Source organism: Leptopilina heterotoma, unplaced genomic scaffold (assembly GCF_015476425.1).
Source record: "Leptopilina heterotoma isolate Lh14 unplaced genomic scaffold, ASM1547642v1 Lhet_58, whole genome shotgun sequence".
NCBI classification, from domain to species: Eukaryota; Metazoa; Arthropoda; class Insecta; order Hymenoptera; family Figitidae; genus Leptopilina; species Leptopilina heterotoma.
In genome coordinates this window covers 3,408,082-3,636,841 of record NW_025111131.1, presented here as the reverse complement: position 1 = coordinate 3,636,841, position 228,760 = coordinate 3,408,082, and the positions used below count along the sequence as shown (strand labels likewise).

The window sequence follows — 228,760 nt, the reverse complement described above, 5'->3', positions numbered from 1 at the left end:
CAACTTTTAGAAAAGTTTCGATGCTGTGTGGGTATATGAATTTTAAAACAATACCTTGATTTTTTCTTATTTTTGTAAATAATTAAGGTGGTTCAATTCATCCAACACAATGCAGACCTCTAGAAAAATAATGAATCATCATTTAAATAATAAAAATATTTTTGAAAGTATTTTTTACAAAAAACAATAATCTCAATTTTTAAGAAAAAAAATTTATCTATACAACTTACACACAGTCTCAATTTTATTCATACCGCTTCTGTAGGATTTTTTAAAACTGATTTAATTTTAATATAATACGACTTATTGTTTAAAAAAAGGCAAAATTTTCTTTTAAACAAATAAGCATAGTTTCTAAATGACGTTCTTGTTTAATTAAAAATCTGAACGGTGACGTTGTAGTGAATCATTATTTTTAACAAAATAAAACAAATTTATAGGATGACGAAAAATTTTAATCGTGTGCAAATTGTATAAACAAATAACTTTTGTAGGTTTTAATTTTTTTTCTTGAAAAATAATATTTGTTCTTTCAGAATATTATCTATTATAATAATAAATTTTTAATTTTTTTTAAAGCCTACATTTCTTCAGATATAAAAGTCCTTAAATTTTAGAATTTAAGAAACTTTCTTCAAATTATTAAAATTATTATTAATTAACAAAAATTAATTATTTAAGTTTTAAATAACGTTATTTAAAATTCTGAACAAATTATGTTTCTGAAAATTTTTATTCAATTAATTAACTATAATTACATATTATTAAATATTATGTTTTGTCAAATTGAAATTATGCAGACTTTTGTTCTTTCCTTCTAAACAAAATTAGAAAATTGTTAAATAAATGTGATTAAGAAATAGAAAATTTATTTTATAATTCAAAATTGTAATGACAAATAGAAATCATCAGAATTTTGTTCACTTCTTTTCATTAAAAGACTAAAATTTTATTAAATATTATGTTTTGTCAAATTGAAATTATGCAGATTTTTGTTCTTTCCTTCCAAACAAAATTAGAAAATTGTTAAACAAATGTGATTAAGAAATAGAAAATTTATTTACTTTGCATTATTTTTGTTTATGAATCACAATTTTTTTAACAAAATTATTATTTTGTTGCAGAAGAAAAAGAAAAATATTTGCACAATTCCTATTTTTAATCTTATTTTTGGAACAGGATTTTCTACAGGAATTAAGACATTCAAAAATTTTAAATTCAAACTTTTTTTAAATTAAACAACTTATCAAAGTATTGTTATAAAACAAGAAGATATCGATTGCTCCGTGTCGAAGACTCGGAGTGATCGAATTTTCCATGTTTTCTAATAATTAAAGATGACCGAGAGATAAAATCAGTATTTTATATTATAAGAATATTGTTACTGTAACTTCATCAAAATTATTTACATCATTTTAATTCAATTATTATTTTCTAGAATTTTAAATTATTTTTTATGAAAATAATAATTGAATTCCTTAGAAAAATTCTATTATTCATGAAAATAATAGAATTTCTGTGAAATTTTTATTATTCATTTATTTATTTATTTATTTAAAGAAAATAATTAAATGTTTGCATATTTTTATTAAAAATTTTTTTAAATAGGGGAGGGTAGGCTACATTGAACCGGGTATTTTATAAAGTCCAAGAACTAATTAAATTTTACAAATGTCGATCAGGTTTTTGTATCAAAATTAAGCTGCAGTACTCCTTTAGTTAATACACACGTTACAAACACAAATTATTATGATTAAATAATTAAATTAAATTTTTTTCTAACAAGTTACACTTTTCTTATTTTGAAGGATCTGTGTCTACATTGAACCACCTCTAATAAAACACTACAATTTACTTTAAAAATAATATTTCCACTTACACATTGTAAAAAATCTTATTTTTCACTCAAAAAAATAGAAAATTGTTGTTAAAGAGTTATTATTTGTTAAGATAGGAGATTAATATATTTCGATGTCAGGTTAGGTAGCAAAAGTGACAGTTTAAGTTTATCACGTTGACAATTGTGATGAAAGCATGTCTTCCAGTATTTTTCTTACTAATTAGTAGAGCAGACAACTTTACAACTCTTAAAATTGAAAATTCTTTGCTTTTTCGGGTAGTTCAATGATGCCGCACTCACTGTATACACATGACAATCACAACAAAAATTGTTTATTATAAATTTATGTAAGATTTAAAATTCTTTATCACATCAGAATATTGAAGTTGACACTCTAAGCGAAATAAATCACAAGCTTATTAATTTTTAAAACTTCCTATTTCAATAAAAAAATGTCATTATATTCCCACAACATTTTTTGTTTTGTACGTGAAAAACCGTTTTTTTTAGTTTTTCTTCATAAATAATAAACCTACGTGCCCGAAATTTTTGGACATAGTTTGTTTCAGTAAAACTAACTTATATATTAAATAAGAAAAAATTTCACTCATTCATTTCTCAGAAAATTGAAGTGGTTCACTGTTGACGCTGGTTCAATGTAGCCTACTCTCCCCTAATTGAATTCTTTTTGGGAAATTTTATTAAAATAGTAGAAATTGAAAATCATTGAAATTAGAAAAATTTTTGAAAATAATTGAAATTAGGACAAGAATTTTTTTGATATTTATGAAAATAATTGAACTTTGGAGAAGAAATTTGTTATTTATTGGGGGATTTTTACGAGAATTTTTTTCAAATTTTGAACATAGTTGAATTTTTATTATTTGTAATTTCTCAAAAATTTTATTTTTTAGTGTTTTCAACAAAAATTTAAATTAGAAAAATTTTTAAATTCTATTATTTTATTTAAAAAAGGTATAGTAAGAATAAGTTAGCCGCGCTCTTTAGCGCGCGAATTGTTGCTAGTGCTTTTTTAAAGTTACTTGAATTTTTAAAAAATGTATTAAAGAATAATCAAATTAATGTAAATTTTGTAATTTTAAATTGAAAATAATTAAATTTGTTAATGAATTTTATTAAACATTTAAAAAAAATCGAATTTGAAAGAATTTTAATTTAATAATAATTGGGTAACTAATTTCATATTTACAGAGAGTCACAATCGAATATATTGTATGTTTGTTAGTATAAAAACATAATTTAAATCGTCAAAGTTGAATCTAATATAATATTTAATTTTGAAAGAGTTAAAATTACAATTTTTATTTATATTAGTTATTATTACTCATAATATTACTTTTTAATTGAGAAAATGTTTTTTATAAAGTAAGCAAGGAAAAATTCTAATGAAAAAGCCAGCCAAAAATTTTTTGATTTGAACATTTTTAACATTTTTAATATTTCTTACCATGAAATAAATATATTTCATAGTTATTTTTGATTTTGAACTGAATGTAGACAGTGGCCCACAATTCCCCAAAATTTTTAAAAATCATAAAATTGCACTCTTTGGTAAAAATGAAATTTCTTTAAGGTACGTGATAATTTTGTGAAACTGACTATGATATATGTTAGTTTATACCTCCTACTGACACGAAAAATTTTTAAATTTGAAAAAAAAATTTTGTGTGTAAGATATTGAGCTAAAAAAAGTGTGGCCCACAATTCCCCAATCTCCCCTACCTATCTCAGTTTTCAACATTAGCATGTAATATTACTTCAATATCAACGTGTAATATTACCATGCAGCGGACATTTTGATATTAGATCACTGTAATATTACAGCTAATATTATGAATATTCAGTGTAATATTACAGTGATATAAAGATAATTATTCTACGTGCTTCTGGGAAAAGAATTTAACTTAATTTTTCTTAAACTGAATAATTTAATTTTTATAAATATAAGTGACGGGATTACCTCTCTTAAAATGAAGGAAAAAACTGAAAAATTTTTGGAAAAATAATTTTTTCTTGCAAATTGTTATATATAATTATTTCCGAAATTTTGTAAATAATTTTTTAAAAACAATGGATTTTTAAAATAAATAATCCCAAATGCCCACATAGCACTGAAACGTTCATAAAAGTTTATTAAAGGTTTATTTGCAAACTTCGGAGTATTTACTTGCAAAGTTTAGTGACATTTGTGTAAAAATTTAAATGTCCCACTTCAATAAATAAATAAGTGTTTAGCGTGAAACTTCCCTGAACATTTAAATTACATTTTCACCAAAATTCATTATAGGCGAGAATATATCGTGAAACTTTCCTAAAAATTTATTTATTTATTGAAGTTGGACATTTAAATCCTTATGCAATTTTCACTAAACTTTGCAAGTAAATACTTCGAAGTTTGCAAATAAATATTCAATAAATTTTTAGGAAAGTTTCGGTGCTGTGTGGGTGTAGGTGTAAATATTTCCATATTTTTTTAAAAAACCATTATTTCCAAACGAAATTTGAATTTTTTCCACAGAATGCAAAGTTTTATTATATTTTTGTAGAAGTTCTCTGTTTGAAAACTATGAACAGTTAGAGAATTTTACAAAGAAAACTTGTAGAAACTTTAAAATTATAAAAATCAACTATTAATTTTATTACATATATAGATTCCCTTTTTAATAAATTAAAAAATTATGTAAGTATAAACTTTTCTTATTACAAATTTATTGGCTGCATTTTGTTGACAAAATTGAATTTCTTCAAAAAATTTTAAGTATTTTATAATAAATATTAGGTATTAGAATAATATAACAGTTTCGAGAAAATTTAAAAAGGAATTTATTTCCTTTGAAAGTAAAAGTTTCTTTTCAATTCTTTTATATACTCTCATATTAGTTTAAAATTACATTTTAAATATATTTTAATGACCTATACGACAATATTAACTACTGGGTATTCACCAGTTTTCTTCCATAGGGTGAATTAGTGCGTTGTCTGGATTCTTTACTCCTTTGTGCGCCCTAAAGTCATTAACACTAATTGCTTCATCGTCAAAAAAAAGATATTTTTTATAGAAGTTCCAATATTCAGGCTTCGCACTCCATAATTCATTTTTAAAAAGTGTCAAAAATCAGCTTTAAGACTCAGGGTGTCTACTAACCGGGAAAAACCGGGAATAAGCCAGGAATTGTATGCCAAACCGGAAATTTTTTCACCAAATTAAAAAAAGTTTTATTAATTAAATTTGTTTTTAAAAAATCGCTTTTTATTTCAATTTTTTAGATATTTATACTGTTCTCTAAATTTGAATTAATTAAAAATAATTAATTTGGAAGTAAAAAATCAGTCACTGATTCAAATATAGTATGTAAATATATTTTTAAAAAATTATCGAATTAATAGAAATTTTGTGAAATGCAACTGAAAATAATAAAATTTATTAAAGAATTTTATTAAAAACTTTTTAACAAATTGAATTTTATAAAGATTCACATTCTAATGTATTCATGTTTCTTAGGGATCATTCACATATTACGTCACATGCTTAGGGGGGAGAGAGGCTCTACAATTTTGTGACGGCCTGTGTAAAAATTATCAATTTCTATGCAAGAAAATGTGACGTAAGGGGGGAAGGGTTAAAAATTTTCCAAATTTGCGTGACGTAATATGTGAATGATCCCTTAGTTCGAAGACAAATAATCAAAATTTGTATTACTTAATTAAAAAAAAGATACATAGGGTCAATTGGGGTAAATGTAAACGGAATATCTATGTTTCACCAAAAACATTAGTTTTTTTTTGTTAAAAGGTAAAACGGACGGATTTCTTTTGCATGAACTTGTTGCTAGTGTTCCCTAGAAAAATTTTATGAGGTGCAGAAAAATATTGATGCACCTGAATCGCCTAAAATTGACTGTTTATATTTACCCCGAGATTTTGAAATTTTCCTAAAATTCGGGGTAAATGTAAACACCACTGTAGTTAAGCGAGGTTTAAGAAACAAGTTATTTCAAGTATACTACTGTTTTAAGGGATGGAAAAACTGATAAAAAATTCTTCGTAGATGTATAGTAAATCAACCAGTTTACATCATATAAAATAAACAACCCAATGGGAAATGCTAACGTAGTGCCGATGTTCACCACTGGCTTAGTACTTATTTTTCTTAAGATTAAATTATTTCTCTAATAATAAACACCATATCTTAATTTTTTCGACTTACTTTTAAATTCAATCATTGACAACTTTTATGAATTTATTAGGTACCTATTAACTAATTATTAATTATTGCATTAACTTAATCAAATATTAAAAAAGACATTTACATTATACTTTATAAATTTAAATTAACGAAATTTTACTGATTATCCCCAACGACAAGTATGTAACTGATTTAAAATGCGTATTTGTCTAATTAATTAGTGAAATTTCATTAATTCAGTATAAACACTGCAAAAAAAGGTGTCTTATTTTGAGACGTTTTTAGTGTCTTAGATACCAAAAACGTCTCAAAATAAGACACCTCTTTTTGCAATGAAATCACTATTTCAGATAATTTAACATATTAAATTTGAATCAATGAAAAATTACTGATAAAATCACTGACAATCATTTAATTTTCACTGATTGTCAAAAGGTATTCACTGAGAATTATAGTGATTTACTATTGGTGATTGACTTTCTGCTTTTAAATTAGTAAATTTTACTAATAATTAGTAATTTTTACCAACTTATTAGTAAACCTTACTAATTCAAAATTAGTCACTATAATTGAAATTAGTAACAATTTTTACTAATTCAATTTTAGAGAGTTGATAAAACAGATTAACTGGTTCATTTAGTAAAAAAATTACTGGCAATCAGTGAAATTCTATACTGAAGAAGCAATGAATTTTTAATGACAATTAGTCATAAAATTAACAGATTGAAATAAAGAAAAATCGTCCACCATAATGACAGCGAGTCAATTATATTTGACTAACTGTCAGGGGTATTTTATTGATTCAAATTTAAAGTATAATTCAACTTTTTTTGCTTATGTTTTAATACAATTTTATTTTAATTGAAATTTATTATTAAATTTTATTATTATAATTTATTTATATATTATAATATTATAACTAATTGTATATTTATCTTACTATCTATTACAGCAATATTTATAAACATATATTATTAAATTTTATTATTGAATAAATTATTTATTTTGTATATACGGTATAACTCGGTTGTACGTCAGATGGAAAAAAATTGTCCACCTAAATCAACCCTGTTGATTTAGGCCACACCTAGTGCCCAAAAGGCCCGCCTGGACCATCCCAGCACAAGGGGTGGGTCCTTCATCTTCTACAAGGGAAGGGGTAGCGTGCTAATGACACTCAAGGCTACGTTCTGAATTTCAAGTAAAGAATTGCTCAGTTGATCCTCTCGACCTAGAGCTTACAGGTTACTCTTAGAGTTCAACCAGAAAACCCTGTTGTGTCAAAGTGTCAGAAGTGTAAAAGCAAAATCATATTGCTTTCAAAAGTTTTTGATGTTACTTTGAAATCAGTGAAAAAATATTGTAATTTATTATCTCATCTTTGTGGTGCTAAGTTTTGAAGAAGTGTTTTATTTGCGTTCATCTGCTTCAAAGAATTCAGAATTCCTGCTCCTGCCTTTAGCATCTGCTTCAAAGAGTTGAAGATTTCAAAAGCTCACACACAAAAATTAATTGTAAGTAATTTTATAAATATATGTTTTATTTTTATTAAGGTAGTTCTCTCATTTTTGTAAGAAATCAATTTTGATAAAATATTTTTCAAATTTTTAGTAAATTTTGCTTTATGCAAACGATGCAAACCTTTTGTCTTGTAAAAGTTTTAGAACCCTTTTTATCGTACCGAAATTGAGATATTTGGATTCAAATCTCAATTTCGGTACGGTAAAGGATTCTAACATTTTTATCAGGCAGATAAGGCTTGCATAAAAGAACATTTACTCAAACTTTGTAGAATATTTTATTTGAATATAATATATAATAATAAGCATTTCTCAAAAACTCTCGAAGTTATATGTATATACATTTGAAGATTTAAAATTGTCACATGTATATTGTATAAGTTTTATTTACTTCACATTGTTTTTAATATAAATTTTGAATTATTTTATTTTAAATTTATTTACAACGCAATATTTAAAAATTCTGGTTTTTATATGTATTTGTTTATAATAATCTTTTAATCTGAATAATGAACTTTTATATACTTAATAAATACGGAGTGTCTATTTGGCCCGTCAGCGGGCCAAATAAGTTACTTTTATTATTTGGCCCGTCACCCCACTCCCATGCATTTCAAGACGGGCCAAATAAAAAAAGCAGTTTATTTGGCCCGTCAGATAACAAATTAGCTGTAATTAATAACAATAGATTATTATTATTACTATTTCTACAAATAGATTAATTTAATCACCATAATTTTTTTTACATCAATTTAAAAGGTAATGTATATTTTAACCTCAAAGTAAAGATGCAAATTATAAACATAATTATTTATAGTACATAATATTATAAATTATATTTAAAAATAATTTTTAAAAGTAAACAATAACATTTTTTCGAATATAAATCAAAATTCAATGAAATTTGACAAAATTTCCAATTAATTGGAAAGTTAATTTCATTTTTTAAAATTATTTATGGGAATTTAACTAAAAAACATTTCAATTACTTTTCTTAAAAAGGCTAATTTTTATTCATAGTTAAATAAATATTTAAGTACTTATTTACTTTTTCAATAATTTCACTTTTTTCACTTTAACTGTAATTATTCTAAAATTTAACTTTTTAAAAATATAAAAATAAAAATATTTTTACAAAAATAAAAATTTCCGAAGAATACAATTTTTACATTCTCATAAAAAATGAGAATGTCTTGAATTTGTGCGATTTTTTCAAATTTAATTATTTCTTAAAATTTTGTTTATGAAATTTTCCAAAGGACTTTATAACTTTTTTTTAAAGTTATAATTGCTGTAAAAATTTTAATATTTATAAAAATAATTAAATGTTTGAGAAGAATTTTATTTAAATTTTTTAAAATAACTGAATTTCTGAAAATAATTTTTTTATTTATAAAAATAATTGAACTCTTGCGAAAAATTTATTTATTTATGAAAATAATTAAATTCTCACGTAGAATTTTATCAAATTTTTGTTTATTAATAATATTAAATTCTTTCGTGAAGTTGTTTTGAAATACTAGATATTTCAACTAATTAAGTTTTAGAGAATTTGATTATTTACCAAAGTATTAATTTTTTTGTGAAAAATTCGTTTATGTTTTTTAAAAATAATTCAATCGTTTTTATTAAAATTTTTAAGAAGAATTTTCTTATTACATTACCTGTCAAATTCATGTAAAAAATAGTACCTGGTGATTAAATTAATCTATTTGTAAAAATAGAAATAATAATAATCGAATGTTATTAATTACAGCTAATTTGTTATCTGACGGGCCAAATAAACTACTTTTTTTATTTGGCCCATCTTGAAATGCATGGAAGTGGGGTGACGGGCCAAATAATAAAAGTAACTTATTTGGCCCGCTGACGGGCCAAATAAGAAATATAGGAGTGATGAATTATTTCGCCGCCGTCACTAAAAATACGAGACGCATGCTTATTCCCGAAATCTTTTTTGACCAAATAGTTATTTGATATAAAACTACTTAACATAAAATTCACATAATATGCACATTATTTGACATAAATTTCATTGGACACAAAAACCATTTAACATAAATATCATTTGTCATATAGAATTCATTAAACAGAAATATTATGTTACATAAATAAACTCAGATAACTTAATTCCCATTTAACATAAAAATTATGCAACATAAATTTCTATTGACATAAAAATCATTTAACATAAATTTCTTTTAACATAAAACTCATTTAACGTAAATTTTATTTGTTATAAAATTCATTTGACGTCAATTTTATTTGGCATAAATGTCATTTAACATAATTCTCAATTGACATAAATATCATTAGACATAAAATTAGCTTGACATAAATTTCATTTGACGTGAATATCATTTAACATAATTATTATTTAACGTAAAATTAAATTTATATATATTTCATTTAGCATAAATTCCATTTAACATAAATTTCATTTGATATAAATCCCATTTAACATAATTTTCATTTGATATAAATCCCATTTAACATAATTTTCATTTGACATAAAGTTCACTTGATATCAATTTCATTTGACGGATAACTCATTACACATAATTCTTATTTGACATAGAATTCAGTTGTCATAGATTTTATTTTACATATAAGATCATTTGACATGGAAATATGTGAATTTCAAAATTGGCGAATTACAATGTTGTTGATAATATCTAATTGGTTACTTTAAAAATTCGCGCCGATATTGTTATGTAAAATGTAATTTGTGTAAAATGATTTTTACAGTACCGTCCGAAATTGTCAGTCCACCCATTTTCAAAGGAATGACAAAAATTTTTTAACATAAAATTCATGAAAAGTAAAATTTTTTTTGGTTTATATTTTGAAAGACGATAAAATTTTGAAAAGAATAAGACCTTACAGAACTCATTTGGCCAAAATTTGTAGAAGATATTATTAAAAATCGTCATTTTCAATGTTTTACAAAAATTTGAATAACTTCTTAAATAATGAACGCTTTTTAATAATCTTAGGCTTATTTTAAAGACCATTGTCTACAGAATAAGAATTACTTATAGGCATTAACCTGTAATTTTTAACTTGGAATAAGCATGACGTCAAAGTTGGACAAAAAAATTCAAAAAATTTGAAATAATATTATTAAAAGAAAAATAATTTTTGAAACTCAAACATATATTTTTATTAAATTTTCTTGAAAAATCTACACCATATCATGTTTTATCATTCTTTTAAAAATAGTATCATAAAACTTATTTTCCAAATCTGAATTAATATACTTTTGAACTGATTTGAACAAAATTCATAAGAATTTTCTAAAAATTAATATTTTTAGTCTATATAGATAGGTAGAAAAAATATTAAAATACATAATCTAGTTTCTTTTATAAAATATTATATAGAAAATTACTAATGAGCACCAAAAATATTGATAAATAAAAAAACTTTGTGAATTATTATAAAAATTCACAACTTTTTAAGTTTTTAATTCAATCTTCACAAAAATATACAAGTGACAATAACCCAGTAAAAAAAGAAGTATTGAGTGAAGCGTTTAGGAATTGAGTGAAGCTCTGAGCCAATACGGATTCGAGTAAAAACCGTATTGGGACGTTTGACTCAATCTTTTTTTCATCCGCCGAATACGGTCTTATTTTTGCATTAAAATTAAAATCACATGAGCAGAGTACACATTATAAATTGAAAGCACAATTGTCCTGGAATGTAAAAATGCCGATTTAGATAAGAAACTGTAAATATTTTTTATTTTTTGTTAAAAATTGGTAAAAGCAAAGTTTGACAAGCGCAACTGAATTTACCATGTGAATAAATTAAGTGGTAAGTTTAAATGAACGAAATGGACTAAAAGAAATCTACTTTTACCAACAGAAAGTTCCTAGAGAATTGTGGTAAATTCAACAAAACAATGAAATTTCATTGTTTTCTAGGAACTTTCTGTCGGTAACAGAAGATTTCTTTTAGTCCATTTAAACTTGCCACTTCATTTATTCACATGGTAAAATCAGTCGCGCTTGTCAAACTTTGCTTTTACCAATTTTTAACAAAAAATAAAAAATATTCACAGTTTCTTATCTAAATCGGCATTTTTACATTCCAGGACAATTGTGCTTTCAATTTATAATGTGTACTCTGCTCATGTGATTTTAATTTTAATGCAAAAATAAGACCGTATTCGGCGGATGAAAAAAAGATTGAGTCAAACGTCCCAATTCGGTTTTTACTCGAATCCGTATTGGCTCAGAGCTTCACTCAATTCCTAAACGCTCCACTCAATACTTCTTTTTTTACTGGGAAGCTAACCTTTTTCCCATTAAAATTAATTAAAAGACCAAAAAACGGGCGAAGCAATGTGTCATTGCTACTTCGCCCGTTTTACATATTTTTACTTATTTTTCATGATAGGCGAAATAATTTTTACTCTTTTTATTTCGCCCTTTTGCCCCTTCTTACTAATTTTTCATGACGGGCGAAATAATTCATCTCTCTTATTTCGCCCAGACGGGCGAAATAGACACAGCGTAAAAATATTGACTTTTTTAAACAAATAAACATATTTTTAACACTATTTTTTAAAGAAAATAAAGAAAGTAGAATTGATCAGGGAAAAATTAGGGATTTTTACTGGAAAAAATTAAATATTTACAATTTATAAGAAAATTCTAAATTTTTGAGTCTTCCCAATGGGAAATTAACAATTGGCGCAATAATGGTCCTATATTGGGAGCCAGCAGTACCAATGATGGTGCAATAATAGCAACCAATATTGGACCACTATTGCCAGAGTCTTGGGATGATCACGACTTTGCCAAGCATTGGCAGCCAATATTGGATCACTATTGGCTGCCAAGACAAATGCCGGACTTTCCAAGCCTTGGATATTCATTGGCAACAAAGATTGGACCAATATTAATGACCAATTAATTACCAATGCTTTAAAATTAAATTAATTCTTGGTTATTTATTGGTTACCAATATTGATCCAACGTTTGAAATCAAAATTTTACAAATACCAACATGTAGCAAAAATTGAAAAAAAATTTAATTATTAATCTAAAGAAAAAAATAATTAATTTAATTAGAACACTCTGTTGAAAACAGAATGTGATAAAAATCAAACAAAGATAATATTTGTCTAAGTTTGACAATGCAAGCGTCTCTTCTTATATAGAACTGGTGAAACAACTTGCTAACGAGAGGAAGAAACTTTGGCGCACCCTGGTGGCACTTATCCAAAGTAATTTCGAGCATATACTTTGAAGCAGCGCGGGACATTTCAAAATCGAACACCAGGGTGCGCCAGAGCTTCTTTCACTCACCAGCAAGTTGTGTTACCAGTTCTATATATAAGAAGAGATGCTTGTATTCTTAAATTTAGACAAATTTTGTCTTTGTCTGATTTTTATCACATTCTGTTTTTAACAGAGTGTTCTAATTAAATTAATTATTTTTCCTTCTCTAGATTAGTAATTTATTTTTAATTTTTTTTTTTGAAAAATTTGTGCTATGTGTTGGTATGTGTAAAATATTGATTTCTAACGTTGGTTCAATATTGGTAACCAAAGAATAACCAAGCATTAATTTAATTTTAAAGCATTGGTAAATAATTGGTCATTAATATTGGTCCAATCTTTGTTGCCAATGAATAACCAAGGCTTGGAAAGTCCGGCATTTGCCTTGGCAGCCAATAGTGATCCAATATTGGCTGCCATTGCTTGGCAAAGTCGTGATCATCCCAAGACCCTGGTAATAGTGGTCCAATATTGGTTGCCAATGTTTGACCAAAAGAAACTGTTGGCAGCCAATATTGGTCCATTATTTAGCCAATGGTGAGCATTGGCAATTTCCCATTGGGTTTTTTGTTTGCTCCGTAAACTATGAAATTCGAAAATTACCACGAATTCTAATACAAAACCTTCAATTTTTTCTATTCCTGGCAATAATTTCATTTTAAATAACTTAATTCTTGAAGAACTATCATAAAATTACTTTTAAATTATTTAATGAATAATTTTACTTAAATATTTCAAAGTTAATTGAATTTTAAAAGAGTTGCGTTTACACATGAATAAATAAACTTTAAAATGTTTCAATTTGAAATTTTATAAAGTTTCAATTTTGAATTATTAATTTAATTGAGCGCACAGTGGCGAAAAATATATACTTTTTCGTTTCAAATCACTACAGTAGGTCACAATTTTTTACCAATATGATTTTTCTTTTTTTCAAAATCTTCGTAATAAAATTCTCTATCGATCTCTAGAGCCCGATTTTTTTATTTTTGTTTTTAAACATTTTTTTTAATAACAATAGGTAAGTATTAATGAAATAATAAAGTCGTAAAAAATATATTATTTTAGCTTCATTAATTAAAAAGATTAATCAAAAAACCTATTAAAATAATGGTTGATTGTTTCTGATTTATAAAAAAGTATAAAAATTGAATAAATTGTTTAAACAATTAACAAAATTGAGAAAAACTTGAAATCTCTAGCCCTAACTACAGTTTATAAAAAAATGCCAAATTGTTATACTTTTTTTCATAAATCAGAAACACTCAAACATTATTGTAATAGGTTTTTTGATTAATCTTCTCAATTAATGAAGCTAAAATAATATATTTCTTATGATTTTTTTAATACTTATTGTTAGTAAAAAAATGTTTAAAAACAAAAATTTAAAAATCGGGCTCTAGAGATCGATAGAGAATTTTATTACGAAGATTTTGAAAAAAAGAAAAATAATTTTAACTTGTAGAGTGATGAATTGAAACGAAAAAGTACATTTTTTGCCACTGTGAGGAGCTCACCGGATACTGAGTCACTGCTCGAACGATTATTTAAAAAACTTAGATTTTTGAAATATTTTAATAATTCAAATTCTTCTGAAATTAATTAAATTTTAGTTAAATTTTAGTTAAAGTCACTAAAACAAATTGAATTTGTAGAGATGTTACAAATCATTTCAGAAATTCAATTATGTTCAAAAATTGAAAAAAATTCTAACCTAAATTTCAATTATCTTTATAAATAATAAAATTCTTCTCCAAAATTCAATTATTTAAAAAAATTTAAATAAAATTATTATTATTATTATTATTTAATTATTATTTCAATTATCTTTATAAATAATAAAATTCTTCTCCAAAATTCAATTATTTAAAAAAATTTAAATAAAATTATTATTATTATTATTATTTAATTATTATTTCAATTATCTTTATAAATAATAAAATTCTTCTCCAAAATTCAATTATTTAAAAAAATTTAAATAAAATTATTATTATTATTATTATTTAATTATTATTTCAATTATCTTTATAAATAATAAAATTCTTCTCCAAAATTCAATTATTTAAAAAAATTTAAATAAAATTATTATTATTATTATTATTTAATTATTATTTCAAGAAATCTTTGCCTCAAAAAGGATACATATAGGAATTGGACAGAAACGGAATTCAAAAAAATTGATAATTTAACATTTTCTGTAAAAATTTAAAAATGTTCAATTCTTCTCAATTCCTTACTTCTTACTGGGCACTATTTGCACACATTTGTTTAGGGGCCGTCCATAAACCACGTGGACAATTTTTCACCAATTTGTGACCCCCCCCCGCCCCCCCGTTGTGGACAGTCGTGGACATTTGTCAAACCCCCTCCCCCCTATACAATTGTCCACGTGGATATTGCAAATTAAAAAAATAAGTTTTTTTTGTACTCCTGTATGTTAAAAAATATAAAAGATTAAGACTTTTTTCGACTCATTTAACCCTTTCGCTGTTTGGAAAAATATTCATTTTAGTGCCCCAAAATGTCCATCAAAATCTTTTAAATTGTTATATTACTTAAAAATAATAAACAATTATTTATTTATTACTTTTTCTAGTATCATTGATACCTATAGTATGTCAATAATGATATAAAAGAATTTATTTTATAATTTAAATAACAAATTTATATTTTTTGCTAAAACTTTCACGACCCAACGTTGGGTCGGAAACAGTCTGGGCCAACTTTTTTCACGACCCAACGTTGGGTCGCAAACAGGCAACGGGTTAAAAAAATTGCGACAAAATACCACAATTTTCAGTAAACAAAAGTACAAGTTATTTTGATTTTTATAATGTAATAAATAACTATAAACAAATCTTTTTGAATAGTAATTGAAATTTTGTAAAATTTAATTGAAAATAATTAATTTATTTCAAGTCTTTTGTGTTTTGTTCCAATTTTTGAAGAATAAAAAATCTTTAAAGGTAAATTTAAAAATGAAAATTAGCTTCTAATTTTTTAAAATTCAATATTTTCAATTACATATTTTCAAAAATTCAAATATATACAAAAAAAATAACATTCAAAAATTATTTTTAACATTTTAGAGGAAACAATGAAGTTCAAAATTTTTAATTAAAATTTATCAATCAAATTCAAAAACAATTTTAAAATATAACAGAATTTTAGAAGATCTTTCGGAAAATTATTTAAATTAATTGATTCAGAGATGAAGGTTTAGTTGTAAATTGTAGAAAATAATTGAATTCAGGAAGGGTTATAATTGTCATTTTAAAAAATAATTAAAATCATAAATTTTACACATTTTCCGTAAAGAAAAGAATTTTATTATCGCGTTATTTAAAAAAAAGTAAAAAAAAATTTGTAAAATATAACAATTAAGGATTTTGTACATTTGTTTTATTTTTAATAAATGTTATATTTTACAAACTTATTTTTTTCTTTTGTATTAAAAAGAAATTTTTATTTTTGTTTCAAGAAAATAAAAATTTATTAATTTTCATTTCTGTTATATTTTCAAAATTTGAAAATCATACCGTAATGTCACTGACTCGTAAACATTCATATTTTCCTATAAAAGGAATTTTGTCAGGGAAATTAATTTTAATGTCAGTAAATTGTCAGGGAAATTGATTAACTGAAACTTATGTTCATCCTGATTAAGCTTAAGATATCTTTTTGGAAATATCTTTGATTATATGTCCACGTTGACATTTGCTTGAACACCCCCCTCCCCTTTCTTGGACAAACTTGGACTTTTTATTCACCCCCCCCCCAAATGTGACCACGTGGTTTATGAACGGTCCCTTATAACCTTTGAAATTCTTGTAGAATTTATTCAATTTCTCAAAAAAAGACATTTTTTTATCTCTCCAGTTAAAAGAAAGAAGTAAAATTGGTGAAATTTTCATATCTAAAAACTCAATAAACACTACAATAAGGTTTCTACAAATTTCTCCTTATAAAATTCGAAGATTTTTCCATGATTTCTAGGCGATAAATGATAAAATTCCCATGACACATTAAAACAAAATTTTTGTCAGTTAAGTCAGGTAAATGTCATGAAAAAAATTTTTTGTTAGGGAAATTAAGAAATTTGAGACATTGTCGACTTATTTTCAAAAATTGTGACTTTTCTTCCAAACATTGCAACAAAATACCACAATTTTTAGTAAAAAAAGTGGAACTTATTTTGATTTTTATAATGCAAAAAATAATTATAAACAAATCTTTCAAAAATTGTTTTTAATAGTTAAAATTTTGTAAAATTTAATTAAAAATAATTAATTTATTTTAAGTATTTTGTTACAATTTTTGAAAATCATCTTTTGAAGAATTTTAATTGCAAATTTTGAAAATAATTGAATTACCAAAAATTTTAATGAAAAATCTTTAAAAATAAATTTAAAAATGAAGATAAGCTTCTAATTTTCGGGGTGTCTAGCGTCCGGGAAAACCAGGAATTGAAAAAATATCCGCGAATTCTTGGAAAGTTACGCTAATTCATAAAAAACTATAAAAAAAATTTCAATTTAAGGTAGTTCTCCGGCTGCTACTCTTGTAAAAATTAATTTTTGATAGATTTTCTTCAAATTTTGAGGAAATGTTACTTCGGAGCCCTTTAAATAAGGTAAAAATTTCAAAACCCTTTACCATGTCAAAAAACGAGATAATGCGGTTGACATTTTTTATTTTTAACATAATCGCATGCAAAAGAAAAAGTTTGAACTTGAATAATTTGAACAAAATCAATTTTAACAAGCGTAGAAGTTTGAACTGGAATAATTTGAACAAAATCAATTTTAACAAGCGTAGAAGCCGGAGAACTATCTTCAGTCTTATATTTTTCAAAAATATTAAAAGGATACATTATAGGTATATATTAGGGTGGCTCCTATTTACCAAGTTGATTTGGGCCCCCCTCTACATCAAATCTTTGGCCCAAATTATGAAAAAATTCGATAAGAAAATTAATTTTGAGATTGATTTACCCTCTCCCGTAAGCGCCTACTTTTCCCATTTAAAATACATGGGATTTTACAAACTTTTGGTTTTTTAAAAATAATTTTTCTACTTGACAAAATTTTTTAAATCGGTTTTTAGATTCTTAAAGTGCACACTTTTATCTTTAAAATGACCTAAAATACAAGATTTTCTATTCATAATTGAATAAGTTATAAAGCTTTTAGTATAGAGATTAATAGATTTAGCCAAATTTTACTAGTTAAAGTGCAAAAATCGGACACACTCGTTGTTTATTCACCTTTCGTAGGACATAAAATCGAGAAAAATTCTAATTTAATAGTCGAATGTTTGGGTTTAATCCGGTGTTTTTATTTGGGAGTTCTTCAAAATATTTTTAATAGGTTTTTAAAGACATTTTTTAAAAAATTTATTTACATACTATATTTAAGTCCGTGACTGATATTTTACTATCAAATTAATTATTTTTAACTGAAATTTATAGAACAGTATAAATGTCTATAAAAATTTAATTAAAAGCGATTTTTTAAAAACAAATTAAAATAATAAAACTTTTTTTAATTTGGTGAAAAAATTCCCGGTTTGGCATGAAATTCCTGGCTTATTCCCGGTCGATTAAAATTCCCGTCTATTTCCCGTTTAGTAGGCACCCTGTGAAACATCCAAATTGGAAATTTTGAGATAAATTTTTTTAATCCCTTTTTAATTTTTAAAAAAAATTTTACAAAGAATATTATACCATTAAAATAACTTATTACAATAATTTTTGAAAATAGTTATCCGCCATTTTAAATTTTCAAAAACTAACTGCAGATTCGTAAATCAGCGACTCGAATAACCCCTTAGGTTTCAAGTTTTATGAGAATCCAACAATTTTTTGAAAATTCGTCCGCCATATTGAATCCGCCATTTTGAATTTTCAAAACTTGACTTCAGATTCGTAATCAGCGACCCCAAAAACTCTTAGATAACAAGTTTTATAAAAATCCAACAATTTTTGAAAAAAATCATCCACCATATTGGTTCCGCCATTTTGAATTTTCAAAAACTGACTTCGGATTCGTAATCAGCATTTCTAAGCACCCGTAGATACAAAGTTTCAAACAAATTCAACTTTAAGAAAAATGTATGCATTTGGAAACCACTTTTCCGGTGGAAAGTCATGCGCCAGAGGGTTGAATATGACGCATGTGTGTAAATCGCTTCTCTCTCAATAGAGCCAGCACTACAAAAGCGGTAAAATTTAAATTATCAATTAAATGAATAAAATAGTTAATATTGGGTTAGGCTGGTTTTGTCGTGGTAGAGGATTACAAGAACAGATTTTCACTAACTCTTGATTGGAAAAGAGCTTTAGAGAACGAAATTGTATTTCTACGTTTATAGAAATAAAAAATTAACTAAGTTTTAACGCCAATAATATTATTTTTTTATAAATACACTCCTAAAATTTGCATTCTAATAATAATTAATAAAAATTTCACTATGAAATTTTAGCCATGTGGTAATTTACCGTCAATCTGAAACGATTTTAAAATAAATACTTTACGTTTAAAACAATTATAATTAAATGAAGACAAATAAATTAAAAACTTTATAATTCCCAGTAAAAAAAAGAAGTATTGAGTGGAGCGTTTAGGAATTGAGTGAAGCTCTGAGTCAATACGGATTCGAGTAAAAACCGTATTGGGAAATACGGTATATCAATCTTTTTTTCAACCGCCGAATACGGTCTTATTTTAGCATTAAAATTAAGATCACATGACCAGAGTACACATTATAAATTGAAAGCACAATTGTCCTGGAGGGTAAAAATGCCGATTTCGATAAGAAACAGTGAATATTTGTTAAAAATTGATAAAAGCAAAGTTTGATAAGCGCGACTGAATTTACCATGTGAATAAATGAAGTGGTAAGTTTAAATGGACGAAATGGACTGAAAGAAATCTACTTTTATCGACAGAAAGTTCCTAGAGAGTTATGGTAAATTCAACAAAACAATGAAATTTCATTGTTTTAAATTCTCTAGGAACTTTCTGTCGGTAACAGTAGATTTCTTTTAGTCCATTTAAACTTACCACTTCATTTATTCACATGGTAAATTCAGTCGCGCTTATCAAACTTTGCTTTTACCAATTTTTAACAAATATTCACTGTTTCTTATCGAAATCGGCATTTTTACACTCCAGGACAATTGTGCTTTCAATTTATAATGTGTACTTTGGTTATGTGATTTTAATTTTAATGCTAAAATAAGACCGTATTCGGCGGATGAAAAAAAGATTGAGTCAAACGTCCCAATACGGATTTTACTCGAATCCGTATTAGCTCAGAGCTTCACTCAATTCCTAAACGCTCCACTCAATACTTTTTTTTTTACTGGGTTCTATCTTACACCTATTTTTAATCAATATTTTTGTCTTTCAGTGTATTTAAAAACATGTTAGAATATGTTGAAGATCTTCCAAACCAAAACTTTCTAACCGAACGTTGACTTTTAAATTGAATTTTCTTATCGAATTTTTTCATAATTTAGGCCAAAGATTTAATGTAGAGGGGGCCCAAATGTTATCTTCAACTTGGTAAATAAAAGCCACCCTAATATGTAGGCAATTCCAGGTTAAATTACAGTCCACATTTTCAATTAAGATGAAAATATATCTCGAAATATATTGTTAATCTATTTTTTTCATTTTTTATAGGTAACTAAATTTTTGTATTTTTTTTGGATTTTTAAAAGTAGACTTATTATAAACTATCTATCTATAACTCTAAAACTATTGAATTTAGAAAACTGAGCCAAGAACATGTTTAGTTTTTTACTTATCTACACTGCAAAAAGAAGCATCTTAATTTAAGATGTTTTGGTAGTCATTTCTAAGATGTTTTGGTAGACACTTTTTAGTGATTTGAAATGTCTTAATTTAAGATGTTAAAAGCATCATCTTACACATTTTCAGCATATTTTTTAGGAAAAAAAATTTGAGGTTAACCATAGGCTCCTATGGATAACACTTTATCCATCTTATTTTTTAGTAACTAACATTTTTGTTGCATCTTACGATACATAAGTAACTTTATCGCCAAACATCTTATTGCACCAAAAACATCTTAATTTAAGATACTTTAAAAAACTTACCAAAGTAACTTACTTTTCTAAGATGGGAAAAATTTTTTAATCACTCCTAAAACGTATAAAGCATCTTAGATATTAGTAAGATACTTTAGAAAACATCTTATTTTAAGATGTAAGATACCATTTTTCAATCTTAAGTCTTATTTTAAGATACCGAAAAAGATACCTATTTTTGCAGTGTAATACACACTTACAAATAATAAGAATAGTTTGCAAAAATATTATTTTGGTCCCCTAATAGAATAGAAAAATAAAGGATACGTATACCTTTTTTCTAAACGGAATAAATAAAAAATACTTGTGACGTAGAATTGACCGTATATTATTATTATTTATATAATTGTTGCTTAAGTTTTTAACATTTTAAAGTTTTAAATTGAAAGTTTAAATATAAATCCTAATGTTTTTAACTTATTGCAGTTGAACTTCAGTGATTTTTAATGTAGGTAAATATCTAAAAGAAGACATAAATGACATTGAATAGTGCAAAATAATTTCAAAACAATCATTTATTCACAAATATAAAGAAAATAATTGCAATTTTTATTATCCGAACTTTTGATTATCTGAACCAGATCCTGCCTGGTCCGGGAAATCTGGGATTTTGCCGGGAATTTGAAAATCATAATTCGCTAGACATCCTGAATAATTTTTTAAAATTCAATATTTTTAATATTTTCAATTAGGGTCATTTGGGGTAAATGTAAACGGAATATCTATTTTTCACGAAAAACATTAGTTTTTTTTTGTTTAAAGGGTAAAACGGCCGGATTTCTTTTGCATGAACTTGTTACGTTACTTCCCTAGAAAAATTTTATGAGGTACAAAAAAATATTGATGCACCTGAATCGCCTAAAACTGAGTGTTTACATTTACCCCGAGATTTTGAAATTTTCCTAAAATTCGGGGTAAATGTAAACACCACTGTAGTTAAGCGAGGTTTAAGAAACAAGTTATTTCAAGTATACTACTGTATTAATGGATGAAAAAACTGAAAAGAAATTCTTCGTAGATGTATAGTAAATCAACCAGTTGACTAATAACGTATCATATAAAATAAACAATCAACCATTACAAAATTAGTCATGTAAAAACTTGAATAATTTGAACAAATTTTAATAGATTTTCATTCAACTTGGTAAAAAGAAGTTTTTTTTTCTTTTGCTGAATAAGAATCTGAAATCGAATTTTTAAATTTCAAAATGGTGGATCCAATATGGCGGATGAACCTAAAAATAATATTTTTAAAAATTGATCAAATTTGCTTGAATCTGGCTACTAGGGGGTTTTTGAGGTCGCTGAATACGAATTTGACGTCAAATTTTTAATTTTCAAAATGGCGGATCCAATATGGGGGATAAACCTAAAAATATTTTTAAAAGTTTATCAAATTTAAAAATTTTTTTTGATCAAATTTTTTTTTTAAAGATGACCTAATTTTTTTTTATATGTAATTTTACATTGCCAAAGTAATGAAATTGTTAAATAAAAGAAAATTTATTCAATTATTTTCTTTTAAAATGTAGTTTAAGTTCTGTTTTCGAATTCTCGGGGTAAATGTAAACACTTAATTATTTATTAAGTAAATTGACGAAAATAGGGGCATTAATAAGGAAGAATTACATATTTTTGTTTGATTTTTAAATTTATTTTTATGCAAATGCGAGACAAAATACTGAAACAGTAAAATTTTGATTTTCAATCTTTTTTGCATTAAAAAATAACTTACACTATGGCATTGCCAATGGTCAAAATAAAATATTGGCAATACTCAGAACATCTTGTAGGTGAGCTGAGGTAAAAATATTGACCTCATACTTATTTTTAAATTTGTAAATTTAGCTGAAACATCTACTGTTTACATTTACCCCAAATGACCCTACATATTTCCAAAAATAATAGCATTTTAGAATTATTATCCTTAACATTTTGGAGAAAACAATAATGTTTCAAATTTTTAATTAAAATTTATTAGTGGTCCCTTCACGAAAAGGAAGGAATAGTTGACACAGCCAAATAACCATAGTTAAGGTTGCTGCATCCATATTCTATGGCTGGCTGTATATTGTTGGAGCAGCATAAAGATTAAAAAGCGGTCATTCATAAACTCGGTAGTCCCTTTTTTTAAATTTTGACCCCCCTCTTCACATGAAGAACATTGTATCGTGGTCAATACTTATCCCCTTGCCCCCTCAAAATAGGCTACGTGGTTTATGAACTACCCAAAACTACTTTATTGGTAAAAAGGATTTTAATTCCATTAAAAATGTTTGTATTTTTAAGGTTCCAACTTTGCGATTTGCTGACATACACATCCAGAGGAGAAATTATAATTTGTCGAAGAAAACGTTGGCAATTAAATCTACACAAGGTAAGAAAACAATTAATTAATCATTTCTTAAATTACTGCGTTTATAAATTTTTATTTAACATGATATTATGTTAAAAAGAAAAAACAAGCAAAGTTGTCAGCCAAGTTTTATCATTAATTGTTTTATTTTTTTTGGCATTTCATTAACAGTTTCTTTAACTTCATATAAGAAATAAAGTTTATTTGAGTGTTTTAATTTATATTCAAATTATATATAAATGCTTATGAGACTTTCCACACCAACAAACATATCGTCAAAATTCACAATTTTTTATTTGGATCAAACATTTTTTATCTTTTAGTACTAGTTGAAAAAGAGCTTCATGATTTTTTCAAATTTTTTTACCCCCACTGAAAGAAACTTTGTTACAATATATGATAAAGCCGAAAGGAAATTTTAGTATTTATCTATGAAAAAACAAACAATTTTCATTTAAAAAAGTTTAAAATTCATCCACATTTGTAGAAATTATGAGCATTCAAAACATTTTTTTCAAAACGTAAAATTTTGAAAAATTCGTATCTTGTAAACGGCTGGGTAAAAAAATTTGAAAAAAAATCATGAAGCTCTTTTTCAACTAGTACTAAAAGATAAAAAATGTTTGATCTAAATAAAAAATGTGAATTTTGACGATATGTTGGTTTGGCGTGGAATGTCTCTTATTGTATACACAGTAAAAATAAAGAATTAGCCGTAAGCGAACATAATTTGTGTCCGGTAAAAAGGCTTGCATTAGAAAGTATTGAAAAAATTGAATTCTTTTTAATTCCTTTTTTGTCCTGAGTTTTGAATTCCCAATAAGAGTATATGTGACGCGCTCCCAAGAAAGCTACCTAAGAAGCAACCCAGTAAACAAAAACTAATTGAAATAAATTGAAAAGAATTCACAGAGTTTCAGTGAATTCCGCTTTGTGACAAATACGAATTGGAGCTATGTTGCAATTTTCCTGAATTCGTCAAACTGTATTGAACTTCCACACCTTCTATTCTTACTAATTCAATGGACAAGTTTTGGGGCCTTTAATTTTTTTAATTCGTCAGCACGAATTCAATGCATGCCTTGGTCATTTCTTACGAATGCGAATTCGTTCGCACAACTTCAGGCAAATTAAATCGAATTCAATCGAATATACAAAGAGCTTGAATGAATCCCGCTTTCTACAAAAAATCTTAATGCATTTCAATCCGTTTGAATCAGTTTTTTTTACTAAGAATTGAATTATAAGTTGGGTTCGTGTTAGATTTATCTTCATTAACAATTTATTTTTATTTATTTAAATTTGAAACCAATATTCATTGAATATTTTGAATATAATGAAAACTTGAAGACCAACCATTTTTAATTAATAATTGATTCTCTTTCTGCATTTTTACTAAAAAAATTTAAATCATAACCTTAAATTTTTTACTTCTGAGATACCTTTTGTTCGGTGCGTGACATATATGGATGATTCTTCTGAAAGTGCCGCTTTTGAAATTCGATTTTTCAAATTATTTTTTTCTTAAATTAAATGGTTTTTTCTATTGAACTTACTTTATTTCATACTCAAGAGTAAGAGTTCAAGTTGCGAAAAATTAATTGTTGAAAATATTAAAGTATTTCTTCTTTAAAGAAGATTGACTTTGTTGCTCCAATTGATTAGTTTTTCTTTCTTGAGTTTTTTTAATAAATATACACACTAATATAATTCACATAATTCATAATAAAATTACACTGCTTTAAAATTTTCGTCTTCCTATTGATGATCAAATAATTTTTAATACCTCCTGCTTTCTATTCAAGCCTTTTTACCGGGTGGTGACTTAAGCCTTATATGGTATCGCGTGAAAACCGTATTGGTGGGTTAGGCCAATTTTATTTTCTCATCGTGAATCTTGCGCCCTCCTAGATCTTTGGAACTAACTTTTATTGATCTGATTTGGCATTCTAATTGAAATGAAATCGATATCGTTCTAAAGTTTGAAAATGCCGATTACGAACAGGAAATATGAATTTTGTTAAAATGTGAGTAAAATAAAATTTGACAGGCAGACTGCATACTATTGATGTATGGGTTATTTTCAAATACCTGTCATTTTTGCATGTCTCCAAATTTAAATAACTACTAAAATTATTTTTTTGCCAGTTACTTCATGAACCACTTAATGTAAATCTGTTCTTGAAGATACTTTAAATTTCGTTCATTAACTAATAATTATTATAGTTAAAATTGAGAAGATAGGGTAAAATTGTCATGTCCGTGGCATACTTTTTTGAAATTTTGTTCCGAAATTGTTACTTGATCAAATATTGAGACTATCTTTCGAGAACTTTGTAGGCCAAATCTAACTAGATGTTTTGCATATAAAAGTATTTTTATTATAATGATATTCTGCGTATATGAACACGTTTTTCATGTCCCCAACTGTTAACTACTTTGTACCTACACATGTTAACGAAAGCGTGATTTTATTACTCAATTTTATTTTTAATTTACTTCTATTGGCATTATTTTGAAGCGCGGATATTGAAAAGAAAATATCTATTTGATTATTTATTTATGTGTCCTAACTGTGGTGTACTTGTCAGGTTCGTGGTATGTCACTTTTACGATTTTCATCGTAACTTTAAAAATATTCATAATCTTGTAGTTTCCTTTTGAACATATACTTCAATAACAAAAATATACTGAAATATGTAATGAAAGTGAGTATAAGTATACAATTTTCTAACTTTTCTAAAAAGATACACAAATCAAATGGTAAGTTATCAATATTACACAGTTTGCCTATTAATTTTTATTTTTTCACATTTTGACAAAATCCATATTTCTGTTTGTAATCGACATTTTTATACTTTACAACTCAGTCTTTCCCCGCGATATTGAAAGTTACCTCTACTAAGACATCCTTAAAATATCGATGGTGGATATTTGTTTTTTATATTACTATTTTCTTCTAATACCTATAAAGGAAGAAAATAAAACAATAAGGAGAATCTAAAGAAATAAAATTAAAATAATTCATAAATAATTTATTCTCTTGACAAAAATTTCCACATCCCACATATATCAGTAAAGCATTCTAAAAATATCCATAGAATATCTCGTGAATTTTTGGAAACTTTTGGTGCTTTATAAATTATATAGATATAACATTTAAAATGCAGTTAGAAAAATTATTTAATGTTTTTTACAGAAATCATTAAAGGTACAACATTCAAACGACGAGAGACAAAAAAACAATAATGGAAAATACGTCAGTTCCTCTTAACATCCTTTCCGAAATTGTCATGGAGAATTTCAAGGAAGCAATGAGGCAGAATAATCAGTGTCTCGTTAATGAGTTGCTGTTACAAGGAAGCGTTTACCAAAGCGATAAATTCGGCAACACATTTTTACACGCTGCGGTAACAGAAGGCTCATTAGACACCGTAGCAGTTTTGTGTAACTTAGGGGCGGATATTTATGCTTTCAACAAAGAGAAGAAAACTCCATTGTTTTATGCCATTAAGAGTTCGGTAGATATAGTTAAAATACTATTAAATAATAGGGTAATTAATGATTGGAGTTTACTGCGTCAGGCTATCATTTTTGGATCTGAAGAAGTAGTTAGATTTTTTGTAAATAATTTGCCATTATATATTAATAACAATTTTCAAACAGAGTTAATTTTTAATAGAAACTTAAGACTTTTTAAAAATGATAAATATGATAAAATTGACGATATCTTCAAAGTACTTCTTCAGATCCAAAAATACGTATGTCGAGAATACTTAGATTATCCTTTATTAATTTTTTTAGCCGCAAAATTAAACAACAAACATATTTTACAATTAGTTTTAGAAGACTGTGAGAAATATGTAGAAGAATGTACAGGCTACACTAAACCGTTAATTGAGAGTAATGTGGAAAGAGATGAAACACAGTATCGATTTCTTCCCTTTGAATTAAATTTTCAAGGTACATTTTGCGAAACAGCACTTCATTACGCAGTGAGTCTTCAACTGCCTGAAGTTGTGCTGTTTCTCTTACAAGAAGGAGCGGATCCCAATTGCAAAACTCGTAGCGATTTAACACCTCTTCATTACGCATCATATCTTGGAAACGAGAACATTTGCAGTATTCTGCTAAACTTTGGAGCGCATGTCAATCCGAATTCATGTCAGACCAATTTTGGACTGATTTCACATTCGGATTGTACAAGCAATCCATTGCATTTAGTTTGCGGTGAGTGGACCACGCGAGAAGTTTTAAATTCGTCTTGGAATTCTTTCTGTAAAGAATTGCATGATCTAAATTTCGTTCCGGGACCTGTTTTTGATAGAAAGATATTAAAGCTATTACTGAGTTATGGAGCAAATCCTAAAATTTCAGGACATAATGGTTTTAATCCTTTCTTTGAAGTGTGCAGAACAGGTCGTTGGAAAGAAATGAAGATTTTTTTGGAATTCCTTACAGATTTTTGTGCTTATGATACAGAAGAGAATACAGCTCTTCATCTCGCAGCGATTGATGGTGCCTTTAAAACAGTAGATCTTCTACTGGCAAAAGGCATTGACGTCAATGTAAGGAATTATTTGGGTTATACTCCTCTTATGTATTACATAACAAATGTGAAAAATCCATGTTCCAAAATGATAGAACTTTTCGCATACCATGGTGCAAATTTAAATGACAGAAGTAATGAAGGGTGGACGGTTTTGCAAATGGCTGCTTCCTTTAACAATCCTAAAGCTGTGCTAACCTTATTGGAATTAGGAGACAATGAATTATGGAATTTGTCTCCTGATTCCCATACACAAGGTTTAGTTTCAAGCTCGTGGTCAACTGGTGGAAAGGGATTAGAAGTTCTTCTGTCTTTCATCTCTTTAAGAGAGGATAAAATCGGAAATTATGTTAAATGTTTTATAAAACCGGGTCATTTCAACAAAGCTTCTACATATTTTGAAAAGTCAAAACTAGAACAGGAAGAATTAAAGAAAGCGATAGTAGTGCACAGAAGAAAATTTTCATATTACAATATTTTAACGTGGAATTTTTCAACATTAGTGCGTGTTATTAAAATTGCAAAATTAAGAAATGAATTGACTTATAATACAGATATAAGTTCTAATTTCCCATGTTATGCACTTTTAATAAATCGTAGATTGTCAAGAATTAAATTATTAGAAGCTTCTGTTGATAAAACTATCGATTTTTTTATGAATTTCGGCGAGAAAAAGCTACCGTGTCTAGTTGTTGAGAAGATTCTTAGTTATCTTTCTTGTAGAGATTTTCAGGTGTTTGGAAATATTCTATCTGAAATTTAATTATTATGAACTTAAAAAATAGAAACATTAGATTTTCGTTTTAATTTCTAGTTACCATTCACAGTACTCAAATTCGCATCAATAGTAACATTTTCTCAACAGTTACTTTAATAAGAAAATGTCAATACTGCTGCAACTTTTAGTACTGTGTGGGCTTTATATTTTATTGTAATTTATACAATTTATGTTTTATTATCAAATTATTTATTGTAAAATATGTTTGTTGTTATTTTAATGTAAATAATGTATATAGTGTATATATTTAAATAGTATAAATATAATTAATGTGTACATGTGAATGTTGTGTGTATGTATGTATATTTATGTCATGACTTGTTTATTTACAAAAATATCTTAATTTAAAAAATTAAAGATGTGATTCTAAATTCTTATATTTGTTAAACTTTACCTCAAAATATAAAACTTTTTATTTACACAACATAATGGTATCTTACATTAAAAGTTTAATAAAGGGTATTAAAAACGGATTTTGTTTTTTTAATATTTTTACAAATTTATCCCAAACTTACAATAATGTTATAATATATTTTGTTTTCATAGCATTACATTTTTTTGTATATTCAATTAAATCATATTTTATTTTCTAAAATAAAATCTTCAAAAATACAGATACTTAAAATTGAGAAAGTAAAATATTCTTAAAATGCTGCGAAACAACTATTTTCTTAAAATACATAACTTAACATTTTTTTAACGAAATATAATCTTAGAAAATTGATAAATTAAGGAAACAGGAAAATCTACATGGATTTAAAAATGTAAGTATATAATTTAATATTACATTCTTTTATATTTATATTTACTTGTTTCAATTAGAAGTTTATTACGAATCTTTCTTTGTAACAATTTTACTATTTTTTCTTGCTTATTATACTAAGACTAACTTATTCATGAAATATAATATTCAAGAATTCATTTATTGACAACTTTGAAAATAGTAATTGTTTAAAATTTTTCATTGTAAGAAAAAAATTATTTTCAAGTTTTACTATATTTATGAATGTCAAAATTGTTTGTTCGAAGTCATAAAATATAATTATTTTAATTAATTAAATTATAGTTATACATTATAGTTTACTATATAGGGGAGACTAGGTGCGGTTGTTACGCTGCGCAGTTGTTACAAATGGAACATTTCAGAAACAGTTACAGTTGTAGAGGTGGGGTTTCAAAGAGAAAAATGTTTAGTTTTTATGTACGAACTCACTGCAATATGTTTAAAAATTATATAAATAAAGCTTTACAAATAAAAAAATAGGCACATTGGTTTTTAGAGGCCAAAAGTAAATATTTCTCTGTCTGATATTTTTTAAATAATTAATAGGGGAGGATGGGGCAAGGATAGTTAAGGGCCAAGGATAGTTAGTTGCTGTTATGCTTATACGGCTTGCTTAATAATCGCGTAATTCATAGTATATTTGCGTTTTAACACCAAAAGATGATTGTAAAAATTGCAAGTCAATCTGTCACCATTTGCGAAGTTGGGAGATTATTTTTGAAAAAAGTCTGTTTTGCTAAAATGTCAACGTAATGTTTATCATATTGTTTTCTACATTAGAATTTCAGAATATTTTTTACGCAAAATGTTTTCCGGGGTGGAATTTCCTGCTGAACACGAATATCGTATTTATTTTCAAATTAATTTACGTCGTTCCTTAAAATTTGGAAAAAACTGAAATATGGGCTCATGGGGCAAGGATAGTTAGAGACAATACGGCACGGTAAAAGCGTGGTAATACCATTGAAAATTTTAAAAAAGTGTTTAATTGTTCTCTTTAGGTTGATATACATAATGGTGCATAATTATATACGGAAAACGAAGCTTATGACCAAGAAATTGGTGGTCGTCTGAAAAAAATTGGTTAAACCTCTAATTCTAGTTCAGATGAATTTTAATATAATAATTGCAATTCAGAAAATGTTCCATACATATTTTTAATACTTGGGATATCAATATTGAATAGTCTAAATCCAGTAAAATAAAAAAACAAAAATTTACTGATTTTCTATAACATTTTTGGCATTCGAATTCTTTTAACTATCCTTGCCCCGGTACTGGGGCAAGGATAGTTAAAAATTTTTGTTTACTTTTTCATTCGTATCTCGTAGGGATTTGAGTCTACAGTAAAATAATGTACAGCAAAATTATAGCCAAATAACCAGGCTTTCCAAAAATACTTTTTATTTGCAGATACATATTCAAGTTTAGCCGCTAGGTCCGAAAAGGTCTTACCTAACTATCTTTGCCCCATCCTCCCCTAAACCTTTATACTTAACAAAATAAATTTTTTTAAATATCAATTCTATGAGGATTAAGCTTTAAAAAACTGCCTTGGTTGTCCACATTTAGTATATACTTTTTTAATAAAGTGTTTTATTGTAGAAAATGTACCTGTTATGCAGTTGTTACAAGTGATAATGAGAACGGATATTTTTTGCAAAATTCAGAAGATTCGTTTAAAATGTAAAATATTTTTTTTAAAAGTGTAATCAGACTCATTTTTTATTAAAAATCTCATGGTTTTTCTAAATTCGTCTTCAAAATTAATGAAAAAAAAACTTTTTTAAGTTTCTTTCATTTCGAAATAATATTAATGCTGCCATCTCTATGGAACTGTCACGTACTATTACGTTGAGCCAAAAATTATAAATAATTAATAAAAATGGTTATAAAAAATTATTTGTCTTCAATTTAGAAATGTTATAGATGATTCTTGGTACTGTAACAACCGACATTTACTTTGCGCAGTTGTTACAATTTACACGCTGTCACTCAAATGAAAGAGAAATTTTAATAGTTGTTATTTAGTATATTATAATTATAAATACATTATTTAATGAAATTTAAAAACAATGCAAAAAATGCCTTTGCCCCACACGCTGGGGCAGCGACGTTTTCGCTTATATTTCTAAAATAAAGCATTTATAAGCCTTAAAAAAATTAACAAGTGATATTTATTAGTATAATATTTACGAAACATAAGGTTAACAACATATTAAAAGGATTAAACTATTTAAATAAAAAATATAAACTTGTAGTGATTTTAACCTTATATTGTGAATTAATACATAGAAAATTCGAATATTCAATTGTTTTTAACCAAATTATGTTCAATATTGCCTTTGCCCCACATAACAAACTTTTTTTTAATTTAAATTAAAAATATTTAGATACAAAATTAAGCTGAAACACCACGCCAGTTGTGTAGAGAAATATTTAATTTATTTACATGTTACGTTTTTAAAAATTAAATACTTAAACTTATGTTTAAAAAAATAAAAGTTTGTTCAGTAAAATTATCATTTTATTTTTGCAAAACAATTTTTTGTTATATTTCTTAAAATATTTGATATCTTTAGGTTTTTCTTTTTTTAATTAATTGGTCTGATTGCATTGCAACTTAATTTTTAATACCAATTGGAATAGACAGAAAATAAAGGAGATATTTTAAGAAACGTCTTTGCCCCGCATAGCGCCTTTGCCCCACTCTCCCCTATAGAGCTAAATCAATTATGGTCTTTTAAAACTAGATAATATACCTTTGATTTAATCGTTTGACCAAACAAATTTGAGTTAAACTCTAATCACAGTAACTGTTTTTATCAAAATTGTAACAACTGCACCTAGTCTGCCCTACTATTTTTTATTGCTTATGAAAAAAATCAATTTTATTATTTTTGGAGCCCCTAGTTCGCCGCGCCGGGGCCCCGAACAGTCTAACCCCCCAAACCGTCTATTGCTACGCCACTGATAATGTATCTGCAAACGAGTAGTATTTTTGGAAAGCCTGATTATTTAGCTATAATTTTGCTATATATTATTTTGCTGTAGACTGCAAATGTCATTAAAAATCAGTAAATTTTCGTTTTTTTATTCTATTGGATTTAGCCGTATAATATAAGCTTTAACTATTATCCTTGACCCGTGTGCCCATATTTCAGTTTTTTCTAAATTTTAAGGAACGACGTGAATTAATTAGAAAATAAATACGATATTCGTGTTCAGCAGGAAATTCCACTTCGGAAAACAGTTACGTTAATAAATACACTGTAAAAACAAAGTCTTTCTTTAAGCCAGAAATTTGTCTTTTTTCAAGGTGTAAACGGAAGTAGACCATATTGGCTGAATGTCAGTAATGATTAGAAGTTTAAAAAGAATACTCCCCAATTGATACAAGTGAGGTGTTAAATGAACTGAAATTCAACTGTAAGCTAGTAAGAAGGCTAAAATTCAGCCAAACCATCTAGCCAAATTTCAGCCTTCTTACAAGCTTACAGTTGAATTTCAGTTTATTTAACACCTTACTTGTATCAATTGGGGAGTCTTCCGTTTACACCTTGAAAAAAGACAAATTTCGAGCTTAAAGGCGGTGTCAAAGTCGATGCGATTTTTCCATTGAAGCTCAATGCAAAAATCCAATCGACTTTGACACCGCCTTAAAGAAAGACTTTGTTTTTACAGTGTATGTTCATATTCTTGAATTTTATTAAAATAAACATATGTCACATTTAATTTCTTATAACAAACAACAATTATTAAAACTATCAGTGGAAATTTCTCTCTTTAAGATAAAGAATTAAATGCTAATGCACATATATATTAGGTGAAATTAAGATTATAAACTGTTTATAAACTTGTTTATAATCGAATTAAAATATTAACATACTAATAAAACTAAACTTTCTGTCTAAGATTCACCAATTATAAATATAATTTATGGACTTATATATTATTAATAAAACACGAGTCAAAAGTAAACCGGCGACGCGACGCGCTATTTAGACTTTTCACGTTTGCAAATTGCGTCCCTTGTGACGTCACAATCAACTTTTTCAGCCTCGCCAGACTTACAGTCAGCTGTTAGCGTACCTTATTAGAAGTTAATTTCATCCAACTTTTTATTAATACCATTGGATCTGAAATTAAGTCCGGTGTATTACAAATAAATTACAAACTGAGTTTTATTTAAGTAAGAGTACAACTAACTTTAATTTTCAGTTAGTTTTTATGATTAAATAAAGTTGATAGCTTAAGGGGATTTGAACCTTGATGACGTCACAGTTTGTGCAAAGCATTAGTTTTAAATCTGTGACGTCATCATGGTTCAAATGCCCTTAAGATAAGTCAAAAATTAAAACTAGCCACCATTAAATTTAAGACTTTGTTTTTACTGTGTATATTCGGAAGCACTAATATAGAAAACTATGATAAACACTTACTACAATGACATTTTATCAAAACAGACTTTTTACAAAAATAAACTCCTGACTTCGCAAATGGTGACAGATTGATTTCCAATTTGTACTATCATCTGTTGGTCTGACGCGAAGATATCATGAATGACGCGCTTTTTGAACAAGACGTTTAAGCATTACAGCAACTAACTATCCTTGCCCCATCCTCCCCTATAAATATTAGAAATTTAGTTAAACATACAATTTATACATATAGTAAATTTTTTTTAATTATACGTTTTCCTTACAAACAATTAATTTAATTATTTGTATGGGGTAAATGTGCCAATTATGGCCCCACATAGCACAATATCTTGCTGTAAGTTTGTGGTGTGGATTACACGTATAGTTTGTAAGGATAGGGTTGTATACTTGTGGTAAACTTAAGGTAAACTTTAAATTTCCGCCATTACGGTAAGCTTACAAGTAAAAGTTACTGTAAGCTTACAGGTAAAGGTCATTGTAAGCTTACAAGCAAAGTTTACTGTAAGCTTACAAGTAAAGGTTATTGTAAGATTAAATGGTAAGGTTGTGGTAAGGTTACTATAGAGTTGTAAGGTTGAGGTAAGGTTGTGGTAAGTTTACTAAATAAGGTAAATCTTTACAAAATAATTTATAATATAATTAAAAAATAAATAAAAATTTTTTTAAAAAAATTTTTGATCTTGCTCCATTTTGGAAATCTAACAAGCCGTTGAAAATCTTGAAAACAAATTTGGGGAGACTGGGATTCGAACCCGGGATCGACGCGCATAAACCTAACATCCTAACTATCTGAGCTAAGTAGGGAACTGACAAAGAAAAAATACATTTTGCTTTTAAAGAGTTAGTCATCTTCTTACTTCACCTTAAAAGCAATATTGATTTTTTCTTTGTCACTTCCTCACTTAGCTCAGTTAGTTAGGATGTTAGGTTTATGCGCGTCGATCCCGGGTTCGAATCCCAGTCCTCCCAAATTTGTTTTCAAGATTTTCAATGGCTTGTTAGATTTCCAAAATGGAACAACACCAAAAATTTTTTAAAAAAATTTTTTATTTATTTTTTAATTATATTATAAATTATTTTGTAAAGACTTACCTTATTAAGTAAACTTACCACAACCTTACCATTTAAGCTTACAATAACCTTTACTTGTAAGCTTACCGTAATGGCGGAAATTTAAAGTTTACCTTAAGTTTACCACAAGTATACAACCCTATCCTTACAAACTATATACGTGTAATCCACACCACAAACTTACAGTAAGATATTGTGCTATGTGGTCTGTAATTAAAAATATTATTACATTAGAAACATAATGAACATATTCATTATATGTGGACGTCCACATGAGAAGGACCCATTTTGGCACTATTGGAGTTATCTATATAGGCGTATTCCTGGCAAAATTTGGAAAATTTTGAGTGATCTTAGAACTTTTTTGGTAAAAAATTCGCTGAGTTACTGAATTTCAAAGTTTAGAACGCTAAAAACCTCATTTCCAGAAAAACAGAATTAAAGATTGCAACATCAACTAATTGTTGTATCTCTGGTTCTTCTTGGAAGTTATTCAGATAAGAATTGTTTCCGGTTCAGGGCACCTTGAAGATAAAAAACCAACAGGTTTTAAATTTTTAAAACCATTCCCCCCCTCTTAATTTTGAAAATACGAAAAGTCGACATTATGGGCCCTTTTCTAAAAAGGACAGTTTTTCTATTAAAAAACCATTTTTTTACAAGATTAATGATTAGGTACAATTTTATTGTGTCATTTGAAGAAAAAGAATAGATATTAAACTTATTTAAAATTTTTTGACAGTCTTTATTAAGAAAAAATTGACGCAATATCCAAATCTTCATTTTGACAATTACGAAAAAAAAGACTCCAACATCAATATCTCTGGTTGTTCTGGGAAGTTATTCAGATAAGAATTGTTTACAGTCCAGGACACCTTGAAGATGACAAATCAAGAGCAGGCCCGTCTGTCTCTTCTGTTTTTGTACGCATTCTCGTGGAACTTTAATTATTATTCCACGCCAGTAGAGGCGCCACTTTCGTAGGAGGCCTAATTTTGCCTGTTATTATCGTTATTATGTATATAAATACATGCTGCAATGGATATTCTGTTGCTTATTTACAAATATTGATAAACATAATAAAATTAAAGAATCATTCCTAACAAAATAAGTGTTTTTTTTAAATGGTCAGAAATGTTAGAAAGATCTGATGGACGTCTGTACAACTCCGTAATTTAAAAATTCTAATCTAATTTTATCCAATTTAAAAGTTTTAAATGTTAAATGTCCAAGAAAATAAAGTTTTTATTTAAGATAAATATTTTATTAACTTATATTTTGAAGAATTCAGCATTTGAATAAATAGAAACTAGAAAATAATACCCTAAAATATAGAATAAATAAAAATTTTACCAGCTTAATTTTCATCTATTCTAATTATTCAACATTACAATTATGATTGAATATTTATTTTAAAGTGTTTTAAAATTATTGTTAGTGTATACCCTGTATACTTTTAAAAAATTTCAGTTTATTAACTGAATTAAGTATTGCTGCTTGAATAAAATTTGTTTTTATTACTTGTAAATTATTTATTTCATTATACATAATTCTGTGCAAATATTTTTTATTTAATAATATAAATAAAGATATTTATTATTAAAAATTAGTTATTTGAATGCAATATTATTTTTTAATTATTTAATTATTTTCTTTTGTGTAAACTGTTATATTTCAATGCATTTTTGGGCCCCCTAAAACGGTGGCGGCTCTACCATTGTGGAATATTTATAGGTCCACGAGTTTCATAGAAGACAGACGGGTCTGATCAAGATGTTTTAAATTTTTTCACACCTCCATTTTTAAAATACGGATTACTTTTGCAAATAACCGACAAAATGGGCCCTTTTCATTTTACTAAAGAACCAATTAAATCAAACAGTTAAATTATCGATATCTTAATGAAAACTGCATGATTAGACTTGTCAAAACATGTAGATTGATAATAAAAAATAAAAAAATTAAGATTTTGCTCAAAAATTATTAAATTGCGATTATCTCGAAAACTAGAACCGACAATATGGACCCTTTTCATTTTGACGTCCACATATATACAACATATATTTATACATAACATAATGAGGTATTATATAGTCATTTTGACTAATTTAAAAGTTTAAATGATAAAAATAATATAATTTCAAGAATAGAAAAACTTAAAAATTTTTGAAAAATATAATTTTTGGTTTTATGATAAATTCATTTTTCTTTTGGAGGTTGTCGCTCCTTTCTGCCTCCTTAATTTTATAATATTAATAAAGGTTATAATTTTTGTTTTCAAATGTATAAGTAATTTAATTTCGAAGCAACAAACATCATTTGTAACGAACGTAATTACAGACGAAGAAAATTTAGAGAGATGTTTCACATTCTCAAATCCGAAAACTCTGTTAATAAACAAACTGATTTAAATAATTTAAATCAATTTTATCATTCGTTAATTCTCAGCACTAATTAACCGATGTATTGTTTTATTTTAAAAATTCTCTTAAATTGCTGCTGTTGTGAAATTTGAATTTACCTACTGCATAGGTTTCTTCCTCACCATGTATAGAGGTTGTTTTCATCTTCACATACTGTCATTTTCTCCCACTATTACATTTAAACAAGTGGAATCAAACATGCAAGCACATGTTTTTTCTTTCCTTTCTTTTTTTCCGTTTGTATTTTTTATTATAAAGAAAACGTTCTTGAATAAATATGTCCTCCCGGTAAGAAGGTGTGTATTAAAATGAATTAAAATGATATCACAAAAAGGACGAAAACGACATTGGTTCGGATTAAAATGATTGAGAATTCATGGCATATTTGTAATCAGTTTAATCCATTTCAATCCAAAAAAATTAAAATGTTAACAATGTTTATGTTCAAGAAAGGATTCAAATGATTTCACTTTTTAAAATTTCCAGAAAGCATTCAACTGGATTAAATTGATATTATTTTTCGTCATTTTAACAGATTTGAAATGTTAACAGGAATTCAACTGAATTTAAGTGTGTTCAAATAGATTACTGTGATTGGAATAAATTTATTGATGGACAAAAATGTCATTCGTTTGGATTAAAATGATTTCAAGAATTCAGCTATACTTGTAATAACTTCAATCGATTTAAATACACTCGTTTTTACCGGGATAGGGTGATGTTGTTGAAAGAAAAGTATATAAAATTATTGTTACTTTTTAAAGATCAATATACCTATTATTTAATTTTATTTCCTTTAAAGTTTGTATTTGCACATTTAAGGGTGGTTTTTTCCATTTAAAAAACAAGGAGTGATGGAGCAATTCTAACCTTGTTTCTGAGTTGTTATAAGAGAAGTACATAAATTTATTGTTCAATTTTGAAAAACAATCGGTTATTTCATTATTTTCTTTTACTTTAAACTTTGAATTTGTACATTGAGGTCCGCTCTTTCAGAATCCGGGTCAAAAAAGCATTGCGATCATCAGGGAATCCAATATGGCGCCCAAAATGGAGAAAATACTGAAAAAATCGTATGTTTTTTTGAAACACGCTTTTCACATCAATAAGATTTTTTTGGGCGGGTCTCATGTATGCTATAGGTGGATAAAATAGTTGTACTTTCGAACTGTGTACTTGACAACTTGAAAACACAGGCCGACAAAATTTTACTGAATCTCAGAACCAAGAACCGGACAATACTTTTCCGAAGGTTTTTGACGTGCTGAATCCGAATCTGGCCTCAGAATTGCCCCATCACGTCAGGTTTTTGAGATATTCTAATCTAAAAGTGCCAAAAATACGTTTTTGGGCTTTTTTGAAGTCCTGTACAATCAAGAGAAATTTTTTTTCTAAAATTTATTTGCGGCATCTGAAAGTACTATTCTTCCCCTTTAAAAGGCCTTTTGAAACTTAAAAAAATCTTTATTTCTCACTGAGATATCGTCATTTCAAGTTTTTGAATGTGGTCAGTATACGAATATTGACCAATTTACCACATTCAAAAACTTCAAATGACGATATCTCAGTGAAAAATAAAGATTTTTTCAAGTTTCAAAAGGTCTTTTAAAGAGGAAGAATAGTACTTTTAGATGCCGCAAATAACTTTTAGAAAGTTTGTTTGTTTACAAAGTATTTCTGTTTCAAAGATTTTATGAGCTACTTTTTATTTGATTTACAGAATTTTTTTCGTTTTCTTTATAGAATAAGTAATAATTTAATTTAAAAAAAAAATTGTTTTTAGATTTCCTTAAAATAGAAAACAGAAAATTTTTCTAAAATTTTTAAGTCTTATTTAATTATCAACGTAGCAATAATTAAAATTGGGTGAATATATAAGACCAGAAAAAATATATTTTATCGATTTTTTGTTTTTTTTCAGACAAACAGCGATTTTGAAAAATTGCCTTTTTTGTGTGAAATTCGAAGAGAATTTGTGTTGAGTGTGGTGTTTTTCCAATCAATTTTCGACTACAATTCCATTGACCCAGGGTAAAAAAAGGTTAAAAAAGGTTTCCTGTTAAAAATGTTTTTAAATTATTTATTTGTGATATAAATAAAAGAAAAATATAATCGCGAGCAAGCAAGAAAGCAACAGTTGTTTCGATGCATTAGCTGTTTTACTATCGCGCATGCGTTATTAGAGAAAGAAAGAAAAGAGGTCTACTTTTCGTATGGCTGTCTCCGTCTATGCTCCTAAGAAACATTTTGGTCGCTTGTGCACTCTATTCTAATAACTCTATCGTATAAAGAGTAAAAAAGAAAATATTTATTAAAATGTTTTTATTAAAATAGAGTATTAATGCACAATGTTTTCACTCTTCCTCTGGACGGTCAGGTAAAATTTGTTTCCCTAAAAACAAAAAAAGACATTTCTGAATTTTAATTTTTTTTATAATTAGGGGAAAAGGTCTTTGAGCTGGATATCTGTGTCATTTAATATTTTTAAATTTAAACTCAATAATAAGATATTAAAATATAAGGCACTCTAAATCTGAATTAATTAAAATTTCACTGATTTTAATTCAGTGGACCAGTTTTCTTTAATTCATGAGTAGAATTTCACTAAGAATCAGTAAAAACCGGGGCGCATGATTATTCCTCAAATTTCAATTTCCTAATGTTCAAAACATCGAAATTTTTATCATCGAAACATCATTTCGCATAATTTTCAGTTTTCGAAATTTCATTCAACATAATTTTTAATTTATCGATTCATTCTTTATCCTATTATTTAAATAGTCGAATTGTTTTTTAATATAATTTTTAATATGTCGAAAATTTTTTTGACATACATTTTGTTTTTCCGAATGACTATTTGTCATAATTATTAATCCTCCGAATTGCCATTTGACATAATTTTCAAACCTTCGAAATATTATATTACATAACTTTCATTTATCGAAATTTTATTTGTCATAATGTTCATTTACTCGAATTATCAAGTGACATAAAGCGCATTTACTCGAATTCTCATGTGACATAACCTTCAAATCTTCGAAATGTCATATTTAAGAAATTTTATTTATCGAAATTTTATTTGTCATAATGTTCATTAATCGAATTATCAAGTGACATAAAACGCCTTTACTCGAATTCTCAAGAGACATAACCTTTAAATCTACGAAATGTCATATTTCAGAAATTTTAATTTATAGAAATTTTATTTGTCATAAATTTTCATTTATTCGAATAACCATTTAGCATAAAATTTATTTGTCCGAACTCCGAAATTCCATTTGACATAATTTTCAAACATCCGAATTACTTTTTAACCTATAATGCAAGTCACAGAAAGTTCATTTGCCCTAAAAATAACAATAGAAATGAGAAACAAATTTGAAAATTTCATTGTTATTTATTTGTTATTAAAATTTTTGTAAAACATTGAAAATTATCATTTTTTAAAAATGTCTAAATAAAATATTAATCAAATGACTTCTAAAAGATCTTGATCTATTCAAAATTTAAACATCTTTTAAAACTTAAAAAATACAAAAATTTTAGTTTGCGTACATGATACATTTTAAAATGTTTTTCATTCTCCTGAAAATGGGTATGGTCTCTAAATTTTAACTGGTAGTGTACACGGAAAAAAATTAATCTCTAAACTTGAAATAATATTAATTTGAAGTCCAATGAAATATAAGTGTATCTAAATTAAACATTATAGTCACAATTACTGTGATAAGTTGTGTTTGATTCTGTCAAACTTTATACCAGAAAACGCCATAAATTCACATCTCTGATTTAGAGATTTGTTAATTTCACAACTTTTTTTATATGAATTAGGTACATTGTGTTTTAAGTTAATCAGTGACAAAAAAGATTTAAACCATTTTAATTAATTAAGTATTAATTTTATTTACAAATATCAAAATAAAAGCGAAGGTCTGTGAAGGAAGGTCTGTGAAATTTTAAGGTTACAATTGTCGCCCGACAAAATACGGCACTGACTGATTTAAATGACGTGAAATAGGTAAATAAACATTTTTCAACCACTTTTTCTCTAAACACAGACACTTTTTACAAAATAGGCCAACATACAATGGGTAAGAATCTTCTTAATAACCTAAATTCAAAAGATTGTTTAAATTCATGCAGAAACGCGGTTGTCAAGCGGTTGTAAAATGTAAAATTGGAAATGATTGGAAAGTAATGTAATGACAGACAACAAGAAGCGGATTACTGCCAGTCGCCAAAAGAGGGCAGAAGCATGCAGAGAGCACAATGGTCCAGCTGTTATATTCTTAGCATTACATCACTTTCCAATTTTACATTTTACAACCGCGTTTCTGCATGAATTTAAACCATCTTTTGAATTTAGGTAATTAAGAAGATTCTTACTCGTTGTATGTTGGCCTATTTTGTAAAAAGTGTCTGTGTTTAGAGAAAAAGTGGTTGAAAAATGTTTATTTACCTATTTCACGTCATTTAAATCAGTCAGTGTCGTATTTTGTTGGGCGATAATTGTAACCTACAAATTTTACAGACCTTCCAACGCCGTTAAAACAAAAAAATGAAATAAAAATATAAAATTCGTATTGTGTTTTAAAAATATCCAACTACTTTCTTATACTTGTCAATGTATAGTTCATACAGGGAAAACAATATAAATATTTTGTGAATAATTCTCACTCTAAATTGTGATAAATTATAAATTCTTATTACATCGAGTTATTACAAAAATAAGAATTATATAAATATACGACTAAAATTTTTAATATTGTTTATTCAAATAATATATTAGATTTGAATTTATTCAAGTAAGTTGATAGTTTAGAACATATGTTCCATATGTCATAAAATTTGAGATTCCTAATATCATTTTTAGGCATAAGAAATACGTGTTCTTCACAATACTAATATTCGGATTAGATATAATACCAAATTTCAGTTTTAGTGATCTGCTTACATCTTACGTCCGATTCCAGTGATAGTTTATGCCTAAATCTCAGATTTAATCTCTAATTTAGAGATTAATTTTTTCCGTGTATATTATATTTTTATTAGAGTTTCTCTTATATTTAATATTGAAATAATATTTATATATATATATATATATATATATATATATATTACAAAACTAATTGTGTTCATAATATGGAAATTACAAAGTAAAAACGCTACAGATATTTTCCATCAGTTTATTATATTTTTACTTATATTAGGGCCAAAATAAATGAATCCGGCCACTTGATAAATTATGGCAAAACTCCAAGGATTCATTTAAAGAAAGAAAAATCAGTAACCTTCTATATTATAGAAATTGTGTAGATTTTTCTGCCAAAATACAGGCGAAAATTTTTTTAAATTAATACTTGGAGTTTTGCACATCAATACATGGTAATTTAATTTTCCCAAAATATTAAAAACATTCTTGAATTTGCAATTGTTTATAAGAATTGTTAATAACAATTTTAAATTTTAATTTTTTAACAATCTTTTTATTTTATCATTAAAGTATAGACATTAAGCTTTATTTAAAAGAAATTACTTTATTATCATTATTTGTTTCAAAGTAATAAAAACATGAAAATAAAATGATCCAGAACTTCAACACCAAATTACTTTAATAATAAATTTTTTTTTGAAATTGTTTCACTTATTTTGATCTCTGATAAATGATTTATTACCATTTATTAAATCAATTTTAATTAATTGTACACTATCTTCGAAAATTGTGTAAATACTACATGTTAGTGCTATAAATAATTTTTTCATTTTGCAAAATGTAGGGGAGACTGGGGCGAAAAGTTAAATTTTGCATAAAAGATTTTTTTAGACAATATAATCCGCTTAGATGCAAATATTTATATATCAATATTGTAGGGCAACTTGTCCCCTACAACTTTTAATAAAAAAGTTTCTGATATTTTCGCATACAATACATGTTTTGTCCTTTCTTGAAAATTTTGTTTTTTTAACTTTTCGCCCCATGCTGGGGCGAAATGTTGAATTCTATTTCTAGCCTACTAAAACTATTTTCTGATAGGTGTTAAGTATAGTAGACAAGTTAAAGTATTCATAAACAAGTAATTTAGTTAATAAAAGATCTGTGTTTATTGAACAAAAGCTTTAGAACAGTTATAAAGTTAAAAAAAAATTTTTGGTTTATTTTACGTGAACGGTCTTGTTTTTTGACAGAGTACTTCCCTAATGTCAAATAAATCATTTTTAAACAAATAACCCAAAAAAACGAAAAATAAAAAAAAATTTTAACAACATGTAAAAATACATTTACCTTTTTGCCCCAGGATGCGTTTTTGGCTTTAACAACAAATATAAAGAATCTGACTAAAGGTATTTAGCAAATATCTTTAGGTATCTCTTCAGGGGACCCAAGTAATGAAGTAAAAAAAATCGAGGTGAGAATAAATGCAAAAAATATACTTAAAAGTTGATATTTTCTTTTACGAAAAAATTTTCAAAAGTAGGGTGAAAAAAAAATTTAAATATGGACACCACAAAAATTAGCAGAATGTCACATAACTCTGGACATTTATTTAGGGTGATAACACCCTTCTATAATTAAAATTGCAATGCTCTAACTATTTCCGTTCGAAAGATAATGAATTTTAACTGTTTTCACAATTTAACTTTTCGCCCCAGTCTCCCCTATTAATTAACATTTTTCCCGTCTAAGGCAATAAAACTCAATATAATTATTTAAAAATTATACTTAAAGGTAAAATTTAAATAACTTTCTAAAATCATTAAAAAGATACTTTAGTTTGTCTTGTTTTAATAAAATTAATATAATTTTAGAAATACTTTACACGTGTTTATGTTCTTTGGATAAAGCTGAAATATGCATTCAGTTTATTTTAATACAGTTAATGTTTTTTAAAGATAGTATTTAACATTAAAATTTACAAGTAAATATGTAAATAAAAAAGCCGAACAAGATAGAACTTTATGTAGAAACCTAACTTCTATGCTTGGCCATTTCTGGTTAAAAAAGTATCAAGCTAAAACAAAAATTGTGACTTTTTTAAAACATTTACAATATAAAATTTTTTTAATTTCTCATTTTAACTCATAGTAATCATAGTAATACAACACTATCCTACCTAATTTTTTTACACAAAAAACATTTTTATAATAAAGTTCAAAAATTTAGAAATTAAAAAATTATATTATTTTATTATTATATTATGTATATTAATTGTCGAAAAAGTAGATAATGTTAGCGAATTAGACGGGAAAGATGTTAATTTATTAATTGCAATTGTTAATTACAAAAAAGAAAAATTAGTTTATATAATTAAAAAGTAGTATTTAACACAATTTTTTAAAACTGACCTCCTTATCCTTATTTTTAATCACAAAATTTTTTTTGTCTTATTTTTTTAATTTTGAAGAGAGACAAAAACGTGTTCTTAACTTTGCACTTTTATTTTTCTGTATTATATACTGTAAAAATCTGTTAATAAACTGTAACTACTGTTGAAGCTCTTGTAAACAAAGAAAATACACCAATAGCAAGCGTCTCCGCTAGGATTTCTGACCAATAGCGACCGTCATCATCGGTTTTCAGCTAATAGCGACCGTCATCATCGTTTTTCAACCAATCGCGACCGTCGCCATGATATTTTCAACCAACAGCGACCGACATCATGAAATTTTAGCCAATAGGGACCGTCATCATCGGATTATAACCAATCACGACCGTCATCATCGTATTTCAATCACTCGCGACCGTCATCATGTCATTTTCACAGCCAATCACGACCGTCACTCTCAAACTCCAGCCAAAAAAAATAGCTGTTTTTCTATTAAGGATAATCTAACAAGAAGTTCTAGCTATTACCAAGCTAGGGCCAGGTTAAGGTACATTCCAAGCTAGGACGATTATAGACAAAATAATCAATATTGGCAAACCTTGGCACTATTTTTCTAATTATTCATTTCATATTTATAATTTTTAAATTATTTTTGAAACATTTTTTTTAAACATAAATTAATTTTGTTATTTAAAGAAAAGTAATATTTATAATAAATTTATCATATAATTAATATGTTAATTTTTTGTTATATATAATATATACAATAGATAATAATAATAATAATAATAATAATAATAATAATAATAATAATAATAATAATAATAAATTCATAAAATTCATAAAATTTTTTAAAATTCATAAAATTTTAAAAATAAAACCTTATTATTCATTTATATTACTCACAAATTTTACTTCACTGTCCGTTAAAATTGAAATATGAAGCCGAACGATATATATACAAAAACCAATTCTTTAAGGTCGCTTTTAGAAATTATCAAATACATATATATATTTCTCCATTTTCCATTTAGCATGGAGTGGTCTATAGCTTTAGCGGATGGGCACTTCCTTACGGCGAAAGAACGAATTTGTACGATTGCAGCAAGAGCTCGCCCTATTTTAGTAAGGAGCCTTGCTGCAATCGTACGAGTTCGTTCTTTTGCCGTAAGGAAGCGCCCATGCGCTAAAGCTATAGACCATTCCATGCTACAAAGCCCTGATTTTCTCTCCGTGTAGAAAGGCTTACTCTGTTCAGTTAAAGTATATTTTCAGATGGAGCTGTTTTTTAGTAATTGTTATAAATTTTAGAAATTTTTTTTACAATTATGCAACACGCTAAAAAAAGTTCTACTAAAGTAGAGATAACAATCACTATAATAGCTATAAGTTTCACTGATTTGGCTCCATCGATAATCCATTGTCGCTTATCCAGCAAAAATGATATTTCTTGCTTTACCTTTTGAAAACAACATAACTTCAAAATAACACTTGAATGAAAACATTTTTAAATTAATGTCCAAAGCGTATATTCAAATTCTATTAATTATATTTTTTATATTATAACTAATAAAATGTAGAATTAGTAAATTAATACGTATTTAGAGGTAAGAAATGTAAATTTGACATTTGTGATTTCAGAGAAATTTCTATGAGAATGGTAAAAACTGTCAAATATTTCCAATATGGCTGACTAGTGAAATTCATTTTCTCTATATCAGAGAAACAGTTTTACTACTGCATTGGAAATCATTTATTGAATTAGTTGAATAGATTCTTTATGTTACTTATTTTCGAAATTAGTTGTTCCCCACAGTAAAAATTTTTACCGTGAATATATTTTTCTCTTTTATTCCCTAAAACAAAATGTACTTACTTTTGTAAAGAAAATTTAATTCTCTATTTTTACTTTTAAAAATTAAATTGACATATATTTATTTATTTTTTTAGTTTGTCTGAATATTGACTGAACATCGTAGGTCAAAACTTGCAGTAAAATTTTCGCTGAAGGTAATGTGAGGTAATGTAAAGTTTCAGGCAGAGATGTTAAAAATGGGTCTTAAAACCTATTTGAAATACTAAATGGTTTTTGAAATACGATTGAATTTTATTCAAAATACTATCCTATATACATAACTCGAAACCTAAAAATATATGTTCTATGATTATCTTAACGCCTTAACTCCTAAGGATATATATATATATATATATATTATACGACGGTCGGCAGAAAAATGTATGTTTGAGACGCATACATTTCCCCTAAACGGCAAGTCGTCGAATGTTCAAATAGTCGAATGGACAAAACGTCGAATGCTCAAAACATAGAATTGACAATTCGTAAAATGTTCAATTACTCAAAGCGACATCTGTCCGAATTGTCAAGTAGTAGAATTGTCAATTCGTCGAATGCTTAAAACATCGAATTGTTAATTCGTTGAATGCTCAATTAGTTGAATACTAAAAACATCGATCGTCAAGTCGTCGAATGCTAAGAATTTCGAATTGTCAATTCGTCGAATGCTCAAAACGTCGAATTGGCAATTCATTGAATGCTAAAAACATATAACAATACTCCTCATGTGGTAATATATTGTAGATTTCGGTTTCTCATTTTAAAAAAGAGATAATTCATCAAAATAAAATATTGTTAATACACTATTATTGAAAATCTACAAATATACATATTACTACATGAGGAGTATTGAGTGTGGATAATGAAGTGTTTCTCTTTATCAGAATCCTCACTTCTTTGACAACTAAATTCCAAGTAGAGCATTGCACTGTCAGTTAAAAAGTGATATTTTAGAAATCTTGTTCTTTTTCCTCACTCAAGGTATTTTTATGCCTAATTTTTCTGTATTTGTCTGGAATTAAGAATTCTCTAAAGTTTCTGTAACATTTCAGTACTTTTTTTCTTAATTCAGCAGTTTTTTAGCCACGAAAAACATTTGGGATGATTGGACATAATGCATCGGATAATTGATCAACCAGTCCAATTGTCCAAATGCCGTTTGGACAATTGAGCAGACGGCTTGCTCAATCGTCCAAAATGCTATATTAAAAAATCCTTTTTTACTGGGCTGCTGACCATCGTATAAATGTACCCTAATTTTAATACACCAATCCGTGATTTTGATAATTATGGGTATAGTAAAACAATAAACAATAAATAGTAACAATAAACCAATAAATTGTATAACTTTACGATTACTTTAAATTACGAGTGGACAAAGCCATTAGCCCACTCGTAATTTAAAGTAATCGTAAAGTTATGGGCTTCAAGTTATACAATTTATTGGTTTATTGTTTTATTATAATTTTTTATTATATTTGAATGTCAGAATTTGATATACGTTACAAGTGTGCTTTGACCGAAATATCAATCGAAATGTCCCACCGATGGTTGTCCACTGCCAAACATCATAGTTGTCATCGATATGTTAGGCAGTGCTTGTCCATTGCCAAACGTGACTGATATCATGGACATGTTCGGTAGACCTGTCGTGGTAGCGGGATTTTACACAAAAGGACAACCAAACATAAAACAATTTTTTTATCATATTTAAAATACAGAATTTAGAAGTGTTCTTTAACTGAAATTTCTTTCTTTGAATTTTTGTTTACTATAATTGTCTTTTAACGAATTTCTATAAAACATAGTATATTAAGCAACAAGATTCCAAGTGAGAATTTAGTTTTTTTGGAGCAAGTAAACCAATTGCAATGAAACTCAGGAATTTTAATCTGCACATAAGAATAAATATTCCCACTAAATATTACGTCAACATATTCAGTAGTTTTTGAGATGTCAAAATTTTGGAAAAATTTTGAAATCGTTATATCTTTCTTCCATCTTAACCAAATCACTTTAATTACACAGGCACACAAAGAAATAAAAAAGTCAAAACCCAGAGGTTACACCCCCCTATCCCCATGTTTTTGGGGTCGCTGAAACCGAATATGTCCATGGAAATTTTTTTTCATCGGCCATTCTCCCGCTACCACCCCCTTAAATCTGCTCCCGGGGGTTGAAATTTCAGTTTAAAGAAAAGTGGAGTAGAGTGTCTATTCCTATGTTTTTTGGGTCGCTAAAACCAAAAAAGACTACCAAAAACAAATTCTTCCCTCCCTTAACCTCCTACAACCCCCTTAACAACCCCGGGGTGAGGGGTCGAAATTCGAATTTTCACGAAAAGTCGATTACGGTGTCTAAACTAACGTTTTTTGGGTCGCTGAAATCAAAAAAGACTACCAAAATCAAATCCTTTCCACCCCCGACTCCCTACAACCCCCTGCAATAATTTTTTTTAAATAAAACGAATTGATTTTTGTGAAATTGAAAATTAGATATTAATTGTCAAAAATTATTGCAGGGGGTTGTAGGGGGTCGAGGGTGGAAAGGATTTGATTTTGGTAGTCTTTTTTGGTTTCAGCGACCCAAAAAACGTAGGTTTAGACACCGTAATCGACTTTTCGTGAAAATTCGAATGTCGACTCCCCACCTTTCGGGTGGGTGGTTCTATACTGAAAACTATTTTAGAAAATATATAAAACATCATATGGTGTAGATTTTTCAAGAAAATTTAATAAAAAAGTACGTTTGAATTTTAAAAATTATTTTTCTATCAATAAGATTGTTTCAAATTTTTTGAATTTGTTTGGTCCAAGTTTGACGGCCTGCATTTTCTAAGAAAAAAACTACACGTTAATGACTATATAAGTATTTCTTATAGTGTAGCAAATGACCTTTAAAATAAGCCTATGATCTTTAAAAACCGTTTATTATTTTAGAAGTTATTCAAATTTTTGTAAAACATAAAAAATGACGATTTTTTAAAATTAGCTAAGTAAATTATTGGCCAAGCGACTTCTAAAGTATCTTCTTCTTTTCAAAATTTTATCATCTTTCAAAAAATGAACAGAAAAAAATTTTAGTTTCAATAAATTTTAAGTTTTAAAACGTTTTTCATTCATCTGAAAATGGGTGGTCTTTCAATTTTGACCGGTAGTGTATTTGAGAATATACTTAGAAATTTAGTTTGTGTGCCCAAGCTCCATTAGTAAATAAAAGGACAACATGTTTCAATAACGTGGCTTGGACGCACAAACTAAATTTACCCATATCAAAATTTGGTCAAATTATAATTATATTAAATACCAGTACATTAACATTTTGACAAATAAAAATTGCATTAAACGGAATCTATGTTGAAATAAATTTTAGTAAGTGAAATTTATGTAATTTAGAAACTTGTTCAAATTGAGTTTCTGTTAAATAATATTTCGGAAAAATCAAAAGTCGGCTAAAAAAGAATTCTTTCAAATATTTTTTATATATATTAAAAATTCGTTTAAATGACATTTTGTTCAATAAAAATTCTAGCAAATTAAAATATTGATAAATTAAAATTCGACCTACACTGAGAGATATGGACTCAGGTTAATACAACCAAAATAACCAAATAACCTAAATTTGCAAATTTCATTCACTAAATGTGAGAAAGAGAAATCATTAAATTGAATAAAACCTTATGTAATATAAAGTACCTGTGATTAACTTTTAGTTTTTCTTATCACTTTCTTCCTTTCTTCTTCACAAATGTGAAAAAATAAGCAATTAAAATTGGCACTTTGCTTATTTTCACGATTTTCAAATGTAAATAACTTCTGCCTAGAAAAATGAAAATTACGAAAATTGGGCAATAATTAATTGATCACTAGATACACTCACTGGAAAAATATTTTCTTTGGTCCCGAAGCTATTTCTCGAATTAATTAACTTTAAACTTTTTACTATTTTTATCAGGTTAATACATGTGATTTTTTTAAAACTGAAGTTGGTTCAAAACAATTAAACAAAAAGAGCTAACTTCGTCCTTTAAAAACACATGTATTAACCTGATAAAAATAGTAAAAAGTTTAAAGTTAATTAATTCGAGAAATAGCTTCGGGACCAAAGAAAATATTTTTCCAGTGAGTGTATCTAGTGATCAATTAATTATTGCCCAATTTTCGTAATTTTTCATTTTTCTAGGCAGAAGTTATTTACATTTGAAAATCGTGAAAATAAGCAAAGTGCCAATTTTAATTGCTTATTTTTTCACATTTGTGAAGAAGAAAGGAAGAAAGTGATAAGAAAAACTAAAAGTTAATCACAGGTACTTTATATTACATAAGGTTTTATTCAATTTAATGATTTCTCTTTCTCACATTTAGTGAATGAAATTTGCAAATTTAGGTTATTTGGCAGGTGAACTTTAAAATCATTTTTTATTTAATATTTCTTATTATTAATTGTTTTTATCAATTTATAATAATAAAACAATTCATTCTTAATAAATTATTATAATTTTTTTAAGTTTTTATAGTAAAATGTGTTTTCTTTAATATTTTCTAATAGATGAAAAAGTGACAGTTTTTACGACTTCATATACTTTAGATGCTTATTTTACAATAAATATAAAAAATATTTAAAAAATTCTTTTTGTTCGGTGATCCTAATATCTTTAACATCATTCCTGCCAAATATTACAATTTTTTAAAATTAGTCAGCAACGACTTTAGTCGAAATATAATGGAATGACTCTTCATATAACCTTATTTTTTTTACTATTTTTTAAAAATTATTTTTATGAAAACAAAGGATAGACTACATTATTTATACACTACCGGTCAAAATTGAGAGACCACCTATTTTCAGGCGAATGAAAAACGTTTTAAAACATAAAATTTGTTGAATCTAAAATTCTTTTCTGTTAATTTTTTGAAAGATGGTAAAATTGTGAAAAGAACAAGATATTTCAGAAGTCGTTTGGACAATGATTTATTTAGATATTTTTAAAAAATCGTCATTTTTAATTTTTTTTACAAAAATTTGAATAACTTCTAAAATAATAAACGCTTTTTAATAATCTTCGGCTTATTTTAAAGGGCATTTGCTTTTTATTAACTTTTCTTCAAAAATCTACACCATATCATGTTTTATATATTTTCTAGAATAGCTTTAGTACAGAAAAATTTTTCAAATTTTTTTGGTCCAAGTTTGACGGCCTGCATTTTCTAAGAAAAAAATTATACGTTAATGCCTATAAGTAATTATTATAGTGTAGCAAATGACCTTTCAAATAAGTCCAGGATCATTAGAAAGTGCTCATTATTTCAGAAGTTATTCAAATTATTGTAAAACATTGAAAATGACCATTTTTTAAAAATATCTTCAAAATTCTATCATTTTTCAAAAAATGAACAGAAAAAATTTTAGTTTCAATAAATTTTATGTTTCAAAACGTTTTTCATTCGTCTGAAAATGGTTGGTCTCTCATGGTGTGCCTGGAGCAACTTTAATTGACAGTGTTTTGTATATCAGATTTTTTTGTGATATATTGTTCCCTCATCTTTTACAAACAATTTAAGACCAAAAACGTAATTATCCGCCGAGCGCTTTTTGAGAAAAGTGAATTTTATTATTTAATATTCGACAATTGTCAATTTCTTTGATCAAATATGTTTAAATTTTTTCTGAAAATTATAAAAGAGAATTTTAGATGTTAGTTTATGTTAGACATACATATTTAGTAAAGAAAACATTAATATAATCAAAATTAGTTAATTTGTAAACACATCTTTTTACAGTTTTTAATAAAATTATAAATTTAAATCAAGTGGGGTACATACCCAGTAAAAAAGGATTTTTTAATATAGCATTTGGGACGATTGAGCAAGCCGTCTGCTCAATTGTCCAAACGGCATTTGGACAATTGGACTGGTTGATCAATTATCCGATGCATTAGGTCCATAATCATCCCAAATGTTTTTCGTGGCTAAAAAACTGCTGAATTAAGAAAAAAAGTACTGAAATGTTACAGAAACTTTAGAGAATTCTTAATTCCAGACAAATACAGAAAAATTAGGCATAAAAATACCTTGAGTGAGGAAAAAGAACAAGATTTCTAAAATATCACTTTTTAACTGACAGTGCAATGCTCTACTTGGAATTTAGTTGTCAAAGAAGTGAGGATTCTGATAAAGAGAAACACTTCATTATCCACACTCAATACTCCTCATGTGGTAATATGTATATTTGTAGATTTTCAATAATAGTGTATTAACAATATTTTATTTTGATGAATTATCTCTTTTTTAAAATGAGAAACCGAAATCTGCAATATATTACCACATGAGGAGTATTGAGAGTGAATAATGAAGTATTTCTCTTTATCAGAATCCTCACTTCTTTTCCAACTAAATTCCAAGTACAGCATTACACTGTCAGTTAAAAAGTGATATTTTAGAAATCTTGTTCTTTTTCCTCACTCGAGGTATTTTTATACCAAATTTTTCTGTATTTGTGTGGAATTATAAATTCTCTAAAGTTTCTGTAACATTTCAGTACTTTTTTTTCTTAATTTAGCATTTTTTTATCCACGAGAAAAATTTGGGATGATTGGACCTAATGCATCGGATAATTGAGCAACCAGTCCAATTGTCCAAATGCCGTTTGGACAATTGAGCAGACGGCTTGCTCAATTGTCCAAAATGCTATATTAAAAAATCCCTTTTTACTGGGTACACTATCGTCCACGAGTATCAGGACGATTACACACGGCTCTATGAGAAAACATACCATCACTTTTTCAATCATATCTCGGAAATAAAAGGAGATACAAAAACAACTGAAAAAGGGTTAGAAAGTGAGAAAGAAGTAATAAAAATTTTCTCATTTTTGTCTCTTGACTTCAACTTTTTCGAAAATCTAGAAAAATTTGGATAAAATTTTTTTAAGAACACAGAAATATTTGTTGGAATTTCATCTTTAAAATAAGCCTTCAAAAATTAAAAAAGGTTAATCAGTCTTCGATTTATCATTAAAAGTGTGAAGTCGTGTTGCGACCGATCGGTGCATTGAAATTCTACTGTGACGATTCGATTTTAGCTTCGCGCGGCTGCGAATGGGAGAGAAAGCAGGGATAAATTCATGCGGGGGAACGATGAACTTTCGAGTTTCTTTATATTACTCGTAAAACATCATTATTTATTATAAGATGGTAATTGGGTGTCATCTAGCGGATATATATTTTATTTCACTTATCATATTGATAAGACAGAAATCAATATTTCAAAATTAATATTTCATTAATATTTCAAAATATACCCAAAAAGCACAGTATTTTTCTGCAAGTTTTCCATGCAAAGTTCGCAAGTTTGCATCCAAGTTTGCAGCAAACTTGCATACAAATAAAAATGTCACCCTCTTGGCAAGTTTGCAATGAAAACTTGAGGAAAATTTGCAGCAAACTTTCTAAAATACCTAAAAAATTTTTAAAAAATTTTGTTTTCAAATTGCATATATTTTGATGAACGATGCCTTCCCTGCAGGGAAGGTGACTAAAATATAGTGCGCAGCTCTAGATGTCATAGTAAACTACTGCGCATACATTTAAGTTTTTGCTATTTGGCGCAAGTTTGCTGCAAACGTGCAGTGCAAACTTGCCAAGTGGGTGACATTTTTATATTTATGCAAGTTTGCTGCAAACTTGCAATGCAAACTTGCGAAATTTGCATGGAAAACTTGCAGCAAACTTGCAGAAAATATCTGTGCTTTGTGGGTATTATATTTTGTGCATGGTTTGAAGGCTTAGTTTAAAGATGAAATTCTAACGACGATTTCTGTGTTTTTAAAAAAATTGTATGTAAATTTTTCTAGGTATTTGAAAAAGATGAAGTCAAGAGACAAAAATGAGATAAATTGATAATTTTTTTATTTCTTTCTCACTCTACAGCTCAAAAAATAGTTAACGAAATGACTTCAAAGACGCCTTATTTTACGCAAAAGTTAATCAGCTTTTTAACCATATTTAAGTTTATTTACTATCTCCTTTTATTTACAAGGTATGATTGAAAAAACAGAGGACAGATTCACTTTGACTTGCATACGTGCAGCACGGTTTTCTCCGCTCCGTAAAAACAAGTGCATTTTTAAACTCGCTGTCAAATAAATAAAAATATCGTTTTTATAATTATTTATTTAATTATTAATTTTTCCGTCACAAAATTGGCGATTCAAGCAAATTTTCTGGAAATCTAATTATTCTCCATTTCACGCCTCTTACCGAGCTGACTATCTTCCCAGTGGGCACATTTGTTCAAAAGACGTCCTAAGGATGTCTTTTTGCGGACGTCTTTTGGACGTCTTAAAGACGTCCTATTCATGTTCTATGTCTTGGCCATTAGATGTCTTTAAGGTGTCTAAAAGACGTCTTTTTCATTCAACATTTGAAAATAGAAAAATTTCCATAAATAGAAAATATTATTTTCTAAGTTCAACTTGGACTTAGAAATTTATGAATGTGAAATTCCTTGAAATTTTTCTAAGTTAAATTCATTTCACTGACAAGTGAGATAGTTAACTTTGTAGAGGTTCATACCCTACTGAAAAAGAACGACTGTAAATACGAGCGTAAATATGACTGTGAATACGACCCTATATTCGGGCCTTAGAAGGGTAGTGTAATTGAAACAGCAAATACAGCCGTATTTATGCCCGTATTTAGGGTCGTATTTACGGTCATATATGAATACCATTTTTTTTAAATTATATATATACCCCCACAGCACCGAAACTTTCCTAAAAATTTATTGAATATTTACTTGTAATATTCGGCATATTTAACTGAAATGTTTAGTGAAAATTGTTTTTTACACAACTTTCAATAAACATTGCAATTACATATTCCGAACATTGCAAGTAAATATTTAATAAATTTTTAGGAAAGTTTCGGTGCTGTGGGGGTATATATATAATGAAATATAATTAATTATTATAATTTAATATATTAAATATAATATTGCAACTAAAATAAATATTATTTAAGGTAAGTATTGAAATACGATTTATTCTTATAATAAATGCATAACAAGCAAATATATATAAATGTAACTTTAATTTAATCACAAACACACATATACACATGGTACAATTATTTATTAAAAATTGTAATTTTTATTATTTTTATTATAAGAGAAAAAATACTTGTACGCACAATAAAAACACTTGTACATTTTTCAACAGCTAAATAAAAACCACAAATGACGCGAATCACATGTAAGCACTGTTGTAAAAGAGGTTGGGTCTATAGGGATGGGTTGTTGCACGTAACTTGAAATATTAATAATAAATGTAGTAATAATAATAAGACTAACAGAAATAATAATAGTATATTTATGAATTAGATGTAATTGAAAAGTTTAATCACTATTTTAAAAACAAACAAATTTACTATTAATATTTCAAGTTACGTGCAACTACCCATCCCTATAGACCCAACCTTTTTTACAACAGTGCTTACATGTGATTCGCGTCATTTGTGGTTTTTATTTAGCTGTTTAAAAATGTACAAGTGTTTTTATTGTGCATAGAAGTATTTTTTCTCTTATAATGAAAATAATAAAAATTACAATTTTTTAATAAATAATTGTATCATGTGTATATGTGTGTTTGTGATTAAAATAAAGTGACATTTATATATTTGCTTGTTATGCATTTATTATAAGAATAAATCGTATTTCAATACTTACCTTAAATAATGTTTATTTTAGTTGCAATATTATATTTAATATATTAAATTAATAATAATTAATTATGTTTCATTATATATATACCCCCACAGCACCGAAACTTTCCTAAAAATTTATTAAATATTTACTTGCAATGTTCGGAATATGTAATTGCAATGTTTATTGAAAGTTGTGTAAAAAACAATTTTCACTAAACATTTCAGTTAAATATGCCGAATATTACAAGTAAATATTCAATAAATTTTTAGGAAAGTTTCGGTGCTGTGGGGGTATATATATAATTTAAAAAAAAATGGTATTCATATATGACCGTAAATACGACCCTAAATACGGGCATAAATACGGCTGTATTTGCTGTTTCAATTACACTACCCTTCTAAGGCCCGAATATAGGGTCGTATTCACAGTCATATTTACGCTCGTATTTACAGTCGTTCTTTTTCAGTAGGGTATCTGTCTTGAACGTCTGAGGTGCTTAAGGCACAGTTTTTCAACCCCAAGGTATCCGAGTTCGATCCCACATAAAAATAGACATAAATTACATATATAATACTAAATTTAAACTTGTCTGCAAAAAAACAATTTAATTTATGAAAATGGTCCAAACTTTTCCAAATTTTCTTGATCGATCCTATTCATTGTGGTAATAGAGACATATAATCCGCCTTCCTCAAAGCGCCTTTAATTTGACAATAATTTTCCCCTCCTTTAATTGTAATTTCAGAATTTCCCACAGTTGGCATTTTTTCATACCCGTTATTTTTTCAGTTTTCTCTGTATTTTCTTGATCGATCCTATTGATTGTAGTAATAGAGACATATAATCCGTACGGATTAAACATGTTGAAAAAAAAGTTTGTCGAATAAGTATCAGAAACAGTTAAATTTAACAGTTTAATTTTTTTTTTAAATTGTAACCATTTTTCATCTAAATAATTTTTTAGAGTTAATAATTTTTTTTGCTCTAAGTAGATCAGTATGATACTGACCACTGGCTGAGGAGATAGTTTCGTCGAGATCCCGGCGTTCGAAAAGCTGAATCTTATTCAGCCAGGTTCTCGACTTCATGTCCTCGCCAATGAATTTTATATCATAAATTTTCTTCTTTACATTTTTCAGAATTATGTCAGGATAGTACTTATTACTTTCATGTTGACATTTTTTCGTTTTCCTTTATTATATCTTGATAAATTTTCTCATTTGGTTCATTACAAACACTGTCATCGAATAGGAATCAAGAATTACTGCAGAATCCTCCATATTTTCATCCAAGGATTCTGTACGCTTTTACACGGTGGCTCTTTTCTTAGTTGAGTATCAATATCATTGTCAGCATTGGAAACTTATAAGGAGGATTTCAGAAATTCTTCACTGTAAGCTTTATCTATGCTTAAAGTAAATAAATCTTTCTCGTTGATTGACAATGCTTTTGAAGCAAATATATCTTCAGGAATTTTTGTGTTATTCAAAGCAAACAATCCGGTGAAATTAAAGCCACTGATGTTCTTGCGACTGAAATTTTTCTACAGTTTAGATTATTACTTTTGAAGGGTTGCTCTACTGTAGACATTTCAAAAAAAATTTTTTTCTTATTTGCTTAAAAAATTCTTTGAACCTTCTAAAATAAGGGACAAAAGGTTTTATACATGTCCGAAATCGATTTAATTGAAATTTCAAGCCTTTAACCGTAGAAAAATAAACAGTAAAAATTTTGCATAAAACATGCATTACAAAAAAAGATTTTTTTATGTACTTTTAAAATATTTTATTGATTTAAAAAATATTTTATGCGAAAATTCTTAAAGATAAATAGTTTTTTGCAAGTTGGACAGTTTTTTTCAAATCTCAAATGAAAGCTTGAGTCTTCCCCTAAAAAAGATATAAGTATGAAAATGGGCCGAAACAATTTGCCAAAGATATACTGTGAGGAGTAAAATTTGTCCGCCAGGTCGCGCACTCCACAGTGGAATTTTTTTACAAAATTCAATATTGAAAATTGTCTAAAACCTACAAATTTTATCGGATTTTGATGTTTTTGGTCATAAATTGCTAAGAGATCCCTCAAAATCGATTTATGAATTTTTAATTGTTTATATTTTTTTCTGTTAGTCAAATTACGATACTTTTTGAAAAAATCATGTTTATTTTTTATTTTTCCGTTGGACATGATCGAAATCAATTTAAATTAGTCTAGTATGGCCACCAGACTATTAACAATGTATAATGTATTTTATTCAAATTGTTGTAAACAATGTTAATTAACAAATAGATTACTTTGGACCATTTTCATAAATTAAATTGTTTTTTTGCAGACAAGTTTAAATTTAGTATGATATATGTAATTTATGTCTATTTTATAAAAAAATTATTTTAAAGTTAATAATTATAATTGTTATCAACAATTATATAAACAATACATATATAATCCTAAATTTAAATTTGTCTGAAAAAACAATTTTCTTATGAAGAAGGTCCAAAGTAATATATTTGTTAATTAACATTGTTTGCAACAATTTAAATAAATAGCATTATGCATTATTAATAGTCCGGTGATCATACTAGACTAATTTAAATTGATTTCGATCATGTCCAATGGAAAAATAAAAAATAAACATGATTTTTTCTAAAAATATTGTAATTTTTGTTACCTTTTTGAGTAACATGAAAAATATAAACAATTAAAAATTCAAAAATCGACTTTGAGGGAACTCTTTGTAATTTAAGACCAAGAACATCAAAATCCGATAAAATTTGTAGGTTCTAGACAATTTTGAATAGTAAATTAAAGAAAAATCCCACTGTGGAGTGTTCCCTATTGAAAATCCCCATATGGGAAACCACATGGGAAACCACATGGGATCCTATGTCAAAAACCATGTAAAACCCTACTTCCATGAAGGAAACCACGTGGTTTACCATGTGGTTTCCAATGTCAAACTATATGGGAAATTGAGACAGGATTTTAGTTAGGAATAGACATGTGGAATTTGAACAGTTCATCTATGCATAAAACCATATCAAATCCCACATGTTTTTCCCAGTCAAATCCTAAACCGAATCCCATGTGAAAAACAGTATCATTTATTTATAATTATTTTCCCAAGTCAATCCCTAAGTGAAAAACAGTATCATTTATTTATAATGATTTTCCCATGTCAAATCCTAAACCAAATCCCATGTGAAAAACATTATCCGCCTTATTGAATATCCCTACATGGGAATCCACTTGGAATTTTACAAGGGATTTCACATAGGATTTTATATGGGAATTGACATAGGATTTCATGCAAGATTTCACCTAAGATTTAATATGAGATATCACATAGTATTTTATTAAAGATCCAATGAAGAAATTTTCAAAAGATTAAAAATTATTTAATAAAAAATTAAATAATAAATAGTTTTAATGTTACAAGTCATCAAAAAAGTAAAAAAACGATCATTTGAAACACGTCCTCTCTGCTACAGGTTCTCAGCTTTTATATACTTCCAGAATCTTCTCAACAGCGAGAGAAGTCACTTTCGCCACTTAGCAGTGAAAGTATAGGAGCGACAGTAATCTTTATCATTACTAAGGAAACCATGTGGAATACCACGTAGGATTCCATGTGGTTTCCTACGTGGGGATTTACATGGGATTTTACTTAGGAATTTAAGTAGAAATAAATTCCCAAATGAATTCCTAAGTAAAATCCCATGTAAATCCCCACGTAGGAAACCACATGGAATCCTACAGTACCGTCCGAAATTGTCAGTCCACCCATTTTCAAAGGAATGACAAAATTTTTTTAACATAAAATTCATGAAAAGTAAAATTTTTTTTGGTATATATTTTGAAAGACGATAAAATTTTGAAAAGAATAAGACGTTACAGAAGTCATTTGGCCAAAATTTGTAGAAGATATTCTTAAAAATCGTCATTTTCAATGTTTTACAAAAATTTGAATAACTTCTAAAATAATGAACGCTTTTTAATAATCTTAGGCTTATTTTAAAGACCATTTTCTACAGAATAAGAATTACTTATAGGCATTAACCTGTCATTTTTAACTTGGAATAAGCATGACGTCAAAGTTGGACAAAAAAATTCAAAAAATTTGAAATAATATTATTAAAAGAAAAATAATTTTGGAAATTCAAACATATATTTTTATTAAATTTTCTTGAAAAATCTACACCATATCATGTTTTATATATGTTCTAGAATAGTTTTTAGTACAAAAAATTGATTTCAAATTTTTCCAATTTTTTTGTCCAATTTTGACGTCATGCTTATTCCAAGTTAAAAATGACAGGTTAATGCCTATAAGTAATTCTTTTTCCGTAGAAAAAGACCTTTAAAATAAGCCTAAGATTATTAAAAAGCGTTCATTATTTTAGAAGTTATTTAAATTTTTGTAAAACATTGAAAATGACGATTTTTAGGAATATCTTCTACAAATTTTGGCCAAATGACTTCTGTAAGGTCTTATTCTTTTTAAAATTTTATCGTCTTTCAAAATATAAACCAAAAAAAATTTTAGTTTTCATGAATTTTATGTTAAAAAATTTTTGTCATTCCTTTAAAAATGGGTGGACTGACAATTGCGGACGGTACTGTACGTGGTATTCCACATGGTTTCCTTAGTAATGATAAAGATTACTGTCGCTCCTATACTTTCACCGCTAGGTGGCGAAAGTGACTTCTCTTGCTGTTGAGACGACTCTGGAAGTATATAAAAGCTGAGAACCTGTAGCAGAGAGGACGTGTTTCAAATGATCGTTTTTTTTACTTTTTTGATGACTTGTAACATTAAAACTATTTATTATTTAATTTTTTATTAAATAATTTTTAATCCTTTGAAAATTTCTTCATTGCATCTTTAATAAAATACTATGTGATATCTTATTAAATCCTAGGTGAAATCTTGCATGAAATCCTATGTCAATTCCCATATAAAATCCTATGTGAAATCCCTTGTAAAATTCCAAGTGGATTCCCATGTAGGGATATTCAATAAGGCGGATAATGTTTTTCACATGGGATTTGGTTTAGGATTTGACATGGGAAAATCATTATAAATAAATGATACTGTTTTTCACTTAGGGATTGACTTGGGAAAATAATTATAAATAAATGATACTGTTTTTCACATGGGATTCGGTTTAGGATTTGACTGGGAAAAACATGTGGGATTTGATATGGTTTTATGCATAGATGAACTGTTCAAATTCCCCATGTCTATTCCTAACTAAAATCCTGTCTCAATTTCCCATATGGTTTGACATGGGAAACCACATGGTAAACTACGTGGTTTTCTTCATGGAAGTAGGGTTTTACATGGTTTTTGACATAGGATCCCATGTGGTTTCCCATATGGGAATTTTCAATAGGGTTGGACCTATAAATTTGTGAATTAACTAGTACCTACTGGGGTAACATATTTCCAAAGTATAAAGGAAATCCAAGAACTTTTTTTATTTTTGAGTCAGTTCAGGAATAATGCCCCATATTATAAGAGGAAAATATGCTTTTAGTTTGGACATTTGGTAAATACAATCTGTTCTTTTGTTAACCACTTCACTGTCAGGGCGTTCCAAATGGCGCGGCGTTCCACGCGCCGAGGCCCAGACTGGCAAAAACACCGAAATGGCGTTCCTAATAAAACTTTATTTTTAAAGAGTGTACACTACTTTTAACTTCTACAAAGCAATATTTCTATAGTTTAGACATCAGGGAACAATATTATCACAATAAAAATTTCAGTTTTTGAGATTTTCAATGTTTCTTCAAACGTTGAAATACTCAATTTTACCACTTTTCAACAAAAATGGAGTTCCACTTTCTTTCAGTTTTTACACAGTAAAACTCATATTTTTTATTTAAAAAAATGTATTTATATACAAGAATATAATAATATAATGCAATAATTATAATAATAATTATAACAATAACAGTAATTGTTATTATTAATAATTATTATATTTTATTTCTCAATTATTTATATTTATTTTTTATTTATTACATTATTATTATTACAATATAATATTGTATATAAATACATTCTTTTTAAATAAAAAATATGAGTTTTACTGCGTAAAAATTGAAAAAAAGTGGAACGCCATTTGTTGAAAAGTGGTAAAAATTGAGTATTTCAACGTTCGAAGAAACATTGAAAATCTCAAAAACTGAAACTTTTATTGTGATAATATTGTTCCCTGATGTCTAAACTATAGAAATATTGCTTTGTAGAAATTAAAAGTAGTGTACCCTCTTAAAAAATAAAGTTTTATTAGGAACGCCATTTCGGTGTTTTTGCCAGTCTGGGCCTCGGCGCGTGGAACGCCATTTGGAACGCCCTGCCAGTGAAGTGGTTAATAATGCCCTGTAAAAAAATGTCCAACCCAGAATCGAGTATTTTCCGTATTAGGCGATGCATGACGAAGACGGAAAATGACAGTCGCAATACGGACAAATTTTATAATGCTAAAGGTGCTTCTATACCTCCGGTGGATTGGCCAAGCAATCGTCTTAGATGAATTTTCACGGTCGGGTCACTCAATTTGATTGGTTGAAGAGTAAATTCTATTTTTACTGTTTCTGAAAATTAGAAACAGTGAAAATGGAATCTTTAGTACAACCAATCAAATTACGTTATCCGACCTTGAAAATTCATCAAGCCGATTGCTTGACCAATCCACCGGAGGTATAGAAGCACCTTAAGGGTACAGAAGTTTTGAATTATGCCTTCCAAGATTGAACGTGTCGCACTGATATGTTTCCATGGGAACATATGAGTGCAACACGTTCAAACTATGAAGGCATAATTGAAAAGTACTGTACATTTATACGACGGTCGGCAGAAAAAAATTTACCAAAAAATGTCAAAAGAGCCTTCACACGAAACTATAAAGGTGTATCTACAATAGTTTAAAAATACATTTATTTTGTCTGATTCAAAGTACACCCTGATGCTTTAATGACTTCCTTCCGGTTTTGACGGTGTCTTAAAAAGTCGTAAGTTCGTTTATACGTCACGAACTAACAATATTTTTATAGATGTGTCACGGCTTTTTAAAACGCGGTCAAATCCAGAAAGAAGGCATTAAAGCATTAGGGTGTATAAATGTACCCTAAAAAGAAAAGAAATTTAGCTCCAACGGCAAGGTAAAGTAAAGAAATGTATGTTCTCATTCAAATAATACAAATATGACTTAATTGAAATGCAAAGACATGAAGAGGGAATAACTGATGTTTATTAGTCGAGGTGATCGCTGTACCTGTTTTCGGAAACCATCTTGGTTTTTTATCTCTTTCTAATATATGCACTAGAAAGAGATAAAAATTCAAGAAATCTTCGAAAGCAGGTAAACACCAGATGGCGTATCGTAGTATTTCAGATCCCAATGACTAAGTGTTTTTAATTCTAAAACGACCCCGACTGGTTTAAATGACGTGAAATAAGTAAACAAACATTTTTCAACAAATTTTTCTCTGTACACAAACACTTTTCATGAAAAATTTTAACGTAGAATGAATAAAGCATATACTAAATTACAATAAAATAAAATATTGTTTAAATCTATGCAGCAGTGTAGTTGTGAAATTAAAAATTGAAAAGCAATGTAAAGCAAACCACTTATTTCACGTCATTTAAACCAGTCAGTGAAGTTTCTGAATTTCGTATTGCAACCACATCACTTAGTCGCATACAGTTCATACTGTGATCACCTCGACTTTTAAACATTAGTTATTCCCTCTTCAAGTCAAATTTTCATTTCAATTAAGTCATATTTGTAATATATAAAGGGCGAAACAAAGCGGATAGTTTTATATTTTGTCAGGGAATAAAATAAAACACTAAAAACCAGCAGTTTAAAACGAACGAACAATATATTTAATTAATTTAGGTTTTAATTAGAAGAAATACAAAAAGGTGGTTGACGATTATACGACCGGCAGCGCACTGTCGGTTTTCTCTCATTTCTTATCACTTGTCATATTTTCGGGGAATCTCGGTTCCCCATCGTTTACAAGTTACACTACATATAAATCGACATCACACATACTATACTATTCCATATTTGTATTATTTGGAAGTGAGAACATACTTTTCTTCACTTTACCTTGCTGCTGGAGCTAAATTTCTTTTTTTAGCATTATAAAATCCTTTTAGAGATTTTTATGATGTTGCGATTTTATTTTACGGTAGTTTAAAAATTGATACAAATGTGATTTTTTGATACTTTAATATTTTTTTGTCATATTCTTATTTAGTAACATCTGAAGTTTTAATAAACACAAGAATTTTTAAGTAAACACTGCATGAACTAAATAAATTCTCGTTATCATTTAGAAAATTGAAATTTTTTTAAAGAAACCTTATTAGAAAACGGATTACCTTCTTTACCTTTGGGTGAAAATATTAATTGCAGATATTATACAATATTAAATCTACTAAATAAATTCTCGTTATCGTTTAGAAAATTTAAATTTTGTTAAGTATACGTTATTAGAAAACGAATTTCTTTCTTAGCTATTGGATAAAAAAATTAGTTACAGATATTATAAAATTTTAAACCCACTGAATAATTTGAAGTTCTTTTCCAGAAATATTTTCGAAATTAATCTTTTGATTATTTAGACACTTTACCCATCCCAAATTACCTTGTTTTATAAGAAACGATTTACTACATTGTTAAGAAAGAAAACCGCTTCTCCAATATGTACCTGTACACATTAAACAGTGACAAGTTCAAAATGATCACTCACAGAGGCGACTATACACTCTATAAGCCTCACCTGACGACCATAAGGAACATGAAGATATCCACGTTCATACCTGACTCCAACGCAATGTATCGCACATTAGTTAAATTAGATCAGGCCGCCATGAATGATGATATATTTAGAGAACGTCAGCCCTATTGGCAGCCACTCTTATCCAGACTCTTCTATGGCTGTTTATTTATCATCCAAGCACTGAAGTCCTCCATGCTTCTAGACCTCCGTCCTTCATGCGTTATAGACTTACTGAATAAGTTTAATACCCTGTGCCCATCAAACGACATTCTCATACCCGGACCCCTTGTGTCTACATTTGAACACCTTAAGGAGATACAAATGGTCTATCCATTTATCCCGTCAATTTTAGGACCACCGACCGCTTCTCAATTGATATCGAATGATCCGCAGTATGCCTATGAGCATATAATTCCAAACATCCCAATGATACTCGGAACACTTGCTCTACCACTTCCGTCTCGAATCCGCCCGCCTAACTCATGGCACTTAACATGGACCGAGCCATCCCGCGATGACTTTATCATTAATGGAGCCTTGTTTAAAGCATTTGAATGGACCGAAACTCAGCATCTCGCAGCGTTCAATCCCGCTATGCTTTACGACCCCCAATTCTGCTTTCACTCATCAGAACAACGGGACGCACACTGCACGCTTAATCTGCCTACTTTCACGGGTAACGAACCGATTGATACTGTCGATAAATTCCTCAGCATGGATAAATCCATGGACTGGTTTTTAGAACTACGTGATGTCATGAATGATTATGCAATTTTGTTCCCTTCCTCTAGATTACTTAGTCAGTGCGAGGACAAGACCATTTTTGAACCACCGCCGATAGTAACGTACTACCACGACGATATGCACCTATACTATGCCATAGATCCACATGACCCTCTCGAGGAAATTGCTTTCCATCTCCATCCAGCCCGTCATCCAGTGATTGACTACCAGTATACTGTCTCGACATCCTTTCTAGCGCGGACCAACGCATTTAATATTGCAAACCACCCGAAACTTTGTACTGAATACATGAATACAACTGTTGCACCCTGGAGCTTGATGAAAAACAATCCAATATTTAAGAGAGGACCTTACTGGATCGAAGAAAAAATTGTCTCCGAACCCATACTAGACTTCTAAATCGCAATCACTGTCACTATTTAAACACCCAAGATCTCAGATCTTAAAATTTATGATCTAACTAGAATAGATATTCTTTTAAAAAAATTACTAACGAACCAAAAAATATTTCTGTTTTTCTATACATATAAAATTATGATTATGTTTTAAATAAAAATTTTAAACAAACTAATACATACCACTTTAAATTTTTAAATAGATAAATCTTTACAAAAATCCATTTTCCACATAATTTTAAAGATAATACTCTAATATTACAAAGTAGGGGAGACCGGGGTAAATCCGGTCACTTTTGGTCAGATAGGTAAACATGTAAAAAATTATTCTCTAAATCCAAGTTAATTTATTCAATTCCAAAGCTTTTTATTTCTATTACCAAAATAAAAACGAGGTTTTGATTCACCTATTTTAGTTTTACTTATAGATACCCGGTAAGAAGGCTTGAATAAAAAGGTATTAAAAATTATTTCATCATCAATAAAAAGACGAAAATTTTAAATACTTCTGAATTCCTTTTTTGGCCGCTAAATTTAATACTTCTATTAAGTCAAATTCTACTATAAAATGAATCCTTTTCAATGCCCAAAGTTTACAATATTAGAATGAATACTTTTTAATCACTTAAAGTGGAATAAATTTGTGATCTATCTAATGCCTTTTAATTCCTTGTAAATCAAATGCTTGCTGGTGACAAAACAAAAATTGACCAATCAAAATCCAAGTTACTTGAGAAAAGAATGAAAAAAGAAAAGAAAATGGCTCTGTTCATTGACAGTTGTAATGTGCTTGACTTTGTAACTGGTGATAAATGGCGTCAACTGCGACTGTCCACGTGCATATAATCGGGTGCAAATTACCAAAGTGCAAATAAAATCCCACATAGCACCGAGAATTTCTCTAAACTAGACAGGATCTCGCCCAGTGAGGTTATAAATATTGCGTGGTAAAAGTCATGGAGAATGTGAGGTTATTTAAATGTCCGCGTATAATAAGGAAATATTGAATATCAAACTTGAGCAAAAATTTTACTGTGAATAATAACTTGACATGTTCAGGCAATATTGTATCAATGTTGCATGCAATATTCGCCCAATTATTAAATTTTCGTCTGCTAATATAAACTACTGAGCGATTTCCTGTCAAGTTTCAAGAAATTTTTGGTGCTGTGTGATTTTTATGCAAATCACCCCAGATAACAAAATGCGCGTTGTGTGCTACTAATATCATCTGCACGCGTGCCGATTTATCCGCACTATGCGCGTTCACTGGACCACTCAGATGCGTCATCATATGCGATCCATAACTGTCGCATATTGTGATGGGCACATGCGTGACGGTATAATGCGAATAAATTATATTTATACTTCAGCCTTATTTGAATTAAATAAAAAGAAAAGATTATTGACATTAGTAATTTTTTTTAAATTAAAATGTTATTTATAAAAACGATTTTAATTTAATATTTCAGTACAATTTTGGAATTGAAATTGTTAAAAACTTCCAAATTCTTTTTTTGAGGTTATATCTAATACAACAAAAATATATATGTACTTTAAACAAATTAAATTTAACTTTCTTATTTTGCTGCAGTACTAAAAATTAAATCCACAATAATTCCTCACAATAATATCGCAATAAAAAACAATAAAAAATGAAATCACAATAAAAACTTATTTTGATAACACACCACAAACAATGCTGTCGCCATTATAAAATGTGTGATTGCCGATACGGGTGGTTGCGCATCATTAATTGCGTGCGTATTAAGTGCAGTTCACTGCACACGCATTCACAGCATTCGCACTGTGGATGGTAAAATGCGTATGGATTGACTCTTCTAGCGAGTCGCACTTGTGAACGGAACATGCTTATCATTTTGTATCACAGGCGCTTACGAAATGCAGTTCACAACACTCGCATTATTACCAGCGTCGCAGACGATAGTAAGATGCGTATATGAACCGACTCATCTGGTAAGTCGCAGTTAGTGCAAGAAACATGCGTTTAAATGCGACGCACGATTGTTATCTGGGACGTATAATGTAAAACTTTTATTAAAACTTTATTTAATTTTAATTATTACTTTCCTTTATTTCACTTACTCATAAAAAATTGACTTCCTGATCATCACATTTTACATAAATACCTATATTTAAAATTGAATACCTTTCTACACCTAACCTAAAATTATGTGCTTTTTAATTCCTTTCTTATACCTTGGTCCCCTTGGTCAACGTTTATGTGACGATATTAAAGGGAATTAAAAATCTTTTATTTGTATACTTTTATTGGGAATTCGAAACTCAGGACAAAAAAGGAATTAAAAGGAATTCAATTTTTTCAATACTTTTTAATGCAAGCCTTTTTACCGGGTAACTTTTCATTCACATATACCAAATTTCAAAATCAAAATGTGACTTTTTCATTAGCACAAGATGGAATGGTTGGTCTAACAACGAAGTTACATGTTATTATTAAAATAAAATCAGAATTAAAATACGGAGATAGACTGGAAAGTAAGTCACGAGATATTGATGATATTGTACAATATTGGATTGATCAACATAAATTAGAAAATCCATCGGTTAGATTATTTCAATTACCTTTACAAATTTTATTTTAGGTAAAAAACAATTGCATGGTTTATTGATTGTAAATAAAAATAGTTCATTTTGATTCAACGAAAGCAATGTGTAGAAAAGTCGTACAAGTAGATACTAAAATGATTAGGTATTATGTTTTAGCGTGCTGAGGACGCGAATCAACAATTCCTGTAATGGAATCATTTTCAGATAGTAATGATATTCCATCTGTGAAATAACTTTAAAACTATACAAAAACTTTGGACATAAAACAGTTAATTATTGTCCACTATTAAAAGAAGAAGTTATAGATTGGAGTTGGGTATTTATGATAAGTTTTTTATTTGAATGAAACGAAGGAATGACTATGACAGAATATTTAGAGCAGGCTTATGCTATATTGACAGGGAAAAAATTGAAACACTTATGTCTTATAGTCATACTATTTTGCAAAGCCCATAATATAAGAAGATTTCTAAAAGTAGTAAAGGAAGTATACCTAAGCGAATCGCAAATATAGTTGATATTAGATTTTTTTGCACAATTAATCTTATGTAGAACATTACACGAACTACGTTTAACTTTTGAAGAAATATTGAATGTAACGCTTGAAAGAGACGTTGAAACGCTGATGATAGTATAATTTATCTATGTGGATTGAAAAAAAAACAAAAAAGATATTGACGAAATGATGAAAAATTTACTAGATGAAGAAGATTTGGAAGAAATAAATGAAAACTTTTTTGACATACATAAAAATTCAACAACTATTTATGAAAGAAGCCCTTCTACAAATATCACTTAATAGAATTTGCTCGTTTTTTTGTTAAAATATTGTTATCGTTTGCACCATTAATTAGAGCTTTAAGGATACTGTATGTGGACGATAGTGCTTCACGTGTGATTAACGCATATGCAGAATCGTATATAAATACGTAAAAGCATACTATCCCAGTAAGAAGTAAGGAATTGAGAAAAATTGAACATTTTTAACTTTTTAAAGAAAATGTTAAATTATCAATTTTTTTGAATTCCGTTTCTGTCCAATTTCTATGTATTCCTTTTTAAGGCAAAGATTTCTTGAAAGTGAATTCCAATTAATTCCGTTTTAATATTTCTTAAAATTTTGAATTTTTGTGGATTCCGAAATACTGTGTGATACTTGGTAAGTTCAATTCCTGGCTATTCCGTTAAAATATTTTGTAATTTTTTAATTCCTCTGAAGTTTGCAACACTTTAAGATAAGTGCTTCTAAAATTCGGTAGTCATAGTACAGTTTAAATAGCTGAACGGACAAGCTGTTTGTCTCCGACAATGAAACTTGAGGGTTCAAATCTTCGAACCGACAAATTTTTTTTCCGCTTAAAATATTAAAACGGTATTCAAAAGAATAAACTTAGTTTCTTTTCGGCTTCTCAAAATGAAAATGAAAAGAATTGGTGAGAAACGAAATTCAAAAGAATTAAAAATTTCGAATTCTTATTAATTCCTTACTTCTTACTGGGATGCTTCCAATTCCAGAAATCAATTCTATTGGAGGAGCAGTAAGAGCAGTAGTAAAAACTAAAAAAGGATTGATTGTAGAACAAAGATTAAATATACATTAAAACCACATTAGCACTTCAGAAAATACCACTTTACTTCAAAAGCTGCCAAAATGAAATTAAAAGGGTTTAATGTTTTAAACCTTAAAAATATAGTACTAATGGAAATAGTAAAAAAGATACTAAAAATATAAAAGAAAAGATTACAATTCTGCAAAAAAAGCTAGTGTTAGAAAACGTAGAAAATTCTATAATTGAATATGAAAATGAAGAACAATTGATTATCAGTGATGTTATTTTACCAAACGGTCTTATTAATATTGCAAGGCATTATATAACGATGTTCTCTGAAAGTATGAAAATTGGTATATACTAACGAAATACAATTATAGCACTTATTTTAGAGAAATTTAAAAGGCCAGCAAAACAATTTTCACCAATTGTCTATAAGATACAATGGATAGTTCAACAATTGTAGACTGTTTTACAACAACACACATGAACTCATGGCCAAACAAGGAAGTAACATATATGCTAACAGATATTGCAAATAAAGCAATCGACAGTTATTTTAAAATAAGAAAACGTACATTATCTGAATTGTGTACAATAAAGAATCCAATTAACAAGATTTTACTTATGCCTTACATGTTTGAATGACACCGTAGTATATGATGTGTAGACAAAACAAGTTATACGCATACATTATTAGATCCGTACAAAAATTCAATTAATAAAAGAAGAGCCATAAGCGAGTTGGCAAATTATATAAAATCATGTAAAAATGAAAGTACTTAAACCCACGTGAAACGATTCTGCGGAAATTCCGTAAGAAATTTCTGCAAATATTCTACATTGTATATTTTTGTAGAGTTTTCGATAACTTTTAAAAAATTAACTTCAATTGGAGATGGTAACAGATTTTCATACTTTTCAATATTATATCCTTATTATTGTAACGTTCCTGTAGATTTAATTTTTACATATATCTTAAATTCATTTTAAATATTTTTATATTTCCTTCTAAATTCATATTCTTTAAGTACCACGGAATGTTGAACTTTCACTTTTGTTATGACAACTTTACTTCCCATTATGTTAAATATTTTTAGTTTATAATATGCCTTTTTTTGAGCTTAGGACCTCGGGTTTGTAGATCCTTTACACATTTTTCTAACCTAAAAACAATTTACCTTTCAGTAATCCGTTTCCTTACATTTCTCTCACGAAAATATAATAAATTTTTATTACTTAATCTGGAAAAGTTGGGCTCGACATAAGGGAATCATCTGGGAAGGTACATACTAATTGTAGCTACAATAATATATATTTGTTGTAAAGCAAAAAATTGCTTTATATCTAAATAAACAGAGGGTTTACAACCGAACCTCTATTACAGCAACCTGAAAAACCCAAAGAAACAAGGTTGCCTGAGTACCCTACTCCAGCCCCTATTCGTACCACCCACTCTCAAGGGGCCGTCCATAAACTACGTCACACTATTTTGCATAATTTTTCCACCCCCCCCCCTACCCACGTCACAAATTTTACATGCTTTAGCGCCATTTTTCTACAGAACGTCACAAAAAGTGAATTCCACCCCCCCCTCTAAGGCGTGACGTAGTTTATGAACGGCCTCCAAGTCTAAGACCCAAAATTACCTTTTATGAAATTATCATTTTTCCCTCCTCGTTAAACGCCCTAAAAATTCAATTGGTTAATGGAAAATGGTAAGGGAAAATTTTGGGAACATCCTGGTCCTCAGAGACTTAATGATCTCAATCCTTGCAAACTATTCTTCAGTCTTTTCTCCGATCTCGATCCGCAAAAACCGAAGTTCAACCCCTTGGTTATGTGCATATAAGTTCTCCTCTGTACGTTATTAAATTGTGTAACACGTAAAACTAAGTGCTAGCCGGCTAAAGTGCCATAAGACTTTAAAGTTCTGTGAAGTTATACATTTTAATTTGGATTAATAACAGAGATTCAACATTCAGTGAGTGAAGTGCATAATTTGAGATTTCGATTTGTCCTTTTAATCCGTTCATAACTGTATTCATCGAGGAATAAACAAATAAATAAGTAAAGTGTTAAAAGTACATTTGGTTGGAACCTTCCTTAATACCCGAGCTATCGCACCTCCTACTGTTCTTTTCAGCCGCTCGAAAAGGATAGATCTAATAAGGTTTTAATTGAACTAAATAATAATATTTTTCTCTGCATTAGTTGCCCGTGATACGTAACATTATTATATTTTTTAATTTTTTCTAATTAGTATTTATTTTAAATTTATTTAAATTTAAAAATTTTAAATTACCAACTCCAACCAACTCCAATTGGAGTTGGTAACAGTCTTTTAAAAGTTATCGGAAACTCTACAAAAATATACAATGTGGAATATTTACGAAAATTCTTTACGGAATTTCCGTAGAATCGTTTCACGTTGGAAGCTTCTTAAAGAAAATTAAGTTTGGTCAAACAATTAAAATGAATAGACAGTCTTAAGCTGAAATAGATACAAGTATTTGTGCTATATGCGTAATGTATTATATACTGCATCGCCAATAATAAACAGTTAAATAAAGGATTTAATCCAGAAAAATATTGAAAACACGTTGCTGAAACCCTACTATTACAATTAAATGATATAAAAGATATGTATGTACTGTTTGCATAACAGATAGATACATGATAAATAATATGCAAAAGGAACTATAAATACAGCAGATGAAGAAGATCCCTGTTTTTGAGAATATTCAGTAGAAAAAGGAAAAATATAGGGTCAATTAATTATAAAACAATAAATAGAAATTTTGCAAAAAGTAAAGAGCCACTCAATGGCAAACTTTGTTCTAGAATTATATTGACGTTAAAAGCATAAGATAATGTAATTAAAATTTCTTAACCCCTTAACTGCCGGCTGAAAAACACTAAATGTGCCCAGAATGCCAAAAATAAAAAATCGTCCAATTTGTCTGAAACTTGTTACTCAGGGGTTTTCGGGGTCGCTGATTACGAATCTGATGTCAGTTTTTCAAAATTCAAAATGGCGGATCCAATATGGCGGACGACTTTTTTAAAAAATTAATCCAAATTACCTGAAATTTGTTACTCGGGGGTTTTCGGGGTCGCTGATTACGAATCTGATGTCGGTATTTTAAAATTCAAAATGGTGGACGGATTTTTAAAAATAGATCAAAATTACCTGATATTTGTTACTCGGGGAGTTTTGGGGTCCCTGACTACGAATATCATGATGATTTTTCAAAATTCAAAATGACGGATCCAATATGGCGGACATTTTTTTTAAATTTTTGATTCGCTTGAAAATTATCATTAGGGGGTTTTCGGGGTCGCTGATGATGAATCCGATGTCAGTTTTTAAAAATTAAAAATTGCGGATCGAATATGGTGGATATTTCTATGTCAGTCTTTCAAAATTGAAAATGGAGAATCCATTATATCGGATATTTCTTTTTAATTTTGGATTTTCTTGAAAATTATCACTCGGGGGTTTTCGGGGTCGCTGATGACAAATCGGATGTCTGTTTTTAAAAATTCAAAATGTCAGATCCAATATTGCGAACATTTTTTTAAAAAAATTTTGTTTTTATCATAAAAGCAGAACAAATTTTACAAATGCCGGTTTCATAGAACAGCTATAAAGAGCGTGCAAAAATTGAAATTCCATTGAAATGTCCTAACGCATTTCACCTTTCCAATAAGTTCATGGGTGAAGGGGATCTCCATGGTATGCCATATTGGATCCGCAATTTTTAATTTTGAAAAACTGACATCGGATTCGTCATCAGCGACCCCGAAAACCCCCGAATGATAATATTCAAGCGAATCCAAAATTCTTTTAAAAAATGTCCGCCATATTGGATCCGCCATTTTGAATTTTGAAAAACTGACATCATATTCGTAATCAGCGACCCCAAAAACCTCCGAGTAATAGATTTCAGGCGATTTTAGACATTTTTAAAATAAAAATGCATTGTATTGTCCATGGCAAAGATTTTAAAAAATTTGCTAAAAGTGTTGTTTTTAAAAATTTATAACATTTTTATAATTCATTGAATTTAAAAACATAAACGTGTGTCGCATTCTGCATAGCGTTGACTTTGAAGAAATCATTTTATTTTTAATTTTCAGCTAGTTTTGACTTTTTTACATCAATTTTTTCATGGCAAAGATTGTCAGTTTTCCGGCAGTCAGAGCAAAGTCCGAAATGGCAAAGATCTTTGCCATCGACAGTCAAGGGGTTAATCAAAAGAATGCATTAAACAAATAGTAGAACGTATCATTTATAAAAAACGTGATATACATAATTATTAACCAAAAACTGAATAGAAAAATTAATTTTCCAATTGCTGGGAACATATTTCCTGTACATTGTTTTAAAATAAAATATGAACTTTTCCTACTTTTTTTAAGTTGAACTTTGACTGATCAGGGCACAATGCTATTGTGAAATTAAAAACGCGGACAAAACACTTACACCTAGGAAAAAACAAATAATCACAAACATTGAAACACTAAAAACAAAAGTCATGATTACAAAAGAAATTAAAAACAATATAATGATACAAATAGTACGGGAGAGTGGGGCAAAAACGTTTTTTAACCACTTGAGCGGCAGTGCGTCAGAATTGGCGTCAGCGTGCAAGTGACAGAAGCGGCAAAAATGCGTAAAAGGCGTCAAAATTTGACTACTATTTTCTCATTCTGTAAGGAGATTTATAATATCACAACAAAGTATTTTTCTTTTTTAAAGTAAATGAGCAGATCTTTAAACAAAAAAATGCTTTTTTAAATATTTCGATTTCGTGAAGAAAAATTGGACTTTTTGTGGTAGAAATTGAAACGCCACTAATATCAAACTATTAAATATTGTTAGCTTTGATCCTTGAAAACTTATTTAAATATTTTAAAAAACATTTTTTTTGCTTACAGGTCTGTTCTTTCACTTTAAGAAAGAAAAATACTTTGTTGTGATATTATAAATCTCCTTACAGAATGAGAAAATAGTAGTCAAATTTTGACGCCTTTTTCGCATTTTTGCCGCTTCTGTCACTTGCACGCTGACGCCAATTCTGACGCCCTGCCGCTCAAGTGGTTAAAATATCTCCTTTATTTTCTGTCTATTCCAATTGGTATTAAAAATTAAGTTGCAATGCAATCAGACCAATTGATTAAAAAAAGAAAAACCTAAAAATATCAAATATTTTAAGAAATATAACAAAAAAATTGTTTTGCAAAAATAAAATGATAATTTTACTGAACAAACTTTTATTTTTTAAAACATAAGGTTAAGTATTTAATTTTTTAAAACGTAACATGCAAATAAATTAAATATTTCTCTACATAACTGGCGTGGTGTTTTAGTTTAATTTTGTATCTATACATTTTAAATTTAAAGTAAAAAAAAGTTTGTTATGTGGGGCAAAGGCAATATTGAACATAATTTGGTTAAAAATAATTGAATATTCGAATTTTCTATGTATTAATTCACAATATAAGGTTAAAATCACTAAAAGTTTTTATTTTTTATTTTAATAATTTAATTCTTTTAATAATATGTTGTTAACCTTATGTTTCGTAAATATTATACTAATAAATATCACTTGCTAATTTTTTTAAGGCTTATAAATGCTGTCTTTTAGAAATATAAGCGAAAACGTCGCTGCTCCAGCGTGTGGGGCAAAGGCATTTTTTGCATTGTTTTTAAATTTCATTTAATAATGTATTTATAATTATAATATACTAAATAACAACTATTAAAATTTCTTATTGATTACACTGGGTTACAAAAAAATGGTCATATCGTGTTTATTCAAAGTTTCCTGTGATTATTGAAAGTTTAGGTGTCACTGAATAAGAATATACCAGTAAAACATTTTTTCATTCGGTCATTCCCTTAAAAAAACGAGTTTAAAGTGTCAAAAACCGTATTTTTAGCACTTTTTGAGGCAGCGTAACAAGAAAACGCAACATGATAAAAATCTCTACAAGAGCTTAAATAAAAGCTTAAACCTTCAACTTTGAGGCTCAGAACTGAAAAGTACTTAAATAATCAATAAAAACCTCCTTAATCAAGCAGTCGCTACCTGAAATTGTCAAAAAAGCTAGAACAGGAAGCAATTGGTAAAAATCGATTTCCTTAAGCGGATTCGGTTGCAACTTGTTACTTGAAGTTTTTTGAGGTTTCTAATGACGAATTGGAACTTAGATTTAAAAAATTTCAAAATGGCGGACTGAAAATAATGAATTCACTCAATTTTTCAAAATTTGCGTTGATAATTTTAAAAAATTGAGTCCGCCACTTTGAAATTTTTTAAATCTAAGTTCCAATTCGTCATTAGAAACCTCAAAAAACCTAAAATAACAATTTGCAACCGAATCCGGTTAGGGAAATCGATTTTTACCAAGTGCTACCTAACCCAGCTTTTTTGATAATTTCAGATAGTGACTGCAGGTTTTCAGTGCTTATTTAAGTACTTTTCAGTTCTGAGCCTTAAAGTTGAAGGTTTAAGCTTTTATTTAAGCTTTTGTAGAGATTTTTATCATGTTGCATTTTCTTGTTACGCTGCCTCAAAAAGTGCTAAAAATACGGTTTTTTGAGACTTTAAACTCGTTTTTTAAGGGAATGACCGAATGAAAAAAAGTTTTTCTGGTATATTCTTATTCTGTGACACCTAAACTTTCAATAAACACAGTAAATTTTAAATAAACACGACATGACCATTTTTTTGTAACTAGTTTTAGAATAATGAAAAACAAATACAGCAAAAATTAATTGCTTAATTTAAAAAATATACATCGATAAATGCAAACCTAGCGGCTTTGCCCCACTCTCCCCTATATTGTGCGCCAAGGGACAGAAAGTATGAAAAAGGCATCTGTACCGTGATGCACACACTACTTTTTACTACAAAGGTAAGAATTTTTAGTTGAAAGGAAAATCCTCATAGATATTTCTTCACATAGTAGTGTATTGATGTACATTCAAATGTACGCCCCTGTTTTGTCGCGAGGTGGGTTCGGGGAGTCCCGCTACTATCGACCAATCAGAAAACAGCGATTTTTACTATTTTATTATTTTTAAGATGCCGTTACAACCTATTATAATAAGAGCTGATGACGTGGTTAAAAGAAATGAACAATATCACTCTGCTGTCATGAAAACAGGAAAATATAAAGTAAAGACAATAAATGAATTTAGTCCTTCATTCATTCTTGTTGCTGCGCGCCGTCAAGAAATGAGAGGTACAATAGACGATTTAGACAATCTATTCGATGTCTACCCTGTAAAAAATAGTATTGGGAGGTACGGGATTCCGTATTGCAAGTGCCAACCTGCTAATGCGGTATTCGCGAATTACCGCATTGGGTGTCCTGGTGAATACGGAAATGAAAGGGTCCCAATGCGGTGCAAGTTTTAAGCTTTATAAAAAACGAAAATACGTGACAGGAGGAAATAATTAGTGTCAGTGCAGAAATATGCGAGTTAAAGGAATGAGAAAATAATAATAGTCAGTGTAAAAATGAAACTTTAAGAAAAAAAGGTAAGTTGAACTGTCAAATATGAGTCCAATGCGGCGTAGGCTGCTTTCAATGCGGTACACAATCGGTACATAGTGCAAGTCGCCAGTAGAGGGCAGAAGCAAGCAGAGCGAATCGAGCGAACACAGTGGCCCAGCTGACATATGATTTGCATTACATTACTTTCCAATTTTTTATTTTATAACCACGTTTCTGCATGAATCTAAACAGTATTTTCGATTATTGTAATTTAGAAGATGCTTACCAATTGTACGTTGGCAGATTTAGTGAAAAGTGTCTGTGTACGGAGACAAATGTGTTAGAAAATGTTTGTTTACCTATTTCACGCCATTCAAACCAGTCAAAGTTGCTTTTGCTGTGGCGCATTGAAATCAGCCTATGCCGCATTGGGCCCATATTTGACAGTTCAACTTACCTTTTTTTCTTAAAGTTTCATTTTTACACTCACTATTATTATTTTCTCATTCCTTTAACTCGCATATTTCTGCACTGACACTAATTATTTCCTCCTGTCACGTATTTTCGTTTTTTTTAAAGCTTGAAACTTGCACCGCATTGGGACCCCTTGATTTCCGTATTCACCACGACACCCAATGCGGTATTTCGCGAATACCGCATTGGCAGGTTGGCACTTGCAATACGGAATCCCGTACCTTCCAATACTTTTTTTTTTACAGGGTAAGTAATTGCAAATACTAATAGAAATAATAATACAAATACTAATACACGGAAAAAAAAGAAAAGTGTTATTAACTTGAAAACTTGTAAATTTTACTAAACGGGCTTGTACTTATATGGACAACGTGACTTTCTTGTTACTTTTACTAGGTTTATCATGTAAACACATTTAGTGATAAAAACAATTTTTATATACAGTTTTAACTGCCTACATTGAGAAAACTGGAGTATTGGACTAAACATCTGGAGGGACAAATCGTTGATATTTGAGAGTTAGCTATTGGATAACAATCTAAATGTTCAAATACACCATTGACAGATATTCGTGCCATTTCTCTTGGAGGGAAAATGAGTTTATAACAGAGGGACAAATTAACCATCTTGAGAAATCCCTTCCTTATCCGACGCGAAATGAATAAATATGGCAACCTAACCCCTAAATTAAATACATAAAATGTCAGAAAAATAATTTCGCGCGCATCAGATCGTACACATTTTCTGCGCAACTTTTAACCCTCAGATATAATGGGAGAGAATATACAAGTAGATTTCCATTATCAATTCAAAACTTATTTTAGAAGGACTATTTAACTCTCTTCATAAGCAAAGGAAACATACACTTTTTGAACCTCTGAATTTGACTCTCCAGTTTTCTCAGTGTAGTTAGTAAATTTTACTAGTTCGCTCAGTTTATTAAACAAAGTTAAAATGTAACGATTACCGTTATGTTTTGTCAACATTACAATTTCGGAAAGTAGAATAAACTTTTTTAAATTGTAAAAATTACAAAATTTAATAGTTGTTTTAACAAATATCAAAAGTTAAAATTATTGTAAATAATGTTATTTTTACAATTTTTGAAAATGAAAGGAACTTAATGATAAAACAAATTTTACAAGTTTGTTAGGAGAAATAATGAAAATACGAATTATTTTTAGAAAGCCATATATTAATTCATTAATTACAATCATTGAACTCTATTTGCAATACTTATCACAGTTCATGAATATTAATATATTAGTTAAAGTATTTAACATTATAATACTTATCACAGTTTATGAGTAACATAAAAACAAAGAAACGTGTCTTATAAAAGTAAATATCTGGTAGCTACGTAGAATTGCAAATTTTTTTGTACTAATAAACAAGGAAATTTGCACGGTAGGTCATTGTACGACATTACAAATTCTCTTTTGCTATTAGGCTTTGCATCAACTTCAAACGCATCAAAATGTTCTTCTAACCTCGTAGATTTTAATTCTAATAATAAGAATTGTACAGTCTCTTTGATAATAAAAACGGAAACAATTTTAGCAAATGTTGGAAGTTCTGAGTCAATTTTTGTAACAACTATAGTTTCTGACGTGTAATTTGTACCATTAATATTGACCCATTTGACGCAATCAATCTCGTTTACACATTTATTCGTAGGAAAATAAAGCTTATAAAATAGTACAGAAAACCGATGATTTGGTACAATTGGCCCAATGGTGAAATCTTGAGCGTGATTGCCATCTTCTATAAAATGGGCCAATTGTAATTGATGTTTGATAGCTAAGGTTTTTGGAACATTTAATTTCGAGCAAGAAACATTAGCTGCACTTTTTGATGCTTTGTGCTTCGATTCAAATCGTAAAGACGAATAACTTGATGTAGGAACCTGGTTTTGTAAGAAAGAATCGTAGTGTAATAGAATATGAAATTTAGGCTTCAAGTGAGTTTTAAATATTTTACAATACATAGTATGGTGTTCCTTAACGAGTTGTTTTAATACATAATGAGTCGATTTAAGTATTTTAGGCGATTGAGTGATTACCAAAATTTTTCTTAATTTTAAATACAGTTTCCACACGATATCAGTTTTTGGTACTAAATCACCAATCATTAGGCCGAAATAGCGTACAAAGCATGACATTTCCGAAGATGACATTTTAATTTTTACATTGGAGGCAGTTTTTTTCGAAATAAGAGGTGGTTTATTGGAACTTTCCAACAGACCATAATTGAAAACTTGAATCCTATAATTTAAAACCTCTAAGGTGAAATATTTGGTTTTAGGATCGAAAATAAGATAATCCAATATATCAGTCATCACATATTTAGCAGTCCCTTCAGGAATGTCATGCATCTCATCTACTCCAACGTTTTTGGTTATGTGAACACCTTTAACTTCGTTCCAAATGCAAATATCTTTGATTCCTGTCTGAGAGATATCATTCGACTCTAAATCTTTTTCGTAATTTTCTACTGTTCTTAAAAGCTCTCGATCTTCGACAAGCATCAATTTCATCATACTTTTGTCTGCTTTGCAAATCCTGCACCAAAATTTAGCAATAAAACTTTCAGTAAAACCTAATATGCTATTCAACCCCAAATTATCCCCCAAGACTAATACCAATTGAATGTAAACTTTTTCCCCATTGATATCAAGTCCATGTTCTCTTAAATAATTAAATTCTTCAATTACAGGATTGAAAATTGCACGATTGCCGAAAACTTTTCTGTGATCTGATCTAAATAAAAGCATCAACAAAATATGGCGTATACTCGAAGCGTATTTAGGCGGTAAACAAGCAATACGACAGTACAGAGCTCCTAGCTTATTATCCCCTGCATGTGAACCTAAAACATTTCCTGTCTCATAGTCATCACAATGGACGAAAACCGGCAACACAAATTTATTGTCAAAATCCTTTACCATCTCTTTCCACAGATCGCATTGAATTACATTCGAAATAGTTTCTTTTTCATTTAGCAAACTTTTCATGTAAGATTTTATTTCATTCAAAAAATTAGGAATTTTAAGAAGATCGCGTAGTGTATTTCTTAAAGGTATAAATTGCACTTCAGCTTCAGCTGGAACCAATGTTATTTGACCGAAAACACGCTTCTCCGCAGTTTCTTGTCCTATACTTATTGAAACTGGTGGACAATATGATCTATATTTTTTAAAATATTTCAATCTTTTGTATTCTGTATTTAGACATTCGAAAGGATTAGGAATTTTTTCTAATATGGAGTTAATTTTTGTGAAAGTTTGAATTTCAATATTTTGATCAGATGCATTTAAGCTAGAACTTAACTTTTCTTTAATTAACGGAAGATATGCGTTTTCTAGAAGAGAATGAACACTATCAATGACAGTTTGAACAACGTTTCGAGGGATCATTGGATTATTGTATAAAATTGATACAAGTGATGCAGCTTCTAAATTCAAATTAACTTCCTCAGACAGATTATCAAAGGAATTCGAAGATATCGGGGAAACAGTATTTAAAATAAGATTCTCAATAGGTCCAGAAGGAAATGTTGCACTTTCTTCTTCTCTAACAAAACTATCTACGAAATTTTCAGTCTCGTTTTCTATCTTATTTTCGTTCGCAACGTGAACTGCATTTACATGCTTTCTAAATGAATTTAAATTATTATAGATACGATCACAATTATCAGTCTTGCACGTATACAAATCATTACTTTGTAAGTTGTGAAAGTGTTTTAAATGCAAAAAAAAGTGATTAACAGAACATGTTACAAATGAACATTTGAAACAAATCATTTTAAATGATAACGATGAAAATCTTTTAAAATATCAAAAAGTAAAAATCTAGATCTTTAACTTAAAAATTGATTGAATGTGAATGTTCAAATCAATGAAATTGATTTATTTTTATCTTCAAATTAAATTTTTTGTACTATAATTTTGCTTTATTATCATTAAAATTAATCATAAAGTTTGTAATTGTAAAATTTAAGTTTTTGATTTTTATTGCAATCGCAGTATCTTATGGAAATATTTTGAATAAAATATATTTCGATTATTTGAACATTAAAAATTTGTTGATCATTGTATTTTAAAGAAAATATTATACAGTACCCTCTATTATGCAGGATTCGTATTTTCTGAGTAATCGCTGAATTTCTAAATCCTTACGCTCCTGAGCAATTTGCAAAATGCTTTTTGATATTTTTTTCCATTCGGTAATCAAACTACAGTTTTCTTCAAAAAGGTTATTGAAATCGATGTCAATCTGAAACATATTAATTAAATTTTTTATTATAAATTTTATATTTGTATGTAGATTCTAAAATAATAAACACAATGATCTTCTATTGATTATTCAATAGTTTTTTTACTAAATATATTATACAGACACAATTATTTATAAAATAAATATTTTTTACCAAAGTATATATCCATAGGAAGATTTAAGTGACTTGTATAAATCGAAATATGCATGAATTTCCAAATCCTTTACTTCTTTTAATCGAATAATAGTAGTTTGTTTCCATTTAGCTCTCACCTCTTCTTCTGGCAAATTATTATGCTTTAACCATTCCAATACCAATCGTAATTCTGGATCTTCAATATTCTCTAAATTTTGTTTAAATTAAGTATTTAATAGACACATCAAAGCAAAAAAGAATTTAGTATTAAAAAAATGAAAATAAATTTAAGTTAAATTTTCACCATTCGAGTTTTCATCAGGCTTGGATTGAATCATTCCAATTTTTTTATATAAGCGCCTCTGATTGACATAGCGTTCGTAAAATATACCCTTACTGACACTTTTGCCAGAAGAATTGACACTTTTTGTAAAAAAAGTTTCCTCCAATTCTCCTGGAAAAAGCTGCACGCATTCTGAAGCCCATTCTTAAAAAGTTGAACTACATATTCTGATTGAAAAATTTTTTTTATTAAATAAATTTTAAATAAATATTTTTCTTTAAATTTTATTATTATTATTATTTTATTTTTACCTTTTCTCTACGTTTTCTTCCAAAGTTTTGTCAATAATAATAATTGCTGTTAGTTTATTATAATTTAAAGTATTCAAGGTTTTCAATTCGTACAATATTTCTTTTCCTCTAATTGTAGTTTGTAGAATATTTTTAATGTAATCGTTATTCTTATTTGTTAAATTAATCATTGGAACCCTGTAAAAAAAAAGTATTGGAAGGTACGGGATTCCGCATTGCGAGTGCCAACCTGCCAATGCGGTATTCGCGAATTACCGCATTGGGTGTCCTGGTGAATACGGAATTCAAGGGGTCCCAATGCGGTGCAAGTTTTAAGCTTTAAAAAAACGAAAATACGTGACAGGAGGAAATAATTAGTGTCAGTGCAGAAGTATGCGAGTTAAAGAAATGAGAAAATAATAATAGTGAGTGTAAAAATGAAACTTTAAGAAAAAAAGGTAAGTTGAACTGTCAAATATGGGCCCAATGCGGCATAGGCTGATTTCAATGCGCCACAGCAAAAGCAACTTTGACTGGTTTGAATGGCGTGAAATAGGTAAACAAACATTTTCTAACACATTTGTCTCGGTACACAGACACTTTTCACTAAATCTGCCAACGTACAATTGGTAAGCATCTTCTAAATTACAATAATCGAAAATATTGTTTAGATTCATGCAGAAACGTGGTTATAAAATAAAAAATTAAAAAGTAATGTAATGCAAATCATATGACAGCTGGGCCACTGTGTTGGCTCTGCTTGCTTCTACCCTCTACTGGCCACTTGCACTATGTACCGATTGTGTACCGCATTGAAAGCAGCCTACGCCGCATTGGACTCATATTTGACAGTTCAACTTACCTTTTTTTCTTAAAGTTTCATTTTTACACTGACTATGATTATTTTCTCATTCCTTTAACTCGCATATTTCTGCACTGACACTAATTATTTCCTCCTGTCACGTATTTTCGTTTTTTATAAAGCTTAAAACTTGCACCGCATTGGGACCCCTTGAATTCCGTATTCACCAGGACACCCAATGCGGTAATTCGCGAATACCGCATTGGCAGGTTGGCACTTGTAATACGGAATCCCGTACCTCCCAATACTTTTTTTTACAGGGAAGATCATTTTGTTTTGTAATCGATGAATGGTTTTCTCTCAACACTTTAACATCCGGAGAACCTAATGTTTCGCCGTTTACTAAATCCACTTCGGTGGGGTCTAACACAAATTCTATTTGACCAGTTGAATCTAATACATCCAATGTTTTTTTTGCATTCGATAAAAACGTTTCATATTTTTTGGAAAATTTACTTCTGTCGCCTATTGCAGGAATCAGTTCTTTAATGAAATTGTCCTTTAGAAGTAAAAATGCTTCAGAATCGATTGCATTTTCTAAATATTCAAAAAAACGCGATATATTGTATTACACGATAATTAAAGTAATAATTAATAGACGACATTATATATATTTAAAATAGATGCAAAAAAATACTTAGAGAAATTTTTAACCTACAAAGTAGACGCCGCGCGATAAATGAAAAATGTGTGAAATAAATTCTTACCTTCGAAAGTTTTAATAAGGTGGCTAAATCCCCACGATTGAAGGCACTCACTAACATGAGGGTCCATTATGCACTTTAGTTAATATCTATTTTTATTTCATTAAAATAATTCACCTTTCTTGCAGCACTTGTCTAAATCACGCATGGAACCAACCGATTGTACAGAGAGACGCTACGCGTTAGGTTAGGTCAGGTATAGAGGACACCGTAGGACTAGTAGATTTTACTAGTTTTTCTGTAGAATTCACATGTTTCTAGAATGTTATGTTAACTTGCTTAAGTACAGTGAACTATACATCCGTAATGATAAAATATACATATTTTTTATTTATTTTTACAGGACGAAGATAATATTTTAATGGAATTTTAATTGTTATTAGTACATAAAAAAGTACAATCAACATATTGCGCGTAGTAATTGTTAGTGTTTTCAATGTTACGTTAACTTAAATTGGTCAACAAGGTTTTCGTTAGTTATTTTAACATTTCTTTTTTCTCCGAGTACACTGTTAGATTATTTCCTGCAACAATTTCTGACATTTATAAAAGTTACTATTAGACGCAATATCCTACATTTACTTGCTTCCCAATAGTGTCAAAATAATTATACCGAGTACGTCAATATAGCGGAATCAGTATTGATCCAACAATTTTCTTTGTTTCGCTTACTTGAAGAAATTTAGAAAATATTATAAAATGTGTGTAAAATTATACTAAACGGATGAATGACAAATATAAATATCTTTGAAGTCAAACAACTTTGACATCTATATTTAACATTTCTAGATCAAATCTAGACCTAGATCTCTCCTCAACTTCTTAGACGTCAATTAGATCTTTTACTTTTCATTGGGTATATTGACACTATTGGGAAGCAAGTAAATGTAGGATCCCTGGTTAAAAAACCGGACAGATTTCGGACTAATCCGAAATTTATCCGAAACAATGCGGTTTAAAGGTCAGGTTTTTGTCACCTGAAATTAATCCGGAAAAATCCAAACTCTATACGGTTTGTGAAGGAAGGAAAATAAGGAAAATAAGGCCTTGACGCATTCATAAATCGTTTAATGAAATAATAATATTAAACGATCATGACCTCTATAGCAATCATCTATTTACTAATTTCACTAACCAATAGTGAAAAGTGTAACCTAAATGACATTCAGTTACAAAATTTAAAAGAATCTCTTTTCGAAGCGGAGATATATACGAAACAGCAACTTGTAGATGAAGATGCGGCAATCGTCATAGGAAATGCACGAGCTGGAAAAGGTACACTAATTAATTACTTAATTGGTACTAAACTAAAAGCTGTTCAATTATCAGAAATTTCGCAAATATCACTAGAAAAAGCAGACAATACATCCATAGGACCAATAATTGGTTCTGGAACAGCATCACAAACTAAATTTCCCTCAAGATATACTTCAGCGAATTTGTCCGGCTTAAGTATCTGGGATTCACCAGGATTTGAAGACAATAGAGAAGAATCACACGATATCACTGATCCCTTTTATCTAAATTTTTTGGTAAAAATGTTAAATCTCTAAAAGTTGTTTTAGTTGTCAACTTTGATGACATTCAAGGAGATAATATTCAACCATTTCTATCACTTCTAAATTCTCTTGAAAAAATGTTTGTAAATGATTTTAGAAGAATTTTTCCAAGCATATTAATAATTTTTTCAAAATCACCTAAATGTTTACGTAATCTTGTAGTCGATAGAGCATTCATAAAGAAAATGATAAAACATCAACTGTTCTCAAGTTCATCTCTAAAATTGAGTAGATTTTCAAGGCGGTTTGGGCGGTTCATAATGAAAAATCCTAACCGTATTGCCTTCTTCAGAAGAGCATCCAAGACAGGAGATGTGATTAATTCCGATGTTGATGAAAATATTTTTTCGGTTATTAGAAATTCTACGAGTTTACAAAAAAGCTTTCTACAATCAATACGTCTCAGTATTTCAGATAATTCAGTGGTGTGTCTATATGAAATTAGCAATAAATTGCAAAATTTACCAGAAATTAATGAATTACAGAAATGTGTATTGGACATATTCAATGAAAAGGAAAACTTGTTGGATACTTTAGCCAACAATTCAGATATAAATGGAATAAAAGCAATAATTAATAATTTAACAAGAATTGAAGAGAAACTTTATTTTCTAGATAATAATGATGTAGAGAAAAATATAGCAATTCTTCAACACATTGATGATAAATTGACTAACGTAATTGATCATGATATTTTGTTAAACAAATTTAAACTACTGAATTCTAAAAATAGTCAACACATAAAGTGGATTATTATGACTCTTTTAGAATTTATTAAACAAGAAGTTAGAAAAACGATGTTTTTATCTTTAGTATATGTAGGAAACATAACGCAAGATCAATTTAACAATAAACTGGATGAAATACTACAATCCAACGCACAACAAGTGTCAAGATTACAGAATAAAATAACAGAATTAGAGAAAGACAATAACAACACAATTTGGAACAGATTTGCTCAATTCTTTATAGATAATTACAATTTATTCCATGAGGGTGTAAGTTTCTATATATTATTCACGAAGTTCTCGTTTTTTATTTTTTAATAACGATTTCTCACTAGAATGCAATGTACTAATTAAAAGGACATATAAACTAGAAAATTTCAAAACTAATTATTTATCCGCAACTTTTTGTTTTGCTATAATAGAAGATATTTAAATACAGATATTGTTTCATCAGGTACAATTGTTTCCTACATAACATTTAATTTATTTCTATTAAGGAAATAATGATATAACAATGATATAATATTAAACTTATAAAAATCTAAAATTTTGGAAAATAAAACTTTTGAAAATTTTGTTAAAAAATGTTGAAGTAACTTTAAAAGTATCATTACCATCTTGTCTTGGAATATTTTCATTACTTTTAACACATCTCCTTTTCAATTCTTGCATAAAACGTTTCCACACCACCTACAGAATTAATTTTAACAAACAAATTTTTACAAACAAAATTTCAAAGAAATTAATTTCGAAATTTTCAAAATATTTTTTTTGATTTTTTTAATAATTCACTTTTAATTTTTTTTTAAATACCTCAGAGTTTCTTCTTTAATATCTGTATATTTAAAAACTTATTTTTTTTCGGAAACTACTTAAAATATTTTTTTTGAAAATTTCAAATTAATTAATTTACAATTATTTTTTTAAATTTTGAAATATTTTTTTGTACTTTCTTACTTATGTTTATAACACATTTAAATCGGTTAAGTAGTTTCCAAAAAAATGAATTTTTGGGGTTTATTTTAAAAAGAATCGTTTTTTGAAAAAAATATATTTGTCAAAAATCTGGAAAAAATATATATTAAAGAGGAAACTCTAAGGTTTTTTTTAAATAGAAGGTGCATCATTCAAAAGATTTAAAAATTTTTTTTGAAAATTTCAAAACACTGGTTTACAGTGAAATTGTCAATCGAACAAAACAATTTTTTTTCGAATAGTAGGTGTTTTTTGAGTAAGAAAATCATAGTTTTAATTTTTTTCCCTCGTGCAGATTTTCTGTAGCTTCAAATTTTGCATTTTCGAGGTGCGACGCCACTTAAACTTACCTGTAGGAAAATAAGCTTGTCAAAATATAATAAATGAGGTATCATTGGAAAGGTTATTAAATTACCTTTCGATCTATAGGTCACAGAATAAAATTCAACAAAAATTGAGAGAGTTACAGTCGATTAAAGATGAAATTTCATGACAATTTTCATGATTTTTAGACATTTGAGTAACTTCTACTATTTTTTTCTACATTAAACAGGAAAGAATGTTTAGGTTTTAATTTTTTTATTGATAGACTATATCATTACACAAATTTTGAGCCCTTGTGGACCTCGATTGGATTAAAAATGACAATTCTACACTAAATTTAGTGAACGAAACTACATTTTTCATTTTTAGTATCCCTTAAACATTTGCAGCAAAAATTGAAGTACAGTCGGGCCGCAGAACTGTACGGTACCCCAGAAATAACCCCTCTACTTGATTTCAAACTGTACGCTGACGAACTCATCCCCACTATTTAATTTTCAGGACTGTACACTTATATATTTAAGGAGCAAGTTTTCAAAAGTTGATAAATATATTTTTTTTAAAATCGAGATAAACATAAATTTAATAATTTAAATATCTCACAAATCGTCATGTCCCTGCTAAATTTAAAAAAAAATTATTAACAGCGAATTTTAAATTTAAAAACTTTTTGACATAACCAAATTGACTTTTAATTTTTATGTTTGTTATTAGAACAAATTACCAAAACCTTAAAGTTACTTTATTATGTGAAAGTTTTATTAAAAACAGAACGTATTAAATATAAAAACTTTGTTACAAATAGTAAAAATTACAAATTTTTTAGTTTGAAATTAACTGAGTGGTTATGTCAGGAAAGTAATTTATTTCGATTTCTCGAAATAATAAGAAAATAGGAATTTATCAAGTTTTGAAAATTTGCTCCTCATTTATCGTCTGGGACTATAATATACATAATTTTAGATTTAAAATTAATTAAAATCATAAAAATATATACTATTCTTAAAATTATAAATGTTAGAAAAATTAACAATTTTTAACCAAAATGTATTGCCTCATAAAATTAAAAGAAGTCCACTGATTTATCCAAATTATGAAAAAGAAAATAATTTGATTAAATCAGTAAAATTTTTAATTTTAAGGAAGAATTTGATAAACAATCGGAACAAAAGTTAGTCCAATGTCATAATTTCGTATTTTAAAAGAAGTCAAATTAAATTTTCAATTCCTTTTGGTAAAAGCGTAAGGAATTTAATTTTCTAAATTTTGAAAATTTTAAATATATATTTGAATAAAAATGATAATTTTGTTGTCAATAATGAATGATTTAAGTAACATAACCTAAAATTTAACAAATGTTTATTCTTATTGACAGAAAATTGTAATTTTTATTCAAATGAAACTTTTAATCGTTTTAAATATTCAAAATTAAATTCTTCGCCTTTCCAACAAGACGAATTTAAAATTTAATTAGTTTTTTTAAATTACGAAATTATGACATTAGAATAACTTTTCATTTGACTGTCCCTCAGATTCTTCCTTAAAAGGCAACATTTTCAAATATACGGCACTGAATTTAGTAGCGCCACCGTACACTGTGGAGCACTTAAAAACTAAAGCCAGCGTACAGTTTGGCGACAGCGTACAGTTTGAAAGCGTTCAGTTCGGAGGCCCGACTGTAATAAAATTTAGTTAAGCTCTAAAGTTACTAAAATCACTAATAAAGGATTTCTGAAATCGTAGATTTCGAATCCAATGTTAGTTTTCTAAATTTCAAAATGGCGGATCCAATATGGCGGACAAGTTTTGAAAAATCGATTAAATTCGTCTTAAATTCGTTACTCGGGGGTTTTCGGGGTCGCTGATTACGAATCTGATGTCAGATTTCAAAAATTAAAAATGGCGGATCCAATAGGTGCGAATTCGATGGATTTTAAAAAACTCGTTCACCATTATGAATCCATCCTTTTCAATTTTCGAAATCCGAAATCAGATTCGTAATCAGCGACCCCGAAAACCCCCGAGTAACGAATTTAAGACGAATTTAATCGATTTTTAAAAACTTGTCCGCCATATTGGATCCGCCATTTTGAAATTTAGAAATCTAACATTGGATTCGAAATCTACGATTTCAGAAATCCTTTATTAGTGATTTTAGTAACTTTAGAGCTTAACTAAATTTTATTACTTCAATTTTTGCTGCAAATGTTTAAGGGATACTAAAAATAAAGAATGTAGTTTCGTTCACTAAATTTAGTGTAGAATTGTCATTTTTAATCCAATCGAGGTCCACAAGGGCTCAAAATTTGTGTAATGATATAGTCTATCAATAAAGAAATTAAAACCTAAACATTCTTTCCTGTTTGATGTAGAAAAAAATAGTAGAAGTTACTCAAATGTCTAAAAATCATCAAAATTGTCATGAAATTTCATCTTTAATCGACTGTAACTCTCTCAATTTTTGTTGAATTTTATTCTGTGACCTATGGATTGAAAGGTAATTTAATAACCTTTCCAATGATACCTCATTTATTATATTTTGACAAGCTAATTTTCCTACAGGTAAGTTTAAGTGGCGTCGCACCTCGAAAATGCAAAATTTGAAGCTACAGAAAAACTACACGAGGGAAAAAAATTAAAACTATGATTTTCTTACTCAAAAAACACCTACTATTCGAAAAAAAATTGTTTTGTTCGATTGGCAAAAAAAAGTTTTTAATTTGTAAACCTGTGAAATTAATTTCTTTGAAATTTTTTTTAAATTGTCTTATCTGTATTTATAACATATTTAAATTCCATTCATATCGGTTACGTACTTTCCGAAAAAATGAGTTTTTTTATTTTTCTTCTCCCCTCCGTAACTCCTAAAGGAAGATTAAAAAAAATCGGCCCAATACGCGATTTTGATTTAAGTTAACCCCTTCGCAGGCAAGACCAAAATCTCATAAGTGGGCTCAAAATGTCGACAACTTTTTAGAAAACTAAAATTTGCGCAAACGAGCATACTATTGTATTTGAACTCGCTGATTACGAATCCGATATCAGATTTTGAAAATTCAAAATGGCGGATCATATATGGCGGACGACATTTTTAAAAATTCATCGGATTCACTTGAAACTTTTTACTCTGGGGTTTTCGAGGTCGATAATTACGAATTCGATATCAGATCTTGAAAATTCAACATGGCGGATCCAATATGGCGGAGGACATTTTCTAAAATTCATCGGATTCATTTGAAACTTGTTACTAGAGGGTTTCCGCTGATTACGAAAAACTTTTTAAACGATAAAAAATACCAAATTTCCCCCCTGCAGTCAGCTGGTAAGTATACTACGTTACTTACGACCCCAGAGTGTACCACGGGGAGGAATACGGTCGGACTTTACACTCCTTTATTTTTTTTTGTTTTTTTACATTTTTTTGTTTTTATATTGGATTTGCCATTTTCAAAACCGATATTAGATTTCTAATCTACGACATCAATAATGACATCAAAAAATGACAAGTTCTTATATTAGATCCGCCATTTTAAGAACCGTTACTACATTTTTAATCTACGACATCAATAAACCCCAAGTAACAAGTTTTAAGTAAATCTGATAAATATTTAAAATGACGCCCGCCATATTGGATCCGCCATTTTGAAGTTTTAAAATCTAATATCGGATTCGTAATCAGCGACCCCGAAAACCCCTGAGTATCAATTTGTGGACGAATCTGTGTGTTTTTGTAGCCAGAAATCTGCTTGCGTCTATACACGTCATCGACAGTTGATCCCACCTGCACCATGACGTGTATACACGTTAATCGACTGCCAAGGGGTTAAAATCAATTCTGTAGGTGGTGTGGAAAGGTTTTATGCGAAAATTGGAAACGACATGTGTCAAAACTATTTCAAATGTTTCAAGACCACCGTGACATATATGTATGTTTTTGAATACCGGCATTTAAGAAAACGGTTTTTTAAATACCATTTTATTTACAAAAAACTGGTTCAAGGAAATTTGGTTTATTACAAAAATCAGGTTGATTTTCAAAAAAAAATTGTTTAATTGAATATCAAATTTTCATGTTCAAATTTTAAAATTTAATATGCATAAATTAGGATTAGGGTTAAAATATTTATTAAAACACTTTTCAGAAAAATTAATTTTTTATTTTGATTTCGGAATATGTTTTTTCAAATCGGAAGGATTCGGTATTGCGTTCGAATAACCAGTATTTTTCGAAAGACCGGTTTAAAATGGAAAACCGGGTTTTCAAGAAAAAACAGTTTAGGATGCAGTCTCATGACACCGCTTTGCGTTGGGTTTTGTAACTACGCTCATGGCCTAGTTACAAAAAGGACCGCAAAACGGTTCCATGGGACTGCACCCTTAAACAATACAACCGGTTGCTTGTTTAAATAAATGTTGAGGCTTGGTGGCATACTTTCAGAAAAACAAGTTAGTTGGATATTTCTTTTTATTGTTTAAAATCATTTTACAGTTTTTATTATATTACAGAAATGAAATTTAATATTCATAGTCAAATGAAGTGCATAGTAAATGATTGGCCATGTCATCGACTATAAGTACAGAATAAGATTTTGGCACTTTTCAAGAAAGATACATATGTTTTTTTAAATTAATGAATGTAAAGGCTGACTATGTTTTACACAAAATAAAGTATAAATAAGATATATAAGAACGAAATTAATACAAAATCCTGTTCATAGATTTGTAAAGTGTTCACATATACAGTCTAGTTATTAATTCAAGAAGCTAGGTTTTCAACTTTATGACACAAATGTATCATGCAGCTATTAAATTCCAGTCGTATGGAGGTGTATTAGAAATATACTTATAATCGGACAAGATCTTACATTATTGTTTCGACTTTTCGCAAAATGAATTTTTTTACATAAAATAAAGTTCACTCGTTATTAAATAAAATTACGGTACTTTTATGATGAATTAATTAATTTTTTCAAATATTTGTATTACTTGGTAGAAATAGTTTTTGATAATGTCAAAACTTAAGGCAACTCTTAAAAAATTTTGTTTCTTTCAGAAATAGTCAAAAAAAAATATTATTTGCTTGTTTAGAGAAACTCAAAATTATTTTTAAAAAATTATATTTAATAAGTTTTGAAATTAAATTGAAAAAACTATCTCATTTTTTTAAAAAATAGTATTGTATACTGAAAACGTTCTCAAGGCACGCTTACATGATACATTCAAGCGCTCAACACTACTTATTATAATTATTCTTCTGTTTTGCAGCAGAAAGATGCTTTTTAGGATTGTGTCAGTATGATCGTACAGAAAAGTGTTTGAAGAAGTATTTATTTTGAGCAAAACATTCAGGTGTATGCTAAGATTGAGGCTTAAAAATTTTGTGAACATTCATTTTTATTATAAATGACCAATTGCGTAACAGTCCAATTATGAAAAATTTGTTTTCCATTTATACAATAAAATATATAAATTAATTTCATTATAAAAAATTTACGCAATGATATTCTAATGGAACTTTAAGACTACAGCGGTTAAACAAATCTTCATGCTTTATATATATATATATATATAATATAATATTACTATTATGTATACTGTTCATATTCTGAATATATATACTTTTACCCTCGTTTGTCAAAGCTATTAACATTTAAGAAGCACGTTTTTCATTTCTTATTAATATATCACTTAGACTAACAATGTAATAGTTTACAAAATTTTGGTCGCATCGTACATTCATATTTTACAAATATCAAGTTTTGTATTAATAATGCCCTTCCATGGCACACTTTCTTTTATATAACATCTTTATTGAGACATCCAGTCAAATTGACGTTGGACAATTTTTGACAATGCCAAATATAGTATTTAAATAAAATAAAATTTTCTTAGGTCAAAATTCCTTATTGAATAATCAAATATCTTAAAATATGTGTACATACTAATAAATTACACAGATCAGTTCAAAAATTTAATTAACAAATTATGACCAAGTGAAATCACTTCATTTTATAATATAAAAGTAAAAAATTTCTAATTATTATTCGATTCATAAGAATTTATATATAAGAGTAAAAAATTTCTGATCATTATTATTCAATTCATAAGAATACAATGAATATAAACAATTGATCTGAATTGTAAGTGGTTTTATGATTTTTTAATTAAAATTGATAAAAAACTTGAACTTTTAAAAGAAATAACGAAATTTGAAAATTTCTAATAATTAAAATACCTTTTTTAGTAAAAATAAAAGTATTGTTTTCATTTCAATATAATTTGTAACATTCAACAAAAAATTAATTTTGTAGATTTTATTAGTTATAAATCAGATGGCGTACTATCGATTATACATATTTTAACTATTTAAACAGGAGAACTTTATATCATTAATTCAACATAGTTAAAAATTTAAATAATTTGAAATGATTTAAACTAGATCAAAAAATTGTAGGTTATGTGTTTTTAAGATGATACAAATTTTCTGAATAACAGTTAAAATTCATAGACTTGATACACGCTTATGTGTAATCTAATATTTTATTTATCATATATTATTTCAGTTTTGATGTTAAAATATAGAATACGCATCTTTTTAGTGTTCATTATTTTATGCATTAGAATATATAAAAACCGTTACGTTACTATCGAACTTCTTTAAAATAAAAATAATGAAATATTTTATAAAATATTACAAATGAAATTAAGATTTTTAAAATTACTTTTAATTACAAGTACACTGGAACGCTGATTATGCGGACAACTCGGGTTTGTATCCCAATAATCTGGACAGGTGACCTTGATGAAAAAAAAATTAGAAACAACTGCTCCATTCTCTCTATGCTCCGCTAGAGCTACCTTTTAAGCAACGTTGCATTGTAAAAACATGTTATTAAAAAATTAGAAAGTAAAATTTTAAAATTACATAATTTTAACGATTTCGGTCTTTTGCAACAATTTAATTTACAAATATTCATATGAATATTAGTGATACAATAATCTTCAACTTTCAAGCATATAAATTGGTAGGAATTGATTAAAAATATGCCGAAAATTAAAATAAAATTTCTACAACGTGGGGCCATTCAAGTATTACAAACGCCCTCCCCTTTTTCTAAAAAATATACTTCAAAATACTAAAAAATACAAAAATTCCTTTAAGAATAAATATTTATTTTCAAGTACATCACAGACATTTAAAAAAATTAAAAATAAGTTTAAAAATTTTTTCCCGAAACTGTTTTCTTAATTTTAGATTACAGTTCTTGTATCTTATTTAATAATTTTCAGCATTATGAATAATGTGCATCAATAATTTATAGTTATCTTTTTCTTTAACTTTAAGAAGAAACATCGTTTCCGACTACTTCCGCTTATACCCTAGTTTTTAATCTATTTTTGCATAAAAGGATTAACCAAAATTAAAATAATCTTACAAAAGATGCTTTGCTTTAGAAAATATAAGCAAATATCCGCTCCCCCCTCCCTGATCAATACTTATTTATTAAAACTTGAATGGTCCCCAAGATGAATAAAGAAGAATGAGTTTTTATAAAAGTTTATATAGTTATATAATGAAACGTTACTCTAATATAATGTTTTGTATTATTTTACAATTTTAGATATGTTTAGAAAGGCATGCTATTTTTCACATTCTATATAATGCACATTATTGAAATCAGAAAACTTGTCTCTACGAATACATTAAAGTCATTCTGGAAAATCTTTAAAATATGTGGATAAGTAAGTATGATCTAGAGTGTCTACTATTTTCGTTCAACAAAATTTCCGGTTATTTCCCGGCTTTATCCTTATTTTTCCTCGGTTTTTTTTCTCATCAAATTTAAATTTATTTGATTTCGAACATAAATTAAATCTACAAATAGCTTCAAAATTTTTTTAAAAGTTTTTATTAATAATTAAATTCTTTTGACGAGTTTCTTTAAATTTTTTTTAAATAATGTTTTTTTTAATAAGTTTAATTAAAAATTTGGAAAATAATTGATCTAAACAAAGAATTTTTTCAATTTTTTAAAATAATCTTGTATGTTCATAATTATAATCTTGAAAATTTAATAAATTCAATTTTATTAAAATGTATTGATACTATAATAATTGAATTTCTGCAAAGAATTTTACTACTTATAAAAGTAATTGAATCCTTCCAGAAAATATTATTATTTATGAAAATAATATAAATATTAAATTCTTTAAAAGAATTTAATTATTTTTAGTAGAATGTGAAGAAATTTTAATTATTTAAATTTTTTTTAATTATTTGTTTATAAAAATTCAATTATCTTGAAACAATAGAATGGAAAAATTTCAAAAATCTTATTTTTAAGAATTTTCAAAAAAACTTTGAGAAAATTCAATTTGATTAAAAAATTTCAAGTGTATATCTTTTTTTAAATTATAACTTATAAAAATTTTAATTATTAATTTTTGCACAAAGAAACTCTTTATAAAATTCAATTATTTATCAATTATTAAATTAAAATACTTTGAAAATTCGATTTGCTAAAAAGTTTTTAATGAAATTGTTTAACAAATTTAATTATTTTCAGTTGAATTTTACAAATTTTCTATTAATTCGATAATTCTTTTTTAATTTATTTACTAACTATATTTGAATCAGTGACTGATTTTTTACTATCAATGTAATTATTTTTAACTAATTGAAATTTAGAGAACAGTATAAATATCTATAAAAATTGAAATAAAAAGCGATTTATTTTTTAAAAACAAATTATTCCCTTTTTTCTCGAACAAATTAAATTCCCGGTTATTTCACGGATTTTTCGGTTAGTAGACACCCTGATGGTCTCACTCTTAAATAAGAAAAAATATCAGACTGTGATTTTAATGGATAATAAAGGTGATTATAGTAGAGTATGCTCTTTTCCTTATTTAAAAGCAATTTTGCTTTTAGACATTAAATCTTTGCTCTAATAGGCCAAGAAACAGCGCCAATTCGATTAGTGATCGCTGATTTAACTAGCAAAAAATACAAAAAATAAAAAATAAAATAAAAAAATAAAAAAAGAGCGTGCTTCACTTTATGCTCTTCCCTATAATTCAAACTTTTTGACCAAAATCATTTCTCACATAAGAGTGAAACATACTAAATAACATTTCCTCTCGAATGACCTTAATATTGATAAAATTAAAGACTTTAAATTTGTTTTACAATAAATACTTTAAAAGAACATAATTCATTGAAGTTTAAAACTTAATTTTTTTCACAATTTTGCTGGTAATTGAAGTTTTTGGCGTGTCACATACTGAAACTAACGTTGCTTTTCTGGAAAGTAAATCTCAGAAAATTTTCATTGTTTCTTCATTACAAAATTTTTTCTTCAATAAACAATTTTGTTTCTAATTTGTTTACAACTTACAGTAAATTTACCTTCACAGTCAATATAGTTACTCTGTAGTATCGAACTGACCATAGTAATTGAAAATCGTTTTTTGTTAGTTGTTTTATTCTTGAATTTTCAAATATTCATCATAACGCAATAATGTTCAGTAATATTATTAAACAAAAAAATACGTTTCCTATTTTTTAACATAAGAAATATTCTTCTAATTAAAATTGACATTGCAAAATCGCATGTACACATTATTATGTAGCACATAGTTTTTCATCAATAAGTTTTGATTTAAAATAATGATTGTGCTTATTATCCGTTCATTTAACAAATAATGTATATAGAAAAAGCTTTTTAAAAAAAAACATTTTTCCGTCAGTCTTTGTGATTCATTATTCTGAACTTTATTTTATATTTGTAGGTCCCTGGATTAAAGTGTAAGGAGTGTACATATTTTGGCGCGCACTGAGAAATTTTTTTTTTAATTCAAAAATAACGAGCCAACCAAAAATATGTTTGAATTAAACATATTTTATAATTGAATTAAACACCATGTTTATTAAATCAAATTTATTGTGTATTGAATCAAAATTATTATGTTTAATTCAAAAATAATGTTTGGTTGACTGCATAACAAAGATTTGATTCAATTATATTTTTTTCTCAGTGCAATCGAAAAATAAAAATATTTTTCTCAATGACAATATGCTCCGGTTGGATAATGTTTGTATTATCCATATTTCATAAAGTAACAATTCTGAAAAACCTTCAAAAAATTGTTTAATCAAGTCTGTTGAAATATGTTTTGTATGTCAGAATAAAAAACAAATAAATTTATTACACTACAATAGAATGGATGTGTTGACTTCGTTTTTGTATTATCAAAATATTTTTTAACAAAGAAGTTACGTTTCCTAACGATAACGACCAATAAACCTAAAGTGATTTCATCACTTCAGATCATCCATTGCTCCGTAATTTGCAAGAGATTTTTTTATTCTTAAGGCAGTTAGTCTTGCAGCAGCATTGTGATACCAACATTCTTTCATAACCTTCGACATCACTTGAAGAGCCTGAATACAAAAATTACAAAAAATCATAAGAACATGTGAAATTTTTAAAGCAAATTAATATCTTCAATGGTGCTTATACACCTCAACGTTTCTGAGTATATATTTAGAAACGAGGAACAGTTTACTTAATCTTTATTGACTTTTCCCATAGAGAACCTCCATACATTTCAATTTATCAAAAATTTAGGTGCTCATAGTAAATTTAAAAAAAATTTCTTTTTAAGTTTTTTTATTTAAAATTAATAAAATCTCTATACATACTTCGAAACGGAGAGGTATACAACCATTAAAACTTCTATACATATTAAACTCTTTATCTTTGACGACTCCCATTGCATTGGTAACTGTATTGCATTGACAATCCACAGCTAATATAAAGTCAAGTTAATACAGTTTGCAGGGCTCGAACCAATGAAAGTACTTAAAAATACGGACTATACGGACCAAAAATGAAAAATTACGGACCAATTACTGACAAAAATATAACCAGTTTGAGTCAAATAAGAGAACATTTAACTTTAAATTTTTTCTAAAATTTTTAACTAAAATTCTTCTTTAAATCGATTATTTTTAATAATTTTCGAATATTATTTCATTTTGTTTCGTCTTATTTTGTCATTTTAAATTTGCGACAGTCGTGTTCTATTGGTATCTTTCTTTTCTCATAGCTCTGTCGCCTTGTGTCAAATTTTACTATAGTATCGTTTTCGTTCAGCGTCGTGTGTTCGTCTCCCATCAATGCTCCAGTTATGTTCAAGCATTAAATAAAAGTACACCCCCTAAAACTAGTGTGGGCGTTACCAATGCCCCAAATATGGGAAATACACAAGGAATAAAAAATCAAACGGCAATGATAAACAATAATCCGTTTGCCTTCGACGGAAGTTGTCATAATTGCCGTTTGTCGGGACATCGAGCAGCCTAATGCCCATCGTTAGTGTGTTTTAGCTGCAGGGGTCCAGGTCACTAAGCATATTGGCTGCATCGCCCACGCTGTCAATAACATAGGGCAAGCTTGCATTGGACTTCATAATTATCAAGCACCATCAGAGAATGAGAACATTGTTGAAATACCTGATAGCGAAGAGGAGATCGATGACCGTTTAATTAATGAAGAAAATCCTGATAACAAAGATGTAATAAACAATGAATATGATTTAAAAAAATTAATCGTTAAAGTAAAGCGGATTGTTCGTTTTTTTCGACAAAGCGAAATTGGAACTTCAGAATTGGAAGCACTTCAAATACAGTTGGGTAGAACTATTGCGCTAAAATTAATTCAAGAAGTCAGAACACGATGGAATTCCTGCTATGAAATGCTGGAACGATTCCTTCTTTAGTCCGAGTTTGCTACCGTAATTTTACTTAAACTTCGAAAGCAAAGATCCAGTAAATCGAAACCGCCCAATCTGTTAAATGCTGACGAGTTGGAATCATTAACAGAAATAAAAGACCTCTTAAAACCTTTGTGACAAGTAACAGTTGAATTATCGTCAGATAAGTCAGTTACGCTAAGTAAATGTATTCCGTTAGTTAATGCCATGAAGTGGGTAAGTTTTAAAAAAAAAAAGAATTAACATTTTTTTACTACTAAAATAATATAAAGTAATTATTAGCTTTTTTCTTGCTTTTTAGAAAATTGGTACTTTTTTGCCAACTACACCAATAGCCTTTAACCTAAAGCAAAAAAAGCATAAAAATGTATAGGTATAAATATTTAAAAATTAAATTAAATACTTTGAAAAATCGGATATCCATTTGATCATGTGCCATATATAATAATTAATTGTTATTAGAAATTTAAATAGATTATTAAATTCAATGAACTTATTTGTAAAAGCCGTAGTGTGGCAAACAGGTCAATAACATAAGGATTGCTTCGAGTTCATAACAGTCTTTTTGCATGATTAAGAAATTCCAAATTCTTTCATATTCTATTCCTTCTTCCGATTCTATAATTTAAAATAATTTACAAGCACAAAGTACAAGAATGATTTCACCACTTTTATCCATTAACTCAAAAATTTAAGTGTCAAAGACTCTTTTGGTTCAATGACGAAATTGTAGTTTGTTGACAAAACAGAAACGCAGGCGTTTCTGAAAAGGTCCTTAGCCTCACAGACCTTATTGCCATTACATGATGCAAAATTAAAAATGAGTTAAGCATTTTTGCACAATTAGAAAAAGTGCAATGAAATCATAATTATTCAGTTTCATCAGAACATATTTCCTAATACTTAACCCTTCCCAATAATTAATTCCTGGAGACAGGTCATCGCGAGGTTGACCGTCTGCGAGACTCGGCCGATTCAAAGGTTCGCCACGGGCAATCGAATCCGGGCAGACGTGAAAATCTCAAATTAAAAAATTAATTAATTACATTTAAAAAATGTTAATACTGTTAATTATTACAGGTACATTAGTAGCTGTCTATATTGCTGCTGACAGCAGATGTATGGTTGAAAATCTTCAAGTCAGGGTAGAGCAAGATAATTTTTCTGATAGTTTATGGTCTGATTTTGACGAATCGATTCGCCAAAAAGTTTCAAATGCCGATCACGTCGCTGGTGGTTTGCCTGTCGAATTTCGGCAATACCTTAACACACCATCAGTTAATCGGATATGTAACCCAAACCCTTTACTCGCTTGGTTTTCTATGATAGGGGAACATCCACACGTTTTTCAAGCAGCTTTAAAATACTTACCTGTACTCGCAACGTCAGCGCCGTCCGAAAGGCTTTTTCGGATGCAGGACTGTTAGCGACAAAACAGCGAAATCGCCTTTCAGGGAAATATTTAAACAAATTAGTCTTCTTACTTGGTTTAGAGTCTAAATGGTTTGATTAGAAAAATGGTTCTAAATTTTTAAAAGAAAAATGTTTTTAAAAAGATGTATATATATTTTATAAAAAAAAGTTAACAAAGAATTTTTATCGATAAGTCGAAAGTCGACTTTTTATGAAAACTTTCCAACCCTAGCCATGTGTCGAGATGAGTGGTTATGGCACAGAGCTCAAACGAGAGACGTGTGTTGAAAATAGTGATAAGAGTTCCCCTCACAGACGTGTACTAAAACGAATGAAGCGTGTGGAAATTATCATTCAGAAACGGTGGCTACTAATGCTACAGTTTTAATTTCTGGCGATTGTGTCGAACAGCAAAGTCGAGTACAATATACTAACGACGAAATTATGAATGAGAATACCAATGTGTATACGACTAATATGGTGCGACCATATCAGCTGTAGGACCGCGCCTTGCCAATGAATTTAGGGACAGGTTGGAAGCAGCCGACTCAACTATTGCTAGCGCAATAGGTGGGTCAACTAAGACTTTAGGTAAATTAAGATTGTGGTTGACGTTAGATGGGGTAGCACAGTCCTTTGAATTAAGAGCCGTAGACTCTTTAACGCAAGATTTAATTTTGGGAGTAGATTTTTGCCGGGAGATGGATATGGACGTGCAATTGGGCAAGGTACCATATCATGATGTCACCCATGATGCTATACTGGTTAATTCTAGAAGTAAAAAAATTATTGGAACAGGGTATCATAGAGCGAGCCTTTAGCGAGTGGAGTACAGCTCCAGTGATCGTAAAAAAGGGCGACGGTTCTTTACGTTTGTGTTTTGATTTTAGAGATTTGAATGTCGTGACCGTAAATGTTGCGTACCCGATCGATACCGAGCATTGACGGAATTTTGGATAAACTCCGAAGGGCTTGTTATATCTCTAAAATCGATTTAAAAATGTCCTACCTTATCGATGCCCTGTTTAGACCAGAATTTGAACCCGTTGTTTTTGGTTATCTGGACGACATTATAATTGTCACAGATGATTATGAGGAACATATTAAATGGTTGGGATCTGTTTTAATTCCATTGGCTATCGCTGGATTAGTGGTTCATCCCGCGAAATGCGAATTTGGTTGTTCCAGAGTGACTTACCTTGGTTATGTACTAGAAAGAGACGGCTTACGCCCTGACCCGGAGAAAGTAGCACCCGTTTTAAATTACACAGCACCCCAAAATATTGTCTGTTTTCGGGGTTTACCCGGTGTTAATACAGAATTAATCCTAATTCGGTAGGTCCAACAGAATGTTCATAAATATTATTAATGATTGGACTCTTATTAACTCGGTGTTAACACCGGGTGAACGTCGAAAACAGCCATTAAACAATTGCGTAGATTCTTAGGCATGGTAGTTTGGTACTCGCGTTTCATCCCTAGAAACAGTAAGTTAAAAGTACCATTATTGAGGTTGTTGCAAAAGAACCGAAATTGGGAATGGGGACCAGAACAAGAGAAAGATTTTAATGAGTTAAAGTCCAAATTAAGTTCAGCGCCCGTGTTAGACCAACCGGATCTTTCTGAGCGGTGATTGGTCCTTGGTATTTAAAACGGAAAATTTTGGTTGAGAAGTTCCCCCACCGCACCGTTCCGTTAATAGGCAAGTGTTTGAAGGTCGTTTATACCGTAAAAAAGAGGACTCGTTACTTAGCGTATTCACGGACCAGGATAAGATCTGGAAACTTGACGTGCTCCAAGAATTTAGGGTAAGAGTAATGCAAACTGCACATGCTGAGTTATCTGCGGGCCACTTGGGCACAGATAAAACTTATCATCGCGTAGCCATAGAATATTATTGGCCAGGCATGTGGTTTGATATTAAACAATTTGTTAGGTCGTGTCCAGAATGTCAAAAATTCAAAGTATCACACGATGGACCATTGGGTTTAATGGGCCATAGAATAGTTGAAAATCCTTGGACCGTGGTAGCAGTAGACTATGGAATTTTCCCCCAGTAAAAGACAATGTAAACATTTGGTAGTATTTCAAGACCTTTTTTCTAAGTGGGTTGAAATTAAAGCATTAGGGACCGCGGATGGGAAATCAATAGCTAGGGGGCCGTTCATAAACTACGTCACACTATTTTGCCTAATTTTTCCACCCCCCCTACCCACGTCACAAATTTTACATGCTTTAGCGCCATTTTTTCTACAGAACGTCACAAAAAATGAATTCCACCCCCCACCTCTAAGGCGTGACTTAGTTTATGGACGGCCCCTAGGGCGTTTGAGGAATTGATTGTTTTTCGCTGGGGAACTCCTCGTTTCTTATTATCAGACAATGGTAAAGAATTTGATAATCGTGTCCTCAAATCAACCCTAGAAGAATATGGAATACAACATCTGACTACCCCCCCCCCCTTACCACCCCCAGGCGAATTCGGTGGAACGTAGCAACCGAGTTCTGAAAACGATGATTGCGACCTTTGTGGGACAAGACCACCGTGACTGGGACAAACACATCAATGAGTTTAGAAATTTTGCCAAGAATTTTATTAAAATTTTTGAAAAAAATTGAATTTCGGAGAAGAATTTTATTATTTCTAAAAATAATTGAAATTCTGACAAGAATTTTTAAAAGAATTTAAACATAATTTAATTTCTACGAAGAATTTTATTACTTTTGAAAATAATTGAATTTCTGCAAACATTTGTAATTTCTCTAAAATTCTCCAAATTATGGAATAATAAAAGGAGAAAGTAAACAAGAGGAAGTCTCCAAAAGTATTGCAAAGACGTAGTTGGTAAATGTGTGATAGATTCAGACTACATGTGGGGATTTATAAGAGCCAATAGAATTAAGTAAAAATTGAATACCATAAACGAATTCGTCATAGATAGAGAGTTAACTATAATATGATTGAAAATTAAAATTAATACTCACATCAATTGATTGCCATCGATTTGGAATTGAAGGCCTTTGCCTATCAGTGCACACAACCTTGCGCATTTCTTCAATTGTTGGATCGGAGGGAACCAAATCATAAAATGGAAGTTGATAATCGTCATGAATACCACCAACATTACATCTTCTTGCAATTTCCCATAAAATTAAACCTAAAGCATAGACATCCGCTCGCTTGAATGAATCGAAGTGATTCATGTTTATTGTCTCTTCGAGAACCTGAAAGTCAAAGTAGTTTATAAGCATTAAAGTAAAAATCTAATAATTAAAAACAATTAAATACTACAAAAATATGATTATAATTGAAAACTATACCTCCGGTGCCATGTAGCGCTTTGTTCCAACTCTATTATTAAGTTGAATATCTACAGTGTCGGTAATAACATCATGTCTGACAGCCAGGCCAAGGTCACCAATTGCACATGTTCCATTAGTTTTTACTAAAATATTTTTTGACTTCAAATCTCGATGAGCTATCGCTGGCTTTCCTTGAGTGCCAACAATTTCCATGTGAAGATGTGCCAAACCAGTAGCTATAGACAAGGCCATTCTAATCATGCCATTTGTATCAACTGTTGATCTATTTAGGTAGTCGAAAAGTGAACCTTTCTCATGATAATCAGTTATAAGCCAAAGTTGTGTCCATGTCCCATTGTCTACAATACAAGATTATAAAATTTAGATATGATCTTTAACCCTCCGTCACACACATGAGAAAAAATTACGACTTTACACACGTTTAGAGGGAATCCCTCACCACATTGTAAAATAAGCAACATTACAACATAAACAAAGGAATCAACAAAAATGTAGTTTTAACACAAACTTACAAATATGTAGTAAGTTATTCTAAATTATAAAATTAATAAAATTAATTTTCGGTCTCAAAAATAAAAATTAATTACACGAATGCACATCTTCGAAGGAATTCCACTTTACATATAAGAATAATGTAACATTAACAAATAAGCAAAAAAAATCATTAAACAATTCATTTTAATTATATTTATAATATAATTTTGTCATTAACCAACAGTGGAACAAAAAATGTTTTGAAAACTTGATTTTTTTATTTAACATAACCTCACTTTTTCGAGTTTTTTCTGGCTTTGAAGCTTCATAATTAAATATTAATTATGTTTAAACTAAATGTTTTTTTAGAAATGTGTTGAGGAGTAAATTGTCGAAAGGTATAGAAACTGATTTTATTTTGCAATGAGGAAAACAAAAGTTATTTAAAAAATACTGAAACCGTAGAGGGAATCCCTCCCTAGGTGTGTGACGGAGGGTTAGTAAAGTGAAGAAAACCTTCAGAAGAAATATATAGGGGAGACTGGGTCTAAATGTTAAACTGTCAAAACTGTTAATTTGCATAATCTTCTAAACGGATTAGTTACAGAATTAGAAATTTAATATTAATTATAAATTAATGTCCCTTTTTTATGTGTGACTATGACTCTATAAATTTTTACGTCAGTTTTTGGATTATTTTTATCAAATCAAGTATTTTAGCCTTTTTAGATACCCTGAAAATGTATCTGAAACTGTTTGCATTATATTTGTTTCTATTTGTTTAACATTTCGAATGTTTGTTATCTTGAGTATCTTATTACGAGTATTTAGTTAAGTAGATAGTTTATTTACAGCATCAAGTTATTACTCAGGGGTTTTTGGGTCCGCTGATTACGAATTTGATGTCAATTTTTGGAAATTCAAAATGACGGATTTTTGCCTGCAGTTAGACTACTGTTATTGTATTTTCCAGTATATACCACGAGGAGGTTGCAATCAAACCATAAGGTTACGTGCTATCTGGGTAATGTCAAATTCGTTTTTTGCATGTACTCAACAATTACTTTAGATTGCAAATTTACAATTCTTTCTGTATAGTATCGTTTAACAAGGATTGAAGCGTGACCTTTGCCATTTTTTCAGAAATAGAAATAGTATCTTTTAGGGTGCGACATTTTTCCTTAGCAAGTTTGACTTAATTGTAAGTTAGCCAGATATCTGCACCACATGATTTAACTTCCGTGTGAATACTTTGATACAAATCTTTACTCAGTGATTTCTTTAAAAAAAAATGTTAAGGCTTCTTCTGGTGTTTTTTTCACAATTGAAAAGTATGAATGATGATTATATGTATTCGAGTTAAAGATTACCTTTATTATCTGCAGCAATGAATCCAAGAATATTGTCATGTCGGAGCATTACTGTTTGATAAATTTCAGCTTCCCTAAACCATGATCTTTCTTCACGCGAACTAAATATTTTTACAGCGACATTTTCACCTCGCCATCGACCACGCCAGACTTCGCCAAATCGTCCTTTGCCAATGGTTTCAACTAATTGAATCTGGCGGGCTATACTCCTTTGCACTAGAAGTGGTAGGCCAACTGAAAATGAAAAAGAGACATACCGCTACTTTCACTATATTATTATTTTAGATTTAATAGTTAATAACTGTTTTATTTTACTTACCAGAGCCACTACCACTGGTTGTCATTTCCAGCATGTCTCTAATAGTGACACCTCCAAGAATCGGTCTATCTGGGGCTTCCATAGAGTCATCGGGAAAGTGCCTGGCTGGTCTTTTTCTTAACATATGAACGTGATAAATAGCCATAACGACAAGGCACAATGCACAAATTGGCAAAGCTATTGCCAAAGCCGTTTGCCATGTTTCCCACGGTGTCCTACCTCCGTTGGGTAATACTTTGATAATAAAAAACATTTAATACCATTGAAAAATATCCAAACCAATAAATTCATCAAAATACAATCTTTATACGGCAGAATAAAGACAATTCCTTAAGCAATAAGCAACAATCAAATGCAAACAAGCCGGAAACTTATAAAGCATTTTTATTTTAAAAAAACGCTTTATTTAAAAACAATTCGTTTCTTTTCATGCAAATATTGACAACGTAAAAGAAACACGATCCCGATTAGGCATTTAGTTCAATTTCAGCACAAGCAAATATTAGAATAATTCAAAAAAATATTAAAAGCCTTTAATAAGAATAAAATTGTAAATAATAAAGAAAACAATACAAAGAAGCAGATACTTCCATGCAATTTTTTGAGGATGAAGGTGGGATTGTAAGATATGCGAGAAAGTCCATAAGTTCAATTCTAAATTTTAAATAATTTTTTATAATTAATTGCAACCCATCGGTTTAAATTGATTCTCTGGATTTTCGTACAATCTGTAAGACCTATATGACAATGCGATACATAATGTTAATTTTGTGTCGTCGAGTATTTGAACGTTCACTTCCCCTTTACGTGCTTCCTGGATAACAATATAATTCGATATATCTGAATAGAATTTTGAAGGATGTTGTTAATTGGAAAAATCACACATAAAAATGTTAGCTAATAAACAAAACGAGCATAATGACAAAACAACTAATTTGCTAAAAAAATTATTTTTATTTAAATGTAAAATTTTTTCTAGTTTTCATTTTTTTCGTTTAAAGATTATTATCTTAGTCTTAAATTCTTAAAAAAATTGAAAATTTCATAATAAATCTAAAAAAATTATTATAATTACAGAAACAATGTTCAACTCTAGAATATCAATTTCCAATTATTTACTTTTTCCTTCAAATTACTCAAAACTTTGATTTTTATTTTAATAAAATGACATTCGCATTTGTTTCATAACAATTACTTGAACAATTTTCATAAATAATAAGCAATGCAATCAGACATTGATTATGTCCACCTCGAATCAAAATATAACAAAACATTACCCAACCAAACTGAGATTGATGTGTTTGAAGTATTCGGTTTGTATTTTCAGCCCCTTTTCAACATAAAAAATTTGATAATAAATGCGATTGTGAACGAATGAATGTTAAGTAAATTTCATTGTATCCAAAAATCGAGTGTTTCGAAAAATGGTAAACAAAAATGTTAATTTTTTGAAAAAGGCGCAAAAATTTTTAATTCTTGTACTAAAACACGTATTCCGACAGTAATAAAAGGAAATTTTATTTTAAAATCTCGAGATTTTTAATGTTACTGATTACAAATCTGAAATTATAGTTTTAAAAAATTCAAAATGGTGGATGATTTAATATACAAAATACAAAGGAAAATTGTCGAAATGTTATAAAAATTCAGTTTTCTAAGGATTCTTTAAGTCTTTAATTATAAAAAATTAAAATAGCGAATACAACATGGTGAAAAGAAAAGTTGAATGATATTATTATACTCTTAATTTTTGATTGCTTATTTTGATAACATAAAATTTATAGAACATTCATGCGTCTAGATGGTAGCTTCAAAAAATCTTAATGATACATATTATAAATTAATGTATATTTTACTGACGAGAACATATGTAGTTAATATTTTTTTATAATCTTTTAAACAAATCTTTTGTTCCACAGTGAAACCTCAATTTTTCATCTCTCGGTTATGCGTTACTGACAAATGTTTTATTTATTTATTTATTTATTTATTTATACGGGCCGTGCCCTTTAAATGTAATTCATTTTTTTAAGTTCTTTCTTTATTCTCAGGAAATGCAGTTTGTAAAAGAATTAATTATTAATATTAATTTTATTTTTAAAGTCCCACCTATCTTTTATGTAATAATTGTTTTCAGTGCTAATAGTTTTGTAATATGATGGAATAATTACAAAAAATTTCAACAATTTCAAAACAGAAAAACAGTTTTAACAAAAAGTAAATATTTTCTCATCAGTTTTAATAAGTACATTTTTGTAAAGAATGTAAACATTTTCAAAACGATCAAAACATGTGAAATGAAAAGAACAAATAGTGAACCCAGGCGCTTCACAAAAGCACTATCATGATGAGTGAATCATTTTTTTTTCGTAAGTTCTTTGAATGTATAAAATAATGCACTAGTTTTTTTTAGCACAAAGACTGTTCCTTTAATTGCGCGCGCAATTTAGATTGCTTTCTTAATAGTTTACTCTTACCTAATGTTAATTTTTTTTACTAAAAATCACATTTTCAAAAAAAGATCATTATATTTCATTTATAGAAATTAGAATTTCGTTTTTTGGTATTGAAGCATCTGCTATAAACACATTTAAAACAAATAAAATTACAACATAAATTCTATGCTGTTATGAACATTATGTAGCAGTATTTTAAGAAAATTATTATTTATATAGAAAAATACTGAAGAATCAATTACTGATGAATACATAAATATACAAGTTGTGGTTAGGATAAAAAGTTTTCGTTACTTATACTTATACGAACAGTCTTTGTGTTAAACGTTTGTTTTTGTTGAAAACAAAAATATTCGAAATAAGTTGATTTTGGTGCGTACCACGAGAAGTGCGCTCTGCTGAGAACTTAGGAAATGAAGGCCTTAAAGAACGATTACAGTAATCAATGTGATTACAACAAGCTATCACATATTCATTGCCTTCTGGACCACGGAGTGTCTCATTTGTCTTGCACCAAATTGAATACTCGGAGCTCGGAAAGAACCGCGTCTTATTGTAACACCTGAGAACAATGTTATCTGAAGAATTTCTTATTCCAAGACAAACTTTTAAGAATTATTTATGTTTCTCGGACTTCTCAACGACTTAGCAAAAAAGTAGATAGTAAAATAGACATGTAGGAGTAAGTAAAGATTCATTTCTTTCAATTATCTTCCAAAACAAATATTTTATAATGAACCAATTTTCGAAAAATACTTTAAGAAAAATTTTATTTCTTACACAATATCAAGCTGCAAAAAATTAAACAATAATTCTTTGTGACAAATCATTTTAAAAACGAGAAAGAAATCACTCTTTACAGGAGAAACTGATCATTAAGAGGGTTTTATTTTCATCGTTAACTATTTTTTTTATTTTAGGTATTATTTATTATGAAATAATTTCTTAGTATATTTTCTTAAATACTAAAGAAATTTTTTTTAAACTGATAAAACAAAAAAGCCTCTTAATATTAGGATTTATTCTAAGGATTTGAAAATTATACCGACTTCCGCCGCAAGCTATACTAAAGGAAGTAAATTAAATTAAAAATTAAATTTTATAAATTACAATACCAAAGGAAGAAAAGAAAGTAAAGGCAGTTGAAAATAAGTAATACATGGTATTATCCATAGACATTTTGTCAATAAAACTTTTGTGATTATATTAATGCAACAGTCATAGAAATTACTTAATCGCAAAATTTTTAAAATCAAAATGTTACGGATTTTGTTAAAAGAAATATATGAAAGTATTTATCATTAGGACAGCAGAAAGAAAGGCTAAAGTAATATTAGCGTGTAAAATATTTAGTAGTTCAATCATTAGTTTAAATATTGAATAAATGTCGCACTAAAACTTAATTTTTATTATTTATCCCTTTTGAGGACCAGTGTTGCTTTCAGGCAACATGAATATTTTTGGTATTAACTGGTGCGCATAACTTTTTTGATTGAAAGATTTAATCTAATCTAGCAAAATTTTTATTCCAAATACTGGTCTTCAAATGAAATTGAAAAAAAATGGTCCTCATAGAGTTGTTCCAAATTTTTGAAGCGTGCCACTAATTTTTCGATGGAGATATTTTTATATTGGATATCAATAATTTTATAGTATTTTCGAACCATAATACGACCCCAAAGTTGATTTTGCAAAATTTAAATTTTTTAAAAGTTATTGTTTAAATAATTTTTACGCATTAAATTATTGAAAAAAAAATTTCCTACCGTTCTGTTTGATGGATTTTGATAAAATTTGTTAAGAGTAATATACAATAATCATAATTTCGTATTTTTTCTGGTCAATTATGGTTTCCTGTTTTATCACGAGTATTTTTAAAAAAAAGTTAGTATATTGCATTAAGTCAGAAGTTATTAATATTTTTGTGACCGCGCTCCCTGCACTCCACAGTGGGATATCAAAACAAAATTTGGTTCAAATTAACTTTTAGACAACAATTTTTAAGCCAAATTAAAAAATTGTTTTCCTCTAACTCAGAACTAAATTCTAAAAAGATCTGTGTCAGTCGATTTTATAAATTTTGTTTTATAAATTTTTAATGTTAATGTAAAGTGTAAAAAAAATATTTTTTTAAACTTTTCAGTTTTTTTTAAACAAACATTTTTTTAAATACTCTATATTGCATACACTTTATGTCTGGAAATGTGTAAGTAGTAAAAAAATTGTTTCTAAGATTAAAAATTGTTATAAACAAATTATATAAACAATTACACTCTAGGCGAAGATATGACTAAAAATAATTTATTTGTTTTATAAATTATCTTCAGCTAATTGCAATTAAACTTTCTTTCAATGGAATCTATGTTTTGCAATAATTTTGCTTAATTATTTAAACAATTTTAACAAACAATTGCATTGTAAAGACATTTTTGGGCACAAATGAAAAATTTTTTTTACAAATAATGTTTCTCCCAAATCGCTTAGAAATTGTCCTTATGAAAAAGTTAAATTGTAAATAACTTTATTATTTTTATAAACAATTACACTTTAGTCAAAATTATGTCTAAAAGAAATTGATTTTTATAAATTTACTTCAGCTTATTGTAATCTAATTTTTTATTAATGAAACTGATGTTTTGCGATAATTTTAATAAACAAATGCATTGTAGTGATAATTGTCAAACAGACAATTAATTTTTAAGCAAAAATGTTTGATGAATATAATTGTTTATTCAATTTCTTTATAACAATGATAAATTTATTTAAAAAATAATTTATTTTCGATGATAATCTTTAGGCAGCTTAGAAGAAACATTAATCGTAATAAATTTGATTCATTTATGCGCAAAAATGACAAACATATTATTTTTAGTCCTATCTTCGCCTAGAGTATAATTGTTTATTTAATTTGTTTATAACAATTTGTAATTTTTAGAAACAATTTTTTTACTACTTACACACCCCCAGACATAAAATGTATGCAATATTGAGTAAGTAAAAAAATTTTTGTTTAAAATATATTGAAAAGTTCAAAAAATCATTTTTTTACACTTTACAAAAACATTAAAAATTTCTAAAACAAAATCTAAAAATTCGACTTTCACAGTTCCTTTTAGAACTTAATTCTGAGTTAGAAGGAAAAAAATTTTTAATTTCGTTAAAAATTATGGTCTAAAAGTTCATTTGAACCAAATTTCGTCTATTTATCTCACTGTGGAGCGCAGCGAGCGCGATCACAAAAATATTAATAATTTTTGACCTAATGCAATATACTGACTTTTTTCTTTCTTTAAATACTCGTGATAAAACAGGGAATCATAATTGATCAGAAAAAATACAAAATCAGGAGAAGATGTTTGTTTTATTTCTATTTGTTTATAATAATTGTTGCAGTTTTAAACAAATTATGAACATAATCTAATTAATACTTTTTGTTTGAAAGTATGATTATTTTATATTACTCATACCAAATTTTATTAAAATCCATCATATAGAATGGTAGGAAAAAATTTTTCAATAATTTGATGCGTAAAAATTATTTAAACAATAACCCTTAAAAAATTAAAATTTTGCAAAATCAACTTTGGGGTCATATTTTGGTACGAAAATACTATAAAATTATTGATATGCAATATAAAAATATCTCTATCGAAAAATTAGTAGCACGCTTCAGAAATTTTGAGCCTCAAATGAGTCAATTTCTGCGACAGCTTCAATGGATTATATTTCTTAAAAAGTAATGTTTTATTTACTTGTTAAGATTATACACCCAAACTGTTTCAAAATTGTAGAAAAGTTATTCTAAATATCACTGAATACAGTAAATCGATAATTTCCACAACTTTTTTAATTTCATTATTCTTTTAAAGCTGAACGCAGCAATTGAATCATATATTTGATTTAATCTTCAAGTGGTTAAATTTACTGTTATGTGGTATTAATTTTTATGTTTATATCTAAAAACAACTTCTTGAAAGTTCCAAGAAAAAATTTAAGTTTAGTATTATTGATGATTTAAATGTTGGCCCCTTGAAGAAATGTATCAAATTTGTCAAAAATAAATGTTAGATTCTTATTTTTCTAGATCACTTTAAAAGTAAGATAATTGTCCCAACACGGAAATGTAGACTCCTTCGTAGGTTAAAAAAAAGTTTATTTGGTGTTGAGGAAATGTGCTTGACATATCTAATATTTTTAATACTTTATGCGTCATTTAAAACACTGGAGTTTAACAATTTCTGATTTTAGCACAACTTACAATTTTCAATTTGTATCAAAAACTCAATCATGGAGAATCACAAAGAAGCATATAATATTATTCATCAATTTTTTGTTGTTTTCAAAAGTTTTTAAACAGTTGTGATCAAAACGAAAAAATAATAACTTGATTAAAATATTTTATCATTCTGATTATTATTTATTTCATTCTTATCCTTGTGCAATTTACTTAAAACCTTAATGTTTAATTTCACGATTACAAAATTTTCATAATAATTTTAACGACTGATGATACCTAAAAATAAATTGGTAGTAAATAATTAGTCAGGGTAAGAGGACATGCGTAGAGAAAGCTTCGAAGATTGCGAAGAATAGTATGTGAAATGGGGATGTAATTGGCGCAATATTCTCAAAATTATTTCATACCACATTTCTTTGAAATAAACAAAAACATTAAATAGTTAATTAAAGTAGAATAACAAAGCAGATATACCTGATTGCCTTTGTCAATTTATGTACATTGAAAATATTGCGTCTTGAGTCCAAATAAAATTTGGGACTAATAATTTAACCTTACATTACCCTGTAAAATTCTTAAAGAAAATTAATAATAGAAACAAATAAATATAGTAATCGACAGAAACAAGAAATCTACATATTTACAATAAATTTATTAAATGCGACCATTTGCTTTTAATTGGTGTACAGTGCGTTTGCATGGTCATCTACTTTTTAGAAGTGCATAACATGCTAGTGCCTCACTCTCTCATTCTCTCTTTCGGTTTACAATTAATACATCATAGTGAACAACGAAGAACGAAATTCTAAAACATCTTTATAGGTGGCACGGTCATGCATGTAACGAATTAACATGTATTAAATAAAAGTTCAGTTTTTAAAAATTATTTACATAATACTTGAATCAAATTTATGAACATATCGATACAATGTTAAAAGGACATCTTTTGCGTTGCTCCTCTAGAAAAACCGAACTATATTTATCATATTTTGTGTTATACATTTTTTATCCAAAGTCAGACATTTGCAATGAAATCCCAACACACTTTATATTTTATAAATATATTTTTTTTAAAGTATAAATGATTATTATTTCATTGCAAATGTTTTATGCTTTAAACAAAAAATGCATTAAAGAAAATATGTCGAGGCTACGAAAAAATACAGTTCGGATTTTTTAAAGAAGCAACCGGAAAGATGTTTCTTTTAACATGGAGGTATCGATATTAACATACATGATATTGAGCTTTACTTTTCATTATAAAACAATAAACTCAAAAATCGAATAATTTATTATGAAATTGATTGAGCATCTTCAGAAGAAAAACACTTAACTTTTGGATTCTGCTTTTATAATTTACTACGATTGTAAGGGACAGTTTCACCAACCACGATTAAACAGTTAATTCCCGATTAGATTAATTTAATCGAGACTTTTGGGTCCCATCATGTATTTAATGTTGGTTAAAGTAACTTTACCGCTGATTAAGTTAATAAGCCGATTTCAGTCGGTGAGTAGACTAATCGTTGATTACCAAGCCGATAAGTGCTATTATAAAAAATTTACGTCAGTTCACAATAAACATAAAAAAGATAATTTTTTATGGCATTTTTTTAATTAAATGAAAATAAAAAGTTGTTATATATAACAACTTTAGTTGACATATAAACCAAAAACCGCTGCCAAGTGAATATTTTAATTTTATAAATAGGGTAGAGTGGGGTGAAAAAGCCATGGTGTAAAAAAGCCATTTGAGTTTTATTTAAAAACTATTAAGCCGATTTATCAGCTGTTTAGAATATAAATACTATTAGGTAATACGCAACTTTTGAATCTAATTTGAATGTTGTACCTAGATTAATATTGTTTTTATTGTAATTTTAATTTTTTGTTGCTTTTTTGAAAACATTTTGGTGAACTTTTCAAACATATTACAATCTGATTAAGTGAACGAATAATAAAAGTAAATGTTTGTACATAAGGAATTAAAAATTTATTTTTGCTTTTTTAATAACTGGTCTTGGGTGTAAAAAAGCCAGGGCAAAAAATCCATTGAATATTTTGTGAAATTCACTTGTTTTCTATTTAAACTAACCTTATTATTTTACAAAATTTCTCGTGTCTAACTTAGTTCTTTCATGAGATAAAAAATATTTCCGTCAAGAATTTTCAAGCTTAATTACTGAACTTTCAATAACAATTGGAAATTTGAGAAAATAATTTTAAATACAGATTTTACAGCATCAAAAGTAAAAATGTGGCTTTTTTACCCCACTCTACCCTATATAGATAATATAATTAAGATTTTTTACTATTAAAAGAATAAAATGTATTAAATTAATGATACTTAAAGTTTTTACTCTATTTCATTTTTTTAAAAATAAAATCATCTATTTTCTGAAAAGCACCGCTGCGACGTTCAAACGTAAAAAATAGTGATTAATTTTATAACCTGACTCAGAAAGATCAACAATATTAATTTCATTATTAAATAACGCTGAGTGATAAAATCAACTAATAATAAATACACTTATATTTTCAACTACTTCATAGAATTATTTTCAATATAAAAAAAATTATTTTCCACAGGGATTACAATGATTCTTCAAATCCATCAGTAATTTTGTAAAAAATGTATAATTACCTATATTCATATAATTATATTATATTAGCTTACACTAAAAAAAAGATATTATAATTATTTAAGTTTTCTACTCCTTGTACTATATTATATTTTTTTATTAACCATTGCAGAAAATATTGTAACCATGATTAAGTAACTAGTGTTTTAAGTGCAGTTGGTGAAACTGACTCTATGTGTTTTGATGAAATTAACGAATTTTTAAATTTACAAAAACATCATAACCTTACTGCAATTTTAGTTTTCAACTAACAGATATAAATTCAGTCTTAATATTTTATTCAATTATAGTCAATTGAATGGTATTTGCTTCAAATACTGAATTTATTGGCCGTTCAATATAATATAATATATTGAGAGATTTTTAATTGAATAGTTTTTAGTCCTTTGAAAATGCTCACATTGGATCCCAGATTTAATGCCATAGAAAATCCAATGTGAAATTTCACATAAGTTACACTTAAGATTAACGACTTAGATTGAATTTAAGCTGCTAATTTTGAAAAGAATAGTTTGACGAGAAGGTATAAACACTAACCATATTAGATAATGGAAGATGCGGAGCCTTTAGTTCAGCTTTTGAGAAAACAAAGATTTTTGCGAAAAAGGCCAGAAAATGTTAGTGCTAGCAAGATCTCAAATCTGTAGAATAAGAACAATACCGCCAACGTATGTGTTCTGTAAGAGGCTAACAATTTCTGAAGCTTGTCAATAATTTTTCGATGGAGATATTTTTGTATTGCATATCAAATAATTTTATAGTATTTTCGTACCAAAATATGGCCCCAAAGTTGATTTTGCTAAATTAAAAATTTTTTAAAACTTATTGTCTAACCCTTTCAGTCACATAGTGGTCGATATATCGACCACCTTTTGAGATGGTTGAAAAAATATAAAAACCTATCAGATTCGCTTGAAACTTGTTATTCGAAGGTTTTTGGGGTCGCTGATTACGAATCCGCTATTAGTTTTCAAAAATTCAAAATGGCGGACGAATTTTTAAAAATTTAACGGATTCACTTAAAGCTTGTTACTCGGGGGTTATTGTGGTCGCTGATAACGAATATGGTATTAGTTTTTAAAAATTCAAATGGGGGATCCAATATGGCCATATTGGATTCGCCATTTTTAATTCTGAAAATCCAACTTCAGATTCGTAATCAGCGACCCAGATAACCCCCGAGTAAGAAGTTTCAACTGAATCCGTTAAATTTTTAAAAATTCGTCCGCCATATTGGATCCGCCATTTTGAATTTTTGAAAACTAATAGCGGATTCGTAATCAGCGACCCCAAAAACCTCCGAATAACAAGTTTCAAGCGAATCTGATAGGTTTTTGTATTTTTTCAACCATCTCAAAAGGTGGTCGATATATTGACCACTGAGACTGAAAGGGTTAAACAATAAGTTTTAAAAAAATTTTAATTCAGCAAAATCAACTTTGGGGTCATATTTTGGTACGAAAATACTATAAAATTAATTGACATGCAATACAAAAATATCTCCATCGAAAAATTACTTAATGTTTCTTCTAAGTAGCCTAGAGATTACCTTTATGAAAATGTTATTTTGCAAATAACTTAATCATTTCTATAAACAAATTATATAAACAATTACATTTTAGGCGCAGTTATGTTTAAAAAAGATTGTTTTTTTTGATAAATTTACTGCAGCTTATTGCAATTTCACTTTTTTTTTAATGAAACTGATGTTTTGCGATAATTTTTCTTAATTATTTAAACAATGTCAATAAACTATAGCATTTTAGGGAGATATTTGGACAGAAATAAATGAAATTTTTACAATTGAGTTTTTTTCTAAGCTGCCCAGAGATTATCATCGAAAATAAATTATTTTTTTTAAATAACTTTATCATTATTGTTATAAACAAATTGAATAAACAATTATATTCATCAAACATTTTTGGTCAAAAATTAATCGTCTGTTTTATAAATTAAGATTAAATTATACAGTTAATTTCTTCTAATTGAAACGAAGTTTTGCTTCAGTTTCTCTTATTTTAACAAATAAATAGAATTAACTTAATTATCAAATTAGGATTTGATGAAAATATTTTAATAAAATAATAAAACGTTCTTCAAACTTGTTTTAATAAGGCTTGCTAAAATTTTTTTGAAGATTTATTTTATTTTTGTCCAAAAATGTCCCCAAAATGCTATTGTTTATTAAAATTTTTTAAATAATTAAGAAAAATTATTGCAAAACATAAATTTCATTAAAATATATAATTTGCTTATAACAATTTGTAATCTTAGAAATAATTTTTTTACTAACTTACACACCCCTAGACATAAAATGTATGCAATATATATATATATTGAGTATGTAAAAAAAGTTTGTTTAAAATATATTGAAAAGTTTATACGAAATTAGGATGAGAAGTTTATTTCATTTCTATTTGTTTATAATAATTGTTACTATTTTAAACAAATTATGAACAAAATCTAACAAATATTTTTTGTTCGAAGATATGATTATTGTATATTACCTACTCATACCAAATTTGATTAAAATCCATCAAATAGAACGGTAGGAAGAAATTTTTCAATAATGTGATGCGTAAAAATTGTTTAAACAATGACTCTTAAAAAATTTAAATTTTGCAAAATCAACTTTGGAGTCATATTTGGGTACGAAAATATTATAAAATTATTGATATGCAATATAAAAATATCTCTATCGAAAAATTAGTGGCACGCTTTAGAAACTTTCGGCCCTAGAGCACGAACGTAGGAACCTAAACGAGACAGCAAATTCTAGCGATCGACGGTATGTTCGCACAAATTTTTTAGTTATTTTAAAACCCAGTTGGATTTATATTGTTTTTGGGATCAATGGAAAGATAAGATTTTATTAAGCAATTATTATGCGTAGGCAGAGGGTTAATAAGCTTTCCAACGCTATAAATTTGTCTGATTCAATTTACAGAGAAATCATTTATAAAATTGTAAAATTAAATACACTGAGAAGTGTAGTAAGATACTTGATTACATTCTTAATTTTGTCGACGTCTTGATTTGATCCGAGAAATTTTAAATGAGTTTTATGAAGTTGTCTAATTTGGTTTCTTTAATCGAAGGACAGCTTTCGCTCCAGAAAACGTTAGAGCGTGGTTAACTGCGTTATGCCCAAAAAACTTTTTGAAATCTAAATTCAGGGCAACTAGAAGATCTTTTGTCCCAAAACATTTATTACGTCCAGACAACATCCAAACAGATTCTCAAGCTAGTCTGTGGTAATCAGAAAAAATTTGAGCATGTGCAAGGGAACGTTTTGTTTATTCGACAAACTCAGTTGCTTGTAGATACTAAAAAATCAGTTTGAAGATGTCAGAAGAGATTCTGTGAATAACACAGGAAATTTTTTTCATGTGACAGATGGAAAAATAGAAGCTTTGTTTCTTAGATCAGAAATAAAAACCACCAAATTATGAAGGTTACTACCTATTATCACTGTGGTAGTATCTTCATTATTACTTCAGATGTGTAACGTTTTGTATTCACCTTACAGAAATAAAGATAAAGAAAACCAAAAACCACGAGAGTGACAAAAATATCTGTTTATCTTTTTCACTCACATGGTTTTATCTTTCTCGGAAACATAGGAAAGTACCTTAAAAATAAACAACTAAACCAGATTAGAAATTGTACAACAAAGAAAAATTTTAGATGCGTGGAATTATTTTGCTGAAACAAAAATTACTTGCAAAAGACAATGCATCAAATAATATAAAACAAGTTGAGCAATTCATTTAATTTCATCATTTGTAAAAAAATATATTATATAGATTTTTGTAAATAATTTTTAATATAAAAGAGTGATAAACGCGTGCCACCTTTGACAATTAGTTACAAGACAGTAACTGTACCTTCTTTGATGCGAGGCTGAAGTTGAGGTCTCAAACCACGATTACAAAAATCCTCTTTGCAGCACTTGATGACGAACGTCGTATTCCTTGAGTCGCTCGTCATACAGAAGATCAGCGGCTCAGGTTGTGAAGGAGAGAGATTCACGCACCTTCAAGTTTATTCCAAGTAGGACATTTAGAAAAAACCAGTTTCTCATTTTTGAGAGTTAAAAAAATGTTAAATCGATATTGTTTATAATAGAAAAACGGGTTTAATTAATATTAAATAGATTTCATTATCAAAAGAAACTTCTTCTCGAACAATCCATCAAGTTCTATTAAAAATAGGTTTAAGCATTTTTAACTGTGTAATAAAAATTTTTTTAAGATTTTAAAAGTGGGAAACACTCTCGTGTTTCCATGCCTAAGATTGTAAATAACACATAAAAATACTAGTTGAATTAGGTTCCACGAAGTTAGATTTCTCAATACCAAAAAATTATTTTTCATTATACATGTGTCAACCTGTCTCTAGAGAAAAATATTGCTAGTGTGACAAGACATTCCTTCGACATCAGCGATTATTGTCTGTTTTTTATAAATTAATTTAAGCTATTAAAATCTTCACAGTATACCATTGTAGTAGACCACACTTATTTTTGGAGTCATATGTGTAAAAAATGAAATTGCACGTTTCCATAAAATCGAAAGTAAAATATTAGAGTCCTTTTTAATTTGATAATAATTCTGGAATTCCGAAAAAGTCATTAAAGTTTGTTTGATAATTGAGAAATGAACTTCATATTTTCTTTTGTAAGCTACAATGACAAATTTCTTTAGATAAGGTGATAATCAAATCTTTGTGACATGTGACGTACTTCACGTAAGTCATGCGTGACACATGTGACTTATTTCATGTACGACATATGTGACATGTGACTTACTTTACGTACGGCATGTGTGACACATGTGACATACTTCACATGCGACATGTGTGACACATGTGGCATACTCACATAGGACATGTGTGACACATGTGACTTACTTTACGTACGACATGCGTGACACATATTACTTTCTTGATGTATGATGACATGTGTGACACATGTGACGTACTTCATGTACGACATGTGTAACACATGTGCCATTCATGTCTTTTTTATAATGTGACTTACTTCATGTACGACATGTTAATGTACATGTGACATGTGATATTCATGTCTTTTTTTAATAAAAAGCAGAACTATTGTCAAACTTTCCAGAACTCTAATCATTTATTATTAAATTTTTGAAAACTTATTGCAATAGTTACACATGATATATGTATAATATAGTTACTTAGACAATCTTCATCTCAACAATTCCTCGCTGAAGAATTTTTTTTAAATATGTTTAATACATTAAGTTTTCGGGTTACCTAGAGTTCAGTTAGGGCAGTTAACGAATTAGATGCATTGATAATGAGATTCACTCGTATTTATTTTAGAATATTTTCATGAAAATTCTTCAAGTGTCGAATTCTGTTGTATGTAGATTCTATTGTACTGCATTTTCATAATTTTGGCGGTAAATATTATATGTAAAGTAAATAAAAATATTTGTCATTTGGCAAATATATTTGTCTTTCAAACAGACAATACGCTTTATTGACTTTTTATTGATATGATATAACATCAATTTAAAATCAATTGTATGATCAAATTCTCTTTAAGTATGGCAAAAAAATGTGATTAGTTTTTTATGTTAGAAAAAGGATAAAACTGAATGTTATAAAATAATTAGATAAATCTTTTAAAATGGTTAATATACTTTAAAACTGCATCACATAAATTCTGTTAGTTATAACACTTTATTGTCAACACTGCAAAACAAAAAAATTATATTTCATATAACAAATTCACACTTAAATTTCAATCATATGAATCGGTTCTGTAATTATTATTGTGTAAAACAATATCAAAATTTTAAAAATTTTAAACCTACATAGCTGTGAATAATTTTCAATTTACTCTCTAAATTTGAATCAGTTAAAAATTTGGAAGAAAAAAGTTAGTCACTGATTCAAATAGTAATATTTTTGTTGAAAATGATTTGATAAATCCTTTAAAGTTTGAAGCAGATTCTTTAATTTTTAATAAGAAAAATCTTGTTATTGTATAGTATATTACTAGGTATAATTTAATAAAAACCGAAGATTTAAAAAGAAAGCTACACTGCTTACTGCAATCTGAAACTCTTTCACACAAACAACTTTAACTTTTAAAATTTAATTAATACCTGAATCAGGATGCTTAAAATTTTTGTTGCAATAATTTGTATCATCACAATATGCAGTTGAATCATCAGGTTTAGGCCCTTCCGGTGGAAACCAATTTTTTCTGTCATAACATCCTCTAAATATGAAAAAGCGAATTTATCTTTCGTTTTCAGTGATAAAAATGGAACTATACGTCATTAAAACTTTATATGCGCATTCTGTGAGAAAATTACCATTCTTCGAAGAATCCACAAAAATCTAACTGATACTTCTGACAGTAAATAAAATGTACTAAAATACATTCAAAGTTTCCTTTAAATTCATGAGAGTGCTTTGAAAAATAATACATTTTTTTTAGATTTAAACTATTATTACCTAGATTGATGTAAATGAAAACCATGTTTTAAACATTTTTCGATAAATATATTTTGCCTTTCGTTACGATGTATTTAAGTTGAATTAGTTTGATTGGATAATTGTCTAACTGCATGTCTCATAAGTTAAAATTCTATTATTACTAATGCCAGTATTATTTTATTAAAATAATTGACACTAATAATAGAAAAATATTGACTTATCAAAAATGCGAATAAAGAAAATAATTTCTTGTGTAGTAATAGTAACAATGCCAATTGAGGGCCCTGAATGTTTATAGTTTCTAAACTCATTTCAAATTGAAATTTACTAACTTTTAAAATAAAACATGTTTCTTAACATTATTTCCAAAAGTACTTCTACAATAAAACATTTTTTTTCTCTGGACTTGTGCGATAAAATTTTTGGTGCATTGCAAAATTTTGAGTTGTCCCACTGCATTCCCATCACTGAAGATAAACCTTCTGATTCCAGTCTTATAGATTTTACTAATTATTCGGACGTTAAAATAGGTGAAAATTGAAATTAGATGCTTTCTACTTTTATAAAACCAGATTACTGCTTATATTTAACATAATGCCTAATTGAACTGCACTGATGACAATACCATGAGGGCGAGACTGGCGATTGTCTTGGGCAGCATATAATAACAATTGAGTGCCGAAACAATTATATATTGTATATGTGTTTCTTATTACCTAACGGGATTTTAATGAATTGCATATCATAGTAATTGCATATTCTGGCCATATGAAAGTTTCAAAAAGCCATTTAAAAAAATTATAGCACCATGTACTACTGAACCCCACTGAACTCCTTTACTAACTTCATTAATTAAAACTTCTTAACTAATTTTTAAAAGTTCATTCACTCTACATGAATCAGCTTGAACTTTGTTTGAATTTCAAATATATGTAAAATTCGATTATTAAAACATTATTTAATTTCTTAATTTAAAAAAATTAAAAGTTTAGTGTTGAACGGATCAAATTCTGCGAATTTGATCTCTTTCAGCTTAAAGATCAATAAAGTATGAAGAAATTAAAAACGATTATTAAAAAAGCATACCGGTAAGCATGTGTAACACCATCATGGTCCAAAGTAGTGCTGGCAAAACAGTACCCATCTGTTATACAGGTATGATTACTCTCTGTGCATATGTCACAATGGCACTTTAATCCTGAAAAGTTAACAAATTATAAAGCTTATTCTAAAACTAAAAATTAACAAGTTTTAAAATTAGTTGCACATGGAGAGGAATCTGTTACTAAATGCGCACAAGTCTACTAATTCTAATAGTACTTTTAAGCAACAGATTTCTCTCTATGTACTAATAGGTAATAGGATGGTTACACCAGTGGTGGATCAAATGCCAGAAAAATGGTTATCTGTGCTTAAGCGTTTATATATAAATGAACTTTAATTAAATAATTCTTAATCACTTTGAATATTATTATATTGGATCTGTAATATATAATACAATATTTCTAGTCCAGAAAATGAAGAAGTTCTTCCACTTAAGGAGGTTAAAGAAAAACAACGCTTCTTCAAATATTCTCCTGCGTTTGAAATAAAAGTAGAACTGGACCCAAAACCATTTTATCGGAGGCAGAAGAAAACGCTATACAAGATTGGATTATTACGTTATCAGAATGGGGTTCCCCTTTAAAACTGAAGGATCTGAAAACTTATGTTGCTAAAATTGTCCTTGATGATGGAAGAAAAACATCTTTCAAGAACGGTCGACCTGGACGAAAATGGTGCTCTTTGTTTTTGAAAAGACATCCGATTATTGCTTCTAGAACTGCTGAAGGAATTTCAAAAGGAAGAGCTGTAGTAACAGAAGAAAGTTTAAGAAAATGGTTTAGTGAGTTGTCCGATTTTCTTGGATTACACGAAATGTGTAAAAAACAACTTGAAAAAAGCTACGAACTGCTCAGATTATTTTAGTAATCGTCTAATAAATGAAGAATCTCTAGAGTTTGTCGAGAATTTAATCAAAGATTTGGAACCCCGATTTGAGAAAAAAGGAATTGATGTTCAATCAATTATTATTAATGTCCTTAGAGAAGTGAAGGAAGAATGAGCCAAGATATCAGTTTCGGTTATTGGTGATTTGCCTGCATCAAAAGTCAAAAAGTAAAGAAGCAACGTTATCTAGCTTTCTTCGAACATTTATTTTATCCAGGAATATCTCTGGTTAAAAATAAACAAGAAAAATCGGTATCCTGAACTTTTTAGAGAAGATTTTGTTTTAAAAAACATAAAGCCTTTTGAGGGGGAGGTAGTGAAGCTATGGAGTGCAATAAGAGAAAAGGGCGCTATTGTATATGTAGTAGTGTGATACAAGTGGAGGGGGGTTCAAACTTCTAAAAAAATAGGGGCCACGTAGTTTATGACCAGGTTGAAGTCCACAACGTTTATCAACGAAAAAAGTTTTTCAATAAGTGGTAATTAATAGAAAAAAAAGGAAAAAGCAACAATACTGCCACAAAAATTTATTAAAAAGGTACATAGAGTTTTATTTATATTTTAATAATAATTGTTGTATATTTAACAAAAATATAATATTCAAATTAATTAAAAAAGCGTTTTCGCTGAAAAACGTTGTGGACTTCAACTTCGTTAGTTTATGAACCTTTTTCAACAAAATTTTTTCGACTAGTGTTATTCATATTTGGTTATTGTTTAGGACTTTAATTTAATAAAAAATTTATTTCGATATAATATTTATACAGTAAAATTATAAAGAATTCTATGAAAGTAGTAAGAATGGCAATGGATCATGAATTAATTCGTACTTTTTTTCACTTTTTTCATAAGGCGACTAGACTTTATAATTGGTCAATTGACTATAAATATTTCAGGTAAAGTCGATAAAGTAATTTTATGCTGAATGCCACTCATATTTAACATTAAAAAATTGCAATTTTTTGGGGTGCAGTTCCGAATAGCCTAATCCACAAAAAAACTTATCAAAATACAAGTTCTTTTTTTATCAAGGAAAAATTGAAACTTTGCTGATTCAAATAAATTAGACTCGATTTCTAGTCTATAGTAATGTACATTAAAAAATTTCTTTAACTTTAGAGAGAAAGGACGAAAACATATAACATTCATTTGTTATTGATTATTTTTCTCAAATTTTGATATTGTCGTTTGAATCTTGCTTGGTGGATCTTGCGCTTAATTATATCAATAGGTAACACAAACATTTGTTTTATTTTAAAATTACAAAGTAAAACGTTAATATATGTTTATAAGTTTAATAGAAAAAATAGAAAAAAGTCGTTTATTTAACCCTTTGAGGGGCGGTGGGACGTATATGTCCCACCTTAAATAACCTCAATATCTTTGACGAAAATTAATATTTTTGAGTCAAATTTAGTGCGTTCTCTTCAGGAAGAATAGGGCTTTAAAAATATGTAACCTAGCTTATGTTAAAAAAATTCTTATTGTTTAAAAAAATTCATAAATTATTGTTAAAAATCACAAACTTTTTAAACATTTTAAAATCGACTAAAAATTGTTACTCGGGGGTTTTTGGGGTCCCTGATTATCAATGTTTAGTTTTTTTTTAAATTTAGATTGTGGGTTAATAATTAGCGGAGAAATTTTTAAATCAGTGACTTCGAAAATTCCCAAATAACAATTTTTAAGTAAATCCAATTAATTTAAAACAAAATTGTCCGCCATATTGGATCCGCCATTTTGAATTTCTAAAAACTAACATCAGATTCGTAATCAGCGACCTCAAAAACCCCCGAGTAAACATTTTTAAGCAAATCCGATTAATTAAAAAAAAAATGTCCGCCATATTGGATCCGCCATTTTGAATTTTTTTTAAACTAACTTCAAATTCGTAATTAGCGACCCCAAAAATATTAAGACATGAGTTGTAAAGAAAATTTGTTCATATAAATAATGTGCCCCTCAAACGGTTAATAAGGTGTTGTCACAAAAATTTTATTTTGTATTTCCCTGATTTCTAAATTCAATTAATCAAAACTTGAATAATTTTGCTAATATTTAATAATTTTTCGAAAGTTCTTCGAGAATTCAAATTTTAAATACAAAAATTCAATTTTTTATAATAATTTCATTTTTCTTTTTCAAGATATCAAGGTAGAATATTTTAAAAAATTTTAATAAAGAATTTCATAAAATTAATTTTTTAAAAATATTTTTAAATAATGTTTGAAAGACAAAATAGTTTTACAATTAGATACAATTAAAAAATGTCCAAAAAATTAAAATTTGGTAAAATCTTTTAAAAACTAATTTAAATTTAGTAAAATCTTTGAGAAATAATTAAAGTTTGATAAAATTTTCTAAAAACAATAAATTGAGTTTTTAAGAAATATAAAAAAAAATCAAATTTCGGAAGTATTTAAAATATTGAATATTGAAAATAATTGAATTCTAATTTTTAAATTCAATTTTTTTCAATACATTTTTTTAATTCGTTCTAATTTTAAAAAATTAGAACGAAATAATTTAGAGAATTACTTTTTTCAAAATAATTTTAATATTATTTTTAGAACCTAATTTTCATTAATTTTCATTTTTATTAAACTTACACTTGAAGATTATTCATTAAAATTTTTAAGAATTTAAAAAGAATTTAATTACTTATTTGCAAAATTTTCAATTAAAATTCTTTAAAAGTTAATTTTCAAAAATTGTTATAAAATACTTGAAAAAATGATTTATTTTCAATTAAATTTTACAAATTTACCAATTATTCAAAAACTTTTTAGATATATATTTAAAAAATGTAATTAGAAAAATTATTAAAAAATAAATTTTTAAAGATTTGTCTATAGGTAGTTATGCTTTTCACACTATAAAAATCGAAATAAGTTGCATTTTATATAAAAATATATGGTATTTTGTCCCAAAATTTGGAAGAAAAGTCGAAAAAGTGGCAATTTTTTAATATAAGTCGATAAAAGTCGCATTATTGTAAAATAGTCGAAAAAAGTCGAAAAAGTCATAATATCTGAGGCCTGAAAATAAGGAAAATAAAATATTTAAGAATCAATGTTATCATATAAAAAAATAATTTATTTACAAGTTTTCTAACAAACTATCAGTGGTCAGGGTTCTACTATTTCGTTCAACAAAATTCCCGGTTTTTTTCCAGCTTTGTCCTAATTTTTCCCGGTTTTTTTTTCTCATCAAATTTAAATTTATTTTATTTCAAACATAAATAAATCTACAAATGGCTTCCAAATTTTTTATTAAAGTTTTTATGAATAATTAAATTCTTTTGACAAGTTTCTTTAAATTTTTTGAAAATAATGTTTTTTTAATAATTTTAATTAAAAATTTTTTTTCTTTAATTTTAAACATAATTTAATTTCTGCGAAGAATTTTATTACTTTTGAAAATAATTTAATTGTTTTTTAAAATTTTATGGAAATTTATGTAGGTAAATAATTGAATTCTTGTGAAGAATATTTTTTTAAAATAATAGGTATATTCAAAAGAATTTAGTAAATTGATTATTTTCGAAAAATTTAAAAAAAATTCTTTAAAAGAAGTTAATTATTTTTAATAGAATGTAAAGAAATTTTAATTATTTAAAAGTTTTTTAATTATTTGTTTATAGAAATTCAATTATCTTAAAACAATAGAATTAAAAAATTTCAAAAATCTTATTTTTCAGAATTTTTAAAAAAACTTTGCAAAAATTCAATTTTATTAAAAAAAAATTTAAGTGCGTATCTTTTTTTAAATTAACTAATAAAAATTTTAATTATTAATCTTCGCACTAAGAAGCATGAATACATTAGAATGTGACTCATCTTTATAAAATTCAATTATTTATCAATTATTAAATTAAAATACTTTGGAAAGTTTTTAATGAAATTCTTTAATAAATTTTATCAGTTTTAGTTGAATTTCACAAAATTTCTATTAATTCGATAATTTTTTTAAATATATTTACTGGTGGTGTATTCATGCAGTATAGTTCTTACAGGTGTATTGGGGTGTGATCAAAGAATAGAAGGAAAGAAAAGGGTGTTGAGGGGATCATTAAGATAGATAAGAGGGAAAAAAGGGAAGAATATGAGGGAGTCAGAAGAGAAGAATAGATTGGAAGGGAGCAAGGAAAAGGATAATGCCCTGATACATAAGCAGTGAGAGAAGAAGGTGTATTGAAATATTTAAAGTTTGACAAAATTTTTGTACAAGAAACTTTGTTGATTTTAAAGAATAATGCAAATATTAAAATATATTTTGTATGTTAAATGCATTTGAAATTAGATGAAAACATTATTTAATATTCCCTAAAACTTTAATATGAATCATGTTGTTTTTATTCTATGAAAATTAAAAATCATTATTTTAAATAAATAATTCTGAATTTTTTAAATATTATTAATTATACAGTAAAATTTTACGTTCTCTGAAATTAACTTCAACGCTATTCATAAATATCTATTACTTTTTTTAAAAATACGTCCTTTTTAAACAATTTTTTATGTTTATAAAATACTTAAATATTTCAAAAGAAAAAAAAAATGATTTGAAAAAAAGAATTTAGTAATATCAATAAAATTCAGAAGCTTTTGTAAAAGAAATTTGAGTATTTTTAAAGTATATTCCAAATAATTAAATAAAAATTTATCGCTAAAAGATGTAAAGAATATTTTTTTATCTCAGAAATTTCAATGAAACTTTCTGATTACATTGTTTTGTTTATACGCGAACAAAAAGTGTCTTCCTAATGTCATCTTTCCACAGTGGTTGGAAAAAAAATTGTATTACGTTTCAGGTGATTCAAATAATCATATTTTACGACTAACTTAATTTTCAATTTAATGTTTATAGTTTAAATGCAACTAAAAAGTAAAGTATTTCAGAATGCAAAATTCTTCTAAAAATGTAATGTACTTTTGGAAGGGTGTTTTTACTTTTATGAATTAATTTAATTAATTAATTAATTAAAATAAATCTTAGCAATATCTTTAAAGTATATTTCCTAATGAATAAAAAATGCATTTTTTAAGTCATTTTATTTAGTTTTTAACAATATAATAATAATATAAATAAATGAATTATTTACTCAATATTAAAAATACCTATTTTAATCGAAAAAAATGTAATAAAAATATATTTCTAAAAAATAAAAATATAAGATTAATAGAATACAATATCAAAAAAGCATATCAAAGAATTAACTTAATTGTAGGTTAAAATATCTCGTAACCATCATCCTGATGTTTTAAATCTTTAAGAACCTTTCCAAACATCAAATATTGAGAAAAATTTAAGCGAAGTAGTTCCTGATATGGAAGTTGAATAATTTACCATAAGTTTAGGTTTTTTTTTATTTTTCTTTATCATTTTTTAGATTAACTTTAAATTTTTATTTATATTAATTATTATGCAAATGTTTAATTAGTTTCTTGCATTGGCTGTTACTAAAATACATTTTTCAATAAAAAAACATTTTTGGTAAATGATTTTTTATTTTCGAGTTAAACATTTCTAAAGTTAAATATATATGTTGGATAGTAACTGATTAAGAGAAAAAAAACATTCAACTTTTTTTCTTTCAATTAAGATTATTTTTTTTAAATTACTCCCAATAAGTGGAAATTTAAAAGTTTAATTACTACACTAAAAATTGTTTTTTATGCAAAAAATACCTAACTATCGAATGATTTTAAGTTTACTTTTTTTAAATAAACAAATTACTTGTTACTAACATAAGAAATATCTCTTAAATTATATTAAAAGGCAAAGTTTTTGAATAATAAAAGAAATTGTATCTTAAGTTTAAGACTTAAAATTTTCTGATATAATTATGACATTTTTAAAAAATACCAACATACCGTTGATAAATAGAGGAATATGTAGTAAACACAGAAGCCCTAAAGTAAGTAAGCTTCTTTTCTCCCAGCAAAATCTCATTTTTTCACTTATGCTTCTCTTGACAGGCGATTAACAAAAAAACACTCAACAGTGAAAGATCGAATGTAATGCATACAGAAAAACTTTGACTTTATCATGTCAACGACATCGCTTCAAAAAAGCAATTCAATAAATATATTCGACTGTATGCAAAAACACACCGGTCACAGTTCTTTTTGCACTTCGTCATTAATTGACTGTTTTTAACAAACAATTGCTTCATATTCTTTTGAATAGAAAAGAAAAAGCAAATTTTCCAATAATAGTAGTAATAATGACAGTGAAAAAAAATGATAAAAAAAATGAGAGATCTTATGGAAAATTATTAAGCACTGGCAAAAATTAAATAGTCAGGAGCCATGTATGTGCGGCCATTTTTGTGCAAAAAAGACGCAATCAACTTGGCAAATATTTAAAAGTTCCTAATTATTTATAATCACTCAAGATCTATTGAAACATTAGGCATTATTGACAGGAATTCGTTTGCTGAAACTTGTCTGTCATTTTTGACAACTGTGCGAATCTGTTAGAAAATAAAAAATGTTTTGCTAATTCACAAACACATCACTACTACATTCTCTTTAAATTAAATGGTCACATTTCTGTGTGCACACACCGTGCACAGTCTGTCTGCTTTATAGAACAGAGTTGGGTTGTTGTTGTAATCGTAAAGTACTTGTCACACAGGCAAAAATCGAAAATACATTTTTATGGTGTTTTCATACTTTCTCATTTTCGGGCGAGCGCTTAGGCTGTGTTTACATGCTTGCGTTTGAACCAGGGTTCCGCACGTGATAAACGTCACGTAAATTACATGCGTAACTTAAAAATAAGGACTTTACGGACCAAAAATAAAAAATACGGACTAATTACTGTCAAAAATATAACCAGTCCGAGTCATATAAATCTTCAAAATGGCGGATCCAATATGACTGACGAATTTTTTAAAAATTTATCAGATTTACTTGAAACTTGTTACTTTGGGTTTTTGGGGTTGCTGAATACAAATTTCACCTCAGTTTTTCAAAATTCAAAATGGCGGATCCAATATGGCTGACGAATTTTTTAAAAATTTATCAGATTTTGAATTTTTGAAAACTAAGGTGAAATTTGTATTCAGCGACCCCAAAAAACCCCCCAGGTAACAAGTTTTAGGCGAATTGGGTGAATTTAAAAAAAATCGACTCCATATTGTATCCGACATCTTAAATTTTGAATATTTACGAGTTTCTTCGATTGCTTCACATTATATAATATTTTTTCAGTGTTTTAAAGTTGTTTTTTAATAGAATCTTCTGCTTTTTTTTATTTATATCTTTTTTACAGTCAGTTTTTGCGAATTTTATTAATTTGTGAAAAAACTTGACGCGATGACGGAAAACTGAGTTCGGATTTGAATTCAGCGACCCAAAAAACATATAAAAACATAATCCGGTCAATACTTCCTTTAAAAAAATTATATGGTCCTGTGTTATTATTTTCAAGAATTTTTAATTAAAATTCTTCTTTAAATCGATTATTTTTAATAATTTTGGAAAAAGTTCTTTGACAATTTTTAAATTCATTTGTTTACAATATTCAATTTTACGAAATTTCAATTATTTATAAATTCTTCAATTAAATATATATTAGAAAATAAAAACTTCAAAAAATATTTTAAAAATTTAAATAAACTTTTTCATAATGTTAATTTCAAAATTCAATTATTTCTCAAAATTCACGCTATATTACTTTTAATATTTAATTATTATCTGAAATTTTAACTAAAATTCATTTTTAAATCAATTTTTATTAGAAAATGCAACTAGAATCTAATCATTTAAATAAATAATTTATTGAATAATTAAATGTTTCTTAAAATTGAGTTCTCATAAGAAATTTCATCGACAAATACTTAATATAATTAAATTCTTTCGACGAATTTTAATATAATTTTTTTAAAGAATAATTACATTTTTTGAGGAAGTCGATTAAAATTTTATTAACAATAATTAAAATTCCGCAATGAGTTTTATTATTTAATACAGAAAAATAAATTCTTGACAAGAAATTCATTTAAATTTTTGTAAATAATTAAATGTTTGTAAAGAATTTCATTATTTATAAAGATACTTTAATTTTTGGGAAAATTTTTATTAAAATTTTTGAAAGGAATTGAATTCTTTTAAAGAATTTTAATAATATTTTTAAAAATAATTGAATTTTTTAGATTGAATTTTATTGGAATTTTTAAAAATACTGAATTTTTTCTACAAATTAAATTAACATTGTAATGGAAATAATTAAATTTCTGCTAAGAATTTTATTATGTATGAAGAAAATTGAATTATTGGGAAGAATTTTATTAAAAATTTTGAAAAATAATTGAATTCTTGTCAAGTATTTCATTAAAATTTTTTAGAAATAATTGAATTACTGTTAATAAGAATTATATAAAATTCTTGGAAACAAATTAAACTATTTCAATTTATTAAATTAAAATTGTATTGAAAATACATAATTGAATTCTTTCATTGAATTTTAATGAAATTCATAAAAATAATTCAATTCTTGGGAAGCATTTTTTTAAAATTTTTAAAAATAATTTAAATTCTGCAAAAGATTTAATTATTTATGAAAATAATAAAATTGTTGACAAGAATATTGTTAAAATTTCTTTTAAATAATTTAATTTTTTCGACGAATTTTAATATTTTTAAAAATAATTAAATTCTTGACAAGAATATTTGATTTAAATATTTGGAAATAATTGAATGTCTGCAAAAATTTTAATATCTATAAAGATAATTGAATTTTTGTAAAGGATTTTATTAAAATTTTTTGAAATAATTGAATTAAATTAAAATTATGTTTTGGAGAAAAATTTGATTATTATCCATTACTCTTGAAAATAATTGAATTTCTGCAATAATTTGTAATTTCTCTAAAATTAAATTTTATTAGTGTTTTTAACTAAAATTCTTCTATAAATCCATTATTTTTAATAATTTTTGAAAAAGTTCTTTGAGAATTTTCAAATTCATTTGTTTACAATTCAATTTTACAAAATTTCAATTATTCGGAAATTTTTCAATTAAATATAAATCAGAAGATAAAAACTTCAAAAAAATAATTCCAAGTATTGAAATAAATTTTTTCAATAGAATTAATTCTTCTGCAGAATTGGTAGTTAAAAGTATGAAAAATTATTTAATATAATTCACGCTATAATGCTTTTAATATTAAATTTAAATCTAAAATTTAAGTGAAATTAATATTTTTAAATAATTTTTTATTAAAAAATTTACGTGAATTCAATTATTTAAATAGAAAAATAATTTAATTGTCATAATTATTTATTATATCAACAAATTTTTAAATAATTAAATTCTTTCGACAAATTTTAAGAGTAATTACATTTTTCAAGGAATTACATTAAAATTGTATTAAAAATAATTGCTATTCGGCGATGAGTAAAAAAAAAAAAAATAAAAAAAAAAAAATAAATAAATAAATAAATAAAAATAAATAATTGAATTCCTAAAAAGAATTTTATTATTTACGAAAATAATTGAATTCATATAAAAATTTTATTATTTATGAAAATTATTGAATTCCTGTGAAATTTTTATTATTTTATGAAAATAATTGAAGGTTTGTGTAGAATTTTATTGAATTTTTTAAAAATAATAGATTGAATTCTTTTGGAAAATTTTATTAACATATATAGTAGATTATTAAAAATCATTAAATTGAGGAAACTTTTTAAAACAATTGAAATTTTGCCGAGAATTTTTAAAAATTAATGAACATAATTGAATTTCTGCAATTATTTGTAATTTCTTTAAAATTCACCAAATTATATCGTAGAATTTACAAACTTTTCGTCTCTTTTTCTATCAAATTACAGACTTACGGACTTTCTTTAAAAAAAACTTACCGTGACGCTTGCGATCCGTACAGGCTTCCGTACTTTTATACATTACGATGGCAGAGCTGTGACCGCACCCTTAATATTTCAGTGGTTCTTGTAGTTTCCATCTATGTTACTCAACCTAAGGTTTTTTCACTGGATATAAATCAATTGTGTCGTCTATTGTATTAATTCTTGTACTGTTTTTCTACATTGTAAGAAATTAAAAGTCAGTGTTATTCTTGGTATTTAAATTGAATTTCTCTCAAGTTAAAATATTCACAAAACAAATAACAAACTCGATATATTTGTTGCCAAATGTTTACATGGAAGTTTCCGTTTTTTTTGACAGCAATTCGTTTTAGTAAATTTTCTACTACAATTTATAAACATCAGACAATGACAGCTATAAACTATTGTTTCTACTCGTTGAAAATAAGTTTGTAACGGTTTATATAAAAGTTGATCGAACACTGGATTTAAAATTTTCTCCACTTTTAAATATATATTTTCTTTCATCAAAAAGTGTTTGGTAATTTTCCAGCCAGATATCAATTTTGTGCACAAAGGGAAATAGTGAAAAAATCGACATGATAAAAGATAATCCAAGACATTATTGTTTACTGAAAAGAAATAATCTTTGAAAAATGTGAAATTTTCTGCGTACAATGCTAATATTTCTATGAATCGTGGTAATTTACTCGTGAAAGTGACTGACTGGTTGAATTCGACTATTTTCCATCAAAAACTAAATGATTTAAATCGAACATGATATCCGTCCGATAGTCTTTACGAGTTCTTGTAACAATTCAGACAGTTGCTCTTGATAATTTTATAAAAAAGAAGAAATCTTTGAGAAGGTAAACAGAGTGCTCAGGTTTGACGAGTAAAGTGACGTTCGACATTCAGAAGGGAAAGTGCCGGTTATATTGAGAGTTGTGAGTGCAAGTATCGATGAGTGATGTTCAATAGACAGTGGTCCATTCCTTAAGTAACTTTTTAAAGTTAAAATTTTTGAGTTTCGCGTGAAAATTATATAAAGATCTTGAGAAAATGGCGGATCTTGAGGCTGTTTTGGCGGATGTCAGCTACTTGATGGCCATGGAAAAAAGCAAATGCGCACCCGCAGCAAGAGCAAGCAAAAAGATCGTCTTACCTGATCCTAGGTAATATTAAACACTTGAAAAAACTACTTTTTACATTTTCTTTACAAAATTTACAAGCGAACGTTACACTACCTAATAAGTCAGATAATTTTATTAAAATCATTTAAAAAGTCAATACAGAATAGTTTATTTATTTCAGCCAAATATAATCATTACGAAGAACCTTCAAAATTAAATATCACGATTTTAATCGTATCTGCGTCTCATTTTATTGCAAATCAAAAAATTTGTGGAATATATTTTTTAGGAGCATCCTCATCAGTTTTAATGAAACTTGGCAATATTATATATATTGATACAGGGCACGAACTAGGTCCGTAAATCCCGTAAAGGACTGTAAATTTGCTTGAAGTCCGTAAAAGTCATTATTTTAAAAAAAGATCCGTAAAGTCCGTATTTTTATAGAGAAAAGACGAAAATTCGTAAATTGTACGATATATTTTGATTTTAGAGAAATTACAAATTATTGCAGAAATTCAATTATTTTCAAAAGTAATAAAATCCTTCGCAAAAATTCAATTAAGTTCAAATCCACGCAAACCTTTAATTATATTTTCATAAAATAATAAAAATTTCACAGGAATTCAATTATTTACAAATTTTTTATAAATTTCTTCGCAATCATTCAATTATTTTCATAAATAATAAAATTTTTGCAGGGATTCAATTATATTCGTCGTATCGTAAATAATAAAATTCTTTTTAGGAATTCAGGGTGGCCACTTGTCAGTAAAGTCAGTAAAGTCAGGGAAATGTCAGTGAAACAAAATTTTTGTCAGTAAAGTCAGGGAAATGTCAGAAAAAAAATTTTTGTCAGGGAAATTAAGAAAATTGGGAATTTTTTCGACTTTTCTTCCAAACATTTCAAGTATTTATTTACAATTTTTAAAAATCAATTTTTGAAGAATTTTAATTGCAAATTTTGAAAATAATTGAAATATCAAAAATTTTAATGAAAAATCTTTAAAGGTAAATTTAAAAATGAAAGTTAACGAAAATTAGCTTCTAATTTTTTATAATTCAATGTTTTCAGTATTTTCATTTACATAATTCCAAAAATTCAAATACATTACATTTAATTCTAATTTAATTCTAATTTAATTCTAAGTTAGAGAAAAAAAATTTAATTTGGTTAAAGATTGTGGTTTAAAAGTTAATTTGAACCAAATTTTATCTTTTTATCCGACTGTGGAGCACAGAGAGCCCGGTCACAAAAATATTAATAACTTTTGACCTAATGCAATAGACTGACTTTTCTTTTTTTTAAATACTCGTGATAAAACAGGGAATGATAATTTCTATTTGTTTATAATAATTATTGCTGTGTTAAACAAATTATGAACAAAATCTAACAAATATTTTTTGTTCGAAAGTATGATTAACGACAGGAAATTTTTTTTCAATAATGTGATGCGTAAAAATGGTTTAAACAATAACTCTTAAAACAATTTAAATTTTGCTAATTCAACGTGGGGGTCATATTTTGGTTCGAAAATACTATAAAATTATTGATATGCAATATAACTAGTGAACAACATTTGATCAAAATTGTTTAAATAGTCATATTTCTTAAAGGATTAAAGAAAACAAAAAAAGGTTGAAATATTATAAAGTCTAGGGAATTTTTTGTAGATCTTCCCTAAGAATACATATTTGTTGAGAAATTTAACAGGCAAATAACTTTTGAAATTTTGCAGAACTCTTGTTTTTTTGGTAGAGAACTCTAGAACTCTTTATTCTCTTTCAGAATATTAGGTCAAAATTCTTTTTTGCAAAAATCATAGTGCTATGCAAAGTTAGCACTATGATTTTTCATTGTCGCTTTTTTATTGTTAATTATCAGAACTATTTAAATAATCGTTAGAGAACTCTAGAACTATTGCTAAAGTGCCCAGAACTCTCGTAAAATTTTTGATTTTTCAAAAAAGTAGTGCCAACTTTACATGACTAACTTCAAAGTCTCGTAGTTCAGTAATTTTTGTGTTTTAAAAAATTGTTATGAAGGTTTTTTGTCGAACACTATCGGGGGCTAACAGAACTCTAATCAGAACTCATAGAACTCTCAATATATAAAAAATCAAATTTTTTTTGAAACTTCAAAGTCTTGTAGTTCAGTAGTTTTTGGGTTTTGGAAAACTTGTTATTAAGGTTTCTTGTCGAACACTATCGGAGGCTAACAGAACTCTGAGCAGAACTTTTTTTTCGTAACATTTTAATTTTTTTGAAAAATTCTTGAATTTTTAATTATTTTTTTATGATTTTGGATTATGAGAACTATTGAAATAAACTGTAGGGAACTCTAGAACTCTCTTATAGCTACTCAGAACTTTAATAATAAATCAATTTTTTCAATAGTGGTGGGCTGCGTGAAGTTAGCCCCCCATTATAAAAAAACATATTTTTTACTATTTATTCGACGGAACTATTTCTAAAAACTATCAGGAACTCTAGAACTATTGTAGAGTAAGTCAGAACTCTAAAGAAAATTTAATTTTTTTGAAAGTGGGGGGCCAACTTCACATACATACATATTAATTTTAACTTAAAATATACTTAAAACCAAAGAAATCCTTTTTTAAAAATCCAAAATCGGTTAATTAGAACCAAAGTTATGTCACTTTTAAGAAAAAAAGACAAAAATTTTGAAAATGCCATATTTTTGGTAATTTTCAAAATTTTGAAAAAATATTTGGTGGAGTTGTTTATCACTATAAAAGTAATAAATTTACAAAAGTACAGCCAAATCCCAACAAGTCATGAAAATAAGTGTGTTGAACTGAAGCGGAATCAACCAGTTTTCCTCATAGGACTAGCCAAAATGAGGAATTTTGGTTATATATACTCTAGCGCTTTTGAATGTAATTCCCATAGTCCACACCAGGCGACCGAATTGTCGTTTTTTGTCGTTAACGGTCACTTGCGTAGGCAGAGGGTTTCAAGAAAACGTCAGAGCAGTTTCCTGTATTAAGGGGAAGTGACACCTTTAACCCGAAAAAAATTGATTTTATTTTTTTTTGCTTAAACGATACGTTATAATGTGTAGAATAGGAAGTATATCATGAGAAGTAATTTCGAAGTTATTTTATGTGAAAAAAATCGAAATCTGTAGAAGGTCTCCAAGAGCGTTTTGCACTGAGTACCTGGCGTGGCGACAAGACAACATCAACAATAATAGTTGACCTTGCTAGTTGCTAAGGAGTCCACACGTCACAGCAATAACCAAAATACATGTATTTTGGACAGCAGGCATGCCAATATAATACAATACCCAATTATAAGTTTTTACAATTGATTATTTAACAAGGGTAAACTATGTGAAGAGATACCAGGATGCATACACCTTGCGGAAACTTTCTGCTATCTTGGAGAGATACATCGACCTTCACGACCGAACATACAATGTTTACGTGCCCTTGGATATCATGGACGTCGCATCAATGCTTCGGCAATGCTATAACGTCTATGCAGGAGGACAACAACGCTTTGGTGGTGCCAATAATTATTTTGGACAGAGTTGATAGAGACAGATGTATTCAGCTGCGAAAGGAATAGGGAGCGTGCATTGATGTAATTGCTGAGGAGGTTAGCAAGATGCTTAAGACCTGCGAGATCCAGAAGAATGTTAGCATGACAATTAAGGAGGGACTAAAAAGTCTAAAATCGCTCATTCAGGAGGTTGGAGAAAAGCACGATGAAGCGAGGAGAACGGATGAACGTCTCTATCAAGGATTAGTCTGGTCAGTGGAGGCTCGACAGGACCTTAAAAAGAAGAAGGAGGAGGTGAAACCTCCAAAACTGTCTGCACGTAAGGTTGACAGGGTTTCGAACGTAAATCAAGGTAGGAAAATACCTGGGTTACCGCCACGATCAGCTATGGTGGTTAAGCTGGCTAAAGGTGTTAGTTATGCTGATGTCTTAGGAAAGCTCAAAAGAGAAGCTGAACCTGATGCCAGCCAGACAAGAGTGGTTGGAGCAATGCCCACAAAGAAAGGTGACCTTCTTTTAAAAATAGAAGACTCACAAGGAAAGGAGAAGTTCGCCGAAGAGGTGACAAGGATTGTGGGTGATCTTAATAAGGTGCATCCGTGACCTGTGACCTGTGACCGGCCTCACCGCACTTAAAGCACGCAGCCGATCTGTCCTCCTTCTGGCATTTGGCTCCAATATGGCCGTATCCCAGGCATCGATGACACCGGACGACCATTACTTTTCTTTTGATTGGGCAACACATAAAACCAATTTTTACGTGTCCCAATTTCTCCAGCCTGTTCGCCACTTTCAGATTGGTGACTACAACCGCGAGCTTCATCCCTCGGCGGTTGGGTCCTAAGACTGTCACTCTTCTGTTTCCTGGCTTACCCATTGCTTCAGACAACACTTGTTGCACCTCAGCTTCTTGGGTAAGGCAATCCAAATCACGGATCTCGAGTGTAACTCTTCGATCCAATGACTGCACCTTACCCATGCTTCCAACCGCTTTGGTAACCTCGGCGGTGAAAGCGTCTTTGTCGGAGTCTCCTCTGAACTTAATCAGAAGGTCCCCCTTGTTTGTAGCTTTTGCTGATACTATTCTCGTATGGCTGTCCTCCGGGTTAACCTCTTTGCGAAGCTTACCTAGAACGTCAGCATACGTCAATCCTTGACCGACTCGGATTAGAACTGTGGATCTTTTTGACCCAATTCTTTCCAATTGAGGAATCTTTGGATCTGGTACTTCCTTTTCCATTGGAGGAGCTTCCTCCTTTTTCCTCTTATGGGTTGGGGTTCTAGTCTCCTCTGGACTCCTCTAGTCCCTCTCTCTTCCGTTTCTGAGCATCTCTTATGATGCTTTTGAGATTACGCCTATATGAACGCTCTCTCTCTTCCTTACGGTCCTTGCGGTTACACTCGGCACCGCTCAGAACGCTTGCCAAATCGACGTCCGACTCATCGGCCGCGACATGCTTTGATTTTGCTTCTTTCAGCAGGACTTCGATGACTTTAAGTCCATCTTTTACCGTCTTCTTGACGCCCCTCTGAATGTCGCAAGACTCCATCACCTTTGCGACCTCCAACTCCAATTTGTCGAGACAAGTCGCCTCCTCCTTTCTGAGTCGCAAGCATATCTCGCGACTCTCTTTTATTGCCTCGTCGTCCACTTCCGAGTGGATAGCGCTGCGTACGGTCTTTCTGCTACTGCAACTTGACACACTCAGAAGGCTCGACGCGCTTCCTTTTCTCCTTCGTTCTTTGTACACGATGTTCTGTGGTTCTAACCTTTCCACGATCACACGTGGTACTGCAAGAAATTGTGCGCCCCTAATCCGCGCGCACTTGAGCATCAGTCCTGGGACCGATGGTGAGATTTCCCGTTTCCGGCCTGCTCACATGGGGTACCTTCTCTGAATTTTCTGAATCCATTTTTTCTTGCTGTTTAGTTGCCCTTTAGTGAAAAGCCCCGCCACCACGACAAGGTCTACCGAACATATCCATGATGCCAGTCGTGTCTGGCAGCGGACCCACTTCTCCCAGTCCATCAAAGAAATCAATGATGTTCGGCAGTGGATCCACTTCTCCCAGTACATCAAAGAAATCAATGATATTTGGCAGTGGATCCGCTTCTCCCAGCACGTCAAAGACATCGATGATGTTCGGTAGTGGACAACCATCGGCGGGGATAAAGGTGGGCTTTATGTCGTGCCTAATCAGAAAAAAGATGTATGGTCGTAAAGGTGCATGTAAAGGTGTGATGTAAAGGTGCAATAGGTGCCTGGGATACGGCCTCATATGAAGAGGTTGTAAGGCGGTAGACAGATCGGCTACGTGCTTTAGGTGCCGAGAGGCTTTTTATTTAAAGAAAAGCACGGCGACAAGGTTGATGTGAACTATGTCGCAGGCAGCGACATAGTTCCGTGGGTTAAAGAATAGTCCATATTAAGAAAGGAGAGCTTTTTAGTGGGTCGACCAGAACAAGAGCGGTCATTCCCACACAACCTAGGATTCTTTAACCAGGTATCTGAATTCACAGATTTTCCACTTCCGATTACAAAAAAATTATTATTTAACAATAAGCAAATTTTAATTAAGGAAGATTTCGACTATATCAGCAATTAGTGACATCTATTAAGCAAATTTATTTAAAAGTGTTCTTTTTTTGACAATTTTCTCTCATTTTTACACCCGATTTTATTAATAATTATCATTTAAAACAAAAATTTTAATCTACAAATCTTATAAAGGGGTTATACAAGTCAGGAGGTCGGAAAAATGAAGTTTCTCCGGATTTTTTTTTAAAAGAAATATTTATTTATTAAAACGAAAGTTTTACTATAATGTTTTACATGTTTTAAAGTTTTAAAAAAATATTTCATTTGTAAAAATATTATTTTTTTTGGCCTCTGTAGCTTATCTCCCAAAGATCCTAAAAAAAAGTGTTTCGCGGTGAACAAGATAACAATTGATAGAATCATCTGAAATCAAAAAGTTAAATAGATTCTGTTAGTGTATGAAAAAATGTTCTCTTTGATCGAAGGAATTAAAAAAATATTATTTTTTGACAAAATGGCAGCCAAAAAAACTTCATTTTTATGAAAAAAAATCGTCTTTAAATGTTGATTAAAATTATAATTTTATTTAAAAAACCTTTAATCAAGGACAGCAAAAAGTAGTTGTTGAGCTTGTGTGAAAATTAGAGCTAAATCGGTTCAGCGGTTTTTGAGAAATCTTGTTCACCGACTTGAAAAACATAGTTTTGATAAAAGCGAGTTTAAAGTTTCACAAACAGTTTACATTGAGTAAAATTTTTTTTTTCTCATCTTACATTGAATCATCTATTAAGGACTATATAGTGAGTCTTCCACTCCTGTTGCAGCTTCCAGAAAATACAAAAACATCGATTTTTTTAAAATCGTGACTGTTTAAAACCCCTTAATTGATTAAATGTGATTCAATTAAGAATAAATTAAGCAGTTTATAAACTCAAGTTTTTATTTATAAATTTCTACATTTTAAGTCATTTTTTACTATATTGAGGTGACTACTAACGCAACTTTAAAAAATCTATTAAAGTTATTATTGATTAAAAAATCTATTTATTATTTAGTTGATGTAATTTTCTCTTTCTTTTAACTTTTAGCGAAAACAACAAAATATTAATTTATATATTACTTTATATTGTTTTATAATTAATCGTCTTGATATATATTCGTTTATGATGTATAGGCAAACATCTACAACACATGCAGTTATAGCCAATATCCGGAATCCATTCATACTTTAGGAAGTATAAATGTTCAGCACAAAAACCTTTTAATGTATTTCTAAAATATCTTTCACACACACTCATTGTTTCAAAATAACCATTTTCATTCTCTTTTTAGTTTTTAAAAATGTCATCTGCTTCCAACGTTCGATGTTTTTCTTCATTATTCTCTTTCTCCATCGTGCTTTTCCTGTCCTCTTTCTCACCATGCCCCATTTTATGTTTCTTTTTTTATCGCCTCCACGCTTTTCCTTTTCCTCCTCTTTCTCTTTTTTTTAGCGAATCTCCCTTCTCTTCGCATGCTTTTTCCATCCTTCTTTCCCGCTTCTTCACGCTATTCTCCTCAACGTTTTTTCATTTTTCTTTTTTTTCGAATTTATACTTCTCCCCTTGCGAAAAAATTGCAATAAAATATAAAACGAAAATGTAGTAAATTTTATAATTTATAGACGAAAATTGTTTTTAAAAATATTTTTCTTTAAAAAAATCTGACATTTTTATTTATATTTTTTTTCGAACCTGTAAAAATGTTTTGATTACATTCTAAAAGAGTAATTATACTATTTCATAAAAATTTAATTTAAATTGTATTTAAAGTAATTGATTTCTTTTGAAAAATTATATTAAAGTATTCAAAAATAATTTAATTTTGTAAAAAATAATTAAAATCCTGCGATCAATTTTATAATTGATGAAAATAATTGAATTAATTGCCATAAAAATTGTTATTATTAGTGAAAGTAATTGAATTATTGTGAATTATTATTCACTCTAAAAATGAGTAGATAATCAAAAAATGTTCTATTCCTTTGACTTACGAATTTCTTTAATTATAAAATTATATATTATGGGGATTTCACGTGAAGTGATCCAGGCCTCATGCGTTTACACTTCATAGTTTGTTGACTTGTAGTTCACTTAAAACAAAAGATGTGAATTTCACAAAATATGGTTTGAAAAGGTTTTTTTCGTGTAGAATTTATAATTAAATTAATTAAATTAAATTTATTATTAAATGTAATTAAATTAAAAAAGTATGTTTTCTCTGTGTAGAATTTAATTTCGTAGCATTTTTAAAAATGTATTTATTTTTGTAAAATTATCTGGTATTGAATTTAACGGCGTAGAGTTAACAATTTATAAAGAATTAAAAAAATTGTACCATGCGTAAAATTAAATTTGGTAGAATTTAACCCCACAGCAGTCACGCCTTTTTTGTGTCTCACTCGCACTCCAAGAGCGCCCAAAAGGTTGAGTAGTGTTGCGTGGTAAAAAAATTTTGTATAAGAAAAAAGCTCAGCTTTATTTCTAAATAAAAATCTTTTTTTTTTAAATACCAATTATACAAAAAAATAAAAACTAATTTTAATTTTTAATTTTTCAGGGTAAAAAACTTTTGTTAGAAGTCATATAATATTCAAAATAAGAAATTATAATTAATATTAAAAATAAACTTACTTTCACTGCAATCTCTTGATTTTAAAGCATCGAACTCTTCAGGCAAAGTTTTATTATCTCGTGCTTTAAATAGTGCTCTGAAAAAATCAAACCAATTTCTGATCGGATCTTCTTCTTTTGTAAATTTTTAAAAGTCGAAATCCAAGATAATTAATGGATATCCTTTAGGATTCTCAAGGGCTCTCCACTCTGTAAATATGTTAGAAACTTTCTGAGATGAAGAATCTAGTTTTCCTTCTTCACTCCGATATTTGGCAGTTACTTTCCAATGACTGACTACAACTTCCCAAGGTTGCAAAATTTCTCTCAACCATTGTAAACTCTCCGACACTTCTTCAGATATTCCTTCCAAATATATAAAATTTAATTTAAATATTTAATAAATAGAAATAAAAGATATTAAGGTCATGTTATTCAGTGTGGCGTTTTTTCTTAGTAAAGTATATGGGGCACGTGACCACTGAATAACATAACCTTAAAAAAGTTTTTAATTTTGGTGAATTAAACTTCTAAATCGTTTAAAAAATTCAGATAAATAGAAAATTAAATTAATTGCATTTAGGGTAAGTACAAATTATGAAGAATAAAATTGGAAAATATTGAAAATATAAACAATACACAATACTCTTTTTGCAGATGATACTACTAATAATATTGCACATTGTTGTAATTTGTTTTTGTATTTGTGTGCTAATTTGCCACTTACAGGCACTGCATTCTGTGTTCTCGAGTCTTGTTTTTTTATCGGCGAAATGTAGTATATGTTTATATTCTTAGAAGGAAAGATTTTTCATTTTCGTGGTCCAGTTACAACCTTCTTAAGTAATGTATGCGTCGTTTGGAAAGTTTGGTTCACTTGATGTCAATTCGCTAATGCGAAAGCAAGAACTTTTGCATTGTGAACACATTTTGCTTTGTTCTTCAATAAAGCATGTTTGTGATGCAGATTGGTTGAAACTGTTAGTTAATTGCTGTGTTTTAATTAGAGACTATTTGCACAACAATTCAGTATAGTCATAATCAAAAATTTTTAGTTTATCGTTGAATTCATCAAGTATAAATATTGTGCATAACATCTGGAGGAATATCAATAGTAGGACTAAAGTTTTCAATTTGGTCAATTTTCAATAGATTCTTACTGTATCTCGGTTTGTGCCGTAAGGTTTAGAGAGTATTTTCTTTTCTGCGTCAAAAGCGTGTTCAGTTTCAATGTACTTGACGCAAATAACTTTCTGGAATCCGAATTAAATTAATAATTTCAGTTGTTGATGTTCGTACCTCATATAAACTAGCTTCGCAGGAAATACAAGTTTGTCCCGCAGTAAAACCTTCTTTAAATCTTGATGTCTTGCCGCAATATTAGATCAGCCATTTTGGATTTTCGAAAACTGACATCACATTCGTAATCAGGGACACCGAAAACACCCGAGTAACAAGTTTCAAGCAAAATGGTGTCATTTTGAAGAATTCGTTCGCCATATTGAATCCGCCATTGTTAATTTTTGAAAACTGGGAAATTGTTTCTACTTGATTCAAATAAATTTTTTTCATTGTTTTCAAATAAAAGCTATATCGATTTGATACCTACATAAAACATAAAACTTCTAGTTTTATTTTCTCTAATTTAAAATTTTTTATCTAATATTTAAAATTAAATAATTATTTTGGAATCAACTTTTTCTTGTCAATCTTTATTATTAAACAATATTTAAAGGCATGCATTTTATGTATATAAAATTAAATTGCTATTTTGTAACTAATTGCCCTAGATTTATAAACTTGGTGGATTTTAAGTTGTAGACAGTTCATCATTTTTATCCGTCTTGAGCTTTAATATTTTACTGCATTAAAGTTTGTGAAATTTAGTTTGCTAATTAAGATAGAATAAGAATGAAAATCTTTAATAAAAAATCAAATTTTTAGTCTTGTTTTATTTTATTTACTTTGGCTATTGATTTTCATTTTTTGTTTTATTTAAGGCTGTGATTATATTTTTTATTAATTTAAGCTTTAAATTAAAATTATTTCATTGGAGCTTTTTAAACTGTAATTTATACTAAAAAAGTGGAACATAAGATTAGAAATTAATTTGATTGGCTGATTCTATTTGAGAATGTAATTATTTTTTGTGATACAATATCAAGTATCGGTTGTGGGCACTCAGATTGGTTCGGTTGTGGGTACCACTGTTATTCATGACAAATCGAGAGATACCGTTGTCGATATAATTATAAGTAATTTCTTACAATATTTAATAGTGTTTTATGAATTTTAAGAGTTTATGTTCTAATCAGAGAAATCTTATATTTGTCCTTACATATGTAGCACAGTAGTTTGAAATTGAAAAGTAGTGTTCAAAATAGCATAGAGCCTACAAATCTTAAGTGATTTTGGATTTTCTTTTTTCTAAATAATCTTGATTAAATTCCTAAGAGATTGCTCAAGCCCAATTTTCAATTTGCAAATCCGCCATTTTGAATTTAAAAAAGTGACGTCATATTTATAATTAGCGACCCCAAAAACTCCAGAGTAAAGATTAAAGCCGTCTGCCATATTGGACCAGCCATTTTGAATTTTGAAAAAGTGACGTCATATTCGTAATTAGTGACCCTAAAAACTCCCAAGTAACAAATTTCATTAAGTTTCCTAAAAGCCATCGTCTAAAGTGTCTATTTGTTTATAACAATTAACAAATGGGACTTTTAATTGTAGACCTATATTCAGTTGCTTATAAGTCCGAAAATATTGAGTTTAGGAAAAAGTTGTCAAAGAATGAAAGTTTTAGTTTTCTTTCGACTTTTAAAAAATGTAAACAAAAAAATTTTTTTTATAAACAAATTAATTTTTTCTAACTTTGGGCCGGATTTTTTTTTATTTTTTTAAAATTTATTTATACCTTATAATATAGAGAAGATTTTCCAAAAAGTCCCGAAATGGGCTTGATGTGTTAAATGAGTTTTAAAACATTTTCAAAAAACACTTGCAAGCATCACAGTGGGATTTTTTTTACAATTAACTTTTTAACACTGTCTACAGCGTAGACCCTTTAATTTTAAACAAAGAACACTCAAGTAGATTAAAAATTTCACGCTGTAGACAGTTTTAAAAAGTTAAATGTAAAAAAAATCCCACTGTGATGCTTGCAAGTGATTTTTGAATATGTTTTAAAACTCATTTAACACATCAGGCCCATATAGGGACTTTTTGGAAAATCTTCTCTATATTATAAGGTATAAATAAATTTAAAAAAAATAAAAAAAAATCTGGCCCAAAGTTAAAGAAAATTAATTTGTTTATAAAAAAAATTTTTGTTTACATTTCTTAAAAGTTGAAAGAAAACTAAAACTTTCATTCTTTGACAACTATTTCCTAAACTTAATATTTTCGGACTTATAAGCTACTGAATATAGGTCTACAATTAAAAGTCCAAAATTTTGAAAATTCATAACTCGAAAATTTAAACAATTAAACAAAAATAAAAAAATACGTATCTGTTTTTTTCGATACAGAATAGAAAAATAGTTATTTATGATACAAGTGCGTAAAATCGTTGATTATACGAGTGTGACGTTTGCAGCTCGAGCCGAAGGCGAGTGCTGCAAGTCACACAAGTATAATCTGATTTACGCACGAGTGCCATACAAAATTTTTTGCAACACAAAAACAACTATACTTGCAGCAATATTGCTAATATTACTGTAACTTTAGGTGTAGTGGGGAACTGTTAAATGAAGTATTCTAGAAGCTAAAATAAAAAAATGTGATTGTAAATTGTTAATTAAAAGCATTATTTCATTGTTTCTCATCAAACAGTCACAAGAATGCGTAAAGTAACCTTTTTACGCACTGAAAATCACTTTACACACTGGAATTCACTTTACACACTGCTATAAAAAGAAGTACTTTACACACAGTTTTCTGTGTGTAAAATTCAATTTTACAGGTTAGTGTTGCAAAAAAATATTTTTGAACGATTTTAAGAGGTCGACTTAAATCTCACGTGGAATTGCCCATATGTAAAAAATTGCGTTTTGTTCAATTGTTTATACAAAATAATATAAATAATTATGCAAATTGAAAATAAAAAATCGGGCTCGAGCGACCTCTTAGGAATTTAATCAATTATATAATTAGTTATATATTTTGAACACTACTTTTTAATTTCAAACCACTGTGCATAGGGGAGGAGGGGAGGTCAAAATTAGAAAAATCATTCCTACGCACAAAAACCTGGGTTCATTTTTGTTGCAACTCAAAGTGAGCCCATGTTAAACGCCATAAAACGTGGCGCCAAAAAACGAGGTTAATTTTTGTAGCGCTTCAAATTGAGTAGCGAAGGCAACTACAAAAACCTAAGTTTTTTCAGTGTACGTAGTTAACCCATTAAGTCCCATAAAGAAACCAGCCATTGTATTAAAAAACTAACAATTGGATTCATACGAAAATTTGCAGAGACATTTGGAAATATTCTTTTATTATTTTTAGTCATTCCTCTTGTTTTACACCGTTCACAACTATAAAATCCACCGTGCCCTTTACATTTCTTTAGAAATGCTCTTGCCGATGTATTACAGCAGAAACCACTAACTTCCACTCGATAGTGACGATTATTGATAATTATTTCGTTCTCTATTAAATTATTTATTTCATTTACAAAGTCGCTCAAATAATCATCCACACTTTCAGGTTTAGAATCACCACTAAATACTGCAACTATTAATGGTTCAGACTTATAATCTTTATGCAATAATTGTCCCAAATTCGGTCAGAATTGCTCACTTGAACTGTTGTATACACTGTTAAAAATAAGACTATAACTTTACACTATAAAGATTGAATTTCACACCAAAAGTTTGAATGCTTGATTGGAAACTTCAAATCAATAGATAGCGATTCATTTGCCGGAAACATTAAACAAAATGTCGATTTGTAAATGAATATTTATAAAAATTGAAATAAAAAGAATGTCTTTTGTAAAGTTATAGCTCAGGTAGTGTATGCCTTTATGCAAAAGGCATGAATTCCCCATCAAGTGTAGAAAATCAATTGGAACTAGATAGATCGCCCCCATTTAAAGCAAACACGGAAGATCAATCCTCTATTTTCGCGATCGCGCGAAATTTGGTCCAGTCGGGAAGCTGTTGTTTTTCGATTATACCAAGTCGGACGAGAGCTAAGTTTAAGATGTTCCTTCCAGCGTTGACACCTCTGTTCCATGCTGTCTTGTAACTGAACCAATAGGCAGTTCTATTTCTCAAAATTTTCATCTTTTTATTGCACTTACTGCACATTTTAGTGGTATTGAATTCATCGATAAAAACAAGACGTAAATTTTTATATTTATCTTGCTTTTCGGCTAATCTTCGTACGACTTTTCTCAAAGGCTTGCGTACATGGCCACGCATCCATTGTGAAATTTTTGGACTGCCTATCGCTATAAGTTGTTTTTTATTTCTATTGCCCACTAGATAATCGGCAAGATAAACCGTTTCTCTTTGGACAAGCATTGTCCCACTTGAGGCGAGCAATTTTTCTTTTCTCCATATTCGGTTGTTGATTATAGAAGGTTTTTATGAAAAATGTTGTACTCGAAACAATAAGGGATGGATCGCGATGATTGACCTTATTTTTAAATTCTGGAGTTTCTAACAAATTTTCGTAATCGGATCATTACCTACTTTATATAAAATTGAACGCCGTTTATATTCCTGTGTTTGGAATCGAAATGATGCTGTGGGAATTTTAATGGGTTTGTCTTTAGAATTAATATTAAAGTCTTGCTACATTTCTCTTTCAATGCCACCGAAAGCAAGCTTTAACCCTGCGTCCAGTCCTTTTAAAATTTTATATTTAGTTTTATTCCTGTTCGGTAGACAAGAAATCAATTATTTTCTTTGGTTTTATAACATCGTAAATTACGGAGACGGCAATGCTTTCGGTCATAATTGTCCCGGAAAATTTATATTTCTCTTTATTTACGCGTAATTTCGAGATATTAAACAGTCTTTCTCACCTACGTTCATTTTCAAGATATTTTTCTTGATTCCTATCAGTCACGACTTTCTTGTGAATTTGGGAAATGTTTTTTAATTCTTCGTTGACGATAGACAAATCTTCATTTAAAACTTTCAATTTTAATTCCAATTGGGCCAGTCTTTCTTTATGATGAGGACTTTTTTCACTTTTTAATAACTTTATATTTCTTGTCACTATTTTTTTTATCACTCGACAATTTTTCCTTCTTTTTCTTCACCGGTGAGATGAGGTTCTTGTGATACGCCTCTTGTTTTAAAATTTCGGCTTTCTTCATAGTCTTTGTTGGTGTTTTTACTCTAGTTTTATTTATTTTTCTCTCGAAAATATTTTCCAATTCTATGAGTGCAGTATTTGTGTAGCAAATGTATTTTACACCAGGTTTCATTATAGGCACAAGCATGAAGCCTCTTATTTTCTCATCAATAAAGTATTTTTGTAATCGAATATAATATAAAATGTTTGTGACAATTATTTTTATCTTCGATGTCTCCAAAATCCAATTTCTCCAAATTCATTCGATTCAATGTTTCATTTTCACATTCATTTAAAGAAAGAAGCTTGTCAATTAAGGTTTTAATTGTGTAACCTTGTTTTTCTTCCTTCTCCTTTTCGATTATATTAAATGTTTCATAGCTAGTTTCTTTTTCAGGTGTTATTTCCATTGGTGGATTATTACTCGGTTTATTTTCGGGTGTTGTCATCTTCTTATTATCTAGATAAAGGTCTCGACATTTATTATGTTTTTCAATTCTACTTTGTCTTTCAGCATTTTTTTTCTCCTTTTCTTTCTGTCCCATCTAATTCGTTGCTTCTTGTTTCTTGTTGCACGTTTTCTTTTTTTTTCTTTTTTATAATTTTTTTTAATAATTCATTTTTGAAAAATTTTGCAAGCCGACTTCTACAGTGTAGTGAGATTTGTCTTGAAATTTGTCTGAGCTCGATGTATTTGATTTTTAAAGGAATGACAAAATTTTTTTAACATATAATTCATGAAAAGTAAAATTTTTTTTGGTTTATATTTTGAAAGACGATAAAATTTTGAAAAGAATAAGACCTTACAGAAGTCATTTGGCCAAAATTTGTAGAAGATATTCTTAAAAATCGTCATTTTCAATGTTTTACAAAAATTTGAATAACTTCTAAAATAATGAACGCTTTTTAATAATCTTAGGCTTATTTTAAAGACCATTTTCTACAGAATAAGAATTACTTATAGGCATTAACCTGTCATTTTTAACTTGGAATAAGCATGACGTCAAAGTTGGACAAAAAAATTCAAAAAATTTGAAATAATATTATTAAAAGAAAAATAATTTTTGAAATTCAAACATATATTTTTATTAAATTTTCTTGAAAAATCTACACCATATCATGTTTTATATATGTTCTAGAATAGTTTTTAGTACAAAAAATTGATTTCAAATTTTTCCAATTTTTTTGTCTAATTTTGACGTCATGCTTATTCCAAGTTAAAAATGACAGGTTAATGCCTATAAGTAATTCTTATTCCGTAGAAAAAGACCTTTAAAATAAGCCTAAGATTATTAAAAAGCGTTCATTATTTTAGAAGTTATTTAAATTTTTGTAAAACATTGAAAATGACGATTTTTAGGAATATCTTCTACAAATTTTGGCCAAATGACTTCTGTAAGGTCTTATTCTTTTCAAAATTTTATCGTCTTTCAAAATATAAACCAAAAAAAATTTTAGTTTTCATGAATTTTATGTTAAAAAATTTTTGTCATTCCTTTAAAAATGGGTGGACTGACAATTGCGGACGGTACTGTATATGTATTTTTAACATTTATTTATTCATTTATTTTCGATGAGTACAGTTAAGAATGAATCAAAAGGACAATTTGAACTCTAAAATAATGCGCTTACTCACTGAATGATGATTCCCTGTTATTAATCCAAATTATAATAAGTGTGTAACTTCACTAAAATTTTAACTCTAAATTGAACTACTTTTTGTATTATTTAAAAACTACCGGGACACTTGTTCCCGGGCACAAAGCAGGTGGAGCCTCACTCGCGATCCCGAAACCACTAAAACCTCGGTTCACGAAAATTAAACGATTAATCCACGTATGTGCACGTAATCGACTCAATTAACCGATTAATTGTTTCGTATTCACAAAAATGATTAAAGTCTTATGGCATTCAGCCGGCTAGCACTTAGTATTACCCGTTACACAATTTAATAACAGTAAAGAGGAAAACTTATGTGCACATAACCAAGAGGTTGAACTTCGGTTTTCGCGGATCGAGATCGGTGAAAAGACTGAAGTACCCTTTTGCAAAGATTGAGATGATTGAGTTTCTGAGGACCAGGGCGTTCCCAAATGTTCCCTTACCATTTTTCTTTAACCAATTGGATTTTTGGGAGTTTTAGGAGGAAAGGGAAAAACGGTCATTTGTAAAGTTTAATTTTGGGTCTTGAACTTGAGACTGGGTGGTACGACAAGGGGCTGGGGTGCGGTACTCAGGCAGTCTTATTTCTTAGAAATTTCAGGGTTGCTATAATGGGGTTGAGTGTTATAAACCATTGGTTTATTCGGCAAAAGTATATTTTTTTCCTTTACAACATTGATTGTTGTCTTGCTGCAATTAGCTGTACCTTCCCAGATGATTTCCATATTGTCGAGCCCATCTTCACCAGATTAAGTTGTAAAAATTTATTATATTTTCGTGAGAAAATTTTAAGGAAACGGATTATAGAAATGTAAATTGTTTAGGGGTTAGAAAAATGTGTAAAAGATCTAAAAACCCGAGGTCCTAAGCTAAAAAAACATAAAATAAACTAAAAGTATTTATCATAAAGGAAGTAAAATTGGTATAATAAAAGAGAAAGTTCACTATTCTGTGATGTACTAAAATATATAAATTTAGGAAGGAAATAATAAAAATACTAAAAATAATCTAGAAATATATGCGAAAATAAAATCTACAGGAACGTTACATACTTATGACATGCAAGTAAATACCAGTGAAATTTATTGTTATAAACAATTACTTTTTGTTATGTTACAAACAATTTATTTATTAACAATTTTTATTTTTTTAACACAAAATTAATTATATTTTACGAACAATTATTATTACCAGTTACGATTTCCAGGAAGTATTTTTTACTCTTATTTATTAATGTAACATTGTTTAAACAAAGCTTAATTAACAATTGCTACGTTACTTTATTTTTAGTTGTTTAAGTCTCGTTTTTTGTATATTTCCATGTATATAAAGTAATTTCTTAACTTGTTGTCAAATTTCACATTTGTTAATAATTTGAATTGTTATTAACAATTGTTAAAAATATTAAGGAGAAATTTTTTTTAAAACATAGTGTGGGACCCGATCAGTGACCAACCATACAAATAAGAAAATAACTATTTGATTCATACTCTCTTAATTTGAATCAGTTAAAAATCGTGGTTTTAACTGACAATCAGTGACTGACTTTTTGCTTCTGAATCAGTTAAAAATAACTGTTTTTCAGTGAAAAAATAACTAATTTTCAGTAAATAATAACTGAAAAAATAGTTAAACTGGACTAATTGAATCAGTCAAAAAAAATTAACTGAAACTTCAGTTATTTTTAACTGAAAATCAGTTATTTTTAACTAATTGTCAGTAGAAATATTACTATTTGAATTAGTGACTGACTTTTTGCTTCTAAATCAGTTATTTTTAACTGATTAAAATTTAGAGAGTAAGAAAATAAAAAATAGAAAAACAGACAATGTTGAATTGAAGACTGATTTTAAAGTAAGATTTACTTTTTATTGTGTAATTAAAGTTAAGATTTGTACACTCAACGTGCATTCGAAATTATCCTCGCTGATTCTACTCTGTTTTTATGATATTCAAACTATGTCTTAAAAAATTTCTCCTTAATATTTTTAACAATTGTTAATAACAATTCAAATTATTAACAAATGTTAAATTTGACAACAAGTTAAGAAATTACTTTATATACATGGAAATATACAAAAAACGAGACTTAAACAACTAAAAATAAAGTAACGGTGCAATTGTTATTTAAGCTTTGTTTAAACAATGTTACATTAATAAATAAGAGTAAAAAATACTTCCTGGAAATCGTAACTGGTAATAATAATTGTTCATAAAATATAATTAATTTTGTGTTAAAAAAATAAAAATTGTTAATAAATAAATTGTTTGTAACATAACAAAAAGTAATTGTTTATAACAATAAATTTCACTGGTATTTACTTGCATGTCATAAGTATAGTAGATTATGCAAAAAGTCACTAAATTTACATAATATTAAAAAAAGGTTTTGTTAATTTATTTGTTTATAACAAAAGCAAAAATTGTTTAAACAAAATAGTTAATGTCTCAAAACATTTTTAGAACATCGCTATAATGTTTTTGGTAATTATTAATAATATAATAGGCTTTCATAAGCAACAATATTTGTTTAAAGAAAAAAAATTTCTCATTTTTTTATTTAACATTTAATAAACAATTAACCGAAAATTTGTTTTTTTAATAAAAAACGTACGTTTTATGCAAAATTTTATCAGCTTTAATTGAAAAAAAAATTTTGTCAATCGATTAAAAATTGTGGTCTAAAAATCAATTTGTCCAATAGCGTGTTTTTTGCCCCACTGGGATGGTGGTGGGAAAAAACTATTACTGAGAAGAAGAATATCTTTTAAATTACTCCTCCACTCTTCACAACAATCTCTATCAATACACTTTACAATATACAATGAAAAAACATAAAAATCAAATGGTTTTGAAAATTATAACAAAGAAGACTGATGCTGGTATCTTATACCTGGAGGAAATATTGGCTTTCTTGAACATCCGTATTGTACCATTCAGGCGATACAAGTTCTAGTACTGGAGTAATACACTGCCATACGCCTTTCGACACGGTTATTTGGACTTCGGCCTGGAGAATTGGTTGTAGTAAACATTCCATCTAAGTCGTACTTTTTTAAATGGTTTATAGATTGAGAAATTACTTTTTTATAGCGTGGATTTTCATCCGGCCCACTATCTGACATAATTACGACTACTGGTTTTATTTTGTCGCTATTGTTATGTTCACCTATGAAAACATATTTAATACTTCAATTAATATTGAAAATGTACTGAGAAAAATATTTTCTCACTTTAAAATTAAAGATAAGTTTTATAATTTAATTGAACACAATTTATAATATATTTTAATTAAATAAATATGTTTAAGAACTGTACATATAAATAGAAAAAAATGCATTTTTTTTGTTTTGAAGCAATTCTGTTATTTTTTTAAGTAATTGTTTAGATGCTTTGCACTTTCCATTCTTTTTGATACTTCGATAATTAATCGGTTAAAAATGATGTTAATACCCTGAAAAAAATGTTTCCCGGAGTTAACTCTCTTGATATCCAAATTGAATAATACTTTACTAACAATTCTGTACCATTTGTCATTGTATAAAAAAATTTTCCTTTTGTGGCTTTTTAAAAATTCAATGAATATAACTTTATTATGAATGATTTGTTTGTTTCAGTGTTCGAAGCGCAACGCACAAACATTTGGAAAAGAAGAATGAAGTGAATTTCGACAAAATCTTTAATCAAATGTTAGGTAAACAATTAAATTTGAATATTAAGCTAAATTTCTTAAAAGATAATAATATAAGGATGATTTGCACGTAACTGTCTAATTTAGTAACGTCGTAAAATCACATTTCACATTGAAAAATTATTCCCAATAGGCTGTTCCGTTACGTCAATATTTAAGTTAAATTCGACTTCAGCAAAATTTAATTAGAATTAAATTTTAATGGAACGGACAATTGGGAGATATTTTTAATCATTTTTACTATATATCATAATTCAAAATTTCATATTCTTCTTTCTACAATTAAATTGGTCATAATCATAAAATATTCTTTTACCATCTCCTGTTATCATTTATTTTAACTATTTATTGTGGTTTTATATTCGGAAAACCTGATTTAAAATCTTAATTAAATATAAAAACTAGAGCTGAGAGTAGGCGTACGAAGCGCACAGGGGTACGGTCGGGCCGTGCACCCCAAAATTAAAAAATTAATTTCTCACGAATAGGTATCAAAAAACACCTCTCTGCAATTTTTAGAGATCTTTATGGATATTATAAGCATTCATTTAATTCATTTAATTAATTTTCATTTAATGAATTATTTATCTTCAATAATTTCAATAATTAATAATAATAATAATTTAAATTAATAATAATTCAATAATTTCCTTACAGTTTATATATTAAACTCTTTTTTCTAAATATTATAGATTTCGAAATAAAATTGCTGAAAAAATAACTTAAAAATTTAAACAACAATGTCTTACAAAATAATTGATATTTTGCAAAACTATTTTCACACCTTATAAATGACCCCGAAGACAAGAAAATGTCAAAATATAAAGAAAATCTGAGATTTAAAGCTTGCCCCTGCTCATGGAACGTCCCAACTGATAAAAAATATTTAAAAATAACTTTTTTAGCAGTTAAATTGATTATAAAAAAATGATATGTTTGTGGAAATCAGAGTTAACTTGCAATGTAAATAAATTCTGCTTTCATCCTTTTACATACTTAAAAATTACTTAAGGTATTAATAACTGCAATAAGCCTACAAAATTTTAGGAAAATTTTGTCATGTATTTGAGGAAGCAAAAGTCAGATATCAATTTTGGATTAAAAATGTAGAGGGCGTTTGGACTATAATTACTTTTAGTAGATGGGTAAGAATTTCTGAAGAATTCCTCAATTTTCTTTAGGGTAAGGAACTTGAAAGATACCTAGTGTTTTTGATATTCCATGACGGTACTAAGAAAACCCTTAAATGATTTTTCAAAATTTTAATTTTTTTAAAAGTTATAAACAATTAAAGTTTTTTGTACCGTTTTTGAAAAAATGTAATTTGTTTACTAATTAATTAATTCATTTAATTTTAATTAATTTTAAATAATTTTAATTAATTTAATTTTTAAAACACAATTCAACTTTACTAAGTATAAAAGTTTATAACTAACATTTGGTTTAAGCTTAAAGCAAGCTTAACAAGCTAACATCAACTTAAAAACAAATGGTAGTTATAGACTTTTTTATTTTCAAGGCAGAATCAAGTGGCTGGATCGAAGAAGGGCACTAATTAATTAATTCATGATTCTATAAAAAATTGACAAAATCGACCGAGAACATTGTTTATTTATAAAATTAATAATATAAAATATAATTTGTTTAAACAAATTACACTTTTTATTTACATACTGTATATTTATAGAAAGTACGCTTCCTACACGGAAAAAAAAAGTTGAAGAATCTCTCGTCAACTAGTATATCACTTTTGGATGGGACACAAAATTTCAAAATTTTCATTCACTTTTGATTAGAAATGGCGAACGTCAACGAAAAACTGAAACAAAAGTTAATGAATTTTTGATGAACTGTGTTAAGGATGAGTAGTTCGTCAAAAGTAGAGGTACAAGTTGACGAAAAAATCGTGAACTCGCGTGTGTCAGTAGTATGCGCAGTTCGTAATGCGCATCAAATATGGCTGATCAAGCATTCATCATTCAGTCGGTGTCATCGGTGTTTACATTCGGGTAAATTCTTTGATGAAAGTTATTATTTAGAATCAGTGTTTTTTATTACTTAGTGAATATTTTTGTTTGCTAATTTCCTTTGTGAAACAAATAATTCATAAAATGAATTAAAAGTTACGATCAGGGACTTTTTCTACTTTCCACGGCCCTGAGTTTTCCAGCAGACAAAGCTAATCGTTTCGTTTGTCGAAGGACAGTGTATCTAGATTTAGCCGTGGCGGTTAGTTGTTAGGAATATTATGTTATAGGGTATAGGTACTAGGTTCGAATCCCGTGAAGCGAATTACGAATTTTAATGGCGATAAAATTGTGTATTCTGTGTAGTTGGGTGCGTATAGGCGTCAAGTTATCAAATTAAGTGAAATACTATAAAAAAGTAGTGTCTGGAAATTATTTTTTCTTGTTTTTAGCATTTTTTAAAAGTTCACGAATTTTTCGTTAACTTTGGCGAAAAGTTCGGAAACAGTACTATGTATCTAGTGAAGGAGTTGATGAAATTTTGACGAACTGTGTTTGTTGATTTTCAAGAATTTTGTGTCCCATCCAAAAGTGATATACTAGTTGACGAGAGATTCTTCAACTTTTTTTTTCCGTGTAAGCTTTCTGCAAATACAAATTTTATTAAAATCGGCTAAGACAATTTAAAGATATTGAATTTTTTTAAAAAAGGTGCAAAAAAATTTAATTGTTTATAACTTTTAAAAAAATGAAAATTTTGAAAAATTGTTTAAGGGTTTTCTTAATGCCGTCATGGACTATCAAAAACACTAGTTATTATTTATGTCCCTTACGCTAAAGAAAATTTGGGGATACTTCTGGAATTCTTACCCTAGGGTTATAATTTATTATTTATTGCTGATTACTAATATTTCGCATTTATAGATTTTTTATTTTACAGGTTATCTTTTATTCAAAGAATTTTGCGAGACAGCCGCAGAGGAACCAATTCCACAACTTAGGTTTTATGAACAGGTGAGTTGAAATAATGAATTCCTTATGTAGCACAGAACTCCGGAACTTATTTCAATCCTAAATTTGTTTAACTTCGAAAATTTCTGTAGCAAATTGTTCCGGGTGTCTCATTGAACATTTACTAAAAACAAATTCAAAAAACATCGGATTCTTTTTTAATTTCCATTATCGAAAGCCTGACTTTTTTCCTACAAAAATATGTAAAACCGAAAATGGGATTAAAAGAATTGTTTTTCTAGAAGTTTTTTCATGCGCGGGAGTACAGATGAATGAAAATTTTCATTTCTTGATTAAGTTAAAAATAACTTTATTTTTAGATTGGAGTTTTTGATAGATAATCTAGCTTTATATTATATTTTCATTATCAAGTTTCTTTGAGAAACTTACACGGAAAAAAATTAATCTCTAAACTTGAAATACTATTAATTTGAAGTCCAGTGAAATATAAGTGTATCTAAATTAAACATTATAGTCACAATTACTGTGATAAGTTGTGTTTGATTCTGTCAAACTTTATACCAGAAAACGCCATAAATTCACATCTCTGATTTAGAGATTTGTTAATTTCACAACTTTTTTTATATGAATTAGGTACATTGTGTTTTAAGTTAATCAGTGACAAAAAAGATTTAAACCATTTTAATTAATTAGGTATTAATTTTATTTTCAAATATCAAAATAAAAGCGAAGGTCTGTGAAGGAAGGTCTGTGAAATTTTAAGGTTACAATTGTCGCCCGACAAAATACGGCACTGACTGATTTAAATGACGTGAAATAGGTAAATAAACATTTTTCAACCACTTTTTCTCTAAACACAGACACTTTTTACAAAATAGGCCAACATACAATGGGTAAGAATCTTCTTAATAACCTAAATTCAAAAGATTGTTTAAATTCATGCAGAAACGCGGTTGTCAAGCGGTTGTAAAATGTAAAATTGGAAATGATTGGAAAGTAATGTAATGACAGACAACAAGAAGCGGATTACTGTGCCAGTCGCCAGAAGAGGGCAGAAGCATGCAGAGAGCACAATGGTCCAGCTGTTATATTCTTAGCATTACATCACTTTCCAATTTTACATTTTACAACCGCGTTTCTGCATGAATTTAAACCATCTTTTGAATTTAGGTAATTAAGAAGATTCCTACTCGTTGTATGTTGGCCTATTTTGTAAAAAGTGTCTGTGTTTAGAGAAAAAGTGGTTGAAAAATGTTTATTTACCTATTTCACGTCATTTAAATCAGTCAGTGTCGTATTTTGTCGGGCGATAATTGTAACCTACAAATTTTACAGACCTTCCAACGCCGTTAAAACAAAAAAATGAAATAAAAATATAAAATTCGTATTGTGTTTTAAAAATATCCAACTACTTTTTTATACTTGTCAATGTATAGTTCATACAGGGAAAACAATATAAATATTTTGTGAATAATTCTCACTCTAAATGTGATAAATTATAAATTCTTATTACATCGAGTTATTACAAAAATAAGAATTATATAAATATACGACTAAAATTTTTAATATTGTTTATTCAAATAATATATTAGATTTGAATTTATTCAAGTAAGTTGATAGTTTAGAACATATGTTCCATATGTCATAAAATTTGAGATTCCTAATATCATTTTTAGGCATAAGAAATACGTGTTCTTCACAATACTAATATTCGGATTAGATATAATACCAAATTTCAGTTTTAGTGATCTGCTTACATCTTACGTCCGATTCCAGTGATAGTTTATGCCTAAATCTCAGATTTAATCTCTAATTTAGAGATTAATTTTTTTCCGTGTAATTTACATTCCTTAGCAGCTGGATACGTAACAATATTGTTTAGAATAACAAGTTTCGATTTTTCTTTATGGGTCAAAATAAGTGAAACCGGCCACTTGAAAAATTTTTGTCCCCGAATTTAAAGTTATCTATGGTTTTTGATAGATATATGAGTAAACTTTTACCCGCTAAAATATTTTGCAAAAATTTTATTTATTTTGAAAGTTATCAGGTGTTAAACTTTTAGGTTAGTTTTTATTCTTTTCATTTGATACCGTCACTGGTGGAAGTAACAAGGGCGCATAAGAATAGAGAAACACAGAATTTTCGTAAAGAAAATCGGGTGCTTCTTATTCTAACATGCAGCCCTGTCTTTGGCCGAGCCATTGGCCACGCGCTTTCCTTGCATTTTCCTCCATTTTTTCCTCACGCGCCTCCCTTTCACTTTCGTCCCTTTCACTACGTTCGTCGCTTTCCCTCATTCGCTGGCGGGCTGCCAAGCGTACGGCCCAATTTCTTCCTTCCCCGCGCCGCCTACGCTTTCCCGTCTACCACTCACTTGCTTTCCACTACCACCGGCGCGTCAGGCCCTTTGCTTCGCCTGCCACTTTCTCTCAGTTCCTAATACCCTGGTGTTTTTCCGCGCCTATTTTCAATTTATTTTTTATAAATTATGGATGTTCGCGAGTCACACTATACGTTATATTTTTATATATTAAATCAGGAACATATATAGATATAGGAGGAATCTAATATTTTAATAGTTTAAGTTATTCAACATACGTGGTATTATATATTCTTACGAGGGTATAATAATTACTACGTAAGTATAAGAATAATTTTAACCTATTTTATAAATATTAAATTATCACTTTAGTATTAAGAACTTCGTTTTGTTATTATTTTTAATTGTTAATTAAGTTTTAGAATTAATTAGAATAGGGATGTGTGAGAATCTTTGAAGATAGAGGGAAACTCGCGAGGAGACGCGCGACTTTACCTCTGGCTCAAGCGAAACGCGTGAACCGTACGCGCATTTCGCGGAGTCAAAGATAAGAAGCGCAAGCGCAAACTGACCCTCTCTCTTAAGAAATTTCTCCCACTTTACGTTTTGGAAAAGTCGCGGATGATAAAAGCTGATGCACTGGACCAAAACGTCAGTTCTATCCTGAGCTCACCTAGAGGTTGGTCTTCCTCCTCCGCTCAACTTAACCACTACATTCTGAAATTGTACTTAGAATAAATTGCGAGTTTCGGACTTAGAATAAATCGACGAGTTTATACTTATAAAATTTTCAAGAAAAATTGAACTTAGAAAAATTTCGAAGAAAATTGGACTTAGAAAATTTTCAAAGAAATTTGGACTTAGAAAATTTTCGAAGAAAATTGGACTTAGAAAATTTTCAAAGAAATTTGGACTTAGAAAATTTTCGAAGAAAATTGGACTTAGAAAATTTTCAAAGAAATTTGGACTTAGAAAATTTTCGAGGAAAATTGGACTTAGAAAATTTTCAAAGAAATTTGGACTTAGAAACTTTTCGAAGAAATTTGGACTTAGAAAATTTTCCAGGAAAATTGAACTTAGAAAATTTTTCGAAGAGATTGAACTTAGAAAATTTTCAAAGAAATTTTAAACTTAGAGAATTTTTGCGGATCTCCACCCTTAGGGAGTTACCGTAGTGAACCGACCATTGTATCACCATTCGTTTAATAAATCGAAACGAACACAAGCTGTTGTCATCTTTATTCATAATACCTTCCAATGGTGAGTACATACTTCTCTCAATAAGTTCATTACTTCTACCGCCTCCCGAGTTGGTTTCCTCTCGGTCACGTTACACTTACACGGAGTCAAGCTGGTTTCCTCTTGACGTCCCTCACACTCTTGAATTGAGCTGGTTTCCTCTCAAGAAGAGTAACATTAAAATCGAGTTGGTTACCTCTCGATTATAACACACCGAGTTGGTTTCCTCTCGGTCACGTCACACTTACGCGGTGTCAAGCTGGTTTCCTCTTGACATCCACATTCTAAATTTGAGTTGGTTTCCTCTCAAATTGAGTACATTAAAATCGAGTTGGTTTCCTCTCGATTATAACACACCGAGTTGGTTTCCTCTCGGTCGCGTCACACTTACGCGGTGTCAAGCTGGTTTCCTCTTGACATCCACATTCTAAATTTGAGTTGGTTTCCTCTCAAATTGAGTAACAGCTATAATCGAGCTGGTTTCCTCTCGATTATTACCTACACTGTCCGAGTTGGTTTCCTCTCGGACCCATCTCACACATTTTTTGGATCAAGTTGGTTCCCTCTTGACGTTAGACTAAAACCCATATTCGAGTTGGTTTCCTCTCGATATGAGTAACCGCTAACATCGAGTTGGTTTCCTCTCGATGTCATCTCCACTCACTGAGTCTGGTTCTTAAGCAACCACACTCATCCGTTTTTTTTTGTCCCAGGGTAAGAAGCGGTCCTTACGACGAGTGGCCCAAGACTGGGCTGAACGAGGTTTGCAGTTCGACGAGTGCCCTTCCGCGCCAATCGAGGAAGTGCAGCTACAAGTAGGAGACGAGTGGCTTTACCGACAATATTGTCTCAGACGAAATAGGCCTGCCCCTTGGGACGCACCACCTCTCCCGTTGCCACTGCCACGTTTCGGTATCGCAACCGTCAACGTCACCGTCCGTCGAGGTGAGCCTGAAGCTGTCTACGCTCCTATCGCCGCTGCCGCCGCCCCAGCTCCAGTAGTTGAAGTTCCGGAAGTAAGAGAACCAGCACGACTTCCTCGTCCCGAAGTTTCGAACTTCGCTTCACGGGAGAACTGGTACTATTTCGACTACGTGTCCTCAAACCGACCCAAGCCACGGGCCGTAGTCAGGCCTACCATCAGCCAACCGCCACAGCCGTCGCTGGTCCCGACGAAGGAGTCAGCTGTCGCACCGGAAGACGTTAAAGTCCACGAGGGCGAAGGATCGTTCAGTCCCATTGTAGACAGTCCACCTCGATCACCTCCAACCCCAGAGGTACGTCTGCAAGAGAAGAGCCCACCTGAAGCTGAATTGGTAATTGAGGAGGACGTCTTGAATCTCGAAACGTCACCCCTCAGCGGCGGTCCTTACTCCCCTGAAGGAACGCCTGAGGCCACGCGACTGCGACCTACATTTTCTAAGTTGCCGTTAGCGAAACGACGAAAAATTGTCTGCGATTTATTAACTTTATTTTAACATTCACACACTCACACTTATCACCCAAAGATCACACAACAGTATTTGACAGACCACTTGTATTATTAGTACGTAAGAAAGTATGAATAAATTATACATTGTCTTCCTCTAATTCACTGTGTTGTCAATGTCTTAACGTGGAACGTGGTTGGTTTCCTCCTCGTTCTAATATCCCAACCCACATTACAATTTTACTTCACTTTTCCGAGGTTGCGAGTCTCTCTCTCTCGCGCTCCTCGTTTTCTCGTATAGATAGTTAGTTGTCTGTTGGTCCAGTCACTTCCACCACAAGTGACCGGTATCACATTATTACTCCGAAACGAATGAAGATAATTTCAATTTTTTTTAAATTAAAGCTAAAAGTCTGTAGTTTAAAGTGCAACTGAAAAAATTGCTGTATAATAAAAATTTCTAATTGTTATTAACAATTATTTTAAACAATTGCGATTTAAAGTATGTTCTCAATGTCGGAAAAAAATCAAACTATACTCATGTGATGCGCAAAACTCTAACGAGTAAATTAAAAAAAAAAAGTGAGTAACCTCTAAAATTACAGAAGTTATGCATATTTTTCTGACGACGCGCGGGAATTAACTGATTCGCAAACTCTCGAGCGCGCGGGAATACGCCCGCTCCCGCCGCACTGCTCACACTTGTGTTTTCAAACAATTTATGTTTACAGAGAAGGAAAATTAATTAAAATATTATTTTCTTACTGAATAATTTATTAATATTTTTACTTTTGGAGTAATTATATACATAAAAACCATTTTGTATGTACTCATAAACTGCTTTGCAGTTTTTATGCTTTGATAAAAAACTTTTTTCGTGGGTCTGATATTCTTGAATCGTACAAAAATCGAAATTGATATTGTTTGTGTAGAATTTCATCAAAAAATTTTTTAAATAATTGGATTTCTAAATAAGATAATTGAATCATTTGTCACTTCTCCAAAATTCAATTTTTATTAGTGTTTTAACTGAAATTTCGTCTATAAATTCGCTATTTTTAATAATTTATTATTTCTTAAAATTGTATTCTCATAAAGAATTTTATTAACAAATTTTTAAATAATTGAATTCTTTGAACGAGTTTTAATAAAATGTTTAAGAATAATTACATTTTTCGAGGAATTCGATTATAATTGTACACGAAGAAAAATATAAAGTAACCTTTACTACTTTTATAGTAAAACATTTCTGATAACTTTTACTACTTTCGGAATAAATTCACTCCGAAAGTAGTAAAAATTATCAGAAATATTTTACTATAAAAGTAGTAAAAGTTAGTTTAAAAATATTTCAAAATTATTTGAACTAGCAACATATACCTCACTCGCTAACGCTCGTTCGGTTGTATTTAAACTTATTAGTTTTTACTTATTTTTTTTTTTTTTATTTGAACTAAGTAAATATTTACTGGACATAAATATTTTAATTTATGGTATCTATTAAATAGTTATTTGAACCAAATACAAATTACTTAAGTCAATTAAATAGAATAATTTAATTTAATAAATATTGCTTTAAATCAATTATAAAAATTACTTGATTAAATAATGCATAGTTTTTAATTAAAATAAATATTTATTTGCATCAATAAAATAATTTTTTTGAAATAACTAAACTTAGAAGGTTAGATTTTGAATGTTAGCCTGATTCTCTGAATAATTAGTAAGAAAAGGGCGAAGATACGTCCATTCTTTTCTTACTAATAGGATTTTCTGTAGGTAATGATCAGGGTGTTTTTTTGAAATTTTTACTGCACTATTCTTACGCATGTCACCGTCACCAATATTGTTACAATATATATTGTAACAATATTGTTACAACAAAGTCTAGACTTTGGGTTTTTGCAAGTCTAGACAATATAGTTGTATAATAATATAAATTTTTCTTTCTAAACCAGAATTTGAACATTTACAAAATTAAAACCTTATAGTGGTTAGAAAATGTAAAAAATTATTAATATTTATAAAAATATAAATTATTTTATTTAAAATCATTGTGTAATAAGACAAAAATTATGAAGTGACATTTACAAAAAATGTCATTGTACATTATACGAAATGTTATTTTTACGTATTCTCTTACTAAATCTTTCATTTTCGTCCGCTATCCTGGATTCGCCATTTTGTATTTTTAAAAAGTGACTTTGGATTCATAATCAGTGGAATTTTACTGAAAATTAGTTGAAAAGTACTAAAATATCAGTCATTCTTCACTGATTATTATTTTATTGTGATTTATTTATTAATATTGTAAATTTCTGTCAAACAAATAATTTTACTAAAAGTCAGTTGAAAATTACACTTACAGTAGTGTTTCATTCGAGCAACACGATCCGAGAAACGAACAAAAAACGATTTTCTTTTTGTTTTGATAACCAAGCTGTCATGTTCGCTCGTCTTATTGAAGTAAATTTTCATAAATGTTTATTTACATTATTCGAAGATAATTAAATCTTAAAAAATTACTATAAAAAAATTCTAATAATATTAGTTTTTAAAAATATTATAATGTTATTTTTCGAAAATAATTGAATTTCTTAAAATAATTCTTATATCCTAATTTACCTTTAAAAATTTTTTTTAAATTTTTGGTAATTCAATTATTTTCAAAATTTGCAATTAAAATTCTTCAAAAAATTGTAACAAAATACTTGAAATAAATTAATTATTTTCAATTAAATTTTGCACAATTTCAACTATTCAAAAAGGTTTCTATTGTAGACATATTTGAAAAATTTAATTGTGTTAAAAAATTATTCAAAGAAATCTAAGTATACTTATTTTTAATTATCTATAACTTAATCTATTGAATTTAGAAAAATTACATCAAGAGGACAAAACTTTGTTCTTTCGTCTACTTTTGAATAATGTTTAGAAAACTAAATTTTTATTAATGTTTATTAAAAAATTATTTTATACCTAAAAATGTTAAATTTTTTTAATTTAGGCATGATTACAATCACAGGCACACAAAAAAAAAGTTGTCTGTTCATTGAACAAGACCTACATGTCTTATAGTATTTTGGCCCCCTGAATACGAATATGAAGTCAGAATTGCTCCAGCACCCTCTGTTTTTTTAAATCGAAAAAACTACCCTTAAGTCTAAAATTCAAGAATTAAAGTAAAAAAAAATAAAAACACGGCTTTCTTCGGAGTAGAAGAATATATTTGTGCGTTTTCTTCTTTCAACAACTCAAATAATGTCAAAATTGCTCCACCACCCCTGTTTTTTTAAATAGGAGAAACTACCCTTAAATCTAAAATTCAAGAACTAAAGTCAAAGAATGAAATAACCACTTTTTTGCGAAGTAGAAGAATATATTTATGCGTTTTCTTCCTTCAACCACTCAGAAATATTGTCAAAATTGCTCCACCACCCCTGTTTTTTTAAATGGGAGAAACTACCCTTACATCTAAAATTCAAGAACTAAAGTAAAAAAATATGAAATAACCGGTTTTCTTAGGAGTAGAAGAATATATTTATGCGTTTTCTTCCTTTAACCTCTCAGAAATAATGTCAAAATTGCTCCACCACCCCTGTTTCTTTTAAATGGGAGAAACTACCCTTAAATCTAAAATTCAAGAACTAAAGTCAAAGAATGAAATAACCAGTTTTTTTGCGAAGTCGAAAAATATATTTATGCGTTTTTTTCTTTCAACAATTTAGAAATAATGACGAAATTGCTCCATCACCCCCTGCCCTTAAATCTAAAATTCAAGAATTATAGTAAAAAATGATATAACAGGTTTTTTCCAAAGTAGAAGAATATATTTATGTACTTTTTAAAAAAGCATCAGCATTGCTTCATCACCCTCTTATTGATTTATATTGAAAAAACTACCCCTTTAAGTATGAACCTAGAGTATACTAACAACAATAAAAACAATTAGTTTTAGACAAAAGCATACGTTCCTTTATTTTTGTTCTCATAACTAAAAAGCAGAATCAGAGTTAATTTATCATTATTTGTTGTTGAAAGAAGAAAACGCATAAATATATTCTTCTACTCCGAAGAAAACCGGTTATTTCATTTTTTTTCACTTTAGTTCTTGAATTTTAGATTTAAGGGTACTTTCTTCGATTTAAAAAAAAGTAGGGGTGGTGGAGCAATTTTGACATTATTTCTGAGTTGTTGAAAGAAAAAAACGCATAAATATATTCTTCTACTCCGAAGAAAACCGTGTTTTTATTTTTTTTTACTTTAATTCTTGAATTTTAGACTTAAGGGTAGTTTTTTTCGATTTAAAAGAAAACAGAGGGTGATGGAGCAATTCTGACTTCATATTCGTATTCAGGGGGCCAAAATACTATAAGACATGTAGGTCTTGTTCAATGAACAGACAACTTTTTTTTTTTAATAATAAAAATTAAAAATAATTATTTTTAATTTTTATTATTTGAATACACAATTAAAAATAATAATAATACTCCGCAAAAAAGCCCAACTAATAGAAAAATAAAAAAGTAGGTTAATTTTAAATTTAGATCCAACTATTACAATGTTATAGATTTATTAAGTAATATATAACAAGTAATATTATATATATTTCTCTAAATAAAGATGTCTATTGACTTTTTAAAATTGATTTTCTTAAAAATTTCTTTATTAAAAGTATTAATATTTAAATTTTATAGTAATTGCTGTTTTAAAAAATCAATCCGGGAATATTTATTTTTGGTCCGGGAATTTAAAAATAATTATTCACTAGACACCTTGAATTAATTTTTAACTTGATATAATAATTTTAATTCACTAAAATGAATTTAATTTTAGTTTTTAATAGAATTAATAAAAAAGAATTTAAATGTTTTTGGATATCGATTTTTTTCAAAAAATAGGTTATTATTGTATTATTTTTAGTTGTCAGTTATGGGAAAGTCGAGAAGCAGTCGAGAAGTTCGGTCGATGACAATTAGAAAATTAGACGATACGATTTGACAATTAACAAAAGAATAAACAAGATGATCGTTTGAAAACCAAAGACGATAACCAAATAATCGCTCGAAAAAATGAAATTCGCGGATCGAAGTGAAACACTAACTTACAGAAATATAAGTCATTTTTCACTGATTATCCATTTAAAAAATTATTGTTGATGTCTGCCAAACAAATACAGGGTTGCCACGGACCTGGAAAACCTGGGAAACCCGGAATTGTCATGGAATTTTTTTTCAGTCATGGAAAACCTGAAAAATCTGGAATTGTCAGGGAATTTTATAAAGCCTGATACTAAAAGCTCAATTTTTTGTATTTGAGTCGTAAAAATTTCAAGTTTTCAAGTTGACATACAACTTTTTGATTTTAAATTTAGTGCTTACAATTGAAATCAATATGGCATTTCTAAATTTTAGTTTCTTTTGGTCTCTATCTTCCTTTAAATAATTTTTAAATTAATACATTTTAGAAACCCCAAAATGTTATGAAACTGAAGCAACTTTTATGCAATGAAAATTTTTTCTTTTGCTAATTGTTTTTTAATGTAAGAAGCCCTTTAAAAAATTGCAATCGAAAAAAATTGCTTCTGAAGCAAGGAAATAATAATTTAGTTAAAATTTCGGGATATTTGGAAAATCTACGAAAAAATAATTAAAAATCACTAATTTCCTTGCCTTCCTTAGATCCTCTTACAATTTTTTTAAATGACTTGTCACATTAAAATAAATAATTTGTAAAAGAAAAAATTGCTTATGAGGTGAGGAAATAATAATTTTGTTTAAATAATATATGGATTTTTCGAAAATCTGTGTAAAAAATCAAAATTAATAATTTCCCCGACTTCGATCTTTTAAAATTTTTTAAAAGGCTTCTAACATTAAAATAAATAATTAGCAAAGAAAAAATTGTCATTGAATAAACGTAGGTAACTTCAGTTTCATAAAATGTTATTAAAATGCTTTTTAAAATACTGGTTTAATAATTGTGAAAAATTCTAAACTTAACTAAATTTTTAAATTTAAAAAGATTTGCTCCTCATCTTTCTTCGGAGCGTATCTCAAATAACCTTACAAATTTTAACTTAATTTTTTGTTAATAATGAAATTAAAAATTAATAACTTATTTTGTTAACAATTTACTTAAAGGATTTTATACTTTTTGTCGTAATTAGCTAAAAACATACCAAAACAATTTTATTTCTGGTTTGGAATTTTTTAAGAAATGGTCTGGAAAACCTGGAAAAGTCATGGAATTTTAAAATCGATGTCTTGTGGCAACCCTGAAATAAATAAGTAAATACACAAGTAAATAAATAAGTTCCATTACAACACAGACAGCGCAGCATTAGCATAGATACATATATGTGATTTGTGTATATGTAGGAGTTTATATCTGCATATGAGCAGTATACATGTGTATGTAATTTATGAACATGTGTGAGTATACATGTACATGTGATTAGTGTATATGTGTGAGTATACATGTGTGGGTGTTATGCGCGCATGCTTGATATTCATAGAACACTACTGCGCATGCCTGATATTCATAGAACACTACTGCGCATTCCTCACATTGATAGAACACTACTGCGCATGCCTGACATTCATAGAACAATAGTGCGCATGCCTGACATTGATAGAACACTACTTCGCATGCCTGATATTCATAGAACACTACTGCGCATGCCTGATATTTAAAGAACACTACTGCGCATGCGTAATATTGACAGAACACTACTGCGCATGCCTAATATTGACAGAACACTACTGCGCATGTGTAATATTGACAGAACACTACTGCGCATGCGTGGCACTAATAGAACACTACTGCGCATGTGTAATATTGTCAGAACACTACTGCGCATGTGTAATATTGACAGAACACTACTGCGCATGCGTAACAGTGATAGAACACTACTGCGCATGTGTAATATTGAAAGAACACTACTGCGCATGTGTAATATTGACAGAACACTACTGCGCATGCGTGGCACTAATAGAACACTACTGCGCATGCGTAACATTGACAGAACACTACTGCGCATGCGTAACATTGACAGAATACTACTGCGCATGCGTAACATTGACAGAACACTACTGCGCATGCGTAACATTGACAGAACACTACTGCGCATACGTAACAGTGATAGAACACTACTGCGCATACGTAACAGTGATAGAACACTACTGCGCATGCGTAACATTGACAGAACACTACTGCGCATGCGTAACATTGACAGAACACTACTGCGCATGCGTAACATTGACAGAACACTACTGCGCATGCGTAACATTGACAGAACACTACTGCGCATGCGTGACATTGTGAATATGTATACATTTGTGTTAATATTATTTTTAAAAGATATACATATATATACGGCTAGGGTCGGTCGGTCGGTCGGTCGGTCGGTCGTTCTTCAACTTAATATAATAAGAGATTTTGAAAAGAGTTGCTCTCTAAATCTGAATTAGTAGAATTCTACTAAGGAATAGTAAAATTTGACTAATTTTTAGTAGTTTTCATGGACGACTTTTCCCCTTTTCAATTAGTAGAATATTACTAATTCTTAGTAAAATTTTACTAATGTTTTAGTAGAAATTCACTAATTAAAAGTCACTCATTTCACTAAATGAATAAGTAAAACTGTTTTATCGACTATTAATAAAACAGTTCTACTAATTGTTAGTAGAAATCTACTAATCAATTAGTAAAATTCACTATTTGTTAGTAATATATTACTAAATCATTTGGTGGACGACTTTTCGCCATTTCATTAGTAACTTTCTACTAATTCAGATTTAGAGAGTGCGTTTACAATTTTCATAAATAGATGAACTTACAAATGATTGCAAAAATTATACGAATTATATGATTTGCAAATAATAAAATTCTTCTCGGAATATAAGTTATTTTCAGAAGTTTCCCTCAATTCAATGATTTTCAAAATCTACTATTTTAATAAAATTTTCTAAGAGAATTCAATTATATTAAAAAATAATTTTAATACCTACAATTCCAGGCAAAAATTTAATTATTATTTATTATTAAGAAATAATAAATTATTAAAAATAGCGGATTTATAGAAGAAATTTTAGTTAAAATACTAATAAAAATTGAATTTTGTAGAAGTGACAAATGATTCAATTATTTTATTTAGAAATCCAATTATTTAAAAAATTTTTTGATGAAATTCTACACAAACAATATCAATTTCGATTTTTGTACGATTCAAGAATATCAGACCCACGAAAAAAGTTTTTTATCAAAGCGTAAAAACTGCAAAGCAGTTTATGAGTACATACAAAATGGTTTTTATGTATATAATTACTCCAAAAGTAAAAATATTAATAAATTATTCAGTAAGAAAATAATATTTTAATTAATTTTCCTTCTCTGTAAACATAAATTGTTTGAAAACACAAGTGTGAGCAGTGCGGCGGGAGCGGGCGCGGGCGTATTTCCGCGCGCTCGAGAGTTTGCGAATCAGTTAATTCCCGCGCGTCGTCAGAAAAATATGCATAACTTCTGTAATTTTAGAGGTTACTCACTTTTTTTTTTTAATTTACTCGTTAGAGTTTTGCGCATCACATGAGTATAGTTTGATTTTTTTCCGACATTGAGAACATACTTTAAATCGCAATTGTTTAAAATAATTGTTAATAACAATTAGAAATTTTTATTATACAGCAATTTTTTCAGTTGCACTTTAAACTACAGACTTTTAGCTTTAATTTAAAAAAAATTGAAATTATCTTCATTCGTTTCGGAGTAATAATGAAAAGAATAAAAACTAACCTAAAAGTTTAACACCTGATAACTTTCAAAATAAATAAAATTTTTGCAAAATATTTTAGCGGGTAAAAGTTTACTCATATATCTATCAAAAACCATAGATAACTTTAAATTCGGGGACAAAAATTTTTCAAGTGGCCGGTTTCACTTATTTTGACCCTTATAGTTCTGACACAATGAAAAGACGAAAAAGTCATGGCGATCGACGTTATAATCCCTTTGCAAAGGATTATCATAGATCTTGTGGTGATATAAGAACGATATCAGCAGCGATTGAGGTTTTTGATCAAATTAAAGAAAAGTTTCAAATCTGTATACAAGTCATTCAGAGAAAGTATTACTTTTGATCCTTGCGCCTAAATCTTAAGGTCGTAGAAAATTAGCAAATAAATTCGGAACATCTGAGCGACTTGCGAATAAGGCTAAACAATTGGTAGTCGAAAGTGGCATTTTAACATTCCCCAATGCAAAAAAAGGTAGAACGTTATCTGTTGAAACTGAATCTTTAGTTATAAATTTTTATAATGATGGGTCTCGAAAACAAGTTAAAGAAAAGAATTAATCTCTCAGAAAAGATTAATTTTATGCAATCTGTCTGAATTATACTTCTCTTATCAACATCACTACCCTGAAGTAAGAATTAGCTTTTCAAAATTCTCACAATTGTGTTAGCAATTAATTTTTGGATAACAATTAGACACGAGGTTATTTCACAATTTATAAATCAAACACAATTTATAAATGAAACAATTATTTTATTAAAGTTAAATTAATTAAAATAAATATAAAATTGAGGAAAATAAACTACAGCAAGCTGCCATCACATAATTATAAAATATTCTTTAGGACTGAGTTTCGACACGACCGACTCATCCTATCTCTATTTTCTCTCTAACATTCATTCTTTTTATTTTGGCGCTATTCACTTTCCCCTTATCAATATATTTGCGCGCTTTCCCAAACAACCAATAGAAAAATTAGATTTTCCCTCCAAATTAAAATAATAAACAGAACAAGCAAATAATATTGCCAACAATTGAGACCTCGTAATTGCGTACTTGCTAGATCAAGTGGCACTCACACGATATGCGTATGTGTTAATTACGAAAATGTGAATCTTATGTTAGATGCTCTAAAAATACATGATCTGATCCGTAATACTTATTCTCCGATACTTACTTATCAGTATGCTCTAACAAAAATTGTATGCCCTAATGCTGCTTCGGATTGCTATTTGGATGAATGTGAATCATGTCCTGATCTGCCCATTCAAAGATTTTCTAAATGCTGTTTTAGAAAATAATTGTATTGGAAAAATTGAATACCAAAGTTGTCAACACACTGACAGAAGCACATTGCATACAGAAATTGCAGATGCAGAAGAATTTAGTGATGCATGTCGGACGAGACGATCGAGAAATTACAATTACGAGAAAAATGATCGTCTTTTTATTTAATAATATCGTTTGGCTCGTTATAAATTTGACAATCTCGACGAAATGTCGATCAAAGTTATTTTTTAATAAATTGAAGTTAGTACTAAAGAAAATATTATTTTTCAATATCTATTGGTTATAATTTTCAAAATGAAATCAATTCATACAATAAATACTTACAGTGTAACTTTAAATTTATAATTTTTTTACACAAATTTTCGAAAAAATCTACAGTTAAGTTAATTTTTATTTACAAAAAATAATTATATTTTCTATATATGTTGCACATATATTAATACTGATACGTTTTCTTATTTGAAGGGTGGCATGACAAAAAGGGTCAAGTGACAAGTTTTCAAAATTGATATTTTTTATAAAAAAAAATCAGGTAAATATATTTACACAGTTCTGTAAAAAGATTTTCTTGTAAATTGCTTTTAAACTTGTTTATAATAAAAATAAAAATATAATTAAATATATTACTGAAAAATTTTATGTCTATTTAGAAATAGTTTCATTCTTTATCTAATTTTGAACAATTTAAATATTGTTCTTCTGTTAATTTTTAAATATTCCTGTTTGTAGTTTGCATTTAAAAATTTTGGTACTGTTTACTTTCAAAAGTAAACATTTAATTAACAATTTTCTTGAAAACAAACAACTTTTTTAAAGCAGACTTTTTTGCAATAAAATCGTCAATTGAATATTAAAAAACAAATTTCTCAGTTTTTCTTTAAACTGTATATTTATTTAACAATTAATTTTATAAGAAAATATGCGCATTTGACGTAACCCCAAAATGGTCCACTTTTACTTATTTTTCTCACTAATATGTAGATTTATCTTCATAAATTGTATTTCCACTGGCAAAGCGCAATAATATTTCGAAACAGTTTTATTAGACTTCTTCTGAAATGATCAGGGAAATTTTTAAATGTATTTTCGTTTCCTGTGAAATCATGAAATTATTATTTTGCGCCTTTTGTCATGCCACCCTTCATTTCTAATATAATTTACTGTCATCATGATTCGATTTTTGTCGAACGAAACGAGCCGAACAAGAACAAAGAAAAATAAAAAATATCGTTTCCTTGAAGTTCGTTTCAAACGAGAACATTCGAACGATGTCGAGCATTTATCGGTTCTACGTGCATCACTAGAAGAGTTTACGGAAAGACTTTGGGAGCGTCTGTCGAAATCAGAATCTCATTTTTTTATAGCTAGGGAACAATCGTCTTTTCTTAAAAGTTTTAAAAAATAACTTAAAAGAAGGAGAATTTATTATTCTGTGCGATTTTGCTGAGAACTACGCATTTATAGTTCAAAACGAAGCTCAATCGTTCCACTGGAATAATAACCAGACCACCATATTTACTGCTGTAATTTATTATAAGAAAGACAATGAGGTAAGATATCGCAGTCTAGCTATTTTGTCAGATTGTCTTAATCATACAGTTGCTCTTTATCGATTTCAGAAAATTATAACGAATTTTCTGAAAGAGAATTTTGAACCCGAAAAATTGTTTTACTTCATAGATGGAGCAGTGCAGCATTTTAAAAATAAGTATAATTTTACAAATCTTATACATCATGAACATGATTTTGGTATTCCATGTGACTGGTACTTTTTTCCTACTGCGCATGGAAAAGGACCCTGTGATGGTATCGGAGGGATAATCAAAAGATTTGCTGCAAGAGCAAGTCTACAAGCATCATCTAAAAATTGCTATTTTAACTGCTGATGATCTCTTCCAATGTTAAAAAAAATACTTGACTGAAATAACTATATTTTTTAGTAATAAGGAAGATCATGCATCGTGATGTGCAGATGAACTGGAAACTCGCTTTACTCTTTCGAAATCTATTCCTGGTACTAAAAAGTTTTATTCTTTTGTCTCTTCTGCTGATTCCACTTTGATTTTAAGAAAATATTCCACATCTTTGAAATATGATGTTTTTCTTAAAGAGAAAAAATTGAGAAAGCAAACAAAAACACAGAAGCGTTAAAAAAACTCCGACAGAATTTTATTATTTTACATTTTTTCTCAAATTAAGTTCTGTAAATAAGTTTATAGTTATAAATTTTGTTCTTTTCGGTAATGTATATATTTATAGTTGTAAATACGTTCTGTTCAGTTATACATACGTTCTGGTCTACTACTAATATAAATTTAGGTGGTACTGATGAGCTTCAATAAAAGCGAAACCAGGAAATTAAACTCTAATTGAACTTATAAATTCTGAAGAATTCAGAAAAATATAGTTTTAAACTAAAATAATTGCTTAAAGTATTACTATTTTACAGTTAAACGCTTTATAACACTGCGGCTACTTGACGTAGCGTATTCACGCGCATAAAATACCTTCTAAAAAATATCAATTCTTTTATTCCCATTTGCGGTTTTACATATTTTTGTAGGAAAAAAGTCAGGCTTTCGATATATTTTATTTAAAAAGAATCAAAATGAGCGCATGGGGAGAAAAAGCTTTAAAAATCACCCATAGAAAATTAAAATTGACTAATTGAAAAGAAAATTATGATTAATTGAAAATCACCGTATGAAAGCGAATAAATTCGGGCCCCTGTAACTTGACAGTCCGTCATACTAGGTCTACCATTTTTACAAATTTCATAGAGGTCTACTAATACTACAATTTAAAAGTAATTTCACAAAAATCGAAGGCTATAAAATTTTTGGCGGTATCACTTGGTTCAGAATTATATAAATCCAAATTCATATTATTCATACTTAGTGACCTCGAAGACCCACTTGCAAGCCTATTTTGTGTTTATCAGAGCAACTATTTTCTATTATCTTTTATATACTTTAAAATGATTACACTTGAGAAAATTTCTTCCTTTGCATTTTGACATATAGATCACTTAGAAAATATATTAAACCAAATAGATAGGCTATTAATTTTAATAAATTATGATTAGAAAAAATTGAAAAAAATCGTGTTCCTTTTTTCACTTTTTCAATTAAATTAAATTGTTTTGTATTATATTGAATTTTTTTTAATTTAATTTTTTAATAAAAATTTTGTATGTATTACAGATTAAAGCTTACGAAAAACTGGAATGTCCGGAAGAAAGAAGAAAGCTTGCAAAAGAAGTTTACGATAACTTTATTATGAAAGAATTATTGGCACACTCTCATGTAAGTACATCTGTAAAAATAAAATTAAATCTAAAATACATAATTGTAGAATATTTGTTATTACAATCATATGTCATTATTCTTTATCAATAAAGTAACATTTGTTGTAGAACAACACAGAGAAAAATGTGAAGACGAGTTATCCACTCAATAAAGTAATCCTTTATAGAATAATGTGTGTCAAGCGCACATCATAGTATTACAAGTATATTGCTTAGTAATATGAAAATATCTTGTAAAGTTTCAGGGCGTATTTTAAGAATCACGTTATATAATACCGTTTAGAATTTACTGTCATTTAAAAAGGGGGCCCCTTGGAGCCCCCTTCCTTAATCAAAAAATTTTTTATTTAATATTTTGGGAATTTAACAAAATTGGAAATTTTTTTAAAATAAAGTATTAATAAAAAAATTATTAGAATATAATTATAAATTCTAAACCAGTTAACATAACTGAAATGAAAAGATTTTGAAAATGTTATTTTATTACATTTAAACTTGACAGACACTTGTTAATTTACGATTTATACAATTAAAAATTATAATTCTTTTAAATTAGGTTATTATAAAATTATAAAAAAGACATTGGTTTCTACAACTATTTTATCATTTTAAAGTTTGAGTGAAAAAATTTTATACTTGCTTATGATCATAGTAAATGCGAATTGGATAATTTGTTTATTTGCGGAAAAATAAATTCTAGAATAAACTCATTTTGTTAATAAGACGTTTATAATAATTTTCATTAATATTAATAATTTTTTTTAAATACTCGGTATAAAATTCGGAACAGATCTCTGGAGCTACATTTTTAAAAAATTTGTTTTAACATTTAAAATGTTTCAACTTTTTTAATACATTTTTGAGAAAAAAGCTTTATTTTGTTTAATATCAAACAAATTTCATGTCGTAGTTTAAAAAAATAATAAACCAATTGTTAATATGTTAATAAAATTATTATAAACAAACTATAAAAACAAATTGTTTACTTACACAATAAATGCAGTGAATTTTTATGAAACATTTTACTCGGGGGGTTTTCGAGTCGCTGATTACGAATCTGAAGTCGATTTTCAAAAATTCAAAATGGCGGACCACTAATAGTAATATTCATTTGTTTTGCTAACTTGACGTTTAGTTAACAAATGTTCCGAATTTTATACCGAGTACTTTTAAAAAAAATTATTGAAATCAATTCAAAATTGAAGACTGTAGGGGGTTTTAAGACAATTAATGTCGTTTGGTCCCACTGTGAGAGCCACCATTCTACTTCCTTCAGTGCACCTGTTAAAAGTTTCCAGTTTTTTATTATAAATCCAACCGTAAGCGATTGCGGGGCATGCTGCTGCCAGTACTCCTTTAAGTTTGATTAAATTTTACAATTTAATTTCTTTGTTTTTTAAACTCGTGTCCAGGGTATTTTTAATTTTAACTCGCTTGTCGTGTGGAAGCTCGATTGCCATTTCTTTCGAGTTTATGATCATGACGAGGAATTTACACGAATTACTAGGGGTTGGTTCGCTCTTTTCCCAGTTAATTAGGAAACCTAAATACTGGAGGATATCAATAGCCGTGTTGACGTTGGCCAAACACTCTGCGATAGTACGACCAAAAATTAGAAAATCGTCTAAATAAACTATTAGTTTGATACCCTGTAATCTTGGCCGATTAGCAACCGGTTTTGCTATCTTGGCAAAGGTAAAAAGAGCCGACGTACTAGAAGAAAACCGTCTTTTAAATCAAGCCTCCACATGAAATCCTCTTTATCGAGTTTTATTGCGGTTTGTAAATCTTCTATCTTAAAATGTTCTTTTCTATAAATTCATTGGATTTTTTTAAATTTAAAATAAATCTGAGGGAGCCGTCTGATTTCTCTGTAAGAAAAAAAGATGATAAATACTGTGCCTCTGTAAATCCACACTTTTGGATAGCTTTGGCGAGAAGCAGTTTACCGATTACTATGTCTAAATCCTTGTTAGGTAAAATAGGGGAAAGTTCGCTTGTTTGATGTACTTTGTATTCGAGGTTTATAACGTAACCTTGTACAGTTGTAAGGGCAAATCGATCTTGTATGATCGTTTTCCAATTTCGTACGTAACTCTTCTTTGCCGGGTACGGTCTCTGTCTGTACACTGAAAAAAATTCTGTGTGGCTGCCACATGAGTGGTGATGGCGCTACATTCTCTTGCATCGAGTGCTCTGCCCTTCGGTTTTCGAGTGCGTCAACGAGAGCAGGTAGCCTTCCCGAATAGACGGGAGGCTGTCATACCGATATCTCGAGATTGGTGCAACCTCGTATTGAGCACGCCGAGATTTTAGTTCGGTGTATATGCGTGTGAGCTGTGACGCGCTATGCTCTTTTAATTCGGGGTCGCTGATTGGACGAAGAACCAGTGTTGTAGCCATCTCTCGCGGTGAGGTAGTGTTCCCTTGAGAGCTGATCTCCCTTCCGTAATCGGGATAGTACTTACCATCTGATCAGTGTGGTAGCGACATTCGTAGGTAAGGTAGCGACACAGAATTTTTTTCAGTGTAGCTGCTTCTGGAGGTGGATAGTCTCGAAGAACTGCTGTTCCTGTAACTCCCCCGTCCCATCTCTTTTTTAACGGTGGAGCTGCGCCAATTTAAAGCACTATTGGTTTTCGGCGAAATCTTGGTCTTCGGCTTCAGGTCCATGGCTCTGGAACTCTCGATTATGGATTTGAGGTTATCTCCGAATAATAACGACATTGGCTCTAATTTTTTGAGAATTTTTTGGATCCTGTCTTCGTATTTGCCCAGGATAGAAAATTTTCTAGCTTGAGTTAGCGAGAAGAAGAGATCCAGAGACCCAGAACTTTGACCGAGTTTGATAGGCTGGAAAGGACCAGTTCTCTTTCCAGAGGTACATCATTGTCGTGAAGGATGCTGTCAAGAGAGGACGATTTTGCTTAGAGGGCTGTGCCAGTTAAATTTTGATATTCTTTGAAGAAATCATCTTTGATAAATTCCTTGGGGTGAAGGTTCACTGAGACTTCTTCATTTAGGGCCGGAGCTTCGAGACAGAGATTGCCGCTTCTGGGAATAGACGAAAGAATAGAATCTTTTTCCTTTTTGGAGATTAATCCGTTGAGCTTTGATTCTGCATGCTATATCGTCGCTGAGCTTGATTAGTGCGGAGGAAGCTATAGTTGTGTCAAGTCCGAGATAGAAATCTGCCTCATTCATGGGACCGTCCTCGTGGCCCTCTTGCTTCGAGTTGCTTTCCAACATTATTTCCACTCTGGGTACGTCTGGAAATATATATAGTTTTTAATTATATCTGATTTATTTGGCCTTAGTTAATGACTTTAGTGTCAGAAATCGGCTCTTTATTTAGGTACTTAAATCAACTTGGAATTGATTCTTAACCGATTAAAAATGTCGGACGGCGTGGCGTACCTAGATCTTTTTTTACTGAAACTTACCCTCTCTTTTATCATTGTCCGTACCAGCCATCTCGACTAGAACTTTGTTCATTTCCGTTTCGAGATATTTAAGCTTCTCTGCTGGGTCCGTGAGATGGTGATTTTCCATAACGATGCTGACGATGATACACGTACGTTTTCTGCGAAGTTGCATCAACCAGCGGATTTTTTTTTACTATATATACTGTTTAAAATTGTCTAGAGCCTACAAATTTTATCGTATTTTGATGTTTTTTGTCTTCTACATATAGTTTTTGCACTTAAGGTCTCTTTTACCGTGAAACGTCACATATTTATTTCATTTTCACCAATATATTTGAAGTGTGGGACAAATCCTGATAGTTAGCAGATTCAATATGCAAAGATTTTACTTATTTTGATTTTACAAGTTATTTTGCAGTATAAAATTTTAATTATTGTCTTTAAAATTATTCTCTGCTAATTATTTTAAAAATGTACCTAGATATAATATTCTATGATATTAAATTTGAGTACTCTGGAACTCCCGAAGGAGTCACAGGCAAAGTATGTGACATATATGTGACTCCTGGTAATTTCACTTTGAAGCTGCTTAGAGTTCAAATATATGTAAATAGTTATGGTCGTACAAAGTTTAAAAAAGTGAAAAAACCTTTGCTTTAGTTTGTATATTTAAAATGTATTTCTCCTTTTTTCACTAATTTTTAAATATAAATGCAGCTATAGTTAGCGGCACTACTATAGCCAGTGACATCTGTAGATCAAAAATCTTGGGGATTTCCAGTGTGCCTAGACGTTTGTCTTGTAGTTCAGTATTTTATATATTTATTCACTCATGAATATATAGATGCTACTTTTCAATGTCCATTTTTCTCCGTGTATACTTCTTTTTTCTATATGTGACAATTATATAATGATATATTACTTTTGAAAGATATTTGTGATAATTTTGTCTTTTTATAGTTTCCAAAGTTATTTTATTTTAAAAAATAATTCTAATTTTTATGATGTATTACAGGAATACTCAAAAGATGCCGTTTCACATGTACACAAGTATCTTATGAAAAATGAGGTTCCTGTCAATTTATTCGAGGTGGGTACGTGATTTAAGTGATTGACTTTTGAATTATTTTAATTAAAAAAATTAATTTTAGTATCTATGCATGTAACTGTAGTTTAATATTTTTAGATTTATGCTACGATAGTCAATTATATTGATTTTTTAATTTGAAAAAAATTTTATAAAAAATTATTGTTATGATAACATTTTATAGATATTTATTTCTGTACTATTAGAAAAAATTGTTCTATTATGCAAGTAACTCCATTTTGGATCAGAAGTCAATAAAAATATATTTTATAGGGTTTCTACCGGATAAGGAACTCTAAAATCAATCTAATAAATTCCCATAATAATTTAATTACTATAACCTGCATTAAAGAATTTGTGTACAGATTCTTTATTTTCAATAAATAATTCCTTGGGCATTAAGTTTTATTGTAACTATGCCTATTTCTTTATTCTTTTAATCATTTCCAAAAATTTTTGATTCTCTGTTTCGTCATGTTGTTTAAATTAAGTTTCATTTTTCTTACTGCCGCTTATATGTGATCTAGTTTTAGAGGTACGCTGATTGCATATCTGAAGTCAGTTTATAAAATAAAAAACGGCGGAACTGTTTGTAAGAAGCTTTAAGCTCGTAAAGCACTCTAATTTTTAAATGTTTGTGATCATATTATTTACTATAATTACCTTTAAATTCTCGCTTTTATAATTTTTCAGAATGTTTCAATAACTTCCTTAAAACTGTGCCATGCATCTTTAACCATATTACTTATTTTATTGATAAATTTGTCAATCTTTTTTTTATTCTAGGCAATTAAAACATTTCCCTTTTTTATCTAAGGACTTTACAGTTTCATTTCTCCTTGTTAAATATTTAAAGAAGGTGAAATTTCACCACCGTTGAGAGTTCAACCAGTGATTATTTGTTATTTTTTGAACCGAGTTTCAATAACATTCTTTTAGGTCATTTTTTACGTAATGATTTTTTCGATCTCTATACTGTCTTACAAATACAATAAACAAGGTGTTTTTGTAAAACCAAAAATAGTCTGACACTTTTATAATCTTCTTTAACTTCTGTTGAATGCTCCATATAAATTGAAACAAAATGATTAGTGATGTGAAAAAGAACTGCTTTTAGAAGAATCAATGTCTCCAAAAAATGTCAGCCATTTTGACCCCAGAAAGCTTTAAAGAATGAATGAAACTCTTTGCCCTATACGGAAAAAAGTACGTGAAATTTTCATTGACTCAGTACTTAACTTTTGGATAGGACTGAAAGTCCTATAAAAATTCCAACATTTTAAATAGTATTTAAGGGAAAGAACTAGAAAATTTCTAACACCTTGCATGAGAGTTTCAAAAGCAGTCAATGAAAATTTCTAGCACCATAATTGAGTTTCATTGACTATCAGAAAATAGTAGATTTCTGAACACAGGTGGCTGGAGGAAAAAAAGTTTACCTTAATGACCCCTAATATCGATTGATATTAACAATCTTTTGTGTATCTCTGTACTGAAATAAATATAAATTGCATTTTTTGAAATGGTTATTTTTTTAATAGGTTATTTTTTATTCTAATAGTATTTATAATAGTAGCTGCAAACCACGGTGGGTATTGTCGTGATGATGGATTATGATTGTTTTTTAGTAGAATAAACATTTTAAAAGCATCGTTGATAAAAGATAGAAAAATGTCAGAAGCTTCATCGACGTCATTTAATTCGGTTAGAGCCGACTAATTCATTTCAGTTAAATAAACGTATAATAATAATTGAAAATTGAAAGAGGCAGTAAAGCGACTTTTGGAAATAGAAGCAGTAGTTCTTCAAATTTTACAAAATAATTCTTCAAAATTATCATTCACTCTCGATGGCTGGATCTCCGTATCAAATCGCTCTTATTTTGGTGTCACTGCTCACTTCATCAACAAGTCTTTGAAAATGCATTCACTAACTCTTTTCTTCATTCCATCAAATGGAAATCATCCAGGCAGAGACATTGCTGTAGCATTTTTTAAGGCAGTAAACAATAGTAACTTGAAAGATAAAATTCAGGGAGTAACGCTTGATAATGCATCAACTAACACAATATTTATAAAGGAATTATCCACATTAATGAAATTTGATGTAGTTGATCAAAATTTCAAGTGTTATGCACACATGTTGAATTTAGGAGTACAAGATTTACTTAAAGCTTTGAAAATTGATCATATTATTTTCAACAAAATTAAATGGACCAAGTGAAAAATCTCGAATTTATTTTCGTCGGATTTGATGAGTCATTAAATAAAATAGCTCCAAAAAACCAAGTGGATTTAAATATTCGTTTCTGGAATAACGAGAAAAATCAGGTTTGTTCTTAGTACTTAACATCAGTTTTCCTTCATCACACTACATCTGAAGATCTACTTGAAGGTCTGAAAGCTGGATTAGGAGAAATTAGTACCAACAAAATTTTACAAATTCCATGGGTGGACCTTATGTCAACTGGAAATTGATTCGATTATTTAACTCGAATTTACGTTGTACTCCTGGTACTCCATTAGTGTCTTTTTTATTTTGTAGTTTGACACTACTAAAAATTTGCATGACTCGTTTTGTAAAAGAAGATGTGATGTCAGAAACTCTTTTGCAAAAAATTTATATACTAAAGAAGTCAGACGGCAAATACAAAAACTTAATGTGGACAAAAGATATCGGTCTTGGATATGCCACACGAAAAGCTTTGTGAAAATGTAAAGATGTTAGTTCTAAGTATAGATACTTCTTTTTAAAAGAAATTGCAGAATCTGCTTGCAATGTTTGGTAGGAAAGTTACTGGAGAAGTCTGCATTAAAATATCGTTAAACAGAAGCTTTGACCTGTTTGAATCCTTCCAAGATAGCTTTTTCAGCAACAGACGCAAAGATAAAACTGCTCACCTCCTAGGATATTCTTTTGGAATCAAATATCTTTGATTCTGGTGTAATTCAAAAAGCTGATCGCGAATACCAAAATCTACTGTCGGATCAATATTTCATTGAGTAAATGAAGTTGTTTTCTAGAAACGATAATCGGTTAGACGACTTTTGGATGAAAACTCTTACAAGTCTACGACAAATTCAATCTGACAATGTTAAGAAAGCCTTAAAGACTTTTTATACATTGTCTCATGGAAACGCATCATTTGAAAGAGTATTTTTGGTAATAGATGAAATTCTTGGCGAAAATTTATAAGAAGAAACTCTTATTTTGCTCTTCAAATTATTCACGATTCTGTAACGAAATTAGGAGGTCTTCAAAATGTTACAATGACAGATTCGCTTTTTCTTTCAATGAGGAGTGCTCACAGAATGTGGGAAGCTGCATTGGAGAAACGTAAAATATAGAAAAGGAAACTGCGAAAAAAAATAAAAGAAAAAGAGAAAAGGATTTTAAAGGCACAAAAGAAAAATTGTTATCAGAAACCTCAATTAAAATTTCCCACATTGATCATCGATTAAAAAATTTATGGGAGAAATAAAACTCCTAGTCGGAGAATTTTACCTAAGCTTTCAGTATTAGAAAAAGTAATTTTTTTTTTGTGTTTGACTCGACTCAGGAGATACTAAGGAATCATCTGATGCCAAGAATTTGAAAAGGCATTTGAGGTAAACTTTTTTTCCTCTTACATATCGGTACTAAAGTTTTCCTTTATAATTAAGAGAATTTTCTTCTTTTATATTTTCTATTAAATGTCAATTTATAAACAGTTTGAAGCTGCGCTCAGAAAAACAAAAAACAATTTAAAAATATTCATTCTCGTATAAATTTTTTTAAATTTTAGAGCAATAATTTCAATCAAAGAAGAAAGATTACAATTAATCTTTTAGTTAAAAAACTTTTAAATATAGACAAAAGTTATTTTTTGTCGATGAATATTCGTATATTGAAAATAAAATGTAAAGGACTCTTTTCATTATTTCCTTGATATAACTAAGTTTTATAAGAAAAAGTAGGCATAAGAAATACTTTAGAAATTGTGTTCTATCTAAAAGTCAAGCATTTTTTAGAAAAAAACCTGTATTTTTTCCGTGTATATTCTTTTTCCTAAAGTAAGTTCATTAATATAACTGAATATGAAATTCAGATAAAATAATGGATAAAATAATCCATCAAAATCATACACTGACCCTGCTACAAAAAATTATAAATAAGAAAATGTTTCAAAAATTTGTCATTAGAACAAATTTGTTAACATTAATTTTTTTACTCAATGGACGTTTTCTGGTTTTGAGAATAACAAAATAATTTTTTTCAAATAATAAATAAACTTCAACTATCATTAAATTAGCAGTTTTGGTTTGCATTACGATTATTCAGAATTAAGTGATTTTTATAAAAATAACTTTCTATGAAATGATATCGACGTTTTATGTATATTCTACTATTTTGATAATATTCTATGAAAAATTTTCCATATTATTTTGAAGTATAACTCAAACTCGCTCTATAATATTATTAGTAAATTTAAAAATTTTTATAATTATATTTCAGTAATTTTTAACTTTTATTTTTATTTGTTTCAGGTTTTATTGCACTTGGTTTCAAATAATTTGTGTTTGTGATTCTAAAGTTTTAAAAAGATTTTATAAAACGGAGTTTATAAGATTTATTTACAAGAGTCAATGATTATAGTGAGGTAGTAAAAAATGAAAGAAGTTTGGATTCTTATGTAAAGACTTGATTTCTGCTTGGTTTCCTCAGTCTTGCAATGGAGCTTCTGGAAAGAGGACTGGAAATTGTGAGAAAATTTTAGATTTTTGTTTTACCTTTTTATCTTTGAAAAAAAGAAAAGAATACTTAGAAACATGAACATTATTAATAGGTATTCATTTTTACTAGATATTGTTATGTAGTATCTTAAAAGAATCGTTTTTGTTTTACATTGTTTTGAAGCTTATTCTAAGTAGAAAGCAATAAATGCATAAAATTTCTTTTCGTTTTTTAAACTAGCTAGTATTAAAAAGAATTATATTTTTGAAAATAAAAAGTTCTAAATATCTCGTAGATTTACACATTTAATAAATTGATGTTATACATTTAATTAACATTTAACGATTTTTAGACATTTTGACAAATTATATCAAAAAGTACTTTTAAAAAATTTAAATTAATAATAGTTTCAGGCAGTACAAAAAGGTTTCACACGCATACGAGCAACATAATGTTTACTCTATGCTTAGTGTTTAAATACTTAAAACTAAAATGTTATAATTTTTCCTAATTTTTAAAACACATTACTTTTTTGAATTTACATTTGGCTTTAGAATTGTATTGTAATAGAATATTTTAAAATAGTAAATACCAAAATATCACATACAATAATGGAATGTTTTTTGGAAAGAATATAATTATTGAAATTTATCTATTACTCAAAGTTATTAAATAAATAGTCTTGGTAACATTTTGAATTAATGTTTAATTCGTGAATAGAAATTTTTACAAAACAATTCAATTAATAACAAACAAACTTTTTCCTCTATCCTAATAAGACTAAGTTTAAACTAATTATTTCATGATTTTCGTAATATTTATCAAGACTAGATAAGCTTAATAACTAGAAAACCTAATGTTGATAATTAACATATCATTTAAGTATATTTTCTTACATTTATTTTAAATCAAAAATAAATTCATTATTAAATGCAAAATGTATATTCCAAAATCCGAAAACGCTGATCCAATTTTTGACGCTGCCTATGTTTCTTTAAATTGCTTTTGTAACATTAAAAAATTTAATGACTTACTAAGAAGTCTAGATTAATATGACTAAGTACTTACCCATAATTTGTATTTCAAAATCCGGAAACGCTGATCCAATATGGTGTACTTGTATAATGAAAGTGGCATTACATGTAATTATAATTTTCAAAAGCAAAAAGTACGTATGAGTAACAAAAATATTCTATTCGTTGTTTTCCGTTTATATAAAACAAATATTTGTATATATTGTAATTCAGTTATCATATTAAAAAAAACAATCGTAAATAGGAACGTCAATACTATCCTAATATGGGGATTGTATTCCCAGGGAGAAATCGACGACCGGCCTGGTGCCTGGCTTTTGACTGCCGGGCCGGCACCAGCATTCCAGCCGGCTGGGTGCTGGCACCAAAAAATTACATTTCAGTTTAAATAATTGTTTAATTATTATTATCAATACTATTATTCATTCTTAATTGGAAACAGTAGATATATTAATCTTTTGCTCTCACCCCTTCCCATTGAAGTTTATTGAAAAAATTACCCCTTTTCTTTATAAAATAATATTATACCAAGGCTCAAAGCTCTTTCAATTCCCAGTGTATTTTAAATAGAAAAAACCATTTTTCGTAAATTTGATATAAAAATCTAGAAAAACCTATAGTTTCCAATCTAAGCGAGCAGGACTGTTTTCGCCTGCAATCTTCTACCTTATGGCCGGCTTTTCCACATTTGTGACCATAACTCCTCTTCTAACGTTGTAGGACACGAACCCAATCTTTATGTGCCCAATTTTCTCTAGCTTTTCAGCGACCTCTTGGTTAGTGACCAGGATTGCGAGCTTTACTCCTCGCTTATTTGATCTAAGGACCGTCACCTTCCTACTTTCTGCTGATATCGTAGAAAATTTTTTCATGGAATCCAGAACGTCTTTTCTTTCTGTAAGGACATCCATATCGCGGATTTCCAGCGTAGTTCGTCGGTCCGCCATCTGCACCTTACCTAAAGCTCTGATTACCGTTGTCACCTCCTCGGTGAAAGATGCCTTATTTGAAGTTGCTCCAATTTTAATAAGGAGGTCTCCCTTTTTAGTGGGTAAAGCTCCCACAACCCTTGTCTGACTGGCCTCCAGGTCAGCCTCTTCACGAACCTTCCGCACCATTGTGGCGAATGACGTTCCTTCAGCCGCTTTGTCGATCACTGTTATTCGTTGTTGTGGCTGTCCTTCTTCCTTAACTGAATTTTGCTTTGGTGCTGGTTTGGTACCCTTGCCTTCAGTCCTTTTAGGAGGTTTCTTCCTCTTTGTGTCCTTCACAAACTCAGGACCGCTTCTCTTCCGCTTCTGACTCTCCAAAACAACGTTTCTTAGCATTGTTGCGTTAAAACGGTTAACCAGGTTAATCCTTAGTAGAACTTTTCATTTTTTCTGGTCGCTTCTGCGTGCTTCTCCTTGTCATCCTTTATGAGCGATGTTAAGCTTCTGAGTTCCTCCTTGATTATCATATTGAGATAATCCTTCCTCCATTTTTACAATGGAGGTTAAATTCAAAATTTCTACTTGTTCGAGGGCAAACGAAAGAGTTCTAAGACAAAAATCATCAGCTAATGTTAACTACTTTAATTGTTAACTACTTCTATTTCTTGTCCTCCATATAAATATGATTTAAAAATAGTCTAATATTAATATTTCCATCCTATCGTCAACGGACTGACCCCTGCAACCCTGTTTACAAAGAAAATTACCAAGATCACTAATAAAAAGAATGAATAGCAAAGAACTCAATACCTCACCCTTCATTACACCGTGAGTGACCTTGACTGATGTACAAGAAATAAATAAAGATATAACATTAAATTTTAACCATTATTACTGAAAAAATAATTTTAATATTATAAAAAGTTACGATTCTGTCACTATATCTCAACTGTAAATTATAAAAATATAGAAATTGTTTGCAAACTCACGTGAATACTCACATACTATTTTTTCTAATACACGTGTACCGAAAGTACAAACGAGAAAGAATGTTTATTACTGTTGACGGTATAAATGGTGTAATTTCGGTGCGTGTATTAGAAAAAAGTATTTATTTACTAAATTTTATCGTTTTAATGATCTATTATTAAATTCCCTAAAAATTCAATTCACTAATATACGGTTATTTATGCTAGTTGTAAAAAGTAATAAAAATTTTGATTTCAGCCGTACATAGAGGAAATTTTCAACCATTTAAGGGGTGATCCGTTTAAAAAGTTCCTAGAAAGGTAAATTTCTGCTTTGCTTCTTTGTCTTATTTATTATCAATTTATTTTAAATTGTTGCACATTTCAAGAGCAAGCGAAAATAGGACATTAGTGCTCATATCCCTTTTATATTTCTGTTTAGATAAAATAATGTCTTATATTAACAAATCACAAGTACAAAGCGTACAAAGGCGCAATATAAAAAAAGTATGTTTATATTAGTGAAAAAGAATAGTATATTATGCATCCAGGGTGGAACTGCGTGTATTTGTGCCAGGCGAGATGTTTGCAGAACAGCGGCTCGTTCTGTAAACATTGGGCGAGGCACACAAACATGTCCACCCGTGGTGCTTTTGTTATTTTCTACAAAACATGCAAGCAGAACGAGGGTTATCAAGTATTTAAGAATCTTGATAGTTGATTCGTCTTTACGTGCTCGTGTAACACATGCCATTTTCTATAAGCGGTTCTGTTAAAAACAAAAAGTGTACTAATATTTCTGAAATCATCGTACACTTTACACGAGCGACCAGAGCCAATTAAATTGAAGCTATACAGTTTTTTTTGCGCGAAAGTTTTTTTCCCTGTACGAGTTACTAGTCTAGAAACGTAAATTTCTTGCCATGTTAACAAGGAAAAAACACCGAGCTTTTTTGTGCATGCGTTGTAGATTCTCGGAGCGCCTAAGGAGCCCTCGACCTCTACTCGTGTCACAAAAAACCAGGATAAACAAATTGATCAGCGTTTGTTCCCGTGTTACTTACGATACTTTTTATTCCTAATGCACAAAAGTGTCGATAGACTTTTTAAGACAAATGGACGTAGATTTCTAAAAAACTTTTTTTAATGAAGGTGATTTTCTATTTTTCTTTCTTCTAATAAAAGTCATTTTCTAAAAATATTTTTTTAACATTATTAAAATAAAAATCGTAATTAGCAAATAGAAATATTATAGGGATTTTATTCCTAAAGATATTTAAAATGTTCTAAAAATTGTTTTATAAATAAATTAATTTTGGTATAAATATTATGCAAATTATTTTTTTTAAAGAAGAACAGAATATTGTTAACAAATTGTGATAAGAAAATAGTAATTTTATAACATTTTTTCTTCTTTTTCAAAAAGATACATATAATTTTATATAAACAGAATTGTGATTAAGAAACAGAAAATATGTAAAATAATTTTTATTTCTTAATCTTCAGTGTTTTAACAATTTTCAAACTTTTAACAAAATTATGGAATTTTATAAATTTTAGGAAAATAAATATTATAAATCATAACTTTTCAGAAAAACTTTTTTTTAGAAATGAAAACTTGTTAGAAAAGCTTTTTTTAGAAATCACATTTCATTCGAAATCGCTTTTTTAGACAAAAAAGGATTCGAAATTTTTTTTAGAAAAAGTAACCACCTACCGTTTTTATGTATTGAACACAATGTTTTTTCTGAAAATAAAAGGATCTCATTATTTATAAGTAATACTCGTATAAAATAATTAATTAATAGAAATTTGTTTAAAAAATATTAGTTAACAAATGCGTAGCATTCATATTTTTTGAAGTCAAGATATCAGATTTGATTCTTTTATATAAACACATCATAATTTAGTAAATTGCATTTTTCAACTTTGTTTATTGTATTTTATAAACAATAATTAATTAATAAATGCGCAACAATGTCAATTTGAAAGATAAAGCCCCGACCCACTAAAACGTGATGCACGTTTTTCGTTTCTGGAAACTTAAGGTACACTCTCACCTCACTGCCTGCCTGCCCGCGCAGGCAGGCGCCATAAGAGTGAGAGAGAAAAAACATTTAATTTGAATTTTCTGACTCTCTTACTCTTATGTGTTACCATGTCAACCTGCAGGCAGGCAGGCAGTAGGAGCTGTGCTAGCGCCTTTATTCTTGCATAAGAAGCAAGTAGCGTTCCTCTTACAATCCACGACCTTTTGATCGACTTCTCCGCACCTAAAGCACTCAGTCGATCTATTCGTCATGTTGTCACTATCCTTCTGATCGGGCATGACACAAAACCAACCTTTATGCGTCCGAGCATCTCCATCCAGCTTTTCAGCCTGATCCGGTACGGTGACAACAACTATGAGTTTCATCCCCGTTTGTTAGGTCCAAGGACCGTCAGCTGTTTGCTTCCTGACGCTTCAGGTCGTGTATCTCCAGAGTAACCTTTCGGTCCGCGTTATGCATCTTACCCAAGTCACCCACAACTCTTGTCACTTCCTCAGTAAACCCGTTCTAGTCTAAGGAACCTCCTATCCTAATGGGGAGGTCTCCCTTATTAGTTGGTCTTGCTCCAGCTACTCTTGTCTGTCTTGCCACTGAGTTCACCTCCATACGGACCTTTCCCAGCATCTCGGCAAATGACCTTTCTTCCGCGACCCTGAAAATCATTGTTATCCTTCAGCTGCCGACCTCACCGTAGGGTGAGGTCCATGACCTGGTTTTGGGTTTGGTGTCTTAGTTTTCACTAAGCTTCCAAAGCTAGGTTTTGATGTCCTTCTTCTTCTTTATCTGCTTGGTCACCTCTGTACTACTTTCACTACTTCCAAAGCTAGGCTTTGCTTGGTGTCCTTCCTTTTCTTTACCTGCTTGGTCACCTCTGGACTACATTTTACTTTTCTTCTTTTTCCTGGAGCAGTCCAGCACGACATTTCTAATGACTTTTTGTTTGGAATCGCTCTTGTCTTCTCTTCCGATCCTCACTTATCTCTTCCGAAATGGACATACCGTGGTAGAAGCGCGCATCCTGCTTCTTCGCGGCTTCATGCTTCTTCCTAACCATTTCTGTCAGGTTCTTCAGACCGTTTCTAATCTTCATATTGACGTTCAGCAGCACCTTGCAGGACTTAAGCATGTTGCATACTCCTCTTATTCTTGTAGCTTCATACAAGTGTACCTATCCTGATGGTCAATAGCGATAGCATCAGCAGAAGCGTTGGTGAAAACTCTAATGCAGCTGCCTACACTTGAATCACTACCTTTTCACTATCTACGCTGGTGTCTGTTCTTTACGGTCCAACCACTTTTTTTACTTGGATTCTTTCCACGATGATCCGCAGAAGCTTTAAAGTGTTTTTGCCCTCCTGCATCCACGGGCCACCGGCCATCACTCCCACGCTATGGGCTTGACGATCGAAACCGAAAGGGGATTTATCCGAAGCATTTTACTGTAGGTAGTCATTTTTTTACCGCTCATTTCCATAAATCGTAGGTTTTGGTTGCTTATCCCAGCACACTAAAGATGGCAATGATGTTTGGCAGTGGACAGCCAGCTCTTGGTTGTCTCGTATCGAGGGACAGTCGATCAGTTCATGTTATTTACTAATGAACTGATGAACCAAAGTTATTAAAAATCCATTTTATGGTCATTTTCTGTAAGATGTCATTTTTATTGATTAAACTAATTACTAAAATTATAAATACACTTTATGGTCATTTTCTGTAAGATGCCATTTCTATAATAACTTTAATTTATTAGTAAACAATCTGAACTAAAACGAACTTTTTCTCTTTCAAATTGACGCAATGTGAGCAATTTCATTCAAGTTCCCTCAATTTAAAGAGAAAAGAATGAATTTCGTTTTGAAATTTTTACCATATTTATGGGACATCCGAAAAAAGAAACATTTTCTCACAAGTTGAATGAATTTTTTAATCCCAATAATTAAAAGAGAAATTTTTTAACTGTTTATTATGTTTTGAAAATTATTTTATTCGATAATTAAAGACAAATATTTTTGCTGATTGTAATTATCCTTAGATTATTTTCATTCAACTACTGAGAATTTGCCGCAGAAAATGCAAAAAATTATTAATTGGAAATAATAATAAGACTTTTTTTATAAAAATATGTTGTCGTATTTAATCTTGATACTTGGCTTCTTTCCTGAAACAGACGTAGAAGTTTCGAGAACGATGTATGTATGTATCAACATCTAATGGTATTTTCGCTTAGTTCATAAATTCTTCCTACACGATTAATTCGATGCATCTCCCGCACAAATGTTGGTCCATGAGGTTCAAAGTCATCGATGTTGTTAGTAAAATTCTGAAAAACAAACATGTGAATCATTTCGTGTAATAGTGTCCGTGAGATTGCATCTTCATTTAGGATGTCATCGTTGCTGCAATGAAGAGGAATGCTTATTAAAATGACACGAGTGCCAAATGTAGCCAATGCACAATTACTTCGGGCATAAGTATATGAAAGGGTAAAACCGGCAGAACGAAGTGTACCGTTGAAAAATATTCCATCAAAATTTGTATACAGTGCGAAAAGGTTAGGTCTGTCACTAGCTGGTACACGTGAGCGGTTGCGATAGGCGTAGGGTAGCATCCTAAAATCAGTGACTCCACTGGAACGAGTACACGACGAGCGACAAGAGCGTCGGGTCATGATACGTGTTGTCACGCGAACGGACGATCGTAAACTGCCGCCGCAGGGTTGCCAGACTCTAGTCTCGAGAAAGCGCGGCTTGAAGCTGGTCGAGGAGCCCAAAAGCGCCACTAGAAAAGTTAAATAAAGTAAATTGCAGTCGGTAAACTGAGCAGCTATCATTTTCGCCATAAAATCATTGTTGGAAGCTTCCATTTTGAAAAATTCTTTCAACTCGTGCCATTGGTCAATAATTTGACAACATGCTGAAAGCCACATATGAGCCATCGCGTTTTACTAAGAGAAATTAATTTCTCTGGTGCTTTCCCATTTGTTTTGCCCTGAAAATGAAATAAATTATTAATATGCAATACTTTTCTTTTAATGCAATTTATGTAAAATAATTAATTTTTGGTGTTACCTTGTAAAAGTTTTCATATTTATTTAGTCTTAGAGCACTGTGTGCAAACCAATTGTAAGTTTGTTGTATTAAATGTGAAATTGAATCCGGAAAAATCTTGTACGCATATTCTGCACATTTATGAAGTGAATGGCAAACGCATTTTAATAATTGCAAATGTGGTACTTTTTCTCTGAGGTGAGTGTAAAAAGAATTCTCAGACCCGCATATTGCCGGTGCCCCATCTGTCCTAATCGACTGGAGTTGATTTAAAGGTAGTCCATTTGATTCTAAATAATTAACGAGTGCAGAAGCAAGATTTTTTCCATTGCAGCTTACAACTTCAATGATACCCAAAAAGTCAGTTACGAAACTTTGACGACGTTTGCAAAAGAATCTTATACACAACCCCATGAACTTTGACACAGATATGTCTGTCACTTCGTCAGCTATTATTGCATAATAAGAATCTCCAACATTACGTATAAGATCTTTTAAAAAACTGGAGCTACAACAGAAGCTATAAGTTGCGAACATTTTGTCCGGTGTAATCTAAGATTTTCCATTGAAATTCCTTTTCCGATTAATTTTAAAAGGTCGGTTCCTATTCCTATCTATTCTGCTGTGTCACGTTACTACAAAACAGCACAAGAAACATTAGGTTGAGTCCACAATAGATAACTAGTGTTCGATTGTCTCCTAAATTTCTAGGTTACGACTTACAACTATCGTCCAACAAAAACGTCATTGACTGGTTTAAATGACGTAGAATTGATAAACAATCATTTTTGAGATGGTCCTTATTTTCTAATCTGCAAAACAGCTCTCACTGGACTCTGTCAGCTCAGAGCATTTAATTTTTGTTTTTCGTACGCTTTTTGTATTACTATAGTAATACAAAAAGCGTACGACCTGGTATCGATCTATAAGCTTTTCAATTGAAAATTCATATAAAACATTAAATCTATCGAACCTAACCTCAAAAACACATAAGATTCCAAACAAACAAATTATACCATACACAGCGCAATAAAAAATAGGTAAGCTCATGAAAGTAACAACTTAGGTGTTTCTATGATTGCTGATTACAAAGCCGGTGTTAGTTTATCAAAATTCAAAATGGCGGATCCAACATGGCGGACAATATAATTAAAATTTGTTTGGATTGGATTGAAAATCGTTACTCGGGGGTTTTCGGGGTCGCTGATGACGAATCTCATGTCGGTTTCTAAAAATTCAAAATGGCGGATCCAATATGGCGGTCTTTATTATTCTAACGATTTTTTTAAATGTATTCCTCGCGGTTTTTCGGGACCTTTGATAACGAATCCTATATCAATTTTTATAATCTGCAAGTCTTACGAATTGTTTTCTAACAATTTTTCTAACAATTTTTCTAAGGGCAAGTGCCCTTTAAGATCCGGAGCTTCGATTATTAAAAAACCATCAACATATTCATAATCAGTGACCTAAAATCCCTAGAGTAACAAGTTTTAAGCAAATTCGATGAATTTGTTTAAAAGTGTGCGCTAAATCGAATTTCGTAAAACTACATCGGATTCATAATCATCGACTCCAAGAACCCCGAGTAACAAGCTTGAAGCAAATTATAATCTTTCTTTAACAAAAATTAAGTAAAATCGGTTAAGAAGTGAGGGCTCGGGACGATTATTAACAGTAAATTTCAGTTTGGTCCCACTGTGTAGCGATCAACAATTAGAAATCAATTAACTATAAGTTTAACAGGGTATTATAAATGTAGAATATCCTATTTTCCGCATATGCTCACAATGTATTATATTAATTTTTTAAAAATTGTCATTTTGATTAATTCCAGTGAAAAGTACACAAGATTTTGCCAGTGGAAAAATCTCGAATTAAATATTCAGGTAATGATAGTAATATTATTTTTTTACAGTTAATAATAATGATGTTTAAAATATTATATGGATTTTTAAATTTGTTATTTCAGTTAACTATGAATGACTTCAGCGTACATAGAATAATTGGTAGGGGTGGTTTTGGCGAAGTTTACGGATGTCGAAAAGCAGACACAGGCAAAATGTATGCAATGAAGTGCCTCGATAAGAAGCGCATTAAGATGAAACAGGGTGAAACTTTAGCACTTAATGAAAGGATAATGCTCGCTCTAGTCAGTACCGGGGTAAGTTATACATATAAACAAAATATTTTTGGAGAACAGGAATATAGTATAACATTGTACCTATGAAAATAGTTTTTCAATTTAATTAAATGGATATTATTTTTTTGTTTGAATATTTAACCTTTGATAGAAAGTATCAGAAAGAAAAATTGAATTAGAAATTTAGGAAAACAATTTTATTGAATCCGGAAGAATATCAATTTGATTAAGGTTTTTGTATCGAACATGATTATTAAAACACTTTCTTTGCAATACATTCTTAGTATGATTGAATTACAGGTTGATTGCCCTTTTATAGTATGTATGACTTATGCCTTTCACACACCTGACAAACTTTGTTTTATACTGGATTTAATGAATGGTGGCGATCTTCATTATCATCTTAGTCAACATGGCGTTTTTAATGAACCAGAAATGAAATTTTATGCTGCAGAAGTAATCTTAGGTCTTGAACATATGCACCGGAGATATATTGTTTATCGAGATCTTAAACCCGCGAATATACTTCTTGATGAACACGGACATGTTAGAATATCTGACTTAGGATTAGCTTGTGATTTCTCGAAAAAAAAACCACATGCAAGTGTGTAAGTACCAACTTGTATGTGAATGTTGATTATGTTGTTCTATGTGTATTTCGTTTTTCTCTTCGATAATTTAATCGTAGTACCACTGTTGTCAAAATGTAAAACTTAAGCGTATAATTATTTCTGACAAACAAATTTTCAAAATATTAAGAAATCTATTTATTTAATGTGGGATATTTTTATTTTATTTTTATACTTATATTAACTGAATTTTAACTCGTTCATTATACAGTGAGTTCTCGCGAGTCGTTCAATTCGCAAAAATTTTCGAGACCATAAAACTCACAAGTCGTTCAACGTATAAGCCACGCCTCCAGGTCAATTTCAGGGATGTGTGAAGCAAATTTATCTCCCTAAAAGAAAGACAATATTCAATGGCTTTGGTCCGTTTAAAATGTACAAAGGAATTGAACGACTGGTGAATCGGACACTGATCAGCTGTTAAACGACTCGCTAGAACTTACTGTACTTGCATCTCATACAATTACTTTAATAGAAATAATTATTTTTCAGCGGCACACATGGTTACATGGCACCCGAAGTTCTTTCAAAAGGCACAGCATATGACTCTAGTGCTGATTGGTTTTCGTTCGGATGTATGTTATATAAGTTATTAAAAGGACATAGTCCATTTCGACAACATAAAACAAAGGATAAACATGAAATTGACAGAATGACTCTAACTATGGTAGGTATATAAACATACGTTAGATAATTTATAATTCATATAATTCCTCTCATTATTAAATTAATTAACATTTGACAAACGCGACTACATTTACCATAAGAATCAGTGAAGTCGGTACAGTAGTTTCCTGTTATTCCATTTAAACCTTATGATTTACATTGATTCATATGATAAATGAAGTCGGGTCTGTCAAATTTTGCCTTTACCACTTTTTAATAAATTTTCACTATTTCGTTTCGCAATCGGCATTTTTATATTCCGGTACAATTGTGCTTGAAATTTATTATGTACACAGAAAAACGATTTACTTAAATGCAGTTGCACACTCTTACGGAATTTAAGTTGTAATGTGAGTCAGTACACTCTGCATGAAAGTCATTTTCAAGTCAAAAACCTTAAAATAAGTTCCGTGCAGTGACTGAAACTTAGCTAATGTCGGTAAAATAGTTTGACGTTATCTGCTTTAAGACCTAAGCACAACTGGGTCGGGTACCGGAAACCATGGGCTAAAATAAAATCCGTATTGGCTCATGCTTACTGAATAAAACAGTGGTGTACAATTTAGAAATAAGAATAATATATAAGGAATTTTTTACTGGATCCACGTGGACACTTTTTAAATAGTATTTTTAGTTTTAAGACTATTAGAATCATTAAAAAAATAACCAAATAAATTTTTTTAGAACGTCGAATTACCAGATACGTTTTCACGAGAATTGCGTTCACTTTTGGAAGGTTTACTTCAACGAGATATTAATAATAGATTGGGTTGCCGAGGGGGAGGAGCTGATGAGTTAAAAGAGCATCCATTTTTTAATGGCATTGACTGGCAACAGGTTTATCTTCAAAAGTACACACCACCACTAATTCCACCTCGAGGTGAGGTAAACGCTGCTGATGCTTTTGATATTGGTTCTTTTGACGAAGAGGACACTAAGGGAATCAAATTAACTGACGCGGATCAGGATCTATATAAAGATTTTCCAATGGTTATTTCTGAAAGATGGCAGGCCGAGGTTGCTGAAACAGTATTTGAAACAATTAATCAAGAAGCTGATAAGGTATGTCTGTATATGTTTCGCAGCTAATTAATTTTTATACTACACATCTTTTAATATAAAAATACTATTTCTCTCTTAGTTCTTTAATTCTTATAAAATTATAATGTACTATCATTTATTATTCTAATTATATAATTGAACACGAATGTTGTGCGGATTTCCTTCTGGTTGTTTTCAGTATATTATTATAATTATTTATTCCCCTGAATCCCACACGGTCAAACAAATGAATGACTTTACAACCTCTCGTTAGCTATCTAAAAAATTCATTTACGATGAAATCACACTGTAACTCAATTTTAAAAATTTTAAATAAAACAAAAAACAATTTTCTGTAATTCTTCTTAATTTTGAAAATACTTACTCTTACTTAAGCATTATTAATTGTTTTATGAATTAAAAACAATGTGTTTGTAGGTTGAAAACAAAAGAAGAGCAAAAAAAGTTCGATTTGAAGCAGATGAGAAAGGTTTGTTTAAAAAATATTTGTTAAATTAGTATATTGTAAAAAAATGTCTATTAACAACTAATCATGACCTAGTGAAAAAAGAAAGGTCTAGCCAACGTTGATTCGATGTCTAAGAGGTCTAAAAAGACCCATTTAGACGTGGTTAGACCTTTCATTTCTCACTGGGGAAGAGACTGTGATTTTAAATGAATAACGATATTCGTCTTTACAGGATCTGATTGTATTTTAAATGGATACGTTAAAAAATTAGGTGGTCCTTTTGCCAGTGCATGGCAAACACGTTATGCAAAGCTTTATCCAAATAGACTAGAACTTCACCCAGAATCAGCTGGCACACGTCCTGAATTAGTGTTTCTAGATCAGGTACTACTTTCATATTGCATATTACATTTGATGGATGGCATGACAAAAGAGATCAAGTGACAATTTTACGAAAATGAGGTAGTTTCATAAACAAGTTGTGAATCCAAATGTTCATTACATGAAGATTTTGCTTCCTCTTTTCCACTTATGCTGTTCAAATTATAAATAAAATCATCTCGGAAGATAATTCCAAATTTTTCGAAGGATCTTTTTCCCATTCAATTCGTCAGCTTTATATTAAAAACTAATTTCCCAGTTTGACTTTGTATTTATATTTTTTTAAATTAATGTTAAAAGAAAATATGCCCATTTGAAGTAATTCCAAAACAGAACACTTTTACTTATTTTTCTAGCTAATTTGTAGGTTTATCTTAACAAATTGTATTACCACTGGTAAAGCATAATACTATCTCGAAATGGTTTTTTCTTAAATATCCAGGAGAATTTTTGAATGTGTTTTTTTGGCTTCCTGTAAAATCATAAAATTAGCGCTTGACCTCTTTTGTCATGTCACCCTTCATTTTTATATTAAAATTATTATTTATATTATAATTATCATATAAATAATAATAAACTACTTATAAAATATTACCCATGTGAATATAGCTGCATTTAGCACCGTCATAATGTTAGTTTTAGCATAATTTTTCTACAGTTTGTTCTGTGTAGTAGGGAAGATGGAGGAATTGTCAATTCTTTTAAGATTAAACTGTCATTTGACATTTTGAATTTTTAAAAACTGATCATAGATTTGAAGTCAGCGACTCGTAAGACCCTACTACACCAGATTTTACAATAATCGTTCGAATTATTCCAAAAATTGGTAAGGGTTTCTACCCCTAAAACCGAGTTTGGTCCGCTTTAAGAAAATATATATTAAATCTAATATAGAGTAATAACAATTTTATTTAATTTTACAAATAAATTACTCGCAGACCAGAAAAGCTACAAACCGTAGCGCGTAACAATAAAATGAGTGTCGAATTTTTTTACTGACAAAGCTGGCCCCTGTTTGTCGGGATAAATTCGGATAGCCATACATACATAAAATAAATGTTAAAATGTGATTAATTAAGTTAATAAAATCTATTTTATTATGCGACAGTTAAACTAGGCACTAAATTCTTTGTAAAAGTTAAAACAAAGTATCACGTGTAAATTACTTTAATTACTAGAATTAAATAGTACTTTCTTTAAAAAACAAAATATCACATTTAACTACAAGATTTAAACATAAAATAACAATTTTTTAAATACTGTGAATAAAACAAGACATTCAATTATTTACCAATTCCAACCAATAATTTTGTAGCATAGGCAGGGCCTTTTCTAGAAATTACTGCATAAACAGATTTGTCAATAAATGACCACACAAAGTCACAAAGGAAAGGAAATGACTTTAAAGCTGTGATACATTTGTAACAGCTTTGGACAACTGTCAAATGATTTTGATAATTGTATTGTTCTTTATTAATATTAACAAACATTTTAGGGCTTTGCAAATATCCTATAAAGACAATATAAGGATGAATTTCTTGCCTCAAAGTTTTTAACCACTTCTCAAAGATTTCTATTTTATCCTTCACCTGTTCGGAATTCTTTAAAAAAAAAAAACGTTTGAAACAATTTCAAGTGGAAAACTCAAACACACAAAACTTTTAAAGTATGTCTCTGATGTTAGAAGTCTCGTCTTCTTTTCATACTGATTAAATTTGTTCATGCGATCTTCAAAAGTCATTTCCCATGCTGCTGTTACTTCTGATAAAGTGTAAGCTTCTCTATTTGAATCTGTTAAACAATCTAATTTATCTGAAGTTGTAAAGGAATTGCTGTTTAATATTTTAAGTTATGTGTAATATAAAATATAGCACTTAAAAATTTGATACTGACTCTCATTTTTTTATCGCAGTTAATAGTCGAACTTTCAAACATAAAGATTTTAGCAACTCGCAAATCTTTTCTCACAACTCTATAGTGATTGTATAAAACCCCCTCTCGCGGATTTAGCATTGTTTGCGACATTGTTTGCGACCAACTTTATGAGGAACTTCCTTTTCTGAAATTTTTAAAATCGTCGCAACGTTATATTCCTCTGAATTCGAAAATGGTTTTGTCTTCACTTGTGTCTTACAGAATTCGGAATGAGAGCATGTACTTGGTGTGTTCTAGGAATCGTAACGGAATTCTTAAATCGTTCACTTAAAAAATTTGCTTTTTCTTCATATTCTTTCTTATTGCAGAATTCTACATAAATTTCGTTTAAATGAACCATTCAAAAAGTTAAATGCCCATTCAAAAAGTTCTTGAGAACTCGTAATTTGATTATTGTAAGGGCGTTGAAGGTTTGTTCTCGTAGCTGTTCTTTTGATGGTTACTCCTATCCCGTTGCAGGGCTCTTTTCCATGGGAAGTTGCATGGAAATGCCATTTTCCTGGACAGCCAAAATCATCCTCATGATGAGTGAGGTTAACAAAATTTTTACGATTTTTGTACTGTGCTGCTGAACCATCTGTAAAATATATTATCTCGCTCATCATAATTCCTTTTTCGCTTAAGAAGGCTATTAATTTTTTTTGATACAGGTGAACAGCAATCGTATTATGCTCCAATGCGTCTGATATTATAGCAAAGCTAATGTGTCGCAAGTCTCGTTCAGATGTACGATAGTACACTACGAAAGGATGGATAGCGACTTGAGTCTTACACCTATACTATAATGTCCCTGTAATGAATCTTGATAATCGAATGGTTTTCTGCAAAGTCCATTTAAATCAGAAGTTCACCCTCTTTTTAATTGTTTTTTGTTTCGTCTAAAAACAGACTTTGTTGTTTAGCAATGAAGTCATGTTGAAGAAGTATTTTCATATGGTCACTTAAAAACTGAACGAACTCGTCTACTGGTTTTATTACAGTTTGTAAATCACAGCGATCTGTTGATAACCATTGTTTGAATGAGATTTCTTCAGTACATTCCTTTGAATATGCTTCCTCCAATAGTGACTTAAGATTTTCATCGCCAGGACAACTTTCACATTTATTAAAGTAGCATTTAATTTAAGGAGGATTACAGATTACCTGAGCCAACCAATCTTTAGCAGAGGAAAATGGTAAAGAATTAGATTTACTTAATTCTGCTATTTTACCATTTAGGAACATAAGTTTAGCATTCTGATGATAGACACAAATTCATACATTGTGGGTGCCACTTGTTCCTGCTAAAACGCACTCTTTCGGCGTTAATTCTGCAAATTTTGAAATTCCAACTTTTAAATTAGGATTTTCTTCTTTATATGCAACAAAACAATTCTCTTAAATTGCATATAACTAGACGCTTTTGAAGTTTTACTTTTTTTCATCAATTTTCGTTGTCACACAATCATTCCTACCTGGGATTACACGGCTATTTTTATCATCTTTATAGAAATTTGTAACGCTTGCAACAATTTTATCTGATTAAGTTTTTCCTGCCTTTTGATTAGGAATAGACAAAAAACAATTCGATTTAATTAATTTTTTAGCTAAACGAGTCATATGATCTGACGAATCAAACTCCAATTTAATTTATCGAATGGAGCAATGGTGGCAACTGGATTCAATCAGGCAAATAACTTAATGTCTAGGCATTTAGGGAATTGCCAAGTGATCTCGGCAATTAGAAAAATTAAAAAATGTAAAAGAAATTGTTATTATTTATTATATTATTATTTTATTATAAGTTTTAATAATAAATGAAATAAAAAATAAATATTTAATATAATAATTTTATTTTAATAGTGTCTTCATTTATGAGAACATGTTGAGGTCTGATGGCATCGCGAGTTATATATTTTATTTTTGCTTTAAAGCAAGAGCGCCTATTTGTATTGCACTGATTCGATGCTACCTTGCATCTGGGAAAATTGGGAAAATTGAACCTCAGAAAAAGTCGACATTTTTTGAGCTTTGTACAAAGTACACTATCACTCGAATTTAGCTGCAAATTGCACGATGCACAAAGTTCTGTATTATTTAATTGAAGAATTGATTGTTGAGAAGGCTCTCGATTTCTTTCTTCAGACCCAACTTTATCTCCCTGCTGCTGCTGATTGAAATCAGCAAGAGCTTACTCTAAATCTTCTTCATCATATAAATTATTTTCAACTTCTGTAGGACCTTAAATTAAAACTTAAAATGTGTAATTTTAAACCCTAGATGCGTAAGACAAAAAAAATATTTTTAGAAAAGTGGGGGTAAATATCCCAAAAAAAGAGGTTTTAGGGTATCTACCCTACGGGGTCGTCCATAAATTACGTAAGCCATTTGGGGGGAAGGGTGGGTCTGCTAAATCTTACGAACCGTAGAAAAAATGGCGCTAATGTATGTAAAAAAAACTTAGGAAGGGGGTGGGTGGTCAAATTTTCCAAAAAAGTGACTTACGTAATTTATGGACGGCACCTACTTTTCATAACATCCTAATGTGATTGGAAACTTTGGGTACTAGGATCGTAAAAAAGTCAAATTTTGCAGGCCTGTTTAATTTAGAAGGTAGATGTTTTCGGAATGTTTTTAAAAATCTTGGAAAAAATTTTGAATGTTAATAAAACAATTTTCTAATAGCCATGGTCGTTTTTGGTGTATAAGAAAGTGAGAAACTAGAAAGAGTGCTATATAAAAATAAATCAAAGCTTTTGTCAGTACTGGTAAAATGATGCCTCAGTAGCATGGCAATATTACAGGCGTCTAATTGCGCCAGCACTTAACTCCAGTTTTATACTGTAATGTCTGACTGGGTTATGATTATATTTATGGAAACAGTAGATAAGATTTAGTATATTTGTCACTAATTAAAATAATTGTATTTTAAAAAAATGATTTTAATGTTAATAGGTAGAAGAAGTTGCCAGTGATCTTCAACATGTAAAAGGAGAACAGTGTATAGTAATGCGCACAAGGGATGCCAAAATAGTCCTAACTAATCCGGTAAGATGTCACTTTATTAAAAGTACATTCATTTGTTAAACATTTTGAAGATTTTGAAAGCTGTGATATTCCTATTATATCACTTACAAAATTTAAGGTTTTATAGACATTAAAAAAATGGGGTTATAGTTTTGTAGCTGTATATTTATATTTCTAAATTAATTAATTTATATGTCATAAAATAAATATATTAATATAATGTTACTAACTTTCGGGCTTTCAAGTGCTGTGTGATCGGCAGTATTTTTTAAATTCGTTTGCACATCTTTGAAAATTTAATTGACTTTTTTTGAACATTTGCTTATAATATTCTGGATTTTATTTAACATCAAACTTTAACCATCTATCTCTCTTAGTGCTAAATAACACAAATGCCCCACCATAGGAAACTTATAGCTTAAGCTTACCGCAATATTGCCCAGTAAGTCAGGGAATATACCTCCGAATGAGGGGCACCTCCGATTTTAATAAAACTTGGTACACTAACGTATTTTGATGCGCTAATTACGAAAATAATAGGGAAAATTCGTGTCCGCCATTTTGGATCCGCCATTTTGAATTTTAAAAAACTAATGTCATATTCGTAATCAGCGACCACAAAAAAACCCTCGAGTAACGATTTTTAAGCGAATCCAATGAATTTTTCAAAATCGTGTTCGCCATATTGGATCCGCCATTTTGAATTTTTGAAAACTAACACCGAAATCGTAATCAGCGACCCCAAAAAGCCCTTAGTACCTAGTGTCATGAAAATTTATTCACAAGAAGGTCTTACACATTTTGGGACCATTTTGTTATATTTTAGCTACACACTGAAGGGGCTAAAGTAATAACTTTACATTGTGTCATCAAACATTGATTCGTCGTCCTTTTCGTTTGGTGAAAGGTCACCTGTATCACTGACCTCATCGTTATCCAACGCCTGTAAACGCTCAATTTGATCTAACAAATCCTCCCGAGTTCATCTCTTCCGCATTAACCTCTTCTTTTTTGATATTGTTCCTTTTCCTGTACCTTTGTTTTGTTATTCTCAGTACTTCGAGAATCTCGTTCTTAAATTCGGTAATACTGTGAGGCCCAACAAAAAAGGACAATTTCTCGCTGATTCTGAAAAAAACAATTAAATACTTAAGGGGGTAGTCTGGTGTTCGTGCCTGTTTTGAAAGCATATTTCGGGATTTTCTTTTCATTATAAAATATAATCACATAAAATCTTTTTACATCTTTTTATTATTAATATAAATTGTTAAAAAAATAATTTCACTATTTTCAACTTGATATTGTTATAGATATTTACAGTTAATGTTTATAACCAAAAAAAGAAGTAGGAGGCTGGTGCAGGTGATAACATCCGTTGGCGGCGTTGTCTAAATTAAAAAAAACCAAATTGATTATTGTTCTGTATGACAGTGGCTATGGCTAGAACTAGAACGAACCATTTTTGTTAATTAAACACAAAATGACGGACTTTTAAACAAAAAAGAATCAAAAATGGACTGTTTTTTATTGATAAAAAGTTAAAGATAAAAAAGTTATGATTGAAATTGAATTATTCTAGTTCGAGACATAGCCATGGTTATATAGAGTAAGATGAAAAAAGAAAATTAGCAATCGGTCGAATAGATTTTTTTAAATTACCTGCAAGATATCAAAATACGTAAACAAACTGTATTTTGTAAATATTGGATGTTCTTTTGGGTGAAAGTATATTTTAACGAGTTTTTATAGTATTTTATGGATTTTTACATTTTCTCGAAAAATAACAGATTTTAGCAAATAATGATGACAACATAAAATGTGTATTTTGCTAATTTTTTTGTAATCAGCGCATCAAAATACCAAGTATTAGTATACCAAGTTTTATTAAAATCGGAGATCTCCCTTATCCGGAAGTACACTCAAAATTGTTATTAATGAATTAAAACAAATTTTTACTAATTATGATACTTCCATTGAATTACTACGGAAGTTTTTTTTAATGTATTTAGAGATAATTATGCCATCGTATATAAATTAATATTCATATTTAATTTTTTAGGAGGACGAAATCAGTCTTAAAGAATGGGCACTATCGTTACGAATGGCTCATAAGAATTCAATGGAAATGCTTGGTAGTATGGCAAGGAAAGCTGGTAAAATCTATGGGACTGAACGCGATGTAGTGTCACCTCCAACGCAGCGTTCAACAAATGGAAACTAGCCCATTTTTAAATATTTATCACCACACTCCAATCCCACTGCCCGCAGCAGCGATAGCAGCAGCAAATTTTTTTATACTATTGAAACTAGTGAAACAAGTGACATCTATTGGCACTGAGAAATCGTGGGCTTCCTCTCAGAGCTCGACTATCATTCATCTTCAATTCCTTTTACTTCTCTGGGTCCTACAACCGTAGAAATAATTCTGGAAGCATAAAGGCGAATAGCGTCTCGATGCGTAGTCAGAGTAGCGAGTAGAACCGCATCAATTTATGAGTAATCCTTAAAAAAAACATATTCCAATAATCTATTTAACGATGAAAAAGGTATATTAGATGTGTTAAACCAAACTGATGAAATTTTTTAAGTACATTTTTTGAATACTCTATAAAGTACGGAAAATTCTTTATTAATTTTTCCAAAGTTTTTAAACAAATTATAAGAAGTGTCGAGAAATTTAATATTAAAAAGATAATTTTAAATACTAATTTAAAGTTAAATGTTACATTAAGATATCTGTTGAATACAGTCTTAATAGAAAGTTTATAAAGTATAATATAAACTTATTACTAGAACTGTTATTCAATAGTGAACTTAATAAGAAATAAAACTGAACTAAGTAACATCAGTTATGAAACATATTGTTATATAACAAAACATTTTTTTCACAAAAGTTAAATCGTTAATTTTTTAGATGGTAATAAAATTAAAAACTTTTTTTTGTGTGGTTGGAAATGAGAGCGATACTTTGAGTCAAACTTTGAAACTAATTTGTAATGTTTTGTTCAACGATTTGACAGAATATACTATTTTTATCATGACTATGTTAACAATTTATTTAGTGACATAAAATAATTTTTTTATTTTTTAATTTATTAACCAGAACTAAGTATATTATTATGATTGCAGTTAATAGGGTTTAGAAAACTTCTTATTTTTATTCAAATGATATTACACAATAAATTGTTAAATTTCTTTGGAATATATTATTATTTCTATAAATAATTGTACATGTATAACAATAGCAACCTGATTAATTTTTTAAAAAATTAAATAAAAATTTTTTTAGTAAATCAAAATATTTAATCTTAATTAAATTACAATCACTTTTCTTCTATACTAAATAAATAATTTGAAAGTGCGGGGACCATGAATTTTCCCATCTATTACGAATTTGTTGACGAATTTACATTTTTTTCGGATAATACATTTTTTCTACAATTATTCTAATTCTACTGTTTTACAATCTTGACCTTACTATTCTATGGCGTTGATGAAGATCTCAGTGCTTACAACGTTTGTCAGTTTTTATTTTGAAGAAAGGAAAAGGTGAATTATTAGTATTAAAAGCAGTTATTAACACCGAGTGCAATTAATTATATATTAACATTTGTATGTACGTATGTGTGTGAGTATGTATGTGTGAGTTTAATATTAAAAATATGGAGGTTAATTGTAAATTATGCATTTCAAAAAGTTGTTTTAAATATATTTAATATAGATTGTAGTGGAAATAATTTAATTTTTTCATTTCTAACATGTGACGATATGAACCGTTACTTAATCAATTGAGATTTCCTCGAATCACTGCCGATTTAGAGCAGGGGTATAGTATGAACCAGATTTTACCGAAAGATCAACTATTTATTAAGAAAAGGGTTGAGATTCTCCCGGATATACATATTAGGGTGGTTCAAAAAAATATATAGGACCTTCCACGTCAACCGGGACAAGACCGCCTCAAAAAATATATTAATTCGATTTTATTGGTTAAGGGCTTAAAATCTTCGTCTTCATGTCCTCTATCAAATACAATGTGGTACTTTTAAAAATTAAATATGGCGCCTTAAAAATAGCGCTTTATATGAATAAGAGCCTTTACATTACGTCAAAATTTATGTCAAATTTGACCTATTTTTTTCGCCTACATGTCAAAAAGAGTCTAATAAGGGCTTTTACGATACGTCAAAATCTATGTTAAATTTGACATATTTTTTGTCTACAGGTCAAAAAGTGTTTTGTTCAAATGCGTTCCATTCTTAAAAACATGCCATTGTTTATTGTTAAATATTTTTTAACAAATTAATTTTATATCAACAAAACTATATTTTTCATATTCCTCAGAACATTTCCTATAGATTAAAAAAAAATCGACTGAATTTCATCAATTTGAGACAAAAATATAAGGTTTCAAAGTATTGCAGGGTAAAAATCGCCCATGTGTGTATCGAACGTAAGTTTTTGAAGTGTGTACTTTAAGGGTTAAGAAAACATAATTTGAAATTTATAAAAATTAAAATAAATATAAAAGTAGAGATAGTGGGTTGGAGCGCGAAGCTCCCTATTATATATTGTATATCTAGGAGAGAGTGGGCACCATTGAACCGGGGTTTTTATAAAGTCCTAGTACTAATTAAATTTTACAAATTTTGATCAGTTTCATATGTATCAAAATAAAACTGATATACTCTTTTAAATAATACGTACGCGTTACAAACACAAATTATTATGATTAAATAATAAAATTTAATTTTTTTCTAACCTGTTAATAAGACTAGTGTCTTATTTTGAAGGCTCTGTGTTTTACATTGAACCACTTCTATTAAAACACAAGAACTTACTTTAAAAATAATATTTCTACTTATACTGTGTAAATACACTTTTTTATGATTTAAATGATTGAAATGTACATTTTTACAAATAAGAATTTTATATTTTTGTCTATTTTAGGCGATACGAGGGTGTTTTAGTCATATTAACCCATTTAACAACAAGGGTTTCTTTTAAAAATAAGGGTTAATATGACCAAAACACCTTTGTTTCGCCTAAAATAGACAAAAACAAGTTGTAAATCGAGATGTTCATTACATGAACATTTTGCTTCCTCTTTACGATCTGCAAAAAAAATTTGCTTCCTCGTGGAGGAAGCATTAACGACAAGTAGATTTAATTTTTAAATCATTTTTAATACAATTTAACATTTATAAAATAAAGTTCATTCGTCTTAATAGAAAGAATAAAATTCTCTTATACAGTAATATGAATCTAAATAAACTAAAAAAATTTTTATTAAAAAAGTGAATTTTTCAACTTTAATTGTAATTCATTCCATAATTTTCAATATAATATATACTTTATATACATCAATCGATTCGTCTTGTTGCAAAGAATAAGATTTTGGATTTATTTTTCAGTAGGGGAGACTAGGTGCAGTCGTTACAATTTTGATAAAAACAGTTACTGTGATTAAAGTTTAACTCCAATTTGTTTGGTCAAACGATTAAATCAAAGGTATATTATCTACTTTTAAAAGGCCATAATTGATTTAGCTCTATATCTATTATTTAATTAACTAGAGTCATTTGAGTGACAGCGTGTAAATTGTAACAACTGCACAAAGTGAATATCGGTTGTTACAATACCAAAAATCATCTATAAAATTTATAAATTGAAGACAAATAATTTTTTATAACCATTTTTATTAATTATTTATAATTTTTGGCTCAACGTAATAGTACGTGACAGTTCCATAGAGACGACAGCATTAATATTGTTTCGAAATGAAAGAAACTTAAAAAAGTTTTTTTTTCATTAATTTTGAAGACGAATTTAGAAAAACCATGAGATTTTTAATAAAAAATGAGTGTGATTACATTTTTGACAAATATTTTACATTTCAAACGAATCTGCTGAATTTTGGAAAAAATATCCGTTCTTATTATCACTTGTAACAACTGTACAACAGGTACATTTTTTACAATAAAACACTTTATTAAAAAAGTATACATTAAATGTGGACAACCAAGGCAGTTTTTTAAAGCTTAATCCTCATAGAATTGATATTAAAAAAATTCACTTTGTTAAGTATAAAGGTCTATTAATTATTTAAAAAATATCAGGCAGAGGAATATTTACTTTTGGCCTCTAAAAACCAATGTGCCTATTTTTTACTTGTAAAGCTTGCATATAATTTTTAAACATATTGCAGTAAGTTCGTACATAAAAACTAAACATTTTTCTCTTTGGAACCCCATCTCTATAACTAACTGTTTCTGAGATATTCCATTTGTAACAACTGCACCTAGTCTCCCCTAAATAATAACATTTTATTGTACAGCAACATGATTTTTAAGAAAAAATGAATTTTTATTAAATGTGTAAATTTATTTCTCTATAATTGGTTTTATTTCTATAAATTTAAATACAATATATACTTTATATATACCAATCGACCCGTCTTGGTGCAAAGAATATGAGTTTAGAAATAAATTAGAGCTGTGCAAATTTCAAAAATTCGATTCTCTCCATAAGAATTAACATGGGTTCGGTTCGAATTTCGAACCCATGTAAAATTCGAGTTTCTGCACACCTCTAAAATAAATGAGTAAGATTTTATTATATAGCAACATAATTTTGCGAAAAGAACTCATTTTTTGATAAAAATGCGAATTTTTCAGCTTTAATTGTCATTAACTCTATAAATTCTCATACAATTTATACTTTGTATAGACCAATCGATTCGTCTTGATGTAAAGAATAAGATTTTATTATATTATATTAACTTTAATAACCAAATTAAAAATTTTTTTTTAGAAAACAGTAAAAAAAAAAAATTATTTCAGAGAATTTTTTAAAGTTCAATAATCCATTTCGATATATTTTTATGATAAATATACCTGTCAAATTTTAGCCAAATTCGTTGAAACTTCTAAGAGTTATCGTGTTCACAAAAACGGGATCCACACACGCATACATCCGGACAATTGTTCAGGGTCTTATATAACATAGTCCTATATAGAAGAAAATTTGTTTAAAGGACTTTTAAAAATTTTGTAAATTAAACGACTACAAAGCTTCCTCCACGAGGAAGCAATATAATTATTATTTGCAAAAATGTACATTTCAATCATTTAAATCAAAATACCAAATGGCCTAAATGTAGGCCTTAGGGGCCCTCCTCTTTTAATTAAAAAACATGTTGACATACATAAATTTCATATTAACGCAATATAATAACTTCATAATAATATTATAGAAAATGTAAAGTATTTTAAAAATTATTACCTGTAACATTAACATCATGGTATGTTTCAATGGAAGTCTGGATTACACTACCGGCGAAAATTGTGCGACCGCTAACACTATTTTTAATAGTGACCGCTATTAAGAAACATACCCGCACAAAAACAGTGATAATTCCGTCAAAAATGAAGCTAGATGCTTTTTTTAAATTGCAATCTAAAGCTTATTAAATTTCCAATGAAATTACACTATTTTAATTTGTATTACAAATAGGAAGGGAGATATGTATCATGTTATAAACACAAAAAAAAATTCTATTTTTTTAAATTTCTTACCCTGACTTTGACTCCTGACAAAATTTAGAAAAGTTAATGGAAAAAATTGTTATACTTTCACAGACTATTCCTTGTAATCTAAGCTTTAAATAGATACCAAGAACAGCAAAAAATATTAACGGGTTCCCGAGATATTGCAAAAAAAGTCGGACCGTGCGAAGCAAAATTTTCCATCATCGATTTCTCTAATTCACCATTGAGTCAGTTGCGTGGCTGTGAAAAACAGGGTCGAAAATGAATTTTACCAAGTACATTCTTACTAGGATCCACTTTTTAAATATAATTATATAATAAATTAAATTAGAAAGTGGATCCTAGTAAGAATATATTTGGTAAAATTCATTTTCGACTTTTATTTCAGAGCCACGAAACTGACTCAACGGCGGATTAATTTTGCCAGGAGTCAAAGTCAGGGAAAAAAATTCCCAAAAAAGTAGAATTAATTTTTTGTGTTTATAACATGATATCTCGCTTCCTATTTATGAAATACAAATGAAAATAGTGTCATTTTAATGGAAATTTAATAAGCTTTACAATGCAATTTAAAAGAAGCATCTAGCTTCATTTTTGACGGAGTTAGACAACAATTTTTGAATACACATTTCTTATGTATCAAGAATAGCGTCCTCTTTCGTCCTCTTTCGAATAGCGTCCTCAAAAAACTAAAAATTGTTAAATAAACAATTCATACATCATTTTATAAGAAAAAAACACGTTTTTTTAAGATTTTAAAATTTTCTTATAGCTAAACTTTCAACATACCATCTACTGTTATAAATACCGCATCTAAAATTGTAGGGCTACAAGATAGGAATATTTTGAGAATTACATTTTTAACTGGCTGTCACAAAATGGCGACTAAAGTTACTGTTTTTAAACAATATTATAAATAAATTAAGGAAATTTTCAAAAATAGTTCATTTTGCTTGAAACTTGTTACTCGGAGGTTTTTGGGATAGCTGATGATAAATAAGACCTTACTTTTTTGAAAATTCAAAATGGCGCATCCAATATGTCGGACTAGGGATTTTTAACCCTAGAAGGAGTAACTGAATTTACTCACTCTCTAAGGAGTAACGCTTTAAACTTGTTTTATAAGGTTTCTATTTAACGAAAAAAAATTATGTATAGTGAATTTGATTGCTTTTTTAGTAAGGAAAGCAATAGTTTTATTCATTTTTTGACAAATTGAAAAAAATTTTAAATAATGGCTAAAATTTGAAAGCGAAAAAATCTAATTAGAGGCGTATTTTGAATATTGCGTGGGGTGTCCAGACACCCCAGTTACTCGTTCTATAGAGTTAAATCAATTTCATTCTATTGAAACTGGTCATTTGGGGTCGCATATTACGAATATGGCCTTAATTTACAAAAATTCAAATTGGCGGATCCAATATGGCTGATGAGAATTTTTAAAAACAATTGTATTCTCTTGATACTCATCTTACTTTAATTAACTATTTTTCCATGTGATTTTAAAAAAGACTGTTTGCAAAAATTTTCATTGCATTGCTGTCAAAAGAAAAACGTCCTTACTTCACGAGAATCCTAAGAATCAAATGAAAAAATTAGTTAATTAAAGTAAAAATAGATTCAAATTTTCCTAAAAAATGTTCAAAAAATATAAAATACAACAAAAAATTTAAAAATGTGAAAACAAAAAAAAAATGAAATTTTTTTTAAAAATTAAAAAAAGATCCCCCAAAGAACTTTTACCTCCATGCGGTGAGAATCAGTAAACATTCTAATTATTTTAAATATTCTAATGGCTTCTATTTAAATTAAATTTAAATATTTTTTTTCCGTCATATTAGATCCAACATTCAAATTATTTTGAAACTCAGGTTATCTTTGTAATGATCGACTCCAAAAACACCTGTGTGACCAGTTTCAAGAGAATACAATTGTTTTTAAAAATTCTCATCAGCCATATTAGATCCGCCAATTTGAATTTTAGAAAACTAAAGGCGCTCGCCCAGCTCGACTGCCTGCATGAGAGTAAGAAAGAAAAACATGAAATTTGAATTTTCTGACTTATTTACTCTCATGTGTTACCATGACAACTATGTATGCATTGTCTTAAGGTTATATTCGTAATCAGCGACCCCAAAAATCCCCCTACATAAAAAGTCGCATTGAAAATGTATTGACAGTTTGAATGAGATTTAATCCCGTTTTCTGATACGTTGAAACGTAATTTAAAAGTATTAATACGCATTTAACTTTATTATTTTGAATACGAAGAAACTATTCTGAATAATTCGCATTAGAAAGTATTGGGCCACATAGAAATAATTACAATTTAATGTGACTTAATGCTGCCTAACAGAAACTTAAAAATAATTATCCATAAGGGTCAGACCGTATATTTTGAATAAAGTCATTGCGGCATAATTTTTAAAAAAATTGATACTTTTAGAAATAAATTTGTATGATCTCTGAAAAACGAAATGAAAAGAATTATATTAAAATATTTATTACTTTTCTTAAAATATGATTGTAAAGTGGAGAAGGTACGAAAAATGGCACTTTTTTAGCAATTAGAAAATATTTAAAAAAGTATTGAAAAATTCTTAAAAGTGCAAAAAAATTTACTGATTCAGGTTTAAAATTAGTTGATTAATTATTCTTTAATAAAAAAACTAGTAAAAATATAAAAATAATAGATAAAATATGTTCTTAAAGTCAATCCGCCAAATAACCTAATTTTGACGTTTTTATCAATTAATTACGAGAAGGTGGAACTATTGAATTAAATAAAAACTCACCGAATATAGAGTATTTTTGATGAACTTTCAGGATTTCATATCACTTTTTTAATTTTTCCTTTAAATATACAAGAAATATTGAGTTGAAAGTACGCGATTTCTGAATTGTTGCGTACTTTACAACTTAATAACTCCGTTAAAGAAAAATAAAAAAATTTGGCACTTTCACAACTTCTAAATCACAACGAAATCTATACACTCAAAAATTTTCTTTTTGGTCCCGGGTCTAATTAAAAAAATATAAAGGTTTAAAAATTGCACACTTTTTCAGGTTAAAACTATTTATTTTCTTAAAATTGAAGTTGGCTTTTAATTTAAACACTATGATCGGAACGTGATTTACAATAAAAAGCCAACTTCAATTTTAAGAAAATAAATAGTTTTAACCCTTTAAGGCCCAGCGGTTTCGATTGAAACCACTTTTGTGTTCGAACATTCATAACTTTGTCAAAAATTAATCAATTTTTCAGTTCTAAACGCCAAAGATCCACAAATTTATATTACTTTTAAAAAAAAATTTATAGTGCAATAAATTTACAACAATCTTATAATTATAACTATATTGAAAAAAAATGTTTTTGCTAAGGGTTGTTAAAAAATTAAAAATTGTTAAATTACTTAAAGTAAGGCTCATGAAAATGAGTACTCGGGGGTTTATGAGGTCGCTGATTACGAATCTGATGTTAGTTTTTTAAAATTAAAAATGGCGGATCCAATATGGAACTTGGGGTTCTTGAGGTCACTGACTACAAATTTAATGTTAGTTTTTTGAAATTCCAAATGGCGGATTTAATATGGCGGCCTATTAAAAAAAGATGTTAGGTGTTTATGAAACATGGTATTCGCACTGTTTTTTGCTTACTACTCGGAAAGTTTTGTGTCTTTTCTTTCAGTTTTTGAATGTCAATATTAGCTTGTCACTTGTTTCTAAACAAGATTTCGCACAAGGTATTTTTTTTCTCACAATCACTTTTTCGTTTCTGACGATATTTTAGCGTTAGCAATTAGTTTCTTTCTGTAGTCGCCTATAGCGTCACTCGTTCGTTTCTAATTCTATTTTTCCAGTAGGCTTTTATTTCTTGTTTGCACAAAAATAGTTACCGCTTGCGAGAGAATTTCTATAAATGTTTGCAATAAAAAAGTAGCATCATTTATGAATGATGGGTTTTGGAGCATGTTAACCCCTAAATAATAAGGGTTTTGTATTTCAAAAAAATTAATTAATTAGCTTAAAAATCGTTACTTGGGAGTTTGTAGGGTCGCTGATTACGAATCCGATGTCAGTTTTTCAAAATTCGATTTTCAAGCCAATTAATTATTTTTTTTTTAAATTCGGCTGCCATTTTGGATTCGACATTTTGAATTTTGAAAAACTAACATCAGATTCATAATCAGCGACCCCAAAAACCCGCAAGTGGTAATTTTCATGAGCCTAACTCAATTTTTAAATATTTTTATCCGTCATATTGGATCTGCCATTTTGAATTTTGAAAAACTAACATCAAATTCGTAATCAGCGACCACACAAACCCCCGAGTAACGAATTTCAAGTGAAACCAAAGAAATTTTAAAAAAGCTAGCGCCATATTGGATCAACCATTTTGAATTTTGAAAAACTAACATGAGATTCGTAATCAGCAACCACACAAACCCCCGAGTACCAAATTTCAAGTGAATCCGATGAAATTTTAAAAAAGTCGTCCGCCATATTGGATCCGTCATTGTGAATTTTGAAAAACTAACATCAGATTCGTAATCAGCGACCACATAAACCTCCGAGTAACGAATTTCAAGTGAATCTGGTGAAATTTTAAAAAAGTTGTCTGCCATATTGGGTCCGCCATTTTGAATTTAAAAAAACTGACATCAGATTCGTATTCAGCGACCACATAAACCTCCGAGTAACGAATTTCAAGTGAATCCGGTGAAATTTTAAAAAAGCTGTCCGCCATATTGGGTCTGCCATTTTGAATTTAAAAAATCTGACATCAGATTCGTAATCAGCGACCACGAAAACCACCGAGTAGTCATTTTCATGAGCCTCGTTCAATTTTCAAATTTTTTCGTCCGCCATATTGGATATAGTTATAATTATAAGATCGTTTTAAATTTATTGAACTACAATGTTTTTTTTAAAGTAATATAAATTTGTGGATCTTTGGCGTTTAGAACTGAAAAATTGATTAATTTTTGACAAAGTTATGAATGTTCGAACACAAAAGTGGTTTCAATCGAAACCGCTGGGCCTTAAAGGGTTAAAACTATTTATTTTCTTAAAATTGAAGTTGGCTTTTTATTGTAAATCACGTTCCGATCATAGTGTTTAAATTAAAAGCCAACTTCAATTTTAAGAAAATAAATAGTTTTAACCTGAAAAAGTGTGCAATTTTTAAACCTTTATATTTTTTTAATTAGACCCGGGACCAAAAAGAAAATTTTTGAGTGTATAGATTTCGTTGTGATTTAGAAGTTGTGAAAGTGCCAAATTTTTTTATTTTTCTTTAACGGAGTTATTAAGTTGTAAAGTACGCAACAATTCAGAAATCGCGTACTTTCAACTCAATATTTCTTGTATATTTAAAGGAAAAATTAAAAAAGTGATATGAAATCCTGAAAGTTCATCAAAAATACTCTATATTCGGTGAGTTTTTATTTAATTCAATAGTTCCACCTTCTCGTAATTAATTGATAAAAACGTCAAAATTAGGTTATTTGGCGGATCGACTTTAAGAACATATTTTATCTATTATTTTTATATTTTTACTAGTTTTTTTATTAAAGAATAATTAATTAACTAATTTTAAACCTGAATCAGTAAATTTTTTTGTACTTTTAAGAATTTTTCAATACTTTTTTAAATATTTTCTAATTGCTAAAAAAGTGCCATATTTCGTACCTTCTCCACTTTACAATCATATTTTAAGAAAAGTAATAAATATTTTAATATAATTCTTTTCATTTCGTTCTTCAGAGATCATACAGATTCATTTCTAAAAGTATCAATTTTTTTTTTAAAATTAGGCCGCAACGACTTAATTCGAAATATAATGGTCTGACCCAAAAGCAACCAATTGATGAAAATAATATTACGCAAATAATTAGTACGCTTTAAATTCACATTAACACATTCTGGTTTAAATAATATTTAGAACTTAGAAAAACACATACCAATATAACACTGTACTTTTTTTATTCATACACAATGATTTATAGTAAGGGAGCATTTACACCTTCGGTAAAAAATTCCAGAACAGAAAATTTTTCATTAGAGTAAGAGAGACAGACTGTGTATCTGACTCTCTTACTCCAATGCAAATTTTCCTTTCTGGACAATTTTTACAGAAGGTGTAAACGCTCCATAAAAGTACACAAACAGTCTTACTTCAGGGCCGGATTTACACCTTCGGGGGCCCTAAGCATTAGGCAGGAGTTACTAAAAAAGGGGCCCTCAGCACTAAGCCCTTATAAAATTTGAGATAAAAAATGTGACAACTTAAATAATAAGTGTTTAATATATATGTATTTCAATTTCGTTATAATATAATATATTTATAAACATTCTTTTACTTTGATTAGAGAAATTTAATATTTATATAATAAATTTAAAGAACATTTTTTTATATTTTTTAGCACCACTGCAAAATTTAAAAATTAAATTTTTTTTAATTTAAAAAAATATAATCTTGGAAAAATTTGGGGGCCCTAAGCAACTGCTTATTTTGCTTATACATAAATCCGGCCCTGTCTTACTTAAATTTGCAACTGCACAAAACAGTTGAAAACAACTTTTCGAGGAAATATAATTGTTCTACATTCAGTCGCATTCACTAGTATTCAAAACAAATCTGAAAGTAGCATTAAAATGTATTGACTTGTGTCCAAAACTTCTTTTGTAATAAATAACTTTTAATCGCATTCAAAGTAACGCAAAGTCTCACATTATTTTTAATAATTTACCATTCTTTTAATATTTTTGGTATATTAATTTTGAGTTCCAATGCGTAATTGTCGAATAACGGGATTCACAACACTTCAGCGCCAATGTAAAGCAATACTTTTGAATTTGATAATTTATGTAGGGCCCTAATTGGGAAATCTAAGTTTTTTTTGTAATCAGCGCCTCTTTGAATTTTCAAAAAATAAAGTCAAATTCGCCATTTACGACCACAAAAACCCCCAAGTAAAAAATTTCAAGCAAGATAAGCTTTTTTGACAATTGAGATGCTCCGGATCTTAAAAGGGCACCTTTACCATGTAAAGTCTATGCGGAAAGTGCCCTTTTAAGATCCGGAGTCTCAATTTCCTCCACTTGTTTATGGGCAATTCACGTGAGATTTAAGTCGACCTCTTATAATCGGCCAAAAATATCTTTTTTCTATTCTGTATCGAAAAAAAACAGATACGTATTTTTTTATTTATGTTTAATTGTCCAAATTTCCGAGTTATGAATTTTCGAAATTTTGGACTTTTAATTGTAGACCTATATTCAGTAGCTTATAAGTCCGAAAATATTGAGTTTAGGAAAAAGTTGTCAAAGAATGAAAGTTTTAGTTTTCTTTCGACTTTTAAGAAATGTAAACAAAAAATTTAAAAAAAAAATTTTTTTTTTTAAACAAATTAATTTTTTTTAACTTTGGGCCGGATTTTTTTTTATTTTTTTGTACCTTTTAATAGAGAGAAAATTTTCCAAAAAGTCCCGAAATGGGCCTGATGTGTTAAATGATTTTTAAAATATTTTCAAAAATCACTTGCAAGCATCGCTGTGGGATTTTTTTACAATTAACTTTCTAAAACTGCCCTTATAATATTGTTTAAGAAAAATAACTTTTGTCGACATTTTGTTGCAGCCATTGAAAAATTTAATTTCTAAAATAGTTGTATCCTGTAGCCTTACTATTTTGGATGCGATATTTATAACAGTAGAAGGTAAGTTGAAGGGTTTAGCTATAGAGAAATTAAAAAAACCAATAAAAAAATCTTAAAAAATGGTGTTTTTTCTTTAAAAATGTTGTCTAAATTGTTTAGTTAACATTTTTTAGTTTTTCTTAGAACAACATTTGAAAAAAGAACTTTTGATACATAAGAAATGTGTGTTAAAAAATTTTTCTTGTAGCATTTTAGTATTGAAATATGTATTTAAACATTATGTACAAACTTTGTACATCCCGTCCTTAATGGGTTAAATAGTAATTTAATAATTTTTTATAACTTTTATTATAAGATGCAGCCGATATTGTTTAGCGCTGTCATTTATTATTTATTGTTTATTTAACTTTGTTTTTGATACATTTTTGTTGATCGTTAAAATCTTTTTTAATTATTTACTATATCTTAAAAGACGCAGCCGATTTTGTTTAGCGCTGTCTTTCCAGGCGCGGATCCAGAAGCAAATTTGGGGGGGGCGATTCGTAAATTAAAACCTTATAGTAATGAAGGCATAGACATATTAATACCTAACATTACACTGTGAGTAAGTGTGTTTGGGGATCGGCGCCTGTGTCTTTCAATATTTCTTTTTAATAGTTCTTATTATTTTCAGTTATTATTTAGTTTTCACTTAAAGACGCAGCCGATATTGTTTAGCGCTGACTTTCAATTTTGCTATTTGATTTTTTTTTATTATTGTTAGTTATTATTTAGTGTTACATTATAAGTACTGCAACCACAGATCATTAACAAAAAGAACAATTAGGTTTATTAGATAATCAATTAAATAACTAGGTACAGACATCCGAACCGAAAAAGATTTAATGACAGACTGACTAAAATGTTTTCTTTTAACAAAAGAATATTGTTTAACATGAATATAATTGTTATTTATTATCGTAACTCAATTGTTTAAATAATTTAAATTTTTAACATTTAGTTATCTTTAAAAGACGCAGCCGATACTGTTCAGCGCTGTCTTGCTATTTTCAGCTATTTAACTTACAGTATAATACGAAGTCAATATTTTTCAACGCTGCTTTTCATATGTTTGATATAGTTTTCCTTTAAAGACGCATCCGTTATTGTTTAGCGCGTTATTAAACGTTCAAATAGTGCTCCCTCTTTTGTAAATAATTGACCTTGAGATTTATTTATAGTTAAAGCAAATCCTAATCTTATTGGAAATTGTTTTCTAGACATTTCAAATGGTATTTCTTCATTAAAAAGTGACAATGTTACTCATGGCAAAATTACAATTTCCTTTTTGTAGTTTCCGGTAAGTATTTCGGCATAAATTATATAATTTTCTAATTTTATCAATCTCAATCTTGTTCCATTACAAAGTCCTTTTTCTAAATTAATTCAAAACTTTGGTTGGCACAAGTGTATTTAATGTATTATCTTCTTCATCTTCCTCACATAAATCTGTACCTAAATATTCTCTACTTTATTAATTAATTCTTTTAAGAATTTCATTATTTAATTCGAATACATCGACTAAGAGCAGAAAAGCACAGAATCTAAAGTGGACAAGTTCAGCATCTGTACACCAAGTTGAACGTGGAAGAAGTGCCACTGAGTGACAGATGCCGATATAGATGTGAAACGAATGTTGTGCTTGGCTTCAGGTACAGATGCTGTACTTCACCGAAGACGAATGTTGTTTTACGTTGCAGAGAAAGTGAATATAATAAATTAATTAGTCAATAAAATTAGTTATTATCAATAATTATTATTTATATTAGGGGAGAGTGGGGCAAACCGGACCGGTGGGTAAACCGGACCCCCCTCAATATTTCCGAAATGGCGAAATTGGAAAAAGTGTTGTTTACAAATTTAAAACAACCATGTTTAGTATACCTTATTTTTTCAATCTGACAGTTTTAGCTTGCGTTTGTGCGACGAAGGGAGCAAAAGTTTTTTTTAAGTTTTTTTCTACACTTTTACGAATTTTTTCTTAAGGAAATTCTGAGGAAATCGAGTAATGTTTCCAAATATTAGGTCTTAGGTTTTGAAGGTATACACCTCAGGAATATTTACCACCAAAAACTTTGATGAATTTGCAAAGCGTTTCTTTTTGACAAACATTTATTCTTAAAATGGGCCTGTGGAGCAAACCGGACCGTTTTCGGTGGGGCAAACCGGCCATAGGATATTTCCATTGAATTAAAGTTTCATAAAAATTATTTTTAAATAAAATGTTTCTTTCATTAAACTATTTACTTACAATGAAAAATAATTGTCTTCCAATGAGAATTAGACCCTTTAATATTGTTTCTCTGATAATGACAGACATTTTTATTTTTTTATTAAAAAAAATATTTATTTAATTAAAATTCAATCCAATATTATTATTTTCATTACTACAACCATTGTTTACATGATTATTTATGTTTTTTATTATTGTAGATTATGTAAATGCAATATTATAAATAAAAAACCAAACGGTCCGGTTTGCCCCACTCTCCCCTATTAAATAATGTTAATTATTATTAATGTTAATAATAGAGTTGAAGTTACCGATCACCCCGAGTCAGGTTAAAAAATATAACAATATTATATTTTTTTTTATTAAACTTTTAAATGTTCAGTATTTTATTTTTATCATCGTTATAAATTTTTACTGGTAAACAAATAAGGATTTTTTTGTGTTATTAATTTTTTGTCTTTTGTTTATGAATGTTTTATTTATGTATTTTATTATTATTATAATTATTTATTATTATTTATTATTACATTATTTTATTATGTATTTTAAACAGAGACATTCATAAAAAATTAATTAAACGAATAATCTAATGTTACAAAATTATTTGTATGTGCCTGTAAAAAAAAGTATTGGGAGGTACGGGATTCCGCATTGCGAGTGCCAACCTGCCAATGCGGTATTCGCAAAATACCGCATTGGGTGTCATGGTGAATACGGAAATCAAGGGGTCCCAATGCGGTGCAAGTTTTAAGCTGTAAAAAAATAAAATACGCGACAGGAGTAAATAATTAATGGCATAGGGGAAAAATGCGAGTTAAAAGAATGAGAAAATAATAATAGTGAGTGTAAAAATGAAACTTTAAGAGAAAAAGGTAAAATGAACTGTCAAATATGAGTCCAATGCGGTACACAATCGGTACATAGTGCAAGTCGCCAGTAGAGGGCAGAAACAAGCAGAGCGAATCGAGCGAACACAGTGGCCCAGCTGTCATATGATTTGCATTACATTACTTTTCAATTTTTTACTTTATAACCGCGTTTCTGCATGAATCTAAACAATATCTTCGATTATTGTAATTTAGAAGATGCTTACCAATTGTACGTTGGCAGATTTAGTGAAAAGTGTCTGTGTTCGGAGATAAATGTGTAAGAAAATGTTTGTTTACCTATTTTATGTCATTCAAACCAGTCAAAGTTGCTTTTGCTGCCCAGCGCATTGAAATCAGCCTATGCCGCATTGGGATCATATTTGACAGTTTATTTAATCTTTTTCTCTTAAAGTTTCATTTTTACACTGACTATTAACATTTTCTCATTCCTTTAACTCGCATTGTTCGCCTCTGACATTAATTATTTACTCCTGTCACGTATTTTCTTTTTTTTTAAAGCTTAAAACTTGCACCGCATTGGGGCCCCTTGATTTCCGTATTCACCACGATACCCAATGCGGTATTTCGCGAATACCGCATTGGCAGGTTGGCACTCGCAATGCGGAATCCCGTACCTTCCAATACTTTTTTTACAGGGGTATTATGTGCAAATATAAATCCCATAATTCAAGCAAAAAACAACCCAATAAAAATCTATCACCCCTGTTTCATCGCTAGAAACGAAAAATCTTTACAAAGAACTAATAAATGATGAAACTTTCTAACTTTTGGAAATAAATGCTTTTGTAAGGTCGATTATTTCATACCTTAAAGCAAAAAATTGTATAACAGGAATAAACAGTTTTTAGTTTTTTCAACCCTGGTAAAAATTTCGGACTAATTCCGGATTAAATACTGACAGAATATTACGGATTAGTCCGAAAATTGTACGAAAAGGGTCCGAAAATGATCCGCGTTAGTCTGATATTAATCCGAACGAAAACCTGAATTCTAAAACACTCCGATGTAATTCTAAATGTCTACGAATTGAGTCCGTAATTAGTCCGCAACAATCCGAATTTATGACCGGTGAAGAATTCTTCTAAAATAAGTACGGAATTATCAGAAATCAATATGTAAAGAATACGGAATCAGTCCGCAATAATCGAAATTTAATCTAGTTAAAAAAACTTAATCCGTAAAGTGTCCGAAGCAATCCGAACTCTGTAAGCAAGAAATCCGATATTAGTCCGCAACAATTTGAAATTAAGTGTTGCAAAATCCTATTCCGAAACAAGTACGAAACAATCCGAAAACTGTATGCAATGAATTCGAAAATTGTCTGCAACAATTGGGATTTAAACCAATTGAAAGACATAATCCGAAACAATCCGAAATCTATATGCTAAGTATCCGAAAATTGTGTGAAATAATCCGGATTTAATCCAATTAAAAGGCATAATTCGAAACAAATACAAAATAATCCGAAATCTGTACGCAAAGAATCCGGTAATAGTCAGCGGCAATCCGAATAATATCCGATCAAAACACACCAGTCCAAAAAGAAGTCTTATAATAATATGGAATTTGTATATATATATACAAATCTACAGACAGTCCAAAACAATCCATATTCAATCCAATTCAAAGACTTAATCCGGAATGATTTTGGTCAGATAAATTCAAACTATAATTATAATTTCGTATGACAAATATTTTAGTCAGGTATATACCTGACCATAACCAGATTAATTCCGGACTTAATCGGACTATTTGCAAGTTGCGTATTGCCATACTAACTTTAGACTAGATCGTACTAATTCCGGATTCACTGGTTATACACAAACCTATTGAGTTTGGATTTATCCCAACTAATTCTGAGTGACGAAAACCTGACCATAAGCAGACTGTTTCGGATTAGCTGTGGATTCACTGGTTAAACCAATCGGATTACTTCTGCATTTACTAGTTGCATATAATCTGACTAACTTCGGACTAAATAGGACTAATTACGGATTTAATAGTTATAAAAAACGGTATTGATTTTAAACTTAATTCATGGTGAAAAACTCCACAATAAATCGTACTGTTGCGGACAAATTCCGGATTAGTCCGAAATCGGTCTGACTTTTTTATGGTATTTACTTATGGTAAATAAAATATTAACTTTTGCAGTCAATTTGATTTTACACTAGTATTATTAGTTATAATATTATAATTAACACTGATTATGTGTTAGTTTCTTGTCATTTCTTTTCGTGGCACTTTATAAATTCTATTATGAATTTGAACTCCCATGCGAGCGTGCGGTATAGTGGTTTAGTGTATTCGATTACGGTGCGTTATAATGTTAGATAGGTGTAGGTTCGAATCCCCAAGCGTTAGAAATTTTAAGTTAATGTCAATAAAATTGCGATAGGTATATCGAAAAATATGTTGAATGTAGCATAAAGTAATAATAATTAATATGTGTAACTTGTATAATTTTTTTTTATTAACATTCACTAACTTGTCCGGACTAAATTTTGACTGTTTCGGACTAATTCCGGATTAACTAGTTAAAATTAACTGATTAATGTCGGACTTCATCAGACCAACTCCGGATTTACTAGTTGTTCACAAACCGTATAGAGTTCGGATTTATTCGGATTAATTTCGGTTGACAAAAACCTGACCATAAACCGCACTGTTTCGGACAAATTTCGGATTAGTCCGAAATCTGTCCGGTTTTTTAACCAGGGATATGATTTACGATACTGTGGTACAAAGGTCATTGTAGAATACGTCAATGAAAACTTTAAATACTAGAGAAAAAGTTATTTACAATTTTGGAGATACTGAATTCTATGTCTTACTTAAGATTTATAAGCTTCTAGATATTTATTGCATTTATTGTAATAGTTTTTGGAAAACATCAAGCTTTAACAGGACAAAAATTATCTAATCAATATTTACTATGCCTTTTAAGTTTTATGATTAAAAGGATTTTTGGTAAAATAAGATATACACTGGAACTCCCAAGAGAGTCCGACCCAAGAGAGTCACCAGCTGTGGTCGCGGCGTTTAGAGACGTCAGAGGGGTACATATGGGCGGGGTCAAAATCAACTAAGGAAAAGCAGGAGTGTAAATTTTAAGTGTTCCTTTAAGGCCCTGGTTATTTACATATTTAAAACCTATTTTTTTAAGATTTTTTTGTTTCAAACTTTTTTTTCACTGTTAAATAAAATTAATCAAATTGAAATGAATTGATACAAAACATTTTTTTAATAATTTGATTCAAATTTTTAGTAATAGTTTGATCAAATTTGGTATTTATTTAATATTTTTGAGAAAACTGTTTATTTAATTAATGCAAATAATATACTTTATTTAAACATAAAATTTGTTTCTACATTAAATATTATCTAATAGTATCATAGAATTAAACTAAATATCTGAAACATAATTTTTGTTTAACTGAAATAAAATATACTTTTGAACTATCAATTTTTTTTATCTAAAAATGATCAATTTTTGTAATCAAACGATTTTAAATTATAAATTATAAATAAACATTATACATTTCTATTCACATTGATAACATTTGTTTAATTTATAATATAAAATTGTAAAAAAATATAAAAATTTATATTCATTTATATAAATAAAATAAATGGGCCCTTTTCATATGGACGTACAAATATTGTTTTCATAGACCCTACGGCCCTTAATGTTTACATTTTCAAAAGGTCAAGGTCACTCTCCAAGAGAGTCACATAAGACTCCGCGATGGACTCCCTTGGGAGTTCCAGTGTAATTCTTATTCTTGTTAAAATACTTGATGTTTTCTCTTTTAAGATAAAAATACTCATGATAAGTTTTTAATATTTTTAGTTATTAATTTAATTTGTTTTTCATTTTAAAAGTAGTTTGTGTGCTTGTATTCTTGTGTGGTATCTGATTTCTTTGTTGCTCTCAGAGGTGTTCCTAAAAAGGCTGTTTTTGAGTCAACCGGTCAAAGGTCATATTTCAATTTATGGTTTCCTTTAACATTTAGAAACACTTTTGATTTTGTTCGAGAAATCATTTCCTTTTTAGCAAGGTTAGAGTTGACCGTTAAGAAAAAGGAAATATGAAACTGCCCTTTTTATGGTGTCATCTGTGAGCAATAAAGTTGTGAGAGAACGCAAGTTTTTTAGAAACAGACTACCTAGAAATTTGACTAGTCTGTTTAGTGTAACATTGTGAAGTCCTTTTTAGTTAATTTGTACATGTGTTTTTATGTGTGAGAAAAAAATAAAGGTTAAAAATATACAGGATGTAACACGGCAAAAAGCAACTAGCTGCAAAAGGATCGCTTTTAAATTACTACAAAATAGTAAGACGCGAATTAAAAGACGCGGACATTCTAAACACAGAATTACAAAGCAAATCGATAAGAGATAAAGAGTGTTAAAATAAAAATAATACAATATTAATATCTATAATATATTCTGGTCTTAAACCTATTACAGTTTTACTCACCACATGGTGTTCTATTGGTTATAGTTAGAGTTTTTAATAACTTGATATAAAAATACTGAAAATTATAAGTCTTTATATTTAGTTTTAATACCTATTAATTTTTAACAGCTTGAAATAGATTATGAAAAAATAATTGAAACTTACAAAGAGGCGCGCCCTTACGAAAATGTATGACATGCAAAACATGTCATGCGCGCATGGCATTATATTTGTGACGCCACGCAAATAATGTCATGAAAGTTGTGACATAAATTTATGTAGTGCGGAAAACGCCACTATAAAATTGGTATTTGCAGTGTGTAAAGATTATTTTTTTAAAAATTAATTATATACAGAGTAACTATAATATATGTTTTTAAAAACAAGTCAACACAATTTTTATAGTGCTATGAATTTTTAAAAAACTATACCCAAAAAATTCAAATTTATAGATAACAAAATTTCTATGTAGTTTTTCACAGAAACTTCATAATATAATTTATTTGCTTAAGATTTAAAAATCTATACAAAAGAGTCTTTACAAAGTCCTTAATATAATTGATTAAACAACACATTCATTCCTTTTCATAATACATTTGATAAAAGCTGTAATTTTTTTGATTGAATTCTTATCTGGATCTTTTAGTAGGTCAAGACATATTCTCCCAATTTCGTTTAGACTATTAGGAACATTTATATATTTCTTCCTTTCTGTATCAAATGTTTTACGAATCATCGTTTGATGCATGTATAATTTTGTTTAATTACTTTATAAAGATA

At 28.8% G+C, this 228,760-nt stretch overlaps 5 protein-coding genes across 9 annotated transcripts; 3 read left to right on the top strand and 2 right to left on the bottom strand.

Annotated features, from left to right (window-relative positions):
• Positions 1-7,211: 7,211 nt before the first annotated feature.
• Positions 7,212-28,725, top strand: LOC122508838 (ankyrin-3-like). Of its 2 annotated transcripts, XM_043622412.1 has the most exons (3): positions 7,212-7,561; positions 23,264-23,351; positions 26,530-28,725. In XM_043622412.1, exon 3 carries the CDS (start codon positions 26,579-26,581, stop codon positions 28,640-28,642), a length of 2,064 nt encoding a protein of 687 aa, XP_043478347.1. In that variant the 5' UTR covers positions 7,212-7,561; positions 23,264-23,351; positions 26,530-26,578; the 3' UTR covers positions 28,643-28,725. The 2 variants fall into 2 exon arrangements, with proteins under 2 accessions (XP_043478347.1, XP_043478348.1); XM_043622413.1 differs by lacking the exons at positions 7,212-7,561; positions 23,264-23,351 and adding an exon at positions 26,185-26,256.
• A 50,935-nt stretch (positions 28,726-79,660) lies between these two features.
• On the bottom strand, positions 79,661-81,274 carry LOC122508907. Its single transcript, XM_043622573.1, has one exon. The coding sequence runs from the start codon at positions 81,272-81,274 to the stop codon at positions 79,661-79,663; it is 1,614 nt and encodes a 537-aa protein (XP_043478508.1).
• A 17,414-nt stretch (positions 81,275-98,688) lies between these two features.
• Positions 98,689-131,538, bottom strand: LOC122508880 (TGF-beta receptor type-1). Of its 3 annotated transcripts, none has more exons than XM_043622533.1 (8): positions 130,821-131,538; positions 124,042-124,153; positions 122,619-122,734; positions 107,141-107,374; positions 106,822-107,055; positions 104,975-105,315; positions 104,639-104,878; positions 98,689-98,906 (listed from the first exon to the last, which is right to left on the bottom strand). In XM_043622533.1, exons 1-8 carry the CDS (start codon positions 130,897-130,899, stop codon positions 98,784-98,786), a joined length of 1,479 nt encoding a protein of 492 aa, XP_043478468.1. In that variant the 5' UTR covers positions 130,900-131,538; the 3' UTR covers positions 98,689-98,783. The 3 variants fall into 3 exon arrangements, with proteins under 3 accessions (XP_043478468.1, XP_043478466.1, XP_043478467.1); XM_043622531.1 differs by lacking the exon at positions 122,619-122,734 and adding an exon at positions 109,977-110,158; XM_043622532.1 differs by lacking the exon at positions 122,619-122,734 and adding an exon at positions 120,363-120,511 and having other exon boundaries at positions 130,821-131,535.
• Positions 131,539-134,937: 3,399 nt separating this feature from the next.
• LOC122508878 (G protein-coupled receptor kinase 1) lies at positions 134,938-208,187 on the top strand. Of its 2 annotated transcripts, XM_043622527.1 has the most exons (15): positions 134,938-135,957; positions 156,223-156,299; positions 159,204-159,277; positions 177,515-177,616; positions 182,059-182,133; positions 190,037-190,098; positions 196,713-196,764; positions 196,848-197,039; positions 197,319-197,626; positions 198,140-198,314; positions 198,998-199,375; positions 199,793-199,844; positions 200,056-200,207; positions 205,074-205,166; positions 207,205-208,187. In XM_043622527.1, the coding sequence occupies exons 1-15, from the start codon at positions 135,845-135,847 to the stop codon at positions 207,364-207,366; spliced, it is 2,067 nt and encodes a 688-aa protein (XP_043478462.1). In that variant the 5' UTR covers positions 134,938-135,844; the 3' UTR covers positions 207,367-208,187. The 2 variants fall into 2 exon arrangements, with proteins under 2 accessions (XP_043478462.1, XP_043478463.1); XM_043622528.1 differs by lacking the exons at positions 134,938-135,957; positions 156,223-156,299; positions 159,204-159,277; positions 177,515-177,616; positions 182,059-182,133 and adding an exon at positions 186,706-186,871.
• LOC122508879 (period circadian protein homolog 1-like) lies at positions 162,632-164,518 on the top strand. The gene is made up of 2 exons (XM_043622529.1): positions 162,632-162,818; positions 163,511-164,518. The coding sequence occupies exons 1-2, from the start codon at positions 162,816-162,818 to the stop codon at positions 164,273-164,275; spliced, it is 768 nt and encodes a 255-aa protein (XP_043478464.1). The 5' UTR covers positions 162,632-162,815; the 3' UTR covers positions 164,276-164,518.
• Positions 208,188-228,760: the final 20,573 nt, after the last annotated feature.

Bases quoted from the DNA above. Each gene is read 5' to 3' on its own strand.
- LOC122508880 (XM_043622531.1), bottom strand. From the start codon at position 130,899: ATGAGATTTTGCTGGGAGAAAAGAAGCTTACTTACTTTAGGGCTTCTG. The intron at 107,056-107,140 runs GTAAGTAAAATA...TTTCATTTTCAG, and splicing joins AACCAGTGGTAGTGGCTCTG to TTGGCCTACCACTTCTAGTG. The intron at 98,907-104,638 runs GTGAGTATTAAT...TTTTGTATTCAG, and splicing joins ATCGATGGCAATCAATTGAT to GCTCTTCAAGTGATGTCGAA.
- LOC122508838 (XM_043622412.1), top strand. From the start codon at position 26,579: ATGGAAAATACGTCAGTTCCTCTTAACATCCTTTCCGAAATTGTCATG.
- LOC122508878 (XM_043622527.1), top strand. From the start codon at position 135,845: ATGGCGGATCTTGAGGCTGTTTTGGCGGATGTCAGCTACTTGATGGCC. The intron at 198,315-198,997 runs GTAGGTATATAA...AAATTTTTTTAG, and splicing joins ACAGAATGACTCTAACTATG to AACGTCGAATTACCAGATAC. The intron at 200,208-205,073 runs GTACTACTTTCA...TAATGTTAATAG, and splicing joins AATTAGTGTTTCTAGATCAG to GTAGAAGAAGTTGCCAGTGA.
- LOC122508907 (XM_043622573.1), bottom strand. From the start codon at position 81,274: ATGGTAAAGGATTTTGACAATAAATTTGTGTTGCCGGTTTTCGTCCAT.